The 288,358-nt window shown below is 41.1% G+C and overlaps 4 protein-coding genes across 12 annotated transcripts; 3 read left to right on the top strand and 1 right to left on the bottom strand.

Annotated features, from left to right (window-relative positions):
• Positions 1 to 61,705: 61,705 nt before the first annotated feature.
• LOC101477046 (inhibin beta B chain) lies at positions 61,706 to 73,208 on the bottom strand. Its single transcript, XM_004565575.3, has 2 exons — positions 72,247 to 73,208; positions 61,706 to 66,662 (listed from the first exon to the last, which is right to left on the bottom strand). Exons 1-2 carry the CDS (start codon positions 72,644 to 72,646, stop codon positions 65,887 to 65,889), a joined length of 1,176 nt encoding a protein of 391 aa, XP_004565632.2. The 5' UTR covers positions 72,647 to 73,208; the 3' UTR covers positions 61,706 to 65,886.
• A 5,448-nt stretch (positions 73,209 to 78,656) lies between these two features.
• LOC101477326 (ras-related protein ralB-B) lies at positions 78,657 to 85,726 on the top strand. Its single transcript, XM_004565576.3, has 5 exons — positions 78,657 to 78,910; positions 82,431 to 82,596; positions 82,685 to 82,893; positions 84,464 to 84,638; positions 84,725 to 85,726. Exons 2-5 carry the CDS (start codon positions 82,483 to 82,485, stop codon positions 84,830 to 84,832), a joined length of 606 nt encoding a protein of 201 aa, XP_004565633.1. The 5' UTR covers positions 78,657 to 78,910; positions 82,431 to 82,482; the 3' UTR covers positions 84,833 to 85,726.
• Positions 85,727 to 94,539: 8,813 nt separating this feature from the next.
• faimb (Fas apoptotic inhibitory molecule b) lies at positions 94,540 to 98,567 on the top strand. The gene is made up of 4 exons (XM_004565578.3): positions 94,540 to 94,775; positions 95,649 to 95,877; positions 96,881 to 96,930; positions 97,638 to 98,567. The coding sequence occupies exons 1-4, from the start codon at positions 94,659 to 94,661 to the stop codon at positions 97,785 to 97,787; spliced, it is 546 nt and encodes a 181-aa protein (XP_004565635.1). The 5' UTR covers positions 94,540 to 94,658; the 3' UTR covers positions 97,788 to 98,567.
• Positions 98,568 to 99,658: 1,091 nt separating this feature from the next.
• agap1 (ArfGAP with GTPase domain, ankyrin repeat and PH domain 1) lies at positions 99,659 to 286,750 on the top strand. Of its 9 annotated transcripts, XM_076880498.1 has the most exons (21): positions 99,659 to 100,504; positions 100,590 to 100,754; positions 185,233 to 185,291; positions 186,391 to 186,478; positions 192,197 to 192,211; positions 193,940 to 194,025; positions 194,188 to 194,329; positions 197,865 to 197,999; positions 209,564 to 209,691; positions 210,815 to 210,970; positions 212,505 to 212,597; positions 230,946 to 231,050; positions 236,844 to 237,012; positions 238,820 to 238,984; positions 241,912 to 242,073; positions 250,199 to 250,276; positions 258,789 to 258,943; positions 259,511 to 259,601; positions 261,362 to 261,584; positions 281,499 to 281,754; positions 281,845 to 286,750. In XM_076880498.1, the coding sequence occupies exons 2-21, from the start codon at positions 100,592 to 100,594 to the stop codon at positions 282,052 to 282,054; spliced, it is 2,679 nt and encodes an 892-aa protein (XP_076736613.1). In that variant the 5' UTR covers positions 99,659 to 100,504; positions 100,590 to 100,591; the 3' UTR covers positions 282,055 to 286,750. The 9 variants fall into 9 exon arrangements, with proteins under 9 accessions (XP_076736613.1, XP_076736614.1, XP_076736615.1 ...); XM_004565580.6 differs by lacking the exons at positions 99,659 to 100,504; positions 100,590 to 100,754 and adding an exon at positions 147,727 to 149,529 and having other exon boundaries at positions 241,912 to 242,061; XM_004565579.6 differs by lacking the exons at positions 99,659 to 100,504; positions 100,590 to 100,754 and adding an exon at positions 147,727 to 149,529.
• The last annotated feature ends 1,608 nt before the right edge of the window (positions 286,751 to 288,358 follow it).

The raw sequence follows: 288,358 nt of genomic DNA, 5'->3' as shown, positions 1-288,358 counted from the left end.
TCTCTGTGTTATAGCCAACCTGTTAGGTGAACTGTCCAGGGTGCACCCCACCTCTCGCCCTATGGTAGCTGGGATAGGCTCCAGTCCCCCCACAACCCTGACAAGGATCAACTGTCTTATTTTATACATTTAAATGTGATCAATAAGACCCTGTTGAAGGCTTGTATTGAAAGAAATCTGAGGTTAAACATGACCAGACTTTGAGAAAAAGAGGAAAAACAAGAGAGACTCTTGGAGTTATTTGATTTATACGCCAATATATGTGCTTCCAAAGAGCGCTTTAAAAGGAAAAAACAACTCAAGTACTGCTTTCAAGTCAGATTTACAATATTCAGAGGTGGACTGACACCTTCATGTTAGGTGGCTATAGCTCAGGTGGCAGAGCAGGTCAGCCACTAATCAGAAGGTCGGTGGTTTGATCCTAGGCTGCCCCCTGGCTGCATGCCAAATGTCCTTGGGCAAGATACTAACCCCGTGTTTGCCTACTGGTGGTGGTCAGAGGGCCCGGTGGCGCCAGTGTCCGGCAGCCTCGCCTCTGTCAGTGCGCCCCAGGGCAGCTGTGGCTACAATGTAGCTTGCCATCGCCAGTGTGTGAATGTGTGTGTGAATGACTGAATGTAGTGTGAAGCGCTTTGGGGTCCTTAGGGACTAGAAAAGCGCTATACAAATGCAGGCCATTTACCGTATGTCTGAACAGGTTGAAGCTCCAGCAGGACCTGTACAGTCACGTCCAAACATTTCACACACTTTCCTGCTTCACTTTCTTTATTTAGATGATTTTTTTTGTTTTGCAAACTCGATGTTTCTATGACAGTGAAGCGCAGCCATCAGGAATTTATAAGGTTCAAAGACTTTTATTGGAAAACACATCAAATGTGAGTCTTCTTGCAGCTGGATATCAGCTTCTGGGCCAAATCCTGATTGATGTTGGTCCATTCCTGCGCTGTCAGAGCTCCAAGCTGTTCATAGTTTGTGCACTTCTGCTTTTTAAGGAGCGACAACACTAAAAGGATTTTAAAAAATCAAAGACAAACTTCTTCTAATGATCCAGGAGCAATTTAGAGGCAATGTGTGCAATTTCCAGTGTTTGGAGCACAATGCAAAAGTGAATCTGTGGTCAGTCCTTAAAAGCAGAAGCTCACAAACTGTGATCAGCCTGCAGGAGTGAATCTCCAACAATCAGGATACAAGCTGATATCCAGCTACAAGAAGAAGATCCACACTGTAAATACTTGCTCTTTGCATACATTTGATTTATTTGCCAGTAAAAGTCTTATGAAATGGCTATGATTGTTCTTCACTATATAATAAAACATGTCAAAAAAAATCAAAACAAAAACTGAAGTGGGAAAGAGTACAAAGCACAAAAACTGTGTCACTGCCCAAACATTTGGTTTGATTGTAGTAGAAAGAGTACCTTTATTGTTTGGACTTATGGTTTCATCCGGTTCATCATAAAACATATTACAGACAACATTTTTTAAACAGGATAGTAAAAAAGAAAACATAAAAAAACAGTCATACACATTCAGCAGTGCGGCAACATGAAAGGACAAGTCGAGCATGTGGTCATGTGGTTTGGAGCCAAATCATTGTCCCTGGAAATAGAGCTCAACAGTGACCACCTGCTGTTTAATGGTTGTGGTTTCCAGTTCATTTTCTTCACTGGCATTTCAGAAAATCCTTGTTTGAAGACTTCTAATCCTTAAACACAGCCGATCAGCTATGAAGTGAAGCATGATCATAAAAATGTTTGTTTTGGATTGAAAAAAGCAGGAAAACAAAAAAAAGGAAAAGCTGCCAGACTGTGTACATAATTACTTTTAACAGTCAGTGAACTACTCTTCCCATAAGGCACTGCAAATCTCAGCTTCATTCCCAACTGCAGTCGCTGCTTTCAGGGTTTCTGAAGGTTTACACTCACCAGTGCTCACAGGTTTGGACATTCCAATGGTAACCACAAACATCACCAGTTAAATGTCACTGTTTCACTCAAGGATTGTGGGTAGAGTAGTTCTTTTCCACAATATTGTGGAATTTGTTAAACCAACATTAATACCAGGGGTGATTCTGGGATCAAACCAATCACAGTATCATTCACAGAGTGCACCGCAATTTAAACATAAGTTTTTAAAAAAATACTTTTAGCATCTAGAGTTGTGTTGTCTGCACATTTATTCAACCCATTTTCACCCCTCAGCTGTAAAAAGCTGAGGGTTATTTTCATCAGGCGGGTGGTGTGGACACCCATCTTTGTCAACACAATAACTCAAGAACAAGGTGACGTAGAATTTTCAGATTGGTACCATAAATGCATTTATTAAAAATCTCAGACAAGTTCAAATCTCAGGGAAATGATTGTGAATGCGATAAGAAGGAAGAAGGAAGTCATCTAGAATTTTCATATTTATGTCATAGGGGCATCTATTAGGAGGCTGAGAGGTGGTATATTTAACCCTGCAAACTCAGTTCAGTTAGGTACACATTGCAAGAGTCTTTCAAAAAGTGTCTTTCAAATGCAACCTATTCAGTTGGATGGCTGATTGTAGTGTTCTTAAATAATTCAAAATGAATAATCGCAGAGTTCAGTTTAGTGTTTCTGGGTGGATTTTCCAGAGAAATTTAAAGAGGTTACTCCCAGAAGGACTGTACACCAAAGTATCAAGCGATTAAAGTCACATTATTCAGGAAAGACGGTGGAAAATCAAACTACTACTACATACCTCCGGAGGAGAAGCAGATTTGCTTTTACACAGAAAAAGTTACATTTATTGTGCAAACTCAGCACAGAGTGTCAGGCAGCCACGTTTAGAGTGGTATGAATCCTGTAAAATGCAATCTGAGTCATTCATATCAGTGAAAGTATTCAGTTTGTTTTTGGACTATTGGAAAGCACGCAGATTCTTGTTCTATCTGCCACTTTGCTCACCTGTTTCTACCTCCTCAGTCTCTCTGTGCATGCAATGAGAAAATAACACTCTGCTGTGAATCAGACAAATAAACAGAGCATTTGCGGCATTAAGTTTTTTATGAGAAGATTAGTGATGTAAAGGCAGCAGAAGTCATCCATGAAGTGAATCCAACAATGAAGCAGAAACTCCACAAAAAAGTTTTTAACACCATCCTAGCTGAGAGCTGAACTGTTGCCATCCTTATCACTTCCTCTCATCTGTCTTTATTTATATCCATCAATCAAAAAAACCCCAACATATTTAATAAGTCAGAGTTTCTTACAGTACTTCAGTTCACTGTCCATAAATGTACTTTAACTACTTTACTAAGTTCAATTGATCGACAGTAGGAAATAAACTAATATAATAAAGTACTTCAGGTCCTTGACTGGCAAGTAGCGATATGTTAGCTAATAAGCTCTAAAAAGCTAGCCTGTGGTAGCACATATTTAGAGAAGAAATGTAAATATCCAGACATGTGTTAAGTCAATAATGAGCCACATCATCATAATAGTTGGCACTCCGACTCGATTTCAGGTCAAGAGTGTTTCAAATCTGCACCACTGGTTGGTGCCATGTGATGCCTCTGTGAGTGCGCTGCATCATCATGACTCAAAAGCACTTAAATCTGTATGTGTGCGCATCTTGCTTATAAATACCAGAATCCAGGACATCAGTTTACCATCCCTCACTCTTGTTTTGCTTTAAATAAGCTGCAGGAAACCCGTTAAATTGGCTGCTCCCTCAGTGTTTTGCTGACACTCCTGTAAAGCGTACCTGGAGGTTGCTTCAGGTCAGGTAAGGCCACTTTGTCTCCATTCAGCCAGGCGATAAAGGCCACCATGTAAAAGGAGAAAGGCTATCAGATAGTTGGGGCCAGCCACCGTGGCAGAAATCAAGAGTTTCTGAAAGGCTCCGTCTCGGAGCTCTCGGCCTCAGCGTGAGAGAAACCCTCACATCTTGATGGCCAGAGATGGTTTTTAAAAAGACGCCAGATTACAGCGCCTTATAGGTCGCAGTCGCCCAGAGGTACACTCGTTTTTCCTTCCCTGTTTGTCTCACTTTCAATCGCTTGCAGCCACTCTTTCCGAGCCACGCTGAGCCCTTCCTTGCACAAGCTTGTCAGCCCTTCAATAGCTTTTGTCTCAAACAAGATAGGATGCCTTTGACTCCTTCCACCTGTCACTGTAAGAGAAAAACTTTAGGATCTTAAAAAGGAGGCCGAGGTCATTCCAGTTCAGAAAGTCTTGATGTACATGCTGCAATTTGCATAGCCTTTCATTCACGTTCTCAGGCTGAAATCTCACTGTGCTCGTGGTGATCTATTGTAAAGCCATCTCCAACTTAAAACGACTCCCCGTACAAAGCTGCCTTTTGAGCGCAGCTTCCCTAATGAGTGATGGCATAAAAGGACGGAGGCATCACTTTATTTGAAACGCTTTGATATTTCAAAGCCCGTACATCAGTAATCCTCCTCTCTCAACAGCAACAACGGGGAGAAAAATGGCTCTCACAAAAAATAAGCGAGCAAAGTGCTCCGCATTGGGGCTCGGGATAATACCGGAGTTTGATCTGCAAAGTTTTCCCAGGTGCTCCAGAGATGAACCAGGTACAAAGGTGACGCAAGCTTCAAAGACAGGTGGCAGGAGCAGCAGTTAAAATGTTTCACCATCAGGCTTTTTTTAATGGGTGGCATCAAAATCCAGCGTCTACTTGTCTGTGTAGTGTTCTAGTGTTGACCACCCTGATGGACAACCAACTCTGACAATCCGAGAGACCGTCAAAAATTCAAGTCTTAAAATTTTTTAAGTTCAAACCATTGCTGCTAACTGTTTATTGTATTTATTAAATCTCAATGACAGGATACAAGAAAGGTTTTTTCAGTTTTTTCAAGAAATGAGCCCTCAAGTCTAGAGTTCAGTCAAGTCTAAGAAACGTTAACGATTTTCCTAGAGTCTTGAATTGTGGATTGTGGAGGTGCTCCATCATTTAAATGAAGACGTAGAAGTCTAGTTTCATATAGAGTGTGCTCTGCTGAGTTAATTGTTCTGGTCCATTTTGCAGGACCTACAAAACCAACTCCTTGTATGTTCATCAATCTACGCCAACATAAAGTATCCACATATACAGAAAGTCCTCCTGACCAGCGTGGTTCTGCATTATGAAAGGTTCTAGCAGGTTCTGATGTAACAACTGTTTCAGAGTAAATGTAACTCAGTAACCATGTTCTGCACAGGTGTAAGGAAAAGAAGGGTGCTGCTGATTAATGGTTTCAACTTGGCTGCTGAGTGTTTTCTTACTTTCTGATCTGTTTTTAAGACCAACTACTTGAATAATTTGGAACATCCATCCATTTTCTTCCCCTTATCCAGAGTCAGGTCGGGGTGGTACAAGGTTATTCACTGTATTCCAGGCGTCCTTTTCTTCAGCAGGATTTCCCAGTCCCTCCTCCTGTGGCATTCCCACACCAGATGAGATACATGATCCCTCCAGTGACTTCTGGGTCTATCTAGGGGCTGCTGGCAGGTGGTAGATCTCCATCAGTCAAAGATGACTTTGGATAGGGTTGGTCTAATTTCCCTTGCTGTGGCTGTTTGTCTTGTTTTTACTGAGGTATTGTTGAGTCTTTCCTCCTGCCTGGCAAAAGTCATCTAGGTTTGGCTGCTGACACAAACACTGTAGACGATCATCTTAGTCTTTGTTGTCTGTTCAGTTTTCATCCAACTGGTTTTAGTGAGGCTTTGTTACCGCCTTTCTGATACATTTGAGGGCGATGTTGTGAGGCAAGTGAATTGATCAACAGCCTCCAGTGATGACTGGGAGTGCCTTTACATCCCGCCCCATCACACTTGGGTTTTATTTTTTCAGACTGGTGCTCAGACCTGTACAAAGGTGACCCGAAAATAAGAACAACAAAGCTCAAGAGGCCCACTACAGCACAAATGCTGAAGAAGCAGGTTTTAGTGGAATGAAACCATGAAACATATCTCTGCTCTTCAAGAAAATTGCAGCTAGTTAACGTCTTCTTATCCACCAGGTCTTGGGCAACCCATCTAGGGTAAGGGTTTGGTTAATGTCCTCACTCAAATTTAGTTTGTTTTACCATGAAAACTCGTTTAGAACTTTACTTTTACTCATTTCACATGTGGCTAAATCGAAACCCTAAGCCTAGGTCAGATGAAGATTAGTTCCACAAACCTTTTTGCGGACCTGAAGTTTTTCCCACCACGAAAACAAAAGTCCAGTCCACATGCTCTGCTAGCCATCAACCTTCCCTGGCAGGATCCAGTTGAAGAATCCCAAATGACCCAACCCACTGTTTTACTGCACATTTTCATGCATTTACATTTTAGCCGCTTGGCTGATGTTTTTACAGCAGCGGCGTGGGCTTCCCATTCCCAGATCAGAGCCTTTAATGGCAGCAGCGTCAGGGTCACACTCTCAGCATCCTGACAATGGATTCAGGCTATGATTGATGAATACTGTATGTGCAGCAGAGCTATTCCCAACCCTGATGTGTGGGGATAAATTTCAACCTTTGTGTGAAGCGAGAGCAGAGGCCTGTGAGAATGGGGGGCCTGATTAATAATGTTTGTGAAGGACACTCTAAAGAAGGGCCACTCAGGTCCCCATGCATGCTAGCAGGGACATTTAACAGCTTGAATTATACATAAATTATGTACACCCACTGAGGTTTGGTCCCCCTCACAGTCAATGCATAAACAATCCTCTCTTTTTTTAGGAAAAGCCATATACTTCAAAAGAACAATTTATAGCCAAAATTCACCAAAAAGTTTTCATATTTTACTTTTCCACTTTGTCAAACTCAATTACAGTTCAGAGAAAAGACAAAGAAAACAGCAGTGAGTAAAACATGTGGAGGGCTGTGTTCATAATCATTTTTTCCTGCAACAAACTAAAACATTCAGGCTTAAATCTGGTGGTCTAAATTCCCAGAAACACCGAATATATATTGTTTTTGAAGGATTTGGCAAGCCTGGTCTCACAGTGTCCCATCACAGAGGGACATTTGGTTTGGATCCCTTTGCATCACATTTTAGCACTGAGAATCATTTAGTGTCTTATTTTTACTTATGAGTTTAACACTGCAAACAGGTTAAGGAGCAAGCTCAAGGCCCAGTCCTTGGCGAATTTGTTTACTGCTCTGTCCAGACTTTCAACTAAAATATGTGTGGCTAAGACTAACAAAATATTTGGGCACTGTTGTGGCAGAGAAGTTAAACTTGGTTTCACAAACAGCGGCTCTATGTAAAAGGTTTCGTCAATCTGCTTTTAAAGGAAGATTTGATTTAGAAATATTCCTCTTTGGTAATGTCAATCTTAAAAATGGGAGCAAATTGGAGAAAGTTGCGAACTGGAGCTGACATGTTTCTGGTGCATCTCTATTAAATGAAGGTCATGTCAAAGGCACAGCCCAGCACTCGTTTGTTCCCTCTGCTCATGATCTTTTAAACAATTTTTTTTACTCCACTCTACTCTGCATACACTCTGCAAACCAAGCTAAAACCAAAAAACCCAATGTGCATAAACCAAAAACCAAAATGTAAACATCAAATGAAAAGTAAAAAGAAAACAGTAATTAGTCTTGTGCATTTGGGCACAAGCTGCGTCATTTTAGGACGCTTACTGTGCACAAAACACCAATCAAGTTTCTCTATGGTTACATACAGATATAACAATTACAATTAAATGAGTCAAGTCGAGTTCAGGACCTCCTGACCTGCTCCTGCAGCACAACAGCAGTCAACATTCAGTAAGCATCAAACACCAAAGAAGAGTGGGTGTTTTTCACTGAAAGAGTGAAACAGCAAAGGGCTGACCTCTGGTTTCTCCGCTAGCTGTCGCGCAACAAAACAAACGCTCACCTTTACGACGCATTTGAAGGTTTCCGATGAACGTGTGCAGCTTTTTTTCTAAATGTCTTCATAGTGCAGATGTTAGTCTTGTTTCAGGAATGAGCTGCTGCTGAAGATCACTGGCTTCCTGCAGGTAAACACAAAAACTTCCCCACGATTCCACATGCAGCTTACATGGTGCAGCTTGAGTGCTAAGCTTATATAAAATGGAATAAGCTTTAAAAATAGTCACGCATACCTAGAGGGTACATTACTGATAAACAGTGCCAAACATTTGACAACATTCAGTGGATGAAAAACATTAAACAGTTGTAATGTGGCCTGATAGATGAAGTGCCAGCAGCTGTGACGGTGCTTTTGTCACATTTAAGAGCAACAGTGGTGAGCATAAACTGCCTTTAACAAGTAGGAAACTTGGGATACTTGGGAAATGGCCTGCACGCCAAGTACTACTGTCTAATTAGAGTTCACAGCAATGAGATTTAGCTAAGTTTTTGCTCTGAAATTATTATTTCAGAGCAAACTTTCTCTATATTTGCTCTTTGAAATTGGTAGCAATTTTTAGCTGCCATTATAAAGTATTAGCTAAAGATTGCCACAAGCACAGCCTACAGCTCTAGCAGTACTGTGTGCATGCAGCATAAGAAGGGGAGAACTTCTGGCACCTTGCAGTATAAATAAATATATGCATGTTTCATTGTTAGCTAACTACTTTAAAATCACCTCATAAGCTCCTGGGATACACTGTTCAGAAATATTTTCAGAAGTTCATTGTACCATATTAACTGCTTGTGTGTACTGCATCATTTCAATACTTAATATTTAGAAAATACCTTGTGTAGGTCTCCTTTTTTATATCATGTAGATTCACCGGTATTTACTAGGTATAGCTTAGAGTAGACTTAGACTTCGAACTTTTTATTGTCAATTTGTTTGTTGATTTTCTTACAAATTTGCAAATGCACAGTAGCAAGGGCGTAGATTTGGCATGGACGGAAGGGACATGTCCCCACCAATAATTTGATCTCTTCGAGTTAAGAAAGACAAACCCGATAGAAAGAAATAATGATCTGTCAACGTCTCATTCACCCAGCGGTGCAGAAACAGTTAAATTATGTTCTCTACTTGAGTCCTACCTCATGTGACAAATATGGCCAATGTGATTGGCTGTGTCTTTCAGGGAGCTCTGTTTAATTTTAGTAGCGGCAAACCTGCACTGCGAGGAGGAGAGGATGATGGCAGCAAAAAGGAAGAACCTGGATATAAGAAAGTATTTTTCAAAGAAACCTGTAAGTCACTCATAGTCAAGCTCACTCATAAAATGTGTCCGTCATAATAACGTTACAGGCTTTGCTAGGCTTTGGCCCACATCAGTCTAAAATTGTATGTAACCATGAATAACGTGTTCAGGAAACTAACTGCACAACAGGCAGCACTGTTAGTTATCTCAGTCTCCAGTAGTGTTTCTAATTTTGATTGAAACTGTCAGAGAAAACGGCAGCCTCGAGCAAGCCAGGATATTAGTTTACAGAGGCTGTTAAAATTATACGTCTAACGTTAACATTTCAACCCAATGGTACTGACATATTCATGGGGTTAATTTTTGAGACAATATATCATGAGGTAGCCATGATTTTGCAAATATTCCACCTTGTAGTGCAGTTCGCACAAATTGTTTTAAAAATGCACTCAGCCTACAAACATTACTGATGAGTGACTCATCAGTAATGTTTGTATAGTGTGCCTAAAATGTTGCATAATTTTGCTGCTGAGAGATCTTTTACTTTGTGGTAATCTTAGATGAGTAGTTTTATAGACAAAACCCACCAGGTCATTCAGTGTTCCCTTAGTGCTAATGTATATAACAGATGTTGGTGTACTATAACTGAAGTAATGTTGTTAAGTCCTTAAAGTCATATTCTTTTATTGTCATGACTGTATTTGAAGCTATTTTTATTTTTGTATGATACCTGATTTATATGGAATATGGCTGAAGTAAACTAAACTCTAAAATATTTAGTCAGTCATTTGTTTAATAGTAATTTAACATTATATAATTCACATATAAAACTATGAATTGTAATTTTAAATGGTTTAAAAGCATGTAGAGTAGCATAAGTAGGCAAGTATATTTCTCTCTTTTGTTTATCAAGAAGCAAAGACAAAAAGGAAAAAAAAGAAACAGGGCAGGGTTCGGTGGTTGAATCATCCATCCCCACCAATGCCAAAACCAAATCTACGCCCTTGCACAGTAGGCTCAGAAGACATACACTGCATATGTTGGAAAATAACCCCCTACTCTACAAAATTCAAATCCATCTCACACAAAATAATAATACAAAATAAAGAATAAGTAGTTATCATTTAAAGTAAATAGCATCCCTGCTATAACTGGATAATTGTACTGGGACAATGGGAATATGTTGGGCAAAAGCTTTGTTGTGGAGGAAAAGATGAAAGCCTTCATACACTTTATGCACACTGTTGAGTCCCTGGTATCATTTTTGTTTTCAGAGGGGACATAATTTGCACAACAAAGTAAATTCTAATGGTAAAACACAATAAAAGCATTCTGTAAATTAGCAGTTGCATCCTAGCTGCTGCAGGTGGGTGAAAGAAAACCCCAAACACTCCCACAGCTGTGGTTTAAACCCCCCAAATCTTCCACCTTGGAGAGCATCGGCACTGTCCAAACACTGAGATGATAAGCCAAGGATTAGCTATCTGACTTCATCGCCGCCCGGGTTTCGTTTGAAAAAGGCTTTCGTTTCACACTTTTGTTTTCTCTGCTGTGTCGGTTAGAGCCAGGAGCCTCCTTTACGCTGAGACCACCTCGTCTAACCCCAACAGTGCATTCGTCTCACAGAGTCATGTTGCATACCAGTATAATCATATCTGAGGAAAAAAACACAAAGTCTCTTAGATCAGGAGTTTTGCTTTCTGGGCGGCTGAACTATCCAAGCATGTTGGAGTAACCCGAAAAAAGAAAGTCTATCAAGATTCTGTCTTCTGCTGCAGCTGTGATCAATCACATCTATTAATGACACTCTGGACTGTTTAACTTTTACAGTGGTCAAACTTGAATGGTACCTGTTCTAGTTAGTTGTATCTCAAAGACTTTAAGAAGGACCCAAAAAAGTGTCTTCTGGTTTCACACCCCTATCATCAGCACATCATTTGTCAGGGAAAGCTCACAAGCTATAGTGACAAAAATAACACATTCTCACTTCAAAGTCATGACATGCTGGCGCCTGGTAAGGATCCTCGTCTCATCATAGTTTAAGCCAAGGGGTGATTCTAAGCATCATTTTATGAAGCACAGGCATACCTCTTAGTCATTTTCCAACAAAACTCCACCCAGCTGGGTTAGCAGATGGATCAGGTGACTTTTAATCAATAAACCTTTAATTCAAGCCATATCTAGAACAGCTTTCTGTACTTTGTTTCTCAAGTTGTTTTGACTTTTCTGACAATGTTTGTTATGTCTGGTATTAAATTACATGGTTGGTTTTAGGTGCTTAAACCTGTTTGGTGAGGTGCAAACATCAAAAATAACTTCTGTAGGTGTACGCACTATAACAAATACTTGGACTTTTGGGTGAAAATATATCCTTTCACTATCCTGTCACAACATTTGTAATAAGAGTCTCCAACTTTTCTTCTTCTCCTTCTTTTGGCTTCTCCCTTTAGGAAAATCTTAGCATCTTAAACTCTACCATCGCCTGTCTTTCTCTAAGCCCTACATACTTGCAGGTCTCACTACCATCTTGTAGACTTTTTCTTTCCCTCTTGCTGCCATCCTTCTCATCACGAATCATCCCCACTTTTCCATGGTAAGCATATTGCATGTGCTTCAACAGCAGCGTTGTCAACATTTGCATTGTTGACCTTGGAGTCTTCATGGCTCAGAATGAGCCTTAGAGGGATGACCCATCTAAGCACCATCTCTCTAGGTTCTGCAGGTGTCTTTGATCCAACACAGCTGATTTTAATGGCTAAATTACCCCCTCAAAATGTCTTGAAGTGTTCCAGAGGCCTGGTAATGAACTAATCATTTGAAGTGTGTTGACCCAGGGTGAGATCTAAAACCTGCAGGAAACCGGCCTTTGAGGTCTGGAGTTGGACACCCCTGCTCTAGGTAAACCTCAGTAGCTATATCTCCTTATCAAACATAAATTGTTATGTTTCTGCCATTTCATATACAAAAACACACCCTGTACTTACTAATGAATCCAAGAGCAATGATTCCTGAATCCTCCGTCAGGTGACTGTACAGTATTAAACCACTGATTTCGGCAGAAACTATACAATGAAGACTCCATCAGTCTAAACTACAGCAGCCGTTTGCCTGAAATTAGAGTGTATGTTGGATCAGTGGTGAAGGAGATTCTTTCCTCTTAGTTTCTGACAAACACTTCCACTTAAAAAGAGATTAACCCTGTCAGCCCTGATGTTAAGGATGAAAAGAGCTCCATTCAAAGCTTAATTGTGCTCTGCCATGTACCAAATCAATGGCAGAGATGGGATCAAAAGCTCTCCTTTAATGGGTGCTCACCTGTTTGCCAGACAACAGCTCCCAGATCAACAGCTTCCTCAGCTCTACAAAAATAAAGAGAAGACAGAAGCCTGGACCAGCATGTGAAACCCAGTGACTGTGTGTGCTGCTGTCAACACCCCAGGGCTTAGAAATGGGAACTGGACCAGAAAGGCAAACACACAGGGAGGGCAGGATGGAGGATAGAAGATGGAGGAAGAAGGGAGGGGGGAACCACCCAGAGATCATATGAGGGTTGATTTAAAAAAAAAAAAAAAAGGCCTGTTCCAAATGCAACACGGTGGGGAGCATTCATGTTTGACAGTTGGATGATACCAAGTGGGGGTGGCTTCCTTTACTGAATGGAAGCTGTAATAATTTCTGTAGGATTCATGAGGAAAGAAACCTTTAGAGATAGATGACTGATGGGGTTTTGGGCAACTGCTCTGTTTCACCAGTACATCATTTGGGTAAATTCAACCTGTTTCCTCCAATTCAACTGGCTAGTTATCCCTAAGGTAGCATTCTGCTCCACCGCCCCCTTAAAAACCCCAAAGTCGAACAGAAGATGAACTTTTGTCTTTCTTCTCCACAGGAGGTTTCTCTCTATCGATCTGCCAACCAAGCAGAATAAAAACCTCAGACACAGTAAATCTTATTCTAATAAAAGTCAGATTAGAGGCCTTTAAAGTTCCCTTACCTGTAAACTAGAGTAGCATTGTGCTGGTTTTAAACGATGTGAAGACATGATGACAACAAAAAAGATGTTCTAAAATCTTTTGGATGATTACAGCTTTTAATATTGCATAAGTTTCTCTTTATATGCAAGCTTTAAGAAATATTATATACTCTTGCTATATGTAGGGATGGGTATCGTTTAGGTTTTATCCAATACCAGTACCAAACCGGTACTTTTGAAACGGTGCCGGTGCTTAAACGGTGCTCGAACCGGTGCTTAAGGAATGGAGAACACAAAATTGGTCCAAAAACCTCTCATGTTCAGCTGTTTTTTTGTAAAAAGATAACAATGTTAGCCTTTTCTGCAGCTATAGGGGATTTATGGTATCACTCTTGGCTGGAAGCAGTGCTTAAACAATTGAAAAACACAAACTTTGTCCAAAAACCTCTCATGTTTAGCTGTTTTCCACTTTTTCTTTGGTCATTTTAGCCTTTTTGGCCAGGGTGAAGGGAGTATCTGCCATCAAACAAGAAGTCAGCCACATGTAACTACGACGGTGTTTGCTAGTTCACCTTACATGCATTAATTTAATTTAGCCTACTCAACGTAAATTACACACGAACAACATTAAGCTACTCACGCAGAGAAGAACGGCTGCTGCTGCCATCATCATCCGTCATCATTTCTGCTACACTGGCAGGGCTAGGGGCCAGGACTCTAATCTTCGGGTTTTTGGGGGATGTTGCTAACTCCGGGTCCGATAACAGGCAACCCACCCGCAGTAGATGCGCTCGGTGTGAGGTCTCGCAGCAAGCTATCAAATACGGCGCATTTCTCGGCTTTTAAAAAACGCTATGGGTCGCCAGGTGTTTCATCATATTCGAGGAGTTTCCTCCTTTGCACAGTATCACCTTAAAGCACTTGCAGGCTGCTGAGTTTGCATCTTTTGCTGTGAAGTACAGCCAGACTTTGACCGCTTCACCTTGGGCATTTTTAATCTGTAGCTCTGCTCTAAAAGAACGTACGCACCCGGGCCCGCCTACCACACTTGCAAAGGTAAAATGATTAGCTTGAATCCAGTGTATGACATTTCAGGGAAAAAAGCACCGAAATGTGCGCTGCTTTTCGGTCTGGTTACTACCGTTTATGCCATAATGGTACCGGATACCGGTACCCATCCCTAGCTATATGTTCATATCATTCAAGTGAATTCCCAGCTCAAAACCTGACTCATTAAAGACAAGCTTTATGACATCTACCCAGTTGATTTGTATCCCTGTCACACTGCACCTGATGGCCTCCATCCAGCATCCCTCCAGCCTCCTTCCTGTTCCTCTGTGGTTGAGTGTGATGCTCATTGGCTTGATGTCGATGGCGAGCTCCACCGGCCTGCCAGCCCCCAGGTCTCTCTCTCTCAATCAGGGGACAGAGTAGGGGGACGAACCCCATGCTGGGCGAGGGAGAAACCTGCTGTGTGAGTCGTGGAGGTTACATTACAATGAAGAAGGGAAACTAGTCTCACTGTAAATCGTTTTCTTTTCTAATAAAAAAAAGATATAAAAAAGGATAATTATAGATAACAGCAGGATGAATTAGGATGAATTAATGTCAGCGATGCAGCCCGTTGGATGAGTTGTTTAACTTTGTAAAAGCATCCTTCATAGAAAGATTATTGGTTTATTGCTAAATAAACCAAAATGCCTTTTAATTTTTGTGTGCAGAAAAGCTGTGCATTATACCCCTTCACTACTTCTTATGTTGATGAAAAAACATCAGTGGAAATCAAGATCAAAGCTTGTTTCTGGCACTGAAAAATATATTTTTGCTATCAAAGTCCAAATTTTATGGTATTATCTCAACATTTCTATTTTCTCATTCAAAACTCTGAGGGAAACAACTCAAAGTTAAGATAATAACCTAAATTTTTAGATTATGGATTAAATTTTTTTTTTTCAGTTATAGAAACAAGCTTTCATAGGGAGTTCAACGACAAATCAGCATCATATAGCCACTTGTGTCTATATCTAGACCAGAAGTGATCCAAATAAGTGATCATATTTGGATCAGAGTGGAGTGCTAAGTTATCAGCTAATGACAAGCTAAAATCAAAAATGGTATATGTGCATCATGTAGTTAAGTTGGTAAAGCTAAACATGTAGCAAGAAATATTGTTTGTTGAATAATTACGTTAAAATTCTCCAAACGGGATAGACTGAGCATATCATTATATGGTGATGATGGTCCAGAGGTCCAGTTCAGGCAATCGAATTAGCTGAATCTCCAAAAGTTGATTCTGTTCATCTGGACGTAGCGTTTTGTGGGAGAAACGTTTCGTCACTCATCCAAGTGACTTCTTCAGTCTCAGCTGACTGCAGGTTTCCCCAACCTTATAAACAGCACATTTGCATAATGACTGAAACCAGACCACTGAAGGAACAATGGGCTGGGAGGTCAGTTCCTTAATCTACGAAACGCTTCTCCCACAAAACGCTACGTCCAGACGAACAGAATCAACTTTTGGAGATTTACTTACCTGGATGATTGAGCATGCATCAAGACGAATTAGCTGAAGTGACACCTAGAAGATAGCTAGCAGCTGCAGACATAAGTTTCCATCCTTGAAAGAGTTATTTCTGTTGTAAATTTGAACATTTCAACATGGGGTCCATGGGGACTGACTTACCTTTGACAATTGACTGCGTTTTGGGCATCAAGTGGACATTAAGCCCCTTTTCCATTAGTACCTACTCGGATCGACTCGCCACAGATTGCCTCGATTCAACTCGGATCAACTGGTTCCATTACAATCCTTTACTACCTAAGTTGTGTGGTTGTCATCATACCAACGCATCAAAGCGTCTTGTGAAGTAATTAATATGTGACGCAATTAATTTTTTACCTGCTCCTCAGTCTGTGGCTTTTCGTCAGACTTGGGGATCACTGCATTGTTTTTTGCAGACATTTCCCCCATTGCCAGGTTTCAAGAATGGCAGTTTTGATTTTCGTGAACAAGTTGATCTCATGATTCATTGAGTGACGTTACTGACCAGCCAATTGGTTGCATGCAGTCTGATAACATCACAATTTAGTACCTTGTCGAATTGTTTGGAACCCCGGGTGAACAGATACTGAAAAATTACCTCCATCCAAGTAGGCACTAATGGAAAGGGGGCTTTTGAGGGATTGCAGATTTTGTAATTTTTCACCCCAGGAGTTTACCACAATAAACACTGAATCAAATTAATTTAAGAAACTCTTAGTAAAAAGTTTCAGCACAATTTTATAATTTTAAATTGTCACGTTAAAGGATGGGATTGGTTCACTTCGGTTTAATACATCATCTACTATGACTTTAATCGTCCTAAGTACTGAAACCACTGATTGTCACTAATACTAACAGTAAGGTTCCTAAACTGTCTACCTGTACTCTAAATTAAAAAGATCCCAGTAAGATCCAATAAGCACCAACCCAACAGCTTCTCAGTAGGCCTGGGTATCATCACTGATTTCTATGATCGATTTGATACCGATTCACAAGGTTCCAATTCGATTCAATTTTGACTCAGATAGTCAGAAATACTTTAATTATGACCATTTATCAGTACATCTGTATTTTTATATCTGTGTGTAAAAACAAAGCTGACACTTGTGAGACTTCATCAGAAGTGTAAGCATCATAGCAGATGTCTTTGTGTCAAAGTAACTGAGGATCAAACAGAAAAAAAATGAAGGAGATTTTCATGGCCTGGCTTTTTATAGCAGATAACCCGCTTGAAAATATTCTGCAGTAGATCAAAAACGGAAGAAAACCATGACTCAACATATGAACATTAACTGATGCTGCTGAAGTGAAGCAGAGCAAAGTTACAGAGGTTTTATCAGAGACCCTGATAAGCGTTTTGCAATTTGGCATAATTTTAAAAAGTTTCAATTTCTTTGGTATTGAAAAGCAGAAATTAGACTTTGTTGTCAGAGGTCATTTTGGAGAAAAAAGAAAAAAGAAACAGCGGCCGACAGCGCTGTACACAACAGTAGACTGGTACGTAATAAACAAGCCAATAATGCAGAAAAAAGAGATTTGAGATTGGAAACTGTTTTTGAAGTTCACTGAGAGAGACAGACAGCTGTGCAGGAAGTGTGATTTTTATCGTGGTGGAAACAAAACAGCAAGAGGGAATTAATGACGATGTTTATCAAACGTGAAACGTAGTTTTGATCTTCTTTTGCTGCTGGTTCAGTGAATTTTAGTCGGCGAGTGACGAAACCTGCAGCATCAGAATCTGTGAGCTGTCGGCTCTCAGCCCCAACGGTGTGTCCATGTACGTGGGTGAACAATCTGCGCTTTGTGTTTACTGCTCTCATTTGCTGTTTTAGCTGTTTGGCGGTTGTTGAAATAGTTTTGTGAGTTTTAACCTGAGATTCTGGCATTTCTGGAAAAATACATTTATATTTAAAAATCGATTCGAGATGTAATGAATCGATTTTGCTTTATTCAAGCTACAATTGATTTGAATCCGAAAATCTATTTTTTAAACCCACCCTACTTCTTAGTATAAATGATGAAATGATGTGTCAGGTAATTGGCGTAATGCTGCAGTAAGCTGGCGTAGTTAAGGCAAGACTGTGAAAAATTATGTCCAAAAACCTACAAACTTGACCTGAATATTCAGATTGCATCCTAATTAGGGGACCCAAAGAATTTTCAAGGCCTTATATCTTGATAAAACCACAATTGAAATAAAGGAATAGTGTAAACATCAACATAATTCCAAATTGTAATGAAAGTCATTAAATATATTGGGGTTTTTACATTATTGGAAGTTTTTGAGTGTCCCAACCTTTATGACCTATAACTATGTTGAACAAAGTTAAAGATATTTCGTTGATCACTTCCATGAACTTATGTCTATGTTTCCTTTCATTTTATGTTTCCTTTTAGTGTCCTTCTATTTCTTCACTTTCTCACATTGATCCCTGAGAATGAAAAAAATGCAGAAACAGCTCCAGACCGAAGCTGTTTGTTGACTTTAAAGGATTCAAGTTCAGATTTAAAGGGGGTATTTACTAGGGCTGAACGATATATCGCATTTGCGATAATATCGCGACATGATCAAGTGCAATTTTCTAACCGCAAAGGCTGCGATTATACTCTGTTTACGTGACAGGCGCGAGTAAAACATGTGATATGATCAAACGAGATTGTCTAACCACAGAGGCTGCACTCTGATCACGTGACACGGGGAGCAAAGTTTTGAAACAGTCTACTGAGAGTGAACTAGCAAGCAAAGCTGTAGCCTACACAATGGCCTCAGGTTCAACAGAACCAGAGCCTGCGGGGATGCTAGTACCAAAGAGGAACTGCACATCAGCCGTGTGGGAATATTTTGGGTTTAAAAGAGATGATGTCGCACAGAGTCAGGTACTGTGTAAAACCTGTCTTGGTAGAGTTTCTACATCTCGGGGAAACACTACGAATTTGTACCAGCACCTTAAGACTCAGCACAAAACAGAGTATGATAGATATATGGCTAAAAAAATCTAGTAGTGTGCAGAATAAACCTAGTAACGTTACTCGGCAAGGATCACTGACCGAACTGTTTGAAGGTGTTACGCCATATGAACGCACTTCAAAACGGCACGTGGAAATCACCAAAGCAGTAACCCACTGCATCGCGAAAGACATGATGCCCGTCAATACGGTGACCAAGCCTGGGTTCAATAATTTGGTAACTACACTGGATAAGAGGTACAGAATGCCCTCCCGCACGTATTTCAGTCAGACTGCAATACCCGAGCTACATATGCAATGTAGGCGGAGGGTTGCAGCGGAGTTAAAGGCTGTTGAGTTTTTTGCGGCGACAACAGACATGTGGTCAAGCCGTACAGCAGAGCCCTATCAAAGTCTGACGGTGCATTACATTACCGAAGACCTCCACCTCGAAGCTCGCAGCCTACAAACGGCCTACTTCCTCGAAGACCACACAGGGGAAAACATTGCTGCTGGCCTGAGAGAGGGGCTTGCGTGTTGGGATCTCCCTGAAGACAACCTTGTCTGCATAACGACGGACAACACGTCAAATATGGTGAAAGCAGCACAGCTGAACGAATGGACCAGGCTCCAGTGTTTCGGACACAGATTACATCTTGCTATTGGTAAGTTACTGCCGTGAGAGAGAGAGAGAGAGAGAGAGAGAGAGAGAGCGTGCGTATGCATGTGCGAGCCTGTGTATCACTCTCTCCCACAAACACACCACACTATTATTTATCTTGTTCTTTACTGCTGTTAATTCTAGATATGTTATGTCAACCCCACCCTGATGTACCCACCTCTTCTTATGTATTTTCTTTTTTGTTTTTGTCTTATGGTCTTATGTTCTTGTATGACATGATGTATGTAACAATAGCTTTGGCAACACTGTTCCCATAGTCATGCTAATAAAGCAACTTTGAATTTGAGAGAGAGAGAAATGGTGAAACCTTGCATCATAACTGCAATTGTATGTCTAACACTAATTTTACTTTTTACTCTTTTTTTTCCCTCCAGAAAATGCAATCAAAGATGGTAGAGTAACAAGAGCAATTGGGCTGTGCAAGAAGTTGGTGGGGCACTTCTCGCACAGTTGGAAGAAAAAGGCAGCACTCACTGAGGCACAGAAGGAGCTTAAGCTTCCTGAGCACTCTCTCATTACTGAGTGCCCTACAAGATGTGGGTCCAAAGAGAAAATGATTGCCAGAGTGCTGGAACAGATGAAAGCCATATCGCAGGTATTGACAGGTGACCGACATGCATGCTCCCTCATCCCAACCTGGCAGGATGCTGAAGTGTTGGAGTCCATTCATAAGGCACTGCATCCTCTCTCCGAATTTACTGATGCTCTTTCTGGAGAAGAGTATGTGAGCATCTCCTACCTCAAGCCAGTTCTCCATCTTCTGGCAACATCAGTCTTGGCTGAAAATGCTGAGGACACTGATCTGACTAGATCAATTAAAACCAAGGTCCTGGCATACCTCAACGACAAGTATAGTGACCTCAACACCCAGGAGCTTTTGGATGTTGCGTCGTTCATGGACCCTAGGTTCACAACGCAATACATCAGCGCAGACAACCTTCCTGCCATTAAGGCCCGACTGAAGACAGAAATGGTGGAATCGGCTAGATGTACACATAATCAGGTAAATCCTTGAAAATTATATTTCCACAAACACATAATATTTATATATAAGCTAACTGCAAAACTAATGTCTCTCTTCCCATCTGGCAGGAGAAGAGGTCTCGCACTGAAACTGCTCAAAATTCTCCAAGTGCACAGGCCTCTGGGGGAAAGGCTCTTGGTAGTCTTTTTAAAACCAGTGCGGCCTCTTCAGCTTTGCCTCTGCCACTTGAAGATGTCGTGGAGGCAGAGTTGAATAGTTACCTGTTGACCCCTGTCATTGACGGAGAGGATGATCCCTTAGCCTGGTGGAGGGTGCACAACATTCACTTTCCACAACTGTGCAAGATGGCCTGCAAATATCTGTGTGTGCCAGCCACAAGTGCCTCCTCAGAGCGTCTGTTCAGCACTGGAGGGAATATAGTGACCTGCACTCGCTCATCCTTAAAGCCAGCAAAAGTAGATATGCTGGTCTTCCTAGCAAAAAACCTGTGAGCTAGGATGATTATGGCTAGCTGAGCCATACTCATTGTGCACTTTAGTTTGTGCTGTGTTGCTGTTACTTACTGCAGATAATCAAGATGTTCAGCCAGTTTTAATTTAAAGGCGTGTTTGTGTGTGTGTTTATACAATTGCTAATATGTTTGCACTTTATGTGTAATGTTACTGACTGCAGAGATCAGTAAGATGTGTTTATTTTTTATTTATTAGTTTTATTTATTTAATATTATTTTTTAATTGAATGACTGTCTAGTAGTTCACAGATGTCAAAAAACTGAGTGTGGTAAAGCCACTGATTTTTTTATGTATATTTCTGCAATCTGCACATTGTACTGACTTTCATTTTAATGTTTACACCAGGGTTCCTTGTCAGCACTTTATGCTCAGATGTTTGTAAGCTAAAAATAAACTATTGTGTATGTTCAAATATACTGTTGTGATTGAAGAAGTTAAATAAAAATGTCAGTTATCAATTCATGCATCACCTCATGTCATCATAACAGAGGTCTGTCTTCCAGGAAAGAACAGTTTAAAATTAATGTAATATAGTATTGGCCATACTATATGATGTATTGCTTGTCTTTGTTTAATAATACAGAAGACAAAGACCTTAAAAAATAATCGCATATCGCATCGCAATCGCAATATTGGGGCAAAAAATCGCAATTAGATTATTTTCCATAATCGTTCAGCCCTACACCACCAAAAACATCTCTCTTAAACCTTTTCTCAGGCGTAACGTCTTCAGAGCTGAATTGACTCATTACATCTCCCCTCAGTCGAGAAGACTGGTAGTGGCGGGGATGGGGGCGGAGCTTGCAGTTAGTGGCACTTCATTCATCTGGCTTGAGGCTTGCCTTTGTTTTGCTGGCAGGTGCTTCTAATCCCGCTGTCAGAATAGATGTTTGAACAAGCCCATGCTCAGAAGCCCCTGTTTCACGTAATGCAGCCACCCCCACCTCCCAAACATGTGATATGATCCATACCACATGGTATAGTCATGGCTGATTATCCTGTGAAAGAGGCTGAATGAGTATACGCCACGTCAGTCATCACTTCATGAGCTGTTTTCACGTTCACTGAATTTAAAGAAAGGAGACATGCAGGAAAGCTGTGGAGTCCAAATTCAGTTTAAGATGCTTAGAAATCAGCTGTCTGATGTTTTATTGCTTTCACAATTATATTCTTTAGATTTAAATCACTTTTGTTAAAACTGGCTCAATTTTGGAGCTTAAAGTTAAATAAATTATCCAGATTGTTTCTCTTGTCAAGTCAGGACAGTGTTTTTTTCAGATTTTTAGAGGATTTACCATGAACGTGCCAACAGGATTCTAACTTTTGCCAAATCCTGAATTGTCCTCTGCTGTCACCGCAACATTGATGTTTTTGGCTTTGAATGAAATATTTTTAAATTTTTGGATAGGTTGGCATGAATGTCATTTGATACCTTCCTGTTTGGCGATCAGGCACTTTATTTATAGACCATCTTTCTGTGAAGTTCAAAGAGTGTCAGAGATGACTGACCAGGGAGTGGCTCAGAGGTCCTCGTGGAATCACCCTTAAAACCAGTGGCGGCTCCTGAAAAAAATCTCAGGGGGGGCAATTTTTATGATATCGACTAAAATGACCCATTTAATGAGTGCAAGTAAATAAAGGCCCTGGCCATAATTTCAGGAAATAGCCTATGGTATAGGCTACATCAAATCATTACTGGGAATATACTTCATCAAATATACTTAATCAAATATTTTTCATAAAATTACTTCAAAGGCTGATATAAATCAAAATTATCTGAATTCCATTAAACATTTAAGTCACAGAACACAGAATATATGCAGAGAATTTGATAGAATCTATGCATAGATAATTAACATTTATTCTAGGTTACATATTTATGCTTTTATGCCTACCTGATAGCCTGCACGCGGCTGATGAATGTCTGGGTGATCCCTGCGATGGTGACAGAATCGATGTTTCTCTTCTGTAGGTGGTTATACAGCATGTCTACATGTGGCATTATCTTGTGAAACAAGGCCAGGAAAAAACAGAAAGCTTCGTCTTCCAGCATTCTCACGAAACCACCGGCATCTCTCTTTGTAGGGGCATCAAATCCTTCACTGTTACGGATGGTCTGAAAACACCTCACCAGATCGTGAGCCTGTCAGCCACGACTTGCGCTGGAACCAACTCCGACAAAAAGTCCTGTTGTATGCTTTTGACTTCTCCTTCGTTGCCTGGGTTAGTTGAATTTCGGGCTTGTCAGGTCCCAACTCTTTAACTTGCAGTTTTTCTGCCATTGTCCTTCTGGCAAAAGGGTAGGTTAGAAGCGATCTAACCGAATTTGGGGGAGGCTGTGCCTCAACCGTTAACAATACCGCTGCCATCGTCTCTCTCTGACCTTATAGCTCACTTAGGCTACTGACTGAGGTAAAATTCTAGAACAGCAAATCTTCGCGCGTTTTCTGCAGGGGCGCAATTTTAAGCGCCCCCAAACCATTTAATTCAGCGACGCTGATAGGTCAAATATTTATTATTTTCCCCTGGCAACCATTTAATGATAGGCTATTTCGCTGCATATCAAGGGCGCTTTGACGAGCGCCCCAGAAGAAGAAAAACACCGTTTGTTGGTTGAACTTTAATGAGTCAGCTGGTGAAAATGTTAAAATACGCCTGGCTGTATATGGGCACACACATAGTAAAACTATCATTGATGAATTTTTTAAAAATATATATTTTTACTCCTCCACATTTGGGGGGGCGAAGCCCGAGCGCCCCCTATGGGCCAGCCGCCACTGCTTAAAACATAGATCAGCTGAATTTTCTTATTTAGGCACGTACCCACTCGTCCCGAGGACCTGCCTCATAGAGCAAGCTGCTAGCATGACTGTAGCTTCTATAGCAATGACATGTTGACGTTAAACCAAAAATGCAATTTTTTTCATTGCATTCTTACACCAGTGGCTGTCTCCAGTATTACGACTTCAGAGATTTTAGCCTACTAGCTTCCCTACTGCACACATATCTAACAATAAGTCTAGATTATCTAATGCTGAATGCAAAACTCCAGCTGCTAGATTAATGAACACTAATAATTATGTATAGATATAGATGGAGTTATATAAATAGATACACAGATTTATAGAGAAGGATAATATAGCTAGATATAGATGTATATAAATGTATATTTCACTTTCTTTATCATATATATTTCTTGGAGCGTGCTCTGAGAGGAAACATCTTTGAGATAAAGACTTTTTTGTCTGCGGGGCAGATGAAGTACCAAAGAAATAACTGACACAACCTGTTTTTGGTAAAATGGGTTTCACATTTAGTGGCTTTGAATGAAAAAATGATCTCAGTCCTTTCAGTCTGTCTTGACCTTCCCTCAGGCGTCATATCTAGAAGCTTCTCCATCCAATAAGCATCACAGTCTCAGACTTTTCTATTGATGACCGGAAACTGTATTGTTCAGGTTTGAGATTAAGTGAAAAGGCCCACTTTCTTTAAATCTCTCTGATTTAATGTAATCTTGTTGTTCACAGTTATAATAACGCCATTGATTTTGCCCTCAGGGGTCAAACCCTGACCTCAAAGTGGGCCTCCTTTGTTTGGTCCATGAGATTGAGGACCACGGTAGAAGCTCACCTTTTAATCTCAGGGGTGAACTTTGGGCTTGTGGAGGTCAGGAGGACACGTGGAGGATACAAGCTCGCTGAAAATCCTTGGGAAGTTTTCTCTCAGCATTAACCTGGTTTCTGCCTGCCAATGATGGTCTATTTTTGGGGGGGAGAAGGGGCCGCTGCTTTATTTTGGATTCCTGGTGGCCCGGCTGCTCAGCCCGAGGTCTCCAATAACCCAATTTGAGTTGACTTTGCCCGTTCAGGGAGAGCCGTGGCCCGGGGCTACGCGCTGTTATAATTCAAGTAATACAATGAAGTGAAACATGACAGAAACCACCCACACATGCACGCATATATGCACACGAACACACACGATCACACTAATTCAGTTCATCTCTGAAAGGCTCTGCCAGGAGGATCAGGATCGATAGAAGAGAGGAACTTCCCCTCTCTCCACAGATATCACGCTTTATTGAATATTTGAATGTTTTAGGAGGACAGAGCTCTGTTCTTCGAGCATTGTATCAAATATCCTTTTATTTTTTCTTATGTTCACTAATTTCATTGTCTGAATAAAAGCCCCTTTCCTTGACGATTCAAAAGGTAAGGAGGTTATACAGGAACAAGAAAAGTCATCCTTTAAAAATAGCAGTGGCATTTTATTATAATCAGAGAGCTATTTAAATATGGAAAAACCTCAAATTCATTGGTATTATTGCATGATTGCCAACAATCAAAGGCTTGTCTGACCCTAAAAAGAGTAGAAATCTTTAGCAGCTATCAAAAATATTTGATTTTAGAGGATATGGGCAATTTTCTATGTATAGGTTGCAAAACAGTTATGATTATTGGTTATTTTAGTTACCAATTAATCTGTTTCAATAGCTGTTAAGTTATTGTTTCTTGTTCTTTCCAATATCTTTAAGAAAATGAAAAATGTTTATTACAATTCCAATTAGAGAGACTGATTAAAACCCTAATTCTTTTAATCAGTGTAGTTGGTTTTTACTGTTTTTCTCCTTTAACTGAAGCAAAATCATCTTTAACTGAGTTTAATACAGTTTATAAACCTGACGAGTCATTTACACTAAAAGGAATCAGAGGATATTGATGGAAGAAGAAAAGCTTTCGTGTATTTGGTTGTAATATTATTGTCTAACAGCCCACTGTTTGCGGAGTCTGATCCTGGTTATTCAGGCATATATTTGGAGATAAGAGAAAGCAAAGTGACCTATATTTGATGAATGTAAAGACAGCGCTGAGGTTTGCAATACAGCAAAGCATAAACAAAACAAAATGGTAAATAGCTGCAGTGATTTATTGAAACGTGCAAACATATATGAACACAGAGTATGTCAGGCAGTTTGTACAATATAATGAGCTTGATAGTCAAAATTTCTTAAGACCACCTTTATTCTTCAACACAGCCTAAAGAGTCTTTCTGTAATGACTGTTAAAATGTGTGTTTTTCTATCGAGGTATGCTTTAGTACATAGAACAGTCTGTTTGGGATCGTTGTTGTGCTGAACAATGAATCAGATCCTTCCCACATGGTTTTTCATGGAGGATCAAAGTCTGTTGGTACTTTTCTGTGTTCATAAGTCATCAGTTTTCACAAGATCTTCTACACGACTAGTACTGAGTAGTACTGATGTTTCAGTGCCTGAAATAACAGTTCCTTCAGATCAGTTCATTGATAATTAAGCAAATCATTCGCTAACATAGCATCATTACGTATAAATAACAAAGTAATCATAATTATCTGTTGTTAGGTGTTTCTGAAGCTTAATCTCAGCATGTTTAAATAAAATATTTGACACATATGGTTTATGTCACTGTCATTAAATTAAATGTTTTCAGGGGAACGCTTTGCGGCTTACCACAAATGCATGATAATAAACTACAGTCATCATTATTTTAGTAGAAAACAAAGCACAAGCTGGGTTCTGTTTCCTTTAAAACATATTAGCCGTTGCAAATTATTTTCAGGCCAGGCTGAAACAATAACTCAGGCTGGGAATCTGACCCCACGCAGGACCACCCTGTTCATGGAAACTACCAGATTGCTTGACCAACAGCAACAGTGTGGCTGAAAGATGAAACTGCAGTTCATCCGGTGGCCACTGGAGGTTGGCTCCAAAACTTGTGATGAAAATGGAACCAAGCGAAGGGCCTGGAGTCAACATACAGAAATCATTTCCAACTTTTACTTATTGTAGATAGATCTTGTTGACCAAAAGTATTCTTTCAGTCATCGTGGTTATTTTTATAACTATAAGACTGATTTATCCCAATTTTCTGGGTTTCAAACTCTTTTGAAGCTTAGCTACTAATGGAGAGAGAAGAAAAAAACTGGATGTTCTCACATTTCTAAACTCCTTGTTCGGATGAAAGCTGTGAGATGACTGAAAGCTGACGTCGGTCTCTAGCTCAAAGTTTCCTGACAATCAGGTACACTGACGAAGCTGCTACTTCCGGAGCGATATGTGCGGTTTAACCCACTCTCGCTGTTTGGTGTTTAACAATCGATTTCCATGCACGTCCCAGTCAATATTCATTAATATCTTGATTAATTGCCCAGCGGCCCCAGGAACCAGGTTCAGAGTGTGTTTGTGGACGAGCCGGCCGGGGCTGCAGTGTGCTGGGAACTTAATGGTGCATTGAAGGGCTGAGATGTGCTTGCTCAGAGCAAGAAGCCATTGTTTGACTTGGCACGGCTCACGGCACCCCGGGGTCCATGCCATGAAAGACTTTCTGTTCGATGCCCAAGTGCGTATTGTTGGAAAAATTGTCCCCCCAAAAAAATTTGCATAGAAGAATCCAAAATGCATAATGTTCTGCAAATGACAGCTGCTTAGCTGAAACAAAGGAAGCAAAATGGCTTTTGGTTGCACTGCACTTGTTATGCTAATGAACCCCCCCACCACCACCACCACCGCCTGCCTTTATGGGCCACACCATACAAATCATGGATCCTTCTTTTTTTTTTTTTTTTAATTTTGCATTGTTCTGCTTCACTTTCTTTATCAGGATGTGAAAGTAGGCCCGTGCTGCAGCTTATTTGATTCATCACTGCTCATAAAAAAGCTATTTTAGTCGTTTAAACTCCTATTTGTGACGTCTTGTTGTGAATTAATGCTGGTGTGCAGCAGCTAGACAAAAGGCAAAAGGTTTATTTTGAAAGAAACACACGTAATGACCCCAAAATTGTTATTGAAGTATGTTAAAAATCAAGCAAAGACTTATAAAAACAGACACCTTCTCATTATCTTTGATGTGCTCTCAGATGTAAACCTGACTTCCTGAGAAAAGGTCGTAGCTCCTCTCTCTCTGGTATTTAGTATGCTAATGTATTCTCGCTTCTAATTCACCACCGAGGCTGAGAAACAACAAAAAGTGAGCAGTGAAAAGGAGGATCGGGTTTCAGCACAGCCTAATGACCAGTAGATTAATCACGGGACACGTGGAGCAGAGATGGTGATGGCGTCAACGCCGCTGTCAGGGCGAAAAGCTTCACCTGGCCAAAAAGTCAATGTGGCGGGGGGTAAGAGGAAGCTTTGGTTTCCAAACATTTTTCTTAACTTTATGAAAAAAAGTTGATGGGCAAGATTAAAAGTCATCAAACGCCAGAATCTCCATTTCTTTCTTTTTTTGTTTAGAGCCATCAGGATGTTGATGTTGAGGATCACTTATTTATCACAGAGCACTTTTTCTGCAAAAATGTGACGGCTTGTATATCACAGTCAGATGGCATTAGTTGTGCATTTGGTGCATCAGCAGTTGCAAGCAGTAAACAGGTTAAGCCTATCAGGATTCAACCTACATACAGTGTCATCAATATCAAGCTACATGTTTTTGGTGTATTGGAGAATTGCACGTTTACATATGTTGCAAACACCTCTGTAAAGGCTCTGCATAGGCAAATACCTATGCAAATTGACCAATGGGCTTCCATTTTTAAATGTGCAGCTTCACAGTAGAAAAAAACCCGTTTACAGCCTGATAAAAACAAAGCGTCGCTCCTGCAGCTAAATTATCCCCCAACTGTAACAGCTATTTAGATCTTAAATGATCCAGAAATCACACTGGACAGAAATTCTGGCATCAAACAACCAACTGTGTTTTTAATTTGTTTTCTTTCTGTGACAGTTTATTACAGCTACAGTTTCTCTTGTTAAATTATGTAACTGCTGTTGAGTTTTATGATTCTGCGGGTTTTGCACAAACGTGAACATTTTTTAAGAGACAGGAAACATCTATTTTCTCAGAATTTGTTTTGTTCTGGGGTTTTCTTGTTAGGACATTATGTGTGCCTGTTTTATGTCTCGCACACAACACAAGCATGGATGAAATGGTATCCAAATCGGTTATTTTTCACTTGTGTTATGGCCCTAGCAGGACCTCCTTTGTAACTGACCTTGTGTGGGTGTGTCCTGCCAGCTCTCCTGTCTTAGGCGCCACCTTTTTTGTACAGCTGACTCCCATCAGCATTTAAGAATACTTAAGGCCAGAAAAAGAAGAGCTCTAGTGCCAGAGAGCCTTGTTGGGTTGCAGCTTGTGAGCTGAGTGTGTATGGTGGTTGATTGCTCCTGCTCTGTGGAGAGGAGTATGTTTCAGTGATGAACCCTTTGTGACTTATTTTTCAGTTTATTGACCAACACCTGAGTTTTGTTGTTTTCTTTCCTTAAAAGGTGATAGTGTATTGTCAGTCTCTTTTAGTTTAGTTATTAATAGAAACATTAATAAAACCCATTAATTTAACCATTTTGCCTCCCTGTCTCCTTTTTTCAACCTGGGCACCTTTTATTACTTTTCCCTCATCCCCTGGACCTATTTGGGGTTAACATAACAACTTGATTTAAAATGGAAAGTCAATTCTGCCGCAAGTTTTGTGAAAATCACAGATTTTTCTTACTTACTGAAACAGACAAAATAGACCATTCGACTGCTTTGTATGTTTTGAGCCATCTAAATGGCTTTTTTCAGTTATTAAGATTACATTACTTATGATCCTTCTCTATCATAGTTGGCTTAGTTGATCATATAGTTGGTTCAGTAGGGTGTTATTTTTATATAGTGGCAGCTATATAAGGTGTCAGGTATATAATTAGCATAAATGGTGTACAAAAATTAGCCAGCTAACGCAGCACTCAAGTGCAGATCCTGTAATGATAACTTGTTGTTGTTTGAAAAAACTAAAGTGTTGTAATCTTTATAGGGGCTCTGTTTGCGCTCCTTGAAGTCTAATTTTTTTTTTCAGTAGATACCATAGAAACAATTGCTGTAATGCTGATACCATTATGTCACCCACTTGGTTGTGAAGTCCTCTTTAAAGTCTTGCGATTAGCATTTTAGCTGCCACCGTGATTTCCGTTGAGCCAGAAGTGATCATGTTTTTACAACAGCGTAAGGAGGTTTTGCAGACATGATCACTAACCATGTGATGTTAACTTGTTGGCCATTTTGACTATATAGATTCAAATGAATAAGGCCCCACTCACACCGACATAAAGACCATTTTTGCCCTTGAAACCTTCCTGAACTAGGGAAAAACGTGTATTCCCCAAGTGGTGCAACAACCTCCTTGTGATTGCATATTGTTATGGTCGTAGTTTGAGTCAAACTCACTGCCTTGTCTAGCATGTTTTGGTGCAGCAACTTCTTTGCAACTGATTTCACTCAGCCAGAGCTAGCAACCTCCAGGAACTACTGCCAGCCATTTGAAAAATATCAATCATCTGTAGTAACTAGTAGTTGTATTACATCCAATATGGGAGACATCTCTGATACAAATACACAAAGCATGAGGAAACCTCATAATAGTGCTAAGTTAACAGGTAACATTAGCCAGTGTGTTTAGCAAGCTGCATCTATGGACCATATTGGTGCATCACATAAACATAGATACCTGCCCAGTAAGTTGTGTTATTTCACCGATAATTGCATTAAAGGTGCTCCAAATACAACAGACTGGAAACGATCACTTTATGCTGATGATGTGATTCTGTTTATTATAAAATTAGACAAATCAGATGAAACACGAACAAAAGCCTAGCAAACAGCTAGTCGCTGTAACTGCCTGTCAGTCAAAGAGGCCATGCCACTGCAAACTTTAAGCCTTAATACTGTTTAATTAGGTGAGTTTTATAAATAAATCGCCACCTGCACAGTTGTTATAAAGCAGTAGATTAAGCTACAGAGGCCAAAAGGTTTTTGTTTTGTTTTTGGGGGGTTTCTAATCAGACTGTGAACAATGTTTATTTCTGCTGTAAAGTCAGACTTTTTAATATCGAAGTCTGTTGGAAGTCTGGTATCGAAGTCTCAATATCACCTTTTTAAATGTTAAGTGTAACAGAATACAGTTACTCATATTTTGTTTTTTAAATACGTAACGCCAGTACATGTATTGCATTACTCCCCAACACTGGTGACAGGGGACAAAAAAACACTTTAAGTTGTAAGTTTTTTGGGTTTTTGGTTTTTTGGTTTGTTTGTTTTTTCAAAAACAGTCAGTTTGATTCTTGGGGTTTTCTGTGTATTTTTGTAGCTTTCCTACCTTATTCTATGAGGTGGTGTTATAAAAATGTAATTATATTTAATCTGCATTAGTAAAAACATACTAAGAGTGGACTTGTTTTTCTCTTATTATTATTATTAATACTGTGTAGGTTGTGAAAAGAGTCCTCTGATGGCTTTTGCAAATTCAAAGATGAAAATAACCCTCTTGACATAACAGCAATATCGTCAAATTTATAACTGAACGCCTGGATGCTTGGACATTAAAAGACATAGCCATGGGATCTGCTGTGCCATCATGGAGTGTTTCGGGAGACTGAACCACAGCAGCTCTAAAAAAAAAAATAGGTTTAGTGTAATACTAAATGTTTGGACTTCCCATTCAGATTAAAATGAAAGACCTGCCAAAAATAAAAATATTTCAACATGTTCCTAATTAGAAGCAGCTTTTAGCTTCTGCAGAAGTGACTTTATGTCAGACTCTGGCATGTTTAGAGCAGAAAGCATTCCAAAGTGGCTGGTAAAGGCTCCAGACTTGCATTTAGCTGCATTGAAGTGCTGGCTGGTGGTGATTTCCCACCTCGCCATAAATTGTGCCTGGGCTTGGAAGACGTTTGAGAGTTGGTAGCGGTTTAATTCCCTGACTTCAGATCTTGAAGAAGGTTTGCGTGAAAGCACGGATGGCTCAGTTTCTGCCACGTCCACAGTATGTCTTTATGCCACTTGGTTCTGTTGCTCAGCGCTGAAAGAGATGGGCAGCGCTCGCCTCTCGCTCTTTGAGAATTAAGCTGCCATAGCACGCCCATTGGCTCATTGTCCGCCGAGCAGGGGGCCAGGCGCTTGGTATTCCCGGCACAGAGCGGCTCTAAACTTTGGCCTTCGTTGTGTGCATTAGGAACCCGGCCCACTGCCATTCCAATTCTCCCCCTCGCCTTTCCAACTCAATCTCGCACCGTGCCCTCCCCACCCGCTCCCTCCATTTGCCTTTTTACTGGCGATCCCCCCGGAGGACATCTTGTTCTTGTTATTCTGAGATATGGGAATGTTCCAGCATCCTGAAACATCTCAACTACTGTACATGTGACCCCAGAGCTGCTGCTGCTTATCCTGATGCAAGGCTGCAAGCTCAGAGTCACCACGGGGGGAAAAGACATTTGTATTGTAGTCATCAAAGACGGCAGAGAGGCGTCTCACCTGTTTTCTCATGAAACGCTCCCTTTCATATTAGCGGTGCAGCTGGTTTCTGTCCCTGCTCTCAGGCTTGATTAGAAGGCTGCAGAGGAGAGGCCCGCTCCTGCAATGTGATTGGGAGAGTCACCTCTGATGGTGATTTATTTCCACAGCTTGACATCTTGTCCAAAGTGTTTGCACTTGAGGTTTAGGAAGCTCTCAGCCTCTTGTTGGGTTCTCTTTTGTCTTGATCAGAGTCAGCTCTGTGGTGTTTCTAACTGTTTCCAATCTTTTATATCCTACAGGTTTTGTAAAGACAAATGTCTCTCTTAACTTCTTATCAAACATATAATATCAAGAGATGAGGTATGGATTTGTCAATGATTGGGGGCGGGTGGGCTTTTTTAATATAGCAGCTACTTTACCTTACAATATAAAGTCTCTTGGGGTGACTGTTGTAGTGGATTGGTGGTAAATATAGTCAATAAAAAATAAATTTAACTGAATAGATGCATCCCAACACCACATGCATCTCTATGTGTGTAATAAGGCATCCATATGTAACCCTGATTGAATTTATAGCACTCAGAAATACGGGTTTCCTTGAATGCATCGTAGTTTTCCCATATGGTAGCTTTCTCCTCTGGTAATTTCATTTCCGGGCTTGCCCTGAATGCATCACCTGCAGCTCCAGTGGGTGTGAAGGTGTGGTGCAGAGGAAAGAACACAGCAAGGAAAAAACTCCATGCTGGCGTGAAACACGTTTTCTTTTGTTTTTTCCAGTTAACAGAAAAAGAGAGCTCCATGAACATTTGTAGGAGAGCTGCTGTTAGCGATGAACCACAAACAAGTACATAACTCAAAGGAGTCGGAGTCCTCGAACTTTTTGAACTATCCATCTTTAAGTCTGACGTCATTAGCCATGTCTGGGCCCAAACTCGCTGCAGGTCCCTAAGTCACACGATCACTGCAGCATCACTGAGAGTTAAAAACTGTCTAAATCCTTTGATCTGTAATAAAATGATTAGCGTTGCTGTGTGCAACAGTGACATTTGTAGGGTTACTGAAGTTGGACTAGCTGGTATATAATGATGTGCTACGTGATCGCTAGCGACACAGCTATGTTAGCATAATATAAACAGTGAAGCTGGAGGATGAACGCTAATTTTATTCCACTCAATAAAAGTTATCATGAGGGTCCCCAAAGGTTCGGGACAAATGCAATCGCATGGCAGGATGCTCTAAACGGACCGAACTTCAGTCGGGAGAACAACTGAGATAATCCACAATATAAGGTTAGTCATTAATATACTGCTGCATGGGCTGGGCTGTGTCTTACATCGTAAGGTTTTAAAAACTGAGCTTTAAAATGATTTGTGGTACTAAAACCCGAGAGAGGCCGACAGTGATCACTGACTGTTTTTAGGGGCTTTTTGAGATTACATAGAACAAGATACAAAGCATTAAAACATGCAGACTGTTTTTTGAGAGACAATTCTGTCTGTGCTGTGTGAGGAACTGCCTCATCGTGGTCCAGGATGTCATTGCTGTTGTGGATGTTTTCTGCGTGTCAGGACATCGACATGTGGATGTTTGCCATACTGGTAGGGTGGAAGACGAAAAACAAAAGGGATTCCACCTGAAAGCCACCTTATTATTTTCTTTGCTACTTTTCTCCACCTGAGACTAATTTCGTTCTTTGTTCTTGGACCAAGATAAACTGACATCATAAGGAAACTGGAGGTTGACAACCAGTAAATAGTGAAGTGGTACCACATTTCCTTGTTTTTCCTTTTCTTTGGGGGTGTTGAAAAATTGTATTGTATCCATTTTTGTTGTTTAAATTATTTTTGTGGTATATTTGCAGATTTAAGATGTGTCTTTGTTCCAACACAGCTAATTTAAATGGTTAAGTTACTTCATCAACATGTCTTGAGGTTCTCCAGAGGCCTGGCAAAGCACTAATCATTTGATTCAGGTGTGTTGACCCAGGGTGATATCTAAAACCTGCAGGACACCGCCCCTCGAGGCCTGGAGTTCGTGACCCCTGCTTTAAGGTATTCCAAATTCAACAAAAACGCAAATGGAACTGAACAAGATATTTGCATAAAGCTAATTTTCTGTTTCACAAATCTGTGGTCCTGTGTGTTGTTCTTACAGAGCCTGCTACTGCCAATCTCCTTCCCAAATCTAGTAGAGCGTGAATCTGAGCAAACCTGTGATAATTCTGTACTGGAAGGCCCTAGGTGTAAGATTTTTGATGCAAGCCCTAGATTTCATATATTGTACACATACTATTGTCTTCTGAACTTTAGAAAACGTGTTTTGGCTGAAATACAACACATTTTTGTGTCACATGGTTGGTGTTGGTAAATACATCATTCCCTAGTATGAGTGGATGGAGGGGCAAAACTGCACATTTACCTGCAATTGGAATAATATTAGAGTCACACTAGGGACATCATTGGTTGAAGACTCAGCCGCAAACAAAATCATCGAAAAAATGTCCAGTGAACAAATCTTGTTGCGTTTGTAATTGTGGCTTTAAAGACGGGGACCACTCACAATCAGATACCATCGTCAGCACAACTGTGGTGCATCAAAAAATTAAATCAATAAATATAAAGTCAGTCTAATATTAGTTTGATATTGAATGAGGTCCAGTTGGCACTTACATTTAACAGATGATAAACTGGCAAAAACTACAAATCAGCTGCTATCTACAAACTGCAAAATTCAAAATCACAACTAGTTCAATTAAGAGACCAGCCAGAAATTCACAGACCAGAAATAGAAATTCTGAAATTTCTCCACAAGTAGTGACGTAGCAGGTTTTGCTTTTATATAGGAATATAACCAGAAAACAACCATTTTGCAACCACCTGATGCAAAGAGACACTCAAGTTGTGCTCATTAGCACAGGCTCAGATTGATTGCAACATGTTGGCAATTGATCTGCATTAATAAATAAGTCTGTGAAGGTTCTCAGTCATCCAGGTCATCGTAGTCAAAGGAGCTTGCAAAGAAAAGCGTCTGGACTTCTTTAAGTTGCTTGAAGACGTTTCAACTTCACACCCGATCAGATTTGCACACTGTTAGACCTCTGCCTCACCACAACATACTTCAAATACAACGGAGGCTTTTACAGACAAAAACATGGCTGTGCCATGGGCTCCCCCGTGTCACCTATTGTAGCCAACCTTTACATGGAGGAAGTGGAAAGGAAGGCTCTTGGCTCTTTCAAAGGAAGAGTACCCAGCCACTGGTACAGATATGTGGACGACACCTGGGTCAAAATCAAGACACAAGAAGTGGAATCCTTCACTGCACAACTGTCCATCTGCATCTTAAGGATAAAGGACACTCTTTCGAGGATGCCAATGTTCACATTTTGGACAGAGAGGACAGATGGTTTGAAAGAGGAGTGAAAGAAGCCATCTATGTCCACTGTGAACGACCATCTTTGAACAGAGGCGGGGGTTTACGACACCAACTCTCTGCCATCTATAATCCAGTTTTGAGATGCCTTCCCAGATGCCTTAACGCCCACTCACATCCTGGGCCATCTGACCTCAGGAATTCGCATGATAAGGTGGGGCCAGGTTTCACAATGAGCTCACCTGAAACTCTGGCTGATTGGGACCCACACCCAGTTTCACACCTTGGCTCAGGCGATTAGAGGATCATCAGGGGGTCCTTTTGTCCCTCTGTGGGGGGTCACTCCCACTAGGCTTATATCTGGGACTCTCCACCATTTGACCTTGGAATTAATAAATAAGATTATTTGCGATTATTTCGAAACCTGCGCAAATTTATCTGATATTGCAGACAGCCTGAGTTATATCACAATTGGCTGGATTTTATATCCAGAATTTATTGGGTTCTTACATCGGTTCTGCTCCACTGTGACACCAAGTTTTAGAACATTTGGTAGTTTCTGTATAATTTAACTGACTGCTTTGGTTGGCGTTTTTCTCATGATGGCAGAAAATTCCAGGTAAATCAGTTGTACTATGTTTAAATATTACTCAGTTGTACTTTTACAGTTTCCGTGTAAGTTGTAAGAAAAAGTCACGCTCAAGCCAGGCCTCCTGACATGACTTCATTTGATGTTTAGTGATTGATAGTTCGCTAGCTGCTAAAACAACACCGTAGGCATAAGAAAGTTGGTGGTGTTCAGATGTTGGGATTCCTCTGAAGACGTGACAAAGCTCCTCTGTGCTAATCGGTAATCTGGGCTCGTCTCTGGCTGATGGGCTGACATGCTCAGGTCTCCACACGCCGATCACTTTTCTGTGAAAAAAATAAATCATACCTGAATGAAAACAGGAGGGAGTCTCCACATGTGGTGGCACAAACTGGGGTTATTTAAAGAACTAAAGACAGTAAAAGAGTCTTCCATTTTTTCCACTTTTCCAGCCTGAACCTCGTCTGAGCCTGAGTTCGTCTTTGTATGTCACATTTAATGTGGTAAAAAGGCAACAGGTGGCAGGAGAGGAAAAAAGTTCATATTGATTGCTTTCACGGAGTGTTTTTAAAGCTTTGGAGGCAATCATTGAGGACGTCTGCACAAGCAATCACACCTCTTCTGTGCAGAGTTTCATCCAGATAACACAGCTCTACCTACGGAAATGTTGATCGATTCAGTTTCATCTGTCTGCTGCTTTATTACCCTGCAGTCCTCTCCAGCTGTCATAACAGGAGGAAAACTGCTCTGGTAATATTAAAACAAACCTGCTGCAGCTTAAAAATGGACCTTTTGACAGGAGCCCGCAACTGCAAAGGCTCACAACAGGCCAACGAAAACTTCAGGCCTGCCAGCACCTCCATGAAAAGGCCAATCAATCTCCTGTACCCGAAAAACGGACCATCGCTTTGAGAGTTTTACTCGCACCAAGACGGATAAATGAGTTGCTGAATAAAAAGCAAAAGAATTCGCCCGAGTTCAGATCTCAAACAGCTGAGAGAAGCTGACGGATCACGTGTGAGGATGAACCCTCTCGTTCATTCAGTCGTTCATTCAGTCTTTCATTCATTCGTTCACCCGGGGGACTCGGTGCTCTGATGGACGGCCTTTGAGTGATGGACGGAGCCTGAGGCGGAGACACTGCCTCAGTGTTCAGGCCCCACGGGGGGTCAGCGGGGGCCTCCAGAGCCCCGCAACAAATCTCCCAATTGTGTTCCCCAACGCTCACCAGAAACATGCCACATGATCCTTATCAGGCTGCCTTTAAAGTAAATATACACCCCGACCATATATTACCATAAATTATGGCTGCGTGTTCGGCTGTGATGGTGATTGGAGCCAAACAGGGTGTGTGTGTGTGTGTGTGTGTGTGTGTGTGTGTGTGTGTGTGTGTGTGTGTGTGTGTGTGTGTGTGTGTGTGTGTGTGTGTGTGTGTGTGAGGAAAGCTGCGAGTTAAAGCTCCGTCCTCGCTGCCAATATTTGTTCAAGCTGCCTCCAGTGAGATCTGGAGATTTGTATGAACACAAGCTGCGAGTGATGTCACTCATTGAGCGACGTTTCACATTCAGAAAGGAGTAAGCTCTCTTAATAGCTGCCTTCTTGAATGGTTGCCACCTCTCTTGGAGAATACGGCGACTCTGTGTATGTGTCTTTATTTTCACACATGTTCACACGTGCTATTATCAGGTCAGCCAGTAATCAAAAATACCCCCGAAACAAAGAGAGGTTAAATTAGTTCGCTTGCAAGTTGGCTCGGATGCTTTTTTGGCAATGATTCTTTATGCAAATACGTCGACGGAGCCCTGCATCGTGCGGTTTTTGCTTTGTCACTCTGATTATGTAAGTTAGATCCTGCTCTGAACTTTGTTTTGTGGGTTTCATGAAGCCATAAACCTGTCATGTCATCATCAGGATGTGAAACTGACAGCTGTACTGAGGGAAGCTATTTTGGCACTGCTCACTATGAAAATCGCCAGCACTCTATGATGAAATAATTATCTCTTTAGCTAATTTTCTTAAAGTTAATTTCCTTTACCCAGCAGGTAAGCCACAAACAGCCAAAAACTGTGCAGTATCACCACAAAATTCTGTCTGCAACCTGCAATCCTGCGGAAAAAATAAAAACAGGGTGTAAAATTTTGTGTAATATAGGCAGCTTTGAAGATTAGCACTGAATTTATTTCCTGTTAAGGACACTAAAGAAAAGTGTTACAATTACCAGCTGTTTCACTTTACCCTGTAAGGCTTTTTCATATGCACATAAATCTTAAGTAGAACAGTAACAATTTGGCTGTTTAAAATCTGTAACACTGAAAACAAGAACACGGTAATAAGTTAAAGTTCGATCACTATCCTTTTTGTTTGTTCTTCTAAAATCATGTATGTTAAATCTGACATTTATAACAGAGTTAAACATTTAGTTTCTCATTTATACATATTAATGTGGTTTATGTCATTTACAGTCTGCATCATGCAGCACAAAACTTTTCCCACAACCCTAGAACACAACTTATCATAGAAAAAAGTTACACAGAAGTTGTAAACACAACAATTTCTTCTTCTTCACAAACAGCATATTGGCATAAAGAAAATGTTAATACACTGTGGCGGAGGCGTGGCCCCGGGCGCAGCTGCAGGGGAGGAGTGCAGCAGAAGGCTCAACAGGGCGGCGCTGCGAGGCCGGTAAGAACAGCTGATGGTGTTTATGTACTGATGATGGTCTCCCTCCGCTGTGTTTATAGTGAGACGGGGAGGGGCGGCCAGAAGGGAGATCAGCTGGGCTCGTGAGCTGTCAGACTGTACGACTGAGTCAGCTGTCAAAACAACAACACTCAAAGCTTCAATAAATGTGGAAGTTGGCAGTACATACCTGTGTGTGCGTGTGTCTGTGCCTGGTGTATTCCACATACACATATCCTCTAAATAACATTTCCTCAGTAATTACAAACCATATATTTATAAAGAAATTGTAAGAAATACATGACTCATCCAAAAAATCTGGGGGGAAAACTAGATGGTGTCGATTTGTGGAAAAATGGCTGCAGATTGTGTAAATCTTGTCACAGTCCAGTGTGCAAAGGCAGTAGAAATATCAATATTAACATTTTATCTCCTTTGGAGATAAAAACTGAACAAGCATTAAACACCTACCGTTTAAAAACTGATATCACAGGAAAAGCTAACGTGCTACATCATAATTTGGACGATATGTGCATGTCATGCTTGAAGTAAACAACAATTTCAGGATTTAGAACCAAAACCAGCTTCCCATCATCGACATCTCCTCATGTAAACTTATATTATTTTCTTGTGTGACACAGCTAAATCCAGTTTTACCATTTTATTAACCAGGTAGCCACAGTGGACATTTTTTATAGAATAAGAATAGAATAGAATAATCCTTTAATTGTCATACAAGGGGAAATTTGGGTGTAATGTGAAAATGTCAGAAAAAAGACAATTGGTTCATTATGTTGTGCAACAGATTGCACTAACTCCCAGATGTAGGAACCAGGAAAACCTAAAGTTTATTTTGCAGATTGTGTTTGTTATATGCAAAACATATAATTCAAATCTTAGCTTAATTGCACACCAGTCACAGGCCACACCCCTAATAATGAAAATGCAGTTCAAAAAGGTAAATTATAAATAAATTCAACCCCAGTTCAGTTTTTTTTTCAGTGAAATCAAGACCAGAATCTGATAAAAGTCTAATTAAGGACATTTAAGTCTCAGTTAATTCTCTTAAATCGTCGTTGGGAGTGTTTTCTGTCCAATCAGAGCTGCAGCCTCACTGATCTTTCCAGTATGTGCTAATAACCAGCTCCTGGTAAGTATTCGGTCTTGTTGATTCAAACCTCCAAACCTCTGCAGCTGTTATTTCATTGTAAGGACATAATCTCTGAGTTTTGGGTAAACTCGACCACGAGCGGCGCAGCCAGTCCGCTTCATGTATTTTGCACATCTAAACATCACGACTCTTGTGATTCCTGGAAAAACAACTGTGCTCATTAATCTTTCAGCTCTTGTTCTTACTGCCCAGAGCTCCGAGGCGAGCTCACACATCCACCGCGCGGCCTCACGGCTATTCAGAAAAATAATCTTCCAAGTGTGCGGCCGTGAGGAAAATAATTCTGCACCAAAATCCCCGTTAAGACGATAATGGCGTTTTGTACTCCCGCACAAATTCATCTAAGCCTCTTAATTACATGAGTTGTACATTCTTTTGGCGAGCGCCTTCTTAACTGATGAAGTCACTCATACCAGGAGATTAGCCGGCTGGGAGGCCTCGACCTCCAGCAGGATGGGCTGCTGCTGACCCATGATGTGAGGTAGGTGAAGTGGGCCCAAATCCACATCAGGTGTTGGGCAGAAAAACAAAGAGGAGCTCGGAAAAATGAGCAAAGCAATGATTAAAAATGCAGAAAGTACATGGTGTGCACGGAGCAGCGGCAGAGTTATGTTTCCCCGGTTTGACAGGCTGACAGGAGGAGGACTGACGAGAAACAAGCGGGACTCAGAGCGGCGAGGGAAGCCAGCAGGTGGGCCAAAGACTCACCTTGAACTCCAGAGTCTTCGGCTTCAGGGGGTCAGTGAGGGCGTGAGCTCAAGTATCTCAGTGTTTTTGCACATTCAGTTACCTCCGGTAGCTCTACCTCTTTTCCTTCTGTCTGCGGCTAAAACTCAGACTGGAATTGAAACAAAGGCACTCTAATCACTTAAATATGAGAGAGCTGGTCTCACTTGGTGAGTGTGGGTGATCTGGACAAATTTACTTCAGGCTGCAAATGCTATCCATGAACATTACTGCCACTGTTTGGCCTAAAATGACTGTGACACTGATTTAATCTGATTTTTAAAAGTTTTCTTACCTTTGAAGTTCATCATTTTGGAGGTTTTGTTTCAGTAGCAGCTCCTGACTCAAACATGAACCAGTTCGAAGAAAAATGAACTCACCATGTGGTGTTATTTTACATTATTTGCCTGCTTCTGTCCACTTTGTTATGGACAGAGTAAACTTAAACAGCAGCATTGTTTCCTATATTTTAAACTCCTTTTGTGTCTCTCAAAAATTAGACGAGGAGTAACCTACTCTACCTCAGTGGACCAGCTGCCATTGGTGTATACTTATCTTAGTGTGTATTTGTGGGTGGACTAATTGTCTGTTTCAGCCAGGACACTCTTGCAAAAGAGACTGCTATTCTCAGGAGTCATGTTCTCCATGTTGAATTAACATTTCCTGAGTCAAAGGTCAAAGCCAAAACAGCGATCTGTGTCTCTAGAAAGCATGTAGCCCGCTACAGCAGCTACGTGATGCAGTACTTTACAGGAACTCCTATCTTCACTTTGGTATAAACTTTGTTCATTAACGCAGTCGAAACATGATGAAAAACAGTGACATCTGTGCTAACAAATACAACATTGAGTCAGAAACAGCAAGAAATGAAAGAATGTGGGGTAGGTTGCAAAGCGTTTTGCAGAAGGAGCAGCAGCTGGAAATTAAAGCCCAGCTAGTGCTTCTGCAGGAAATCTACATCAACTTCCGACGTAACCAGAAACCCATCTTAACCCGACAAAGTAATCTGGCAGGAAATGTAACTACACGTCAGGTCAACGCAGCCCGCAATGACTCTGGTTGGCATGGAAGGTGTAGAACGTAACGGTGCAGGGTTAAGAGGGGTTACCGGTAACCCAACATAGATATCATCTATACATGTGGACACTAACGGATGAAGACTCAGTGGTTCCTGAAGTCTGCCTGAAGTTCACCACCTAGGGTTCATAGTTGGTGTATTATAAATTCTGACACAACAAAAGGCAGGTGTGCAAACATCCACACAGATCTTTGCACTCATCATGTGATCATAAAGGTTATGTCATGTATAATCAAAAGTTAACACTACACTTGTTGTTTACTTACTTTTCCTCAAAACAGAACTAAAATAATGGTATTAAACGTGAAACAAATCCCAGTCCTGAGATTTAAACCAGCTTCTTAACTGACAGCATCTGTTGGCTCTGAACATACCTAGTACTCAACCACATCTGCTTGTGATGGTGCTGACATTCATGAGGTTCATTCTAAGTATTTTTTCCTAATTATTGTTACTCATCCCTGCAACATTTACCATCCACTCCTTATCCTCCATCTGCCCTGGCCATTAATCTGCACAACTCCCACATTAATAATATCTGTTATTGCGATTAAGAGTAACATGCAATCGGTTAATCATAGCCTCATGTACCCAGATAGGTTGTCCTCATACAGTCTGTTTTGTGAATGATAAAGCTAGGCTTAGCTTTGGATCTTAATTTCAAGCCTTTAAAGTGTCTTTTTTAGTGGATCCATCCTGGTTGATACAATCACCAAACAAGCAAACGACCCTTTGGGATTGCGTCACAACGGCCGTCTGGTCGGAAAAAAAACTCTTGCAAATCAAGCAGCCTGCTGTGGCTGAAAGTAGCTTTAAACTTTCAGTTCAAGTCCAACCTGCACTCAGTTTGGTGTTTGACATCATTTTATTGATCCTGGGGTTTAATTCTTGTATTTAATCACTTTATTGATGTCTAATAACAATTGTCTTGGCATATTTAGTATTGTCTGCTTCCCACGCTTACTTAGAACCCCGTCCTGCCCACAGCTTGTATGAGGTCATATATATTTACCCATAGTTACATACAAAAGCACAAAGACAGGCTTGCATGCATCTACAAACCAACTAAAATGTCAAACAATGTCTAAAATTTCACCTTTAAACCAAATTTATTCCACCAAAAATGAACTGTTTGGATGTCTTTTGGAGCTCTGATCAAAAAAACTTCTCTGTGGATGAATTTGTGGTTCAAATTAAGTTTAATGTCTGCCTGAAACCACACTCTTTCCTCTCAATTTTCAGGCAAATTTAGACGTAAAGGGACATTGGAAAGTCATGGCCTTTAAGAGGGATGTCTGTTTTCAGACCCACCAGATTTAGGCCAGAAAAAACAGTCTGTGGACATCTGGTGCTTGGCAAGAATAATCAGTGTCATATTCTACACTTTATTAATGATCTTTTGATTGGACGGGCTCTTTGGCATACGATGGAGACAATTATTAACATTTCTGAAGGATTTGCAGCTAGAAGATGAGCCTCGAATCAAAAAGGACACTTTTCAGATACGGTAACTTGCTTTGAAGAGCCATCTATCCCACACGGTGATATGACCCTTTAAAGCTTACCCAAAAAGTGCAGTTTTCTTCAGTGAAGTATCAGAAAACACATCAAACATCCAGGATGCTTCTGCTCCTCACATTTATTCATACTCATGATACTGATCCTCACAGTTGGCTTTGAATTGTGACACTTGGAGTGGATTTAGAGCTGATATTTCTTCAATTCTATTCACGAAGGTGTGGTGGAAAAATAAGTTTAAAAGGACCAAATTTGAAAATATTGGACAGCATTCAGAGCACATAGGCTAAGATTTTGCACTGATTTATTAAGTTACCTTTGAGGATGGTTAGAAAAAAGGAATAGATGGTTAACTGAAGAAATAAAGCTCAAAAGCTGCCAAAAGCACCAGCACATATCCGCCTCTTCAGTCTGGCTGCTGATCAGCGCTGATCACGATCTCGTGATGTTCTCCCATCAGGTGCTGGACAGAAAAATTCCTTCAGTCACTCGGGGGGTTGGCGAACAGCGGCCGGCGAGGGCGACAACAACAGCTCAGTGTGCCGCGACCCCCACCTCCGCCTTGCCTCCCCTTCCTGCACCGCCAATTCATCAGGCCGGGCACGACACAAGAATTGCAGCCCCCTTAATGTGGAGGCAATCAGGGACTCAATCAGAGCCGCGGAGCACAGTGGGAACCGCACTCCTAGCACATGTGCACAGGAGTACCCCGAGGGCCCCAAAGCTGCAGAACTAATGAGAGAGAATATATGTGCCCCACAAGTATGCACCCTAGAGAGCACGAGCGGCAGCACAGGGACCCAGCACCCTTAGAGAGAAGGAGGAGGAACAAGGAACAAGAAAAAGTAAATCAAGGCAAAAGCCGCTGTCGTAACGCCTTTGACCCTTTAACTCAGAGACCCTTTAACTGGACACTACGTTTACAAAAATATCAGTCGAGGGCACCGAGGGAGAGCTCGGGAGAGACGCGAGGCCTGATTTAGATAATGGATGTAACTTTTCTTTCTTTCTTTTTTTTAGTTAAATTACTGTCAATTATTCAAACGAAACATTTGGAGTGAGAACAATGCCTAATTGGGAGTTACCAAGAAAAGCAAACTGTCCCCCATCGTGCCTTTTGCAACTTGCTCTGTCCTACTTTCTCCGGTGCTGGGTGCAACAATGAAAATGCCAAAAAAGAAAAAGAGAGAGGGGCAGTGTGTGTGTGTGTGTGTGTGTGTGTGTGTGTGTGTGTGTGTGTGTGTGTGTTTTAACCCTGAAAACAAACAGGTATGAATCCTGGAAGCTTGCATTTGCAGGAAGCTGCTCGTCTTAAATAAAGCCCCGGCGTGTTTTCTTAACTGAACCATCCGCCTGATTCTTGATGCTCTAATGCTTTTGGTATGCCTCTCCCTGACCTAGAAACAGGGATAAGCATCAGGCTTAATCAGGCAACAAAAATGGCAGCTTGCTCACTGTACACTTATGAATGAGGCTCTCATTACTGGAGGTGGGGGCTGGAAACCCTTCGTGACCATTAGATTAGAGCCATCTCATGAATAGTCATAAGGCCGGCACGTCATTCTGGTGAACCTGCTCTCTGTGGTATGAATATTCTAATGAGGCCCGGCCCGTTTTCTCTCCACAGCCTGCTTCTTCTTCTTTTTCTGTAGCCCATGAATATACATGATGGGAGGGAGGATGCTTGCACCGTGCGGGTTAGTCGGACGCAGTGATCCAGCAGCAGCTCCGGCTTAACCAACCATCTGGAGCATTTAGGGAGCATAATGTTACCGCACCCCAGCAAGCCACCGGCATAAAATAAAGTACAACATGAATTACATCAATGAGAAGCAGCGTGCTTAAACTCCCGTGAAAGGACGCCGTCGCTCAATTTCTCCTCAATGGAAGCTGAATCAGCTGATCAAAGCGGCCCTTTCCCAGGCATTAGCTCCATCACATCGGCTTCCTCAGAGTATGGGGCCCAAAGAGTGTCTGAATGTTCCCAATCAAAAAATGTGGCGTTTAGTGATGCAGCACTTTCAGTTTTGATTAATCAGAAGTTTTGGAAACTTCAGTGCAGATTTTGAGGTGGCTGTTTGACTCTAACAAGGTGAGGCAGCTGTGCTGCTGCCACCAAAGGAATAGCACAATGATATAATCAGAGTTTTAGTGACACTCCCACCATCATTCATGGTCTCATTTCCTCTTGATTAGTTTACTGTAACGATCTTTTTAACAACTATCAATCAGAAAACAGTAAATCGACTTCAGGTGTTGCAAAAGGCAACGGCCAGACCAAGAAAATTGAGCATATTTCTCCTGCCTTAATAGCGCTGCACTTGCCTTTAAGATTTTACTTATTATCTTTAAAGCCTTTCACTGCTGTTCCCGTAGCGACTGGAGCGAGAATCCTGAGGGCAGAAACCTGTTAGCTGTTCCTGCCTCACACATAAAGGCAAAAAGGCATCAGTTTGTGGAATGACCTTCCCAGCTCAACTCATTTATTTCCTCTTTTAAATCAACACTAAAGATTGGTTGACCTTCATTGTTAGCACTCAAGGTCAAAGTTGACCTTGAAATAAAATGTAAGAAATCATATGAAGTAATAGATCATTGGAAAGGGCATGGAGAGAGCTGTACAACACACTTGTAATTTTCCTAATGTGACTTATATAACTTTACAATGATGCCATAAACTTCATACTGTATGTTAAAATTTCAATATTTTACAACTTATAAAAGCCAAAGATTTCAGCAAATTCTGCTCCAGTCAAATGCGTAATTATAATAAAATACACCACTTTATTATGTAATGCATCAAGGTCATAGGTCAAAGGTCAGGGTCACATGAATAAGGAAAAACCTTCAGATTCACTGGATCATCTCCAAATTTTAAAGCAATGTATTAGGCATTGGGGACATAAGCACTTTCTTTGTTTGCGCTCTTTCAAACATTATTTTTTCAATATACATTGTATGACTTTACAATGACACAAATGAAACACTTTTGTAACGTTGCTTTTGATAACTGTTATACAAATAAACTTTATCTTCATTATTGTTATTACAAATTTGACAGAATTTAACTACACCCCCTACCACTCCAGACAAACAGAAAATCACTGTTTTTGGGTTGTTGTTGTTTTAAACAAATAGCTGTTCAATTAATTCATGCTCATGTTTGTGCCCGTTTTAGCTGACTGTAAAATCAAGGGCACTCCATCCGTCCATCCACTTTCAGACACTTATCTAGGTCCTTATCATAGAGTCAGCAGTTTAAGCAGAGATGTCCAGACCTCCCTCTCTCCACGACTTCCTCCAACTTTTATTGGTGGGGGCACATCAAGCTAGCCAAGAGCCAAAGCTTCTGTTGTCTTCTGGGCCTTCTCCCAGTAGGGCATGCTCAAAACACCTCATCTAGGAGGCATCCTGGTCATATTCTGAGCCATACTGATTTAAAAATTTCAATTTCATTTAATATTCAACTGGCTGTTTGCAATGTGATCACTCTACTCTGAATTCCTCTTAAATGACCAACATCTTCATCCTTTGAGAATGATCCCAGTCACCTTTATTAGGAAACACATTTTCACTGATTGTTTCCTCTGAAGGGTGTCTGTGCTCAGCCTTTGCATTTACTGCACTTTCATTGGTTCATGTCCTGCAATAAGTCGTTTATCTGCTTTATTCTCCTACAAAGAAACTACTGACTGAGACCATAAACTCATCAGGAGTTGATCAGTAGAGTGCCAGTGCAGTGCCACTGCAGGGGGGGGGGGCGCGGTATGAATTAAAAAAAATTTAAAAAGAACGCTTGGACACTGCTAGCATAATGAACAGGTTAATAAGGTTTAACAATTACACCATAAAGATGGTTTGTTTTTCTGTTATTTAAAAGAGGTTTATTTAATTGCAACCTTTAATTTATTGCAGTTAACTTTTATTTGTTTAATTGTCTACAAAAGGTTTGAGGTGTGGAATAAACTGCAAAGGAACTTGAAAACAAAATATGGGTGTGTGTGGTTGGAGGATATGTTTGTGCCGAGGGGGGGGGGGGGGGGGGGGGGGGGGGTAAGCTGTACTGTAAATGGGGGTTTAATTGATTAACCATGAGTTCCCGCTAAAATCTCAACTGCTTCACTGGAAAAATGCCTTCAGGAAGTAAAGACACTTTCTTCACGCCTCATTAACATTTCAATGCAGCTGTCAGAGCAAAATAAACCTTGAAATGCCATTATCGCGGTCACATAACCTTTTCTGTCAAGGACTGTATGTGCTAAGCTTATAGTCCAGCTTGGAAAGAGTGTCAGTGATGGAAATGGAAGGAGTCCTGGGAAAACAAATCAGGTGGAAAAGAAACATGTCAAAGATCGCCTGTTTGCTCCTCAAACCAAATCTTCTTCTGAGACACAAAAATAAAAAACACTAAGAAAGCAGAACCTGTGTATATCTTAAGGACAGATACTGCTCTTATGCTGTAGGTAGTTTTTTAGGGATGAAACTTCTTTGTCCTCGACTAGTCCACCTTCCTCAAATTTTTTAACTACACACTGCACACCATGCTGAGATATGCCAAGTTTTCAGCTAATAGCTCATTGAGAATCATCTTGTTGGTACAAAAATACTATTTTATTAGTCTTTGTGAGTTTTGCTGACTTGAAAAAAATAACTGCACAAGGTGATAACATCTTTTGTCCAGTAAGTCAACCATTTTCCTGAAGCCTTCATTATTTACCGTGTTTATCTCTCTTTGACCAACTGGAACGCGACTGACGACGTCTGAGTTCATATTGGATGATTCACGTTAGCAACCATTGCATTGTTCTCACTGACTTTGGTTGTCCTGCAGTTATGATGACCACAGCTCATGGTGGCATAGCTCATCAGGTATTCGTGAGGGTGGGACCAGTAAATCAAAAGATTTACTTTTCGCATTCAGCTGTCTTCATCCCAACCTGGACCAGTTCAGCGTCCACATGTTGGAAAACACTGCACCAGTCCATCTGTCAACCTCCAGCTCCACTCTCATCTCGTTCATAAACAAAACTCCTTGATTCCTGAACTCCTCAACGTAGGGCAGCAACTCCACAATTTTCCATCTAAAATCCAAGGTGTCTGACTTAGAGGAGCTGATATTGTTTTGCACTTAGCTGCATAGTTATACACACACACACACACACACACACATATATATATATATATATATATATATATATATATATATATATATATATATATATATATATATATATAACCTTTCTGATGCATATATAAGACCTAAAATTACCCAAATTATCGATTGTCCTTCACAGGAGGACAAGCCCAGGGGATGAGCCGCTTCTGTGATAGGTGAGGTGTTTTGTGAGCAGACCCCAGGACACACTGAAGAGATCATGTCACTCAGCTTGGGAATGCCTGGAAGTGTTTGAGGATGATCTGAAAGTGGTTGGCTAGATGGAACTAAATATATTTTTAAAACTGAAAAAAATTGCTCTTTCCCATATGTTACATGTAGGTCAAAATTTGTGGACAGGGTAGACCTACAAAGCTGAAAATGTTCAGAAAAAAAACACCATAAGTATTTAAATTTTTTATAATCCTTTGTTTTAAATCAATCATTTGAATTTATATATTTTCAGTCTTATGTGGAGAAGGTAAATAACACATGCCCACAGCAGGAATGATAAAACTGAATATGTTTAAGACTTTGTGGCTTTGGTGCCAGTTTAGGTTTAAAACGACTTTGTTTACCCATCTGTTTGTGATAATTGCCGTTACACCTTGTTAGGGGTCAGCAGGAGTCCTGTGTGCCCTCTTGACTAATCAGGGAGGAGCTGCTGTGGTTGTTGTGATTGTGGTTTCTTTTACCACATGCAGCCTATGAGTCACGAAAGCATTCATGAGTGTTCAGGGTCTCAGAGACCTGAGACGCTGTGGCTGAAGTGGAATGCCTGAGGCGTGAGTCAGAAACCAGCCACCGGCCACGAGTCACAGTCCACAGAGCACACTCAGACGTGTGAAGTCGCACCTGAATCCTTCCCAAAGAGGATGCAACACTCGGGTGAACCTTTAAATGACCCGATTAGCATGCCGGCTGAGGATTTTAGGCCAAACAAAAGCCAGTTGTGCTTTTAATTTGGTTTCTTTTCATGTTGATTTATACTTCTTGTTTTATGTTTTCATTTCCTTTCTTAAATTCAGTTGTTATTTGTGGGCTTCATAGTCCTCGCTACATCTAAATTAAACCCTGAAAACATTCCTTTTCTCCAAATTTGATTAAGTTTCTTTCTGTTGTGTTTTTCCATCGTGTTTTGCTCGTTTGTTAGGGCATTAGGGGGGCCTGTGTTTTGTCTGAGGCATCATTTTATTAAATGTGCTGTCATTTTTCACTCAGTGCAGTTTATGGAAAGCCAATTATGCCACAAGTCACAGATAAATGCTGTAAAAGGTATAGGAAATTGAGTAAAAATCACAATAGTTGTATTGAAAATTAAATTAAGATATAAGCTAAACTGTTTTGAATGTCGTTTGCAATTTAAATGTTTTTCGTCAGCTTTTATCAATCCCAAAGATATGGCTGGTAGAGGCCCTTATTTGCATGTTTCTAGCAGATATATCCTTCCTTGCAGTGAGAGTCTCACTTTGTTTATTTCGGTGGTTGCCATCACGAGTTCTCATTTCACCTGGAGCTCCATGTCATAAAACGATCACTCGGTTTAAAAGCACTCAAAAAGCTATTTCACCTGTAGAGGTATCAGCATGTGAAAGTGTTACTGCCCCTCATTTCTGATGAGTCTTAGCTCCATCAATCATTGTACCATCCCCTCGAGGACTGCTTATATCAGCGGTGAGTTGTTGGCTCCAACCTCCACTTTAATTTTACAGCGTGTTAAAGAAACCACAGACAGCTGATAAGCTGAGGAAGAAGCTGCTGAAGCCCCGGGTGAAAGAAAACCTGAAGATGTATGGTGCATATTTTTGATAAGTGCAGTGGAACATTCCAGTCATTCTCCACCATAAACTCCTGAGAGCGAGCAGCAGCGACGCCCTTCACAGTGAGACCCTCATCTTCTCTTCCCCTGCAGCTCTCTCTATCACAGCGTCTCATTCAGACCTGCTGTCTTATCATTTCTCCCTCCCACTCACTGAAGGTCACCATAAAGGGCCTCGATGGAGAAAGTTTCCGCTTGTCTGAAATGTTGAGAGGCACTTTAATGTGTTTGTGTTTCTGTTTAGTGGCTCAGCGAGCTGTTTTTCACCCACATTACAACAAACCAGCAGTGGAAAAACAACCCAAATATTTGGTCAAAATTTAGCAACACTGCAATGGAAAAATACTAATTTACAAGGTAAAGTCCTGCAATTAGATGGTGAGCTTATTTTAAGAGTGCATCATCCTCTGAGTGTCTTTAAAGTCTTCACGAGTTTATCTAACTAACCAGCAGATGCCAAACTGTTTTGGTATGGACCAATCAGTTGGACCGCCAGCAACCAACCAGCTATCAAATCACCCAACTGTTAATTCAAAGATTGAGCCACCCAACAAAACAACCAATCACTGACCCAACTTTATATAGTAAGGTGACAGTAAGGCACCCTACATCAGGGGTAGGCAACCTTTCTGAAGGCGAGTGCCATTTAAAATTTCCTCAGAGGTCAGTGTGCCATATGATTGCATTAGCAATAAATTTAATAATGCTCTATATTAACAGTTACACAATATATAGAACCACTTTATAGATTTATATTTGTTTGCAGATGTTGGCAGATGTTGGCAGATGTTGGCAGCTATCAGCGAATAGTTATCAGCTATTTTGAAACAAAAAAAGACACTTTTTATCCATAACAGCAAATGAACTGTACAACAGAAAATACAAATGCTATTTATGGTCTCCTCACAAGAATGATAAGAAAAATAAACTAATCCAATATGGCATGTTTGTTAATACAGAGACACACATGTTAATATGATCTCTGGTCTCCCACTCAGAGACTCAGGTCTCCGAGTGTCCAGCATTCAGATGGCTACCTGAGGACACTCATGTGAGAGAAAATCTGCTCACACAGATATGTAGAGCCAAATACTGTCAATAAGGCCTCTGCAATGTTCTGAAGACAGTTAAATTTGTCAGGTAGTGATGTTCAGCTGGTGAAAATGCAGCTCCATAAACACGCACAGCTGTGGATTCCAGCTGCTTCGATGTTGCATTAACTGGCATTAACTCAGCCAGTTAATGCGAGACAAAAATCCACCTGCTCATTAAAGCTTTCTGGTTTGATCAGAAAATAAAACATTGGTCCATAAACCTGAAAGTCCCAAAAATGCATTGTGTCTCGAGTCTATGGATGCATCCGTGTATCTCCGTGGTGCTGATGCTGCGCTGAGCGGAAAGCTCCTGAAGCTTTTGAAGTGTCGGAATGTGGAAAGCTAACAACGTCCCTCTCACCAGCAGGTTATTTTTAGCCAATTACAAGTTGAATCTGGTAGTTGGGGTTGTTAGCTAAGATACAGTCATTAAGAAGCAGCACAACTAATGTGTCTATGCGAGCTGATTTGCGATGTGCACCGCTGGCACGGCCATTTATTTTTTAATGCACCTTCTCAGATTAATTCACTGCGTGTCGTTCCCAGGGCTGGACTGGGACAAAAAAACAGCCCGGGCATTGTGACTATAGAGACCGGCCCACCAGGTATTAAAGCCATAAAGCCTTTGAATGAAAACAAACCCTGTTGTGACAGTGATGTACAGTCTTGTTGGTATATGTATGATTTCTATACATTTTACATCAGATAAAAACTTTGGTTGTAAGCTTCAGATAATTATTTAATAACAGCCAGACATTTTAAATGAGAAGAACAAAGAAAAGTATTTCTTTGTGCCCCCTTTTCCCTGTTAATGCCCTACCTGGCCCCCCTGGCAAAACTTTGCTAGACCCGCCCCTGCACAGTTACCAGCTGTCAGCTGCATAGAAAAGGATCCTGGTGTTATTTGTCTCTCAGAAACAGTTCATAACTTCCCTTCAACTCATTCATTTCACCTAAAAGGTAAACCTGTTTCTCCATCACCTGTTCAGCTCTGATGATTCAGTAAGGACATCTCCTGATTTCATCTTCATGTTTCCCTCTCAACAAATAACCAAACTGACATCATGACCCGCAGCTTTACAGCTGTGGCTCCAGCAAACATCAGCTGATACTAGAAATTAATATTAAATAAATTCTAACAACAGCTGATCAAGCTTAAACGTGCTGCTGTTGTTTAGCGCGACATCCGGCGGTTTCCTCTTTCTGGCGCAAAGTGAGCGATAAACAAACAAGAGAGACGATCAGCTGATCATTGATCAGTTTCATGATTAAATTAGCAACAGGAGAGGGAAGGGGGAGAATGAGAGAAGAAGAGGCAGCTGTGCAGCAAAGACAAAGAATAACTCCAGCTTTGTGTCTTTTTTCATTCTAGCTGAAGTCCGGGACAAACTGCGTCCCCTCTCAGCTCAACACGAAACGCGTAATATTCTCTGAATGCGGGAGGATTCCGTCTTTTTACGGGACGGTTGGCAACTCTACTAACTAACCTTATGAATTAAATAAAGTTCAACATCAGTAACATCATAGCACCCACCCAGCTGTATAGAAACTCCGTCATGCTAGCTAGCATGCAGTACGAGTTGTTGTAACTGACTGTAAAAAGTCAGCACACCGAAAATAAACTCCACCTAAACTTGGTTTATATCTGACCCAGATAGACTGCAGGTCATAACTTCTTACCTGAAGTTCAGTTCACCTGACACTCAGACCAGCGGCCGCCTCGGGTCTCTCCTCGTCCTGCCTCCGATCTCCTTCATCCACCTGCTGGCCTCCACCACTTGTTAATTTTACTGAATCTGTGGAAGCTCCGCGATGCCACCACCAAACAATTGAGATATTTTTACACACCGGCCAGCATCTGGCCAATACACCACCTTTCATTGTTTATACCGTTACAAAAAAAAAAAATCATCGGGCCACCGAGCAAATGCCCGGTATGCCCGATGGCCAGTCCAGCTATGGCCGTGCCATCAGTTAACCCTTCGTGGCTAGGGTTGCTGACCCCTGCCCTACAGTAATAAAGAAAAAACCTAACAATCAGATGATCCCCTACAAGTAACCACTTGGCAAGACTAGGAAGGAAAAACTCCCTTTTAACAAGAAGAAACTTCTGGCAGAATCAGGTTCCAGGAGGGGCAGGCATCTGCTGTTCATCTATAAAAACATCTATAATATCAAAATCCTATTGCATTTGTAATTTTTTGTTGAACAAGTATTAAAAAAAAACTCTGTAACACATTGTAAGGTTCAAACTGCAAAAATGTGAAAACAGCCACAGATTCTTTAAGGATTAAAAACAATTAAACTGTGATTAGTTTTAAACCAGGAAAACAGTGATGTATCAGTGTCCACAGGTATAATTAAATTCAATGCAATGCATTCTATGACATGGAAATGTGTGTGTAAAAACAGTTTGTTGTGAAAGTGAAACTGCCCTTCACATCTACATCCATCTTACCCTCCATTTGGGTGAGATGGATGTAGATGTCACAGATTTAGTGCATTTTCTCAGCCCTCTTGGGTCTAGATCAGGGGTGCCCAATCCCGGTCCTCGAGAGCTACCGTCCTGCAGCTTTTAGATGCATCCTTGTTCCCACACACCTGAATCAAATGAATGGCTTGTTATCAGGCCTTTGCCAAACATGATGGCATGCTGAAGAGGTAATCAAACCATTTGATTCAGCTGTGTTGGAGTAGGGATGCATCTAAAAGCTGCAGGATAGTTGCTCTCGAGGACCGGGATTGGGCAGCCCTGGTCTAGATTGACTAAATGCAATAGAGAAAATACGGACACTGACCAAACAGAAGGTTTCGGCATGCAAGTTGTTCTTGTTCTTCTTGGGTATAGTGTCTGGCTTTATCTTCCATATGTGTCCAGATAAAACTGCTCACACTTTGTAGCCTACTATGTTGAGATGATACTGATGTGAGTAACTACACTTTTTGTTTTGTTTTGTTTTTCTGAACGAAGTGCAGATGAAACGTTCTGATTCGTCGTCCCCGTCTCTGTCTTTTTATGTTTGAGAATGAGTCTCAGCTTTTTGTTCTCAGTTTTTTTTTTTTTGTTTTTTGTTTACAAAGTTTACATGCAACAGTATTTTAAATTTATAGTTAGGAAGCTGGAAACACGGCCTGCTCCATATTTTCACACATATGTGTGCTTGTGTGTGAATGTGTACAGTTTTATAGATGTATGTGCATATTTGCATGTACATTATATGCTATATACTCTTACATGTCTTACAATTCTTTTTAAAATGTTTTCTTTCTATTTTAATTCTTTTATTATATTATCCCTCTGTTCAGCACTTTGGCCGACACTTGATGTCTTTTAAATGTGCTATATAAATAAAGATGACTTGACTTGACTTGTTAGTGATTCACAGCAAATTGTGAATTACTGTGTTATAGTCATATTTGCTGTACTGGTAGAAGTAGTTTTTCGTCCTCCTGATATATTTTATTTCAGGTTCTGATGGATCTAAAACTTTTATTCTGTTATTTCGTTTGGCTGCGCTGGTGAGACCCGGTGCCTTTCGCAACCATGTTGCATAAAAACATCAAAGTTTTAACAGTTCTCACGTTAATGTAAAAAATAATAATTAAGCTATAAAGTAAATTAATAAAACATTTTTGGCATACCACCACATAACAAATCAAACTCTTAAACAGTTTCCTATTCCTCTCTCTTTGCGCTGCTTTTTTTTGTTGTTTTTTGCTTTGCCTTTGTCTGGTGCTTTTCTCCCTCACCTGACCTTCTGAGGTTTGATTTCAAGCACTTATTGGCTCACAGACAAAACTTTTTAATACAGAGTTCAAACATGATTTTTCTAATGGTACTTGTTTGTTTTCTGAATAAAATGGCCAAAGTTTAAAACATTTTTACATTTTGTAGTTTAGTCATAAGAGAAAAAGAATGTAAGAACAGCTCAGTTTAGACAAAAATGGCACAAACATCTTAACTGCTTGGGCATATATATGTCATAGAGCAAATGGCAGAGTGCGCCCTGAACTATTGTACCACACGTGAAGTAGTATATAGTGTCCCTAAGGATACCCAGACCGTGTCCCAAAGGGGTGTAAAGACCAAATACAAAAGGCCATAAAGCCTTGATTTTACATGAAATATGAAATAATAATCAGCGTTTATACTCTCCACTAGTATCCATGCAGGTATTCATACATATCCAATACGAAGAACATTATGCATGCAATAAAAATCTGTCTGTCACCACATAGTCTGGAGTCATGTTAATAAATAACACTTCCAAAGAAAAGGTAATAACAGATTGGTGTACTAAGATCTCCACACCCATGTTAATGAAGCCTCCGTTCTGAGCTCAGCGTGGGATGTTTGTCTCTGTTATTACCCTGTGGCACTTTTAACCAACCAAGTGCCTGTGAATACAAACACTTTGTTCAGGAAACACCGCACACCAGGGCTCAAATCCTTTAAACCACAGCAAGTTTTTGACACCTGAGGAAGAAACAAAGTGATTTACTAAACAGGAACAAACTAACGGTAAGTCTTTTAGAGATTAACTTCTAGGAATGCTTCTTTCCCATGCAGTCTTATTGGAAAATAAATTGAAACCCCTGCTTTTTCCACATCTTGAAATCTACTCAATGCATGAAAATGACTTTTTGATATCATCTACCTGCGCATGGCCTTGAAACACCGCAGTTTCCTGTGAGAGTGCATCAGCTTCCCCCAGAATTTCTTTCTGATGGAAAACCCCATCAATATTCTGATGGAACATCAACCCAAAATGGACCGAGAGGACTCATCTATTCAGCATGCAGCTGACAGTAAAGCATTGTTGTGCCCCGGCCAAAGGTTTTCTAAGCAGTTTTAGGTCACTGAAAATTTTTTTCCACTGCCTCACAAAGCACCTTAGACTAAACTGCCCAGTAAAAATACATCCAAGTCCACATTACTGAAAAAAGAAGCCAAGCAGATAGTTAAGTCCTTAGTTTTCTGCTGCTTTATCCAACCCAAAGACAATGGCCTAGACAGCTGTTAGCTAGCCCCCGGCCACCAGGATAAAATATATGTTTCTTGACCGGTTCCTGGAATTTGCTGGCAGTCACTAGGTAAAATTGTTCGCAAAGGTATATTTGGTGTCACACAAAAAATGTCGTTTCAACTGCAGGTTTCTTCGGTCAGCTGTAGTTTGCACAGAAGATGCCGAATTGTCTGTAAACAGTCATCAATTTCTCACCATGTGGTAGTCAAACTGTGTGAAAAGTCATTTAAAAAAAACTATATTTTATTCTGAAAATAAATATTCTTGAGTTTAAAGTTTCACTACTGCTCGGCAGCTGGTTGTCTAAAATACACTAACTTGTTGACAAGTTAGTGTACTTCATGCAAACTACAGGTGATTGTGAAAATCTGCTAACAATCAAAGCAAGTTTACACCAACCAGCTGAGAAATGCACATTTGTACTTACCAACTGGAGGCTGCCAGGAGGTTCCTGCGTGACTGAGGCCTTTGGTGCTCATTTCTTCTTTGCAAAAGTTTGTTTTATGCCAGGTTATGTAACGGGAGTTGGCTGAGGTCCATTAAATGGCATTATAACTTAATATTTGGGTATACTGTCTATATGCCACTCTACCAGCTCTTTGATCATTTGACTGTTCACATGGCACAGAATGTGTTTTTCTTATGTTTTTCATTTTTATTTCTTTCATGTTCAGCCATTTCTGCTAAACGCATGCAATGAAGACCTGATCTGAGATGTTGGAGTTACAGTTTGAAGACACGTGAGCTCCCTTTTTATAGCCGTTTCTCAAGGCAACAGGTAATACCAACATGTCACATACTGTAAATGTATGACTGATGATTCATGACCTCTCCCTCTCCCAAAACAAATTACATCTGCACCTCATTCATCATAAATCAGCAGGAAAAAAAACACACTATCAAAGCTCCTCACCTGTCAGACCTGCCAAACGTTACGGCAACTTATTTACCTGAGGTTAGTGTGCGCCATGCAGCGTGCCCCGGGGCTCCGTTCATTAACATTCCTGTGTTTTGTAGCAGACCAGCTAATGCTGCGCAACATGATAAAACAGCTCTTGCGTGTCACCTGACTAGGCCACAAACTTTACTCTATAATTGACTCGGCTTAATTCCTCCACACGCCCGCTACCGTGGCGCTAAAAACATCCCATAAATGCCTCGTAATCCCCTCCTAGTCTGAAGAATCTCTGGACTTTGTGGCTGTTTTGATTATGAAGAAGGCTTTAAATGTTTTTCATGAAACTACAACCTCAACTGAACCGCTTGGTGCTTCCAGCTGCATTTCCTCTACGGACCACTAGATGGGGCCTCCAGGAATACTCAGAAGTATGCATCCAAAAATTACCTTGTTGGGTAGTTAATTCACATTTTATTTTTACAACGCCAAATAAAAAAATGTTTAAGTTTGTGATGTGTAGGGAATAAAAGTGTTAAAATATTTAAACTTCGGTAATCAAACTGTTAGCCCTACAAGGTCTGAGTCGCTGTTGTTGGGACACAAATCTCGTCATTGAGGCCACTTACATCCTTTTCAGGCCTAGCGAGGCAAACTTTAGCACTGTCATGATATATTTTAGTCATTAAATGCTTTGCAATTTCAGGTCATACAATCCTTAATATCCGTGGTACAAAAACAGCTGCTCATACTGATGTAAGTGAAGTGTTTGTCATAACAGTTATTGTCATTATTGATCAATGTTTGGCTTTATTACCTTCTACATTGGATTAAATGTTCACATTTTCTTTACGTCCTAAGTGTAGAGCCAAAACATGTTGAGTTTACGGTGATATCCATCAGAGAAATGCAGATAATCATTAATAGGAGAGACAGTGAGTGACAATCCGACATTATCTGACTCATTACTCTGTTTCCCAGAGTTTCAGTTTGAAGCCTCTGACAGGCATGTCCCTGACTTTCTGGTTTTCTTTGCCTCATGCCTTTCCGTTTTTGTTCTTGTCTCCCTTTTCTCATGGCTGTAGCGGTGGTAGATAATATCAGAGTCTACTCGTCAGTTCATCACCTGTCAAAGCAAGAGTCAACTGTGTTCCCACTGAAACATATCATTTGACACCACTTAACAAAAACATTTCTCATTTAAGCATCTTCAGCTGACACTTAGCAGATTATTTTTAGGGGTAGTTATACCATGATTGATACCTGCATGTCACACTGTTTACCTCTATGTGGTTCTTATTCTTCCTGATGTTTACCTCTTCTTTATGCAAGTGCCTTCGGAGGCACAGAAAGTGCATAAGATCATGTTTTTACCGTCAACCCAACACCAGCAGTAGGTGATTGTGTACCTCCTCCCAGTCATGTAGTATGTGACCCTAAAGGTCAAACACTTAACCCCTGAAGTCCTGCTGAGATTTGCTTCGATATAATTAGGGTTGTTTGGAGCCATTGTACGCCTGGGTGAGTGCAGAGAGCTCTGGTCTGTTCTTACTCCCAGTGCTAGAGAGAATTTTCAAGGACAACCAGCACTGTATATACTGTGTTGGTCCTAGTGGTGAAACACACACACACACACACACACACACACAAAAGGTTTAAAAAGCTGCAGTTCCAAGAGCATCCACTTGAGGCTGGCTCCAAAAACTAGTCTATCCAATTTAGAGACAGTGTGGTGGCTTTGAGGTCCAGGCGGATGCTACTTCATCTTGTTCAGAAGTAAGGTCTTAGTTTATCAGGTATATAAATTATGCCTTAAGCTTATTTTTTGCATTCCAATAAATTATAGAGGTGCCAAGAACAATGCTAGCTAGGCTCTCAGTGCAAGTGTTAGCTAGTTCACTAAAACCAGTATCTAAAGAGGGGTCCACACAAGAATAGATTGCAGAGATGGAACAAAAGAAAAAAACGACAGGCAGAATAACTATTAAGAGCACAAAGACTTTAAAGTGCCTTCATTTATTATTTCCAGGTAAGAAAACGTTAGTTTCCTACTTTTGACATGGATGTTTGTGCTGGTTTCAGCCTAAATGGACTACTCGCTGGGTTGCTAACTGATAAGTTTAGCTAGCAAAGTCAGTGATGCTAACATCAGTGTTGGTCAAGTTACTTGAAGAAAGTAATCAGTAACTAATTACTGATTACTTCCCCAAAAAAGTAATCCCGTTACTTTACTGATTACTTATTTTCAAAAGTAATTAATTACTTAGTTATTTAGTTACTTAGTTACTTTTTAAAAACACGATTTACAACCTGAAGAGGTGATAAAGCGATAGATCTTTCAGCCCAATTCTACTTTTTCCTGCATAATCCATCATACAAAATGTAATCAAATGGAAAAGTCTCTTTTTTTAACTTGTTTTATCAGTTTTAATCTTTAAACTTTATGCATCAAGCAAAAATTTAATTATATGCAACATTCTCTTGACTTGAATAAATTAGTTTAACATTTAAACCTATTTTCTACACATTCCAGCACATAAAATAAAATATTTTTTGTGTTTACACTCACTCTTTCAAATAGATGCAAGTAAAACACAGCAGAAAATAAATAAAGTCAAAGACTCAGCGGTCCTGTTGCTCTATTTTCACCTGTAAAGCAGGAGTAGGGTTGGCGGAGGTTTACCCTGGTGCAGGTGTGCCGCGGTCAGTTGAAGAATCCGCGAGTTTCTCTGTGAGTTTCCCATTACGTCGTTGCGCACTCGGTGCTTGCTTGGAAGTTTAGGGGGTTTTTTTCGCTGTAAAAAGTTTTCTTCCCACGCACGATGGACGCTAATGTTTTTGTCACTTTTTATGGAATCAAACTCAAAGTAAGGTCAGTACTTCCACACTTTAAACGCTGCACGCTCATACTCTCTCCCACAATCGATATGTGATCCATTGTTGATCTGCACACAGCTGTTGTCACCAACGGCGCACTCGCTTACGTCACTGTCATAAGACATTCTCGCAAAAAAATCACAGTTTTAGTAACGCAGTAACGCAGCATTCCTACAGGAAAGTAACGGTAATCTAATTACCGATTTTGCAATAGTAATCCCTTACTTTACTCGTTACTTGAAAAAAGTAATCAGATTACAGTAACGCGTTACTGCCCATCTCTGGCTAACATATAACAGATAGGATTAGCTAACAAATGCCTTAAAACAAAGTTTACCTGTTTGGAAAGAAAATTATAACATGGGGTAAGCCAATGCCATTATCTGCGGCAAGATTTTGGAGGCTGTTTTGTTTTGGGGGGGTTTTACTTGCAATAAATAACTTAGCCAAGTGCATAAAACATTCAGTCACATGACCCAGAGACCAGTCAGTGATCTCATGGTAACTATCAGTTGAGACCCTAACTACTCTACAGTAACTCATCAACTCTCTGAGAGGTACTAAAACATTAAATGCATTGCAACCTAGAAACAGAGACTGCAACAACACGTTTCAAAGTCTAAGTACTTGCAAACTGTTTATAACTTTAAAATATCAACTAATTGCTGAAAAGTCAGCATCTTCCATACCGAACAGAGTAGGCCACAATAAACTAAACTAAAAGAATCACAAGTAGATTTTTGATTCAGCACTGTGTACCTCTTTGTAACTGATTTCAGCAACCACTCATAAACATTTAGACTTTACCACGTCTTTAGGGCTGTGTGACTGAGGCTTTCTAGCTTTAGGAAGTGTTAAAATCAATTTAGGAAGTTTGTATTTCTTTGTTGTTTTTTTAATTAAGCGTAATAATGTATTTGTTTTTGAGCCTTATATACTTATAAATATTAATACACTATTGCATGTCTGGATATTGGATGTTTTTGTTCTCATTTTAGTCAAAAGTTTCATGTCAAAACATACTGCTAGCAGCATGTAAAATATCAAAACTGGTGACCAAGAAAACATGATGCTGACTCAATGTTAGAATCCATAACTGTGTTAAAGTAGGTGGGGATTAATAATTTGTAGCTTTAAATTGAATAATCTTAATATCCTACTACATTTTATAAAAATTACTATGTGTTTTTTAAATAAAAAATGTAAGTGTAACTCAATATAAAATACTAAGAGAAAACTTACTCTAAATCATAGCCCAGTTTTTTCCTATTTTTTAAATTAATTTAATTACATCTATCCATTATAGATCATTATATAAGGAAGTTTGGCACATTACTCCAACAAATAGCTGAAACTCTCTCATACAGGTCTGGGTAATGCAATGGCTAAATATTTCGGTAAGAACAGTTTCACCTTGTGCCCAACAACGGTTTAATATTTATCAAGTATTACATGAGATGATTGGCAGTCAGCTGGGAAAAACCCTCAGGCATCATCATCTCTCCTTATAATAACAAGTATGGGAATTTTTGTGAGATATTTAGGGGCACCACCCACATCATGGAAGGCAGACGTGTCATTCCATAGGGGCAAACATGGCAACCATCCAAATTAACCGCACCTTGAGGTTTTTCAGAAGAAGATGTCACGTCAGCCGTCAATGTTAAATACCTGGAAGTGCTCACAACAACAAACCCAAACAATCTGTAATAAGAACTTTATTTTTCAACAATAACAAAGAACAAAATATTTCAAAAGCATATTCATATGTTACATCGACTGTACAGAGACTGGATGGTGTGGGCTTTACTCTAAATGGAAGGATGCTAACAAAACGAGGAAACTAGGAATATTTAAGTCATCTCATGAAAAAATATGAAATATTCCATGTCTAGGTACAAAATAGAAAAAGGATTAAGCAGATTATGGACTGATACTATACCCTGATACAGTGTTTAGGCCTCTTAACTGTCACAACATCATTTACAAACAAAACATGACAACATTGCCATCTTTCAATAGCTAAACCTCTTGGCCTCTTTGGTTCCATGATTAGGTATAATACATTTGAACAGAATTCAATTTTGCTTCTATAAAAATAACTTTTATTTTTTCAATGGCAGTTTCTATTCATTTTTTTATGACTAGTCACGCAACTCCTCAGTGCAAATACTCTAAGAACCATTCGCTTTGAAGAATAAGCAAAAGATTACAGTGGCAGGTGAGCCTAGGGTTGGGCATCGGGCAGGAGGCTGGAGAAAACACGAGATAATGAGCAGTATCAAGTCTCAGGTATTTCTCTTTACCCAGCGAATAAGAGAAAAATGTGTAACGAGGTTGTGAAATAACAGGTCGCTGAAGCGTTTAATATCAAAGTGACTGAGGCCTGAAAGTGTGTCTCAAAGTGTGTTATGGTGCCAAACAGGCCGCGATGGGAATTCCGCTGGGATGCATTTATTTAAAAATCACTATTCGTGCATTGCATTTGGGTCAAAGTTAGCCCCAGTTAGCCTCTTTTTACATTTCAGATGATTATTTTTCTAATGGCAGTAAAACCTTTTTAGATGAAAGAGAAGAAAAAACTCCAATAGATTATTGGATTGAGCTGGTATAGCAATGTACGGATGACATTGAAACAAACTTGTACATTATATGTGCAGTTGTAGAACGAATGTTGGTGCTGTTTGGAACCACTGATTCATATTTTACATGCAAAGTAAACAGTGTGCTGTATCAGTAAAACGTGCATCTATGCAGAAGTGGACCTTTTATGTCAATACAGCAAGATTACTCCCTTCCAATATTATTTTTGAACCAACACCAATACATCAATTGACACCAAACTCTAAAAAGTTATATTGGTGGAAGGAGTACCAGGGGGTCCTTGGACAGTTTTCTCCATCGTAAGAACCTTTGGACTTGAAGATATATTAGCTTAAGCTGCTGTGTTGGTTCAATTTTACTGTGCAACATATTCAATATTTAGCCAACCAAATCTCAAAAAATTGCAAGAGTAAATACATTTATTTAAATAAAATTCCAAACATTGGTTTTTACTAGATACACACACCACAAAGCAGTCAGCAACAGCTGACTAGTGCCCATGCTATTGTTTGGTCTGTTCTTGCTGTTGGCAAAGTGATACACTTCATCACTCTGAGAAAATGTATTAACGTACAGTAATTAGCCTATTTTTGTGGGTACTCTGTAACACTCAGGTCCTTCGCTGCTATGTAAATGTCATTTTAGGTAGGTGGTTGCCAGGCAGCGTGATAGAGTCATTAAAATGTTGAAGTTTTGTGGCTACAAATTATGTTAATGTTGAGAAATAAAAATATGCAATGCTTTTAAAAGCATTTATTTGTGCATATATTCTAAAAATTGGGCATTTTCACATGTTGATAGGTAGTTGCTAGGCAACATAATATATATACATATATGGGCCTTCAGGCATCTAAGCTATATCAGTGTACAAAGTTTGGTTGCTCAACTCCCGGTCATGTTGAAGGAGTTTCCAAACAAACAAATACACAGAGATTTGGTGTGTGCATTTTTAGGTTTGAGGATACTGAATAAGTCAAACTGTTGCCCTGCTTTTGTTGTTGTTGTTGTTGCTTCTTTAACCATAAATCAAAGAAAAATAAATAGTGTTTCCTTCTTAAAAGAGAAGGAATGTTTTTTCATCAGAGCCTCCCACCTGAAGCCCAACACACCACTGCCTGCCACACTTACTTCAAGTATTGGTGATAGTTTGTCACTAGAGCTTAAGTTCATCTTGTCTGATATATGGGTAAATACTATACATTGCATAGCTCAAGCGGCACTTATTTATTTTAGAAGGACTGTGGGCGTAGATGTGCCACGTAGGGCTCATTAAAGGCATTTCAATCTGCAAGTGCTATCAAAGTGTGCGTCAGGAAGTGCAAAGTTGCACCTTCTCTTAACTGAGCAATATGGCAACTTTTCACTTTCACTGACGGAAATAAGAGTTACATTAAATGTATTTTGATAAGGAAGGGGTCAAACCTTCCATTTCAAGGAGAAGCTGCAGGAAAGTGAAGGAAATATCTTGCTTGTGAGGTCATTCCTGATATGCTGAAAAGGAATATTTGTTTGACTGGCACCTTAATGAGCAGGTTGGTTCGTCAACTAAAAGGATTTTCTTTTACTTCAGTGATACAAAGACCAAGAAGAAAGGGTCGAAGTTTTCACCCTAACAGGAATATCTTGAATAGGTCTCAAAACAAACTAACGTGGAATTTCTGAAACTTCGGATGGTAAATCAAAGCTCATAGTTACTGACGTTCTGATCTACAGATTTCTCTGGGGGCAATAGTTTGAGGGAACATTCCTGAGTGCAAAAGTAAGATAGTCTCCTTAAAGATGGGTTTATTACTTTCAGTAGTACAGATTTTAAGAAGGGAGCATAGAAGCTTGGTTGACTGAGCCAAAACCTCTGGGAAAACCAAATATTATATCATAGAATTTGTGGAACTTTAGTTGGTAAATGGGTGCTCATTATATATTGACTGGATGAGCTATTGCCCTACTCTCAGATACAAATATTTTTATTGGAGCAAAATGTGACACATACTTTGATGAGAAATTAAGGTGGATTCCTGAAAGATGGGGTTTATTACTTTTAACGGTACATATTCCCCAAAAGAAGGGTAGAATTTGGTTGAGCTGCTAGTTTATGATGTACAGATTCTACTGGTGATGAAGATTTCAACTACAGGATGTATTTTTTAAGTTCAGAGGTACAAAACCCAAAAAGAAAGGGAAGGCGTTTGATTGACTCATCCAAAGTCTTTAGAAGAGGTCAAAAATTAAGTTTGCATAAACTTATGACACTTTGAGTGTTACTTAAGTGCTAATTAAGTATAAACATTAATTGGACAAGCTACTAACCCATTTCTTTTTTATCTACAGATTCTACTGGGTAAAACAATTTTCAAATCAAAATGTTTGATCAGCACTAAAGTTAATGGAAAACTGTGAAGAAATGCATATCAGAAACATGGCCTCTAAGCAGATATTCCATTGAATTTCAGTTGTGACATCTCACAAAGTTCTACCTGTATTTTGGATAATTATTGAATGGTTTTGGAGTAATAAAAACCTTGTTTACTGGGGTTTGCTGGAATATAGAATATGTTTCCATTCATTTCAAAAATCTGTTTCTGGAATTTGCAGGTCTTATTATGGAACAAACTTTGTTAAGGCCAGAAGTGCTGTACGATCCAAGCCAGAAGTGCTGTATGTTGGTGTAGCTTGAGTGGTGTGAAGACATTTTCAGTGTTTGTCCAAAGTACTCTTGAAAGAGGCATAGCAGAATCACCCCCCAACCTTCATTGTTACTCATGTAAAGCTCCTTTTACCTCCTCTGGAGACAGCATTTTAACATTCAAGGTTGGGTTTATGTTCTACTCATGAAGAGTTTCAAGTGGCGCCTATACTAACAACTTGAGTGATAGCAGAAAATTACATCAGATGATGCTGCTTTGTAAAGGCTAGTAGGTTAAGTAAGTCTTACACAATTTAACAAACCAGATCCTCATTATCTTAGAGATAATTAATGAAGAACTTCAGATATTGATTGTTTTCCAAGTGGATTTTTAAAGATTTGGAAGAGAACTCTTCATTTCTGTCTGCAGGAGACTAAGTCTTCAAACTCATATTATGAATATATCAACAAACATAAATATATATACAAGTTTTTGTGCAGGCATATATGAGGGTGTGTAGATATGTGTGGATGAGGTTGTGCGTGCACATGTTTTCTCCGTCGTCCATAAATATTTTAATATTTAATTTTTTTGTAATATTGTGAATCTGTTTAGTTCTTCAGTTCCACTTTAAGTAAACAGGAAAAACATACTCAAGCACAGCCACACTCGTCCACGATCATGTTTGGAACGTCACGCTTGACGATGTTGTATTCGTCGTCAAAGTAGAGCATGGACATGGTACTGAGCTTTGTGGGGATGCAGCAGGAATTCATGGAGCCCGGACTCATCCCCCGCAAGCGGTACTGGTTCACCACTGCTGTGTGAAAGGATGAAGCTGAACCGGGGACACCGGCCATGTAAGCCGGACAATTCCCCTCACAGTAGTTCCCATAGTAGCCTGACGGTGCAATGATCCAGTCGCTCCAACCGATGAGTCGGAAGTCTATGTAGAACTGCTGCCGGCAGCACAGGTTGCTGCTGCCATCACACTCCAGTCCTCGCTTCCGGATCCGGTGTTTGCTGTCAGCCTGCCTCGCCTGTACCACCAGGAAAGGCCGGTGGGACTCATCATGGACATTGAGCAAAATGGGCAAGACACCCTCTGCCTCGCAGCCCTCACAGCGGATATCCAGGTTCTGTCGCCTGTCACCTTTCTCGAACACCAACCGGACAGCATCAGTCAGCATAAAGGTGTGCCAGCCACTGCGTTTTAGCTCCACTCGTTTTTCCACCAGGTTCCATTTGCTGCCAAGGCCGGGCTCCTGGTAGTACACCTTCACCGTAACCTTACGCCTGGCACGCACCTCCAAAGGTGCCGGCAGCACCTTAAAGTAGAGCCATAGGGTGGCTTGCGTCACATACAGGTTCTGGTTCCCCTCGCTGGAGATCAGGAAAAACAGGCTGGACTGGGATGTCACCATATCATCTAAGGAGCAAAAACACATCAGAGGTATTAACAATGATGTCAAGTAACTGTTCAGAATACGCCATCTGGAAAGACCACTGACGATTGAAAGTAAAGGGCAGTGACAACCAGCTCATGGGTAAATGTTTATATTAAGATATAACTCTTTCTCCCCATAAAGGCAACATCTGATGACCTCCCTTGTACCCTTAATGATCAGTTTTGACACTTCAGTATATATCAATAAAGAAGCACGAGAACAGGTTCTGGGTTTTTCCAAGATTAGCCCTAGTAAGCTGTATAGGCAGATAACTTCTGATAAACTTCTGAAGCAGTCCTGAAGATGACAGAAGCTGCTCATTTCAGAAAAGAGAAACAAGTGACTGGAAAGATCTAGATATAGAAAGGAGAGGGATAAGTTAGTTTGGCACCTAAAAACGCACCTCACAAAAGCAAAGGCTGAAAATAAAATCATATGTTACTAATTTAGAAAATAAAATCATACAAAGCCTGACTGTCCTTACAATGAGGCCTGACAGAGCAATACAGGTCTATGAAGCCTCAGGAGACACAAGAAAGACTATCTCCATGGCGTTAGCTTTTTCTCAGAGACTGTGCAGACACTGCACATGGACACAGGTTTAAGGACTATTAGCTCTTTTGAAGAACTGTGACTGAAAAATACAAATCCTCAAATCCCATCAAACCCAATGATACCTCTAGACAGATTAATACCACCATGTTGGTCTTAGAAGTATTCCAAGTACTTAAACTACAACAAAATGCCAGGATTGTTTGGTCTGGGCTGCTTTGTATGGATTGCAATCCATCTCATTTATTTCTCTTGTGGGATTTATTCTGCAAGCAAGTTTGCCCATTAACGAAGGATAAAGTTTTGATCTGGAGCAGAGACATGTAAATATCCTTTAAGTACTCTTGAGTAATTGATGGTGGAGTGAAACAGTACTCCACACTCTCATGACTAGAAGAAACGGTCTAATCAATCTACTGTGTTTTACATTTTGGGGTCATTTATCTTGAGATGCTTCTGGAGCTTTCAGTGGCTGTTTCAAACCTAGAACTTGCAACTTTGCTTTTATTTTAAATGCCCCAATGAGAAGCTGATTGACGGATGTCAGATGAAGACGCTTAGTGCCATTAATCAGGTCTGAACCTCCTGAACTGAACTGAGTGCAGCTGACCAGGATGAATTGAGACTGACAGCATTTAGGAGGCCACAGACTTCAGTGAATGAACCTCGAGAGCTTTAACCATTAAAAAAAAAAGGAGAAGACCAACCAAATACCATGAAAGCTTCCCTGAACTGGATACAAGGCTTGTGAGTACACAAAACATAAATCTGAAACAGTGTGAAAGACATTCTAACTCTACAAGCTTCGCCTCATCCATCTTGAGACAAGGACATCTCTGAGTCAGCAACTTGGCTGTTACATCAAACACTGCCCGCAGATTAGACCGCTGCTGTCACCATAAAAATCAAGGATGATAAAGTAAAGTTTCTACAAAAGGATAACAAAGGTTAAGTTGAGCTCCAGGCGCAGATTTCACAGGTGGTTTATGTTCGTCTGTCACCACATATTCTATCAAGATGCTAAAACCCTCGGCTTGTTCACTTATTCTAAACTGTAGAGATCAAAGCGACAGCTAAAATGCCTGTGATGCAGATATAAACAAGCACTCAGTGGCAGGAGGGGTCTGAACGGGCTGGCGTTGGTTTGGGGATGAGATCTACAAGCATTGTTAGATGAGCCAGCTGCGTTGTCTTTGATGGGACCAAGGAAGTCGTGGATTCTTCTGGACAAGATAAACCCAGAGATTAAAGGACTCTGGTATCAATACCAAGCTCGGCTTGATGGTAAATGCTTTGAAAGTGTCCAAACAGGCTTATTTTAATAAACTGCTCATCATGCGCTGGAAAAGAAAGACAGCAACTGGCTCGGTGTTACATCTGGCACATATTTATCATTTATTTATCTTACTTTCTCCGTGGTCAGAGCCACAAATGTTTAGTCAGGATTAAGAGACAGATGAATAAAGCATGCTGTGATGTGGCAGTGGCCCAACTGTGCAAATTTGCAAAAAGAATTTCTAATGCAGTAACTAAAACTTCAAGCTAAAATAAGCCGACGTGACGGCATGTAACCACTTTCATTTGAATTCACTTATCTGCTGTTTTCCTGTCAAACATTTGCTGACACTGGACATTTTCTGAATGGTCTTTCATTTGAAATCTGTGGCTACAAGAAATGCTGACCCGCTTGTGGTTATGAGATCAGTGGCGCCAAAATGAAAAGAGGAAGATAAGCAAATCCTATTCTTGCCGTCAAAGTGGTCAAACAACAGAGATCTGTTAAAACTCAGTTACTTCTCCTTTTTTTAAAACAATGAATGACCCTTTGTGATTTATTATATAATAATACTAAAAGATCCAGATCCTGACGTAGAAATTTTGAGCTTGTGCTTTTTCTGGAAACTCGTGTGTTTCAGCAACATGAAGTTTGCATCCTGTGCTTTAACAAATTACACTAAATAAGATGTTGAACGTTGATTACAAAATGTTTTACTCTAAATATGTAAAAATGGGCAAAAATGAACCATCCAGTACAGCAATTTTATTCATGTTTGAGGGGGAAAACTGTCAAGTAAACACTATTTTACACATTGCTATTTTATGGAGATCATTTGATATGATCAAAAGGTCCTCATAATGTACTGAAATGACCATCAGGCAAGACTTTTTGGTGCTAAATGTGTCAGAATTGAATTGAGTAGATGGGAAGGTAACATCTTGTATTTTGTAGCATGTGGTTAGAAATGCAACTCTATGTCTGCCACCAGCCTGAGGACTAGAACCGGCCCACAGACCATCTAAATCTACCAACAATGTCCTGAAAACAACCCATGAAAAACCAACCACAGACAGCATTGTGCCAAACAATCTTAAAGCAAATGACCGCAGAGACTCTAAACTGCCATTTACTTCAGTTTAGTTCAAACCAAATCGCAGCAGCAGTCCCTTTAAGGCACTTTATATTGTAAGGTAAAGGCTCTACAGTATTGTAGAGAAACCCCAGCAATGTGACGACCCACAGCGAAGAAACACTTGGTGACAGTGGGAAGAAAAAAAACTCCCCTTTTACGGGGTTTCCAGGCTCAGGGAGGGGCAGCCGTCTGCCACAACCAGGTGGAGGTGAGGGGAGGAAAAAAGGACTTGATTCCAGTTCAGCCTGTTTTATCACTAACCTGTTCAGTCACGCATTTCATCCAAATGGCAATATGTGAGATAATTTAAATGCTCATGCAGCATTTTGGAGAATGTTTTTGTTAGCGTTATTTGCTTGTGCAGTGAACAACTGTTTGGTCTTTTGCTTTACTAAGTCAATATGAGCTTCTAGAGTCGCCCACCCCTCGTCTAGTTGGATGTTAAGAGGTTAGCAGTGACTAGGTTGCAAGAGTAGGGGCTGAGTTTGTTTTTTATTTTATACACATGCAGAAGAAAAACTTTAAAACATTCATAAAGTAGAAGATGTTGAACTTCAAACAAAGTCTTTTGGTGTTTTTCTGTTAAAAGCTTTTTTTATTTGGGTGAATGTTAACCTTTACCCCAGTGACCTGGTGGATATAAAGAGGTGCAAATCTGTACTACAAAGTTGCCCTGAGATCCAACCGTCAAGCTTAAGAGGTACATTGGTGCACCTACAGGGGCAGCTACTGATTTTTACAGGACCCTTTGTTTCTGGGAGTGACCCAAATGTCACTAGTGAGCTTATAAATACAGCAGCAAGTGAAGGCATCGCCACTAATGGAGCTCACACTCACAGAAAGTTAGCCTGAAAGTCAGAACCCAAACTGTGTGTCACTGTGACGCAGCAGCTAACAAACCAACACCATGCTCTCGGGTCCCTGTGTTTTTAGAGGCTGCAGTTAGATCACACACACACACACACGGAATGAGTTTTAATGGGGTGCCAGGCTGCAGGATTCAGCCCGTCAATCTGCATTCAGGCTGCACGACAACCAGCACAAAAGCTCTGACCTTATACTGAGAAGACTGATTCAACACAGGCCTGCTGTGTCACACACACACACACATAAACACACAGTATCCTGGATGCAGACACATGTGCATGCAGGCACTCACAGAAAAGCTGGACAAAAGCTCAAATCCTCCAAAACAGGCAGGGATAAATGACACTCAAACACATGATATAATCAATACACACACATGCACACACATGCACACAAACACAGAGACACTCTGAGTGGTGATTTGTTGATGTAGAAAGCAGATGTTTTGGAGAAGCGACGGCGAGCGTGCTGAGAGACACACGTGGGCGAAGCAGGTGGTGTCGTTGATCATTTTCAGCCCTGCTCCTTTCAAATAAAGCAAAACTGTTCCTGTGGGCCTTGACGCCGTGCCATGTCCCCACTGGCAGCCGCTCAGCGCCGCTCAACGCCAGCCAACTGGCAAGTGGGTGATGCCGAGGTGGAAGGTCTGCAACACAGCGGCCACAGAGAGAAACATCTGAGAGCATAAAAGCCTCTCAGCGGGGAGTGAAACCTCCGCCGACACCGAGCAGAGTTTACACTGGTTTATTTTTTACAGGGAAGTGAACACAGCACTCACATTTGGATTGTCCCCACTTTCTGTCACTCACATGAATGCAACAGCCACCAAACTCCATTCAAAATGTGCCTGATTTGTAATGTATCTGCCCAAAGAATCACAAAACTTTACTTAAAGTGTGCAGAAAATGCATGAAATTAGTTTTTAGATCTGGCAAAACCAGCATTTCTTTTGGTTTACTTTGAGACTGTCTACAGTGGAAACAGCCAACATGTGATGACAGCTTAACTGGGGTCAAAAACAGTCCCAAACTATCCCCAGGGGTTGATTCTAGAAAGAAATCAAGCTTCTCGATTCACAGAACAACTTCAGGTAGCAGCTACAGCTACAGCTGGCCCCTCTGCTTTTATTTTGGCGGGGTTTTCAGGTCCTAGCGCCAACATCTGTTCAACATCAGCATGTTCTCTGGGTTGTTTCTCACTCAGTCAGTATATAAAGACACACGCACACTTTAAACACACACACAGAGCAGCAGAGTTGGAGGAAGTTCAGTGTGTGTGTGTGTCTCCTGATCCTTTCTGCATACATCAAATATCAGCTCACATCCTGAATTTTAGGAGAACAAGTGTCCTGCCTGCTTTATACAAACCTGCAGCCATAAAGATTTATCAAAATCTATTTTTTAAAGGTTTTTAAAACTTAGTGCTTTTTGTTGATAAATTTCTGCTGTTTTCACACCTGCATACTTTTAAAAAGTCCATAAAGACTTAGTTTTTATAGGGAAATATTTTAGTTTTAGGGTTATCTTTTAAAAAAAAAAAAAAAGACTTTCACCTTGAACTTATTTTCTGCATAGAAACAAAAGCACAGATCCACCTCGGAGAGAAAAATCAATGTGTTCTCTTTTTTCATACCTAAATAAAACAGGTGATCTGATTGGTTTTAATTAGTTTCAATAAAAATTTAAAAAAGAAACGACTTTATGATGAGAACAGTGAGGCGTGAGTGACTCCTCACCTTTCTCCGCGAAGCTGATGATCTCCGAGCTCTCCTCCAGCACCTCGTTGCTCATCGGATGCCCGTCCAGGTTGGGGATCTCCACCCTCCCGTCCTCTCGCAGCTTCCCGGCGTGCAGCTTCCGCAGGGCTGTCACCATGGCCGCCTTGGGGACCGGGTGCGTGATGTTGGGCCTCTCCCGCATCTGCAGCCTGCTTAAGATGTGCCTCTTCACCGCCTCTAAGAAGTCCCCGTCGAGCCGCCCGGACTCCGGCTCCTCCGGCAGAGCGCCGCCGCCGCAGGACGCGCAGGTGTCCCGGGACGCCGTGCGCGCCTCCGCCTCGGTACCGGGCGCAGCGGTGCAGCGGATGGAGAGGACGCAAGCCACGAGGAGTGCCAGTCTGAGAAGACAGCTACTCATTTTCTGTCTGAGGAGGAGCAGAAAAAACTTTTCTCCCTCTTTTTTTTGTCACAGTTCAGATCATAAAGTTCAAACACGGAGACTGAAACGCGCTCCTTAAGCGCAGAGCAGCCTCCGCGCGTAACGGCAGCCCGCACGGCTCTGATCACTGGGAGGTGTGTGCGCAGGAGACCTTTCTATCACATCGCTACCAGCAGCCTGTCAGCAGTGCGGAGCTCAGTTCTCGATAATCCGTTTGTTTGGTGCAGTTTTTTTGTTTGTTTGTTTGTTTGTTTTTTTGGAGCTTCACCCGAAAAGCATCACGGTAATCAGCATCGGCCCCGCAGGAGGTTCCACGTATTCCACAGAGAGCGGAGAAGACGCGCAGAGTCCTCCACGAGCATCTTCAAAGTTCAGTCTGTGAGCATCACCATCATCATCATCCTCACTGTCTACAAGCAGCCCTGCTCGTGACTCCCGCTGTGCTGCTGCTGCCGGAGTGCCGACGCGCAATTAAGAAGATTAAAAGGAAGAGGAGGAAGATGAGAGGGAGGCGTGCCTGTGAGCGCACCGAGCAGCGTTTCCATTCTGCCGTGTGAGCTTGCAGTCTCCCAAAACTTCTTATATACAGGAGAGGGGGTTGGGATGGGGGATAGTGTGGGCGGGGCTAGCGAGGAGTCAGAGAAGCGCCAGGGGTGCTCACTGCTGAAAAACTCCCTGTGGGGAAATTAGCCCTAAAGGGAGGCAGACTCTAAAAACCCGAGCTGTTTACAGGTTTACACCACCCCTCTGCCCTCCTCCGCCCACAGAAAACCACAGGACTCCTCTGTTGCTGAAGTAATCTGATTACCCAAAACAGCTGTGGGAAGGGCTGAATTGTGCAGAATTCTGAAGAAATGTGCTCTACACATGCCAAAAACTAAAAAAAAAAAAGCAGCTGAAATTTATGCTGCTCACTTTATTTGATGTAAATGTAACAAAAATGTAAATGATGTATAATAAACTTATTGCACCTTACAAAAGGTGAGTTACAGTAAATTTGCTTAATGAGGAGATATCACATCAAGTTACAGTAGAGCAAAAAAAAAACTCAGCTACACTCAGTTTTATGTTTATAAACATCGATTATTTCTATTCTATTTTAGAACATTTTTAATATTTACATTATGTGTTTAAAAAATCTGTATTTTGTCACCTTCACGTGGCCCATACAGCACAGTGAGGGCTGCTTCAGTGACCCATACACCGCACATTTGTAGGAACATGTTTTTATTACACTGAATGGGACTGCAGGAGGATTGGTGTCCTTATTATATCTAAATCTTTACACAGCCACACTTCTAAAAGTCCAAACACAATATACCTGAAATAAATTAAGGTTATAATGTTGCACATTGGTGGTCTTTGCCATTTCTCAAGTATTTAAAACTGTGTATGCAGATAAAAAGTACATATAAATTAATAAGAAAGTGAACTTCAGGAACTGGAGATCAAAATGAATTAAGTTAAATGCCCTAATTTAATTAAAGAAGGGACCATGTTAGTAAATAAGTAGTTATTTGGATTAAATAGTCAAAACTTTTATTTTCTTTGTACTTCGTTTCAGTCGCCATGTGTCACTTTCTCTCTTTTTGAGTGATTTATTTTCAATGATCATCACAAATTGTATTTGATCTGCTTGAGTTCATCTAATTTATTTACTACTTTAAACATAAATGTTCAAGTTGATTATTTAGCTGGATTTCTTAAAAATTATCTATTTACTTGGAGAATTTTCTCGTTATTGATTACCACCTCTTGAGTACTTTAAACCCCAAAGCGCTTTACACATTCAGTCATCCACCCATTCACACACACATGGTGATGGCAAGCTACGTTGTAGCCACAGCAACCCTGGGGCGCACTGACAGAGGCGAGGCTGCCAGACGCTGGTGCCACCGGGCCCTCTGACCACCACCAGTAGGCAACAGGTGAAGTGTGTTGCCCAAGGACACAACGACTGAGACTGTCCAAGCCAGTTACAAGGCGAACTCCCAACTCTTGAGCCACGATCGCCATTGTAATCAAATGTTATTTATTGCATGTAGTCATATTATTTCAGTTCTGAAAACATTCCACTGCTAAATTTAGAGATAAAACACAACTTTTTTTTCATGCTCATGTAGAGTTTTGATGCACAGTACGACTGATTGAGTAAAAGCTGCAATATTTATTCTGTAATGTAAAAAAAAAGGAAATACTCAAAATGAAAGTGTTTACATGTAAAATACTTGTTGTGTGGACAGTAAGAACATTCAGTGGACTTCGGTGTTACCCTTTTCTCTCTTCTAATACCACTTGTAACGCTTTTGTTTATTTGTCTATGTATCCTGTATCCTGCAGTGCTTCAGCTCACGTGGACTTTTAAGACGTCACATCACAGAAGATTCCGCTAAAACACGACTACAGTTTGGTTTAATCATCCAGGAGCACACTTTAAAATAAATAAAACAGGGAAAACACTTTAACTTTGGGGAGGGTGTTTGCAGTCTGATGAGTACAAGGAAGAGGAAAAACAAGGAAAAATCACATAAAACATCAAGACCCAGCAAAACATAAAGTCTGGATTAAACTGTAATCTTAATAAGAGTGGCAGAAGCCTGTGTTTAATACTCTCATACTAACTTTTAAAGTTTTTCTGGTGCATAAAAGGAAATTTATAGTCTTTGCTTTTGTTTTATATCCTTTAAGATCCTTAAATCTGGCTTTTTCCAAAGGACGTTTGTTATAAGCTGAACTTGAATCAATGCTCAGCCTTCAGAAAGACAACATAACACAGATATGTATATGGTAATCAGTTTATATAACATTACCTTACAACTGGATAGAAAAATGTGACCCAAAGTATGGAAATACCACCATTTCAGTTGTACCATATGTTGTAGCTATAATATAAAGCCTGGATTACCTTTTAATGTACATCAAAGCTTTTCTTTACAGCCTTCGTCCTGTAGAAACTTATTAAACGTTAATGGTCCATAAAAGTGATTTTGTAGACACTTTGTTGTTTTGTGTCCTTTAGCTTCTTTAAAACGGTTGATTTTCAAGTTGAGTCAGTGACCAGCAGGCAAAAAACAACATAGATGGAAAAATGTTGACTTACCCTGATATTTCCTCTCAGCTGTATAGAAAAAGGCTGGTTTTATTCTTCATGTGTTATTGTTTCAAACTAAGATGTGACCACATACTTTTGGAAATTCAAACAAATGTTGCCACATGTATTAAAATAAACACCTGGGGTTATTGCAAGTGGATAAACTTTGACGTAAACGCCCTGAAGCACCATGGGAGCTCAAACCACAGCGTTACATTTTCAGCCAAGCTCATTTCGATAAGCCCTAAAAGAACATTCAAATAATCGGAGAGCCTCGCTCTTTGTAGTCAAATGGAACATGATCCGCAACAGCTCGTCCTAATGACACGGCAGGAAGTCCGGACAACAACATTTGTTAGTAAAACTGAGAACCAAATGAGCTCGTCACACCCCTTTACAGCCAGCACTAGCGAGATAGGCAGAGAGGCTGGGCTCAGTGACCTTTGACCTTTCAGCTGGTGATTATCACAAGGCAAAACAACCTGAAGAGCAGACACAATCTGCTTTTCCCTTTTTATCCTCACAGTTAATGACCACATGAATCATAATTTCTAATTAATACGAACTCTTAAATGTATTCTATTTTATATATCCTAAATATGATAAAATAAAAGGTTAAAAACAGGTTTTACTTAACTTTGGAGCTCCATATAGCACCAGTTCAATAAAGGTTGGCACTTTAGTCATTGATCTCCGCTCCTCCTTGTCATGCGTGAGGAAAGTAATGAAATGGCGCCATCTTTGTTCCAAACACTGAAACTACATCATGTATAAAATCTTTCAATAATTCTATAGTTTTGCACCCCAAGAAAATGTTCATGCTTTCCAGGTAAGTAAATGTATGATTTTGAAATTTTGCAGCAGAAACCTAAAAAGTGGGATCTATCCAAGTGAAAAGGGGACAAAAGTTAAACAGTTAACATAAAATTGATGAGGCTGTGAAGGAAATTATTCTCTTTGTTCACAGACTGATTGAAAATTTGCTCCACTGAAAGTCAAAGATCTCCTCATTGTGCTTTTGGTTCTTCTAAAGTCGCCAAACTTACCAGACTTTAGACTGAAGCCCAGTTTGACATGTGAAAATCAAACATTGGCCAAACCTCAGATCATCACACAGGAGAAAATCTAGCTGTTTCCTTTGTTTTCATTTTGCTTTTCTAATTGTTTGTCTGCAGCTTTACTTTCCAAACGGAGTCTAACTCAGCTGTTACTGTCTGAAGATGGAGCACCCTGGACAGGTCTCCAAGCTAATCCAAGAAACAAAGAAATTTTTTAGAGAAAAAATGTGTTTCAATAATCCTTCCAAAGTACTTTGTCCTACAGAGTCTCATAAGAATTAAACCAACCGCATTCTGCTTTGGTCCTGAAGATTGATGGGTGATCATTTGGCTCAGCCTATAAAACTGCATCTGATCCTATAAGTTCATGCTGCAGCATTAAATCATATAAAAGTTTTAAAGAGGTGACTTTTAAAACGTTATATTCCTGTTGGTTTTATTTTGTAACATATTGTTAGAATTAAGATTTACATTTTTTGGCCTCATAGTGTAGTGATTCAGTGCCGGGAGGAGACATAAATCCGCTGGAAGGGGCTGAAACAGGAAGACCATCCGACATAAAACCTATTTCGGCCCTTGTGAATCAGGGAGCAGCTGAAAGTAGCTTTCTACTTACAATAATTGATCATTGCAGTACCTTCACAGTCCAGCAGAGGGTCATGGCACACACTAGGAGAAATTCAGAAACTGAACTTTTTTTACTTTAAACCGGGATCACTGATTTTAAATCTGTGTTCCTGTTTTGCTGTTTTTCCTCTGCAGAAGACGTCTGATGGTATCATAAGCATAAACTAAAATCCTGAAGCAAAGCAGGCCACAGTCCTCTTAGTTTACAGAATAGTCAGAATTGTTAGTCCTGTCTGGGCTGCTCATTGTTCTTCTTTTTTTGGTTTAGAAACAAACTCAACACTGCTGTAAAGACCTTCACATCAGTTTGTCTGGGGGTGTTGGGAGACTGATATTTAAGAACCGATTCATTCTTTCCCTTTTTTGTTTTTTTTTGTTTTGTTTTTTTTTGTTTTTGAAAAATATAAAATATAAAGTCATCAGAGGTGAAGGGAACTGAAAGAAAGCAGCTTCTTTTCATGAGTTATGGACATCATGGTCCCAAAAGAAAAAAGTGTGAGGTTATCCAGCTTCATAATTACTAGATTATTTTTATTTATTTATTTATTTATTTTTCTATTTTTAAAATTATTCTAATTTCATCATTTGTTCCCCTCCTGTATGGATCACAGTTACTTCACTGCAGTGATCTAAGAAGGGAACAAAACAGTCATCATATTTATTTGCCTTTTTAAATTTCTGTTTCCCATCTATTCAAGTTCAAAGGTCACAAATTTTAGTCAGCTGTATGTAGAACAAAATTAATGAAATTTAAAGAAAAAATAAAGATAAAAATGTAAAGTAGCTCAAATGCAAAGACGTAAATCACAAAAAAAGACTGAAAAAAGTTAAATATGATATATGACATTTAAGTAATAACAAACACAAAAACTAAATAATAAAAGGATCTAAAGCAGATTTATGGAAGAGCTTTAATTTAATTCCCATATTTAGCGCTTCAAAATTTGTATGTAAAAATAAATCAGAGTAAAACACCTATATATATATATAGTAGTAAATAAAGTGAAGTGTCAAAGTGGCCTATAAAAATATTACTGAATGAATATTTGTTTTCTTTCAGTAACAATAAAGACAGGGAATTCCGTGACGTCACATCCTGTAGAGGACAAGACGGTAAAGGTAGAGGTAGGAGGTGTCACTCTGTGTCTGTTTCCGGGTTTCTCTGCTAGAAATAACAGGGCCAGACATTTTGTGGACTTTATTTAAATCGTATAACCTTCAAAGATGCTTAATAACATGTGTTGGTGTTTGTTTAGCGGGTAAAGTGGTACATCAGTCGCCCTGGTAACATTTGCGCGTGCGCTGAGCGGCCGCCTGCGATTAGCTGAAAGAGTGGGTCGTCCTCGCGAACACAGACGATCTTCGCCGAGTCCGTGTACAAGGTGGGGCGCACAGTCTGCTGGAGAACTTGTAAAAGTTGTGCGTGAAGCGGATTTCTGAGTGAACGGCAGGAAAACACCTCAGCAGGTGAGTGAGTGGAGTCCGACCGTGCTGTTCACCCCGGCACGGTCCGCCTCTGCCTCGCGGGCAGCGTTTTAACGGCGGATTCTCGCTCAGTTTCCCCCTGTGGAGGAACAGAAATCGTTATCTGTCGCTGCTTTACGGGCAGCTTTGAGTGGCAGCGCAACCGACCAATGACAACAGGCCTGTCCGCGCCCGAGGCCAATCAGAGATGACGTTTGAGGGACGGGGGCAGAAACCGGGAAGAGCAGTGTCTGTTTAGTGTCTTGTTGAGACTCGTTTCCAGCTGTTTAGGACAGAGAGGAAGCTGAAGTTGAGTGTTGATAGGAGCACATATAGTTCCTCTTTGAGCTCAGCCAGCCGTGTTATTAATCTATGGCTAATTTCGGAGCTTATTTCCAGCTCCAGCTTATCTCTGCCCGCATGTCGAGCAACTGGAAAGGTCACTGACGAGAGGGTTTTTCCACATACCTCCCATACTTATCACTCATGCAGGGTGTACAGACCTGTATCACTCACACCTGAAGCTAACGACCCTTTTCCACGGCAGGAACTTTCCCCATGAGCTTCTAAGGAACTGGCCCTGCTCTCCTCCTAGTACTTTCCAGCAGTGCAGACACTTTCAGGGCTGGATTTTTACCCCTCAGTGTGCTTAAGGGGGCTCTACTTTCTGTCTGATGTTAGAGCTGATGTAACGTTGTCAGTGATTACAAATGTTGATCACTTATTTGTCCAATCCTGAATCAGAAACTTGGATCGCATATCGGTGACAATCAGTCGATCTGTTGAGTTCAGTTCTGCAATTTTCCTGTGTTTACAACACCACAAAGCTATCACAGTGTGAAGCACGCTAACAGCAGAGACTTTGTAAGAACTAGAGCTTTGTATAGGGGTGTCAAACATCAGGCACTGAGGGCTAGAATCGGCCTGGCAAAGGCTCTAATCGGCCCCACTGAACAGCTTTTGGAACAAGTGAAGAAGGGCATAAATGTTGGACTTGTACCTGTATTTTCACAGGTTTTACAGCTTTTCCCGCTGATAAAGACCTCCTTGTAGCCATTCATGTGCCACCAGAGTAAATAAGTTACAAATAAGCAGTTAAATGTCAGAATTTCAGATTTATTCCAACACTTCTTTATGTAGAAAAACTGAGACATGTTGATGAAATTGCACTTCTTGTTTCTTACATTAAGATATCTCTGGGATTACATGTGTGCTTCAGCTTATTTAAACTGACAAAAAAGGCGAGTTTCACTGAGCTGGCCTGGCACACTTAAGGGCTACTGTAAAAATGAGTTTGAGATTCCTGGTCTAGTAGAACGTTTGTTCGATGTTAAGCCACATCCACTCAAGCCGCTACCAGTAAAGGCGAAGGAGACCACTGATTGCCTTGTGAGAAGCCTGAAATATCATCTAGCGACATGAGGGCTGAACGATTTTTATTTTTTATTTCTTAAAACTAACCCATGAGTATGTTGTTTTTGGCTATATGCCGAAAACAACATACTCCCCTTCAAAGCGAAGCACAATGTTGCTTTTTGTGTGAATGGAACTTAACAAACACTGTAAATAACGGCAGTGAAGACTCTCACACTGAGCTGGAATCAGCCAGGGGACAGTAAATGAGGCAAATACATCTTTACATTGTCAGTAACCTACAGTTGATATTCACAGCCAAGTTAACTCCATCCAATTGCAAGTGGAAAAAGTCTGATTGGTGAGTTCATAATCAAAACGCAGGGGAGCGAAGACGAGGACCTCGATGTTCAAAATGTCTGTGAAAACTGTAGCACGAACAAACCAGGAGATTTTTCTTATTGAGGAGTTCTTGAAACGTCTTCATTGCTACCAAACCATATCGTCTTTGTGTCAGGGCCGCGAACGTAAACTGAAGCACAAGAGGAACGCAGCAAGGCCAATATCTCTCAGAAAGATAAATATGTGATTATCTCAATCAGCTGAAGAATGGAAAGCATCCTGTTGTTTCCTCTGTCTGCTCATTTGTTTGGCACCTGAAAAAAATCTCGTTACTCACAGTAAGGTTCTTATTTTTAGAAGAACCTTTGTTAGGAGACGTAGCTCCATAATCACAACAAGCTAAATGACAAAATATTCAAATATTACCGCCACACCAAATCTGTAGTCTTCACTAAATTAGGTGCAAATGCAGCTTCAGCTCACATAGTGATCGAAGTACGTTTATCACATATGTGTCTAAGCATACACAGAAGCACCCAGACTTTAATTTTCAAAATAAAAGCATTAACCTCTTTATAAAACCAACAGAGCATAAGCATATGCATGTACATGTAAAGCCTTCAAACTGCTGACTTAAACCACAGACTGTCCGTCTCTGAGGATATGAAACAGAAAAACGGCGTCACTCTGTACCAGTTTCTTTGGATCTCAGAGGAAAGCATAAAAACTCAGCTGTGTGTTTGAATTTTTCTGAATCCTCTAGAGCAGAGGCGGCAAATTAACCATAGATCCTGGTCCACAAACAGCCCAATTTGACCTAAAGTGGGCTAGACCAGTGAAACCACTGCGTAACAACCTGCATTTAAAGGGAAAACCTTAAAACGTAAATGTATAATAACAGTACAGTCTGCAGGTCACAGTGGAGAAGCCTTAAACGTTCACATGTAGAGCAGGACTGTAATTAAAGCAATAATGCTTCATTTTTGCCATTTTTGACTTTACGCATTTCATTAATTCCCCATCCTTAATAGGTTGAAATCACAACTTCACAGTGATTAATTTCTTTATTTTTTTTATCTGAATTTTATTTGAAGATTCCAGGAAATCCCCTTTATTAAAAATATACTTTTCTTTTGACTTTTTGCCAATGCTTTCCTGATAAATCATGATCCCAATATTTGCCAAAATAATTATTCAAGCAGCGTGTCCAGGTCTTAGAAATAGCAGGTTCCTGGTAGTCTTAGGCATTTGTGCTGAAGAGAACTTGGCTTCTTTGTTTTTAAGGTTCTTGAACATGGTTTTCATCTCATTGAGAGGTTTCATCTGCTCTAAAAGCTGATTGGTAGTTCCAGGTGTTCACCCTACAGTGGAGTCACAGGTTGTCCTATGAGTTGTTGACCCATCCTGTTGTCATCATATGAGTTGCTAAGGAGTGAGTGGTAGTTGAATCACCTGGTAAGGAATCTCAAGACTGCGTCACACCTTAATTATACTTCTGCATTGAACCTATGTAGATTCTGTGATGCTGCCTGCGCAAGTGACCAACATCATCATTGCATTTATATCTGTGTCAGCGTGTAGTTGCATATCTAGGAAGGTGCACATCATATAGTGGCTTATAGTGTCGTGGTTAACAAGTTTGCCTGACACATGAGAGATCCCCAATTCAAGTTCAGGAGGAGACTCAAAGCGCTGTGACGGTTGTGTCAGGAAGGGCATCCAGCATAAAAATCTGTGCCAAACCAAACGTGGGGTTTTTTGTAAGTCCCAAAATGAATGTGTGAGTCTTTTCATGTCCTTTCCTGCTGACCTCTGCTGGTCTCTACAGGTCGTCAGAACTCGAGAGCAGAGCTGTGAGCCACCTGACCTAGACCAGAGTCATGGCCTCTGGTAAGAACAAAAACCAGAGCTCTCTGGTTCTCCACAAGGTGATCATGGTGGGCAGCGGCGGTGTAGGGAAGTCAGCCCTAACCCTGCAGTTCATGTATGACGAGGTGAGACTCGAGAACTACATTTTCCATCAGCCCTTCCCTCTGTGCTGTTTCTTCTCCCCAGTCACGTGACCCTTGTTTTTGCTCGCAGTTCGTGGAGGACTATGAGCCCACCAAAGCCGACAGCTACAGGAAGAAGGTGGTGCTGGACGGCGAGGACGTGCAGATTGACATTTTGGACACGGCGGGTCAAGAAGACTACGCAGCCATCAGGGATAACTATTTCCGCAGTGGCGAGGGCTTCCTGCTCGTCTTCTCCATCACAGAGCACGAGTCATTCACAGCAACGTCGGAGTTCAGGTCAGTGTCTGAGTCTTCTTAACAAGCAGAGGTACATTTTAATCGACTTATGTGGAGTAAAATCTCCACAGTAATATACAACCAGGCAGTGAAAATGACTGTGTTTAAAACATTTTTAAAAATTCAGCCCTGGGGGAAAAAAAAATCACATTTACATGTTGACACGAAAACTGAGCTGTTAAACTCAAAAGAACCACACACAGGTCGCTTTTAAGTCAACAGATTCCTCCCATTCCCTCCCATAAAGGCTGGACTTTAGATCAAGCGCAGCACACAGCTAGCAGCTACAGTAAAGAACTGCTGACAGCTTTCAGTAAAAACTAGAAAGGCAAACTTTAAGTCGTGATCCAAGTTTAAACAGGTGAGTCATAAAAAAGAGGAAATCACTGCTGTACAGCTGTTGTGACGGAAAATTAGAGAACAAAAAGTGTTTGCTTGCTCTTTTTTTTTGGAGAGTGCTGTAAACATGTTTATTTCTGTTGTAAATTCAGACATTTTAACGTGGGAATCTGTGGAGATCAGTGTTGGTCAAGTTACTTGAAAAAAAATAACTAGTTACTAATTACTTATTACGTCTCCAAAACAGTAATCCCGTAACTTTACTGATTACTTATTTTCAAAAGTAATGAGTTACTTAGTTACTTTTCATACACAACCTGAATACGTAATAAATTAACAGACCTTTCAGCCCAATTCTACTTTTTCTGCATAATCTATCATATAAAATGTAATCAAATGAAAAAGCCTCTCTTTAAAACTTCTTTTAATCTTTTAACTTTATACACATTGCTTCAAGCAAAAATTAAATTATGTGCAACTGTGTTTGACTTTTAAATGTTAAACATTTGTTTAACATTTAAAACCATTTTCTGCATATTCCAGCATATAAAATAAAATAATGTTTTGTTTTTACACTCTTTCAAATAGATGCATGTAAAACACAGCAAAAAATAAATAAAATGAAAGATTCAGCGATACTAAGCCCCGTCGCTCTTAAATCTATTGTCACCTGTTTAGCAGGAGTGGGGAGGGTGGAGTGTTGCCTGGTGCCGCAGCGGTCATGACAGCAGGGGGATCTGGGGGTTTGTGATTTTCACATTCCCGTGGCGGCTTGCTACATGCTTGCTCAGATTTGAAGTTTGATTTTTCACTGCCATGGGCGTTGCACGCGCTTACGTCATTGTCATGAGACACTCTCACAAACAAAATCACAACAGTTTAGTAACGCAGTAACGCAGCATGCTTACAGGAAAGTAACAGTAATCTAATTACTTTTTGCAATAGTAAGCTTTTACATTACTCGTTACTTGAAAAAAGTAATTAGATTAAGTAACGTGTTACTTGTAGTGCGTTACTGCACATCTGTAGTGGAGATTGACTCACTGTTGGACCCAGCCTCTTGTTGACATTCTAAGAACTGCAGCTTCATTTTCTACCACTGATAAAATGAGAATATTTACTTTAACAGACTAATGAGGGCATCAATGTTTAATAGTCTTGTCTCAAAGAAACTTTGAGGACCATTAATGTAGAGTGACCTGTACTTTGAAAATCTCTCTTGTATTTTCAGGGAGCAGATCCTGCGGGTGAAAGAAGAGGAGGCCATCCCTCTCCTTCTGGTGGGGAACAAGTCAGATCTGGAGGATCGGCGGCAGGTTTCTGCTGAAGAGGCCACGGCAAAGGCAAGCGAGTGGGGCGTCCAATACGTGGAGACCTCAGCCAAGACGAGAGCCAATGTGGACAAGGTAGAGAACAAAAGAAACAAAACAAAGAGCTCTGACCTTTGAGACAAGGCTCTGACCAACAGTTAATCCATGTAATCTGCCTGCAGGTGTTCTTTGACCTCATGAGGGAGGTCCGCAAGAAGAAAATGTCTGAGAGTAAAGACAAAAATTGGCCGAGTGGCAAGAAGAAGAAGAAGCACTGCTGCGTACTCTGAGCTCAGCGGCAACGCGACCGTGTGCCAAAAACCAAAGAAAAGGAAAACTTCTCTGAGAGAGACTGAAGCAGCTTCAGATGAGCAGCTGCAAATGCACTCGATACGTTCACTCCTCACTTGCCAAACACAGAGCACAACACTCTTGTTTCTCTTCTTCTTTGGCGTCTGCTTGTTCTCCACATGATACTACTCACTCTTTGTGCACAGCTGTGAATGGCCCAAAGTATGTGGACACGTCTGCTATATGTCTGGTATTAACGTGCTGCTCATGTCAGCATCTGAGGGCTGTGGGGCAGATTGAAATCGTGCTTTATCTACACAACAATCAGATTACTTTAACTCTCCTCACTGCCAGCTGTGTCCACAAACATATGGCACATGTAGAAGACCACAAGTTTTTGTTTTTGTTTTTTTTTTCAATAACAGAAGCAGGTCCGTCAATTGTTTGTAAAACTGGAGTTCACAGGAAGCACACAGTCTTTTTATGTGGAGAACAAACAGGTTCGTACACTTCAGAGTGTTTTTCTTTCTCTCAAATCTGAATTTTGTTACTTAAACTGGTGTCTGTGCTCCCACTTGTTTTAAAACCTAATTTTTCTCGTTATTTAGCTCTTTTGTATGTCTGTTTTCAGTATTACAGTATCAGACATTCCTCATATCTGATTATACCACTTCCAGACACTCCTTTTGTAATAAGCTTTCACTTCCTTTATGAATAAAGTCATAATTTATAATCAAAGTTTCAAAGGGAATCAGCCCTTTAAATCTTTGCATCATCTGCATATACTCTAATTAATTACACATTTAGCTCAATTAAAGCTGGAATGTGTTTGTTGCTGTCGGCTTGTAGATAAACTCTTCTTAATGTGATAATAAAATGAATAATCAAATTTACAGTGTTTGCTTTATTAAAAAAGAGATTAGCATAATCACAGCTCCACATCTAGCACACTGTCATCTGTCAAAAGTCACTGATACTTAGTTTTCAGTCTGTTTCTGTCCAAAATGAAAGCAGAAGTGTACAACTTTGTTTGTTTTTTAAAGAAATGGTTCAGTCAGAATAGAGAATAAATAGAAACGTTGTCATCTTAATCAGCTAGACCTCCTAAATCATCTTTTTCATGGATACCTTGATGTTAAACTTTATTGTAACACCGGGCAGAATGACCACATCGATCATTTCATTCGAGCTGAATGAGTCCGGACAGGTTTTGCCTCTAAGTGTTTGTTTGATTTTGGAAACTGAAGGATCATTTGGACCTGAAAACACAAGAGACAAGCTGTGATGTTGAGTTTTTAAGATAATCTAGGCAGTGTGTGGTTAATGTGATCAAGGCTGAAGCAGTGACACCCAACTGTTGGTAACAGTGAGTGCAGTGAAAGAAGAGGAAGACATGACGGAGAAAGGTTGCACGGCCCTCACTACTGACTTTTACATTCTCCATAATGTTCTGAAGTGCTTGAGTTGAGGGAAACTGAACTGTGACCGTGTAAAATGAATGTATAAACAGAATGAAAGGATCTAGAAAGCTCACAAACCCATATGTTGTTCACATTAGAACAAAGAAAACAAATCGAATGTTTAGACACACTTTGGACTGAAGAGGATAGCATCATTAGGCTTGTTATTAACGCTTAGTTCAAAGCCTACATCTCTCTATGAAGGTGCATCAGTGCTTATGGAACTGGCAGGTTGCACATCTGGAAAGGCACCATCAATGCTGAAAGGTGTGCATCTATGCGCACCGCATACAGGGAGTGCAGAATTATTAGGCAAATGAGTATTTTGTCCACATCATCCTCTTCATGCATGTTGTCTTACTCCAAGCTGTATAGGCTCGAAAGCCTACTACCAATTAAGCATATTAGGTGATGGGCATCTCTGTAATGAGAAGGGGTGTGGTCTAATGACATCAACACCCTATATCAGGTGTGCATAATTATTAGGCAACGTCCTTTCCTTTGGCAAAATGGGTCAAAAGAAGGACTTGACAGGCTCAGAAAAGTCAAAAATAGTGAGATATCTTGCAGAGGGATGCAGCAGTCTCAAAATTGCAAAGCTTCTGAAGCGTGATCATTGAACAATCAAGCGTTTCATTCAAAATAGTCAACAGGGTCGCAAGAAGCGGGTGGAAAAACCAAGGCGCAAAATAACTGCCCATGAACTGAGAAAAGTCAAGCGTGCAGCTGCCAAGATGCAACTTGCCACCAGTTTGGCCATATTTCAGAGCTGCAACATCACTGGAGTGCCCAAAAGCACAAGGTGTGCAATACTCAGAGACATGGCCAAGGTAAGAAAGGCTGAAAGACGACCACCACTGAACAAGACACACAAGCTGAAACGTCAAGACTGGGCCAAGAAATATCTCAAGACTGGTTTTTCTAAGGTTTTATGGACTGATGAAATGAGAGTGAGTCTTGATGGGCCAGATGGATGGGCCCGTGGCTGGATTGGTAAAGGGCAGAGAGCTCCAGTCCGACTCAGACGCCAGCAAGGTGGAGGTGGAGTACTGGTTTGGGCTGGTATCATCAAAGATGAGCTTGTGGGGCCTTTTCGGGTTGAGGATGGAGTCAAGCTCAACTCCCAGTCCTACTGCCAGTTTCTGGAAGACACCTTCTTCAAGCAGTGGTACAGGAAGAAGTCTGCATCCTTCAAGAAAAACATGATTTTCATGCAGGACAATGCTCCATCACACGCGTCCAAGTACTCCACAGCGTGGCTGGCAAGAAAGGGTATAAAAGAAGAAAAACTAATGACATGGCCACCTTGTTCACCTGATCTGAACCCCATTGAGAACCTGTGGTCCATCATCAAATGTGAGATTTACAAGGAGGGAAAACAGTACACCTCTCTGAACAGTGTCTGGGAGGCTGTGGTTGCTGCTGCACGCAATGTTGATGGTGAACAGATCAAAACACTGACAGAATCCATGGATGGCAGGCTTTTGAGTGTCCTTGCAAAGAAAGGTGGTTATATTGGTCGCTGATTTGTTTTTGTTTTGTTTTTGAATGTCAGAAATGTATATTTGTGAATGTGGAGATGTTATATTGGTGTCACTGGTAAAAATTCTCACAATTCAGATGTTCTCTACAGAAAAGGGCAGAGCAGGCTGTACCTGCTGTGGAAACTCAGGTTTTTTGGAGTGGAGGGCCCACTCCTTAAGACCTTCTATGACTCCCTGGTGGCCTCAGCCATCTTTTACGGTGTGGTCTGCTGGCGCGGCAGCATCTCCGCCGGGGACAGGAAGAGACTGAACAGGCTGATCCGGAGGGCCAGCTCTGTTCTAGGATGCCCTCTGGACCCAGTGGAGGTGGTGAGTGACAGGAGAACGGTGGCTAAGCTGTCATCCCTGATGGACAACATCTCCCACCCCATGCAGGAGACTGACAGCACTGAGCAGCTCCTTCAGTGGCTGCGGCACCCACGATGTGGGACGGAGAGATTTCGCAGGTCTTTCTTCCAACTGCTGTCAGACTCCACAATATGGTCTCAGCAGATGACCACAAACATGCAGACAGACACACACATCCCATACACAATTGTAACTGCCTCACTGATGTGCAATATTACCAAGTGCAATTTGTCCTACTATAACAAAGCATTTCATTCTGTTTTGTACAGTATTTGTTCTTTTTTGTATAGTACTTTATTGTATTGTATATAGTATTTTATTCTTGTTGTATTGTATGTTTTTCTATTTTATCTTATCCTATTCTCTTACCTTTATTCTTTTTCTGTTCTCTTATCTTGTCTTGAGGTGAGAGAGCCAGTTAGCTTCTGTATTTTCAATGTTCGGCCACTAGATGGCACCCTGACGTCATTTTTTGATCACCACAACAATCTGAAGCGAAAAAGAAAAAAAAAACCATCATCTTCATTCTAACTGGAGTCTCACGTGTTGAAAATAAAAGTGGGCAAAGGCTCAGAAATCAGCTTTAAACATCCGTTTGCTCTTAAAGTGAAAGAAAAGAAAGCAGCAACCATCTACCTCATGATATTAAAGATTTTCTGGTGATTGATTTCTGGTTTCAGGATAAAAATCGTGTTTGTTTTGTGTTGAAAGCAAATAGACATATTGTGACTGCCCAGGCATTTATTTAAAGTGCTGCCTTTAGTCACCACGTTTCTGTCCTCAAATCTTTAGCAGGTTAAAATTATAAACAATTTTGGTGATTTTCAGTCACTTTATGATCTGACTGAGCCTCGCTCAGACCTTTTAAACTCATAAGAGTCCAGTGTTGGTCAAGTTACTTGAAAAAAGTAATCAGTAACTAATTACTGATTACTCCCCCCAAAAAGTAATCCCGTTACTTTACTGATTACTTATTTTCAAAAGTAATTAATTACTTAGTTACTTAGTTACTTTTTAAAAACACGATTTACAACCTGAAGAGGTGATAAAGTGATAGATCTTTCAGCCCAATTCTACTTTTTCTACATAATCCATCATACAAAATGTAATCAAATGGAAAAGTCTCTTTTTTTAACTTGTTTTATCAGTTTTAATCTTTTAACTTTATGCATCAAGCAAAACATTTAATTATATGCAACATTCTCTGACTTGAATAAATTAGTTTAACATTTAAACCTATTTTCTACACATTCCAGCACATAAAATAAAATATTTTTTGTGTTTTCACTCACTCTTTCAAACAGATGCAAGTAAAACACAGCAGAAAATAAATAAAGTCAAAGACTCAGCGGTCCTTTTGCTCTATTTTCACCTGTAAAGCAGGAGCAGGGTAGGCGGAGGGTTACCCTGGTGTAGGTGTGCTGCGGTCAGTTGAAGAATCCGCGCGAGTGTCTCTGTGAGTTTCCCATCACGTCGTAGCTACTCGGTGCTTGCTCGGAAGTTTAGGGGTTTTTTTCGCTGTAAAAAGAAGTTTTCTTCCCACGCACGATGGACGCTAATGTTTTTGTCACTTTTTATGGAATCAAACTCAAAGTAAGGTCAGTACTTCCACGCTTTAAACGCTGCACGCTCATACTCTCTCCCGCACTCGATATATTATCCATTGTTGATCTGCACACAGCTGCTGTCACCAACGTCGCACTTGCTTACGTCACTGTCATGAGACATTCTCGCAAAAAAAATCACGGTTTTAGTAACGCAGTAACGCAGCGTTCCTACGGGAAAGTAACGGTAATCTAATTACCGATTTTGCAATAGTAATCCCTTACTTTACTCGTTACTTGAAAAAAGTAATCAGATTACAGTAACGCGTTACAAGTAACGCGTTACTGCCCATCTCTGTAAGAGTCACATGCACTTAGTGCAGGCTTCTTATTTTCCCCCTTTTTTACATCTGACTGATGCATTTAGAAACAGCAGAGAACACCAGCCTCTTTGAAGAACAGTGAAGTGGACATTAATGAAGATTATTTCTCTGTAAATTCTTCAAATCATGAAATCAGAAGATGGCTCTTAAAATCCAGTGCAAATTAATTAGATATTCCTTTTAATTAAGGAAAATAAGCAATAAAATTATTTTTAAAGAATTTGTGTATTTCAATATTTTTGCTTCATTTGAGCAAAGACTACATGACATCAGAGGATGATTCCTAACACAGAAAAGATATTCCGTTTTCAGAAGAAGGAAAAATCAGGAATAAATGTGGTTTAAATAACATTACATTTATCACATTTATTTAACTGAATTTGAACAAATAAGTTTTGTTTACATTTGTTAAAGATGCTTAAACCCAGATCTTTTCCCCCCTTGTCCTGACTGTTTGTTGCCTTCAGACTCTCTAGGTTGTCATTTTTACTGAGGTTATAGTTCAGAATTAAACCAACATCTCTGTAAACTTTGGTATCAGTCTTAAATTTTTGATGGTGCTTTTGATCGAGGTTATAACATAACTGGGGGCTCGTCCGGGTTGTTTTGGACTCTCCTGGTGAGAAGTTTATTTGAGGTTCATTTGATCTCCACTGAAGCAGTTGTTTGTGTTTTTTGTGTTGTTGTTTTAGTTTATTGCGTTTGGCTATCTTGGGTGGAGGTAAACTTCAGAGTTTCACAATAAACTACAGCTCACAAGTTCAGTTTTTAAGCCTGGTACACCACTGAGGGCTGGGTAAGTGAAGTTAGTTTAATTGTTTTTAGGTGTCTTAGGTTGAGATTTGCTCAAAGTTAAACCACTGATACTGAATTTTGTTGGAAATTCTGAGAGTGGTTTGAGATCATTTGATAGTTATGGTCTTGTGGTTTCATCAGGGAGACGTTCAGCCGAACTAAAGTGGGCTTTAGTTACAGCTTTGTAGTGAGGTGGGTGTTTTTGTACCACAATCTTTAGTGTTTAGGAGAGGTTGGCGACTCCTGATGCTGCTCCTGGTCCACTTGCTGCCTGGGTGATGGCAGTAACTGTGCTTTGTGTGCGCTGAGTCACACTTGTGAAGATCATTGAATGGGCATGGTTCCACATTTTGTGGTTGGCCACTAGGACATTTGCGTCACTGAATTTTGTTGATATGGTGACTTGTTGCGGTACAGGACAATGGGTGACCACTGTTACTATTGTATGAGCCTCATGTATGTTTAGTGAAGTTTGAGACTCTTGGTTTTGCTGTGTGCCCCTCAGACATGCTCAAGCATGACCTGCTTCGGAGTCTTAGGCTTCTTTCCAGGGTTACAACATGTTGTCCGTGTTGCTCTTTCAGGTGCAGAAGAACCGTATGACTCAAGAGTGGCTTTTCCGTCATTTCTTTAGGACCCATTTCTTTATGCTCCTCTCCAACACCTACTTTACACTTGACAAAGTGTGGATCTCGTCATGTGGTCTTTTATCTTTTGCTAAGGCAGTTAAATCCTTCAAAATCAAACCAACGTTTCTTCACCTTATGTTGGGGCGTTTAAGCTGGGACGTAACACTTCTTCTGAAAATAAATAAAAGCAGGTTTAAAAGTCTCTGCTTTTAACATTTTTCGTCTTAAATGACCAAAATAAATCCAAGTTAAAGCTTAAAGTGAGGGGTTTTTTTTGTCTTTGAAGTCACAAAGAGTTGTTACAATCGTAAAACATGTTTAGATGTGTTACGATTTCAACATGTTTAGCACCGCATGAATGAAGGAATTTAGGTAAAATACGATTGTGATGAGATTTTTTACCTTTAAAGTAAACGTGTGACACCTGACAGGTGAAATCCAGCTGTCAGACCTGTTTCCTGTCGGCTCGCTGTAACAACTCAAAATCGTGGCTCGGTCTAAAAGCTGGGTACTTTGACAGCAGCGTGTCTCTAGTTTGCGTTTTGTAAAAGTGAAAGTACTTTTTGCCACCGTGGGATTGATCCTTGTTTCCTTCTTTGTGGTGTTTTTGGTTGAAGATTCATCTTAATTTAAAACTCTTTTACCTTAACTCTTAAATAACCAACAAAATGAACTTGTTGTGATGTGCAATAAGGTGAAGACAATAGCTGACAGAAGAGTTTGGATCTCTGCTCTTATCACACGCCGACTAAAGCTGCACAACAACAATGAAGGCCGAACTCGTCCAACCTGAAACTCTCCTCCTCCTCCTCCTCCTCCTCCTCCTCCTCCTCCTCCTCCTCCTCCTCATCATCATCATCATTATTAGTCACTCTGCTCCCTGACCGCTTTTGTTTTCTTTGGGGTTTATTTAACATTTGTCTTGTTGTTTCTGCTCATTTCGTGCAGCTCAGGTTGCAGATTCTGCTCCACCAGGCTTCATAAACACATCAGGAAACTTTTCAGATTATGTTAAGAAGCTTCCTCATTCAGGCTGCATACATCAAACATCGCCAAAAAAACAGAAAACCCTCAGTTTATCCTGTCGTATGCACTCTTATCATTATAAAGGGTTAATAACATGTATCTGACAGGTTAATTTGACAGCTCAAAGCCACAAAACATTTAAATCTGGGTTAAGAAGGTGAAAAGTAACGAAAACCTTGATATTATCCACAGATTTGAATTAAATGAATTACTTAATTTAAGTCATTTTAAATGTAAAGAAAAAAGTTGCATAATAGAAAAAAAAAAGAATCCCTGTTTCAATAGCTCTGTCATATGTCATGCAGATTTTTTTAAAGCAATCAGAAACATCTCTGAGTCACTTACAGGGTTAGATTAGATAGAAAGATAAGATCTAGGCAATGTTTTGGGTTAAATCTGAGCAAAAGTCATCCATTTCTTTTTTGTTTTTCTTTGTGCTTTGTCATCATTTCTTTTTTTCCTCATGTCTTGTCTTTAAATTAAGTTAAACACAAGATAAGAACAGAAATTTTAAAGAGCATCAAACAGCCTGAGCTATAAGAGAGAGAGGTGAAATAAATCAGAGCTGTGACTGACAGGCGTCCTCGCACATGCATCGGTTTTTAATCACTTCCTTCCCCTCTGTGTGACTGAGTTTCACAGTAGCGTGTTTTTGGCTGCGGCTCAGATATGAGACACATTAAAGCGCAAAGATCCAGAAAACAAAGACACAATAGAAGCTTTGTGTGAGTCAGCGCCAGGACGAGCCGGCAGAGCTGCTTTCTGCTTTAAAACGCTGAGACTGGAGTCTGAGCTGCAGATACAGAGAAAGTCTAAACATGTAATCAATACAGATACAATTGCAGAATCTGGGCAGCTCAAAAGATTTCAAACACCGTGTGATGTAAATCCCTGTGAAATGTGACTTGGGAAGAGAATCTAATAATGAAAAGATGAAAAGATGGAATGAAAGAATGAAAAAAAAAATGCTGAAACCAGAGAAGGGAGGAGTTTGGAGTTGATAAGAGAGCTAAAACATTTTGCTGAACATGCTGTTTATATCTTAAATATGACCCGGTATGTTCGTTAGGGATATCCTCTCTGTCTATGACAATTTAAAAATAGATAAATGAATGAAATGGTTCCTCTAAAGGTTTCTAGTTACTGGGGTAGGTTCCTAAAATCAAAACATACCAAGTTCCTCTAAAGGTTTCTAGTTCCTAGCAAAAGGTCCTACAGTCCTAACATACTGTTTTCATCTAATGGTTCCTAGTTCCAGGGGTAGGTTTCTACAATCAAAACAAACCAAGTTTTGAACTTCAGAAAAAGGTACTACAGTCCAAACATACTGAGTTCCTCGAAAGGCTCCTAATTGCTGGGGTAGGTTCATATAATCAAAACAATCCAAGCTGTTCCAAAGGTTTCCAGTTTGTAGGAAAAGTTCCTGCACTTTCTTTAAGGTTCTCTGATGCCTAGGAACTATTCCAACAGTCAGAACATATCAAGTTCATCTACAGGTAACGTGGTCCTGCAGTCAAAATACATCTTTATATCAGTTCCCACTGAGTCATAATAAACATGGTGCTTGCTGTACTCAGAGGAAACAACTCTGAAAGAGGTTCTACAGGTGAGGTCCGTGTAAAGATGCAGCCCACCCCAAAATTGACTGATAACTCCTAAGTAGAGGGTAGCCAGTAATCTAGTATAGGCTTATTCAGGTTTGAGGGCTTGTTGGATTAATCAGTTAAATGACAGACAAATTAATGGCAACCGTTTCAATGCCTCATTACAAACTCAAGCTTCTTAAAGGTGAATATTGGCTGGATTTCTAAAAGTGCCAGCTTCAGGAAACAATTGTTGAACTTTTAAAGCCCCAGCTAACATTTCTGCTGCCTCAAGCCACCCTGAGATAAAACCAGAGCCTGTCCTAATTGTCTGTGGCACTATATAGTGAGCTCACATCCATAATCCTCTTACAGTAATTCACCTACTGCTGAGCTGACACCACAGAGGCAGAGCTGTGCGGGACGGACGGTCCTCACTCCCACAGATGGTTTTCCAGCTGACTTTTTGACTGTTTCTGGACATCCAGGACCAGATCCCGAGGTCAGGCAGAGATGTTAGGCGGAGATGTGGTGGCCGTGTGGGAGGTGGCGTTGAGCGACGGCGTTTATAGGATCGAGTTCGCTCATGGCACCACCACTGGAAAAAGGATTGTTTTTGTCAATGGAAAGGTGAGGTCCTGCTTCTTTCTGGGAGAGCATAGTGGGGGGTTCCCAGTGTGTTTTGGCCCCTGACCAAATTTTTCCCCTAGGTTGTAAGCCAGTTTGTGCATTTTGTCACCTCATGGTGATTGATTTGAGAACTACCAGCTTAATCTAAAATCATTTTAAAGCCCATGCTGATTTTAAATGTAAAAAATAATATGTTTTAAACAAGTATTTAATACAGTTATCTAATGAAGCTGGAAATACTACAGTTTAAAATACTTTAAAATGATTTAACATTTGACTAAACTGGCTACAAAAGATACTGAAAGTACCAGTTATTATAGATTAACAGTTGTCAGTAGTATATACGTCACGTGGTTAACTGTAACTGGACCAAACAAAGGTCAAAATCTTCTTTTAACACATAGCCATCAAACATGCAACCTGTGGGGACTGAACTGGTTCTATACATGATCCAGTCCACCTCCAAAGGTGCATAAAAAGCAGCGAGATCTGAATCTTCCAAATCCTGATGTTATCGCGTCATTTGAAGAAGTGAGGCATGAGTTTAATCTACAGAGAAAGCTTTTTCAACAGCACATCAGCATAATTTAATTAGTATTTCAAATGCTTGTTAAAATAATGACTCCAAAGAATTGTTTAAGGCCTCCAGCTGATAAGCCAATCTTATCTGAATCAGTACTTTTAGTACTTTAAGCACATTTCATGCTGATGCATGTAGTACTTGTTTTTTGTGTCACTGTGGTAATACCCTTAATACTTCAGTGAATCCATACTTCCATGATCATTTTGTCTGTATTAACCTGTCCAAAAAAAGTGAGTGTATGAAAGCAGTGCAGCAGGTGTTTATTGAAAGCAGCCATGTCTCCTTAACAGGAAGTCATCAGAAAAGACTGGATGTTCAAGCTGGTTGGAAAGGAAACCTTCATGGTGGGAGGTGCGAACACCAAAGCCACCATCAACATCGAGGCCGTGAGCGGTTTTGCATACGAGTACTCGCTGAACATCGCTGGGAAAAGTCTGCAGAAGTTCATCGACAACAGAGCCAAGACCACCAAGACCTGGCTGCTCAAAGTGGGCGAAGAGGACTACAGGGTCGTCCTCGGTGAGCTCACCCTCTCAGGTTTTTACCTGCAGCTGCAAGCTGTAGTCCGGTGTTTGCAGGAGGAAATGTAGGTGAGGACGGGCAGTCTAATCTGCTCAGGGTGAGGTCAGTGTAGCTATCTTTGGAAAGGAAGCAACCAGCATCAACCTAGTTAGACTACCAAAACGTAACGGTGGATTAAAGAAGACCTCGAACAGAAACAGAGAACCTGATGGTAACTTAGGTCCAACAAACATGGAAATGAGATGGATTGCATTCAAAGGGAAATACGTTAAACTAAATGATACAGAAAAGTACAATAAATTATTAAACACACAAAAACCGACCAAAGAAAAATAGAAAATGAACCCCAAAATGACCAAAGGAATGATCAAAATCAACCATTTATGATTTAAAATTACTAAAATCGAACACAAATGGAAATGCATCATGAGCAGAAGGACACCAAAAAAGATGCCAGTCTGTCAGAAATGATGCAGAACAACCCAAACTAAATGTCAAATACCTAAAACAGCTGTGAAAATGAGACACAAAAGGATCAACATAGTACAGCACAAACTGACCTTGAGAAGACACAATGAAATAAAGTGCAATCCAAAATGGCTAAAATGAAACTTGTGGAAAATGACCACAAGCAGCAGAAGGTTTAAAAAAAGAAAAAAGCAAAACTATCAAAATTACACAAGAACATTTGATTAAAACAAAACTGAAATGCAAAAAGACTCAAGAGGCCAAAAATCTCCAAGATTAGATGTCAAATTACCACCAAAACACCAAAAATAGCGAAAAATTACCAAATTTAAAGGAAAATGACCAAACTGCTGAGAAACACTGCTGGGACCACAGTTTCTGCAGGAATCATGGGGAGCCTTTTACATATCTGTGCCAGCTGCTTCGTAACCTGATCTCAGACATTGATCAGCTGTGTGTTATTTCAAAGAGGAAGACCAGCCACTGGTGTTGCTTAAACAAACTAACCATCTATGTTTGTTCTTTCTCACAGAAAAGGACACCATGGATGTTTGGTGCAACGGGCAGAAGATGGAAACCACGGTGAGCGCCACTGGTGAATACTCTGAGACACACTATCCTGAAAATAAACGTAACGTATGATGTAACTGCTGGTTTCAATAAAGGAGTGGGAAACTGTGCTGTCAGGTTTGAGGCTACAAAGAAAACCAGGGAGGGAACATTAGTATACATGGCAGGGGTAACTTAGTGATCTGTGAGGGCCCCACTAATGCTGAACAATATCTACATGTGTAGGAGCAATACCTGCTGCCAGATGCATGTGCTTCAGTTGAAACAGGTGTATATTTGTGGACGCCATGATGAGTTGGTTAGCAGTGTGGCTAAAAGAAGAAGTGAACGTGTTCCTGTATCAACTTCTCAGAAACATTAAATCGAAAAAGAGCGGGTGCTTTTCAAAATAAAATGCATTTTAAAGAGATTTGTGATCCTGTAGAAGTTTATGAGAAAACAGCCCTCGGTTCCCTTTACTTATGACCCCAGCAAATACTTTCCTGAAGCTGTTTGGAGGTGATGTTATCGCTCACTCACCATCACAGCTCATTAGCCAATGAGAGCACTATTTATTTAATTTTCAAAGTAGGAGACCAAAAAAGCAATAAAGTTATTGTTTTTCTTTATGTTGTTGTGATAATCTTCTGATTTTTCAAAATAAAACTCCTAGCGCGTTTTTAAAGCTATGAATGCTGACAAAATAAAAGCCTCCATTGTTTCTCATGCCCTGTCCTCAGGGAGAGTTTGTAGACGACGGCACAGAGACGCACTTCATGGTCGGCGGGCACGAGTGCTGCATCAAGGCAGCGAGCGGCGGACAGAAGAAGAGCGGCATTGTGCACTATTTACTGCTGGATGGCGAGAGAGTGACAGCGTCCACGCAATAGAGCTCCTCTTTCAGACGCTCTTTGAGGTGCTTGAATGCAGCGGCACAGGATGGAGACCTTCTCCTGACAAACTTAGAAGCAGATCTGTTCCTGGAGATGTGAAGAATAAACTCTGGCATGCGCAGCTAGAGCTTCATGGAGGGGTACTGGTGACACTTTTATTTTGAAGGAGTGGCTCTTGTTGCGCAGCCTCCACGCATCAACTACCTTCCTCAATGCGTGAAGCACGCGGCAGCTGAGTAATAGAAAACCGGAACAAATAAGGTTCGAAGTTCAAAATAAAAGTGTAACAAAAAAGGTTTGTCTTTTTTATTATTATTATTATTGTCTAAAGGTAATCGGTAATATCAAACTCAGTGCACTAAAGACTAAGGAAACTTCAACTGAAGGAAATGCAAATAATAATTTTAATGTCTCAGTTTGATGTCGGTGATGGGCAGAAATTTTAACCATTTTTAAATATTTCACTTTGTGTAATGAGTTTTCTTTATGAGCTATAATTTTTTTTGTAAATAAGCAAAACAAAAACAAAAAAACAATGTTTCAAATATGCCGGTTTATCTCTTTAATTTGTCCTACAGTTGAGATTTGGACTGACATAACTTTAATGTTTTGGTAATTTTTTTTCTTGTTTTCTGATAAAAGAATGAATGTATTTGTTGGGAAAGCAGCTGTTAGACTCACAGACAATAAGAGGGGTCATAAAGCAACAGCTCTGTAATCGTTATTTTTGTTTTTTTTTTCCATTTGGTGAGAAACAATAAACCTTCAATAAACACATGTGACTGAGCTGAAATCCCTGTAAATGAAATGTGAATAGACTCTGCAAACTTTGTAAAAGTTTGGGAAACCCTGGTTTGTATAACATGTGATTGAACTGTTAAAGCATGTTTGAAAGCTGGGGAAGTCCTGAAGGTGTTTCAGAATCATCAAGTCTGATGTAAGGAGGACAACCACCCCAAATCAAAGATGGCAGTTGTTGCCCTCCCTCCAAACAGCCAACCAAAGTCACCAAACTTTTGAAACAGATTTTGTGACTGTTCAAGTCAAAGTTACAGCTCCATGTGCAATGATACAAAGAGGACTACCCAAATAACTGCCTGCAGATATTCCCCAGATGTCAGCTGACTGGTAAGACTCACTTATAGAATAGCCTTTTCTACAAGAAGTAATATTAGATCCAATATGTGACTACAAAATGTCAGTTATATCTATATGGCACATTTAATTACATGTAAACTCAATGTGCTTACCATAAAAGATAAAATTGACGACTGACAATTTTAACAGAAGATTTTCTAAACTTTTTTTTAAAATATCTGTTTGGGTGTTTTGAGAAAAATAAAATAAAATAGAAGAATGAAAAAAGCAAAAATGATAGAAATCAATATTTAAAAAAATTGAAATTATATTCCATTAAGTAAACTCTGGCTGGTGTCTCGGGGTCACTGATGAATAAGAAAAACGTAATTTTTGTCATGCTTTACAGAAAGGAGAAAAAAAACAAAATTGAAATACAAGAAAATAATTAATTTAATGGAACAAACTAAAGTGTTTATGAGAAAAAAGTGTCATCTTCGGACTGTATTGTTATAGCTTTTTAAAAAATTAAATAATGATTATTATATTTGGTTATTATTTACAGTTTTTACAATAAAAATAATAGTCATAAACAAATGACAGATAACTTAAATTAAAATTAAATTAAAGAACAATAAGGAACAGAAATTAATGACTGAAAATCCCTCAGCTACACCTTTTACACTAATATACTGTTTCTGCCTGTTTTATAAGAGAAAAAACTGTAAAACGTTTTTTAAAAGTGTCGCGTTTTATTTTGAAAGCATCACCGGAACTCTGCTGCGCGGCGTGTACAGCCTGACTCTCCGGGAGGAAGCTCTCCGGCCGGGATACCGCAGCTCCAGTCTATACGGGATGGACCTCACCGCCGCACGGACAGGGGGGCACGGCTGAGTGTTTGGGCGCCGCGTGCGGGACTTACTTGAGAGATACCTGCTGTTCACACACCTGGATTAACTTTAGAGGCGCGCGAGCTCCTGTGGAGTCCAGCTGTTGGGGGTTTAATCCGGACAGGTGGACGTTATTCAGCCAAGACATAAACAACAGACGGACCGGAGCAGGCATCCTAACTACCCCCACCTAACTGTTTACCAGCCGGGTACCTGCTCTGATCTTGCCCGCTTCTGAAAACTCCTCTCACGGCCTCTGACCCCCCTCTGAGTTGGTGAATAAAGCCCACTTTCACACCTGGAAAACGGTTACTTTTTCCTTACCTCCCGCTCTCTAAAGCTTGGAAGCTAGTTAGCTTTAGCCGGCTAGCCTAGCCACCTAGCATCAAGGCCGTTTTCTTTTTTTTTTATCCTCCTGCTCCTCTCTGATTAATAATCCTTTTTTAAAGTTTAATCCAGCAACACCGGGGCGAGTGTCGCTTTAATCCCGCACGGACTGCGGGGGGATATGGGGAAGCGGCGCTCAGCCTGCCGCACATCTGTCACCGCAACGGAATCTGGAAGCGGGACACCCCGAGAAACGGCTGCCTTCACCGGACAGTAGGAGCAGTGTGTCTCTTCCTCTGGAAGCTGCTCTGGAAGCAGCACTTCCATGAATTTCTCCAGGCATGTAGAAGAGTTCCACCCCTCGCTGCTGGCATAAACCTTGCACCCACACTGTGATTTAAATTCCCCGCACATCTGGAGGTAAACAGCTGGAGTATGAGTGTGCTCTAAGGCTGCTGGAGGTCACAGATTTCACCTTCTTCTTCTTCTTCTTCTGCTGCTTCAGCCATGAACTACCAGCAACACCTTGCCAACTCGGCCGCTATCCGAAATGAGATCCAGAGGTTCGAGTCCGTGCACCCCAACATCTACTCTATCTACGAGCTGCTGGAGCGGGTGGAGGAGCCGCTGCTACAGAACCAGATCCGGGAGCATGTCATCGCCATTGAAGGTAGGACAGGACCCGGGGGATGGAGGAGGAGGATGGATGGATGCTGGTAGTATGTGGGTGGGTTGGTGAAAGATGGGTGACAGCAGACTACATTTCCAGCCCGGAGATGGTCTGTTAGATGTTGCACAATCCGCCTGAATTGTTGGTGGGAAAGTTTATTTAATGTTCCCACAGTCTTTTTCTCTTCTCGGGAAATCGTGTTCAGGCTGTGAAAGCTGTCATGTTTGAGTCCCCCGTATTTCAAGGGAAAAACAAAGCAGTTATCACACCGTGAGACACTCATTAAAGAGTCCTCATGAACACAGAGTAGCACTCTTTAAAGAAGATCCTGTATGGTTCTAGAAAACCTTGTTAATAGTGACACCTGTGGGTGTGGATTGAATTGCCGGTGGCGTTTTGTTGCTAGTGTTTGGTCTTCACTAACAACAAATATAGTTTTATTTTTTTTTTACTGTTGGATGTATATTGTACAACATCCAACATATTTTGTGTAGATTCTTAAGTGGAGGGGATGTGTCACCGTGGCAACCAAGAAAACTGAGGTCTAAAACCAGTCCAAACTGTCTTATTTTAAACAGCGAAAGTTTGTTTCTGCCACTAAAAATAGGGAAAATGGCCAGGGAGGTAACTCAAATTTTTGAGCTGTTATCACAAAATCCTAAGTAAGTTATCGTGGAATAAAAAATTGGAACGTTATTATCTCAAAATTTTGGGTTTTATCTCCAAATTCAGAATGATTATTGAAACACTTTAAGTTCAGAATCAGAGAAATTTTATTAATCCCAGAGGGAAATTGAGTTGTCATAGCAGCAAATATACAACAAACATTAAGCACTCATACAAAATGAGTGTAGAAACAGATATTGATAGAAGTTGTTTTCAAATTTTGTATTTATTGTCTCAAAACCTCAGGTTTTTTATCTTTCCATTTTTGTCTGAGATATCTCAAAATCCCAAGTTACTTTCAAGTAAATTGAAATTTAGTTATTATTACAAAATGTTTTTTTCAACAAAGTTTGAGTTATCACAAAATTTTAAGTTGTAATATCAAAATTTAGAATTAAAAACTGAGCATCTCAACATTGTGAGTTATTCTCTTAAGGTTTTAAGTTAAATATCTAAAAATTAGGGGTTACTTCTAAGCTAGGATTTAGAGTTATCTCAAAATGTTGGACTTTTATCATAAAATTTCTGGGTTTAATCTTAAAGTTTTGAATTACTTATGTTGAAATTTCAAGTTACTTAAGTAAGTCAAAATTTACATACATACTTGAAAATCAAACGTTAGTGATTCCCTCGACCATGAATCCCTTCAGTGTCCAAATGTGGACATTTTCACCCTTTAAAAGTAGAAAATACTAAGAAGAAGAGGAAAATTGGGGGAGAGACTTTATGAATTTGGGGGTGGAGTTACATTAGAGTTACATTAGTTTCGAGGCTGCTAAAATGTAAATGATCAATTGAATGGAGAAAATTAAAGTGATTTGGTGGGTTTTGTACCTTAGGCTTTTGCCAGTGATTCAGTGGGTTTTGTCCCGACTGAACTAGTTATCGAAAAGACGTTATTGATAACAAAGCCTTTTGTTTACATCTTCTTTGTGTTTTTAGTGTTATTATCAGAGTCTCAACACAAACCTGACTCAGGTGATAAATAAACTTGCTAGCAGTGATCAAAGAAAGTGATAACCTTCGAGGCGTTCTCGATGGATCGGGTAGTTTGGGAACAGATTTATTCCTCGTAATTCACAACATCACCGGGATTACACTTTTACATAACGGCTTCATAACTTAATCCCTCTGTCAGATTAGCAGAAGACCCTGTGCTGAACAGCTGTTTCAGCCTCCATAAGTACAAGTGTCTCAGCATTGATTTATTGATTGATATTGATGGGGAAGCAGCAACGATCTGACATGATCCTTTCTCCTTTAAACACAAGAGGCAGTGAGAGCCAGATGGCTGCTGTTTGGTGGTTAATCCAGTGAATTAACCACACATTGGTGCAGAAATCCTGTAAATCCAGCTCAAACATAAGCAGATATTACATTGAAACAGAAACGATCTGATCAGAGAGAAGCAGCTGGAATTCAGAGATGTTACAGCTGGAAGTGAAACTCTTTCAGACCTGAGAAGTGGAGTTTCTGCTTGCTCCTTTGGGCCACATGATGAAGGAAATGATGCTGAGGATGACGATATGAAGCTGTCATTTCAATGAAAACAAACTGATGAAATGTGAAAGAAAGAATAACGATGGAATCTGCTATTGCAAATAAGATGATACGATCTGACACACTAAATAAAATAACAACAAAAACAAATTGCAACACTAGTAGCAATGGATGATCTGATATCCTCGTGTTGGTGTTGTTCCCTCGTCATCATAAATAATGTTGTTCCAGGTTCAACATTGCAAGTGACCAATCACATTGTTGTGACGTCCCCCTTTTGTGCCTTTGAAAAATACCGTCTTAAAAAAATCTACTTCACTTGCGAGAAGAGAAACCGCTTCTGTCCGCCCATCCAGGAACTTCAGTTCTTTGCATTTCAGGATACTTTTCTTTAATAAACGGTAAGCATTATACATATCGTCCTTGCAGAGGTGGTTTCTCTTCTCGCAAGTGAAGTAGATTTTTTGAAGGCGTTTGTTTTTTTTCGAGGTCGCGGATGACGTCAAGAGAAGGTGATTGAGAAGGTCACTTGCAATGTTGAACCTGGAACAACATTATTTATGATGACGAGGGAACAACACCAACACAATCTGTAATGACATACATTAAGCAGAAAGCAACTAATGATGTAAAAAAAAAAGGTAAATAATTGAAAAAGAGGATTTACAGCTGGTTAAGTGTTTTTCAGTGTGATTTTAAAGGATCCTGGCAGAGTAAAGGGATTACATCACTCATGACATTTAAAGATAATAGCTGTGCTGTGGTTTCAGGTGATTTATGGGTAAAATAATCACTGACAGGGACATTAGAAGCAGCAGAAAACCTTCCGCATTTTCCTCTCAGACAGTTACTGCTGCTTGTTCTTCTAATGAACACAGCAAAGAGCTCAAGAAACAGCAGCCATGTTTAAAATGCGTTCAAAATTTATTCATCTAATTAAAATTCACTATTTGTGATGATGGTCAATAAGGCAATCTGATGATCACGTACATTTACATGTGCGGCCCAAATTTCAGTCTCTCTGTCTTTCATGTTTTTGCCTTAAAATGAAAATATTTGTGTTGGATATACGTCTTTCGTTAGCTGCCTTAAAGGCAGAATTACAGCGTGTGAATGTATGGCTGATACAACATACATGCGCAGTGAGGATAATTCTGATCTATTCCGATTTGTTTCTCAGTAGTTTCTGGTGTCATGTGTTGCGTTTTGAGATCTTTAAGCGTACTGAACTTTGTCAGGTTCTATTTTAATGATTTATTGATTCAACCGCTCTGACGGTAGTCAGGCTGGTGAAATTGAACTTGAAATTGAGCTGTTTAAAAATGTGACTGTTAATTAATTATAACATGGAGGGCAACTATGTTTTCACATAGGACCGGGTAGGTTTTATGCTTTTTTTGTCTTTGTCGACCCACCTGAATTTTGTCTCAGTACATTGCTTTGTTTTGTGGTCTGTGTTGCTTTTCTAGGGCCCTGACTTCTTATGACATGTTTTTGCATTTATCGTTTATGATCCATTTAACTTTTGGCCTACTCACTTTTTAGCTTTATGGGATTTTTATTTTTTGTAACCTTACCTTATTTTGGGCTTTATTTCTTTGCCAGTCTTGATTTTAAGCCCCACCTTCTTTTGGGGGTTTCCCTTTTTTCTTGACCCTGCCCACTTTTGGGACTACTTCATCTGTTTTGCTCTCCAAATAGACTGTTAATGTGTATGCATCCAAAACCCAGTCAGGCATTACTCTTACTAAAGAATATTATTTCCTGCACCACAAAAATCTGTCCTTTCCCACAGTCACTGATATCTGTATATATAGAATACTCAGAGGGGGTAAAAATACTTTTTCTTGGCACGCTGTCTATCTGTTGAGGCTTCAAAAATACTTCTTCGTGTAATCCTGATCTGTAATGTTCTAGTAGTTTGATCTGAACCACTGAATGTGAGATGTTCTCCAGCAGAAAATGTGACAAAATTTGAAATAAAGAATATGTTGAACTTCTCTAGGTTTCATTGTGTTTTGAAAGCTTACCATTGATGAGTTTTCTAACAGAATGATTGACGTTACAGTCCAGCTGTGCTGGTAATAGTTCAGAGTGTCAAATCAATATTGTCACTTACAGAAAAGTGCAGTAATTGTGTCTTATTTCTTTCTTAGGCTTGTTATTTCTCATAAACCTGGCCTAAAATAAATGGGGTTTAGTTTTTGCATTTCTTGTGTATTTTGGAGGATTTTGAGTCAGATTTGAGTCTGAATTGAATCATTTAACATCTGCTGTGGTCTTTATAGTCAACAGCATGGGTGGTTTGGGGATGCTAATAGTTCAGCAAGTCAAATTAGTATTGTTGTTGAAATAAAAGTGTCGTAATTATACCTTATTTCTTCCTGAGTATAGTTGTTTTTGTTAAATTTGGCGTAAAATGAATGGGGTTTGGTGTGTTTTTAGAGGATTTTGAGTCAGATTTGAGTCTTAATTGAATCATTTGACATCTGGACCAGCTGCAGTCCTTACAGTCGGCAGCACAGGGCTGAGGGTGGAGGCATTCAGTGGCCTCGCAGCTGTCAGCTGAGTAGTCCAAGCACTGACTCGCTCCTGCTCTGTTCACTTCCATTTTGCCTGAATTCACATGGTGACTCATGCTGGAAATAACCCAAAACAGCAGCGGCAGCACTGTCATCCTCTGTCTCTGCCTCTCGGTGCACATCTGGACGTGTCGCTCAGATTCACGTCGGGTTACATAAGCTCTCGGCTCCGGAGGCTGCCGTCCTCACCGCTCCCGTGGGCCGTGACTCGGCCCAGTTACGGCGCTCTGACTGCACGCCTCTGTGGGGGCTCATTTGCATTTGAGGCGTGTGCGAGGACGGATGGGCAATGCCCTGCCAGCCAGGTGACACTGACCCACTTTCTCTGTGTTTGGCCTCACAGCTGTGGATGCATGAAATGAAACCAAACCCACGCTGTGAACATCCTTCACTTCATCCTCCCACAGCAGGAGAGCCAGCGTGGAGTGGAGGTTAACCAGCATCAGAGGCTACAGAGTCCCACTTAAAGGCTGTAAAAGAGCTAATTAAGAGCAGAGAGACACAGAAACTACAACAAAGAAGAGAATAAAGACTTCTTTGTAATCTTTGAGTGTTTATGTGAAACTGTGCAGGTTAAAGTCCTGCATCAGATTCAAACAGTGATTCATATATTGTGGAATTTACCTGTCGGAGGTGAGCTGAACAGTTGCGTGGTGGAGTGCAACAAGCCTTTTATTTAATCACTCCTGCTCCTTTGTCCGAGTGCTTCTCCAGTAACACCGGCGTCTACTTTCTGCCTCGGGCTTTTGTCTCACTCCACCAGCCTGTGGTCAGCGAACGCACCGTGTGACCCAGTTAGCCTCACCACGGTGTGTTTGCTCTGTGTTTTCTCTCTTCAGTTATTATGATTGTGCCCACGCAGCACTCATTCTCATGTTTCAGCCATTAGGACTGACTGTGACGCAACGCCCATCCCGCTCAGGGACGAGCGGAGATAAAGAGGCAAGCAGGGTTTGGGACTCAGTTAAAAGAAATCTCGCAGGGCTGCCAGGGGGTGAAACTGACACCAACCTGAACCTAAGCATTGTTTTTAGTCACCTGCTGCCAGGATGGCTGCAGATGATGATGGTCATTTTGGTCTTTGTCTGTCATCAAGCTGAGAACATTTTCCTACAGTTTAGCTTTTAGCATAGTTTATATGGTTTAGTTTATATAGTTAATAGTTTAGCTTATAGTTTATAGTTTAGCTTAATTTGACCTTTTATTAAAACATTAAAATCACTTTAGGCTAAAATGGCAGAACAGTAATATGCCAGGAAGGACACTGTATGCTAAAACCAGAGGGAGATGAAGAAAGAAATGTGAATCACATGTTCTGTAATGTAAATAAATCATGGTTTAAAGCTATAAAACAGACTGCAGCAGGAAATCAAAGCGGCAGAGTAGCTGGAAAAGTTCCAAATATCAGCACAAGGTCTGAGAGACACTTTCAGGGTTTTTTTTTTTTCTTTTCTTTACTGCATGTGGAAATTTTTTGGTGCCCCTCAAAGAGGGTTTAGACAGCCCCCCCCCCCCCCAACCAAAAAAAGAAAAAAAAAATCCTCCCCAGTGTTAGCTTAAAATAACAGCAAATTTGTCAGAGATGGAAAGGGTTCAGCCTTTCAAAATAAGAGCAAAGGGCCTGTACACTAGTTGAATAAGTTTCCTTATTCTCTTTGATAGATGAAAAAATAAAGCTAATTTGTAAAATATATTTAGACCTTTGCATGGGAAACACTGCAACACTTCAAAATTAGCAGAATAGATTCCCTTTGGACTCTATTAGCTTCACTTGGCATGATTTACAGTCCAAAATAGGGCTGCTCAATTAATCGAATTTTAATCACGATTACGATCTGGGCTTTCAACGATCATTAAAAATGACTGAGCCGATTATTAGCCCCTCCCTCATTTATCCGCGACACCTTAAAGGCCGGTCCATGAAAATATTGTTGGGCATAAACCGGTTCGTGGCGCAAAAAAGGTTGGAGACCGCTGATTAAGAGGACCCGAGGGAAGCTCGGAAAGCTAAGCAGAAGTTATTTGGAGAGGAGAGTGACTGCCGTTGGTTGAAAATAGAGGTAAAAAAAAAAACTTCAGTGGTGTTGCGCACTATTTTATATTATTTTTTAAAGTCATTATTCAATACATTGTTATTGTTAACCCTTTAAAGCCGGTCAGAGCAGCACGCTCCGTTTTGCATAACTATTTTTAAATCCCTGTAGAATCTGAACCGCGTAAGCTAGCGCAATAATTTGTTTTGCATACGAAACCGGAGGAGTTGTACTTACATCTTATGCCACCAGCTTGTCCTCGGTCACGGTTTCCTTCCACATAAAGCTTTGCAAAAATTGCATAAAAAGCGCTTGCAGGAACAAAAACATAATATTCCAGAAACACGCTTTACCGATCCGATCAGCTGTTCCTAACATTTCCCACAGTGAAACAGACGTCACCGCTAACTATCGCATGTCCGCCATTTCCTGGCCAAAACTGGAAGTGACGTCATTTTCGCGGAAATGTAGTTTTTTTTACTTGTAGGCCTTAAAAGCCTATACTGGTCATGTTTGACTTTTCTGAATAGTTTCTGGGATGCTTAGAACTCAAATTGCACTGCTGGAAATAGTTTATTTTGATGCACCTGCTGTTTTCTTTGCTAATTTGCATCATAGGATTGTTTTTTCGTTTTTCCTGCAGTATATAAAAATTGGTGTATCTCCAAAATAAAACTATGAAGACACTCAAAATAAATTTCCTGTTGTTGTAAACTATTTTTTGCAACTTTTTTGTATTTAAAGTTTTGAGGGATAAGCCTCTTAAATTTCTCCAAGTAGAAATATATGTAAAAAAACAAAAACGATTTTCAATTTTTTTGTAGTTTATTGCACTTTTTTTGCAATTAATGTAGTTACTATGGACTTAATGCATACATATTATTAAAATATGGGCTATAACAGTTGCATAGCAAATTCAAATGCACCCACAAATGGCACTACAACATGTAAAAAAATAATATAAGCTCTGGCGGACTTGGTTCTATAGTAGGTCTTAAAGAGTTAAATAAATATCGTCAAATAATCGAGATCTCAATTTCAGTGAAAATAATCGTGATTATCATTTTTGCCATAATCGAGCAGCCCTAGTCCAAAATAATCCTTATTTATCTCAAACTGTTGTAGAAAGAAAAATTATATAAATACAACTTCAGATCACCTTTTAGACAATGACTGGGCAATTCATTTTGTCAAAGGGGCCATGTGAGAAGCTGGAACTATTGTAGAGGGCCAGTCCCAGCTTCTTATAGGGACCATTTGGAAAATGATTTAACCGCCTGTGTTATAGAGTGCTTTTGGTTGATGATAATGACAACCAGTGCAACTAGTAGTTGATAAATTAGTTTGCTGGCAGAATATTAATGGTTAATCATTATGAAAATCAAATAATTGATGATATTTGAGTAAAAAAAGGTCAAAAGTTTTTCTCTCCATGTTATGTTTTTGATCTGCTTCTTCATTGGTAGGTTTTAAAGAACCCCACCCCTTTTAAATACAAAGAAGTCATTTTTGCAACCCTGCCTTATTTAAGGATGTTTATGGTCCCGCCTTCTTTAGGGGGTTGACCTTTTTCTTGATCCCGCCCAATTTTGGGTCTATTTCTTCTTATATTACAATTGGACCTCTTATTTTTTGGCTTCTTCTGTTTTCCTGGTGTCCCACTTTCTTACGATGTTTTTTTTTTCTTTTATGACCACACATTCTTTTTGGGCTACTCCTCCTTTTTGAAGAATTTCGCCCTTTTTATTCTTATTCTTGGATTAAAAACAAGGTGAAGCAACACCTTAAATACATACAAGAACACTTGACAATAATACAGGGCTGTTTTAAGCCACCATATGCTCATAAAAAATTAAATGATGGATCTTCACCTTCAGACTACTTACTAAGATATTTTTGTATGATACTGATGGCAGAAATACAGCAGTTATTTGATTTATAATTATATAATTAGTTTATTTCCTGAATTTTAACAGGGAACCATTTAGATGATTAAGTAGTTGTTTTTAAGATAAAATTGAGAAGTTTTTAGAGTCTGTCCTGTAAAGATTTGATGATTAATGCTATATCAAACTTCTGTTCTGTGTTTTCTTACATTTTCTAGTGAAATGATCTGTTACGTGACTGATTGTAAAGTAATCTTCAAAGTGAGGGTATGTGCGTCGGTTGTTTCGTTGTTTGTTGACGGTAGCACTTTTCTGTAAGGCTCAGTGAGCGTTACTCTGGCAGATGGTCGATCTCAGAGTGTGATTGTGATGTAACACTGTGGCTGATTGACGGCCGCTAATAACTGTAATAAGGAGTCACGGGATGCTTTTAAACGAGGCTTTTAGCCATTGCATAACTGCGCCCGCTGACCGCCGCTGAAGTCTGTCCTGAGATATTACGCCTCATATCTGTGCACCTTTTGTCCCCCCCTCATAGCTCCGCCTCCACCCCTGCTGACTCCACCAGATTAGGGCCAACTGCTGACATTATGTTCTTGTTTCTTTTTTTTTTACCAACATTCATTTGTTTTCCTGCTTTTCATTACGATTAATGCTTGAGGTGAGTCATCATCAGTGGAGTGGAGTAAGCGCTCTCAGTGGAGGTGGGCGGGCACTCAGGCAGCACAAACTGATAATGTGCAGCCACTGGGAGCCTTTAAAGTGATCGATACGACACCTGAGGAAAGACTTTTAAAGGTTTGATCACCCCCTTTCATACGTGGAGCGATCATAAAGGATTATCTCAACAGTTGTGGGGGTTTATTTTTACTCTCGAGCCTCCGTCTGCTGAGATCAAACTCAATCCAACCTGAGGATAGAAGCTTTGCCCACCCTCCTCCAACAATCACACAGACATCTGTACTGTGTTATGTAAAAACAATAACAGCAAAAAAGCTGCAGATTCAGACTCTGACAGGTGGAGCTGCAGATTTAAACTCCCGGCCAGATAAATAAAACTGGACATCATGTAAAAGATTTATTTGACTGTAGAACAGCAGATGTCTAACATTGTCCTGCTTTGGTTCTGCAGTTTAGCTGTGGTTTTATCTCAATGCAGCCAAAACCAGCTCCAACATTACTGTGCAGTCCCACTCATACTGGCTCTTACTCCCACTCTCCAAAGCAGGTCATCCACCTCAAATATAGTACTCTTTCCTGAAAAACATACCTGTTCAGATAGTTTCAGTTTTAATGCACAGTGTCAGTTACCCAACCATACCATTAAAATGGTTGTTGTTGTTTGTTTGTTTTTTTTAAAGACGTAGTTATATAAATTTCCTTCTTTTAGTAAACATCTTATTTCTGGATTCCTCTAATTTTCTAATTCTTTGTCTACAGTATAGTTTTTATTAGTGACAAGATTCACAGATTTATTAATTTGTTTTGTTACTTTGTTTCCCCCTGGTCCATTAGGGACCCGCCTTCCTTTGGATGTTGCTTGTTTTCTTTTTTTGTTTTCTTTTTTGTTTTGTTTTTTCACTCCACTCAGTTTTGGCTTTGTTTAGGGTATACCACCTTATTTTGGGTTAGGGTGTTTTGCTTTTCTAGGTCCCACTTTATGGTGTTTTTTTTTTTTTTTTTTCCTTTTATGACCTCAACTAACTTTAGTACACTTCCTTTTTAGCTGTTCAGCTTTTAAACCCACCCAAATATGGTTGTTCAACACTACCCATATGGAAAAGATATATATAAATCTTATAAAGTTTGTATCTGTCTTGTGTGAAACTTGTATGAAAAGCACACAAGAGTGAAAACACATATAAGATCCCTTGAAAAATTATATAATGAAACTTGTATGTTTTGGATACTTCCTAAAACAATATATGAAAGTAATGAGAAAGTGGCCACTTTCATGAGTAAATCATATATGTTTTTACTATTTCTTTTCTATATGGGTAGGCTTACCACAGAATATAGAAGTTTCCTACACCAAAATAAAAGCAAAATAATAAAACTTCTGCTTCTTTCACCAAAGTGCTTTTATTTAGGGATACCCCAACCTCATTTTTCCTTTTCTCTGGAGATTTGTTTCGCCTGTATCCTATTTTTCTTTTTAACTTTTTAAGTTTTTATAGAGAATAATTTGTTTAGGCTCCACCCTCTTTTGGGGGATGTCCTTTTTTTGTTCCACACCTAATTTGGGGAGTAAATGCTATGTTAGAACTCCAGTGGCCTGTTTGCTGACTTAAAGCTAACGATATCCAAATACAAAACCAATTTCACATTATTTTGTGTGTATTTAAAGTCCTGATAATCTAACATGGATTTAGTTGATGGCAAGGCTTCCTGAATTCACCTGTGTAGCATAAGAGTATGCCAATAAACATCAGAAAATGTGCCTGTTAACTTTATCTTTTTGATAACTTTAACTCTTTTGAACATTTTGTCTTGAAGATGTTGTTTTTTAGGGGCCAGTTTCACCAAATGTGCAACAGGAAAGCTGCAATAAGTCATTTAAAATTATTTCCTCTCACTTTTGCTGACCTGATTTCCAAAAACAGGGACCATTGTCGTGATCTGTGCTATATCGACTTTATCTTTAAATGAAGCCAGGTATAAATAGGCAGTTGACACTGAAATGCTGGAACAAACACAAATATTTATCCCGCACTGATTCGCGCTGTGTTTTAAGATAAACAAGTTAACCAGGATCCCCGAGCAGGTCCTCATGGTCATTAAGCCCAGAGGATGCTCTTATTGATCGGTCTGCAGAGGAAGCATCTCAGGGAGGCGGGGAGTGGAGGGGGGGATATCGACTCGGGAGAAAATGTCAGAGCCGTGCCGTGATCTGCATCCTACTGTCACAGATGGATTAACACGCATTAGGAAGATAAATACCAGTTCAAATGAGCTGCCAGTCCAGCTGAGTCCAGACCTCCCTGTAGCTGGCCTGCTCTGATTTGAAGCCTCTGCAAAGATAAACAAGATAAATTACGAGGGAAGCTCGTGTTGCAGCTGATTAATCTGGCTTTGAAGATGTAATTTCATCCTGTTTCGAGTCATTTTTAATGTCTTTATGAAGAATAAATGGTTCAGTTTTGGGGTTATGAAAACTTCAGTGTCATTACAGCCGATGATTCCCCCTGCAGGAATTGTGGGTAGTTCGGCTGGATTTAGCCGAGCTGTTTGAATGCGTACACGGGGGATTCCCTTGTTTTTTTTGTTGTTTTTTTTACTGTGGAGGTTTTATAGCCTTCACAGTGTTTCAGTTTGCTTTTCAGTATCACAGTTAAATGGAAGCTGCTTTTCTCTGGATTATGGTGACGTTAGCGTAAAGTTTATATGATGACATCACTAAATTTGCAGCACTAAGATTCATCACAGACCTTAAAGCACTTACCTGCTGCTGCACATCGTGTGCTCGGCTTGTATTATTCTTATTTATAGGGCCATTGTTACCATGTCTCCACATTTTCCTGACCTCCATCTGTCAGAAAAGTGTGGGAAGTTATTTTCTTCTGTGTCAAGATTTGTTCCTTCTGTCTGCCCTGAATGCTCACGCTGAATTTAGAGAAAGGGCGTTAAATTGTGCAGCTTCCCCCTCCTCAGTTTGAAGTAAATCTTCAGCAGATGGTCTCACTGATTGAATTTAAGGCTGAAAATATTCTGCCTGAGACACTCGCTTATTCTGATGATTTAGGTTCTCACATCTTTATCATTGTTTGTTTATTCATCCCACTTCATCTCCTTCATGTTTGAAGACTTAATTATTTGTGCTGGCTGTACTCATGCCTGTCTGTCTCATGTAAAGTTGGCTGTTGATGTCTGAAACTTTGCACAGCTTTGGACAACAGGATGGAAAACATGCGTGGAGATTATTCACCGGTCTGCTGTAAATCATGTTCAAGTTATTGCGGCTCAAATGCAGATGGGGTCTAAAAAGGCCAGTTTTTCTGTTCCAAGTGTTTCCATTTAGATGAAAATCCAATAAAAACTGTTGGACAGTAACAGGTTAAACATCCAGACGGTGGCGTCTCTCCTCGTTTGCTGTAATTGGGCTCAGCTGAGGGAGGGTCACCTGTTAGCGATGCTAAAAATACCCCCACTGTCGTTCTGCCTGCCTGCCTGCAGGGCCCCATTAGGGTGATGTGCTTATCATCCATCCCTCAGTGTGTGTGATATCCAAACACATGACTGCACTCGAATGCAGCGGTGCTTTACGTCAGCTGTACGATTGTCCGCCACTGTTGTTGTGTTTTAAAGGCAGGAGAGGCTCTAAGTCGTGTAATGAGAGAGCCCCGAGGAGCTACAGCCTTTTATTATACAACAGGACAGATTTAGATTCAGGAGAACCGACTTAAAGATAAAGTTTGAGAATATTTGATTGAACATTTGCTCTATAAAAAGGAAAGTCAAATTAGAGGTTTGTGCAGTTATAAATCAGTCAGATCTGAACACAAACACATGAGACACACATTCTTAGCTTCAGTTTGACTCACACTTTTAAAGGAAACCTCCAGAGAAATCAGAGAAAAACCTTCCTGATATTATCTTAGATCTGTTTTGCAACTTCAGGCCAATATTGACTGTTTATTAGATATAAACTTCATTATGAAGGTTTCATTAAAATTGTGCTTGCTCTGTATTCTAATAGATCTGATTTGTATAATGCTTGTTTTTACTGTAATAGAACAATGACATATAAAACAGTTAGTTCAGAATCTTCCTGTATTACAGCACTTAAATGCTAGCTGTCTGTACATGTGTAAATGTAGACTGCTAAAGATGACTCTCTCTTGCTTGCATATGGCCCCAGAATAAAACTGGCTACACCCAGGGAGAGAAAATCCCAAACCAGAAAGATAGATGAGTTAATCCCAGAATTCCCAGGCTAGCTGCTTACCATCACTCCCAGTCTTTATGCTAAGCTACGCTGACTATCTGATTCCAGCTTTGTACTTAAGGTTGCCCAGGCGAGCAGATTATGACTGTTCAAGCCTAAAAAAACCCAGATGATAACAAAAAGAAAAGTTTTACATTTCAGTGTTGTGGCTTTTTATAATAACAAATTAGAATCCTTTCATAACTTATGCAAAAACTCTGTACAACCCAACACATCTGTCCAGCAGAGAAACATCTGTTCTCTCACCTTAGCAGTTTATTTTAACCTAAAAGTGTCAAGTCTGTTTTATCTATAAAGGTCAACATCACATGTTAGAGCTAGAGTGAAAACAGGACGGCTACCTCCTTGCAACTAGGAAAAACCTGTGCTGTCATGGTGATTGCATTCATTTTTTGTTTTTTGCATCTAGTGACAGATTGAAAGTAGCTGCACTGACCAACTGGTTGCCCAGAGGTTGAGTGTGCACCACCCTCAACCACTTCTAATCCGGTTGTTCAGTGATGACGCGACGAATCCTACTTCCGGGTCTAAAGTAGTCTGCGTTTAATATGGCTTTTGTGTTGTTAACATGTTTAATGTTATGTATTTTCTTCTATTTGATCTCAAAAAGCTCCTAAAACAGTCAGTGATCCCTGTTGACCTCCCTCGGCTTTTATTACCGCTAATCATTTATTTAAGATCAGTTTTTAAAACCTTAGGATGTAACTACAGCCCAGCCCATGCAGCAGTATATGAATGACTAACCTCGTATTGTGGATGGATTATCTCAGTTGTTCTCCTGGCTGAAGTCCTTTTACAGCATCCTGCCATGCGATTACATTTGTTCCTGACCACCGAGAACACTCACGTTAACTTTTATTGAGTGGGAAAAAAAGTTAGCTTGTTTATGTTATGCTAACATAGCTGTGTCGCTAGCGGTCACGTAGCACATCATTATATACCAGCTAGCCCAACTTCAGTAACCCTACAAACGTCACTGCTGTTTAGTTTTCTGTCATCATTTATGCTGGAAGTGATAACAGAGCTGTACGTTTGAATTTGTTTCCAAAACCCCGCAGTCAGGACATGCTATATTGTATTTAGATAGAAGCTAGCGAGCTAACTCCCTGCTAACTTTTAACTCCGTTAAATGTCATAAATTCCGTTTTCATGGATGCCTGGATGTTAAACTCAATTGTTACTCCTGGTAGAGCAGAACACTGATCATTTTATTAAAGATGAAAGACTTTAGACAGTTTTTCGACTCTCAGTAATGCCATAGTGATCGTTTGATATATGGAACTGCAGCGGAGTTTAGGTCCAGACACGGCTAGTGACGTCAGACTGAACAACCGGATAGCAAGGCGATTGTGCCTCAAGTGAGCCAACCGGTCTCTAGACAACTGCAGCTAGATTCAGATTGAATCACTCTCAGACAGATTGGCAAATGTGTGCAAATAACTGCCGTCTAATTGATAAAAGCAGACAGATTGCCAATATGATGTGGTCAGTCTGAGTCAATTTGCAGTGATGATCATAATTTGTCTGCAACAGAGGTCTCAGCTCTACTGTTTGCCGGCTAGTTGTATCATTTTTTTCAGTTAAATTGTTGTCCCGCTGTGACTGCATGATTATTTGTGTAGGAATCTGAACTTCTCTTTCAGATTGGCTGGATTCTGAATATAAGCAGTCAGTGTGAATTTCTGTGTATGCAGATGACAATAGATTTGCAGTTTCCAATGATTTGTCAAAGTTGACACAAACAGATTGCATGTAATTGCCAACCTGACCTCATTTAGTTACAGACTGATTGCAGATAGACTTTGTGTTGTTGCTGTTTTACCAGAGTTGTTCTGAAGATGCCAGCTGACTGCAAATGGTTGCAGACAACGTCCTCATCTTCGAGCAACCATGTCAAAGTCAGCGAGATTGTGTGACTGTAGCGTAAAGGTTCAAAGTTCATCACAGGCATAAAACATGAAGGAAAATGTCTGTATATTTAAACACACACTCAGAAATAAGACCTAACGCTCTGTTTGTAATGCTGAAACACTTTAATGTTATCTGACGTTTGCTGTGCTGGTTTTTACTACGTCCTGTTTTACACTGTGGAGCCATTTTAACATGGTGTTTATTGTATTTTATTTATTGATTTATTTTTATTTTCATATTTTTGGTGCACTAATAAAAACATGTAACCCTGTGGCGTGCAAGCTACTGATTGTTCATATCTGATATAGGAGAACTTTAATGGCACATTAAATCTGTGGTGGTGACTGTGGGTGTGGGAGCTTTCTGACAAACATGAAACTGCACAGGAGGATTTCCCCTTCAAAACACTGAGCTGCTTCTTTACAGTGAAAACACTCGAGTTGATTCTTTTCAGATGGGCTCGCGGGGAACACACAGAAAGAAACAGGAAGCAGAGAGATGAGGGTTCAGGGACAGACTCTTCTCTGTGAGTCCCTTCATCACTTTTGAGTCTTGACCTTCTCTCTGCCTTTAATCACAGCCTCTCTGCTCAGCCACAAAGCACAGCGAACACGCCGAGCCGTGGCTGGCTACTTGATGTTTTCAGGTGGAAATCTGAGTACGACCCTTCATAGATGCTAAAAATGTGCAGATATCTGTTAAAATTTGAGATGAGGCCGAGCTGTGACTCATTGGTTCCACGTTTTTGTCTGTGCAGAGCTTTTCAAACCTGGTGATTGTTTGTTTGTTACCTATTGGAGATGTTTTGGCTGATCACTGTCGGCTCGTTGTCCCTTCTCTTTGTCTAATCTGTGTCGTCTCATGGGGACCCCCCACCGAGACGCCACTGCTTGTGTCCTATTAATCCTTCTGCTTGGTCGAATCAGAGCCTCCGTCCACAGACTTTCCCCCTCTGACCCCCCTTTTTTCCAGACCAAACAGTGCAGGGGATGAAGGGTTAAATCAAGCAGAGCTGCAGCACATTGCTGTTTCTGAAGTTTTCTGTTTACAGCCTTTAAGCATATAAAAAGGTTATTAATTTCTTTCTCTAGGATGATGCTAAACAGGTTTTTCTGTCAGTTTTCTGCACATAAATCAGCTGCACGCAGAGTCTTACAGGTGTGCCTATGGAGTGTTTACCTTTATAGCAATTTATCTAATAGCATATACTAGTATCTGTGCTCCTCTGTCAGTCGGTCTCCCTCCTCTTCACTCACAGAAACAGTTTTAATGGGTCATTGTGTCTGAATAATGCAGAGCTCGGGGCTTTGCTGCTAAATTTGGTTCAGCATCTCCTCTGTGATAGGCTGATCTATATCTCCCAATGCCTTTCGTCTTTTTTTCTTTAAAAAAAAAATCCATTACCCCTCCCTCAGAGTTTTTTTTTTTCTTTACATTTTGTCCTCCAAAAATGCTTCCTGCTCTGCTCAGTGTGAGGTCAGAGGTCGCTCTGAGTCACGGCTCAGTCACTGAGCGAGCAAACATCAGAGGCCGGGTGTCACCGCCTGGAGAAATCCTCCGTGTTCAGACATTAAAGTTGAGATTTGGATGCGTTTATCTGTGCAGAGCTGCTTTTTCTGTGGTTGGGAGATGATCTGTGCCTGCAGAGCTGCATAACAATGAGTTCAACACAAACCCACTCATCTCTGCACTGCTCAGAGGGTTTGGAAATTTGCATGTGTTGCACTGATGACTCGGACACAAATTGTAACCGGAGGAGAAGGAGCTCTCCGTCTGACCTGCATTAGGTTGTAGAAAGGTGTCTGACTTGTCCATCCTGCTCCTTTCCTCCCTCGGGAGTTGTGCTAATGAAACCGTGCCTAATCTCTGTGTGACCCTCACAGGTCAGTTTGAACAGGTACTAGAGGAAGATTTTCTTTTCATGGTAATCAAACGTCATGTTCAGAAGCATTAAAGACTCACCAGAGAGCAGGCCCAACCTTTTTTATTAAGGGACATGAACAAAATAGCCGTCATGCCTTGTGAAGTGTCCCCATTTCTTTTCTCATTTAGCTGTCACACTTTGGGCAGCCCATTTATGGCATTCAGAGCTACGCTGACACCTCACACAGTTCAACAAAAGGGCCTCGCTGCCTCTGGTTTGTTCTAGAAGGGATGTTTGATTTCATCTCCTCCCATCAGATGATGCAATCAAGTCCAGGCTTTGTCCTGCTTGTTGTCCTATTTGCTGACAATCTGCCTCAAATGTGTTTGGTTCTCATAATTCCTGCCATCAACTGTTTAAACAAGCTTCATGAACAAGTCACCAAGTCATTAATAACGTTTTGTGTCGTTTTATATTGTAATGTTCATTTACGGTAGCCATGAAATCCCAATGCACACTTGGAGTTGCTTGTTGGCACATCTTCAGGGAACCACAGAAGGTGTGCCATGTATTCTGATTGGTTGCTTAGGATCTTTGGGTTCATGAACTAGGTGATTCACAGAGAAAGTGTGTTAGATATCTATCATTAAGTCAGGCAGGCTGTCTGAATAAGAGACTGAAAAATTTGCAGGTGAGAGGCAAATGCATGAGTGTTTTTCTTTCATGAACAGATGAATGCTTCAAATTTGTAGCTGCTTCTTCTAATTCCCTTCTCACCTGCATCCGATCTATCATTTTAAGGCCTATTTGAACTCCTTTGAAACCTATTTGCTGGGCAAAAGGTAAGGCAGGAATTTCTTTCTGCAGAAATAAAAATAAAAGAGAAACTCTGAAATCAGTTAGATGAGTGCAGGAGAAGATGATTTGATTGATTTATCCTGCTGAACTAAAAGCAGCTTCTGTTACCATCACCATAAAACCGGAGCCTCAGTCTGAATTTTTTTTTCATCCCCATCATTCCCATGAGGAACTGCTCACTTCTCTAACAGTTCATAAAAAAAAAAAGAGACAAGGTTTACGGCTCGTCTCACGGAGCTTCCTCATTATGATCCAAACTCACCACAAATCAGACAGGAAGTTCCTGCATGAAACCATTGGCTCAGACTGATACGATGACATCTGAAATCGCTCATATCCTCCAATAGGTCTTAAATGTCACCACAATGTCCTAAAGATGGATTTCATGTGTGAAACCAAACACTGATTTTACACTGGCACTGATTGTTTATTTTGGGGGCGATCGTGGCTCAAGAGTTGGGAGTTCGCCTTGTAATCGGAAGGTTACCGGTTCGAGCCCCAGCTTGGAAAGTCTCTGTCGTTGTGTCCTTGGGCAAGACACTTCACCCGTTGCCTACTGGTGGTGGTCAGAGGGCCCGGTGGCGCCTGTGTCCAGCAGCCTTACCTCTGTCAGTGCGCCCCAGGGTGGCTGTGGCTACAATGTAGCTTGCCATCACCAGTGTGTGAATGTGTGTGTGAATGGGTGGATGACTGGTTGTGTAAAGCGCTTTGGGGTCCTTAGGAACTAGTAAAGCGCTATACAAATACAGGCCATTTACCATTTTATTTTGAAGGCCTACAAACAAATGTATGCTGGCTAAGCAATACTTTTACAACTGGAAATGTATGCTTTTGGTATTAGTAGCAGCAGAAATATGTCGTTTGTGAAGGTACCATCAACTTTGAGCCATGTCTCTCATGGAAAATAGATTTTTAATCTCAATGTGACTTTTACATGGATAATAAATCTTGTCATTGTAATAATTTAATTTGATAAACAATACAGTGTTTTTGTTTTAATTGAACAAAACCAGGAAATTGAAAGGAACTGAATGAAGAAATTGAATGAAGGAATAAAAGATGGATGTAATCACCGTGTCCTTGGTCGGTGCCATTTTGGTGTTTTGAAATTTAGAGCTAAAGAGCCATAGTTAAATGCTTTTTGTCTTTTTTGACTCTCGCAGGACAAGAAATTACATAATACACATCAGATATTGTTCAGGAAGACTAAAAATTCAAGTCAGTGCAATTTTATTTATATAGTGCTAATTTGCAACAACAGTTTCCTCAAGAAAGAAATCAGGGGAAATCCCAACAATCATCTGAGCCTATATGAGCAAGCACTTTGGCGACAGTGGGAAGAAAAAAACTACCTTTTAACAGGAAGAAACCTCCAGCAGAACCAGGCTCAGGGAGGGGCAGCCGTCTGCTGTGGCCGGTTGGGGATGAAAACTAGCAACTGAAACCGTAAACTCACCAGTAAAGTGCTTATTAAGGTAAGAGTTGAAGTAAGATGCTGAGTAACCCCGTGCTGGCCATTAGAAAGACTGTAGGTTCACTTTTAACATCTGGAAAATAAAATCTTGGCCTAAAAGTTCTTAAAGCAACACTAACAGTCTCCTAGGTTATAAAGATTTAGTCTAGAAAAAATGTGATCACACAGTAAGTTCAGAAGTGTCCTAAAATCTGATGAAGTTTTTCTTTTTGAAGGAAAGCTTAGAGACTTGTAACAAGATTTCTACTGGTTAGGGCGAGTCAGACTTGTTGCTCTGAATATAATTAAAACCACCTGAATTAAAAGCCACAAAAGCAACAAAAAAACCAAAAGTAATGCACAAACTACTTAGAATCGGGGATGAGGTCATGGATCATGTTTGGGAAAGTTCTGTTAAAGTCAGTCGAGGTTAGTTTTTAGTTACCTGTGGAAATATTAAAGTAAAATCAGTGTTAACATCTTTTTACTCTGGGCCTTCTTTAGAGAATAATCCAACTTGTTGTTGCACATTTATTGTTTAAGTGTGTTTTTGGTTGTGATGCTACTCTGAATCCATATTTATTCCCAGATATAAAGTTAGTTAATTAACGTTGATTGCCTTGGGGCCGTCTTTGGTGGTGAATCTGTCCTTGACTTGTCATTTTATGGATTCTTAATGAGTTCCTTTGTGGTTACAACGCTGTCTCAAGTCTATATTGTTTGTTTAATAACTGGTTACTGACGAATGCAGGAAAGTAGGTCGAACACTGAATCTGTGGCTGGCAGAGTTAGTGTTTGTCTTTGTGCGGTGTGAACAATAACCGTCTAGCTTTCTGTACGTCTATGATGCGGAAGCAGCAACTTGTGTCTGTGCAGCTGTGGCGTCCAGCTGCAGCGGGCCTCTATACTATGAAGGAAGCTACAGACACTGACCTGACCAAAACAATGGCCGAGCCGAGGCCAGGTATAAAAATAGGCTGCCTGTTCATGGGCTTCCTGTCCTCTGCTTAACAATGCTCTGCACATTTTTATGCCTTGTTGGCATGAAGCAGTGACTTTAAAATGAGACTCTTAACATTATAAACTGCTCCCTGCGAGGAAAAAAAAACTCAGTAAAGCTCATTAAAATCGGAGAATATTGAGTTACCGAGCGAATCAGAGCAAGTAGACGAGGAAGATGTGGATGAGCGGACACAGCAATCCATCTCTACCCAATTCCCAGGGGTGGGTGATGTCACTTCCTGCTACATCGATCTCTTCTGGTAAGGCGCAGCGCTCTGGAGACGGAGTGTCGGCGTGAGGCTTTGATTTTTTTTTTTTTTTTTTTTTTTTTTTGGTCCTGCATGATTCTGAAGCGTGCAGCAGATGCTTGGGAGACCCTCGGGGCCTTGCCATGTTCACCAATAAATGATTTATTGCCTAATTAATCTGACTCCTCCACCACTGCCATCATCCAGCCTAATTAGACCCTTGTACTGTCCCCATGAAGGCTGAAGGTATCCAAGAAGTGCTGATAAGACCTTCCTAATTACCTTTATTTGAATAGCATCATATTTATCTTAATGTACCCATTTTTTTATTAAATTCCAATATTTTCTACTAGTTTTGCTTAAAAATGTATAAACTGGAGCCCAAATAAAGTATTTCATGACATTTTTGCAATATTACATAAATGAAAATTATGTAATATGTTTTAGACATCAAGCTAAGTCAAAACCTGTTGATGTTTTTAATATCTAAAAAGAAACGTTAAAAATAAGAATACTATGTTTACATTTCTCTAAATCTGGCTTTTTATTGTTGATTTAAAAAGCTGGGTATTATCTCAGGCCAATATAAAGTATGGATGTACCTTCCAGTGGCTGGCAGGGTTAATGTTTGTTTGTAAAGTGACCTCATCTGATTATACTGAAGTGTATAAGGAAATAATACTAATTTGGACTTGATCGCACAGTAAACACTCTCAGTTTCAAGTTTCAAGTCTTTTTGGCTAAAGTTGATTTTCATTTTGTTAGTCCAGACTTGTTATGTCTGGTTTGAAAATGTTAAGCTGATGGTGACCAAAGGTCAAGGTTTCAAAAATGGACATTTTAAAACCAATGGTTGACATCTTGGTGACGTGGTGTCTTTTATATAGCCCGCTGTAACATTTAGGCTTGACTTCTTGGCTATCTGTTCAAACCAAATTCAGCCACAACAACAAGTCTTTGACATGGCATTAATTAGTTTGGAGTCCACTCTATCGCTAATAACAGCTAGACACATAGCTGTTGTAGTTAAGTTGAAGGAGTTGAAAGCTGTGGAAATGGTTTTGACCTTGACTCGCTGACTCAGCCAGCGAATGAGGATTTATTTGGATGGGAGCGTATTGACCTTAAGACTTCATCTCTACTGCATTCTTAGTCAGTTAATGAAAAAATCGAGCGTTCTGCTTTCAATTTCTAGAAATTTTTACTAAAACTGTCACTATAAAATGGGATTGCCATCGACTCTGCAAAGCTTCATTACCATATGTGCATTGAACGAGGGTTCTGTTTTCTGATTGCTTTTGTTAGGAAAAATGGCAGAACAATGCACGCAGAAGATTAGCTCAGACAGCACAATAGGTTTTACAGTCCCCTCTGATTGCTCATATTATGTAAAAATAGGATATAGTCAGCATGATGATCAGACCTGCAGCACAGTGGTGACTTTGAAGCTGAGAATGCCTGAATCATCTTTTCTAAGGGTGGGTTATGGTGTCCTTCAAAGGGATGTAAACCTGACACAAAGAACAGAAAGTGATTTTACAGAGTCTTCCCCATCTGTCCTTCATCCAGAAAAATCAATCGTTCCCTCAGTGTCTTCAGAGCACGCTGCCTTTGTGCGAGGTCACCATCTGGCAGGATTGGCTTCTCTGCTCTGAGAGGCTGAGTGGATCGTAAAACCTTCATAGAACAGGTGGATCCAGTTTGGTACTTCCTGTGTGCCGAGTTTGCCTTTTCAGTGCTGGTTCTACTCTTTTACCCTAAAAGCCTGTGAGAGTAAACATGCCATCAGCTGAAGATATCCTGTCACTGACCTCTGACCTCCCTGTGCTGCTGAGGAAGCATATGTGCCATCACTGATCAATAACAATCTCATCAGGAAACTGTTGTTCCTCTTGTACCAGTACTTACGACTGCACTTATTCATGTAGACACAGACAGGTACATTGTTTTCATTGTATTGTATTTAAATCTGTATAGTCAGTAACAGTGGTGCGTAATAGTTTAAAGGGAATCAAAGTAAAGATATGAAGCAAGAGAACTCGCAAAACCAAAACAAACTTTAAATCAAAACAGTTAATCAAGGATATGAGATGTAAATCACTTAGAACAGCAACCAAAAGAATCTCTTTCATAATAATAAAAAAGAGACATTTTTGACATTTCTGTAGAAGTAAATCAACTTTTATCATTGTTTCAGAAGAAGAATATTTATAGATTGCCACAGCCATGTTGTTGTTGTTGTCGTTTTTTTAATTGACTAGCATGTAGGTTAAAATCAATTTAAAAAAAACCAGCGGAAATCATGGATTTATGGATTAGCACCAAAAATATCTCTTTTAGTTTGTTTGTTTCAGCAAGAAAACCTTCACAAATCAGTTGCTATTGCACTGTTCAAAATATCTGAATTTTGACGATTGTCATCCATCAATATTTGGAGGTATACTCTAAATCATCATATTTGATCCATAAACAGCAGAAATGTTTAAATTATGTGATTGTCTGTTGCCCTAAAACAGGTTAAACTTAGATCGAGTACAAGTTTGAATCAAATGTTCCAGGTTTTACATGACTAGTAGATGAGACTCTTCAGCACAGTATAGTAGTGTATCATCTACATCAGGGGTAGGCAACTCCAGGCCTCGAGAGCTGGTGTCCTGCAGGTTCTAGATGTGTCCTTTATCCCTTCACAGCTGATTTAAATGGTTAAATTTCTTCCTCAACATGTCTTGAAGTTCACTAGAGGCCTGGTAAGGAACTAATCATTTGATTCAGGTGTGTTGACCCAGGGTGATATCTAAAACCTGCAGGACTTGCCCACCCACGATCTGCATATAAACGTATGTAACAAGTAGTTTATAATGAAACAGTGTAATTAATATAAATGGTAAAAAGAAATGTCCTAAAACAGAACCTTGTAGAAGACGAGTAGTTATCAGTTAAGTATTTGAATGAATAATTCACTGATAACGTTTGAATTAAAACCAATGTATTTAAAGTTTTTTTTAAAGAAATCCACAAAAAAACCCAGCACAGTGTTACTGTTCTTATCCATCGTTGAGAGCCAAAGTCATTGCAGAATCAGGACAGTAGTTCATATTGGGCTCAGAATGTGATGCTAAAACTCAGGTAAACAATACTATTTGGAAATTGTGTATTTATTAAGGTTTCTGTTTTTATTATTAGCCTTATACTTTCCAGTAAGCTATAATTTCATTAATTGCAACACTGCAGAATATAGTATCCAACTGTGAGGTTTTGAACATACTGTATTCCAATTTTTCATACTTGATGCCAATGTCTGTCATATTTGCAGATGGATGTTATAAACCTGGGTCAGCTGTTTACCCACCACAATAACCTTGTTTTTTATGAGAGCATTCGGGATGTAAAGCAGCATGTGTGGGCATATTCTGGACTCCTAACCCAGAATATGGTGTCAGCATCCTGCAGCACTTTTAAATGCCACTGTATCATGGTCTAATTCATTGTGACAACACAGTTTAATTAGCTTTACGTAACCTTAGGCTGCAGCTTTATTTATTCAAGAAGCTAAATATGCCTTAAGTGCTGTAAGTGAGCAGATTTTGCTTTGTTGTTTCCACATACATGAAGATGGAGAGATGGTAGGTCTCACAGTCGTTCTTGGCCCTGATGCTGCAGTTGCATGCCCGTTTGAAACTGCAGACTTCTCATCACATTCAGCATGCGAGCCACATGAATAGTTTCATTTTAAGTGAGGGATTATGAATGTGCTTCTGCTGTAGCTGGACAAGAGCTCTGACCCCTGCAGCACCGCAGGGCCTCGGTTTTTGGCAGTGTCACAGAGCTTCTGGCTCACTGAGGCTGTTAATGCTGTAAGCTGGTTTACATGCAGTCATTGATCGAGGTTTGGACAGAGGCAGAGACCAAAAAAGACCAAAGTGAGGCATATGGATGACTTTAAACCCCTCAAAACTCAGTTTGAGGCACTGCAAAATGTATTGCTGACCTCTGACACTTTCACCCTTGGTCTGTGTTGCTGTTTGGATGATGTGTGTGGCGTCTCTGGATAAAAATAACTTGCAGTGATCATAATGCCTGCAGCTGAAGGTTTGACAAAGTGTGAGTCATCCTGAGAGCTGCAGGGCGGCTGAGCTTCAATGAGCAGAGAGAGAGAGTTTCTTCAGCCATCAGAGCACCGATGCACTCGTCTTTACTTCCTCCCCTTCCCTTGTCTCTCCTTGTGTCCTTCATTGCTTCCTCTAATCGTTTCTCTTCATTTTGCCATTTCCTCCAATTTTTCCTCCAATATTTCCTCTCCCTTATCCCTCTCCTTGTTTCCTTTGTTTCCTCTCCTCCTTTCATTAATTATTTCCTTTTATATTCATATTTTTCTTTATTTCCTTTAGTTGTTTCCTTCATATTTTTTTATTTCCTTTTCTATCCTTTTTCATTTGTTTTCTTGTTTCTTTTTCTTGTGCCCTTATTTCCTTCATTCTCTTCCTCAGCTTGTTTCCTTTATTTCCTCTTTCCCCTTCCCTTCATTATTACACCTCTTCTTGTCGTCTTAATATTTCCTCGATATTTTTTCTCCTTGTTCTCTTTGCTGTTTCCTCTTCCCTATTTCCTCATATTCTTGACAAATATTTAGGAATATTCTTGTCTTTTCCTCCTTTTTCTTTCTTTTTGGCATCCTTTGTTATTTGCTCTCTTTTGTGTCCCCTTTTTGTGTTCTCTTGTTTTCTCTCCTTGTTCCTTCTCCTTGCTTTCCTTATTTGTTTCCTTTCTCCTTTCCTCTGCCCTTATTTCCTCATCTCCTGTTTCCTTCATCTTGGAGACAGTGTAGGGTTGTGGCAAAGAAATGTGAGGATGAGGAGTTAAAGCTGTCAGTAGAACACGTCTTGTTTTGTGGTTTTGTGGTGTTATTGATGACATGGAGCTGTGTCACTCCATAAGAGCTGTTTCCTCTCTGAGCTCCTCCAGGAGCCTCCTCTGTCCTTGAGGAAACATTTGAAGATGCTGAAAGGATGCTTCATGATTTCCTGTCCTTGCTCTTCATCGCTCTCCTCTGTGATTTTATGATGACTCAGCCTCTGGCTCTCTGTCAGTCTTTTATGGATGAAGCAGTTTTTCAGCAGAAATTCCCGCTGCGTCACACCGCCCCCCCAAAAATGTTTCTGCACAGGAACCAAAAGAAGAAAAAAGATTTATGAGATCAAACGACTGCAGGAAATCTGAATTCAACCTGACTTTTCATCTCCTTCATCTGACAGGAAGTAAAAGAAACACCTTGCCATATTTCCTTTGTTGTTTCTTCTTCATGTCTCCATAGATATATCCTTTCCTCATTCCCTTAATTTACTTTCTCTCCTCTTCTTTTGTTTCTTTGTTTTTTACTCTTGTTTGTGTCCTCACCTTTTCTTGTGTCCCTTACTTCATTCCTTTATTTCCTTTGTCATTTCCTTTTACTGTATCCTAAGTTGTTCCTCTGCTTTCTTTCTGTGTCCATTTCCTCTCCTTTTTCCTTTGTCGTTTCCTCTCCATGGATCCTTAGTTAATTGCTTTCCTTATTTCCTTTCCTATTTGTTTTTACTTGTCATTTCCTATCCCTGACTTTCTACTCATCTTCTTTCCTTTATTATTTCCTTTTCCTGTTCTTGTTTCCTATGTTGTTTCCTCTCCTCATTTTGTTTCTTTTGTTGTTTCCTCTTCTCTCCTTGTCGTTTAAATTGTTTCCTTTCATTTTAGTTCTTCTCCTTGCGTCCTTTGCTGTTTCTTCTCCTCACTTTGTTTCCTTTGTTTTTTCTTTCCTCACTTTCCTCTCCTTCATTTCTCTTCTTACTCTATTTCATCTCTTTTCTTTATTTCCTTCATTTTTTCCTCTGTTTGTTTCGTCTTCTTATATCCTTATATTCTTATTTTATTTTCTTGATTCCTCTCTCCTTTGTAGTTTCCTCTCCTTGTTTCTTTGTCTCTTTTAAGTTCCTCTGCTGTTTTCTGGTTTCCTCCTTGTCAGGTTTAGCTTCTTTTAAGTGGCTATGAAAGGCTGTAAAAAACATTTTCTTCATAATCGTTTAGAGTCAGGAATTAAATATTGACGAATGGTGTTTGTGTGAGCGTGGGAACGAATCAGCCATCGCCTGAAACTCAGAAAGATTTCTGTGACAGAAAGCTGAAAGCTTCCCGATGTTTGCCTCTGCTGAAGAGGAGCAGAGGTCTGACATAAAGAGGGGATGAGGAGGACGTGAAACAACAAGGCATTCTGGGAGAAAATAGGCCTTGTGTGAAAGGCAGCTTGTGTGGGAAGCCCCGAATTCCAAAGTTGACTCGAGAGGAAGAAAACCAGCAACTGAAGACGGCTACACAGACTCCATAGGACTCGAGGCATTGTGAGAAGAGTAGAGTCTGTCAGAGCGAGTCCATAAAATATTGAGGGACAGATGTTTTGATCAGAAAACAGCAGCTGCCTTAGAGGAACATCCACCTGCCAGCGAGCGCTGGAAGGAAACTCAGTTCGCAGCTCCGACTTTCTGATGGGAGAAGCCAAACTAAACAGCTGATTTAACAGCAACAGACGTGATAAAAAACCCACGGAAACAACCGCAGACAGGAAACGCTTATCCAGCTGCTGGTTCTGTTTGAACTGCAGAAACAATATGACCAACATAAAGGAATCCCACACTGACCTGCTGGGCGAGTTTACCGTTTCACAATACAGAATAATTATAGTACCATATAAACCAATGGGTGGATTAATCTCTAATAGTTGGAGACTATAGAGAAAAAAACAAACAAGAAACTGTCAGAAAACATCAAACTGGGCCCACACTAACAGGCCAGGGTAAAGGTAGTCGCTTCAGTCACTTACACCAAAGCTGAGAGAAGTACATGCCCACTTTCTAATCCCCGGACAGCCTCATCCCTGCTCGTCTCTTCTTACGCCTCGTTTCTACCAGCATCTACTTGGTTTTGCTTCTGTACCATCTCAACGTGGGTGTGATTGTTATTGGACACAAAAACAACACAACAATGGAGGACATCGAGGCAATGCTGTACCTATCACAGAAACGACCATGTCGTTTGACCACAGTGTTGGTTTGTGTGTGCAGTTATTTTCCTCATTGTGGGATTTCAAAAATGGCGGGTTTGATTCTTGTGAAGGAGTCGCTCTCATGACTCATCCAGTGACATCACTCCCTGCCCAGTCAGATTTCTCCAGTCTGTTGATGTCACGTTTTTGGCGCAACTTGCTTGCTTGGAACTCCATGCGAGTAGGGCCTAATGATGTCTGGTACCACGTAATAGAAAACCTAAAAAGTGAGTCGAGTCAAGTCGAATAGGTGCTAGTGGAAAAGTCAATAGATGGTCAATGGTTTAGTAACTTATACAGTGCTTTTCTACTCAGTTTGAGCACTCAAAGTACTTTCTTACTACAAGTAGAAAACGACTACTTATAGTAAGAAGTCCCGCTGTAGATTATTTCCTCTATGATTGGCTCTTATATGAAACTGCTTGTCTCTTCTTGGATGGTCAATGGTTTGGTACTTATAGTTCTTGTCTACTCAGTTTGAGCTCTCAAGGTGCTTTCTTACTAGACGTAGGAGTAGTACTAGTGGTGCTATATCTGAGAAAATTGGCGTAGTTGCCTTCTAAGTCGCCCTCAGGGTCTCACCCTTGTACATGTAAGAATATAGGAGCACATACTTCTACATGAAGGTTTTATCACCAGTGACCCCTCACTATCATCCCTAAAAATGTGAGCCTCTGTGCTGATATGAGCTTAAATGTCACTGAAAGTTCAGTTTTATGCATTAAATATGTTTAAAAATATCTAAATGTAACCTTACAGATTTATCTGTCAAAATTAGCAGTAATTATAACTAGCACGCAGAGTTCATTGCTGCTTTAGGCTGAAAACTTTTCATCATTATAGTTTCATAACACTGCAGAGAGCGAGAGTGACTTTTGACCTCGGCAGACATCAGCCAGTTGAGTTTGTTTGCCTCGAACGTTTGAGCCAAACAGACCCTCGATTCTTCTCTGCGGAGTCATTTCAGGAATGATGAGCAGAGCTGCAAGAATCTTTCCAAAAACCTTTTCACACCACGAACGAAGAAAAGACTGAATGTTGATCTCAGAGTCAGAGGAGCCCTCCGGCATCTGAATGTTCCCAATAACATTCCAAAATACGCAATTCATAATTAATGAAAAGGGCGTAAGCTTCCAGAATATCCTTAGACAGGGACCAGGATTACTCTGTTATCGACTTGTTTTTTGGGAGCAGCGCTTTGTGGATTTTTATGACTCGGTGACCAATATTTCCACCACGACGGATGACACTTTGAACCTGTGAGGGAGCAACAGGTCGTCTGGAATGGGTGCTACAGTGGCGTACTGAGGCAGAATTAAAATGACAATAAATACAGAGCACAGAGAAAACCTGTGGGAATAAATCATGTGTTTATGAGATTAAAGTCGTAAATTTAACAGAAAAACACTTGAATATTAAGGCCTCATTTTGGGGGGGAAAGCATCCTCACGATTCTCTGAGATTAGAGTTGTAAATTTATTAGAATAAATTTGAATATTCAACAAAATTAATGTCATAAATTACAAAAAAGTAATATTTTCTATGAAAAAAAAAAATTTTTTATAGTTGTAAACTTGTGAATAAAAACGCGAGTCTGCTCTGAGTTAAGGCTAAAAATTTCTAGGGAAAACTGTAAACGCTTTCTGATCACCTGTTTGCTCAGGTATCGAGTGGACGAGCAGAAACAGGTGTGCATTTGTGATTCATGAGAGTGTGCGTGTGAGGTTGGCCTTTCATGTTTGAGTCTTTCTATTTGTTTCATTGTGTGTGTGTTTGTGTGTTTAGCTCAAGGCTGTTACTGTGATTCTGTATCTGTCGCTCTGCATTTGCACTTATTTCTTTCTCTCTGTGTGTGTGTGTGTGTGTGTGTGTGTGTGTGTGTGTGTGTGTGTGTGTGTGTGTGTGTGTGTGTGTGTGTGTGTGTGTGTGTGTGAAAAAAAAAAAAATTCCACCTTAAAAAAAGAACACTCTTTGGGTATAGATGACTCGCTCTGATTGATTCACATTATCCTGTTGAACTAAATAATAAGGCTATAATCAGGTTTGGACTGTTGTGGACCTGTCCTAAGTCACACCAAAATCCCATTCAAAACCTCCACTGGAAATCTACAGTTTTAACTCGCAGATACAAATACTGTCCAGTTTGGCCTGTGAGATGATGTCATAGATAAACATACTATTATTTGAAGTCATTCAATGGAATCATGGGACATGCATGAGGTCATGGTAGGTTTGTAAATCGTGGCGCCTGTCTGCTTTGTGCATGCATGATTCGGTTATTGTAATGAGTGGGCTGGTTTTACTAGAAATCTGTCATTTAACACATAGGAAGTATTGCTTAGTTTGGACTACAAAATGACGGGATATCTACAACTATATATTCTTTGAGTTGTTGAGTGGACTTCTGGGAGATGTAGGAGGTCACCAGATGAAAGGTTTGAAGGTAAATATATCTGCTGAGTTCTGCTTGATGGGGTGATCATACAAAATCTATTTTAACACCTCCACCAACACCATCGGTCCTTTGGACTGCCATATGGAACTGTTGCCCAGTTTGGACTACAAAATTATGTAAATAGGTTAGAGTAATCTTTGGGTTGTTCTGTGGAATTCTGGGAGTTGTAGGCAGTGACCAAGTGATTTGGCACAATGATAGGCTTGTTCATACTTGATTCAGTATTATGCAGTCATGCCTTGGATAGTTCAAAACCTCCATTGGTAATCTGCTGGTTTTACAAACAAATACAAATGTTGTTCATTTTGGAAGAGGAGAAGAATTCATAACCAGAGCACACTATTCTTTTGGGTTAATAAAGGGAATTCTGGGAGTTGTAGGCATTCACTAGGCGATGCAAAGGAATGATACACCTCATTGTTTTTCTCCTTTGTGAGGTGTCTGTTGCTGTGAATTGGCACTATATAGCTAACTTTAAATTGAATTCATACATGGTTTAGGACAGATGATGAATGAATTGATTTCACACAAAATCCCATTCAAAACCTCCATTGGAAATCTGCTGTTTTAACTCACTGATACAACTACTCTTCATTTTAGCCTTTGAAATGATGTCATTGTTACACATACTATTATTTAGGTCATTCTGTGGAATTCTGGGACATGTAGGAGGTTATGGGAGGTTTGTAGATAATTGTACCTGTCAGTTTCTCCTTTGTTCATGCATGATTCAATAAGTGGGCCAATTTCAAACAAAATCCAGCTCAAAAGCCTCCATGGTCTAAGAGAAGATGCTGTAACTAGACTACAGCATTCATTGAGCTGTTGAGTGGAATTCTGGGAGCTGTAGGAGGTCAGCTGGTGTTAACAGGCACATAAAGCAGGCACATTTTAAAGCTTTACAGCCTCGTGAAACCGTCAGTGCCTGTTTAATGAGACACATGCTGGTGCTGAGTGCTGGAGGACACTTTGACCCAGTGCAGGATAAATATTCCTACATCTTCTTTCCCACCACACGCTTTTAATGATTAACCAGCACAGAGGAGCCTGACCCAGTAAATCAGAGCGGAGCCACAGCGCCCTCTGCAGGCCACAGCATCCAATTTTCACCTTACAGCTTTGTCTTATGGGAAAAAAAGTGTCATGCTTGACCGTGCGGTTTCACCTTAAAATCATTGATTACAGTATTGAGTAGACATTTTATGGTTTACCGCCGATATTGACAGTTTATCTGCATTTTTGTGGTGTTTTCACCCTGAAATAGTGTAAAATTTCCTGTAAATAGATTTAAAATATCCACATTTTCTGTCTGGGTGTAGGTTTTGGGCTGCTAAACATCCTATTTTTCATATTTGACTTATTTAGTTTCATATTTTTAATCCCTTTCAATCCAAAATCTGGTGTTATTTAAGCAAAGTCCTTATTGAATGTGATTCTTGTGGAGGTTTTTTACAGCCAGTATTTTTAATAAATTGAGTTATTGTGACTATTAATGCCCTAATCTCACTTCTTTACCTATTTCCTTATTTCGAGACTTTAAGATGTGGTTTTTTTTTTTCATATTTCACAATAATTTCATCCTTCTTGTGAGAAAAAACGGCTTTAATCATATTTAAACTACAGGATACACAGTGTAGTGTTTTCACAGTGTAGCAGCGCCCCCTGTTGGTGAAAAAGCTCACGTCTTCTTCCTCACAAGCAGATTTCAGGCTCTGTCTTCTTCTGTGGATTTCTTTGGTGTCACGGCTGTCGGCTCGTGTTTTTCTCACCTTCACTCACAGCTTTTGTCGGCCCTGAAAGACGATAAAGAGTTTCCAAAGAGGGCACGGCTGCGTTTTTGAGGAGGAGAGCCCTTACTGAGCATGCCCGGGATTTGCTTAATTTATTTTTAAGTAAGTCACAAGAAAAGGGAAAGAAGTTAGAAAAGAAAGCTGGAGCTGGAGGCGGTCTGATGTGAGAGGTTCTCAGAGCGTCTCTGATGATGAAAAGAAGGTCTGAGAGGCCTGAAAGAGGAGCCGCACACACAGCAAAGCCGAGGGCAGAGAAATATAACAACCAAGCAATGTTGGAGATAAAGTGATGAAGTTGGTTCAGTATATTTTATATAGGAATTTTTTTTGTCATACTTACAGAGTATCCTTTATCTGTGCAGTTGTTCTTAAATGTTCTGATGACATTAAGGAAAGTTTTCATGCAAAAACAAGTAAAAAAAAAAAAGATGATGTGAACAAAATGACTTTTATTTACACAGTCCCTGTCTGTTACTTCTTGCAAAACACGAGCATGATATTAACACAAATACACTCACTGAACGACTGAATGATGATGAAGAGTTTCCAAAAAGGACACGGCCGAATGTTAGATGAGGAGAGCTCACTGAGCACGCCCGAGAATTGCTTTCTTTTCTTTTCTTTGTTTTTCAAATAAATCACAAGAAGGAGAAAAGTTCGAAAAAGAAAAGAAAGCTAGCCATATATATGACTTATTCACACCAGCCACTTTATTAGGTACACATGCTACTACATGTGTGGGCCTCTTTTGCCTTTAGACCTGCTTTAATACTTCATGGCATAGTGTCGCACAGCTGCTGCACATCCCAAAGGTGCTCTGCTGGATTGAGATTTAAATACAGACAACTAATTGTCAAGTTCAAGAAACCAGTTTGAGAGGCTTAGGTGTGCTGTCAAGCTGGAAGAAGCTATAAGCAGATGGATACTGTGAGCATGAACGAATGGACATCGTCAGGCACAATACTCACGCAGGCTGAGGTTAAACAACGCCCAATGTTGGTGAGTCTGTGAATTGTAGCCTCAGTTTCCTTTAAAAGGAGTGGTGCACACTGTGGTCTTCTGCTGCTGTAGCTCGTCTGCTTCAAGGTTAGATGCTCTTCTGCATACGGTATTGTAACAAAGAGTTACCTGACTATTATCTGGGATCAACGAGCCATTTTCACTCAGAGAACTGTCACAACACTGAGATGGTGGTGTGGGAAAATCCCATCAGATCAGCAATTTCAACCGTGCCACTTTCAGAGTCGCTTAAATCACCTTTCTTTATAGTTTCGATGCTCAGTTAGAACTTTAGCAGTTCGCCTTGATTGTCTACATGCTCAAATATATTGAGTTGCTGCCATGTAATTGGCTGATGGCATAATTGGATTAACGAGTTGATGGTGTAACTAAGAAACCGATCGACACGAATTTACAATTAAGTCCTGACAGTCAAACAGTTTTTGATCTTTTTTTCCTTCTTTCTAGCTGCTGTTTCAGGTTAAATCTGATGTGTAGATGTTTGATCTTTCACATACTTTGTGCTGAAGCATCCAAATTATTTAGATTACTGAAGTGTCTGAAACTACATACATTGCCTACACCTTGAAGTCAACACCAAGCCTGTAGTGTTAAAAACTATGTGATTACAGCACACTACTTTCTATTCTCTTCAACACACCAATCGACCAGTTCCTGTAAAACTGATGAAACGCAGCAGGAGAAGTAGCTTTCATGAAAAATTCATGTTTACGATTAAAAAATACCACAGCGGCTCGGTCACTTAAAGGTTAAGGGAGGTTTTCAGGAGGGATCACTTCCTGAAAATAACATTTGAAACCAGGCAACAGACACAAACATTTACGGGTAACGGGTGATTAGCTGTAATGCAAAAACATAAGAAATATGTCTCATCCTGGTTTTTCAGCTCTGATGAACTACAAATGTTACTTCATTAAGGTACCGCCTCATATTCTTTTATGGGTGAACTGTAAGACCCGAAGAGCCTGAGAGCTGGGCTTAAACATCTGACACACCATCATCTGTCATGCATCGTCCAGCGGCAAGACCACCAGGAATCAGCTTGTCACATGTCGTGAATGAAGTTCGGCAGAGAATCAAAGAAGTCGAGATTTCCTCACTTCCTCTCTGTGCTTCATTCAGGGAAGTGGTGTCTGTTACCATGATAATAAACTACAATTGCCGTGACAACCGCAATGTTTCACCACAACAAGTTTCAGTAAGTGACCGCCGAGTCACGACAGAGTTTTATTGACACGCTGGCTGAGTTTATTAGAGCAGAATCTGACACAGGAGCAGAAAGTGGAGCTTTATGGCTCAATAAAATGATAAAGACATTAAAACAGCTCAGCAACCTCTGTTTACATAAATCAACCACTTTTTGAATGGACCTTGGCAGAGTGACCTGAGATCTGTGCAGATAAACACTCTGATGAAAGATCAGTCAGCTGAAAGCTGGACAGCAGGTGGCAGCAGTGAGCTGCGGTGCGTTCGGTATGGGAGGAATGCTGGGAATTTTCTGTGTGTGTGTGTGTTTGGGTCGATGTGTGTGGGCACAGAGTGTGTAGATACTGAGAGTTTAACAGACACCCAGAAATCAAAGGTTCAAGTCCTCAAGTAATCTTATATTTCTGGTATTTAAAGTAATTTATTACTGAAAAATATGTCACTGTACTCAAAGAAAGCACGTTTTAGTTTTGCTGTACTTAACAGAGTTGGGATATTTTCCTACAGGGATACTTTAATAAAGATCTAAGGGTTATTTTGATTGGCTAATCAATTAATGTTGGGCTCTATAAACAAAAAACAATAATCCAGAAAGACCTGATCAGATGTCTTGTTTTGTCCCAAATCCAAAATGCTTTAATTCTCAATTTCTTTTGTGTAAAACTAATAAAAATGTAAACATTTCATATCTGAAAACCTGTAAAGACAAAAGTTTGATGAATTGTTTTTGCTTATATTAATGTTTAATTGTGTCAGGGTTCCTGTACCAAAGACTTATGGGCAAAAGGGCATTTGTTGCTTTTAAATAAAAGGGAAGTAGGACTTTCCCTGTTACTTTGTCAGACATTGCAGTGCAAATCTGAAAATACAGTGGCCTGGATGCTTAGACCAGATGTACCAAATGTGAGTGCAGTGCTTATGAAGCATGGTAAATTTTGTACAGACAGTTTTTCAAACATTGAATGGGAATCAGTTCACTGCAGTCCTAAACAATGGTCCAGACCTCTGAAAATGTCTATGTTTGAATGCAAAGTTCCAGTGGGTTAGCCTACCCAGAACACATGCTGTCAAGGACCTGTTGGTTTTAATGTTCAGCTGGAGAAACAAACCAGTCCCTAATTAATAGTTGTCTTTGTTCAGTCGTTGCTTTTATGAAGTTGGTTTTACATTTTCACTCCAAGTGGAATCTACACCGAGCTTTGGGGATCCTAAAGTTTAAAGAAAAATAAGTTAAAATGTGCATTAAATAATCCTGTAATATTTTTCTAGTAGTTTTCTTATAATGCTCATGCATCAACTTTTCAGGGAAAATAGGGTAAATTCATGTATGAATACTTGGTGTTGTGATCTTTTGACACTTCTGAGCAGAATTTTGTGAAATTTGGTGGAAAGGTTGAGGAAGATCCCATTAAAGAGACTAGATTCTTTAAATTTGCAACATAGTTCACTGGCTTTTGTAAATTATCCCTGTGTACTTATTAGTATTTCATGTGTATGTATTTTTGTAACTCTTTCCACACAAGAGTAAAAAATACTAACTGTGAAGAGCCCTGTGTGTATTTGATGTCTGCAGGGAAACTATCTGACTGTCTAATTATGTAAAAATGTTGTCACCAGGCAGAAATGTTGCCCTAAAAGTTGCTGAATTAATCAACTGTTCTGCTGCTGCTGTTAATCTGACGGGATCACAGTTCTCTGATGCACGGTGCTCTGTGATTGGTGGGAACCAATTAGCTGCCTGTGATCCCTGTCACTAACACACACACACACACACACACACACACACACACACACACACACACACACACACACACACACACACACACACACACACACACACACACGGGACTATTCACAGGCTCTGAATAATTAATGGATCCCCCTCTCTACTTTCTAATGATGCCTCTAGGGCATTTATTACATATGTATGTGCATGTGTGCATGTTATGTATGTGCCTCATGATGCACAGCACACACTCACACGCACACACTTCCTGTGTGACATTTTCTCAGAGAATCGCGAGCACGTCTCCAGAGTCTCTGCTGAATTTCTGCAGCACACACTCGCAGCGTGATGAAGAAATGATCTCTTCTCTTATGTAACTTATCAGATCAATCAGGAGTTAAATGTCGTTAAGTGTTTGAAAGGGGCAACAATCAACAGAAACACCTTTTTCACTGTTTAAATAGTTCAGCTTTCTAATTGTAGCGTTACTTTCAGTCTCAAAACCTTTAACTTACATTTCAAATATTGGACTTCCCACTTTAAATTTTTCCTTTTTTAACATTTCAACATTTTCAAGTCAAAATATTTAAACCTTTACCTCGTGAAAAGTGAGGGCATTTCTTTTATGATATTTAAGCTTTCCCCCCAAAATAATTATATTTTTCTGTCTGAAATGTTTTGATGTTCATGTAAATATGTCATCATTGATAAAAAGAAAACACTTTTGATGGATCGGACATGGATTTCTGCAGGCTCTTAACTCAAACCAGTTCTTCATTCCCATCCCAAACCTCAACATAAAGAAAGAAACCACCAGATCTTATTCTTTGGGAACTTTTTCACATTTTAACTTAAAAAAAAGAATATCAAAATAATTGCAAGATTGTCAATTAGCAGGACTGAGCATTTCATGTAGAGACATCTGGTGATATTTTATTATATTTTATTGGTTTTTGTATTCATTTGTCATTCATGTCTTTAATCTAAGAAAATGATTCAGAGGACATCACTTTGGTTCTTTTTTGTCATTTTGAGTTATTGTTGTGGACCAACGGATCATCAATAAATAGTGGTTACAGCTTTTCTTAATAGCTGAAAATATTTTCCACTTCTTATGCCAGTTTCCACCTGCTCCTCTTCTCTTTATCTGGGATTAGTGCTGTTATCACTTCACCCCCAGCTGCCCCCTTCTCCTCCTCCTCCTCCTCACCCCCTTTCCTGGTCTGCCTCCTCCTCCTCCTACTCTTTGCTTCCTGGCCATGAACCAATCACCGGCCTCGTTGTAATGCAGCATAACTTCAGCCCAGTGTCTGGTCGAGCAGCTATTGTAACCAGATTAAAACACATTATGTGCAGTAGCTTGTGTGCACTCAAACCTCTCGTGGGATTATTGGACATCAGCTGTTTGCAGCCCCCGATCACTCCCTCACACTTACACACACTTGAAGGTGTGTGTTTCAGTTGTGATTTTTAGATGTTTTCAGATATTCACGAATTCTTAATCAGCTGGGCTCCATCTGTGCTGCAGCAGCATCCCGTTTCGCTGCCAGTTTTATGCTGTTTATTGTTTTGTTTTTCCTTAAACATCTGCTGGTCATATCGGATGCATTTTTCTCATCGTTTTCCGTCTCTTTAATGTTCATTTTGCTCTTTTGTTTATAAGAAGTTGGAAAATCCCTCAAAAACAAACCATAATTAAGCCAGTTTTTCTTCTTTTTTTAAATTTTGACTTATTTTTTAAGCTTTAAAATACTATTAAACCAAAGTATTGGTCTGTCGTTGTTCTATAGCCTCTTGTCAAAACAAAAAAAGGTGATCTTTTAACTTAAAAGTGATTAAGTAGTCAATTTCACCCCATTTTGTAAATTCAGATTAATTCATTTTACAGCACTACTTTCTGTTATTATAATGTTCCTTATTGTCGTCTTTGTATCCCACCAAAGTTGGAGCTTAACATGGACTTCACCAAACATATTGTTAAGTCCAGTTTTGAACCTTCTGTAGCTTTATAGCCACCACCATTTCTCCTTTGTGGAACCACAAGTGATCATATATGTGTAGGACTGAATTGTCACGTAACTTAAACTAGTCTATTTAGGATGCTGCATCCGGAGCACAGACTTATTGGACTGTCTGTTAGTATAATTAACCGCACAATAAGCCAAATTACTTGTCAGACAACTGGATTCAAAAGTGCTCCAGAAGGGACAGACCAAACATACACTTTGACGTTACGCTGATGACATGATTCAGCTTATTACCAAATCCCACAAATCGGTTCAAACGTGGTCCAGGTCTATTTCTGTAAGTCAAGGAGGCCATGCCCTTAATAATAGAAACTGTTAACCTTAATACAGTTATAAAAAGCTTCACTCACTATATAGTTGTTATGAAGGGGAAAATTTGAAAGTTTGATGGACACACTCACCATTGGAGCCAGCCTCTAGTGGACATTAGAGGAACTGCAGTTTTTGTCTTTTTAATGAGAAAGCGTTTATGAGTAAAAGCACAGGGATGAATGCTCGTGTATATGATTCGATGTCAAAGACCACCGTAGCTTTTTAATGGTTTGAGGTTGGTAACCACATGATCCTCATGTCTGTTGGAGAGAAGCTGCCCTATGTGTCTGCACATGCTCAGTGAGCAAACACACACACACACACACACACCCTTCAGGTGCCAAGCCAGCCGTGCATCGCCCGGCCCCCTCCCATCCCCTCTCATTGCCCCTCCATTTGCATCTCCATGGCAACAGACTGGGCGTCTGGAGCGTGGGGTGGGGCAGGTTTCTCTTCCCTCTCCTTATCTCCACATTCACTCATCTCCATTTTTGATTTGCATAAATCTGTTCAAGGTCACCTGTGCGATGGGAGTTTATGTGTGTTTGGTTTCCTAATGATGTGGGAACCAAAGAAAGGAAATCCCCACACATCATTAAAGCCGAGAGGGCAGGGTCTACACACGAGTGCCTGATAATGTCATACATCATATTTAAAAGCATTTAGTGTTCAGAATCATTTTGTTTCAGAGTCAAAACTGTTTCCTGACAGCTGGGGACGCCCCCGTTTCTTTGTAGTGAGGTTGTATCAGAATCTGAGCCACTGTCTGTGTGTTATGTGCAGTAGGTGGCACTAGAGTAAGCCTCCAAGGAGCACAGGTCTGGCATCAATAAAAAAAATCAACATGGCTTAAGTGGATGTTCTGTTTTGATCAGTTTCACCAATTTCTTTGCTCTTTCTGACAAGAAAGTGAAGCCGCTCCTCTCCACCAGACTCCATTCACAAAAACAGGAATTTTGCCTCACAACAGAATTTGTTTGCCTACTTTTGCCTTGATTGTTTAGTTGGTTAAATTGTATGAACTTGGGGTTATAAAGAGTTAGTTTGGATCTGAATAAAGGGGTCAAAAACAAAAATCACACAGCAGCTCCTGTTTTCTGTGAGGAAAAATCAGTTTTTGTGAATGAAGTCTGGTAGGTATGAATAGTGTAATTTTTAAAAAAAAAATTCTCGTGTGTTATTTGTGTGAACTTGTGTATGTACCTCCACAGTTGTTCTTATTATTCAAACATATTGTTATTATTAACATTCAAACTTAATGAAAAAAAACTGAAATCTGCAACACAACACGCTGACCTGATTTATTTCTCCAGATGTCTCCACATGTGCAAAACATCATTGTAATTTGTGTGACTAATGCAGTTTATCCCTTTTTACTGAAGCATGTTGTGACTGTTTCTCTTCTCTCTCCTCATGTCCTCCTGATGTTGGCTCACCTGTCCACCTCCTCCAATCACAGGTAAGAGAAGTAACGCTGCGTTTAGTTGTTGGTCGCCTCTGTAGCCTAAAACAGGACAATGTCTCCTTTATTTGCTGTTTGACCTTTGACCTCTGTGCTGTTGAGTCATTAGATTTTAGCTGTTGAAGCTGAGTTGGCTTCTTTAAGTGAAGCATGTTTATGAGTGTGCAGATGTGCAGCACCTCCTTTTCCTCTTCCTTCCTCCTACCAGAGGGGGACACTCCCTGCCTGCTCCCCCCTTTCTCTCCCTCCTCCTCCGCCCCCCTCTGCTAACTGACCCATTTTCCCCCGTCTCCAGGGGTTGAGGGAGAACGTGAGGCAGTAGGTGGAAGGGAGGGTGTTGTACCTCCCACTGCTCCCTAAGTCTTTGATGCAGAAGAAAAACCCTGAACTCCTGCAGGATGAGGAAGATGAGCGTGTGTGTGTGTGTGTGTGTCATGTTTGATTAGAGTGCTCCCCGCTGGGTGTTTGCTAAACATGATTGTCACAGGAGCTCGTCTTTAACCTGTTGTCAGGAAGTGTAAAACTAATGTTCTTTTACTGGCTTTTTCACACAAATACAAATACACCAGTGATTTTCCCCATCATTGCAGACCTGATTGTTTGCGTTAAAGGTATAGTCAAATATATTTTAAGGTTATTTAACAGGAAGAAAAAAGGATACTGTACTCATAAATGTACTGTACTGTACTCAGTGGTAACAACAGCTGCCTTACTGACAGAAAAGTTCAGGATGTCCTCACTAACGTGACTAATGGTGATTTGACTAATGGCTGTCATTAGTCAGATGATCTTCTCTGACTAATTGACCTGCGTCAGACTTCTGTTACAAAGTTGTACTCCGTCTTTCAGACTAAATACAGGTGGAGGCTCTTCACCCAGTATTGACAGCTGAGGTAAACAGCAGGCTTACAGTCTTCTACTGAGATGGGAAAAGCTATGGTGTACAGTCTAAATTTAATGTTTTTGGGGATGTTTTGTCCCACAGCAACAGGAAGAGTAAGAAAACAGAACTGCAAACGATCGTCTACAGACTGTAACTTTAACAGGTTTCTATCCGACTGGAACCTATGTGTACCTACAAACTCCTAGTTATTATTATTATTATTGTTATAAAGAATACTCAAGAGTTATTGTTGAAAACTTTTGACACTGTGCCCATTTTTGTTTACATTTTCACTCTGTAGGTTTTGGGGGGCTGAAGGCACCCCGGTGTAAATTAAATTCTACGTACAGGAACTTTGGGGGCGGGCCGAGCAGCTCTGAATATTAGTTGTGAGTGTTCAAAGATGTTCATCAGCCTTTTATGAATGCGAGATGTTTCCTTGGAGACAAAAATAGAATGATGGAAATATTAAAACTGATTGAATGCAGGTTTAATTTAAACAGCTATGTTATTGATTTTTATTCACGGTAAACCGTTTTTATACGCCGCCTCTGCTTCATCGGCTCTTCTCTGACAGTTTAAAATAATTCGTCAAGCTGAAATCCTCCACCACAGTTCAACATATATTTGCAGTTTGATGAGATCTGTCTAGCGTTGCGTATCGAGTAAACGTCTCCGGCTGTTTTGGTCATTTTAACACGTTTTAAGGGCCGAGCAGTTAATCCCAGAAACGGCAGACTCGACTCCAGATACAGAGGTGTGTGTTTCTCCCTCGTGGTGGTGCGGCGTGTCAGACACGCTTTGGCAGTGTCTGCAGAGCTGCATACATATTTCATGTGAGGCAGCCAGAGCGTGCCGACACAGCAGATGGATGCTGGGATGGTCAGTCAGCAGATACACACCACCTCTCTCTCTCTTAGTTTACCTCTGAGCTCGCCTGTTCCTGATGTATTGATCAGTATCAGTGCTTTAAAATGAGCCTTGTTTTATAACTTTATATAGATTTATGCATCTGTACTCGTGTAATGCTCGCTGAGACCCAAAGTGACTGAAGTGACTGGCCTGTAAACAGATCAGAGTCTATTCATAGTAGATTCAAATGACTGCTATTAGTTATAAAGTATATTATTAAGACTTCTTCACACTAGACTCTAGTGTGTTTATGTAAAACCCATAAAATAAATGGCCTGATTTTGCATGTGTGGGTGTTTATGTCATTTCAGGATCAAGAGCTGGAAATATGATCCACAGAAAGATTAATTCAAACCTTTTCAGTGTTGCTTAATCGTCTCTGTTAAAGGGCGTCTGCTTGCATTTAGAATTGAAACATCTAAATGTAAGTAAATCTAAAACTAATATATCTTGAAAGGACTCCGGCAGGGTTTAGCTTTGGCCTTTATTAAACTGTAAATAGTTGCAGGATATCAGTGAGGAGTATTTTCCCAATAATCCCAATAATCATGAGGGCAGTTGCTCAAAATCCCTTTTTAGAGAGCGAGGTTGGACGGGTTACATCGGCACTCACTGTATCTCCAAAGGCCTCAGAGAAAACTAAACATGTGTTGAGTCTATATTAAATATAACCTATAGCTGTCATCCTGTTTCTAAGCCACTAAAATAAAGAAGATAAAGTGAAATTTGCCTTGAAGAAAGAGACAAAAAAAGAAAAAGAAAAAGAAAAAGAAGAAAGAGGCTTGTTTCCCCAATGTTGCTCCCAAACCATAAGGAAGATGTGAATTTAAGATCTGTTGAAAACCGAGGAAAAAGACGCGTGTATAGTGTCTTAGGAGCAGTAACGTGTTTCTGAAGAGGTGATTTCTATTCATTCAAGGCTTCAAATGTTATTTTAAGGCTTTTCCTTTGCCTTAAATGCAGCAGCAGAGCTGTTTCCAGACACTTCTTGGTAATCCCATTTAACAGCCATGTCTCCATCTTTTCCTCCATCGGTTTTCAGTCTCCACCTGCCGGCTGCAGTTGACCCCCGGTTAATCCCGCTGTGCTCGCAGATCACCATTTCAAATATCCAGCTGCTTTGTGTCTCCTTCTATAAACCTCGCCGCAGTGACCCTCTCTGATGTGGCGGTGTTTGTCCACGCTCTTGCCGGGGTTGGGTGCTGCAGGGCCCGATAAGGGCAGTGGCGGCGGCGGGGTCCCCAGAGAGCCAGATTAAAGCTTAAAGGACAGGTTAAAGCTCTGCAGACCTCTGCGGACACTTAGATTCCAACTTTACTGCAAAAAGCCTGCACCAGGAAGCTTAAACTCACAGGAAAATGAGAAATAACCTTCCTCAAAGTGCGCCGGCTATAAATCCCTCTCACTGGTATCTGTCAGAGGTCAGGACCCCACACGGGGTCACCAGATAAATCTGGGAGGTCACGAGATGATTAACGAGAGGAAAGAGAAAACAAATCCTCACACACACACAAAAAGCTAACAGCTCATTTTGGAGGACGTCGAGATAAAGCAGCCTCTTACCGCAGACAGCTCTGATCTGTTTCTGATCGAGCTGATCGATTGGAATTAACACAGCGCTGACTTTGACGAGACCTTGTCATTTTCCTGACCAAAAGCACCCACCATCTAAGTGCCCTTGAGCACTCTTTTACCTGCAGAGGGTAGAAAAAGACACTCCCCCCCCCAATAATTTCAGTCTTTGTTTGCTTTCTGCTGCAGATTTTACCTTTTAAGAGGGAGGGCGCCCTCACAGGGAGAGCGCCTCACTGTGTTTGTACCAGTTAGTGAGCCAGCAACCTAAAGCCTTTAAAACCTATTAATTTGAAAGCTGCATTAGTTTCTGGACTTGATTTTCTTCCTCATTAAAGTCTTAGAAACTCACGTTAGTGTTCTAGGGTTAGAAAATTATATATTATGGAAGAAAAACCGGTGAGTTAGGTTTGGGTTAAAATGCATCGGTTGCCATGTCTTTTAAAGATTGGTTGCCATGAGGACCCCTCCAAAGACGTTCTATTCTGCGCACAAAATATCTGAATATGTGGATTAAGGTTGTGGAGCATCAGTCTAAATGGAGAAGCTCAATTCTGCTGCTTGTATCCTCGACCTGATGGGCGAGGGAAGGACTGTAGATCGACCAATAAGTCGACAGATTCAGCTCCATCTTCACCACAACAGATTACTACACTAATATACTTACTGTTGAAATACACTACTTACACATTTGTGCTCATGGACCCAAAAAACGTGACGTTTTGTTTCCATGAACTGAAGCTCTCATGTCCAGACCAAGGTCTGACCTCATGGTTGCCCGATTGGACGAATAAATTGATTGCAGGTGTTGAGCTGAGCTGTACACAGACTCCAGGACACAGACTGTCCCTCAGGACAAGTCGCTGTTTTTTTTTCCGGTTTGAGAACCAAACCTTCAGAAACACGAGGACTCGCTGACAAACATGCAGAGGACGGTTTTCATGTCTCCACCTGCCGTGACAGACTCCGCCGCCGGAGTCAGGAGCTGCATTGGTGGCTGTGACATCACTCGAGTTATCTCACGTCTGAGTCCGAGGCTGCTGCGGGATGAAAGGCTGCGAGGTGTGTTTGATGTCACGGAGGGGCAGCGTGCGTTGGCGTGTAATTTGCCATCTCGGCGTGGAGTTTGCTTCCACCATCCCCCTCCTCACCTTGATGCACAATGTTTCCAGCTTCGTGTGACAACGGCAGCCTTTACCCATCTCCGTCCAGCTGTTTCCACCTGTGCTTGAGCGGCAGCGACCCTCTCCGTACTTCTGTCGTCAGGTGGAGGTGCGTTTGATGTTCGGTGTCTCGTTGGGGGGGGGGGGGGGGGAAGCACATTAACTACCTTTATGTGCTTCCCAATCGAAAAGTGGAAGGAGAAAGTTGCCCTCAGCTGCTCGTCTAATCTCGATTAATCCCACTAATCATCCACCCGGCGTCAGAGGCCGAGGCCTGACGGTGAGGAAGAGGAGGGTGAGTTAATCCTCCCCCGCACTCCTCCTCCTCAGAGATGAAGGGAGGCACTTCAGAGATGAGAAGTCGTGATGAAAGAAAGCGCTGAGAGAACAAGTTTCCACTCAGGATTTCGCTTTAATTTAGAAACTGATCAAAGAGGCGCAGGTCACGTGACAAACAGCAACCGCAGACCCACTTCTCACTTCCACCTTAAATATTTCAAAGTTGGAGCGGTGATGAAGCTGCACATGCTCATAGTGACACTGGGTCTAAACACAAGAGGACCCCCCTAAACACAGCATATGTGTAATCTTTGCTGTGAGGTACCTGAAGCTAAACAATGTTTTTAAGGTGGATTTATTCTTTCAATCTGCTCTTTAACAGCCCAGAAGCCCGCAGCTTCATATTGTTCCAGTGTGCAGATCTAAGGAAGCCACTTTTCCATCTTTTTCGTGTCCTCATAACTTCATAGGTTGGGAGATATCCAGCCTAAAGGCAGAATCACTTCCTCAACTTCACTAAGGCGGAACTCCTTAGTGTGTTATTACTGCGATCATCAGCATGAGCCCGGTGTTTCAGGGACTGTAAAACAGGAGGGAGAAACTCAGATCTATGTTGGAATCTAGTGGTTCCTCTGGAGATGGAGACCTCTTTCAGACTTTTCAGTTTCTGCGTCTTTATTTTTATGTTTCTTGCTTACTGTTTGGGATTAAATCAGTGCACACTCAGGTTCAGTTAAACATCACTTAAATGTTTGTGTGTATTCCACCATCAGAAGCTCCTCAGCTCCTCTTTCTGCTGCTTCTTCCACCTCAAATTTGATTTTGTGCCCCTGTGGGTGCAGCTTTTGCCTCCATGGCTGCCCGGGAGGCTTCAAAGAGCTTGACAGACAGAGAGGAGAAAGAGGAGGCTCCACCCCTGCTTTAGAGGAGGCGGTGCAGACGGTAAAACCAGAGCTGGAGTTTGCTCTCGCGTGACCCCGCTACTGCCCAGCTGACTTACATGTAGATCAGAGCAGGAAGTAAAGCCACAGCTTAGGGTCATCAGGTCCTCAGCATTTATTTTAGGAAAGTTTCCAGCCTGCTGAAGGGAGAAACCTGCTCCAGAATATAAAATCCATGCTTCAGTGTCCAAAGTTGGAAGACTGAAACTGCCAGAAAAGGGAAAAAAATTATCAAAATAATAATAAATAATAGATAATAGATAATTAAAAAACAAAATAATTGCAAGTATATATGTGTATATGTATATGTATGTATATGTGTATATGTATATGTATGTATATGTGTGCGTGTGCGTATTCTAATTCATTATTCATTGTTGCAAAAAGGGGGCTGTACTTCAAAAGGTTATGTAAATAAAAGAAAAAAGGGAAGAAAATCTAAATTTAAACAGGAAGGTAAATAAATGCAGGTATTATTTAAAATGAAACGCATACAGGAGCAAACCAAATCGGAAGCATTCATTTATGTGAAATTTGATAAATTAATTAATAGCCATGAATGTTTTTTAATTTTTTGTTGTTGTTGCATTTATATTTGTTATTTATATATTCATTAACACATTTATTTTTTTTTATTTTAGTACTTTTGGTCCTCCATAAGAAAATCTTAATGCCATCCTGTTTGTTTTTCATATTGCAGGACAAAAGAATTGTATTACAAAAATAGAGATAAACAAGCTTCAATGGACAAACCAATAAAATAAACACAAAAGTAAAATAGTGAATAAGTGAATTAACACCTAAAATGTCAATTAGTATATTTTTTATGAATAAGCTGTTGCATATATATATTTTATTACTTCATTCTTTCTTTCTAATTTGGGATTTTCAGTCCTCCTTAAATGTGTTTGAATGAGTGAATAAATAAACTGTTTGCACTTAGTTTTTCTTTAAATTGGAATTTAATTTAATTCAATTTTTTGGTTTGTTTTTATTTTGGCAGCTTCAGGCCTCCATATATTTTAGCCATAGTGAGGAGAAAAGTGTCCTTCTCAGTGTTGGTGCCGCTAACAGAGCTTCTAAAATAGCCCAGGCTCTGCTGTAAGAGTAAATAATAAACACGTGGTTTAACACTCCGGCTCCTGTGAGGTCTCCGCACCGTGTTTCCCCATCATCCTTTGCTGCTGCCGCTGGCCGGTGTTCAGTGTGTGTGGAGCGGAGATCGCTCAGAGTGCAGCGGAGGACGGTGCGGTGGCTGTCCGGTCCGGTGTTTACTGTCGGCGGGTTAAAGTGTGAGCGGAGGTCCGGATCTTCAGCTGGAAATTCAGCGGCATTTGGAGCACAAGTGAAGCGGGTTTGAGGAGCGAGAGGCCCGGCTGGCTGCTGCGCGGCGCTGCGGGGGATGTGCGCACACAATGGGAGACGGTCCGGGACTCGAACAGCGTCTCCCCGCCCGGCTTGGTTTGTAAAGACACCGGAGCTGGAGCCGGGACTCAGCGCGGAGTGAGGACCTCCTCTGACCGGGCAGGACGCCTAAGACACCGGGAGGAGCTCAGCTGCGAGCCCCGTGGGAGCCGCGGAGGACGCGCCTGTGTGTCGTGAATCCCGCTGGGATGAACCCCGAGTGTCTCCTGCGTTCCAAACCGCTGTTTACACATCTGGATGAAGAGGAAAGCCTGGGTTTGGAGCTGGTTTATGGAGTTAATGCATGTTAGTTTACTGGATTTACCCGCAGACCCATCAGCAGCCTGCAGAGGTTAGTGCTCAGAGGATAAAACTAAAGGAGCAGTTCACAGTTTCTCTTTGAATCCGAATATTTTAAATTAAAGGAGCAGTTCACAGTTTCTCACATGAGCTTTGAAGGAGGCGATGTACCTGCTGGACAGTAGCAGCTCTGAGAGGATGGAGAGAGGAGCTCCTCAGAGAAAGACTGTGTACCGGATCTCACTCACGCTGGTGAAGAGGGAGAGCTTAGAGGATGAGGACTCGGTGCCCCGGCGGGCAGAGAACCCAAAGGTGGGCGCCTTCAGGCGTGAGGGGTCGGCAGAGGTGCAGCGGGGAGGTCTGCTGGAGCAGCTGAAGGAGGTGGAGGACGAGTCGGAGGATTTCTCCTCTTCCCACGGCTACATGCGGAACTTTAGGACGTTCAGCACGGGCCAGCTGGAGCTCGGCAGGCTGAAGATCTGCCGGAAGCAGCTGCTGCAGCGGGGCGCCAAGGCCACCAGTCCGCTGGCGGAGCCCGGGCAGGAGGATGGCGGCGAGCGGGAGGTGGAGGAAGCACCACAGGCGCTGGTGGAGAACGGTGGTGTTGGCGAGAAGAAGAAGAAGCTCCTGAAGGCGAAGAGCGTGGAGGAGCAGAGCTCGGAGCCCGTGAGCAGCGTCGGGAAGCTGGCCCACTCTAAAAGTAACGGGGCGCCGTCCACAGAAGGCCCCCCGGAGACTCCACCTCCTCTGAAGCGCCCACCCGGTCTGCTGCGCCGCAGCTTCAGCTTCAGGCACTGGAGCGGTGGTGAGCTGCTGCGCCTGCGGGCGCTCTCCAAAGACAAACACCACAGCAGCTCCGGCTGCATTGGCCAGGACGCCGCAAAGAATGACGAGCCGGCTGCGCCGCTCCCCACAGCCCGCCTCCTCGACCCCACCAGAGAGAAGAGCAGGACACTGGAGGTCGGCGCCGTCCTCAACAAGACAGACTCCATGTCCGAGCTGAGCCGCTGGGAGAGGGCGCAAGGCAGCAAGAACCGCACACTGGACAACAGCGACCTGCTCCGGCTGGCGGAAGAGAAGGACGCTGCCGGGGCAGCAGGTGGAGGCTTCCTGCTGCGGGGAGGTGGGGGACGCTCCAGCGAGCGGCGCCTGGTTCGCTTCTTCAGCGGGATCTTCTCCAGGAGGGACGGTGCTTCCACGTCCACGCCGGTGGGGAGCCCTAGCACCAACAGGTCGCTGCGCCGCAGCCGTAGGACGGCGCTGTCGCAGTCCAGCACGGAGAGCATGAACGGAGGCAGCGCTGACGGTAAACACGTGACCACAAGGGTTTGAGTGTGTGGATGTTTGAGTGTGAAGTGTGTGTTTGTTTTAAACAGCAGGGTGGTGTTTGGTTGAGACTCTGCTGCTGTTTGTCTTTCATTACTCGGAGCTCAGCAAATTCAACACGAGGCAGAGCGCCATCACCTCCATCCAAAGCATGGTGAGACAGAAGCCAATGAAGGGTTAAAAATGTCAGACAGGAAGTAGGAACAGGGAGCAGTTTGACTTTTATCTGCAGCATCCTCTTTCCATGGAGAGGGGACGAGTGGAAAACATGACAGATGAGAGGAAGTGCATTAGTTGTTGTTCTCACAGATGGATGTTTTCTCCATCAGCCTCTGTCCTCTGCAGAGGAACCTTAAAGGCTCCATAAATGAGTCCGTGCAGGACCACAAAGACTAAACACAGAAACAAACACATAAAGCAGAAATCATTTGTAGCTGTCTCGGCTGATGCAAGGTTTGTTTAGAGGCTTTTATTCTGAAGGAGCTCTGTTTTGTCCTGTTCTTAGGGTCTCTGTGACCTTTCCACAGGCGTTGGGTTCTGCAGGTCTCTCAGAGGTGGACTAACAGGTTTAGAGTCTGATCACACAGAGGAGGTGGGGGTGGGTGGATGGTTGTGGTGGTGCAGGGCATGGCTTCACATGTTTGAGATTCCTGAGGCGTTAACCCCCCCAACCCAGCGAGCTGCTAGATGACGGCGTCTGGCAGGTAAGCTGTTGTTTCTGCAGACGACCTGTTTGTCCTGAGAGAAGTCCTGAAACTGGAGGCTGAAGTGTGGCTGTTCACACCTTCAGCAGTGTGGGAAAACCTTTCAAATTAAAATAACTAAAGGCAGCAGAACAATTAAATGCTGCTTTTCTCATTGTTCCCTCACATTTTGCAGATTAATCAAGAAAATATCTGTCAGCCTGATTTCTTACTTTGTTACTTTTTCTCTTTCATGTTCACACTGACCAAGAAAACCTCAGCAGGGAGGCCTTTATTTTGAAGTTCAACGTTCAACTTCTGTTTCTTTTGGTTTTTGAATGACTTGATTCTCTCTTCTGGCAGCGCGTTCAAAGGTTTACGCCTCCGCAAGACGAAGGCAAGCCAGGCTTTTAACTCCTAGTTTGAAGGCACAAAGCATCGCGTTTAAAATGCTGCGGCGCATTTTAACAACGGCTCCTCACCGCAGAGCGCACACACTCTTACGGCTTGTGTTTAACATGCTGCACGCGGCTTTCAGGCCAGCGTTCTGTCAGTTTTGAAGTTTAAAAAAAAAAGGGCTCAGTGTTCCTATCAGAAACACCGCCGCGCTTTGGTGCTCATATTGGTTGTTTAGCATGCCGTGCTACACAGTAATATTAACAAATCAATTTTATTTATATAACACCAAATCACAACAACAGTTGCCTCAAGGCGCTTTATATTGTAGGTAAAGACCATTCAATAATAACGGAGAAAACTCCAACAATCACATAACCACTTGTGAGTAAGTGCTTTGGCAACTGTAGGAAGGAAAAAACTCCCTTTTAACAGGAAGAAACCCCCAGCAGAAGCAGCCTCAGGGAGTGGCTGGATGATGATGATACTAATAATAATAATAACCAGGAACGGCGCATTTAAAGAAAATAATCTGTGTTGTTTAATTTCAAATCAAATCAAATCACTTTTATTGTCACATCACATGTGCAGGTACATTGGTACAGCACATGTGAGTGAAATTCTTGTGTGCGAGCTTCACAAGCAACAGAGTTGTGCAAAATACAATAATGTAAACAAGCAAAATACAAGAATGGCTAAATCTGAAACTAATAAATATATGTACAATATATAATAGTATATGCATTTCTGGATGTGTATACTAAATATTTTTCTGTGTGTGTGTGTGTGTGTGTGTGTGTGTGTGTGTGTGTGTGTGTGTGTGTGTGTGTGTGTGTGTGTAATTTGGCTAGACTCTTAGGTCTAAATGAGCTTCTAGCATCGACATACATGCTTCTCGTTGGGTGTGTGGCTTCATTAGCTCCACACTAATCATAATAACCAGAAGTGCTGTAAATGATTTAGAAAATGTTGTTGGGCTCTGCGCTCTTTTAGTCCATGTTTCGGTCTGTTTGAGGTATGAAATGTGGTGAAATGTCGACTTCACAAGCTCATGTTACCTTTTTTTAAGATTCCATGTTCTCCGTAGTAATCATTTTAATAAGAATAATAACTGTAATTAGTGTTTAATAGTTAGGAAATAATGTGTTTGGACGCTGTGAGCGACAGCCTCCTCGTCTTGCTCTGATGTGCCACTCTAATCTCTCTAGTCGATCAGTTTTTTCTTGTCATTTGACTCAACACCTGTATGCGCTTACCTCATCCTGCTCCTGCGTCCTGATTGGGTGATTTCAGAGCACCTACTCATCAGTGTACAGAGGGGAACTTTTTTTTTTTTTCTGTCCGAGGCCAGGGATTGTTGTCTGATAAAGACGGCCCCTGACCTCGCTGTCTTAATGGACTCGACTGGTGTGTGTGTCTGTTGGGAGTAAATGTAGGGGAATGTGTGTGTGTGTGTGTGTGTGCGTGTGTGTGTTTGACCTACATCCGCAGCCATGCAGAAGTAATATGGGCTGTAAAAATGCACACACTCAGTCTTGGATGCCAATTACTGCGTCTACGTTTGCATCAATTTATCTGCTTTTTTCTTTATCTTCCCAACACACACACACACACACACACACACACACACACACACACACACACACACACACACACACACACACACACACACACACACACTCGTGATTCTTCAGCAGCTGAAGCTCCTCCAGATGAGTCGAGCTGTTTCTCAGTTATAGCTTTGATCCTCCTCTCTGCTTTGCCTCCATACATAAACCTCACACACACACACACACACACACACACACACACACACACACACACACACACACACACACACACACACACACACACACACACACACACTCACTACAATGGGTATAATAGGGAGAAAATCCTATTAGAGGAAATGCTGCAGCAGGGAGCAGAGATGGAGGGATGATGGAGAGATGACTCTTCTCCTTCCTTACTTCCTTCTCCTCATTTCTCCTTTTATTTTTATTTTTTTCCTTGCTCGTCTCCTTCTCTTTATTTGACATCATTTTCTGTTTCCTTCCTTAAAGTGTCACCTGTTCGCTATCCTAACTTTGCCTCGTTTGTTCTACATTTCTTCTCTTTCTGTAACTCCACTTCTTCTCCTTTCTTACTTTTCCTTACCTCGTTTTCTTTTCTTGTTTCCTTTTCTCCTTGCTAAATTTTCTCCTCCTTCATCCCTTCATTTCATCCTTCTTTTCTTTCTTCATTCCTTCACCTTTCCATCCTTCCTTGTTTCCTTCTGTCCTTGCATGCTAGTCTTGTGTGCTCCTAATTTAATTCCTTCTTGTTTCCTTAACTCCTCCTTGAATCTTTTTCTTTTTTCTTCCTTTCCTTAACTCTTATTTCTTGTTTCCTTTTTATCAATCTTCCCTTCATTGGGTCCTTATTTCCTTCTCTTTTTGCCTTATGTTTTTCATTCCTTTATCCCTCCATTTGTCTTTGCTTGACTCCATTTCCCACCTAGCTTTCTTTCTTCGTTTGCCCAGTTTTTCCTTTTTTCTTTTAATTTCTTTCCTCAACTTTTTTTCAGGTCCTTTTTTTCTCCATCCTCTGGTCTGCTTGTTTCTTTCTCACTGCCTAATTTCCTTCATCTGCTCCTCTTTCCTTTCTTCTATTTATTGTGTCCTTGCTTTATTTTCTTTCCTTGCTTCCTTCCTTGTGTTCCTCTCCTTGATGAGTTTAGTGAACTCCAGACAGAAAGAAGATGTTAGATTTGATCCTGAAAGCTCCATTTACTCCATTTGTCCATGCTGAGGTCAGTTCGCAGGCCATTCAGTCTTTAAAGCTGGCTCAGTTTCTTCTCACTTAGGTCCAGTAAAGAGCATTATAGTCCATGATACAGCTACACAGAGCAGGTTTAATTTGAGTTTGTTCTGCAGAGCCGAGGAAGCAGAAGTGGGCCAGATGCTGTCCTGGTTCTGGGTCTCCGGCGGGGACTCTGGCTGTATCATTACTGCAGGCGGGTCAGGCCGGCGGAGTGTGGTGTGTTAAAATAACCGGACCCGAGTGTGACTTCAGGCCGCGGCCTGGAAACCATCAGCCTTCTTTATTTTTAACAGCACTCGCACCAGAGTCTGTGAGGAAAACTGCATTTAACAGACAGGACTCTCTGTGTTTCACAGCTGCAGAGACAAGCTCTTCCCTCTTTTCTCTGCAGTGTTTTTAAATAACTGCATAAGCATGTGACGGAGCTGTTCGCTCATTAAAGAGCTCGGAGACGCGTCGATGTTGTAACACTGTTTTCACTGCTAACCTTCAGTGTTAGAGCAGCGACGCCTTGGCCTTCTGCCGCTCCCTCCTCGCTGGCAGCGTATTAGCTGGCTGCTGTGTCGCCTCAGTGCTGGAGGTTGTTCAGGGGTCCTGCTTGTCCTCCTCCTCACTTCCTCTTCAGAGCCAAGTTGGCCCATGTGGCGAGGCTTTGTGGCCTCTGTGAACAGAGCCGTGAAGCAGCACGGTCCACCTGTGTGCAATGAAAACCATTGATCACAGAGCTGACAGCTGATTTGTCATTGATTGTGTTAGTTTAAACCAGACGTGACCTGAAGGTCCTGCTGATGTTCACCACGTTTGCCTGGATCAATATCAGCCTGGTCTTTTCCTCACTGAGCAATATGACCTATTAACTTATTATCGGCATGGGATCAGCAGATACCAAAAGCTGAGGTGTTAGAGATGGAAAAAGTTGGAGCTTTGCATCCCTAACTTAAGCATATAAAGCCTCAAATGGTCCTGGGCCCGGTCACACTGCAGTCTTTATAAAATCTCGATTTATTTCTTACTAAATTTAATGTGGCCTTCGTCACTTTAATGGTCAATATAATAAACGTCTAGAGTCTAAGTGGTTAATAAAAGATCAGTAATGGTTTTCAAATGGACCAAAATCCAAAGGTCGTGGTGCTTGGTGTGTTCCTAATATTTTGGCTCTCTTGTATTTTAATAGATGATCATTTTGTGTTAGACTGCACACTCCTCAGGCTTCTTCATATCAGTTACTGGCTGACTGAGCTTAGCTTGTTTGTGTCCTGTAGTCCACGACTGGCCCAGTGACGTTGGCGTGCCGGTTGGAGTCCCACCCCTCCCCTCCCTGCAGCTTACAGCTCTTACATAAGGCTCAAATCCATCCGAGGACGCTCGCTGTTATGCTCTGAATCACCCCTCTGATACGCAGCATCAGCAGCAGAGCGAGCCAAAGTTGAGATGCATCCGGGACGGCGGTAACGCCTGATGTAACCACGCTGAAACAAACACCTCCTCCTCCGTTCTTTAGAGAACAAAGGGAGCAGAGCAGCCGAACTGATGAGCTAAAGATGCTAATAAACCTGGAATCAGTTTACAGACTGGTCTGTGACTCAGACCAGTTCTTTACTTCACCTCTCCCTCCAATGCTTTTTGTCTTGAGTTAAATTGGGACATTTTTTTAGTCTTGGCACTAAAACGAAGAAAGTAAATAAAACCGTTTGGGTTCATTTTCATTAGTCTTCTATCTTCCTGTCAGAACACACCCAAAAATGTTGTTGTGGTTTCTGAAAGGATTCTTGTCAAACATTAATAAGCAAACAGATTTTTATTCTGCAGTCTGAATCCTCACGTCAGTTTAAAGTTTAGTGTCTGTATCTGATTGTTGCCTGATTGTGTGTAGTTTTCAGTAGCTAAAAATAAGAAAAGCCTAAAGATGAGTCATTTTGTAGACAGACAAGTGGATGTCGAGAGGGAAGCAGATTCACACATAAAGATGGAAACGTGGCTTTTTTGGCAGAGTGCAGAGTGTTTTGGCCTCTGTACAGAGTGACTCCTACACGTGGATTTCACTGATTGTTGCTGTGGATGATTGCTGATGGTTATTTGTGTGTTTCATCCTTTGGCTTTTCATTTTTGTGACAGATCCAGGAGAGAAGGACAAGTGCTGCCTAAGCAAAAACCTTAGACTGTGAGATTTCCATCAGTAATGGGAACATCTAAAAGTTCATGTGTACTGTAAGCCAATGCATACAGATTTAAGGTTTGACTCTCATCATCCACTGAAGCACAAACTGGGTGTCATCAGGACGCTACAACATAGTGCGAACACCATCCCCACAGACAGAGCGGTCAGGGAAGCAGAAGATTACATCAAGAAGGCCCTGAGTAAATGTGGTTATCCCAGCTGGACTTCTGTCAAAGCTGGGAAGGCGCCTAAAGAAAGGACAACTGCTGCCTAAGCGAAAACCTGTAGTGATCCCGAATGTGTCAGGAGTATAGGAACAGTTAAGACGCATTTTCTCTAAACACATTATGAGTTGATAGTCTAAATATTTTGTGGACATATATGTAGTCACTGATGATGAAAACATGAACAAGATCATGACTGCGTCTCCTAGAGTCTGCATTCCTGTACATCCAAACGGCGTGACCTTGGCCTAGATTACTTGAGTTTAGTCACCAATGGCGAACCCTTCCACACCTTTTTAAATGAATGAAAAACTACTCAGAGTTGGTAGGAGCAGGTCAGGGTGGCTGATGTGCGTGTTCAAAACACAATAACTCTCACCAGAGACCAATGCCTACATCCTGGTGTCCTTTCTGAGGTCCGGGCTGTAAAAGTGTCTCTGTGAAGGTTCGGAAAAGGCAGCGCTTTCATCATAACCTATTTGCAGTCCCATCAAGAGGATATTTTGGGGGGAAATGTAACCTTATGCTTTTTTTTTTTTGAGGAGATAGAGGTGAAGGAGGAGGACGTGAGGAGGCAGTGGGAAAAATCTGAGTGTAAGAACGTGTCAAAGTGTGTCAGAGTGAGCGTTAGATGAAGGCTGGAGCGCAGTTTAAGGCTGTTTGTTTCCAGGTGAAGTTCCTTCCCGCCCACACTTCTGTCTTTATTCTGCAGCCTCCGCCTGTAGTCTGGCTGATGGGGGTGAAGGTATTATGTTTGCTCTGACAGCGCTTCAGTTAAAGAGCTGTCTCACTGTAGAGAGCATTTCATTACAATGAGAATACTGATGCACTTCAGCCATTTAATACCTGCTGTAATCCTCGACTGTTAGACAAACATGTGGTGTGTTAATAGGCTCGAGTTACGTCTTTCCAGTCCTTATGTAAAGATTATTCAGGTAAACTGAAGCTACTGTAGTGTGTAAGATCAAACTGCTACTCCCCTTAATTAATGAGCAGCTTTTGTTAATGAAAGAACACTCGGAGCCTTTTACAGCCTCTCAGACGTGTTTGTTTCTGTTTTGGGGCCTAAATGCACAGACGCAGCATCGTTGCTCTGATTAAATGAACTCCTGACCATGAGTGTGTTTCAGAGTGTGTGTGCAGCAGTTTGTAGCCGGCGGTATGACGGCGGCTTTATTTGATTTGAGATGAGGATGAGAGCGGCCGGCGTGCTGCCAGCCAACCAGCTGTGTGTGTGTGTGTGTGTGTGTGTGTGTGTGTGTGTGTGTGTGATGGGGGATGGGGGATGGTTGTGTTGGACTGATTAAAAGGCTGATATTTGGGTCAGTGTGTGTTTGTGTTAAGCCGGTGACAGTGAGTCTGACGAGCACTGCTTATTGATATTGAGTCTATTAATGGACTCTGTTCATCGATTAGGGCTTTATTTCACCGTTGATCGGCTCACCGATGACGCAGCTCCGCCTCACAGCTCACTCTCACTGTGTAAAGTTGCTTTTTAAATAATTAATTTACTTATATTTATGTAATAATTCTCCACAGTGGGTCTCTTGGTGATTTCCAAGGTTTCATGTTGGACATCTTCAGATTTTTGAGGTCCAAACTGACATTTATATTAAAATCAACCAACATATGATACTTCCATATCCTGTCTGATCTAAATGAATTCATTTCAGTGGTCACTGAGACATAAAAACTGCATTTATAGCACCAGAAAGCTTTATAACTGTCATCAGTCAGCCCTGAAAACAGCTGCTGGAGGCTTCTCTCCTTTAAATAATGCCTTTGTCCAACGAGACGTTGCAAGAACTTATTTTGGACATAATCTGGGCAGCTGAAGGTCAGATTGGAGAGAAGCCACATTTGTACTTGTAATTACTGACGTTTCATTGTTTCAAATCATTTCAGTTGATTTCAACCTTGTGTTTCTCCCAGTAACAAGTATAAACTGGAACTCAAACCTCTGTTGTGAAAGTTCAGAGAAACTAGGAGTGGTACAAATGTTTGTCAGCACAAGATCCCAAGATTTATACTTATATTCCTGGACGTGACACCCCTCCCCTCTTTTATCAGCAATTTCCATCAGTCTGGGCTCATATCTACTAGAAATGGAAGATTTTCCAGGTTTAAAGCATGAAGTCTAAATTTATACACAGAAGTTTCTTTTTCTGTCACACCTGAATCCCAGGGCCCACCAGCAGGAGCTAGAGGCACATTTTGTTTTATAGCCACAAGCTTTCCAACTTGCACAAACCTTCTGTGTGACGTGCAGAGATCAGATTTAACCTTTTAACCAAAATGAAATTGCTCGACACGTCTTATTTAAAAATCTGCCATAAATAAACCATCAGCTGTAAAAAGATCCTGCAAAAAAGAAAGAATTTTGTGGACTTCGGTGCAGCTGAGAAGTCATGACTGACACAGCCAAGACCAACAGACCAAATCTGTGAATTTTCTGTGCACCAGGCTGTGTTTACACACTGTATTTTAAGGAGGTATTCAGAGGACGTGGAAGTGAGAACAGAGCAACTAAAACACCTTTTCCCCTTATTTGTTTGCATGAGCAACACTTTTTATCAATGAACTGAAGTTCTTCCAGTTTAGAGGGTGAAATGTTCACATTTGGAGGCTTAAGAGCCAGTGAACTCCTTCATGGTGTCTAAGCTGAGGGTCCGGGTTGTCCGAGTATCTTTGCTCTAACAGTGAAGGAAGTGCAGCAGGTGAACATCTGTGTGTCTGTGACTCACATGCAAAGGTTCGTAAGCATGTGATCAGACCACAAAGAGTCCGTTGGACAGTTTTGCATAATTTCCCTGCTGCCTCCTTTGAGCGCAGGTCAGACGAGACCCTTCACAGTGTCACTGTGCTCCTGCAGGAGCGATGCCGATGATTAGCTCGCTCTGCGTCTCCATTTCTCAGGCGTGAACACAGCTGCCCTGTCAGAAAGAAACACACCTGCAGGCGCTGCATCTCTGAGACTCGTTTCACTCCAAAGCCTTGCCGTTGGGTCCCCGTGCCAGCAGCTCCGCTATCGCCGTGGCAACTTCCTCTTTGCCCTCCTGTGGCCTGGGGGAACAGCTGAGCGAGTGGTAACACACAAAGCTCTCTGTTGTCCGAGGCTCTGCAGGTTTCCGTGCCCCGAGTGGAAACCTCTGTGTTTTAAACCCAGCTTCTCTGCGATGGATCTGCAGACCCCCCGTCCCCTCCCCATCCCCGCCATCTCAAACCCACTAATAACACCCCCAATGCAGCATTGGTACACAGAACTGAGCAGCTTTGACAAGTCTGAGGTCAGCGGAGGGGGCCGGGCTGTAAGTGTAGATGATAATGATGATGTTGGAGGACAAACTGCTCGTATGTCAGCATATTTCCTGCTTTACAGTGCTGATGAAGGCACATTCAGTGTATTTAAAGCAGCGCAGCAGCGGTGCCCTAGGCGGACTCAGTTTTCTTTCTCGTCTTTTTACAAATTATTAAACAAAACTAAAGCAGTGACACATCATCACACAGATTCAGCTGCAGACACACAATAGGATAAGGTGAAAGATCTGATTCTGTTTCTTAGATATGAAACTTTAAGCTTTTATTGGTGTAAAATGTTGAATACACTGCAGTGTAACAGCACAATATACTCTTAAACTGATTTACATTTTAATGTTTGAATAATCGGATTTTCCCAGCCGGGGCAACAAACACATTTCCATGTAAAGTGATCACTGAGCGAGAAGGTTTGAGGCAGCAGGATGACTTCTAGTTATTTCAGCAGCAATTTGAGGATATTTTAGCATCGATCTGGACCGAAGGATCAGATCACACCTTTGCTATCATCCCTTGGCATCCTGAGCTTCTCCGAGCTCCTCAGCCTCTCCCTGGGAACACACCGGGAACGAGTACTCGGTCATCGAGTCTCTAGCTGTTTGTGGCTGTGTCCGCATCAGACTGTACTCCAGGCTTCAGGCACCGGGTTATTTTGAGGTTAGCTTGTGTCAAAAATAGACCCAGTGCTGTTTCCAGAAATCAAAGAGTTGCTCTGGGTCTTTTCTAAAATGTGGATTTTGTTGAAGCCTCGTCTGGAGTGAACTTCATCAGTGCTGGTGTCTCAGTGATGTAGCACCCACAAATTTTGGACTGTTGGTAAAATTTGGCGACTTGTAGAGACAACCAGAATGTTGGGAGGTTCCCAAATTAAACTTTTCTCAACTAACGATTTGTTGATATACAAATAATGGAAATCGAAAAAATGCTGAACGTGCACTAGACTCCAACCATCAGCTGCACAGCAGTGCTCAACGTGCGAATCTCATCCCTTGTGTCCTCGATCTCACACTTTCGGACTCTCTTGACAGCTCGTGGCCATCGGTGAGCGTAGAAGTTTAGATCAGCGGGTAAACTGAAGCTTTGTACTCGAGCTAAGCTCCCTATACTAATGGAATATATTTTCAGCGTTTATCTGAACATAGAGAGAAAACACTGAGTTTCAGAGTTAACACAGCTGCAGGTTAACTGGGCTCCTTACATGCTTACATTCTCCTTCAATGATTCATGATACCAGTCATTCCTGAATGCTGGCTTTATTATTTTCAGGACTTTAACCGGTTTTGTCTCTGCAGGGAGAAGCCAACGACATTTCTTCCCCCCGTGCACGATCATGTAAATCATTCAGCAGCAAAGTTGGGACTGCCGTTTGCTTTGCGTCTTGCATGTTTTTGTACATTTGTAGAAGTTTTGTCAGCGTCAGCATGTGACAGAAAGCATGTGGGCGTTTTATAAAACCAGACCCGGCCTCTGTTCCCGCTCCGTCCTCTCAGGTTTTCCCGTCCTGCTAAAGCTCATCGTGTGCTGACCTCCGCCTTTTCTACCCTCTAAATGCACGTGTGTGCTTCTCTATTCAACTCGAAAATGTGTGCGACATGAGACCTGGGTGCTGACATGAATACTACTCGCACCAGAAGGCCATCGGGGTTGGAGGTCAGCTCCATCTAACCCCCGTTGCTCTCATGAAGTGAATAGAAATGTAGAACTTAAACCGTTTGCAGTAAAAGCGTTGAGCTGCTGAGCTGTAAAGATGGAAAACTGCCTGGTCATGACTGCACTTCAATCATAGAGGTTGCTGGTAGGGCTGGGCCATATCATACCGTTCACGGTAATACCGGTATAATGTTGGGCAATGATAAGAAAATGAAATATTGCGATAGAATCTGGGTAAAACACGCATGCGCAGTGCCTTTGTTTTCATACGCACATGACGGAAAAAGCATGGTGGCGACGGAGAATGAGAAGGGCGAAAGTGGATCGTTGAATGAAACAGATGAACCAGAATTGGTTTGTAAAAATGCTGCAACTTCAGTGGTGTGAAACTGGTTTAGCTTTCGTCCGTCAGGTACACAACAAAGCACTGTTTTTGGTAGAGCATGTTAGTGGGCCGTCGTTATTACCGTGTTTTTTGGAAAATACGGCACACTTAAAATCAATCCTTTGATTTTTCTGAAAATCGACAGTGCCCCTCATAATCCCGTGTGTCTTATGTATGAATTCTGGTTGTGTTTACTGACCTCAAAACGATTTTATGTCGTACACGGCGCTCAAAAATCTGTCAAATGTTTCAGTACGACTTTGTTAAGCTACGAACCCGGACTGCTTGATGGCTTGTCGGAGCATTACGGCTATCGTAGGCAGGCGCCTGGCGGAGTGATACGTACTGCGCTTCGACATAGTATTACCGTATTGTGTGTGTATAACCTCTTTTTAAGTTTTGTGGATATTCTACATGGTTATGCTGAGGATATGTCGGACAATTTCCACTGGAAATGCCTTTTGGTTAAACTGTCAGCAAGGAATTTGCATTTGCACTGTAAATTTTTTATATAACTTTAATGCACATAAAAAACAGCTGCTTGTTTAAGTGAAAACACATTGTTTTTGTTTATTTTGCACTAATAAAGTTGTGGAGTTGTAAAGTATTTTGTCTAGTGTCAATTATATCGTCAGTTATATCGCAAATTTCCAATGTATATCGTGATAAATATTTTTGGTCATATTGTCCTGCTGTAGTTGCTGATTCAATTCTTGGCACCAAAAGGATGATTTTACATATGTCAGAGACCGAAGAAGTGTCCTTAAGCAAGGCAGAACAACAGATGTCTTGCTATAAAAGTTCCCATATAGTAGAGCTGGGCGATATGAGATTTTTTCATATCACGATATGTTTTTTTTTTCATTTCAGGCGATAACGATATCTATCACGATATAAGCCAAATAACTATATTTGTAAGATTTAAATGTGCCGTTTCTCACAAGTAAAATGTGAAATAATCAGCAGCTTGTTTTTATTTAAATATTTATTTCCCATAATAAGTTCAACAGGGTAGATGTACTTAAGGAACATGAGACTTTTTCAGATAAATAAAGGCAAATACTGCAAACTACACAAAAGGCAGCCGCTAAAGCGTTTAAGTTTCAAAATAGAACAAACGAAACAGACTAAATTGTCAATTCCACTTAGAAACAAAATATTAATTCTAAAAATAAATCTTAGTTTGTTTTACAGAAGAACAGACAAAACTGACTAACTTTTGTCAATATCAAATAAACTGAGAACTAAAAGGAAATTCTCAATCTCTCCTTGTTGTATAGCTTAGCTTTTCAAACAGTTTTAACAGTTACTTTAGTCTGACAAAAGCCGAATGACGAATTAGCGCTTCCAGTCAGAGACTGAGGCTACGTCCACACGTACACGGGTATTTTTGAAAACGGAGATTTTCCGTTTTCGTTTTAAAAAATAATCCCGTCCACACATAAAGGCAGAAATGAAGGAAAACGCTGCTATGAACATGCCAAAGCAGCAGGTGGCGCTAGATTCCTAACCGTGCAGAAATGTTGGCCAATCAGAAGTCTAGAAGCCTCGGTGGGAAAAAGTAAACAAAGCTGGGGCATAGAAGCAGAACAGAGTCGTATGTGTGGACGGACAGTAACTGTGTGTATATGTAAGCATTGAAACACTGCAGAGAGTAGAATTAACAGTAACAGTATTGTAGAAATTCATTTCACCGAAACAATAACGTGGTGCACAGTGTGACGCATGCACCAGTTTATTTATTAAGAATTTATTCGTAAATCAGGGTGGAAAATAAGTATTTGGTCAATAACAAAAATACAACTCAATACTTTGTAACATAACCTTTGTTGGCAATAACAGAGGTCAAACGTTTACTATAGGTCTTTACCAGGTTTGCACACACAGTAGCTGGTATTTTGGCCCATTCCTCCATGCAGATCTTCTCGAGAGCAGTGATGTTTTGGGGCTGTCGCCGAGCAACCCGGACTTTCAACTCCCGCCACAGATTTTCTATGGGGTTGAGGTCTGGAGACTGGCTAGGCCACTCCAGGACTTTCAAATGCTTCTTACGGAGCCACTCCTTTGTTGCCCGGGCGGTGTGTTTTGGATTATTGTCATGTTGGAAGACCCAGCCTCGTTTCATCTTCAAAGTTCTCACTGATGGAAGGAGGTTTTGGCTCAAAATCTCACGATACATGGCCCCATTCATTCTGTCCTTAACACGGATCAGTCGTCCTGTCCCCTTGGCAGAAAAACAGCCCCATAGCATGATGTTTCCACCCCCATGCTTCACAGTAGGTATGGTGTTCTTGGGATGCAACTCAGTATTCTTTTTCCTCCAAACACGACGAGTGGAGTTTATACCAAAAAGTTCTACTTTGGTTTCATCTGACCACATGACATTCTCCCAATCCTCTGCTGTATCATCCATGTGCTCTCTGGCAAACTTCAGACGGGGCTGGACATGCACTGGCTTCAGCAGCGGAACACGTCTGGCACTGCGGGATTTGATTCCCTGCCGTTGTAGTGTGTTACTGATGGTGACCTTTGTTACTGTGGTCCCAGCTCTCTGCAGGTCATTCACCAGGTCCCCCCGTGTGGTTCTGGGATCTTTGCTCACCGTTCTCATGATCATTTTGACCCCACGGGATGAGATCTTGCGTGGAGCCCCAGATCGAGGGAGATTATCAGTGGTCTTGTATGTCTTCCATTTTCTGATGATTGCTCCCACAGTTGATTTTTTCACACCAAGCTGCTTGCCTATTGTAGATTCACTCTTCCCAGTCTGGTGCAGGTCTACAATACTTTTCCTGGTGTCCTTTGAAAGCTCTTTGGTCTTGGCCATGGCGGAGTTTGGAGTCTGACTGTTTGAGGCTGTGGACAGGTGTCTTTTATACAGATGATGAGTTCAAACAGGTGCCATTCATACAGGTAACGAGTGGGGGACAGAAAAGCTTCTTACAGAAGACGTTACAGGTCTGTGAGAGCCAGAGATTTTCCTTGTTTGAGGTGACCAAATACTTATTTTCCACCCTAATTTACGAATAAATTCTTTACAAATCCTACCATGTGAATTCATGGATTTTTTTTTCACATTCTGTCTCTCACAGTTGAAGTGTACCTCTAGTGCAAATTACTGACCTCTGTCATCATTTTAAGTGGGGGAACTTGCACAATCGGTGGCTGACTAAATACTTTTTTGTCCCACTGTATGTGAAGGGACAGTTTAAATGATCGTGATAAAGACTTTCAGTAAAGAGGTGATTAAACTGAAAGTTTTAAAAAGAGCTGAAGGGTCTGTTGAGGTTGAAGTGTCAGCAGTGAAAAAAGTTGTGATGAAAGTGCTTTAAAGAGTAATTTGAAGTTTCAGGTGAAGTAAAACATCAGGATAAAGTTAGAGATTGAGAACCGAAAGCAGCTGAAGCATCAATTGAATCTGAATCTCTGAAGCTTCTGAGTCTGGAGCCAATGCTGGTCCCCGTATATATATGAGACTAGCAAAGTGTTGTTTGAGAGGAAGATCATTGCTAAAGGAAGTTGAAGTGGCAGGTCAAATGAATGTGATGAAAGAGTTTTAGGACTGATTTCTATATTAATAAAATTTGAAAGGAGTTGAAGAGCATCTTAAAGCTGCGTTTAGTTGTTAGCAGTGAAGGAACTGCAAGTGTTGCTGAAGTTTTGTAGGATTACTGAAGAAAGTTGGAAGTTTTAGTGAAGAGTTACAGATGCTTCGAGCTCAGATCACTTCCTCCAATCAGGATCAGTTCCAGATAACGTACTGAAAGGGGCTGAAGTGATTTAAGTGTCAGCATCTAAAACGTTCATAGGTCGGCCATAAAGCGACACGTCGACATATTGAAACACCCCTGGTCTGTTCAACCACGTCTGATCAAACAGTTTCAGGTTTCCCCTCAAACATTTGGCTCGACGACGCCTGGAAGCTTAACTTGTCTTTGTTTACAATCTCATCAGCTCTGTCCAATCACAACACGGCCTCTTTGTCTCGACTCGTCCACGGTTGGTCGCCTGCCATCGTCTTCCTGCCGCCACTTCCTGGTTTTCCCTCAGGCAGCTTTAATCAGATCGTGTCTGTGTGAGAGAGGGAGAGAGAGAGAGAAATTAACACACACATCTGGAGGAAATACTCACAATACCAGGAGATTTGTTTTTTTAATAAAAACCCCACAGTCATTAATCTCAGGTATGAAGGTTAAACGCACACACACGTTCGCGCTCGCTCTCTCTCTCTCTCTCTCTCTCTCTCTCTCTCTCTCTCTCTCTCTCTCTCTCTCTCTCTCTCTCTCTCTGTGTGTGTGCGTGTTTGTATCAGACTTTATCGTTTTCAGTGGCGCTTTAAAGTTGTTTTCTCCTTCATTTCCCCCTATCTTTCCTCCTTTTCCTTCATCACATCCTCTGGATATTGCTTATCTATTTTTATCCTGCTTTGGATCTCAGGAGAACTGTTTTCTTTATTGTAATCATTTTTTTCTGTAAACAATGTAAAAGCTCCTGATCTCAACATCATTCAGTCAGACTGGATTACATGTAGAGACAGAAGACCAAAGTTAAAGTAAAAACAAAACAATGCGAGATGCCAGCCTAAAGTCAAGTCCAAAAAAGCAGTCTTAGACCAAGCAATTGCAGAATTCAGAAAACACTCAAAAAGCAGTTGCCCCAAAACAAAATAACGTCAAAAATCGGAACAAAACCAGTCTGTAACCAGTTTAAAACAACTTTAGAATAAGATCAGGAGTCAGGCTAAAACAACTTCACAACGGGTAACTCCGCATGTTTTATTCGGCAATTCCTAAATATTCCTCAACTGTTTTTAGGAGTGCGCAGAGGCATTTTTGTTTTCTCCTGGATTCAAACAGGAGGATCTTTCGCTTGTTAGGTGAATGTGTAAACCACTACACTATGGAGCCACTTGTCAGACACCAAACTAACCAACCAACCAAAACCAGTGCAAATCAAGTCAGAAAACAGAACAAAACCAGATTAAAAGAACTTCACAAAACATCAGAAGCCAGGCTAAACTGGTGCAAACCAAGCCCAGGAAACAGTTTAAACCACTTTTTTTTTAAAAAGAGTTCAAAACCATGTCAGAAACCAGTCTAAAACCAGTTCAAACCCAGTCTAAAACCAAGCCCAAAAATATAAGCCACAAAATAACTGTGGTCATTTTGTGACCACACAGCGATGTTGTCACAGTGCCACAAGCGGGTGATTCTGCAACTTAGCAATTTATGACCAAGTGATGTAATGTGTTTGCAGGGAATGCTTCTGTGTGTTATATATTTAGGTATCCTCCAGTATGGATGGCTTTTCCTGTGAAACTCTGATTTACTGGCTCAGGATCCAGTGTGGGTACACCTCCTATCCTTCCTCCTTTCCTTCCTCACCACCATCCTGGGGTTTTATCCAGCTCAGAACAGGCTTTGGGGATGACCGCAACTGCTCCGCGTATACTTATGGCAAAGACTCTGTTACCTCTCTTCTTCCTACATCCCTCCTGTTCCTTCATCACCACCTTCTCATCCTTTCTTTGCTTCCTCTCCCACCTCCCTCTATCTTCCCTGCTCCCACGCTCCTCCCCTCCCTACATCCTTCCCCCCTCTAATGATCTCTTTGGGATGGCGGCAGCAGCCTGCAGGCCTGAAACCTGAGCAGTCAAACTCGGGGGATTTTGAGCTCAAATGAAAAATGTGGAAACCCTAAAGCACCTCTTATGAAAGCTGTCGACTCTGCTGACTAACGAAGAAGAATTTATCTGAATCTGCTCGGTTTTTATTAGAAAATTCAGTGGCGTGTCCCTTTAAGGGTGGATACGTCCTGCAAACACGAGGAATAACTGTTTGTTTTGGAAAATAAATGTAGTTGTTCATCAAAGGACAGAAACAAATGTGTGTGTGTGTCTGCGTGTGAGCAGGTGTGTCCTTACCTGTCAGACAGGTTTAATTAGCGGTGACACATGCAAACACACAGCTGTCCTCACCAAACTTGCGAGTGAGGGTTCAAATTAAAAAGCACCTTTACTACTCTGACACTTTTGAATAATGTAGCTCATCACAGCTGGAAAAACAAACGGAAACAGAAGCACGTGCAGGAATCCATCAGTAGATATCAATCCAAACTTTATACACACAGGAGCTTTAGCACAACTTTAAAGGTTTAAATTTAACGCACAGCAGCAAATATCGGAAAAGATATTAAAAACAGCATTTAAACCAACAATTGAGTTAAAATACAGCCAACAAAACACTAGAAATATTTCCAAAATATTGCTTTTTCTTGACATAATTTGAATATATCTAACCTTGCAGCCCCTTATTTCCCAGCTACTTTAAAGGCTCATAAAGCCAGTTTTTAGAGACGTTAAAGGGGCTGTAAATAGTTCTCTTTTTTAACGTAATTTCTTCCACATGTGGCTTCATTTGTCACAAGAAACAGGCGTTTAGTGGGTCTCCTGCAAATAAGGAGTATTTACTGCTAGTTATAGTTCCTGGATTAATTGTTTGGTCTCTGTAACAATGCTGGAAAACAGTGGAAAGTATTTTCCTGCTTGGTTTAAAGCTACTTTCTAAAAGGTTTATTATCAAATAAAACAAATAAAAATCAGGAAATGCCACAGACCTGTGTATAAAAATGGAAGTAGCCACTGTGATGCAACCTATTGGTTTGCAAAGCCTCGGTATTAGCGTTTTGGTGTCTGTGATATTGTTGGGGTTTTGTGACCATTTTTTTGGATAAGCTGCCCACAGACTTCTTGGAAGGTCTGTTAGTGGAATTAACCACATCTTAATTACTTAAAACCGTTTTGGTTTTAACCAGATTGTAATAACATGATATCCATCTGTGTTCACTCTAAGTTTGTTACATTTAGTGAGCCTTATTTCTTTAATTTAGCTTTCTTTTTTTTTTTTTTGCTCTATGGGAAGTTTTGTTTTGTAGTTTTGCTTTTTATTGAGCAGAAAATGAGCTTGATAAATCTGGTTATCTTGCTTCTCTTCACCCCTGCAAAGCTGGGGTGGTACATATTTAGGGCGGGTGTAACTCAGGAGGTAGAGAAGGTCGTTTACTCATCAGAAGGTTGGTGGTTCAATCCCTTATTACTGCTGCAGTCAGAATACCAAATATACCTTGGGCAAGATACTAAACCCCAGGTTGTTCTCTGATGAGTGTGAATATTCGTGAATGTTGGATAGAAAACATTTAAGCATAGGAAAAAAAAATTATATGAATGAGGCATATTGTATAAAGCACTTTAAGTGCTCAGGTAGAGTAGAAAGGCATTTAAAAATAAGTTGTCCATTGTCATTTACCATTAATTAGGGGTTTATCTGGGAAGCAGAAAAAATTAAGTAGATAAACTCAAGTGCTACTTGAATGCTTCTCTTCACCTCTGCAGACCAAGGGTGTTACATTAATTGGGGGTTCACCCGGGATTGTGATTGATCCCATAGAAAAACTGAACAAGGCAAGTAGCTGTAAACATAGACTTTATTTCACCCTGTCCAAGGAAATGAACTTACCTGTTATTGATCTTCTTGCTCTTATAGTGACAGCCCAGTCGCTGCTAACCAGGTAGCCTGAGTCCTTCCTTTCATTCAACTGCCTCTCTGGATACCTGATTTTAAAACAGTATTTCCCTGACACCAGAAAAATTGAACTCTGTTGAGCTAATAATTATCAGTGAGTCTTCTGGTTGTTTTCTTAATTAATCCATAAGTTGGTTAAAAACCCATTCTGAGTTTAGTTTTGTGGTTGTTTGGTTTTTATTTATGGCTAGATTTTCCCACCATCTTTCCCTAAAGTCATGTCAAACCAAAGCTAAAATACAAAAAAAGGGCTTCTGGGACACAACTGTGTATATAGAACAATCTGGGCAAGAAAAAAATAATGGAGCCGGTGCTGTAATTTATGATGTATTTAGATTTATTGGGTTTAAACAGGGCAGTGCTACAACAGAGAGCTCATTTTAGGCTTTGTGTAGTCCAAACATTTAAATTTTTGGCTGCAGTTCTTTGTTGAATCTGACGGCCGAACTCCAGATGAAGTCAGAAAGACAAAGATGATGGTGCAGACAGCAGCAGGAGGAGGAGAAGACAAATGGCATGAAGGGCGAACACTGCGATAATCTGATGTTGTGTGTGACTGATGAGCCGGCGCTACTCTGATTTGTCACAGTCAGACGACGGTTTAACCCCCAACACACACACACATACACACTCCTATAGACATGTACACCCTGCCCTCAGGCTACAAACAGCGCTCCACCCATGATCCCCGCGGTGTGTGCATGTTAAGACAATGGTGTCATTAGTGTATTTGCAGCAAAGATCATCTATTCATGGCTGCTTCACCCGTTTTCAGTGTGGCTTAGAAGAAGTCTCAGTTTAGGAGTCTCATTCTAATGCGAAAATCAAGCAAACAAGCCACACATAAACAGAAATATCAGTTTTCACACAGAATAATCTGATAAGTATAGAAAAAAAAAACTTCTGGTTTTTAATCTTCACTCTGATCTGACATGAAGCTGGTAAAAACTCCACAGAAGGAGGAAATATTGTGTGATGAAAGCGTGTCAGCGTCCTGTCGAGTAAACAAACCACACACGAGTTTTGTTTACGAGTGCTGGTGGGCTTGTGGTGGACGCCAAGTCAAACAAACAAGAGACCTAAGACTACAGCAGACGCAACGTTTCCACCTGAAGGAGCGTGGTATGGAGGGCCAACACAGCCAGAATCAAAGTAAAATAAAGGAATGGTGAAATTAAAAGAAATATATGCCCAAAATTATAACAGCTCTGTATTATTATTTTTTCTTTATTTTCTCTTTACTTATTTACTTAATTACATGCTTTAGCATGAAGTGCCATTAAATGCACCAAAAAAGTGACATAAATATATTTATTAACTTTATAAAATGTTCCATGTATTCATATAGTTCACCTATAAGCTATAGCTGTAACTGAAAGTACACACTTTGAATCGATGCCCCCTCCTAATGCTTGTAATATAATGCTTTATCTCTTATCTCTCTCTCCCCCCCCCCCCCCCCCCCCCCCCCCCCCCCCACACACACACACACACACACACACACAGCATTTTGGCAGCTTAGACCCTCCGTACAGAGGAGAGATTACCTGGGTATTGATGACATGTTTGTCAAGTTTTTATTGTGTAAGTGGATTCTGAGCTGACCTCGGGGTGTTTCCCAGCTGACGTTAAAACTATAACTAACACCGCTGCCGTCAAAGACATCACGTGTGGTGTTTGACAGCTCAGGAATGTGACTCCATGAAAAATCTCCAGTGAAGCTAGATTTACATGCCTGAAATGTCAATAAGGAGGAGTGACGCATGATCAGCAGGTTAAACCTGGGTTCAGTCACAGCTATTCCTTATTAACGAGACGTTTTTTCTCCATTTTGTGAAAAGGCAAAAAATAAGTCTGTCTGTTTTTTTCTTTTTGTGTGTGAATGGTTTGGTTTAATAAAGCTGGCGTCTTCACAGTCTGGAAGTGAAAATCAGTTTTCAGTCGTCTGTAATCAGGCTCTTAGATTGGCTGCTTTTTCTTATACTTATGTAGAAGTTAATTTAAAAAAAAAGAATGCAAAGCTAATCAGTTTATCAACCAAATAATCAATTATTAAAACCAATTTAAACCATATTTGTTTTGTTTCACTCCACAGTCAGAACAAATAAGCAAACAAGCAGCAGCTGAACAAACAAACATGCCAGACTTCATCAGAGAAACGACTGAAATGCTGAACCTGTACAACCAGTTAAAAAAAACAGTATATGGAGGACCCAACTTTCCAAAGTAAAAATGATAGACTCCTAATTAGAAATCACAAGCAAACGTAGGCATTTGCATATGCTTTCTAAATGAAAACATTTCATATGGTGTAATTTATCTGTTTTTTGTCTAGGCATCTTTTTACTCTGTACTTAAAAAACCTAACTGCAGTCATTTTTTTCTAAAGCATAGGTGTCAAACTCTGGCCCGCGGGCCAAATTTGGCCCGCAGCCTAATTACATTTGGCCCGCGAGGCCATACCAAATTACTATTAGAGCTGGCCCTCCGGTCTTATACAGCGCATGTACTGCTAATACTACAACTCCCAGAATGCTCTGTTGGCGTTTTGGCGCGTCAGTCAGGACAGGACCCATTAACACCCTCTCCTCTGTTGACTGTAGTCATAGCAACCGCGCGAATACTGCCGCGCTACCTCTCCCAAAATGGCGAAAAGAAAGAACGAAAACAGGAGCTTTCAGGACAGGTGGGAGACAGAATATCTGTTTACCTATGTAAAAGACAGACCTGTTTGTCTTGTATGTGGAGCTCATGTGGCTTTAACCAAGGAGTACAACATTAGACGACAATATGAAACGAAACACCAAGAGAAGTACAAGGACCTGGACATGACTCAAAGGCGCCGGAAAGCAGAAGAGATGAAAATAAGTTTTGTTTCACAACAGACTATGTTCAAAAAAGCCATATCACAAAGTGAGGCTGCTGTAAAGGCTAGTTTTGTTGTGGCAGCAGAGATCGCAAAATCAGCCCGGCCCTTCAGTGAGGGAGTTTGTGAAAAGTTGTATGATGAAAGTTTGCGACGTTGTGTGCCCAGAGAAAAAGCAAGCATTTTCAAATGTTAGCCTGAGCAGAAACACAGTAGCTGATCACACGTGAACTTGCCAACAATCTAAATAACCAGCTGATGGAGAAGGGAAACAGTTTCGTTGCATTCTCCCTCGCTGTGGATGAGAGCAGCGACGCCTCTGATACTGCCCAGCTTTCAGTCTTCATCCATGGTATGGACTCAACTCTCTGTGTTATGGAAGAACTTTTAGGATTAAAATCAATGCATGGAACAACCACAGGGAAGGAAATATTTGAAAGAGGTTTCCAAATGTCTAACTGAAATGAAGTTGCCATGGGAAAAACTTGTGGGGTTAACGACAGATGGTGCACCAGCGATGTGTGGTCAAAGGAGCGGACTGGTGGGCAGGGTACGGGAGAAGATGCGAGCAGAGAACTGTGCAGGTGAGCTGACTGTTTATCACTGCATCATACATCAAGAATCACTTTGTAGCAAAGCCCTAAAGATGGAACATGTTATGACCGCAGTAACACGAGTAGTTAACTTTATAAGAGCCAAAGGTCTGAATCACCGCCAATTCAAATCTTTTCTTGAGGAGTGTGGTTCGGAATACGGAGACGTGCCGTATCACACAGAGGTGAGGTGGTTAAGCCGAGGGAAAGTGTGCAATATTAAGTTATATATGTTTATATAAGTTATATATCGTTCAGTATTAAGCGTTGCTTATTCCATATTCAGTTTTTCAGCAAAACTTATTTGAGTCTGTAAGAAAAGGTTCCTTGTTATATCTGGAGGAAGATTTTTTTCAATAAATATTAATGTTAGCCCGCGACTTTGTTCCAGTTTTGAATTTTGGCCCACTGTATATTTGAGTTTGACACCCCTGTTCTAAAGCATAAAAAGACCTTTGAGTTTGTAACAGAAACAATAATAATGAGGCTGTTGTGTATTTGACTGTGAATACGTCAGGTCTTATCGACAGCGTGAATCAGAGTAATCGGTGTATGCCGGTGTTTTGACGTTGGTTGTTTGGTGGCTTGACAACATGTTGCATTCCCGTTTGTGAGATATCATCATGCAGGAGCGTTTGTATTTTGTAACTGAGGCATGATGAGGTGCGGCGAAGCGTGCAAGAACAGTACAGCAACGTCACCTTTTTGCCATCAGAAGCTACTTTCTGGACGGCTTCCTCACACGCTCACATTCCAAGCATGCTTCAGGGCACACGCCACTAGTTTGACATGAAGCTTGAGCTTCTTGTGATGTCACCATGATATTGGTTTGAGATTACTCAGTGAAACCAGGTTACAACATACAAAAAGCCAGCACCGAACTGGCTTTACTGGTCACTGTGGGCTGACAAGCACACCGAAGTAAATGTGCAAAGCCTGATTTTGGTGGATTAGCTGTATTTACTGTGGCTAGCGTAGCATGTGGACTATAATAAAGAAAGCAAATAAACCTCTATAAAAACATCAGACAGGTGGGTTGCAAAGTGGCTTGCAGAGCTCAGAGAATGTTTGACAATCTTACTTTTTAAACATTTTCTTCAGTGTCTGAGCTTCTCTGAATCATTCAGCTGAAATGAATTGAACAACACCTCCAGAGATGAAAGAATTAAATCAGTGTTGTAGTTCTAATAGTTTTATAACCTGGAGGGCATGAAATTTAAAATGTTTTGAAACAGATTTTTCTTTGTTTTAAAGAATTTTTTAGGCATTTACTCATAAATGTTTTTACTTTTTTTGGGTGGGGAAACCATATTATACTTTAAAAATATTAGTATTTATCTAGTGAGTTTTTTCTTATAATAAACCACCAGAGAAATATGATTTAAAACCATTGATTATACTGCTGTATACTAACAGCAGCCAAAACCAAGAAAATTGGGTTGAACTTTGCTGTGCTCCACCTTTAATGGTTTGATTTCCTGTTAAAACCTAGTCCAGGCTGACTGACGTCTCATTTGCTTCTGAACCTGAACTAAGGTCTGCTGGGCGTGCTCAGTAGCCTGCGGGCGATGTGCCCTCACACATGTTGGGTCTTGACCTTGATCGTCTCTGATGGAAACAAACTAATCTACATGTGATGAAGAAACAGCTTATTTAAAGAGAATTTGAGTGTTCAAGTGTCACAGCTGCAGCAATTTGGTGCCAGCATCGATCCGGGCCAAAAGCCGCCGGGTGTCGGTGGGTGTTTGGCATCAGTGCGCTGTAATTACCAGCAGTTACCAGCCAACTGAGGCCAGGTTTTGGCTGACCAGTTTGTGCGGGTAGCGAGTGGCGGACGGTCATTTAGAGGTCGAGTCAGAGTCTGGCTGCTGGCAGAGACGATGAAGTCTGATTTTATGACCAGCTGTTTCGCCGGCCGCTGCTTCCTGCTCTTTACAGTCCTGACATCATGCTGGACTGTTTGGTTTCACATTTATATGATAAACACAAAGTCGGGCAGCAGCCAATTTAACAGAAATGCAAATTAACAAATAACCAGCAAGCCAAGTCCTTTGTCTTAAAGACAGTGAATCATGGAAGCTCAGGCCTGCCAAAAGAAACAAAAGAAACCATAACAATGAGATAAAGTGGTCCATAATAGTTTAAGATCATAGTTTTACTTTTCATTTCATATTTCACTGTCAGCATTAGGAGCAAAAACATTTAATGTGACATAAAGGAAAAATTGCGTTAAGTAAAATAAAGGGAAAATTATAGTGAGACACAATGAAAAATGAGATAATGTTTTACCTCATTCTTTAAGTCTATTTATACACTTTCATCTAAAGGCAGGACATTTATGAGAAAAAGTGAAAAGTAAAATAAAATAAATAATGTCAGTACACACATCTTTTAGTTGGAAATCAGTAGAGAAATCAGTTCCTACAACAAACAAAAAAAACGACAAATGTAACATTTTTGTCATTAAAATTGTTCAGTGTAATAGAGTTTTATTTATATTGCACTAGATGTTGGGATATCTGATTTGGTACTTGGGTATTGCATCAATTTGTTACATATGGTTTTTGTGATTTGATAGGTTGTTAGGTAAAGAGCATAGAGAATACAAATTATGATGTTAAAACTCCAGATTTGTAAGTATCATCTGCAAATAAAGTGTCAGTTATAAAAAAAAAAATACAAAGTAGGGTATAAATAAGGGAAAACAGTCATCCCAACAGCCAAATAAATTTCAAATGTATAATTTAAAATGGAAAAAAAGTGGATCATTAAGAAATATGATCATTTCAAACATAAAAATGTTGACTCAGTATGAGTACTTTTTTTTTTTTTTTTTTTTTAACCTTCTTTTGTTATATGATTGGCACTGATGGGTTTCCATATTGTCTGACTTAGTATTTGTTTTGGGGGATTTTTTGTTTGGTTTTTTTTTTTCACCTCTGATTCTTGATGAGGAAACAAGCTGCATCTGTGTAACAACAAAAACGTCATCATTGTGGCGGCGGCGGCACACGACAGGCCTGAAGTAGCAGCATCGCGTGTTGAAACACACACACAGAGCAGTTCTGTGTGTTGTGTGTGTGTGTGTGTGTGTGTGTGTGTGTTAGAGAGAAGTGTGTTGGCCGGTTGCCAGCTGCTGTTTATTGCCTCTTTGCTCTTTTATCCGTCCTCTTCGATGCTTCCTCATCTTCTTGCATTCTTCATCTGTTTGAAGCGGCCTCCCCTCCCTAACCTCTGTGCCCTCCTCTACATCAGTCACTGCATTTTTCCTGTTGTTACATCATCTGTCTCTTCATTTACACTCTCTTCTCATGTCTCCGTCTGTCCATCCATCCTCTAACCCTCCATCCCTCTGGCCTGCTTCCAGCTGTGCTGCAGCAGCTGTCTTGTTTTTCTAAATCATGTAAGCTGATTTAGTTTGAGATGAAAGCAAACAACACAGAGTGTAAAGTAGGAGTCTCAGAAGTCACCAAATCCATGGTTTGGTTTAGTCGTTGGATGTTTTGCATTTAAGGTTAAGTTTTAGAACTTTTAGACCCTAAAACAAAAGAAATTTACTGAAAGGAAATGATTTTGTCTTAATTATGTAAAATTGATTGAATCACTTGCATATTTTTGTTATTTAGCCTCCTTATACAATAGCATAAATAAATACTCTGCTATACTGAAATTAACTCTTCAAAACTGGAGCACAGGCTACTTAAACAGTCTTTTAGTACAATTAGTCACACAGCAACATGTTTATTTCTGCTTTTCTATAATTGGATATTTTTAACACTGGAGTCTGTGGGGATTGACTCACTTTTAGAGTCAACCTCAAATGGACATCAGAGAAACTGCAGGTATTGGCACCTTGACCTGGGGTTCTGTTTGTAGTTTTCAGCCTGCTTGATATATGAGAAGTTTTAAAAATGATTGTTTTCACTATTCGTTGAAACTTTATAGATATAGTTAAGCACTTTAGTTAAGCTGCAGCTAATAATTACTAATTAATCTGCTGGTTGAAGCTCATTGGCCTGCATATTTCTGGCTCCAATCCCCAAATCTTTGGCTGATGTTCTCCACAAACTAATAAAAAGAAGAGATCAGGGTTAAAAGAAGGTCCTCAAAGAGTTTCTGGAACAAAACAAAGACAGACTGTCAGTGCTGTGATTTATGATGAAGTAATATTTATTAGTATTACCTGCTTCTGGAAAACGGTACAGTGCTCCAGCAGAGAGCTGGTTTTAGTCTTTGTAGAGGCCCAGGCTCTTTTTGTGTTGCTGGTTTATTGAGTCCAAACTTCTGAATGTTTAGTTGACTGAAGCCAACATCAATTCCAGATGGATTACCATCCGAGGCGCACCTCATTTATACCCGACTGTCTTGCTTTGTTGTCCCTTCTGAGCAGATCTCTGCCTTTTTATAGACATTTGGAGCGCGCTTAGTTTCAGTTGTGTTCCAGGTAACTCGTCCATGTCAGCCTCAGTCTGGAATCGCAATGTTTTGACAACAGGCTGATCTCAGTTTGTCCTGTTAGAGTTCATTTAAGCACAAAATCTCTGTCTCTGTGGATAAAGTTGAGCTGTAATCGTAGCACTTCTGTTGGTGTTAAAATCCAAGACGAAACGTCTAAATATTAAATAAAGCCCAGCTGCTTTTATTTGCCTCATTTTGTCTTTTTTTAAAACTCTACATTTCCCTTTTCGTATTTTTCGCTGTGCATGTCTGAAACCCTCAGTTTGACCTCTGCTGCGACTCGGAGACCTTGTTGGAGCAGGTTTTCAGATCTTAGAGACCTGTCTTTGTTATCTTGTTTTCTGCTGTTGTGTCTTTGTCGCCATGTTTCTGTCTTCCAGCTGCCTTCATCTAAACACACTGACGTGGTGTGGCCTTTGAAAAGCACAAATATGTCTCTCAGTTTGAGTGAATATTTAGGAACCGAGGCTGAGTTTAGCAGTTTGTTTGCTTTTTGCCTTCAGGTTTGCATTTTTCATTGATTAAAAGAGTTCTGGATCAGGTTAAAATGCCTTTAAAGTCCATAAAGTTAGAGTGGAGTCAGCTTTAAGATTTTTTTATTCATTAGGTTAAGGTTCGGGACCTGGTTTTAGCAACTGTTTATAACTTAGTTTAAACTAGTCCTTACATAAGCTTTTTGGAATTAAAAGGTAGCTCCTAAATCACTGCCACATTCAGGATTAGTACCAGCACAAATTTTATTTTGTACATTTGTGAGTTTAATCTTGTAAATGTACACCTAATTTTCAGAAATTTTCTTTAGAAAATCAAGAATTGGGAAAAATCTTTAAGTTTATAATCTTGTAAAGTGGTGAGAACTTTTTCTTTGCAACTGAATCTGGGAGTTTATTCTTGTAAATATTTGAGCTTTTCCTCATAGATTTACCATTTTATTCAAATAATGTTTGATTTTATTTCTACTTCATAAAAGTTTGCAGTCATACAGTTGTAATAAACAGTTTCTGAAGGTTCATTTTTGTTAATTTATTGCTTTATTCTCATATTTCTTTCCTCGTAAATTTACAGGGAAAATGTTTGCCAGTCCAGATTATTCGAAAATCTAAATTAAAGATTTTAGGCTAGCTCATTTTAGCCTGCATGTAACCCAATCATGCTCAAAATGTGATTTAATACTAGAACTACAAACACCTTGACCTTTACATAGGAATTCAAACATCAGCCTCACAGAGATTACTTTAAAACTAACTGGTAGGATGGACATAAACGAAAGTCTGCAGCGTGTTTAGTTTGATGTTAAATACAATCTAGAGTAAGAAGGAAATAATCCGTTACTCAATCCAATCATTTCATCAATCTGAATCCAGGGAAAGATCTTGGATTCAGTTTCATGGTTTCGTTTAGTTTCTTTCAGGTGAAAGCTGTTGGAGTCTGCAAATTTTATGTTTAAGGGACTGTAGCTTGTATTTATTATAGCTTAAAGCTCTTTAGTTCTTTGTATTCAGGATCTAAAATCTTTGGTTCTGGTTTAGTTCTAGAGTTCCTGAGGTACAGCCACCTCTTAGAGATAATTTTTCTTGCTTTATTCCTTAAAACTCTGATATTTAGGGTTGTTCAAATAGGGTTCAGATGTTTGAATTATTGAAGAGACGTGGCTTCTTGAGAGTTTTGTGTTGAAAGTGTATCACCAGAAAGCTAAACAACCTTGGCTTCTTCATGTTGAAGGTCGGAACTAAAGGTAAATGTTGAAGTTAAACAATTCCTCTTTATAAAGAGAAACAAAGATGTGTCGTCTCATACATGTTCCCCATCTTTCTAGGGAGAGCGGAGCATAAAAATAGAGACAAACGAGTGAAATGAAAGAGAATTAATGAAGGAGATTATTCTGGAGAGAGCCAGGAGTCCTGATGCCTCACTTTGAAGGCCTCCTTCCTTTCTTTCTCTGCACAGAGGGATGGAGTGATGGAGGAGAGTTTTAGTCCCATGACGCTCGCTCTCATTTCCAAGTTTTTCCTCCCTGAGTGATGACGAAGCAGAGGAGCTCTCCATTTCCTTTTCCCATGGTCTTCGTCCATCTGTTTCACTCCATCTGCTGTCTTTTCCCCTTCGTATCTCACCTGTTGTCCTCTTCTTTTCTCCTCCGTTTGTTTCAGGTGGAAGAATAACATGTTTTTCTAATCATCCTTCAAATGTGATTAGGTTAAAACATGCAGCACATTTAGCATTTAATCATTTCCCCCTTGTCATCTGGTCCACCCTTTCTTTCTCTTCCTTTGTGCTATTTTATCCTATTAACAAAAAACAGCCATGACACTTTAAAATAAAGCAAAGTCTGCCTGTGTTGCATTTCCACATAATCCAATCTTAGTGTTTTTACAAGGTCAAAACACACGCTTTTAAAACTTAACCATTATTACATTATATTATTACTATCTAGAGCAGGGCGATATGACCAAAAATATTTATCACGATATGAAAATTTGCGATAACGATATAACTGATGTGACAGTTTAACCAAAAGGCATTTCCAGTGGAAATTGTCCGACATATCCTCAGCATAACCATGTATATTATCCACAAAACTTAAAAAGAGGTTATACACACACAATACGGTAATATTATGTTGAAGCACAGTACGGATCACTCTGCGAGGCTCCTGCCTACGATAGCCGTAATGCTCTGACAAGCCATCAAGCGGTGCGGCTTCGTAGCTTAGCAAAGTCGTACTAAAACATCTGACAGATTTTCGAGCGCCGTGTACGACATAAAATCGTTTCGAGGTCAGTAAACACAACCAGACTTCATACATAAGGCACACGGGATTATAAGGGACACTGTCGATTTTCAGAAAAATCAAAGGATTGATTTTAAGTGTGCCGTATTTTCCCAAAAAGCACGGTAATAACGACGGCCCGCTAGCATGCGCTACCAAAAATAGTGCTTTGTTGTTTTTCTGATGGATGAAAGCTAAACCAGTTCCGCACCACTGAAGTTGCAGCATTTTCACAAACCAATTCTGGTTCATCTGTTTCATTCAACGATCCGCTTTCGCCCTTCTCATTCTGCGTCGCCGCCATGTGCCTAGGAAAACAAAGGCACTGTGCATGCGCGCTTTACCCATATTCTATCGCGATATTTCATTTTCTTATTGTTTCTCCAACATTACACCAGTATTACCGTGAACGGTATGATATAGCCCAGGCCTATTACCATCATTACATTACCATTACATGTTAAAAGGCTTTCCTTTTTAAAGTGTGGTCTTGAAATGAGTGAAGTCTTTCATACTCCATAATCTGGAGTACTTTGTAATCAGTAATCAGAATAAGTGATGAACCCATCTCATAATTTTGACAATTTAATCTCAGATTTTTTACTTTACCTCATGATTCTACCTTCATCTGATCATTTTAACTTTCTAATCTCAGAATGTTTGAGAGTCTTGGAAATCAAGAATTTCGACTTGCTACATCAGAAAAAGAACAAAAAAAGTGTCCTGTGGTGGTATAAACCTTTCACTCTGCCTTTAAGTGGGTAAACAATAAATCACTTAGTGGATGTTTGCTTTTATTGAGCGTGAAGCTGTAGTGGAGGAAAGGAGGTGTGTTGGGTTTCTAACTCATGACCTAATTTTGGAGATTCCGCCTTCATGTAGTCAGGCCGTGATGGAGTCGTATCATCCACCCACAGGCCCTCTGTCTCCCTCTTCCTCTCAGCCTCGTAAATACGACACGTTGACGGATTGATTGAGTTCAGGTGTTCCTCCCACGCGCTCCCAGATGCTTTCGCTTCATCTCATCTGGACTTTCCCTCTTCTTGCAGCACAGATTCTTTCAGTCGACATTTGTGTTTCTGTTTCTGTGATGACCCCTCGGCAGCCTGGAAGTAGACTAAAAATACCAGATCGTAGCTAAGGGCGGTCATCACAAAACACAACAAAGCATCATCACTGTGCAGATGTTAGTCAGTGGTCTTCTCAGGCATAAAAAAAAGTCCCAAATCAGCTCCAAAGGTAGATCAGTGCAGCCTGAAGCTGTCGTATTTCTTCCTTTAAACCCGGCCTCACCTCCCAGTTCAACCACCAGCTGATGCTTCGTCAGCCGCTAACCATCTCCTCGCTTTGCTGGTGCATCATACTGGGAACCAGCAGAGGGGAACTGGAGGGCTGTGATGGAAAACAGGAAGCAGCTGGGTCAACATCCTGCCTGGCAGGGAGGGAGGGGTCGGCCCCGACACAGGCCGCCGTTTGTTGAGTGGGTGAACAATGTCCCCCTCTGTGTTCCCGCCAACCAATCGAGACGCTCCTCTCTGGATGGTTTCCAGACAGATGAGATGTTGGCAGCAGCAGTTTGGGCTCATTAAAGGGAGGAAAGAGGAGCAGTCAGGATGCTGTGTGGTGGAAAGTCAGTGGTTTTTAAGCTAAAATGAGGAGATTAACCTCCTAACACCCGAACTCTATCATGGCATGCATTTTTAATTTTTCTTTGCTATTTGGGCTGATTGGGACCTGATGAATGTAAAAACAAAGAATTACCAGATTTTTGCTTGTTGCCTAATTTTTGTTTCTGAGAAAAATGAGATCCACATATGAGGACATTAGTTTTAAATTTCGTTAGAACAGTGGCAGTATAATGTCCTCGTTAGTGGACATCAGGCCCTTGTAGAGAAAAATTAAGTATTTTGGTCTAGACAACCGAAAACGTGCTGTCCACATATGTGGATAAGATAAGATAAGATAAGATAACCTTTATTAGTCCCACACGTGGGAAATTTGTTTTGTCACAGCAGGAAGTGGACAGTGCAAAAGTTATGAGGCAAAAATTAGAATACAATAAGAATAAATACAGTACACAACTGTACAGAATAGAATAAAATACTATATACAGTAGAATAAAATAAAATAAATATACAATAAGATAAAAATAGAATACAAATACAAATACTATATACAACTGAGTAAAAATACAACGATGACAGAAAGGATTATTGCACTTAGTATTATTGCATATGTATGGATGTGTGTGCTTGATCAGTTAGTCTTTATTATGGAGTCTGACAGCAGTGGGGAGGAAAGACCTGCGAAATCTCTCCGTCCCACACCGTGGGTGCCGCAGTCTCCCACTGAAGGAGCTGCTCAGTGCTGTCACAGTCTGCTGCATGGGGTGGGAGATGTTGTCCAACAGGGATGACAGCTTAGCCGCCGTTCTCCTGTCACTCACCACCTCCACTGGGTCCAGAGGGCATCCTAGAACAGAGCTGGCCCTTCGGATCACCCTGTTCAGTCTCTTCCTGTCCCCAGCAGAGATGCTGCCGCCCCCAGCAGACCACACCATAAAAGATAGCAGAAGCCACAACAGAGTCATAGAAGGTCTTCAGGAGTGGGCCCAAACGACCTGAGTCTCCGCAGCAGGTACAGCCTGCTCTGCCCTTTCCTGTAGAGGGCGTCTGAGTTATGAGTCCAGTCCAGTCTATTGTTCAGATGAACACCAAGGTACCTGTAGCTGTCCACAGCCTCAATGTCCATACCTTGGATGTTCAGTGGTTGCAGTGGAGAATGCTTGTGCCTGCGGAAGTCTACCACCAGTTCCTTGGTTTTACTGGCGTTGATCTGGAGGTAGTTCTGCTGGCACCAGTCCACAAAGTCTTGGGTCAGACCTCTGTACTCCTTGTCGTCCCCATCAGTGATGAGGCCGACTATTGCAGAGTCATCAGAGAACTTCTGCAGGAAGCACTGGGTGGAATTGTGGGAGAAGTCTGCAGTGTAGATGGTGAAGAGGAACGGAGCCAGAACCGTTCCCTGTGGGGCCCCCGTACTGCAGACGACCCTGTCCGACACACAGCCCTGAGTCCTCACATACTGTGGTCGGTCGGTGAGGTAGTCCAGGATCCAGGTAGTGAGGTGATGGTCCACTCCAGAGTTCACCAGCTTGTCCTTTAGAACCGAGGGAAGAATGGTGTTGAAGGCACTGGAGAAATCAAAGAACATGATTCTCACAGTGCTTCCAGCGGTCTCCAGGTGAGCGAGGGAACGATGTAGGAGGTGAATGACGGCATCATCCGCTCCAATGCCAGGCTGGTAGGCAAACTGAAGTGGGTCCAGTGATGAGCTTATTAGGCGCCGAAGCTGAGCCAGGACCAACCGCTCCAGGGTCTTCATCAGGTGGGATGTCAGAGCCACCGACCTGTAGCTGTTGAGGTCCTTGGGGCGTGAAGTCTTTGGCACTGGTACAACACAGGAGGTTTTCCAGAGCTGTGGGACTCTTCCCAACCTCAGGCTCAGGTTGAAGAGGTGCTCCATCACCCCACACAGTTGGTCCGCGCAGGACCTGACGACCCTCGAGCTGATGCCATCTGGACCCGCTGCCTTCTTGCCATTAATCCTCCTCAGTTCCCTCCTAACCTGGGTGGTTGAGAGAGACAGGCTGGAGCCTTGTGTTGAGTGTGTATTGGATGCTGCAGTTGGGGGTGGGGGGGGAGTGAGCAGGGTGAATAGAGGAGGTGTGAAGTGTCTGAGGTGGAACAGCAGCAGTGGGGGTGGGTGAGTCTGCAGCCGATGTTGCAGACTGCCTCATGGCTGAATCAAATCTGTTGAAGAAATGATTCAGTTCATTTGCCCATCTCACATCCCTCCCAGGCAGAGAGTTCTGCTGTTTGTGGCCCAAGATGGTTCTGAGGCCTCTCCAGACTTCACCAACGTTGTTTTGTTGAAGCTGGTTCTCCATCTTCTGCCTGTAGCTCTCCTTCCCATTCCTTATCAGTCCCCTCAGCTCTCTCTGCACCCTTTTCAACTCCTCTTTGTCTCTGGATTTGAAGGCCCTAGGAGGATGCCAGGTGGCCTAGGAGGATGCCAGGTCCTAGGAGGTTAAAATTCAGAATTGAGACAAAAATGTAAAAAAGAAACTACATTAAAACATCAGAAACCAGCTGAATCAAAAGAAAATAAATTTATTGAGATATTTATTAGTTTTCTGTCAGTCGCACACTCTGCACGAAAACTGTCAGTGTGAGTCTCAGGTATCAATGCGTTAGAAAACCAGTGTTTCATGGGGCTTTTAGCACTTCCTGTCAGTACTGTGTAGTCTGAGGGTCTGCAGGCTGACACAGATTGCTGCAGATGAATTAGTAAAGAGGGGCTGGAGGCTCTAAGTGGCTCTGGCCCACTGGCCTACTTAACGGCAAGCCCGAGGTGTCTCAGAGTCCAGCAGTTTTAAAGGAGCCTGCGGTGGGATGACGGCTACAGAAAACATCTGGACGCCTCACGTTTTCTTTTTTATGAAAGGCGTTCATCAGCAGTTACTGAAATACAGCTTCTTTAATGATAAACTCAGAGGTTAAAGGTCGCACATCTCTATGCAGACTGAAGAGATTCCCCATATGTGACCACAGACATGTTAATGTCAAAGTATTGAAATTAAGTTGTATAAATAGAAATATTTTTAGATTGAAATGCCAATTATGACTAAGTTTCAATATAGATGAAATTAAAATGTCCCAATTTTGTGATTTCAATATGAGTTGAAATGTGACTTTAAATATTTTGATTTTATTTGTTGTATCTTATCCAGTAAAGTTTGTTTGAGGCTTTGAAACATTTTCTATTTACTTGATAACAGAACTTAAAGAACTACAGCTCCATATTGAATACTTTAAAGGTGTGTTAGAGTACCTTTACTGTACGGTTTTTAGCTGACTGTAGAAAACAAACAAACCCAGCTCTCTGTAAGAGGCCACATTCTTTCAGTAGGAGGGCCCAGATTTGGTCCACGGGCCTGTGTTTTCTCACTGCTGGTGTTTTGTCCTGTTTGAAGTGTGTGTGTGTTTTTAAAACCACAGAGTGTTTTTGTTAGAGAGCCGTCTCTGCAGTGTGAGTGGAAACGACCTCCCTGATAATACCAACATTATCGCACTCCAATAACACACACACACACACACACACACGCACACACGCACACACAGTGCAAGTGTGTGTGTGTGGTTTGACATCATTTGGCCTCCGCCCTCCTCATTTCCCATGACCTCTGACACTCGGCACCTCAGATGGTTGCAGGAGTTAATTTGTGGGGAACCTTTAGAAGAATTTAGAATACAAATATTTTCTCATCTACTGATTTTGTCTTTATTTCCTGATTCTAACATTTGATTGATTGATTCTAAGATTAAAGTGCTTAAAGAACATATAGATTAATGTAAGTTGATCTCCCTCTTAATGGACTTGTACGTTTTTATATAGTGTTATTTTTTGGTTGCTTTTAACCTTTGTATTTTCTCAGCTGTGGTTCTTCATGGTTCTTCTGTACCATGACGGTATTTCTGATCGTGTCCTGTTATCGTGTTCAGTCTGCTGTGACTTTTGGCCTGGTGTTGGTCGTCTGTCAGCTTTAACAAGCCTCTTCTTCCTCTTTGTCACCCTTAACAAGCCTCTTCTTCCTCTTTGTCACCCTTGACACCACTGAGGAGGAGCTGATTGGCTGCCTCGTTACTCCATCAGGCATTTTTAATTCCATTTTTTCCCTGAAGGCATCACATGTTCCTCACAGTTTAATAATGTGTGTTTTTCCTTTCTTTGTGTCTTCCAGATGCGTTTGTAAACAGTCAGGAGTGGACGCTGAGTCGGACGGTGCCCGAGCTCAAAGTGGTGAGTTCAGAGCGTTAAAGGGGAGGGGGTCACCTGTCCAAGAGTCAAGCTTCAGCGGGATGGCATACCACTATGGAGATCATTTCCTGCCAAAACTTAACAAAAATCCCAACAAACAAACAACAAACAGAAACATTAAAGAGATTTATTTTTTAAATGTCGAGATTGGCTGCTGTTCAGGGGAGCAACTCAATGTAAAGGTGCTCTAAGTATTTTATTTTGAAGATTTAGTTACTTCTAAAAACCCAACCTGGACTTCTGTCTCACGATTCCTGACTTGCAGGCTTTAGGACACTACAAGAAGTGAATACACGAAGATAACCAAACAGATGTACAATTTTGATCATTTTAACTTTGAAGATTAAATAAAATAAAATAAAATAAATGATAGATGTTAAAATTGTGAGATTAAAATTTCATAAGTTAAATGTTTTGAGATAAAAGTTTAAAAACATGTTGAAAATGTAATTCAAAAGTAAAAATGATTAGATGAGATTAACTATGAGGTCATGTCAAAATTATGAAAGTAAAATGTCAAAGTTGTGAGATTATAACATCAAAATTAAAACAATACATCACAACCATGAGAAGCAAACTTTAAAAGCAAAATGTTAAAATAAAGTCAAATATTTACGTTAAGTATAAAAACTATAAGACCAAAATATTAAGCTCAGAGATAAAAGTAAAATATTACATTTTATGTCTAAAATGTCAAAATTATGATATAACTTGGGGACTAAAAAAAAAAGCTTTTATAGCACAATATTAAAATTTCGAGATAAAAGTTAAATATTCACATAATGTATAAATATTTTAAAAGTAAAATATCAATATTTTCATTTAACTAAAATTTAAGTTGAGATTATTATGGGCCTAACAAATAAAAAATTGCGAGTAACTATGATTCATATTTCATTTCTGCTGAAGCATTTGTTTGTCCACTCACAGAAGCAGTAACAGCTCCATGTGCTTGAATTATATCATCTTCACCAGCAACACTAGAAAACTTTTAAAACCAGTATGAGTTCCTGTTGATGGAGTGATTACAGTCTGCTGAATGTTTTAGGAGATGCTAACTTCCCTTCTGTCTCCCCCTCAGGGCATTGTGGGTAATCTGGCCAGTGGTAAGTCAGCGCTGGTCCACAGATACCTGACGGGAACGTATGTCCAGGAGGAGTCACCAGAGGGTAAGAACATCATAGCATGTCTGTCTTTGTTTGGCTGGACCAGCTATTTCTTCTTCTTCTTCTTCTAATAAAATGGCAGAGCAGTCGTCCGCCTTCTCAGACTGAATCAGTCTAAAACACAGAGGAGAAAATAATGAGCGGATTAAACGTCATTTAACGACCTCCTTACAGCACAAGTCTAACCAGCAGAGCGAAAAAAGCTCCTCAGTCAGGCTCAGAAGCTTTCCAAGTCGCATTAAAAAGAGATTTCACTCCACTTTTGGGAGAAAGCTGAAGTGGTTTTTTTTGGGTTCAAATAAACATTTGTAGAGTTTGAGATGGAGCTGAATCACCGCAGGAGGCTTTAAATGATCAGATCTGCTGGTTTAATGCCGATCTGTCAGCCTGTTAGAGGGAAAATATATCAATATAAGCAATGAGTGACTGAAAATGAATACTGAGTGAGATGAAAACAGCAGAAAGTGACATTAAAAAGTCAAACTTTTATTAGATATTTGTTCTGCTTACTGAAAAACCAACAAATTTGACCTCTTTGGGGCGTGAGCGTGGATTTAAAAAGTGAAGAAGAAGTGATTTAAGCATAACATCGCGCTCAGTTGCTTAATATCTGAGAAACAGTGAACACCCAAAAGGTTAAACTTCTCTGCTGGCTGACCCAGAATCACTTATGAAACTTTAAAGATGACTTTTTGTCTCAGAGAAAAGATGAAGCCCTACTTTCCTCCGGTGTCTCAACTCACACGCCCTGCAGGGACGGCCATATTCCTCATGTAATATTAAAGCTGCCCACACACACACTGTTACTGTACAGGACGGCAGGGTCCTCAGGCACAGACCCACTTTACGAAACCCGCTTTAATATTTCAGCACATGAGCTGTTTCCTCTCAGGGATCCTGCACGCACAGCCAAGGCACTTTCTGCTCACTTTCCTTTATCAATCACACCGACAGACGCTGCAGCGCTTTTACTTTTCATTCATTCATCCTTCTACTGTCCAGAGAGGTGGTGCACCGAACTCACAGTTCAAACCACTGGTGAGGAGCTTTAAGCTCGAGTTGTTTAGTTGAAGCAAAAAAGCTTCTTTATTCCCTCAGAAAAAAACAAAAAAACTGCATCTTTCTGATAACTAACAGGGGCGATACCTCTGCCTGTATAAAGAAATCAATGGCATGTATGGAGGACCAAACTTGCCAAAATAAGCAAGCCAATAACACAAATTATGCCATTAAATGCACCTATAAAAATATTAAAAATGATTGCCGTCTTTCACATGAGACATAAATGGTTTTTTTTCTTATGTATTATTTTTTTCTGTTTTCCTTTTTTTTTAAATTTATCTGTCTTTATTTATACATAAGTACGTCATTACGTTTAGAACTTTTAAATTCATCTTGCAGCTGCTTTTATGTTTACTCATCTTTATATTTATTTTGCAAGTTATTTATTTTTATCATCAGTGTTTTTTATTTCTTTTTTAATTTTGGCAGTTTTGGTCCTTCGTGCATAACTAAAAATATATATTTATGAAGCCTGACACCAAGTTTTTAAAAAGTTTTTAAAAGAGCTAAAAGAAGAATATGCAAAGGATGAAAATCCAATAGTTAAATCAAAATCAAAAGTTTATAACAGCTTCAAATCAAGTCTGAAAACAGTCTAAAACTAGTAAATATATAAATTAAAGTCCAAAATAAACTCTAAATAACCCAGACCAGGTCCATAAAGTCCCCAAACAAACACAAAAGAATTTAAAACAAGATCTTTTATTGTTTAATTTCTTCTTTGTTGCTTTTACTTACCATGATTGCCTGAACGTTTTATTGTTGTAAATGTTTTTTGGGTTTTTTTGTTCTTAATCTTTTCACTGTACATTTTAGTCCAAAACCATTTTCCAAAATTAACAAAAAATGGCAAAAATCAGGTCAGAACCACAATCCAAACACAAGTCTACAATTAGGCCCAAATTCGTTGACATCAATTTGTATATCAAATATCAATATCAAATTACTCTAAAAACGTCTAAAATGATGACCAAACTCCGTCTGAAATCAGTTCTTACATGGTCCAATTTAATGAACCCAAAATAAGTCCCGAACACCCCAAAACAAAGTCTAAAAGCAGTAAAAATCAGTCTAATATATTTCAATAAATATTTTCAAAACTCGTGTCTATGCTCAGTAACGTTAACATATTTTTAAAGAAAGTTTTATTTTCTTCACTATTTCCTTGTTTTTGGTTTTAGTTGCGTTAGTGCTCAATACCCTTCTTTTTGCTGTCCTTTCACATTAAAAGCTTTAAGTTGGCTGACCAGATGAAACTCCGTTACTTTAAAACCTCTGCAGAACGTTTTGAATTTTTCAGTCTAATTAAAAATGCTGCAGCCAGAAGTCTTCAGACGGAACAGAGTCAAAGAAGTACTTTGGCTACTTTTGAGGGTCCGCTGTGGAGCTGCAGCTAATTACCCCCTGCCGACCTCTTTGTGTATTTAAAGCCTTGAAAACCATCAAACATGGTTTATTTGAGAAGAAACCTTTGCTGCTTTTGTTATGTTGTTATGTGGGGACCCACCCCGAAATCAGCCCGCAGACCAATTTTAGCTGCTGGTCCCTCTGCGGAGAGACTTCGAAGTGTGGGAGGCAGGAAGAGGAGGAGGTTTATTTTTTTTAATTTAATACGCCTGCAGAGAGGTCGATCAAAGGTCAGCTGATAAGAGGGGACCCCAGGGACTACATTAAAGCACAAAAAAGAAAAAAACTACAAGCAGAGCAAAGACAGCTGGGAAGAGAGTTGGTGGCGATGGGGAATCCCAGAGCAGATAACTTCACGCTAAAACATGAGAAAGTCTTCCACGGTGGTGACGTTCTCCTCAGTGTCGTGCTGCTAAATGCCCGGCGGCCTCCCGCCTTAATTACACTGCAGCGCTGCCAAAAGCAACACGACACGGCTTTTCGAGCAGGTCCACATACCACATTCAAACAACGGCTCCCCCTTATCTCTTATCGAATTACTTGGCACCACTGCCCGTCGAGGAAGCGGCGATTCAAGTCCAATTAAATAAAAAAAAAGGAGATAAAAAGCTTTTCTGAAATCGTTGCATAACCACAGAGAAATAAAAGCAGCCCAAGGGGGAAAGCTGTTTTGAAATTCCTCGGATCTAAAAATACGCCGGCTGCCTGGATTCCCATGGCGATTGATTGGGAGCGGAGTTGGTGGCTTGCGAGCGGCGAGGCGACCGCAGCGCCATGAAGCCACCGACCAGAACTATTCTGAGGCTGCAGGCTGGAGCCTCGCTGCTGCAGAGGGAAAAAAAGCTTCATCGCTGACTCAAAAACATGCAGGTTGCCCAGATTTACCTCTGTGGTGCGTTTAAGGACTGTCAGAAATGCCCAGATTTATTTCTATTTCTAAAGACTCTGACACTTTGCAGAGAGTGAAATCCTGCAGAAGCAGCACTGATAGTTTGAGAAAAAGTCCGACTGAGACTGTTTGTACAGCAGCACATGGGATCCATTACAACAGGGAGAGAGAGGGGAGCTATGGTTGGGAAATCACCCACAGCCACCAAACTAATGCTGCTGACTGTGGTTTGAGGAGCTGCCGCTCTCACAAGCAGCCAAACATCATTCACAGATTCTATTGTTCTTGTGGCTTTAACGGAAAAAGAAACGCTGGGAGGCATCAACAAAGTCTCCAGTCCAATCTTTCCAGAACAGTCATTAAGTTTTATTTTATTACTCTATTATTATTTTTGTCAGGTTTACACAGACATGTGGAGAGGCAAGCTTTGGTTCAGTCTGCGATTTGTCAGAAAAGAAGATGACACCCCAAAAGTTTAGTTCATTATTATTTATTCTTCAGTGATCGTACCAGAAGGAGCAGGAGTACAGCTCTGAACATCCAGTCACGAAAAACAATCTGCGGCTACAAGAAGTCAACAGAGTCTCAGCATCAAGGAGTCATAGAAGACACACGTGTATTTAAAAACCTCAGATTTAATCCTGCCCATAAAAACTTTTCTCTTGCCACAAGGGGTCACCACAGTGGGTCGCTCTGCATGTTTAATTTGGCAGATTGTTATGCTGGGCAACTTTCCTGACGCAATCTCAAACGGGATTAGTGTCTCCGACTGGAATCTAAGCAGTGACAGGTGAGTATGGTGGCCACCACACAAGGCAAAGATTAAATCACCTCCCAAAATTTCCAAATCTGAACCTAAAAAATTTACAAGAAGTCCTAAACTTATTCCAAAATTGAATCCAAAACTTACTAAGTCCCGAATTAAGTTTAAGTCAAACCAAAACCCAGTTCAGAATCATCCAAACCCCTAAAGAGTTAAAAATCAGTCTTGAATCAAGTCCCAAGGTTAAACACCACAAAAGTAAGTCCAAAAACCAGATCACTAAATCAGAATCCCAAACTGAAAAATGTCCAAAATTTACAACAAAACGAAGTCAAAGTCAATTTAAAACAGTCCAAAATGATTCCAATCAAGTTCTTAAAGAGTCCAAAATCAAAGTCTTGAATAAAGTCCCGTAGTAACTGAAACAGCCCAAATCTAAATCTCCAGTAAGTCTAAAACAATTCAAAACCAGATGATTGTAAGTCACAAATCAAGTTCAAATGCTGCAAAGCCACCTCCCAGAAAATTTCAAATCCAAGTACAAGTTTTAAAGGGCCTCAAACTAATTTTAATAATAATTTCAACCCACAGTCCAAAATCAAAGTCTTAAATCAAGTTCCAAATAACTCAAACAGCACAAAACTAAGTCCCCAGTAAGTCTAAAACAGTTCAAACACAGACCCAAATCAGAGGACTAAAGTCCAAAATCTTCCAAACCATGTCCCTGAATAGTCCATAATCAAAATGTAGAATGAAGTCGGTTTTTAAATGAGTCTAAAAGCAGCTTAAAGTCAAGCCAGAAAAAGCTTTTTTTTTTTTTTTTTTTAAAACATAAATAAATAAAAATCTACTCACCAAAACCACAACTCAGAAAGTCAAACTTTCTAAATACAGTCGAGTTCAAACAACTGAAAACTAAGTAAACTGTAAATCTGAAACAGTCCAGATGCAAAACATTTAGGAAAAAACATAAAGAAAAAACTCTGAAATGGTCCCAAAACATAGTTGATAATGAAAACAGTCTAAGGTTGATTTCCTGCTGCCATTAGGTATCTTTAGTGTAATGCTGGGGCGGGGCAGCATGTTAAAGCTTTGTACTCCGCTGGCTCTTCCACATCATTACTCATACAGAGAAAACACGTTCAGCATGTTACAGAATGGCAAAGAAATCCAAACGTCTTCGTTCAGCTCCAAGTTTGCTGAAAGTGATTAATGTGACCTCAGCAATGTCTAATGACTCAGCGTCTTTGTATAAATCTGCAGTAACGAGGTGGTGACAGTGACATAAATGAACCCAAACTCATGAAGGAAAGCGGTCCATCCTTCCTCTCACCTCTGTCCTCCTCTTCCTCTCAGAGCTTTTCTCGTGTTTACGTGTTTGTTTATTCACTGCTTTGACCTCCAGCTGACTGCAAATGAAACTGTGTACTGTTCTTTACTGCTCTTTCTACTTCTTCTTCTCTCTCGTGTCCTCTCTTTGAACCTCTCTCAAACACCTTCCTCGCTGTCTCCTGATTGGACTGTGCATGCATTAACTGTGGCTGTTGTTTTGCTTTTTGTTTCCTCTCTTTCTTCCTTCGGGGCTGATCTTGTACAATAGCTGACGTGGATGCAGGTAACTATCCTTCCTCTCTCCTTCACCTGTCCATCCCTCTATCCTTCGATCCATCGCCTCATTGGTTCAGACAGCAGCACGTTGAGATCAGCTCGGGTTCAGCACCGCGTCTCATCTCCGCGTCATCAAACAACCGCCAAACATCACGCTGCACGTCTCCAGGGATTTAACTGCTTCATCGTTCATTTTTGTTTTTTGTTTTTTTACATGTTTGTACAAATAATTTCATCAAGTCAGATTTGAAACATCTGGATTATTTAATGCTTCCAGCTGCTGAACCTGAAGCTGAACTCGATTGGCTGCTGCGACTGAATGTGTAGCTCCGCCCCCTCATTATCTAATCATATTTTTTCTCGTCTCCATCCTCATCATGTTCACCTGCTTCACTGATTTTCTTCCATCTTGATCAAAAAAGGTGAACGATCTTAGATTAATTTCAGATCACTAGTGAACCATTTTTCATGTTTAGTAATAAATCCGTGTTCACTTTCCTTTTTCTGCCTGTTTAAACTCCAAAGGATGAACTTATGACTTTTTATTTGTCTTTAAAGAATCAATAAGTGATTCTATTAACCGATTAAAGAGAAAATCGTAACACTGGAGACTTTAATTGCATGTGGGGATCAGTCAGCTGTGTTTATGATCCTGTTTCGTACGTTTGTTCCTATAATGGTGCAGAAGTAAGATGACTAGATGGCTGTATTGATCAGTGAAGACATTAGTTACATGTTAAAGGTATTAATCAGTTTATCAAGCTGGACTCATCGCAGAATGACCACAGACACACACACTGTAAATAAAAGATCGACATCCACTGTCATAAGTTGTGCTGATGCACTCCTCAGAAGCTTTGAGGGCTTTTATTGTGAAAGGCAGCCCCTCTCACAAAAATCAGCTCCTCTTGACGCAAATATTTAACGTCAGGGTAAAGAAAAGGGCAAGTGATGGAAACATGTCCACTTCCTGTGCTCGCCGCTCTCTAAACATCTACTGTGTTATTACTGCAGCTGCGCTAGCTCGGCCACGCCATCCCAAGATCAGCTGATCCAGCTGAGAGAGAGAGAGAGAGAGCCCGAAATAACACCGGTGACTTCCTGTAAATGCTGAGGAAGAGACGCTCGTTCCCACAGTGACTTGCCACACTGCTGTTTATATTTGTGTCAGAGTGGAGTTTCTTAAAGCAACAGCAAGCTCGGAGATGAACGGTCAGAGCACAACAAAATGCACGAGTTCACGGTAGAAAGAGGCAGAAGCTGTCGGATCATCAGTGCTCCTGATGAGATGTTCCAGGTCCTCAGTCATCTGCAGGCACCTGTTACAGCAGAACATCAGGTGGGAGCAGGAAGCTCCTCCTTCTGCCCCCCTGGATTTTTGACCCTGTTTGAAGCTGGTTTTTAGAGCAGTGTAAGGCACTGAGAGGCTTCCGTATTGCTTAAATGTGGTCACAGCCACAGACTGTACATAAAAGATGGCTTACCCCGTTTTGTGTTTTTTTTTTTTTTTTTTTTTTTAACCCTTAGTGTTTTTCGCTCTCAGCTGCTGGTTATCTCCGTCATCCCCCCATATGTATTAGTTTACTTTCCTGTCCAATCACCTCCCTCCTGTGTAGCGTTCATCATCTCACACTCGATCAGCCGGATCAATCGATGATCGGCTCCACCTCCCTGTAGATCAGACCTCCTCCCACCGCTGGCATCGCTGTTAGTAACCTGTGTGTCTTTTCTGCAGGCGGGCGCTTTAAGAAGGAGATTGTAGTGGACGGTCAGAGTCACCTGCTGCTCATCAGAGATGAAGGAGGCCCCCCGGAAGCACAGGTGGGTACTGCACCTCCTTCTGACTGGACTGTGAGAACACTGTGAGCCCAGAGAGCCCGGCATTTTTGTTAGGCTGATATTTGTGAGAAACAATGATTTTATGCTTTAAATAAAGTTTGGATTTACAACCTTGTTTGTGTGTGTATGTGTGTGTGTGTGCAGTTTGCGTTATGGGTGGACGCAGTCATCTTTGTCTTCAGTCTGGAGGACGAGATCAGCTTTCAGACTGTTTATCACTACTTCAGCCGCCTCGCCAACTACAGGAACACCGCTGACCTGCCGCTGGTGCTTGTCGGCACACAAGGTACTACACACACACACACACACACACACACACACACACACACACACTAGCCTCTGTATAGACACCAAATCTTTGTATTGTTTAAAACTCTACTTGAAGGGGTTTATTTTTAGTCCCTAGCAGGAAGCTCTCTCTTTCTCTCTGAACAGTCTGCTTTTCTAGAGCTTTGCTACCACCTAGTGGTGCACAATCCTAATTGCAGCTGTAAACTTGACTTCATTGCCTCTGATTAGCATTTTGTGGCTGCTGTTAATTTTAAGTTTATTCCTCCTTTTCTTTATTTGTATTTTATGCACTCATAAAAGTATTAGAAAAAATGTCTGCCCTGCAAACTGCCGTTATTCTACATAGATCCAGATATAGGAACCATAAAACTGAGAAGACACAGCAGGAAAACATCAGTAGATTTGTAGAGTGTTTAGGCTGAACGCTGGCCAATCCGCGCATCAAAGGACATGAATAATTCTTTGTCGTTACAGTTTTGTCTTTATTATCAGTCTGAACTGAAAGTTATTCCTCTGTTTGGACATTTTAAGGCAGCATTTTCATTTGTTTTACTCTTAATGGATCAGTTAATCCAATAAAGTAATGATCTGATTAATAAACAGTTGAGTCAAAGCTCACCATGGTAACTGATGCTGCTCCTGACCTGGTGATTTTATGTTTGGGTTTAAAATAATCTGGAAGCAGCACATTTTTATTTACAGCATGATTTTAATAAACTTGATAAGTTCTCTGCTGGAAGAATGTGTTTTAACTAGAGATGGCACGATACCGATTCCGATATCATAAATTTGGATATCTGCCGATACCGTTATGAATCCGATATAGCGCATTTTGTAATGAATAAAACTGTTTTTTTTAAATAAATATCTTGCTGCATTTTGTATAAGTTTATACTCAAGTTTTAAAAAACAAGAGACTGAAGCTATTCTGTTATACCTGTATGCAAAAAATACACTGCACCCAAAACATTTTATAGTTCAGCAACACTGATCAATCTAATAAATTTAAACCTACACCATCCTCCCTATTCTGGCTTTTTATAGAGTACTTACCTACCTAGCTAATAGGGTTGCCAACTCCCAGCAAAAATATTAGGGAACCAACGTCCGCCCTTAATAATCACCTTTAATTTAATGCATGTGTAAAACAAATGCACAGAAATCAATTATTTTTCTACAATAATTAAATAGATTCAACATCTTTCTTCAACAGAATTACAGACTACACAGATGGTGTCTTCCCAAAGGAAAAAGTACTATAGCTTACTAGGGTGTGTATTAGACTTATTAGTTACTATATGCAATAATGGATTTCTATACATTTAATCAGGTGACCACTTTTGTTGTAAGATTCAGATAATTATTTATTCAAAGTTTTTAAATGACATAACAAAGAAAAATATTTCTTTGTGCCCCCCTTTCCCTGTTAATGTCCTACCTGGCCCCTGGCAAAACTTTGCTAGAGCCGCCCCTGCACAGTTACCAGCCGTCAGCTACCTAAAAAAGGATCCTGGTGTTATTTGTCTCTCAGAAACAGTTCATAACTTCCCTTCAACTCATTCATGTCACCTAAAAGGTAAACCTGTTTCTCCATCACCTGTTCAGCTCTGATGATTCAGTAAGGACATCTCCTGGTTTCATCTTCATGTTTCCCTCTCACCACATATACAAACACATATCATGACCAGCAGCTTTTACAGCTGTGGCTCCAGCAAACATCAGCTGATACTAGAAAGTAGCATTAAATACATTCTAACAACAGCTCATCAAGCTTAAACGTGCTGCTGTTGTTTATCCGCTGGTCTCCTCTTTCTAGCGCAAAGTGGGCGATAAACAAACAAGAAAGACGGGACTTGCGACAGAAAAGCTGATCAGCTGATCACTGATCAGTTTCATGTTTGAAGTAATAACAGGAGAGGGAGGGGGAGTGAATGAGAGAAGTGGATGCAACTGCGCAGCAAAGACAGAATAACTCCAGCTTTGTGTCTACTTTTTAATTCTAACTGAAGTACGAGACAAATCGCTTCCCACTTGTTTTACTTCTCTGGGATAGTTTTCGCCGAGATGAAATGCCGCGGTTAGGAAGCATGTAGCGAGGCTCCAAATGCTCCAACAGACCACCAACAGGTCTCGCAGACAACAGCCGCTCTATCACGTGACACATACTGCTCCGATGCGCTGAGCTGGGTTATGCCAAGTAGCATGTTTTGTGAGGTGATTTTGTGATACTTTGGATCGGATTACATTTTTTATTTCTCTCCGATATCTGATCCAGTAATTTAGGTCAGTATCAGACCGATACGATACGTAATATCGGATCGGTCCATCTCTAGTTTTAACATGTCTGATTGGTGTAGGGGCACTCATAGGGATGATTTTCTGAGGAAGAGAGCCTGAAGCAGGTAGCAAAGAAAGATGAAAACCACCAGCATGATACCTGTTATCTCCTGCTGGGGTTTTAGGTTTTGTTGAGTCAGCCAAAAAACAATGAAAGCCTAGCTGTGTTGACGACTCTTGACTCTTGAAGCAGAGTCCTGCTGTGCTGTTACTGAGCTGAAATCTTGTATGTATGAATGTATTTACAGTCTCACTGAGTTTGTCCCTGTAAGCTGCAGGCGGAGAGAAACACCAGAGAGCACAAATATTCTCCACAAACGAGCAACAATAAAGACCCAGTGTTTGTGTAATCACTGAAATCATCTCAGGACGCCGCTTCCACATTCTGATATTCATTTCCAGCCGCAGTTAAAGTTACCTGTATAACATCTGCCTGCCTCTGTCATCCTTTTTTCCTGGTGTTCACCTGAAAAAACCAACATGAACCCATGTTGAGTTTAACAGCCAGCACATCTAAGAGTTGGTTCTACATTCTTTAGCAGATAGGTTAAATAAAACAGAGGCAGGTACAGTGATAACAGGAGCAATTACTTTGACACATGTGGTCCCTCAAACATTAAAACAGGAGGAAACGTCTTTAAACACAGGACAGGTTCTTCATGTCACCTCCAGTGACATCTGAGTCATTTTAAAGTAATTCTAGTGTTGTTCATGGAGGCGTTCATTCCTTAAAGTGAAATACTCTCGTATAAATAATTACAAATATTACTAATAGATGTTATTTGGCAGATTTTTGCATGAGCCGGTCCTCTCTAGAGCTGTTGTTACTACCTATTTTGTTGCACTTGGAAGTAGCTTAATCCAAACGTGCTTATTACTCTCATAACCAGCAGATGGCGCCAGAGTACTGCTGAAGTTTTCCTAGTTAAAGTCTGGGCTCTTGTTTCTTTTCACCTTCATGAGCCACAGCGCTGATGTGGAGGCGTTCCTTCTGATTCTACAGGCCAGAAATCTAATAAAATACATGACTGAGTCAGTCTTACGGCTTTTATTATATTTATGACACCTTATATACCTACATTAGGGTAAACGCCTGAATAAAAATAGATTGGTGCCTTTGAGTTTCTTTCTTTTACTGTAAAATGTGGATTTAAAGTTAGACTCAAGCTCTTTCTTTGTCATTTCCCTCTCAGACGCCATCAGCTCGACCAATCCGAGGGTGATCGACGATACCCGGGCCAGGAAGCTCTCCAACGACCTCAAACGATGCACCTACTATGAAACCTGCGCCACCTACGGCCTCAACGTGGAGCGAGTCTTCCAGGATGGTAAGCAGCCATCTGTCAGGGAAAAGTGTCCAACACGACCGGGAAACCAGAGTCCAGTCCTCTGGGAAGGTGACATTCCTCCCCGGCACACTCCCTCCTCCTCCTCCAACGTCCCGGCCGGAGCCATTCGAACGCTCTTAATCACACATCAATTAAGACTTAAATGGACCCGCTCAGCTATTTAGCTCAAACCGAACAGCAATTAAGTTTTATCATAGCGGGGGGAGGAAGGTGGGGGGCTACAAAAAGAGACAATTCCCCAACGGGATTAATAAAAGAATCAGACATTACAGCGGGAGGAAGGACAAAGAGGAGGAGCAGGAGAGTGTCCGGAGCCGTCAAGGTCCTGACTGACCCAGACACTGCATGCACATCTGCATTAAATGAGTGAATAAATATGTGATCTGATCTGTGTCTAAGTCACAGTGACACAAAGACACAGTGTGTTTAGGTACGTAACTGACAAACAGTTTAACAACCTTTACTGAACAAGAGCAACCTGTGATTTCTGAGGGTGGATTTCCCCTGTTCAAAGTCATTCTGTGGTGTAGTTACTGGGAAGAAGCCATAAAAAGTGACGTATCTTTAGTTAAGTCCCAATTAGAAGCCTCAAACCTCAATGTAACTGAGCTTTAGGTTTGTGAAGTATATCCCCTGATGTTTGGCGTCTTCCTTGGTTTGAAGCCCCCAGTTTACAGTGTTGCCTCGGCCATTCTTCACGTATTGGTTCATAGGTTCATTGCGTCTGAAGGCCCAAACTTAGGATGCCACCTCCACCATCTTAAGTCGTTTGGTGCTACATGTTTGGTTGAGTATTAGACTTTCTGGGCCCAAACTGTGATGCGAGTCCTGACCGTGATTTTCTTTGTATTTGTGATTTTGTCTGAGGCAATTTCTTGGTGATTCATTGGATCTGAAAGCCCAAATTTGTGATGCTCCTTCATCCACATTTAATTTTTGTGTCCATGAATTCTTCCCGAGTTGATTTTTGCTGGATGTTTGATATGGTTTGGGACTTCCTTGGACTGAAGCCTTATGAACCCAGACGTGAAGCACGGCAGAGGTCACCTCTGCCGTGCTTCACGTCTGGGTTCATGAATTCACCTCAAGCCACTTGGCACGAGACTTCCTCGCTATGGAGGTCCAGACTTATGATCATCTCATTACTGAGTTTCAGTTCTGGGTTTGTGAAGTTGTCTTACATCATTTGATAATGGACGTTCCAGGCAGGAGCCAAGAGGGCTGTTTTTGAAAAACCACCTGCACCTGTGGTTTCAGCTTTTTGTCCTGCCTCCTGCACGCTCTCCACATGTAACACGTTCATTTCTATTTCCAGTGTGAGGATGCATCGAGACAGGATTTCTGGAAACCACCAGTTCATGTGTGAAAGTGTCTAAAGACGTCATAATTTATTTCTGCTGCACCAACAAAGATTTACCAAACTGTGAACTTGGCCCTACAACATGAGTATGCGTACCCAGTTATGTTTCACCACTGCTTGTGTTACGTCCCAGCAGCAGCAGTAGTAGAGTGGACCTTTACCAAACAGAAATCTTAGGCCTGCCTAAGACTGAGAAGTCTTTGGTTGATTGGACTGAATCACCCAGATGATCGTTTGTTTGGCTTTCTGACATCACCAATGAGTGATGAAGGCCTTTAGCTGCTACTCTTTTACCCATCCTGCTTTGTGCTGTGTGACTGCAGTGCTGAACCTCTTTCAGACATTCAACAGGAGCATTTTCAAATGTTTGATCGCTCTGAATGCAACAGTTTTAGGACAGAAAGACACAAATCTGTGAAGCTGAATCATCAACAGGAGCAAACAAAAAAGCGGCAGAAAGGTTTCAGGAGAAAAGTTTTTTTTCTCTCTCTCTTATTGCAAATGGTAAACCCTGCGGCTCATTTTTCACACTCTGAGAGCACATTAATAAGAAGAGAGGCAGCAGAGACGTTAATGAAGCGGCGGGCGGGCGACCGGTCGGCAGGCGCGGGGTTAACGGCTGTAATTAGAGAGAGAAATGGATGACACGGACTCAGCGGTTAATTAGCAGCGACTCTGACGGCCTCTGGCTTCTTTCGCGTCCACCTGAGTTTCACTTTGAGTGGGTCTGATCAGATTCTGCCGCTCAGGCTCGGTTTACAGGGTTACAGGTTTGCTCTCTGACTGATGACGACGAAGAGCTGGGAAATCTGTCGTCCGCTTTACGATTGTTTAATGATTCACAGCTTAACCAAAGCCTGAAGCAGACATTTAGCAATCAAAGTCACAGAAATAAAAATATGTCAAGGTGAGGTAGATAGACTGCATGTTAGTGCAGAAAACTTCATGTACTGAGATGGAGCCCAGATGTTAAACACTTCATTTTCAAACTCCTGATTCTGGATTTCAGAGACGTTCTCTTCAGTGTTGACCCGCCCACAGGTGACCAACCATGCTGTGATATGAGGCTGAATCCAGAGCTAACCTGACGATGGTTTGAGGTGGAATGAATGTGACGAAATAAGGCGTTTGATTGCTTTGTTTTGATCCTGGATGCAGATTTTAACAATAAAAGCCCTGCTAATGATTTAAGGCAGGGGTGGGCAATTCCAGGCCCCAAGGGCCAGTGTCCTGCAGGTTTTAGATCTCACCTTGGGTCAACACACCTGAATCACATGATTAGTTCGTTACCAGGCCTCTGGAGAACTGCAGGAGCTCATTTAGCCATTTAAATCAGCTGTGTTGGTTCAAGGATACATCTAAAACCTGTAGGGACACCGGCCCTCGAGGCCTGGAGTTTCCCACCCCTGATTTAAGGGCATTTCATATGTAATTTTTAGCTTGTAGTCATCACATCAGGTGACATGATCACCTCTTAACCTGCTTGTTTCATATCTCCCGCAGATCTTTGGCTCATATATGAACTTTTCTGTACGGAAACAGAAGTTAAGCTGAAAAAGAGGCAGCGTCGCCTCATTTCAGGGGAACTAAGAGTATTTATTACATCTCTTAATTTCATGCTTTTGCATTTATTTTTAATAAATAAACTCAAAACAGACAAAAATGTTGTAAAGGATATAAGAAAGTATCATCGGCTTCTTCTTCAAATCAGGTTGAAATAGTTTAACGCTCAGTGCAGTTCATCTATGGGGACTACTTTCTGTGGCAGATGAAGTCCCTGTAAAGTGCAGCGTGTGTGTGTGTCTGTGTGTGATGAGACAGCATGTCCAGAGAAGGAACAGACACAAGTCTTCATCCATCATCTGTGGGCAGTCATTGCTGAGTGTGTCCTGCAGGGGGCAGTGCAGCAGCAGCAGCAGAGGCTCGCTGTGTCGAGCACAGGAAACAGTCGAATCCTCAGAGGAGCGAAACACTGCAGACTTTTAATTGTAAGAGAAGAAGAGCTGCAGTGTGTGTGTGTGTGTGTGTGTGTGTGTGTGTGTGTGTGTGTGTGTGTGTGTGTGTGTGTGCGGTCGGCCCAGGAGGAAGCTTTCCACACTAAACGCTGCCTTATTATCCTCTTAATTATTCCACTCTGTGTGTGTGTGTGTGTGTCTGTGTGTGTGTGCGTGTGTGAGACACTGTCTCCTTGTATTCTTCTCGTCATTATCCCAAATTAATCAGTTTTCTAATCACCCAGCAGAACGATGCAGCAGCCTGCAGCTCTGAGTACGTGCGTGTGTTTGTGTTAGTGGGTATTTATATTTTTACTGTGTGTGTGTGTTTGTGGGTTTAAATTTGAGTCCGCTTTAACTGCAGTGTGTCGGTCAGATGTGTGACAGATGGCTCAAGTGGGGTTGTCAGCTAAGAAGGTTGGTGGTTTGATTCCTGGCTGTTGAGCAAGATGCTGAACCCTGAGTAGCCCCGATGTGTGTCAATGTGTGGATGTTATGTTAAACGTGTTTATGGGAAGAAAAAGGCGCTCATATAAATGTGTGTGTGTTTGTGTGTGTGTGTGAATGACGCTTGTAGTAGGAGTAGAAAAGCACAACATAAGTATAATTTACCATTTAGAGACAGAGAAGAAGACACACGAGCGTGAAACAGCAATGGGGACTTTATCATTACTATTATTTCTAACATTACTATTATTATTATTATTATTATTATTATTATTATTATTATCGTTGTTGTTATCATGGGTTTATATGGGGTAGGGGCACCTTTTGGCTTGTCTTTGGACACACCCCTGTCTATACGTTATGGTGTGTATGTAAATGTTTATCTTATTGTGTGAGCTACAATCGTGCTGCCGTCGAGCTGATTCCCAGTATCACCTGTTGGTTCACCTGTTTACAAAATAAAAGCCTGCACACAAACAGGAAGTTGGTGAACAAATAATGTCTGAAACCTACTTGCATTAAATTTGTATAGTTTTTTATTTTATTTGTTTATTTGTTTTATTTTATTTGTTGCTTTGTTTTAATGTAGTTGTTAACTTAAACCAGTTGAGACGTCATCTTATCACCAGGAAGTTTCATTTATACAAAAATAATACTTCAAAATTATTTACACATTATTTAAAAATCAATCACACAGGAAAAATACTTTACATTATATATTATATTAAAAACCTTAAATAAAAAAACCCTACGTAGCAGATTTTCTTAAATGCTGAAGGTTTTGAATGGACTTTGGTGGGAGATGTTTGTGCTCTACATACACTTTTCTTCACCGTATTCTTACTTTTGTGAAATATCTGTTATTGATTGATTGATTTAAAACAGCAGTGTAATAGCTGTTATTGGAGGCTGATCGATGCATTTATTTATTGATCGATTCTGCAAACTTTCTTCTTGTTCTCTGATTTAAATGACATTTTGCACGCATGTCGATGGAGGGGGAGGTCACACTTTATGATGGAGCTGATGTTTCTGAGCGTATCGATTGTGCTTTAGTGACCTTCGCTGCGCTTTCAGACGCCATCAATCGCGGCCGGTTGGCCCAGTGGTCGAGATGGGGGCGGGGCTTTAATTACCCAATGCTCATATTCGGCCTAGTAGTCAGCTGGGGCGTCATGGCGACAGGCAGAAGCTTGCAGTGCAGAAATGCTGATTGGCACTGATTTGACTTGATTTGTGTGTGTGTGTGTGTGTGTGTGTGTGTGTGTGTGTGTGTGTGTGTGTGTGTGTGTGTGTTAAATGTAATAGAGGCTTTGATGAGTCGCAGCGGCGGCACCGAGATGAGGAAGTTGCATGAATGACCACAACACTTAGCATTAAACATAATTGGCCCGCTTGTTGTAATGACGTTTTTTGAGCTAGGGAGGGGTGAGGAAGAGGAGGAGGAAGGTTTCATTCTGTATTTTATGCCGTTAAACCATCATTTTACTTTATTTCAACCCACCGAAGCTTTGATGAACCTGAAATTTTAACACATAAGAATATCATCGTGTATGATTATATATGGATACTTGTAAGAATCTAATTAGTTAATGATCCAACAGATCCAATAATAATCACATGTGAACTGTAGCTGGTTCATTTTGGGCATTTTAGCTGAAAAAAGTTACTTTTAACAGTTTGACAGCTTTTATATTTTTATTTAAAAAAATCAATTCTAACAATTTTGTAGCAAAAGTTTCACATTCAAGTTAAACATTTAGGTTCCCTGATGTGGTTTTATTAAAAAATTGGACCAAAGTGTCTAAGTAATGTCAGGAAGTAGCTAAAATGTTTCTCATAAATGCTGCAAACCTATGTTTGTATGTTTAAAGAGGTTATTTTGTTCTACTAAAATTGATTTACCCTCATTAAAAACCAAACAGTATTCACATCTGAGAGAGAACCTGTCAGTTTTTGACATTTCAGCTTCTCTAGTTCAGATGTTTCACCTCCTGAGTTTGGTTATATTGAAACATTGGACCAGTCAGTACTAGAAAAACCTGCCAAAAGATTAAAAACCTTTGTGTTTAAACTGCATGTCGTCTTTTAACCAGAATTACTTAACTTTCATAAAATGCAGAATTACATTCACACCTTTGCTGGAACCTGTTTATGCTTCTGCATTTTAGCTCTAAAAATTACACAAAACCATTTGGACATTAATCATATAAGAAACCATTTTAAACTCCAAGTTTTTTCTAGCATGATGAAACTATTCCTAAATATAATAAGATTTTGTAAATGATGCTGTTAATAAAAAAATAAAATTGGTTAAAATTTTTAGCATTTTTTTAATTAAAACTGTTAAATTTTAGCGCAAATCTGAGTTGAAATGATGTTGAATCAACTGTGCTGTGATCTGTAGTCGTCTTTGTTTTCTGCTGGGCTTCAGTGTGTGTGTATATGCATGTGTGTGTGTTTAACATGTTTAACATGTAATTTGCTGTAATGGGAAGTGAAGCCTGGTCCAGTCAGAGAGGGGCGGGGCAAGGGGGGGTGACCTCTGTGTGAGGGATCGAGGGGGGAGGAGCACAAGGGTGACAGCCCTGCACTCCCTCGTCCATCAGCGCACTAATTTAATTAGCCTAATTACACCGACGTGAACCCCAACACACACACACACACACACACACGCGCGGGTCCTCCTCCTCTTCTCCTTCTTCTTCTTTTTGGTCCATGTCAGAGTGCAGACTGAGGATGCTTCGTTAGCGCTCACTAACGAGCTTTAATGACCACACACGCTCTGTCAAACAGTCACTCAGAAACATTCCTGCGATATAAAAATCACATCCAGTGTGTAAATATTCACACACTGACACCACAAACACACTAATCTGCAAATAGCCGACTGCACAGTTTTTATTTTTGGGTTATACTAGAGTAGCTTATCTTACACTGGACCTTTATGCAGCTCCTGTCATCCAAACAACAGCAGACGTGCTGCACATCAGATTTGAAAATTCAGGGTTTATAAAAGTAGAGAGTAAACCAAAAATTACATTTACACGCGTGTCCACGGTGCCTTTGAAACAAATGGATTTAAACCTTTGCAAAAACGGCATTAAAAAAGTCTCCCACCCGAGCTCAAGTCATCTGGATTTGAACATTAATGGTTTCTTCCTTTGGCTGTTCTTAAATAGTTAAAGTACTCCTGAATAAAGCTTTACTTCTAACAAACACATAAACATGAACAGATAATTTTGTCATTTGACAAACATCAAACCAAAGTCAATTTCCTGTTTTGATACTTTAGGAAAACTGATCTGGATTCATACTAGAATTTCCTGGCTTTTTCCTCCAACCATGATCCACCGTTCCAACAAGTTTCGTGACATTTGGCTCAGCATTTTCTTTTTTCTTTTTTTAATGTGACCTTGAAGCACCACACGTTCAGATAGCACACCTGCAGCAGCTGCGGTGTTTGACTTTAACATGTAAAGAGTGAAACGCTGCAGTCAGCTCCGCCCCCCTCCCCTTCATCTTTATGTGTGAGCTGGCGGTGCAGCCCCGTCATAAATCTGATCAAAGGGGAGACGTTTCCATTAGAAGAAATGGCAGCTTCTCAGAGCAGAACTGAGATTGATGGATAAAGTTAAATTGCATTAACCGTGCAGTTTAAATATTTAGCGCAGCCTTATCATAACTGTTCTTAACACTTAAAGTAATATACAGCCTGCCAGGTGCAGGACGGACACGCTGACATGCATGTGAGAGGCTCAGTCCTCTGTGACTTTCTCACTCTGGGATTCAAACTTTGTTCTGATCAGGGCCAAAAGTCTAACTGGAGCTACATTAACTGACCACTGGTCACTATCAGTACATCGTTACCAGCGAAAACTCCAAAAAATGGTGTTAGTAAAAGCTGGAGATGTTTCGTTTTTGGACTGTTGCTCAAACAAAACAAGAAATTTAAAGATGTTAAATGATCCAACACTTGAATGATCTATTTACTTTACCCTTGTCAAAAAAAAAAAAATCTGTTGGGATGGATTTATTAATTAGATGAACATGAATATTGGACGATCTTTAGCCGCCATGAGCCTATCAAAAGTGAAACCACATCCAGGAACGTGTCCCTGTATACCAATAATAACTGAAATAAGTAGTAGGAATTACTAATGAGTGTTTTGCCATTATAAATATTATGTAGCAAGGAAGTGCAAATGTTTAAATTTGTTAGAACGGATGCTAAAAAAGTGTTTATCCTTCCTTTATGTCAGCACAAACTCCACTGGAGAACAGAGCTAGTATTCGTCCACTGATTTTGCAGTGTTAGTTAGCACGTTGATGTTGTTTTCATTGTGCAGCTGATACGAAACCAGAAGAAAACAAAAATGTGTTGGTGAAGAAGAAGAAGAAGAAGAAGAGTCATTCACATAAAGACAACAGTGAAAATCTCTGGTGATATGAGATGATTTGAGAACTTCAAAATCATTTCACACGTTCCAGAAACTGATCAAAATCAGATAAAGTGAAGCTGAGCTAGACCAGGGCTGTCAAGCTCATTTTTACAAAGGGACACACTTGAAAGGCAGGGGCAGGGATAGCTCAGTAGGTAAAGTGGTCGCCCCATGATCGGAAGGTCGGCGGTTCGAATCCACTTAACGGCTACCCTGAGGTACCCCTGAGCAAGGTACCGTCCCTACACACTGCTCCCCGGGCGCCTGCTTAGTGGGCTGCCCACTGCTTCACTGAGTGAATGGGTCAAATGCAGAGAAAAACAAGTAATTTCCCCATGGGGATCAATAAAGTATCCATTATTATTAAAAAAAAAAAGAAAGGCAGGAGATCCGTCCATCCATCCAGGAGTCTACAAGTCCATCCCCACTGTCCTGGATGATGTTGCATATCCCAAAAGGGCCTCAGTAAACGAACAGTCGTTTATCCATTAAACAATTTAATCAAACAATAATCTACTGCCAACATAATCAATCTTTAATTTTCTTTTTCTTAAAGGCATGAAAATGAAAATCAGATTACTGTGGGTATTTTCAATACAATAGTAAAGATAAAAGGATCTTGACCTTTTGTAGTCTACATGCAACATACAGATGAGGCCTCTAGTATGACATGAATCGACATAAAATATAAAAATGGCAACTCTGCAATTTTTTAAAACCTAAATTGATCATTAGGCTGGATTAAATCTGCCACATGGCTGGATTTGGCCCCCAGGCGTTGAGTATGACAGATGTGATGTAGACTGTACTTTGTTGTAATTCCAGTCTGCACCACAAGATAACAACTGATACGATATGTAACCTTTATTATGCAAGATACACACACTGGTAAATGGGTGCCCCCTGGTGGTGAAAGTTTGTTAAATTTTGCAGAGGACAATTACAAAAGTGTTCTTATCAAGGAGAAACTGTTGGTGCGAATTCAGTAGAAAAATCCCGCAATCAGTGTCAGACCAAATGTGTCCAAGCTTCATCAAACAAGCTAATCACCGTCTCAGCATTAACGTTGATCCCGTGGAGCTAAAAGCAGCGATTTTTGATCAGACTCGCTCCCTTTCATCGTCTGTTTTTGTTCTGAATGGCTCCATCGTGCCGCAGAGGCTTCTTTTAAACACCTCCGAGTTTCTTCTCTCTCTTTGCTGCCCTTGGCTCGGCCCCGTGTCACCTGGAGGTAAATGTTTACGACTGGGTCCTCATTAACGAAGCCGGGGCCTTTAACGAGCCCAATTAAAACAATGGCTTCATCTGCGAGAGCATGAAACAGGCCAGTGTTTATTGGAACAGAGATAATGGAGTCACTAAAGTCTTAACTCTCTCCTGTCTCCTGTCCAACACTCGGCTCCACCAGCATATCATCAGACAGACACAACAGTTTGATCGCTCCGAGCTTTGGTGCTGACCTACTGGGACCAGATTTTAGTGTAATTATTTACGGAGGCTGGTGAGACTGACTGACTGAGCGCGCTGTGTGAACACCATTCAACCAAAGACCTTTACTGTTGTTTTCAGTTTGAAAGGACCAGGTTTTCCTCCAGGAGTTGTAAAGGACTGTTGTCAGAAAACAGAAGAAATTTCGAAAGATTTAATTAATACTAGAAAAACAAAAAGACGTGATACAAATAGACGATATTTAGGGGGAAATCTCTGAAATTTTGAAATATAATAATATAAGTACTACGCTATCCTATGTTTATTCCAACTTAATGTTTAACGTTTTCATTGATTTTGGGAGCTAATTATATATGTCAACATTAGATTGCTACTGTCAGCCTGCATATTAGAAAAACAGGAAGAGAACGTGAGAAATATACTGCTGAGGGCTAAACCAGCTGTAGCCACATACAGCCTCAGACACACAAGCCTAGAGACCAGTTAATAGCTCCATGGCGACCATGGGCGGCTAGAAAAAATTGTGCAGTCCCCAACAGGTTGGCAAGTAGTTGCTAGAGGTTGCTGGCATTGCAATTGCATCTACGGGTGACCAAACCAATCACAATCAGGTTTTTTGTGCAGCACTCTCTTTGAAACTGATTTCACCCGGCAACAGCCAACAATCAATTGCCAACTTAGCAACTAGTTGTTCACATGGAAGCAGCTACCGGTCTCTAGGACTATATATAAGCTATACTTTGCCTGCCACCAGTTAGCCCCTTTCAGTAGGTGTTTGAACTTATATCACCTTCTATAAAACCACCAGATTGCAACAAATAAAACAACCGTTTAAATTGAAAATTGCTAGCCTTCCAAAAACTTACTTTTAGTGGTGTAAATCAAACTTCTGCTGATTCTTGAGCTAAAAACACTTCATTGGATTGAAGAGAGGTAAACTTTTGTCATAATGTAGCAGTACTTTGTCCCCTCAGGGTGGTGCTCAGGACACCAGCTGATGTTGGTGAAGACGTTCAACATTATAAGTGAAAGAGTGCGGTTTAGTCTGACCACTGTATGATTTTAAATCATAAATCTGACATTGAAGCCCTCCACCACTCTCAACAGTGCCGAGCAGTCATTATTCTCCCATTAATATCCTAAAAGGTCCTCGTCAGTCAATGAAGAACCCTCCTCCCCCAGCCATTATGAGCAGCCAATCAGAGGAGAGAATGCTTGGATCTTCCCTGCCTCAACCTGACTTGAGTTGTACTGAGGATCATAAAAACATCAGTAGAAATGATGTTAAGAGACTCCATGTGGTTATAATGTGGAAGATGCCTAATTTAAAACAATGACAGAAGAATTAGGAATTCAAACAGACACGTTTGTTTCAGACGTATTCTGGGTTTTAATGGACAAAAGGTGATTTCCCCCCCCCCCCCCCCCCCCCCTTTTTTTTTTTTCTTCTAAATTAAAGTGAAAATGTAAATGGTGACTTTCACTGCCTTGTTTGTGGCTCCTGGGTTAAACCCTTAGCTGCTTTTAGACTGTAAAACGGCTCCTCTGAGCTTTATATACACTTTAATAAAACCACCAAACTGAGAGAGGGGCTGGTTACAGCTCAATAAAACCAGACACAGACGCTTTTTTCTTTTTTACATGATGCCAGACATGAACACACTTCACCCTGAGGATGTGATGATGACAGCAGGCAGTAGGTGGTGCTGATTTTTAAAACCTAAAAGGGGGACACCATGTTCCTCTTTGAGCACTGATATTTTCTTTTTGTAGTCACCTCACTGGTTGTTGGACCTCACTGAGTGTTTCGGTGTACTTTGGTCTGATTTGTGTGTGTTTTGTGTGTTGCAGTTGCCCAGAAGATCGTGGCCACCAGGAAGAAACAGCAGTTGTCCATCGGGCCTTGCAAGTCACTCCCCAACTCCCCGAGTCACTCGTCTGTCTGCGCCACACAAGTGTCAGCCGTCCACATCAGCCAGGTCAGAGGTCACACAGAGTCACATTTGCATTACATTGGTTTACAGTCATTACATAGCACTGCTGGTTCATCAGTCAGCTAAAGAGGCACCATGTCACATGTTGTCAGCTAGCCTCTTTGATTGTAGTTGAACACCTTCACTTTGTGCCATTGCACTAATTACATTATACAGAAGTTAGTATAATGGAGCTGATGAATCCTTCTTGTGATGGTTAATTTGTAACATTAGGTGTTACCATACCAGCCCATAGAGTTTGAATGAGTTAGCTGACCTGGTGAACTGTGTCTGAGCTGATGAAGGTCATGTGACGATATGAACAGCTGCTAAACGGGCTTTTTAGTTAGAGCCCTCTTCTCATCCCCAACCTGTCGCAACAGATACCCGAGCCTGGTTCTGCTGGAGGTTTCTTCTTGTTAAAATGGAGTTTTTCCTTTCCACCGTCACTAAGTTTTTGCTGAAAGTGGGCCATCTTACTGTTGGGGTTTCCTCTGGCTTGAGGAGACTGTTGTTGTGAATGAATTGATTTAACTAGATACTAAGGGCAATAAAATCTTGGTCTTGGCAGTAAATCACAGCCTATCTCTGCTGAAGCATGGTGAGATGAAGCTGAAAGCTCTGGAAAAAAAATCCTCAGTGGACCTTTAGTCTAAATGATCAATTAAACCAATCAGATTTTTCTGAAATAAAGAGACATTTGCACTCAGTGTTCATAGCTTTTAGCAAAGACGCCTATATCAAAAATCAAACACATTCCTGGAGAACATGAACAACAAACAAACTGCTCCAACATCTGCCTGAACCACACTGTGTGCAGCTCGAGCTTCAGGCCGTTAAACACTTCGATCCTCATCCTTCAGTCCTGCATCGATTTCTCATTAAAAAGCCATCGCTCAGCTCCCGCGTCCCCCAAGAGAGTGGCGTTTATCTCTCCGCTGTCCTTACAGACGGCCCTCTGTGCTCTCTCAGCTCTGTCTGATTACTGTCAAGTACTCCAGGAAACTGCACCTTAGCCATGACCCCCCATTTTCAAAACACTCTCAGATTTCACCCTAAAACAATATGACTCTGCTTCCTTCTCTCTCCTTTGATCTTTTCCTGCTTTTCTGCTCCTCCGTCCTTTCAGACGAGTAATGGTGGCGGCAGTTTGAGCGACTACTCGTCATCTGTGCCGTCAACACCGAGCACCAGCCAGAAGGAGCTCCGTATCGACGTCCCGCAGACCACCAACACGCCAACACCCGTCCGCAAGCAGTCTAAACGCCGCTCCAACCTCTTCACCGTGAGTCGCCATCAAACACGCAGCCCACAGAAGCCACGGAAAAAAATATTGCACCAGACTTCCGGTTTTGTAGTTATGGACATCATTTCTAATCTATCACAAAGCTTTTGCGTGTAAATTTATAAAAAGAGACTAAATATTAGGAATCTGTCCAGGTTCAAACGTTCCCACTCAATGTTCTCATTATTACGCCTGATTTTAAATCCAAGAACAGTTTTGAAATACCTGATTTTTCGCTATATGGGAGTCCCAGAAATAGTTTTAATAAAGCACGATTGCAGTTTGCTGCCCGTTTCAGTTTTGCAATGTTAACTGTAACAGCTAATTTAGTGTTAGTTTTAGTCATAGTCTTTTGTTAAAGCTAAATTGTTTTAGTTTTATATAGCATAAGATTATCATAGACTGCATCCAAAGTTGTTTTATGACTTCTGCTATAAAGTATAAAAGTCACAAAAGAGTATTATTTTCTCTGACATCAAATGTGAAACGTGTGCGTGTGTCTACTCTCTTGTTCCTCCCAAGCATTTGATTGTTACATTTTCATGATAAACCCGTGAGGCTTGGAAGCACCTGTAGATTAACCAAACTGCTTTGCGTGGTGACTTGATGGCTTGATGCACAAATGGCTTTTCTTTTTCTTTGTCTGTGGTATTGAGAAAGAACTTTACGTCCTCTTGACCTTATAAATGATCATGTTTACATGTTTTAAAACTCCCTAAAGTCGTGTAAAAAAGTCGCTCTTTCATTCTTTTTTTCTTTCCTACTGTAAAATCTTTCAGAGCTTCCAGTTTGAGCACATGAGATTCATCAGCTGTTGGAAAATAGCTGGTGTGAATATCTTCCACATTTTACTGAGCACGAACTGAAAGAGCAAAGTCACAGACTGAAAGTAAACTGTCACTGTATGCTGATGATGTGATGCTGTTTATTATAAAATTTCAATCAGTTCAAACACAGTCCAGTTTCAGGGACTCCAGCTATCTGAGGTAAAGCTTTGCAGCTACAGCTGCACCTAATAAAAAACACTTTAATTCAACTTAATACAATTTAAACAGGTAAGTTGTAAAGAAATTCACCCCCTATCCTGTATGATGGGGGAAATATATTTTTTGAGATCAAAACAGTTTCTGTAGCTGGCTTTTACAGCCATCATATATTTTGGGTGTAAAGTTGGGCATTTTAATATGTGAGTCTATGGGGACTGACTGGCTTTTTGAGCCAGCTTCTAGTGGACATCGAGTAGCAGCTTTTGGTACTTTTATGTCTAAGCCCAAGTTGGCCTTTGTTGTTTGATGACATGTTAAATGAATAATCAGTCAACTGGAATCAGTATATTTTTAGTAACTGAATCATCAGTTAGTCCCTTCTCTTTGAACTCTTCCAGGATTTTTTAGAGTTTTCTTGACTAAAGATGATTTAATCACTCTACATATCAGACATGTCTGCAGTAGCTGTTGACTTTTACTAAACTGATATGTTGTGGTTTTTGCCTGATGTGTTGATACTAACTCTTCTTATCTGGTCTTCTCCACAGTCGAGAAAGGCGAACGAGGCGGACAAGGACAAGAAGGGCCTGGAGGCTCGAGCCGACAGCATCGGCAGCGGGCGAGCCATCCCCATCAAACAGGTGAGACTTCCTGTCTACTCTGCTCGCTCACTCTGTGTGTTTGAAGCTTCGGCCTTGATTAACAGTGAAATCACACACTTGACATCAATTAGAGTGAGGGGCTCTCCTGGGTCCTCCAACCAGATCATTAGGAGAAGGAGAGGGACGGATTCGCCGTCACTCCTGTTTCTTCCTCCCCTCCCTCTGTTCATCCATTCATCTCCCGCTTCTCTTCTCCCTTCAAAGCCGCTTCCTTTTCTCTGGACTTCTTCTCCTTCCTGAGCTGCTTGATCGCGCCGTTTTAAAGGAATGAAAGAAGGAGAGGAAAGAGGCGACCGTCTCCACTGCGAAACGTCCCTGCTGCGACAGCGAGGAGAGCACCTGAAGTGGCTCTTAATTTGTTGCAAACAAGCTCCCCTTGTGTGGAGCAGCAGAGAGTGAGGAGGGGGTCTCCTGACGAGCAAATCAGGCAATTAGCGAGCTCTAATCGTGGCCTCTCGAGTCGCTGCCGCGGCCTCGTTTGTACTCTCCTAATGAACAAATCGCATCTCTGATTAGGCGCCGCCTCGACAGGAGAGAGCGAGAGAGGGGCTGCTGTTTGTGTTCGGGGTCGGCGTTTAAGAAACGAGCCCGCTGTGATCGCACAGCGGCGTCGACAGTAATTGCAGCAGAACGTGTGAAAATCCCTCTTCAGCTCCCAGTGGCTTCAATTGCATTTTCGTCGTCTTATTCTTTTTCTTCTTCTGTGGTGGTAATGCAGCGGTGGATCTCAGCGGGCTGTTTGAGCGCCAGAAAGACGTTACATTATGTTGTTAATCATCTGAAAATGGAGCTCAGCTGAAACGTGCCAGGTTTCATTTTTAAACGAGCACCTCATTACGTTCACACAGATTATTCTGCTGCTTTAGTCTATGCTGTGTTCAGGTCATGTGGGAATTATGACTTCTGCTAAATCACTGGTTACTTCATTCCAAATTAAATTTATTTTACTTATCTCTGGTTTTTCAGTATTTTAATGTCAATCAGCTGTTGTGTTTCCAGTATCCTCACTAAGACGTTATTCTACAGTAATTATCTGAGATCATAACAGTACTAACTATGTGTGTGCTATCAGAGGATCATATAACTGGTTTAAAACATAATAGTGGCTATATACTGTGAGGGAAAAACTCAATTAAAAAAACAAAAACTCAAAGATTAACAACAAATTAGATTTTCTCACTATGTCAACTTTTTTTAAGCATCTTAAAAATTTAGGAAACAATTATATTCTCTTGACTTAATTCCAATTCAGTTCAAAATTAAAAAAATTTATGGAACAAAAACATGAAAAAAAGATAATTTACTCAAATTAAAATTGAAGTGTCAGCGAGAAAATGTATAAATGTATAATTTTTGGTGAAATAAAAAAATAAAAAGGTGTCGCCAGCACCCTTTTATTTTAAATAAATAATAATAATAACTAAAATAACTCTCGAAGCATTAGAGAAATTTAAAATCTGAATATTGAGATTTTTTGAGATTATTTCATTTCTTCTGGATGCTTGATGTCGATCCAGAAATATTAACATGTAGTGAACACATGAAACTACAGATTTCATCAGGTGAAAAATGTTTCTGTTCGCCTCACATCCTAACCTCACAGTCAGAGGACCACTGTTCGTTATCCAAATTCATGCTAATAAAGCTGGACGCAGACTCCGCCTCCTCCAGAGCAGAGTGAGAAGAGGAGGAGGAGGCGCTGCGAGGCTGAGCGCAGAGCTTCCTCCTGTTGTATTTTTTGGAAGTGGACGTTAATTGATTTGATGGTTCCCTGTGGCCGCTCTCGCCTCGTCTCCTGCCTGCTCCTCAGTGTCGACACTGGCTCAACACACCGCTGACCTGCTGCCTCATTACACCGCGTGTGTTTTAAATGCACAGTGTGTGTGTTAGGAAAGAGGCTGCTTTTCACATTCAAGGTTCAACTACCTTTTCCCCATTATCGCTCCATTTGCACTCCATTTTACTCTCTGTATGTGTGTCTGCATCTGTGTGTGTGTGTGTGTGTGTGTGTGTCATTAGCATCGTACTCACACTTGTTTTTAATGAGACTCTCTCCCTCACCTTTTAGTCTCGAAGCACGAACCCATTATTTTCTCATCCAGGTGTTTTACTAAACTTATTTTATTTGCTTGCACCTTGAAATGTTCAGTATTAAAAAAAGCTCATAAAAAGAGAAAATAAACAGGCTACATTAAATTAAACTGCACTGAAATTAAAAATAAAACAAAATTAAATTAAACTACCATCTATTGACCTGAAATGTGCAAAAATTGGCAAATTGTGTGTAACTAGTAGAAGCCACTATTCAAATTTGGCATCTTTACCCATAGAAGGCGCCTTGCTGACTCTACAAATTTTCATGACAAAAAAAATAAAAACATTTCTAAATTAAAAAAAAACAAAACAGTAGCTTTTATCTTAATAACCCAGAGGTGTGGATTCACCCATTGCTTTATAAAACCTCAATTATGACTATGACCATGTTGATGCCTGATTAGCGAGCTCTATTCATAAACTATATAGACACAGGAACAGATGATAGTTAGTGAGTTGTTAGTAATTAACTTGTTTACTAAAATGCTACGAATAACTGCATTAAAAATCTCCTGAAAGGTACAGACTGAGCATAAGCTATTACTATATGCTGATGATGTAATTCTATTTATTACAAAACTACACACAACAATCCAAACACAGTAAAATTAACCCCCTTTGCAGCCATTATGAATAGAATACAAGACATTTTTTGTAACAAGCTGTAATGTTTATTTGTGCTGTCGAGTTAGATATTTGAACATGGTGATTGCCTCAGTTTTGGAGCCAACCCCTAGTGGACATTAAGGAAAGGGCAATTTCTGGTGCTTAATTTCTTTTTTCTTTTTTTTTCTTTTTTTTTTTTGGAGGTTTAAGCTTCATCTTTAAGAAAGAAGCAGTTCACACCATTCAAATTGCTGGTAAAAATTATACAACATCTCTTTCACTGGCTGTGATAACTTTTCCTACTTTAAATTAAATTTGTCAGGGACATTTTCAGTCTGAAATCTTTCTGCAAAACCCATCTTGATCTCATGACCACTAAACTGGCCTCTGATTAACATTGTACTGTCGAGGTAGAAGGCAGCTGGCCTTAAAAAGCAGCATCAAGGTCCTCACTAAACAATGAAAATCTGAAATCGAAGCTTCATAATAAATGTTTCAATGAATAAACCTCTATTATGTTTGTTGCCCTGTCAATCAAACAGAAAGAGGGGGGGACTTTAATGTCTTCTTCTATAGAGTTTCTGTAGAATTAATTTCTGGAGTAGTAGCTGTCTTCTCACTGTCACCAGTCACCTTCTTCTTCTTTCCAGTTTATTAGTGTCACCTGTGTATGTGTTGTACCTGAATGTGTGTGTGCCTGAGCCACTTGTTGCCCGCCCTGATCTCATTAGAGCGACTCTCAGCGTGACACTCGACAACTCGAGGTGACGGCGGTTCACTTCTTAAAGGGGAACGCCTTCGTTAAGAGAGTCCAGAGCTCATTAAGACAACACACATACACGCACACACAGAGACAGAGGCCAGGTCACTGTGGCTGTAATGAGAACAGGGCGGATCTCGACTCTGACACTATTAGCCAAAACAAATTCACACAAACACGTAAACACGCTGGTCATGAGTAGCATTCACAGCAGCGAAGGTTTGTCTCTAGTTTTTCTTTTTCTTGTCTGGTTTTCAGTGTAAAAAAATGACACAAAGACTGTCAGTAAAAGTAAAGACACTTGGTTTGGTTTCATGAGACAAAGAAAACCGGCCCATTTTTTTCTGATTGATCCAGTGATTAGTCAGTTAATCAGGACACAGTAATTCTAAGACCTTCGGTTTCCTTTCTAGAAGTTTATCCTCCTTTCTGACACTTAGACTAAAACATATTAATGAACATCATGTTTTATTCAGTAAAACTTAAAAATAAAAACTGAGCCCCTTAACTGATCAGGAAAGGACAGAGATCAAGGCAGACGAGGGCTGTTTTCTTCTATACAACCAGAGGTCTTTAGGTTTAGGTTTCTGTTTTATACTCTCAGAGGTGTTGTTATGTGACGTAGCTTAAAAATGCTTCATTTAACAGACATGCTAGCATTAGCGTAAACAAAAACAACTCAGGGTTGCAATTGATCCCTGAAACTAAACAAACCCTCCATGAATCAAATATATTGCCCATTTTGAACATGTTTTTTCTTGGATAGTCAAATTTCCTGCTATGTTTAAGTGTACTGTAGCTGCTAGCTTCTTAAGCGTAGCTTGCTTGCTAACATGATCTCTGTCTAAATGTGATACAAAGCCACATAAGTGTTATGTCCCTGTTATACAATATAATGTTGTTGTTTCCACATTGGAAGATGGTGACAGCATCACTTCAGCTTTGCTTTTATTTTATTTCTTAATCAGTCAATTTATTTATTTATTTATGATCTCCGTACACCTCTTTGGCAGCAACAGTAAAGCGTGTGAGGTTACAACAACTGAGAGCTACATGACGGGCTGTAATGACACGAAAGTACGGCTTGTGCCAGCGGAAGTGACATCACTTTTATCATGCGGTGCTGTTTGTGAGGACAAGAAGGGTTATTGAGCTGCTGTCTAAAGCCGGAACAAGAGGACATATAAACTGTTCCTACTTCTTTACTTCTTTAAACCACCGAGGAGTAAACCACTTAAATATGTTTGCAAATGCAAGTGAAGCTCCAGAGTGGTGCGTTCAAATGTGGTATTATAACCTGGAAATTTTCCAATCCATCCGCTCACCATTGTGTAATGAATATTTGATTTAATAATGAACATGTTTATGCTAATGAACTCTCTGAGGGATTACATTCACGTCTGCCACCTGCACGATGAACCAAAGCAGGAAACACATGTGGTGTTGAAGCTGAAACCTCCTGCGAAGATGCTGCACTGCGACTCGAAGCCACAGAGGAAATGCTGGCTGTACCAACACCCGATTGGTCGTTTTTTTGTTTTTCTTCTTCTTCTTCTTCTTTTTTGAAGTGAGCGGATGCGTCCAGCTTTGTTTACAGAGGCTGTTGACGGCGCAGGGTTCCTCCGACATCTGCTCCACGCCACTAATTAGCCGATAATTACCGGAGAGAGAGGGAGAGGCTCGCTCATGTCTCTGTCAAGCGGCTGACCGAGGTGCTTTGAAAACCAACAATCTAACAAATTAATTTCCTTCGACACAGCAGCCGAGCCTCTGGGACCGGACACACTGGAGAGGTGCTCGTTGTTGGGGGTTTTTTTTCCCCTCTTTTTTTCTGTAAACCTTTATTTACTTTGGGAAGGTTCACTGAACTCACCTGAGAAATAGGGAGGACAAACACTGCCAAAATCAAAACAGAAACTTAAAATTCTTAAAACTTTATCTAATTGATTTTTGAATATTTCTCTGGATCCTTTTTATCTTACTTTATTCATGAGTTTCACAGGCCTCTGTCATCAGTATGATAATTACCTTGCTTAAAAACTCATGTAAACTTCAGGTAGGAAAGTATGGAGGACTGCAGGTGCCAAAATCAATAATAAATAATAATAAAAAATCACTCTATTAAATGCATCAAAATAATTAATGTAAATTAAAAGTTGATAAATTGATTATCCTAATTTAATTTGCCTTTACATTTATTTATATTCCTTTATTTATTTACTTTGTCATTTATCTAGTTATTAAGGAACAATAAGGGCATGCAAAGAAAAAGCAAACTGAAAGTAAAATGAAGTGAAATTAAAAAAAATAAGGAAAATGCCTGAACAGATATTGAAAAAAATAATAAATTGATAAATAAGTAATTATTTGTTCAGCTGAATTCCCAAATTACTATGTGTTAATTTGCATGGTTCTTTTGCTAGTGGCTCTAAAGCGGCCTGTTAGGACCACATGTTCACTAACTGTAACTCCCAGGGCTTCTTCTTTTTCTGCATTGCATTGCTAGCTACAAAGATTTGTGATGTGGACTGTATTAACATCTAAAATGATCTCTCAGAGAGAAAATTAGAAGCAACAGATAGCATTTTTCTTTGTGCGTTCATTTATGTTTATGCCAGCTACCTTCCGGTCAGTTGAATATGCGGATTCACTGCCATTTACTTGATGTGCTTCCTGTAAACAGAAATCCCTCTCCCCAGCAGTCTGTCTATCAGTATTTGACCTTTGTGCTGCATTTTGTAGTTTTAATCGTAACTCTGTTGTCATGTTGGTTGCCTCATCTATCTGATTGAGATTACCTTTTTGCACATCTGCAGATGAGTCTTCCAGACTTCCTAAGATATCTGGCTTGTTTGTTTTCCCACCTAGAGGAAACAGATGTGTAAAACTCATATTAGACCTCAGAACTCTCCAACCAGGACTTCAAACTAAGCTCCAAGTATGCAGCTAGAAATGTTACAACCTCCAAACAGATCTCTGACCTGTCCGACATCCCTACTTTAGCGCTGATGCTTTGTAGAAGAACTGTTAATAGATTCCCTGACCTCCACCGAGACGACCTCCTCCTGTAAATGAACATTTTGCATCTCCTCCTGAGCTCCACTTGGAGTCTGAAGTCTCAAGGCTTTTGGATGCTGTCGCCTTCTTCCTGCGAGGAGCTGATTAGTGTCGTGCTTGTAATTGCCTCTCGCGGGGTTGCAGACGAGCACGGGGCTGGGTGGTTTTGACAAGTCTACTCGTCCCCCCTCGGCGCTGGGCGCTTTGTAAGGAGTTAAATTGGATGGTTAATTCGGGTGTTATTTACCCTGTAATTCATTAGTTTCGCCCCGCCATTGGCAGCGGGCAGGCTGTAATTTCACGCTTCGCAATAAAAGATGTCTCATAATCTGCTTCATTTAGCAGCCAAAGAATTTAATGAAATTAACTGCAGCCCTAATTAAGACGGTGAATATTAAAGACCTGCTATCAAGGCTTTAACGAGGGTGACATGATCCGCCTTCCGCCGGATTGGAAAAATATCATTTCCCTGGGAAAGGTTGTCACCGCTCGGAGCCATTTTGGCCATGATGACATTTTTGTCATGCACACTAACCCCTGGAAATGAGATTTTTTGGGGGGTGGTGGCGGTGGGTGGAAGATGTGTTGGAGGGATGTCTCTCCCTTTTTAGTTTGAGAAATAATTAAAACAAGGAACACAGGCGTCAATCAAAGAGCATTTTTAGACTGTGCTCATTACGCCGCTGCGTGGCAGTCTCCATGGAGCAATCCCGAGTTTTTGTTTGGCACGGAGGTGTTGCTCTGAGCTCGCTGGAAGTGTCCCTGTGGTCGCTTTGTTGTTTCACACCGTATGAGAAAGTGTGTGTGTTTGGGTGTGTTGTTACACTTATTTGATGAAAAGCTGGACAAAAGTGCCCGGCGGTGACCTGAAGGGTTCTCGCAGAGGAAGAGGAGTCATGTTTCCTTCACATCCTGTCTCTCACCGAGCGTCGAGCCGAGCGAGGGGCGAGGTTTTTTATCCACTAATGAATTGAGACTGCTGAAGTAAGGTTTGGATAATTGAGTTTCTAATTAATTACCCAGAACTCTTATCAGATAAATCAGCCCCTCTTCAGCCCCCCTCTTCTTCTGTGGTGTTTTATTTGATCTGGTCTGCGTCTTGCTCCCCTGGGCTTGCCCTTCGCTGTCCTTGCCTCATCAACAGTGACCTTGTCATGGAGCCTGAAGCTGCTGCGTGGCTGTCAGTGTGTTTTGATGGTAGTTATGGGGTTTGCCCTCTGCTGTGGTGGTTTTTTAATGATTTTTACTGTTTACTTCGAGGCAACAAATCTTGTTTTTTTTAATTCCTGTCATCCTTTGTAGTGATCAGGTCAAGAACCACATGGAAAGAAATGAATCAAAAGAACTGGAGCTCCACCAGGGCCGTTCAGTTTCCTTTATTTGTTGTTTTAATCATGGAAAATAAATCTTAATAACTCTGCATCCAGAACACTCACAGTTTAATTTGATTTTAATCCTTAGTTTGCGAAGAAATAATCATAAATAGGGTCTTGGCTGAAAAATGAATATTCAATCAATTTTAAGTGCAAAAACACCAACCTGTGGACGAATCTGTGGGAACAAAGTAACAAGATGTAAACTCCATGTGGTGTCATTAATAGCCTCCCCACCCACATTTCTTATTTTATTTCACTTTTCACTGTCAAATAAAAGCCCAAAAATAATTACATTAACCTTTCTCAACACAAGAAAAAAACCTTGTCCACACTAAATGCAGGCACTTAACACCCTGTATGTCAATTCTCAAGCAAAACCCATCATAAATAATTTGACTTTTATTATCACATTTTTAACCTTTTGTCAGAAAAAGCAAAAAGGGCTTGTTTTTGTCAGGTATCAATGAGTGATGTTTGATTCATATTTAGTTTGAAAACCGGAAATACATTAATACATTGCAAGATGAGAGAAGGAGACAAAGAGAACAGTAATGGAAGACTACCTGCTAGCATGCTCACATTAGCTGTACACTTTCTAAAAACCAATCCCTGACGACGTTCAGACTAAGCCATTCAGGGAAATACCTGGAGGTTAAGCATCTGCAGACAGTTACCAGATAAGAATGCCAGTGGTTAATGTTGAAAGGTAGTTCAGGTTTATAGTTAGGATAGCTCCCTTTGGTGGTTTTAGAAGCAAGCCCAAATATGAAGAAACCCCAGGGTAAACCCACGACCTGCTGAAGAGTTTATATATCTTTTCTGGTCTGGGAATGCTATGGAATTTCCCAGAAGGAACTGGAAAGCGAGAAGCTTGAAAGAAGGATCTCTAAAAAATCTTTGATTAGCTTGCTGCCCAAGTTCAGATAAACCAAAGGCGATGGATATATGGAATTCCAGGAATTATAGTATTGGGAGCCACGAAGTTCAGTGGTTGGTAGAGCAAAATTACTTTTTGTGTTCTTACAGTTTAATTTTCCATCTTGGTAGCACAGATGTTTAGATGTTTTGTCGTTGTTTACACTTTAAGTGACAGTTGTCAGTGTCGCATCATATCTTGGAGGGTGAAAAAAGATTTGAGTTGTAAGAACTCAAAGGCAACATTGTCTTCAACAATTAGTAAAACTGCAAAAAAGTTCCTACATTCAAAAGAGCCTAATTCCAGGACCTAGTGATTGCACTTTCAAGTCATCCATAAAGACATGATCTTTAGTTTTGGACTGCCTTTGAAAAGTCCACCCGGATTTTCTGATTCGTTTTCTAATCTGTGACAAACGGCACCAGTCTACTCTAAACCACTGTGAAGAAGATCTACCTACTATGACCTGCAGCAGGGGGTCAAAGAGCTTTCAGTTGCTTCCCACAAAGAGGATATTTACCTGGAGTAAGTCAGACAGCATCGGCCCCTTTCCTTTATTTTCTCTTTTTGTCTTCTTGGAGATTAGAGGAGTGAACATTTCACACTCTGTCCTCTTGTCTGAGAGGATGATAGATGACCTGCAGACGCTGCTCAGGCTGGATCAGATGGCCACCACGATACAGAAGGGATCCCTTTCTCGTCACCCCCCTCGCACTCCTCTGTCGGCGGGGGGTGACACCTCTAATTTAGCCTCCTGCTCTCGAGGGACGTTGAAGAACAAAAGGGCCTTAGCTCCTTTGAGATCATCCTGTTCTGTGGAGGGTTTGTCCAGTGATATTGCCTGCCCCGTATCTCCTCCAAGATCCGCTGTCACACTCTTCAGGAGGCCCCGGTAGAGTCCATTGTCTGAGCAAAATAGGGGGGTGATTGAGTGATTAGAGAGTAGATTAGTCTGTATCAATAGGCAGGCAGCCTCCAAGAGGAGAAAAGTTTTCCTTCTAATTTGACTCACACAATGGAAGAAGGAATTATGGTTCATGTTACTGTTCATGTTCCTCAGTTTTAGCTTCAGACAAAGAGGTAAAAGTTGTGTCTTGTGAGCACACCTTTACGCCTCAGAAATCATTTTCTGTGCAATATGTTCGTCCTCGAACATGCCGGACATGTGACAGCTGTGGTCTTTAATCAGAGACCCTCAGGTACGAGCCTTTCCGATGCGTCGTCTAACGAATGACTTCATCTCTTGGCTTCCCCCGAGCTAGCGACCTTTTCTTAAGCATTACCCCACAATACTTCAACCGAGGCAAAGAAGTGAAGGTAGAGAGTGTCTCGGGGAGTTTTGTTTTTTGGGGGGTTGTCTGTCTACATCTATTTGTCTATCCATCCTTGTTTGCTTTCTTTCCGACTGAAACCCAACACAGACCCTTCATGCCCCTTTGTTTTGTTCTCCAGAGAAGAATCCTCATTGATGCCCTCGGACGTTTTCTGTTGCTTAACAAATGACTTCATCTTCCCGCTCCCTGGAGCTAGCGACCTTTTCCTAAGCACTACCCCACAATACTTCACCAGGGCGGAGAAGTGCCTCAGTCGGAGGGGAGAGAGTATATCTGAGGATGTATTTATCTCCCCACATCTATTTTCCAATGTGGAGACCTTGTGAGCTGTCATAGCTGCTCCCCCCTCTCCTCCTCCTGAAGGTAAAATAAGTGTGTCACTAAGCTCGGGGAGGTGAATAATGAAAGATATTACCCATCATGAGGATTTCAACGTGGCGTTCAATTAGCCTTCCTCTCGCACAAACTGATCGCTTGTCATCCTCAGGATGAATGGACAAAATTAATCCACTGACGTCTCCCTCCCCAAAACCCGGGTTTAGGTGAAGGTCTGTGAAAGATGTTGGTTCATCTCTCAGTTTCGTTTGGTGGTGATCAACCATCCACCTCTTAATGCTCCATTGTCTTGTTTCAATTTACTTTCTCTTTTGATCCTGTAGTGCAAAAATATTTCACTTTTTGTTTTAGGATTCAGGTAAAATCTTAAAATGTATTCAATTCAATTTTATTTATACAGCGCCAAATCACAACAGCAGTCGCCTCCAGGCACTTTATATTGTACAGTAGATCGTACAATAATAGATACAGAGAAAAACCCAACAATCATATGACCCCAATGAGCAAGGACTTTGGCGACAGTGGGAAGGAAAAACTCCCCTTTAACAAGAAGAAACCTCCAGCAGAACCAGGCTCAGGGAGGGGCGGGGCCATCTGCTGCGACCGGATGGGGTGAGAGAAGGAAGACAGGATGAAAGGCATGCTGTGGAAGAGAGACAGAGGTTAATAACAGATATGATTCAATGCAGAGAGGTCTATTAACACAAAATGTAGATGAAAGCAACATTTTTTCCCCACTGATTTTTAATTCTTTTCTTCTATTATGCAACCAAAACACATCAGAATACATTTTTGATGTCAGGCTGTGAAAATTAGGGGTGGGTTTTGATTATCGATTTATCCATTAAAATTGATTCTAGCTTGGATAACGTGATATCAATTCTTTAAAATCCTGAATCGATCTTTTAATATAAATTTATTTTGCCCGAAACGCCAGAATTTCAGGTTGAACCTCAAACAATTTACAACAACCACCAAACAGCTAAAACAGTAAATGAGAGCAGGTATTCTGCACAAAGACGTAAACACACAGCGCGGACCCGCCGACTAGGGCTGGGTATCGTCACTGATTCTAGAATCGATTCTATTCCGATTCACAAGGTCCTGAATCGATTCGATTCAATTCGATTCGATTCAATTCGATTTGAATCTGGGAAATTTTCCCTCAGACAGTCAGAAATATTATAATTATAATTTGTATCTATAAAAAGGAAGCTGAGCACGCAAGACTTTATCAAAGGTGTAAACGTCACAGCAGATGCCTTTGTGTCAAAGTAGCTGAAGATAAAACACAGAAAAACATGAAGGTGATTTTCCTGGCCTGGGATTTTATAAAAATATTCTGCAGTACATCAAAAACGAAAGAAAACCATTAATCAATTTATGAACATTACCTCTGAAGCTACAGAAGCTTATCTTGGACTTCAGGAAGGGCAGAGCAGACCCGGCCCCACTTTACATTCACGGGAGCTGTGTGGAGAGGGTACACTCCATGAGGTTTCTGGGCGTGCAGATATCTGATGACCTCTCCTGGACTGCAAATACTACAGCGGTGGTTAAAAAGGCCCAGCAGCGTCTCCACTTTCTGAGAGTGCTCAGGAGGAACAACCTGGAGGAGAGGCTGCTGGTGACATTTTACAGAGCCACCATAGAGAGCATCCTAACGTACGGCATAACTACATGGTATGCAGGGTGCTCAGCTGCAGACAGGAAAGTACTGCAGAGGGTCATCAACACAGCCCAGAAGATCACTGGCTGCTCTCTGCCCAGCCTGGAGGTCACTGCAAACTCTCGGTACCTCAGCAGAGCTGGCAATATCATCAAGGACTACTCTCACCCCAGCAACCAACTGTTTGAACTATTACCATCAGGCCAACGGTACAGGTCACATAAAACCAGGACAAACAGATTCAGGGATAGCCTCTTTCCCAGAGCTATCACCGTAGTAAATAAGCACAAAAACAATTGAACCTATTCCATACTGTCACTGTCATTATATTAATGCTGCTATCCTGTATATATTGTACATACTATTGTTTGAGTACTTACGATTGTTTTTTTTGTACTTTTTATATTTTACATTTATATTTATTATTGAAACTTGCACCAAGGGAGTGGCACTCCAATTTCGTTGTACTCTGTACAATGACAATAAAGGCTATTCTATTCTATTCTATTCTACAGCGGTTTTATTAGAGACACGGCTAAGCGTTTTGCATTTTGCATAATTTTAAAAAGTTTACATTTGTTCAGTATTGAACGGCAGAAATTAGGTTTTCTTTTCGGAAGTCAATCAATCAAAGCTTTATTCGTCACATGCAGGTTGCCCTGCAGTGAAATGGGACACCCCCCCCCCCCCCCCCCCGACCTTACACATATAGCACAGACATTACATGGGGATACAGGGAAGTGAGCAAAAGGAAAAATACATTTATATAAAAAAGAATTTTTATGAATCGATATCACGTTATCCAAGCCAGAATCACTTTTAATCGATGAATCGATTATTAAAACCCACCCCTACCACCGACGGATCAGAATCAGTGAGATGTCGCCTTTCTCACCCGATGGCACGGACACGGTCGGGGCTGAAAGCCGACAGCTCGCTGATTTTGTGTTTACGCCCTTTTTGCGCTGATTCTGAAGCTGTAGGTTTTATCTCACTCCAAACAATATTGACCGAACCAGCAGCAAAAGAAGATCCAAACTACGCTTCACAAACACATCGTCATGCTGTTTTGCTTCCACCACAATAAAATCACACTTCTCTCTCTCTCTCTCTCTCTCTCTCTCTCTCTCTCTCTCTCTCTCTCTCTCAGTGTACTTCAAGAACAGTTTCCTGTCTAAAAATCTTTTTTCTGCATTATTCACTTGCTTGTCACGCACAAGTCTACCGTTGTTTACAGTGATGTCGGCTGCTGTTTTTTTTCCTTTTACTTACTTCCGAACAGAGAGCCTCATATCTGCTGTTCAAAAGGCTACTGAGCAAATTAAAACTTTAAATTATGCAAAATTGCAAAACGCTTGGCCGTGTCTCTAATCCAACCTCTGTGACTTTGCTCTGCTTCACTTCAGCAGCATAATGTTCATATGTTGATCCATGGTTTTCTTTCGTTTTTGATCTACTGCAGAATATTTTTAGAAATCCCAGGCCAGGAAAATCACCTTCATGTTTTTCTGTGTTTTATCCTCAGTTACTTTGACACAAAGGCATCTGCTGTGATGCTTACACCCTTGATAAAGTCTCGCAAGTGTCAGCTTTCTTTTTGTAGATATAAAAACATGGAAATGTACTGATGCATGATCTGAATTATAATATTCTGACTGTCTGAGGCAAAATTCCCCCAATTCTAATCGAATCGGAATCGAATCGATGCTAGAAATCAGTGACGATACCCAGCCCTAGTGGAAAATATCCGTAAAATTAATTATACAGAACAGCTAGAGGATTATTTCAGGTAGTAGTGATCTAACTTTAAGCCAGAAAGGATAAAAACAGACTGAAGGGCAGAAAACAATTTTGACCCTTTAAAAGCTAAAACTGGGGCTTTGTAGGGAATTTCTGTCTGTTTAAATGGACAGAAATTCAAAAGCGGGATTAGATCCTTCTGTTCCTACTCTTTTACACTTTAAAATTAAATATTGCTCTGCAATATATGTATTTTGTATCATGTATCTTTTTTTTTTAATCACATTTGCTTTCACAGTCTGTACAGATGTAATTGCCATATTAAACCATATTTTTCAGGGGTATTTTGAACGATCATATCCGCTGTGGAAGTTATTATTGCTTTCCTTTTTTGTTAGCAGGGATACTCATAAAGCTATGGACAAAAAACCTTTTAACAAAGGTTTACTTGGCCCCACAGGCGTGATAAATTTTAGGAGTTGATCTGGATCTAGCATTTTTGGAGAGATTCTAGATAGAGTTTTCACCTTTATCATGTTATCTTTAGCAACAACATATCAGGTCTCAGATGGTTAAAGAGGCGTTGGCCCAAAGGGTCTCTGTCGAATCCTTGATCCAGGTGAAGGGCATGACTTTTCAAGCCAGTGAAATAAGAAACAGCTGAGCAGTTTATGTGCTTAATAAATTGTTTTCCTTCCATTTAATGTACAGAAAACTTTTTATTTCAGAGTGAAAAATTCAACTGAATCAAATATAAAGACCATTAAAGAAAACCTTATTTAAGCTTCCAGACATTCACATTTTGGACTCAAACGCTCAGAAAATCTCCAACAAGTGTAGACAAAATAGATCCAGCGCATAGTATCCTTTATTTTTTAAATTAGAGCTCTAATAAAGAACTGAAGGAAAGGACACTGACCTTTGCAACAAGCTTGATGTTCTGAAGAAACAATAACTAAACAGCTGAGCTTTTTGAGCATACAGCTACTTATAAAAACTAACATCTGTATGAAAATAGCTGCATGCACCAACTCCAAATTCCACCAACTGCCTTCTTAAGGCTTAAAGTGTCTAATAATTCAGAGGTTTAGTCAGTGCTATCTTTTTTTCTTGGTTGGTTACTGTCACAGGTTCTTTATTCCTCTTTTCTTTCCTTCAGCATCTTAATATATTTTCTTAACAATCTTAAAGTATTCTTTGCTTCAAATGATTATCGCCAGTGTTTACTTGTCAAGGTGAGTTTACATGAGTGACTCTAATTTCAATCACCCGTCCCTTGACAATAAAAATCCCTCTTGAGTGTTGAGACTGTAGATTTATCTGTTAAATGATCCGTCTGATGGATTATAATTGAAAAGCCCGCACCACAGTTATCTGACCTGAAGTCTTATTGGATGATGGTCGTCATGTAAACACACGTCCTCTCTGGCTGGCTGGCTCTGCCGGGAAACATGTTGGCGCTCGCTCACTAACAGGCAGTAATGGATGATCAGCTGGCCTGACAGCTGCACGGCTGCCGGCAGCTTTCACTTCAGAGCAGCAGGAAGCTCGTCAAGTCGTGTTTAGCGCACCGTGGGGAAGCCCTGTTGTTACACACACGCATACACACTGCTCTGTTTCACTTCCTCGTGACATGAGCTGAAATTAGTGGAATCACTGCTGTCGAGTGTCTGTGGGGAGTTCACTGTCTGTAATACCAGCAGGACATTTGAACATCTATTCTGATATGACCTAAATTATATATCACTGTATTTTTGGGGGGTTTTATGGTGATATAATTATACAATTTAAAGGAATGTTCCACTCAAGACATGCTTCTATCGGTCTCTATTATGTGTTTTTGGGCTCTAAATATGATTTTAAATGAAACATAATCCTGACAAATGTAGGTTAATTCTCATTGTTAGCAGTAACAGCTTTGAAGTATCACTTGATGTCTGAGCTGAAGACAGACTGTTAATAAGACATCGACATAGCTTAGCTTAATGTCCATTGTCATTTTGGTATCTTGTAGCCAAAAAGATGCAAAAGTAGAATGTCAAGATGTCATAAACATATTTATTTCTGCTGTAAAGTTGGTCATCTTAGAGTCTGAAGCTGACTCACTCAAATGGACGTTAGAGGAACTGTAGCTAATTTGGCTTGCTGTGTTGTTGTCACACAAAAAGGCTTGTGTTGTTAATGGCACTAACAGAAGGTTAGAAGGTTAGCTCAAGGTTTGGTGCAGGAAACTGTAGAATCTACCTACCCTTTTGCAGGTTTCCTGAAGTTGGCCGATCAAATTAAACTTATCACTTATCAACTTGTTCACTTCTGGCCCCAAAATCCAATAAGGCTGTGGACAAAACACCAGCCTTGAGAATTTAGATTGGATCTTCTGAAAACAATGGGTTATATCCTTTTTTTAAACAGTCTCTAAATGTAAAACGGTGTCCTACCCAACCTTACTCTGTGTTTCACTGTCTGTAATAGAGGTGTATTATTTTATTAATACAAAACTAAAGGCCTTTCTGGGGTATTTCTAGTTTATTCAATCTTTTATTTTCTACTTTGCCTCTGGTGTCATCCTTACAAGACGAATTTCAGTCTCATATATTACTCTTGAAAATGTATTTTAGACCTTCCAGGGTAAAAATTGGTCTCCTTTCTTTCATAGCTCGCCATCTTGTCCTTTCCTCCCCTGCTTCTGTCACTCTGAGACGTTTCTTCATGGCATTATGTCACCGCCAATTACACTGAATGCACCATCACTGGCGGCGAGGGTCACCCCGGGCCTACCGCGCTATCCCACCACTACTGACCGCCTTAATGAAAGCTGAGCGGCCGGGGCGCCGGCGAGCAGGCTTCTGTCCATCAGCCTGGCCTGTCCGTCTCACTCCCCACTTCCTCATCTTCCTCTAACTCCCCCTCTTCCTCCCTTCACGGCTGGACTCTATTAATACCCTCTGTCGGAGTGTTAATGTTGTAGAGGTCCAGTGAAGTGACACGCGTGGCAGCGCGGCTGTAATTGCTAATCAGCGGACAGTTTTATCCCCCCTCCTCCCCCTCTTCCCTCTGCCTCCTCTTTTTTTTCTGCTTCTTTCTCCTATTTTGATCCCGCTCTCTCGCCTTCTCTTTGACCTTCCTGCTCTCTCTCTCTCCTAATGAAGTGTGGGCGGTGAGCGGGCGATCGCTTGGCCTAAACGGTCAGTCAGCCGCAGCTGATGTGCGTAGGAGAGAGAGCGAACAAAAAGATAGTCAGACAATTAAATGAGCGCTGATTTCCTTCCATCTATTCACATCCAGCTCCTCTCATCTCTGATCTTTTAAATGTTGTTTCTCTCGTTTCGCTCATTAGCTTCACTCAGCCGATTCTGGACGTCATTTAGCTCCAGCGCGCACAAAGATCGAGGAATCGAGAGGCTTTAAAATGCACAATTAGGACTCAAAAGTGGACAATAATTTCCATATATTTTTTGTCCACTTTTGAATGGAGTTGTGTTTTTTTTACTCTCTTTTTGGTTCTGTATGTGAAATCACAGAGACATTTGAGGCTAAAGTGTGCTTATAGTTTTGTTTGTTTGATATTGCCAAAGACTGGATCACAGTCGGATCTTAAGCATACACACGAATCCCCCCCAGCACGAAAAAGCTAGGTTTTCCTAAATGAGTCCCTAAATATTTCCATTCATTTCCAGCAAGACTTCACTGTCAGTAACTTTCTATTGGGATGTCTTCCTGCTCACTTTGAAATCAAAGATTCTTTTTTCATTAACTGAAGAAAACTACCATGTAAAGAGTCAAATCTCCTGTGATCAAACCAGTAATTTCTGTATCATCACCAAATTTAACATTGAAACCATCAAATAAGTTGGTAATCTGTTCATTTCTCAAAATGGTTGTACTGTTCACCTTCAGCTGTTCCAACCTTTCCATTAACACATTCATTACCTTCAATAATATCTCTACAAAGCTATTATAAATTTTTAATGTCAAGAAATGAAGAAAAGAAGCGACGTCGTCAAAGTATTTTATTAACAGATTTAGTCAGGTTACAAAAATGACACCAGAGCTCACTGCATGACCATTTTGGCCTCACTTTGGGTGACAACAGCGAGCATACACTGCCTGTTTGGATTGTGGCATCTTCCCTGTATGTACTCCCACTTGACCATAATGGTGCGCCACAGCTGTTCTACTTTTGCTCTGTCGGTGTGCTTGGGCGCTTGATGGCCACTTTAACCAGAGCTGGTCGAGCTCACCGACGCTGCAGAGCTGCCGTTCAAGACAGCGACGATGGAGTACATCTACATACCGAGGAACTTATCGGAGAGGCTGCGGATTATCATAGTGGAGTTCAGAAATTTCTTTTGCAGATGATGATGCTGTTTATGTTCAAAGTGCACAGCTGCATTGAAAGGCGTGTGCTGACAGTGTGTTTATCTGTGTGTTTTCTGCAGGGCATGCTGCTGAAGAGGAGCGGTAAATCCCTCAACAAGGAGTGGAAGAAGAAGTACGTGACGCTGTGTGACAACGGTCTGCTCACCTATCACCCGAGCCTACACGTAAGACACATACACAATTGCACAAACACATACAGCCACTGTGAATGCTTATTAGACTGCAGCGCTCTGCCAGCCTGCACTGACCTCCATCTATCTGCTGCTCTTCATCTCTCCCCTGCGAGTGTGTGTGTGTGTGTGTGTGTGTGTGTGTGTGTGTGTGTGTGTGTGTGTGTGTGTGTGTGTGTGTGTGTGTGTGTTGATGGCTTGTGTATTAATTAGGACTCGTCATCTGTTTGCCCACGTCGGCGCTGATGATGTGAATATCATCTGTAATGTCTCTGCTAATTGCCCCAGCTCTCTGCCCTGTTGGCACAATATCCTGCCCCCGACGCTGCTTTATTATCTCTCACACACACACACACACACACACACACACACACACACACACACACACTTTTTTGTGTCTTTCACTCTGTCTGCTGCTCGTTTTCTCTCTGTCCTCTTGCTCAGTCTGAAGTCAGATTAGATAGGTTTTTGCCACATTTTTGTTGTGTAATTAACGTTTTTTTGTCTTTTTTTTTGTTTTCAAAGAATTTTGGCCACGAGTGCATATCAATTTGTTTTATTTTGACTTCTTTTTCTTTTATGTTAAAATGTAGACATACAGTTGTTTTGTGCAAAAAGATGCTTTACAAAATCACAAATTTGATCATAAAAATGAACACAAAAAGCATTTCAGTGTGTAATAGTGTTAATACGGTTACTTTGTTTTCTTTCTTACTTGTTGTGAAAATGTATTCATAATTTTCTTTAATTACATCGTATTTTCCATGTGGGCATTCTTCAGTTCAAGATTGCGTTTTAAAGTGGTTTAATTAATCTGTTCATCAGTCGAAAACTGGAAGAATTTTCTGAAACTGTTTTAAATAACAAAGAAAGGAAGCCAATTTCACATATTTAGAAGCTAAAAATCACAAATTCTAAACTAAACATAAATGAAATTTATTGATTATTTTTTAAAAATACTGTTTACAGTGGTCCCTCGTTTATTGCGGGAGTTACGTTCTAAAAATAGCCCGCGCAAGGTGAAATCCGCGAAGTAGCCAAGTTTATTTTACAATTATTATACATGTGTTAAGGCTACAAAACTCCTCACTACACACTTTATACACTTTTCTCAGTCAGGCACGAATATTTTCACACTTTTCTCTCTTATTTAAACACTCAAAGTTCAAACCTTCGTAGAATAATAAGTTCAGTATTATAGAATGAAACCACCCACGGTTGCTTTTGATGGTGCAAAACGTTTTGTCAACATGATTGTGTTTGTTGGGGGAAAACTTACAAACATACAGTACAGCACTTCAGAGTCACACTACTAGTGATCGAAGAAATTTGACCAGCTGGACGCATTCTGTACTGTACAGGAGACACGGCATGAGATTGATTGACAATGGTCTACAGCCAATCAGGACACAATGTGCTGTAAAAAAAAAAAAAAAAGAAAAGGAAAAAAATGCAAAATTGCACAAAAAAAATCCACGAAACAGCGATGCTGCGAAAGGTGAACCGCGTTATAGCGAGGGACCACTGTATCTCTTATGAAGCGGCGATATTTTTGCTTTGAATCAATAAAGGAATACATGTATGAACTGCACTGGAGGTGACAGGATAAGGTTGGGGTGGATGGAGCGGTTGGAAAACAGTTGATTGACCACTTGATAGTGCTGGGGTCACTACAAGAGATGGGAGTGAAAAATACTGTGGAAAAAATGAGTAAAGGACTCTATAGACATCTGATTTAGAAACATTGTAATTTAGGAGTATGCTCGCTTTCTTTTCATTCTTGTTGGTCTCTGCTCAGTAATTATGTGTTTTGGATGGTTTTTTGGACTTATTTGAACTGGTTTTAGCCTTCATTTCACTGATTCAGGGTTGCTTGGACATCATGTTTGATCTCTTCAGGATTCAGATTGTTTTGTTTGACAACGGATGGCTTGTTTTGTGCAAAGCTGATCAGAAAAGCATGAAAGGTCCCCTCCATGTTGCCTGGATTTTCTTGTTTTAACCCACCGACAGACAAAAAAGTATCTTAGAACCTGAAAATATTTGTTTTAGGTTGAAAAATGACCTAAATGAACAATGATTAGCGCATTTTAGAAGTTGCAGATTATTGTTATGCTGTTCTTGACTAATTGACTATTGTTTTTATCTGCAGAAACATTAAATCACAAATGATTTGCTCAGACATATCCACACTTCACCAAACTGCACACGTCCATCAGCCATTAGAGCAGCTGATGCAGTAAATTAGTGTTAAAACTCATCACTTAACACATCAACACACACAAACCCCCTCCAGCACCAAAAGCCAGGTTTTCCTGAATGCTTTGCATCTGCAGCTCCGGCGTCAATTAACGTGTTTGCGGAGGCTAATCGAATGAAACTCAATCAGCACCACTAATTGCCCGACTATGTGCAAAGAAATCACATTAATGCCGCTAATTAAGTGGATGGCAATAGATGCCACCTAATTGCCAAGAAAAGTCTAAAGAGGAGAAGATCAGGCCAACAAAAGGCGAGAGTAATTAATCGCCTCTTGTCACGATGTGACTCTGAGCAGTGAGAGTTGTTAAGAGCACTTAAGAGCAGAGATTTTTTAGAAACTCTTGTGCAAGAAAGAATGATTAGAAGTCAGTTTTTCTTTTCTTTTTTTGTGTTCATAAGCCTGAAACTAAGGCAAAGAGCTAACCAACGCTGAGTGAACACAAGATAGAAACCAAGATGGTCTTAAAACATTCATTTTTAAACATCCCAAATCCAAATGTTCAAAACGAAATCCAGCAGTAAAAGTAATAATTGATTAGAATTAGAATAGAAAGTTCTAACTTCAGTGAATCTTAAATGCAAGTTCAGTTTTTAGTCTTTAGATAATAACTTGAAGACACTACAGTTTTCTGTCTATTGAGATAATTTTGCATTAAAAGCAATGTACATTTACAGTTTGCATATCAACAGATGTAATTTATAACACAAACCATAAAAACCTGTTATGTAATGTGTTTAAGTTCGTTTAGGCTTTAGGTTTGAACATGGATTATAGATCTCTTCAGGTTTTTTGACACTGGTTTCTGACCTGGTTTTGGGCTTGTTCAGGTAGGTCCTAGGCTTAGTTTTAAACTTATTTAAGGTGGTTTTGTTTTTGACTTTGTACTTGGTATTGCACCGATTTTTATACATGGTTTTCAACGTGGACGTGTTTAGGCTAGCCTTTGCACTTCTTTCTGACCTGGTTTTGGACATGTTTAGATTTTGTTTGGGACCTAGTTTTAGACCTGTTCAGCCTACTTTTTAGACTTGGTTTGTGACCTGATTTTGGACATGTTTAGTCTGGGTTTTGGGCTTGGTTTGTGACTTTGTTTTGGACATGTTTAGTCTGGGTTGTGCATTTGGTTCTGACCTGGTTTTGGACCTGTTCGGGCTAGTTATGGAGCAACTTTGTACTTGTCTTTGTAACTGTTATTAAATTAGGTTTTGTACCTGTCATCTCTGCACCTTCATCACTTTCTCCACATTTTCAGTCTGATCGCAGAGCTTCTTCTTCTTCTCCTTTATCTGCTGTCGTCTGTTTACCAATCGATCGTGTTGTGAAGTAGTTCGCTCTTTATGGATTCATGTTTCCTTTGGCGTCAGCAGTATCCAGCTCTCAGTTCATGTTGCATTTTTCACACTGATGCTGCCGTTAATGCGTCCATTTATACTGACTGCACGCAAACACACACACACTCTTAAATACACTTTCTTTCTTCCGCGTTCATAAGCTGACAACATGTTCTCGTCCTCTCTCACACACACACACACTCGTCACCACCTGCTGTCGGTTTGTTTGGTCGATACACACATCCGTCCTGGACGCCGCTGCGTGGTGTGGACGATCGGGCCGATGATGAAAGCTCTCAGATGCAAATGGAGACTCAATTACCTCGGTCAATCTGTCGGAGGGGTGTGTGTGTGAGTGTGTGCGCATTTGTGTGGGTGTGGAGGGTTTACCCAGCGGGCCCCTGGCTCGAGGGCTCTCCAGTGGCTTGTTAAGACACCGTCGAGAGCACTTGGCTTTGAATTGGCCTTTTGTCAGCCGAGCTGCCAGAGGGAGGCGGGAAACACTGAAAGAGTGTGCGTGTGTTATAAATGTGTGCATTATTATCCAAGTCTGTGCAATAACAGCAAACCGAGGATGCTTTCTGAAATAATGCCACGAACAGTTTGCATTTAACAGTAATTACTTCAACTGTATAGAGCAGCGCAGCTCTAATGAAAGCTGTAGTGTGTCAGAGATGAACACAACATTGACAAAAATGGGGAAAAATAAGAAACTTTATTAGTTGGTGTCAAGCTTTGGTTGAGTTTAGGTGAGGAATCCAAGTGGAAAGTGAAAGAGGGTTTGGTATTTGCCAGAATACACTGGAACAGGTTATCGTCTTATGGCTTATTACAATTTTTCGACATTCATAAATAGTGAAAAGGAGGCGATGCAGGAAGTTGTGGCTCAGTTTTTCTTTTTTTCAGGTAAATCAAAATAACTTCATGTTGCTTAGATCAGGTATCTGCTCTGAGGTTGGATTTCAGTCGTTACGTTGGACTGATTTTGGGTTATGTTTTTGGACACTATTTAGACAAACTCCCACTTGGTTTTGTACTTGGCTTTGGGTACGTCTTTGGAGTGTTTTTAGGTTCGGTGTTTCCCTTTGGTTTTATCTTAGTTTTAAATAGTTTGTTTTGGCTTTTATTGCTTTGCTTTTGTCTGGTTTTGACCTTGATTGGTTTGGACATATTTTAAACTGGTTTTATAAAGTTTGCTTTGAACCATTTTTGTGGCTGTTTTGACCTACATTTAGACTCATTTATTAGCTTGGATTGGGAATCGCTTTGGGTTGATCTGGACTTGTTTTGTCCTGTTTTATAGTTGGGGCTTGGTTTTATACACATTTGTAGAGGTTCACTGGCTGGATGTTCTCGACTCATTGTCCTGCTATGGAACATCTGGATCCATTAGATAGTTCTTTGTAATGGTTAAGAATGTGAAATAATTATTTTTTCTTCAGATAGAAAAAAATATATACTTGTAATAGCCTTCTTCTCCAAACCAACACTTATTTCCCTTCTCTATGTCTTAAAAATATATATATCAGACTCTCTTTTTAATCCACAAGCTTTGTTTCTCATCACCACCTTGATCCTGAAGAGGAGGCCGACCTCCCAAGGTGCCGTGCTTCTCTTGGGTCACCACTGATTCTCTGCCACCGTCAGAGAGGTGGGGGTGGATTTAACAAGCGCCTCTCGTTCGTCATTAAACACCACTTCTTGTCTGATCCATCCGGTCTGGACCGGAGGGGGGCTCCTCGCTAGGGGGGCTGCCGAGGCCCCTGACAGTGGTCGCTCTTGTTTCAGGCACATTGGCGAACGGGCAGAGCCAATCAGAGTCCGAGTGTTGGGCCACTTCAGTGCCGCTTTAAGGGATTAGTGTTGCTTTGTTTTCATTGTATGTTTGACGGATTTGGGAGGTTTATTATCCCAAATAATCCCACTCGTGTTGATGAGATCGCTTACACGCACACTTCATTTTACTTGCTTTGTGTTTTGTGCTCTAAGTGTTGTCCCATGTGTTTGTTTGCTGTCAGTGGGCCTGCTTGGTCAATGATTGCATGTAATTACATTTTTAAAATGCTTTCTCTGGTTTAAACGGTTGTAAAATGTCTGAATACTCGTACGAATAAAAATGGGTTTGAGATTCATGTAGGTTTAAAGATTACGGGACTTCAACACAAAGTTTGAATTCTGCCTTCTGTTTGTCAGGACTACATGCAGAACGTCCACGGGAAGGAAATCGACCTGCTCAGGACCACGGTGAAGGTCCCGGGGAAGAGGCCACCGCGCGCCGTATCCACCTGTGCCGCCATGCCGAGCCCCAAAACCAACGGCCTGACGAAGGACATGAGCAGCCTGCAGCTCGGACAGACTTCAGGTGAGGCCTGCAAACTGACACCTGAGAGCGTCTGTATCAGTCCTTCAAACCTTTCAGCCATAGGTATAAGGGAGATCTTTGTCACACCCCTCCTCCTCTGTGATTGGACGGCAATGATTTACCTGAAATTCAACTTTTTTTTTTTTACTGAACACCCGTTTACAATAATCAGAATTCATCATCTAGAAGTGCATGCTCTAACGTATCTAATTTTTCAAAACAAAAGCCATAATTACTTATAAGGAATTTACCAGGATGCATTTAAATCTAAATAAAAGTTTTCTATTTAGTTTATTGCAACTTACGTTTTCAAAAATATTCACTCCTGCTATCAAACATCCAATCAGGAAGTCCATTTGTTATAGTTTAAAGTAACGAGTCTTTACGTCAATTTTCTATTTCTTGTAAAATGATACCATAACAACAATAGGTTTTCACATTTCTCCTACTGTTATTGGGAGAATGATTAAAACTGAGATTTCTATTGAGACAAACTAACATAAAGAAAAAGAAATTTGCATTTATTTTCTAAAAGTGTCTTTGAAAGGCTTAAATGTAACTGTCAGCATTCACACGTAGAAACCAACAACGTGTTTGGAGGTAAAAGCGTTGTGTTAAATAATGGAAAAACTGAATCAGCGTTATTGAAATGATGTAATAAAAATGAGCTGAAATATGAAAACATAAAGGAGTGAACATGAAGTCTCGCCTCCACTCAGCAGCGATTAGCCCGTCATCAACACACTTGTTTCCTAATTGTGCTTCTAATCGCCACTCTCGCTCTGACATCATAAACACGAGCGTTGTTTTGTTCGTTCTGAGTCAATAAAGATTGATTGAAAGGAGGAGGGGAAAAATCTGCAGTTCAGCCTCGAAGCAAACGTGTCTTATCACCTGAAGGAAGACGTCGTAAAACAAAAGGTAGAGCGTAATCCTGCGTGTCACACACACACACACACACACACACATAAAAGCAGCGCTTATGAGGCTTAAATCTCTCTCTCACACACAAACACACACACACATGCGCGCGTGCAGGAGGCCCGAGCTAATAGCATGAATATTCAGTGAGCTGTACTCCATGTACTAATTATTGTCATGAATATTAATGCCATCAGAGTCCTGGCTCCATTCAGCCAGCACCAAGAAATGAGCTGTAATGAGAGAATGAGGAGGAGGAGGGTGGGGGTGACTCACCCTGCTGCTGGACCACACAGCCTCTCACCGACTCGAGGGTTTGATTTAAGCAGCCGGCTCGTGAGAGGCTGCCTTTTATGGCTCCCTCGTGTTTCTGTGTGAAGTAAATGAGAGTGTGCGTGCACGCCAAGGAAGGAAGAGCAGGTCTGCAGATGATCTGTGCCACGCTCGGGACGTTTGAAGCTTAAATAGCAGCACGGGCTTTAAATGTGATTCTCTGGTCATAAGAAACATGCTCAAGTGTCAGTTTTCTTCAGTCAGCTGGTTAAAATGATCAGAATGCCGAGCTAACTGTACATGGAGCCCGTAGTTACTGCTCCCAGCCTGTAGAGGGGAGCGTGACAAATTCAATCCAAAAACTCACCTTCCTCCAGTGATGGAGTCCACAAACCAAAGGACAGCTATGTCCATCTTTGTATATTCAGTGTATGGTGCTATCGTCAGGCTTCCTGTCATTGTCCAATCAGAGGAAAGAGAGCTGTTAGGAAGGAGGTTTCTTAAAGAGAAGCTAACGCAGCTTTTCTCACAGAAGTTATGAGTGATAAGTGAACACTGCAGGTATCTGAATCTTCCTTATATGCCGCATTGACGTCTCCACTTTGTGTTTCAGGCTCGGTGACTAGCAGCTCGTCGGTGTCGCAGATGGCGAGCGGCGTCAGCTTGGTGTCCTTCAACAGCCGCGGCACGGAGGGGATGCACCAGCGCTCGTACTCCGTCTCCAGCGCCGATCAGTGGACCGAGGCCACCGTCATCGCCAACTCTGGAGTCAGCACAGGTCAGTGACCGGCACGCTCACGCAGAGTCATGTGATCCTGAGTTAAACCGCAGGTCACACGAGAAGCTACACAGATGGGACTGAAGGCCCCAGCGTGGAGCTACGCGAGGGGGACTATCATTTGTCTCCCATTGATCCAGCTGCCAGACCTCTAATACTGCCTTAACTGTTTGTCAAGCTAATGGACTGTCTGTGTGTGTATGTTGGTGTGTGTGTCTGTGTGTGTGTATAGGTGTGTAGGACTTAAAGCGCCAGTATTAACCAAACACACACACAGAGCAGGAAGCTGAGACTGACAGCTGTCAGGCTGTGTATGAGCCTGATGTTAAGCTTGAGTGGCAGCTCCTTCTTTGGGGCCTCCAGCCTTCCTCAAATAACGTTTAAAGCTGTGAAACGCTCTCAATGGGCTCCCAGGGGCAACACAAACACACAGTTTCTATAGGTGTAAGGGCACTCCTTTAAGGTCCCTGTGGATCCTTAAAAGGTACTTTATGCAAGAGTAAGATATTAATTAACCTTAAAAATGGTGATGAAGTCATGAATTCTTTTGTCAGAGATCTGAGAAATGTTACAGATCTTACAGCAATATCTGAAATCTAAAAAAATAATTGGGACAAACGAGTAGTCAAGACTTACATGTGTTAACTCATCACTCAGTTCTCAAGCAGTGTCGAGGCCAAAATGATAGGAAATAATTATAGAGAAGAAAAAAATGAGAAAAACAAAGATATTACATATTAAATAAGCTAATGAAAAGATAAGTAGTAATATAACATCTTAAAAATACAGAAAGGAAATTAAAAACAGAAGTAAATAAACTGAGCATGTTAAATAAATAGGAGGAAATACTGCAGATTCAATCATTTCCGAAATACTCCTGTTTATATTTTATTAGGTGGGGTCTGCCCTCCATAGATCAACTGTCAGAGTTAATAATAACTACAAAACTGCTTAAAACATTTGTATTAAACAGTGCAAAGATGCAAAAATAAATAAAATTCTGCAATAAATAAATACTAAAATTAAGATTAAACTCATGAAAAAAAATTCAGTTTCTGCTTCTTCTTTGAGGTTTATTAGGCTCACAGGTGCTTTGCCGCCACCTTCTGGAGCATAAAACAAAGAAAAGTTTGTAGTCTTTGGACCAGCTGCTTCTTCTTCTGTGGTGGTTTGTGTGGTCTGAGCAGCTGGTGTTTAAACTGTTGATGAGAGAAAATACACCACAGAAAAACAATCAGAGTTTGGACTGAGAGAGAGTGCAGCAGGATGAGGTGGTTGTGGGGGTGGGGGCAGCGGTGGTGGGGTTTGACGTGGATGGAGCGCGGCTTGCAGATGGGAGGGCCGTTAATCCACGGCGGTTAATTGCGCGCTCGGGGATGGCATCTTGTCAGCAGAGATAAGTTGTCACATTTTCCACTTGAGCTGAGACTAAACGATTGTAAAATAAGTTATGGCCGTCCTTGGGGCTGTCTGCTGTTCGGGGATGCGCCGGCCAGCAAGCGCTCGACAAGATACGTTTGTGTGTGTGTGTGTGTGGTGTGCACACGTGTTTCCATCTGCACACACAGATACACACCGCGCCCGTGTCAGTGTGGCCGCCGCGCCGTGATATTGATGGAAGCTGAATGTTATTTTATTCTGCCGCTAGTCACAGCTGTCAGCAGCCGGCGTGAAGAGTGGAGGGCAGAGAGAGAGAGACTCCACTCACTGTGCTGATAGCCTCGCTCGCCCACAGGTCTGAGCCTGCATGTCGACCGGAACGGGATTCAGTATAGTTTACTTTAATCCATTTGGACCCCGTCAGTGGTGATTCCGGATATTATATATACATATTTATACATTTACTGTTCTGCTTATAAAATAGAGCAGTCGAGGTGTGAGGTTTTGCGCTCAGATTTACTCAGCTTCTGTTCTGTGCCAAAGAGTTTTGCCACCATGCATATTAAGGTCATTAGTGAAGTATCAAAGGTAACTGTGCAGCAGGATCAAGAGCTGAAGCCAGAGTCAGAATGAAGAGCAGGGAGTCCTGTATCTGATGGCCTGGACTTCACACAATCCTGATCGCAATATCAGCAGTGTGAAATTACAGGAAGAGACAAAAGACTCCAGTTTAATCCCACTGATGAAGCAATTCCTCCATAACCTGTAAGTCAACTACAAAGCCAGGTCCAGAGTCCAAAATTAGGCTCACAACTAACCCAGAAGTTATTAAAAATAGCAACCGCAAAAGCTTTTTTAGGGTACTCAAAAACGAAATCAGAAAACTTGTAAGTTCTTCCAAACCAGTACCAAACCAAATTTAAAATCATACCCAAACCTAAGTTAACCCAATGGAAAATTTATTTTGAAAGCAGTTTTAAACCAGTTTAAAAGAAAGTCCCAATAATCCCATTATGAAGTGTAAGAAATAAGTCTGGTGTAACATGAAGGAACCAAGACCCTGAGACTAATTTAGAGAACTGTGACAAGCCCTCGAAGATGTTAAAGGTTTAAAAAAACCAAAAAACGCTGAGGTCAAACCAAAATGAAACTAGTCAAAAACTTAATCCAGAACCAGCTTAAAACCTGTCCAAAGTTCTCAGCAGATAAAACAAGAAAGGCCACTTGTGTATTAAACTTACAACTATCTCAAATTATCTCTGAATGTTTTTCTCCACAACCATAAACTTCCCCTTTTAAGACACTGCAGAAAAAGATGGGTGCCTCGACCTATCCTCCACCCACCAAAAAGCTCTTTGGTCTTTAGAAAGCAAAACCCCCCAAGTAGTTCTGTTTAGTTATATTTGGCATCAGTCTACAGTAACAGTTATTTTACTGATGGGTAAAGATCCTGCAGTATTATAGTGAGAGAAGCCCATTGATCACTTGTGAGCAGTATGGCAACAGTGTAGAGTTCTATTTGTGATTTTATTTGGTTAAATTTGCAGACACAGGCCTGGGAGACTCCGTCTGCTCCAGTCCCAGCATCTCCAGCACCACCAGTCCAAAGATGGAGCCGCCGCCATCGCCGCACGCCAACCGCAAGAAGCACCGGCGGAAGAAGAGCACCAGTAACTTCAAAGCCGACGGCCTCTCTGGTACTGCGGAAGGTAACGCCATCTCCCCTCCCCCTCGCCTCGCACTTTCCCCGCCTAGTTCTTTAAAAACATACAAATGAAAACATCATCTTTAAAACTGACCCGACCTTTATTTTCTAGTTTTCAAATCTTAAATCCCACTATCTTTGTAAAGTTTGTGTATTGATGCTACACTCAACAAAAATATAAACGCAACACCTTTGTTACTGCTCCCATTCCCCATGGGATGGACGTAGAGACCTAAAATTCATTCCAGATACACAATATAACCATCCCTCCCAAACAGTGGTCACAAATCAGTCCAAATGTGTGGTAGTGGGCACATCTGCTATATTGAGATAATCCATCCCACCTCACAGGTGTGCCACATCAGGATGCTGATCTGACATCATGAGTAGTGCACAGGTGTACCTCAGACTGCCCACAACAAAAGGCCACCCTGGAATGTGCAGTTTTGTCTCACAGCAAAATGCCACAGATGCCACAAGCAATGAGGGAGCGTGCAATTGGCATGCTGACAGCAGGAATGTCAACCAGATCTGTCGCCCGTGCATTGAATGTTCATTTCTCAACCATAAGCCGTCTCCACAGGCGTTTCAGAGAATATGGCAGCACATCCAACCGGCCTCACAACCGCAGACCTCGTGTAACCACACCAGCCCAGGACCTCCACATCCAGCAGGTTCACCTCCAAGATCATCTGAGACCAGCCACCCAGACAGCTGCTGGAACGATTGGTTTGCACAACCAAACAATTTCTGCACAAACTGTCAGAAACCGTCTCAGGGACGCTCAACTGCATGCCCGTCGTCCTCATCGGGGTCTTGACCTGACTCCAGCTCGTCGCCGTAACAGACTTGTGTGGGCAAATGCTCACATTCGATGGCGTCTGGCACGTTGGAGAGGTGTGCGCTTCACGGATGAATCATGGTTCACATTGTTCAGGGCAGATGGCAGCTGAGAATGTCCCAGTTCTTGCATGGCCAGCATACTCACCGGACATGTCACCCATTGAGCATGTTCGGGATGTGCTTGACCGGCGTATACGACAGCGTGTACCAGTTCCCACGAATATCCAACAACCTCGCACAGCCATTGAAGTGGAGTGGACCAACATTCCACAGGCCACAATTGGCAATCTGATAGACTCCATGCGACGATGTGTTGCACTGCATGAGGCAAATGGTGGTCACACCAGATACTGACCGGTTCTGGGTCCCCAGACCCCCAATAGCGCAAAAAACTGCACATTCCAGGGTGGCCTTTTGTTGTGGGCAGTCTGAGGTACACCTGTGCACTACTCATGATGTCAGATCAGCATCCTGATGTGGCACACCTGTGAGGTGGGATGGATTATCTCAATATAGCAGATGTGCCCACTACCACACATTTGGACTGATTTGTGACCACTGTTTGGGAGGGATGGTTATATTGTGTATCTGGAATGAATTTTAGGTCTCTACGTCCATCCCATGGGGAATGGGAGCAGTAACAAAGGTGTTGCGTTTATATTTTTGTTGAGTGTATAAGAAAACCCTGAACCTTTGTTCATAGTGACATTAGTAGATTATTTGGGACCTAGGCTGGGAAACGCAGTCATGTGATTGTCTGAGATTTTCGACCTCCTCAATGAGGAAAGGATCTCTCCATCCTGTCATTCTCTCAGCCCTTCATCTCTTCACCCTGTTTGGTCTTCCTCTTCTCTGTAAAGTCTGTGGATCAATGAGTGTGTACATGCACAGCAGTAACTCCATATTAGTGAATCCAACAACAGCTGAAAAACCTGCTTTCATATTAATACTGCAGACATTAAACATGAAAAGCATTGTCTTTGGTAATAATTCAGCTGCAGATAACCTGATGAAGCTAAAGTTGATCAGAACAAATCTTAAAGACAGTTACAAAAAGCCAATTAGAGACCTGGTTACTAACTAATGGCTAATTTTGTATATGCTTCTATATATGCTTATATGACAGGTTGGCATCATTTAAGTGCATGGAGACATCCGCCATTTGGCGATCATTGTTGGACAGTTAGAGGAGCAATTCCTTATGAATGTTTGGACTTGGGTTAGATTTGATGTTGAAATTTGTTATTATGTTTAAAGATTTTTGATTTATTGTGGGGGGGGGGGGGGGGGGGGGGGGGGTTGTTTTTTCTTTTGTTTATAATAGTCTGTAGAACAACTGAATTAGCTTGAGTCCCATTCAGGGACCGTTCAGCAGTTGTAGCCACATGTGTTGCTATACACCTGTCAGTCAAAGTGGCATTGCACCTTTCAAACTTTAAGCCTTAATACAATTAAAACCGGTAAATTATTTTAAAAATTCACCATCCAGTTATTGTGAAGGAGGAATGTAGCCATAGAACCCCAAACAATTTTTGTAGCAGGCTGTAAACATGCTTAATTCTGCTGTGAACATGTGGACATCTTATAATGTGAGACTGATTCACTTTTGGAGGCGGCCTCAAGTGGACATTAGAGGAACTGCAGGTTTTTGTACTTTACTTTTAAGCCTTGGAGTTTGATTCTACTCTGAAACGAGCCCACTTTCTTTTTCTCACAGACTTTCTTTGTATACGTCAGTATCTGAAACTTGGGCCATGCTTAATATATATATTATATACTGTAGTATTATGTTCATGACAAGAAGAACAATAATACGTCTTCTTTATTGATCAAGGAAACTGAATGCAAGAAAACTCTAAAGTAAGCCTTTTACATTGTGGTTTAATGGGTTGTTGCTGATCGTTTCTGCTGAGAGACTGGATCCAATATTAATTTGTTTAGCAGCGTCATATCAAGTGTTTCACACTAAACACAGCAGAAGAAAATTCTTAGTATTAATAAAGTGGCTGGCGTAAAGGAAAAAAAAGAATAAAATATGGATTCATTCATGAATAAAAACCACAAATTAAACTTAAATATATACATTAGAAAGATCCGCTAAACATCAACCTGTGTGTTTCTTTCTGTTCTGTTTCTGCACCACACATCTATGACCTCCGCCCGCTGCTGTATCCTGATTGGCTGATTCCATCCTAAATTCCTCCTCAGTTTATCACCATTATTGATGTTTTTGTGATAATTATCGAGATCTTTTATCACACACACACACACAGTAGCTCGTTGAACAGATGTGGCGCAGCAGCAGATGGGTAATGTTCGTCCCTCCATCAGTGAGGTATCAAGCAGCTGACAGGACAAGTGGCTGTCTGAGTGACAGATTGACGCTGCATCTGCCTTCATCTCTGCTCATTTCCATCCCTTTATTTTCCTTTATTTCCTCACATCCACCCTCAATGCTTCCTTTTTCGTTTTCAGTCTCCCCTCCTGGTTCTTGTCCTCATTTCCATCTTCTCCTCTAATCTTGTTCCTCGTTGTTTTGTCTCATCTGTTTCATTCCTCCTTCACTCTGTTTTCCTTATGCTTTACTCCTCCTCCTCCTTTTTTCCCCCTCTGCAAGCGTTTTATTATCACTTCCTCTGACCGCCACTCGTTATCAGACGCTTCCCGACTCCCTCATCTCGCCCCCACATTAGTCAGCCAGAGAGGCTTAAGTGAAATATTATAAATAATCCAGTGTATTGAAATCTTTTATCAGCTGTGTCACTTTCATTATTCAATAAGCGATTAGTAACAGTCTTCCCAATTTAGCCATTAAGCACTGAGCGTGCTCAGCCGGCCGCTGGCTCACCGCCTGTCACGCCGGGCGGGCGGGTGAAGTATCTTCATGTCAGAGCGAGGCCTGGCGTAATTCATGAGGGGGAACCGCCCTCTGCGGCCGAGCTCCCCCAGGTAGGACCACACCAACACACACACTCGGAGATTCTCACCCTTAGTTTGCTGCACCAGTGGAAGTTCCTGGTGGTGATGGTGATACTTCTACCCACCAGTATCTTTTGTTTCAGATGGGGCTTTTTGTGACCTCTGGCCAGACTAATGTGCGTGACTTTTTAATGACTCACTGACCTGCAGCTCCACCGTATTCACCTGGATTTGGACTTCATGGCTCATGAGGATGTTTTACTACCGTTCTGATGCATTTCAGTTTTCTGTTTTGACCAGGTCTTGGTTTTATTGGTGTATTGACTGGGACTTGTCAGATTCATGAAGATGTTTTTTAAAGGTATTCTTGCGTATCATCTTTGGTGTACTTCTGGTTCATCCATTGATTCTGACTTCTGTCACGCTTACATTTGGACTAAACCCATGGGATAGGATGGGATAAACCCATGAATGGGTTTTGATTTTCACTTATCTTGATTTTTAAGGGCATTTTTTTAGTGTGTAGCATTTGATCTAGTTTAGTTTAATTAATGCATTCATAGTTTATTGGGTTAGGATTTATGATAGTTGTTTCAGTTTTCTGTTTTAACTTGGTCTTGGTTTTGTTGGTTTTATAGGTGTACTGACAAGGACTTACCAAGTTCACGTCGGTGTTTCTACTCTGATATTTTGGATTTTTGGATCAAACTACGACTTCTTTTGTGCCGTTCTTGCTCATTAGCAGTACTTTGTTTTGTTTTGTTCTTCACAATGCTTTTTTGATTCAGACTTGGTTTTGGCTTATTGTCTTTGGTAGAGTTCTTGTTCATCTATTGATTTTTTTATTTAATTTTTTTGGATATGTGGGGGGTTTTTTTGGTTTAGTTCTAGTTTGATTAGTTCAATTTAATGTGTTTCACCGGGGTTAATTGCGAATTACTTCTTTTAGCCTTCAGCTTTAAACATTCTTAGTTTTGTTAGTTCTATCCTTGGTTTGTCAAGTTTATAGGCATTTTTTGACTTATTTTGGTTTTAACTTTTATTCTGAAAATTTTAGCTCAAATGTAGCTCTTCATTTTTACTTGTGGTGGTCTTTGAGTTAGTTCTCTACATTATACATGCTTCCCTTAGGCATAGCACACATTTTCACTGCTATGCAGATGACACCCAACTCCTAGCCATGAAGTCAGATAACACACAGCAATTTGTTAAAATGCAAGAATGTCTTACATACATAAAGCTCCTCACACACAAGGTCTTGAATAATCAGGGCTCATCTTATCTTAATGACTTCATAGTACTGTGTGACCCCAATAGAGTGCTTCACTCTCACATTGCAGGCCTACTTGTTGTTCCTAGAGTATTTAAAAGTGTGGGGGGAATGGGAAAAGAATGGGAGGCAGAGCCTTCAGTTTTCAGGCCCCTCTTCTTTGGAACCAGCTTCCAGTTTGGATTCAGGAGACGCACACTATCTCTACTTTTAAATTAGGCTTAAAACTTTCCTTTTTGCTAAAGCATATAGTTAGGGTTTGATCAGGTGACCCTGAATCCTCCCTTAATTATGCTGTAATAGGTCTAGGCTTCTGGGGGATTCCTATGATGTGTGAAGTATTTCTTCTTCAGTCACCTTTTTCACTCAATATGTGTTTATACACCTCTCAGCATTTAATTATTAGTTATTATTAATCTCTGGCTCTCTTCCACACCATGTCTTTGACCAATCTTCTTCTCCTCACCCCCAACTGGTCATGGCAGTTGGCCATCCTCATAATGAGAGCATGAGTGGATCTGCAGCCTCGACACCGGGCTGCCATTTGAGCTTTGAAAGTTGACCTCAGTCTCTTTCGTTCAGCTTCAAAAGTTTGAAGCTGAATCTGTGGCCACATTCCTGAAGTTTAAGTTGAGAAACGGTGGCTTTGATTCCTCACACGGAAAGCTGCTCACAGCTGATGTTTAAGTTGTGTGCGCGCCTCTCAGATCACATTCGTGTGTGACGGTGTCTCAGCTGAAGAGCTTCACCTCATTGTTGTCAGGTGGTCGGTGCACCTGCAGCACGCCGCTCTCTGACTGCTTCATCAAGGCCTTGAATTCCTTTAAAGTCACAGCTTAATCAGGAAGGTGGGCTCCGCCCTCCGTCACAGGTCAAATAGGGTCAGAGAGGGTCAAACAGAAGGGAAACAAAGAGGGCCTCTGTGGAGGAAAGACCAGGTGGTCCTGCAGTTACCTGTCAGTCACTTTGTTTTAGTCTCTCTCCCTCTGACACAAGTTTATATAGTTTACACAAACATGTTCTTGTGTTGTAAAGCACTTTGTGATTTTTTTTTTTTTATCTGTGAAAAGCGCTATATAAATAAATTTTACTTTACTTACTTATGTTTAAGCTTTTTCAGACAGGTTGGTGAGAAACATTTACAAGATTTTTTAAATGAGACGCACAAAATACAAAGACTATCGTCAGTGCTGGATAGACCTGCTGATGTTTTAACGTTTTCTCCAGTATACAACATGAAGAGTAACAAACTGTTCAAATAAACTTCAAAGCGTTCAAAGATCAAATTAAACATCGACATAGCCTGTACACTCACTACAGCTATAGCCTGTACATACTTATACTATATTCATAACATACCTTCATACCGTGTACATTATAACATCAGAAAGTGAGAAAATGAGGAAAAAGAAAGCAACAAGCTTTCACAAACTTCCACTAATGTACGATTTTTGATATCAGCGAGCTCCAGAGAAACTCTTGCTCCTGGTTCCTCCTTAGATCCCTGATCCCTGAGGAGATGATCCAGCAGGCTACACAACATGGTTTAAACCATGAGTCGACTTAGAGGCAAATAATATCTGAGTTAGACTGAGAGGAAAAACACTTCACGTCCCCCTGCTTTGAAAAAAAGCTCATACTGGAGTAACAGGCTGGATATTCATGTAGGTGGAGTGTAGTGACAGTTTTAACTGAGTCCCATCACTTTGTGGTGTCTTATATCATGAAGCTGCTTCTGCCTCTTGATTCATTTTTTAGCTTTTGTTTTTTATCTCAGATCCATGACTCTGGTCTCTGCTTCAGCCTCTCTGCTCGCGCTCTCGGGGCTCCAACCTGTGACCTTTTTAACACCACCCTGATTCATTCCATCCGTCACTCGCCTCGCCTCCTGTGGCAGATCGAGGAAAACAAAGCGGACTAACATTAAAGTGTCAGCCGCGGCTGTATTTCATCCTCTGCAAATGTTGCTTTGGTGGCAAATGCTCGCAGTAGCCCCAGGGGGGAGTGAATATTACAGAGTTTGCAGAGGTCAAAGGTCACAGAGCTCAAACCTGTGGAAGAATCAGAGCTACAAAGGAGCTACAGAAGTTCAGCGTTTTTATCGTCCCATCATTTGTTGGCACTTAGGTTTGATTTAATGCTTAAAAAAATCACATTATCACAGTTTCGACCATATTTTTTGAAGAATGTTGCCTTTATATTCTGCTAAAGGTGATTAATTAAAATAATTAATCATATCTATGAAATAAGAGATTATACTGAAAACTGTCTAATGCAATTTCAAAGTTTAAGTTGACTTTTGTTTTATTCTATCCAACCAGCAGCTCACAATTCTAAAAAGGAAATAAAAGTTCAAACCTTACACATCACACACTGATATTTCGCTCTAAATTGCCCGCAAATAAGTTTTCTTACTTTCTTGGTTATCTTTTAATGTGAAAATCTCGAGGAAGTGTTGAGTTGTAGCTCAACAGCAGGTTTTTTTGAGGCTCTTGTTGTTTGACTTTCAGTGGGTTTAAAGTGTCATGAATATTTTTAGTTTGGTTATTTTTTTATCAGATAAATGTGAGCAGAAACTTTTTGATTGACATCTTTAGATTTTTTCCAAGTTCTATTTTTTTATTTGTAGTGGATTAAAGATGTACTTTGTTGATCTTTCACGGACTTCCATCCCTTCATTGTGCTTATTGGCTCCTCCCACTTCAGCACCGAGCCACACCCCCTCCATAGCATCCTCTGCACTGCTGGTTTTGACACCTGTCTCTCTCTTTCTCTCCCTCTTCCCCTTTACTGTCTATGTCTTATATTTGTTGTCTCATTCCTAAAATCTGGCCTCACCTCTCCTTTGGTCCTGCATGTTTCATTCCTCATTCATTCCTCTTCTCTTGTCCCTTGTCTCCTTTGTTCCTGTTCGGATCGCCTGTTATCTCTTCTTCATTCCTCTATCATACCCGCTTGACCTGCTTTTGTTATTCCTTCATTCCTTCTTCAATCTTCCTTTGGGTCCCCATTCGATCTTCCTTCATACCCACATTATTCCTGTTTCCTTCCTCGCTGCCGTCTTTTCTCTCTCTCTTCCTGCCGTCGGGGGATGCAGCCAAACGTAAAGCTTGGAAACTAAATCGCGTCTCTAGCCTTCGCAGCATTTACACCAACAGTCTGCAGAACTCAGAAGGTAAAAAAAAAAAACTGCTGTGGTGGGACGGACAGACCCCCAACTGACCTCCACCCTGACCCTCCCACCACTGCAGGGTTGGAGTCCCCTGTGCTGGAGATTTGTGCTTTTGATTCCAGGAATGAATGAGTTGGTGATTTGCAGAAAAAGATGATGAAACTGGGTTTAAGTCACTTACATGTTTAAGCAAGAAGCACTGAGACACTTTTATAACATGAAGGCTAATTCTTTAATGAATCATCAACTTCGATCAAAGAGGGAAAATTAGTTATTAGTGATATTTATAGTATTAGTAGTATAATATATAGTAATATTAAATTATACACCTTTTTTTCTTTTTTTACCAAAATTGAGGTCAGTACAGAGTTTAACACTCATCATGGACCATAACTTGAAAGTGAGCTGCTAGCTGAGCTGTAAACTGAACATGGATTGGTTACTTCTGAAAAAAAAGAAAAACTGAAAAAACCCTGATATAGTTTTAAAAGAAACTAAATATGTTGCTGTAAATTTTATGGATTTATGACTCACATAGTCAGTTTTAAGGTATTTTTGCAGTCAGTATGGGATGTTTGCCCGACTTGGACTCATAGTTAACCTTCCCGTCCACTTTATATCCATGTACAACATGTTGGAATTGCCATTTTAAATCTTTTTCACCACCTCATATGTCTTAATCAATGTGAGAGTAATGCAGTATTGTCCATGGGGAAAAAAAATATTTCTCTAACTTTATAAACCACACAGGGATATTTTCATCCTGCAGTTTGGATGTGTTTCACCTCTAAAGAGTTCTTAGAGTCTTTTTGCTGCAAATCATCCAGTCAGTTCTTTCTCGGTGTGTCCATCTGTGTTTGGTCCAGTGGAGAAAGCATCTGTCTTTCCCTTCCCCTGTATTTCTTTGCCCCACCTGCCTCACCTGTGAGGACACAGCCAACCAAACACCCCCACCCTGGAAGCATGGGCTGTACAGGTGATGATACACCACAATGTGATGTGCGTTTTGTGCGATAGTGTTCCAGAGCATCTTCTGGTGTGATTTCCTCCTTCATGAAGTATGTGCTGTGGTTCGGTTCCTCTCCGTCTTCTGCTCAAGAGCAAAAAAAATAAAAACACAGAGCCACATATTTCTTTCTCTGAGCGACTTCTGAACAATCGGCTGCAATATTTTCCAGGTTATTAATGTTGTAAAAGGCTGCGAATAATATGGGGAGTAATGACCTGTGTCGCAAAGCAATACTGTGTGCGGTGACATTTAAGGCTTTTAATTTGTGTTTCCCGAGGCCCCCTTTTGTCTCCCTCACGCCTCCCCTCTCATTGCACCTCCCGTCCTCCACTCTCAAACACACATACACCTCCCGCTGAGCCTCAACACCTCACACCCCGGATGGATGATAGGCTTGTATGCATGTCCTGCCCCCCACCCCCACCAACCCACCCTCTGCCAATCCCCACCTCCTCCCCCTCTTCCTGCCACCATTCCTCCCTGCGTCTTGTAAATGCTGTATATTTGGTTTGTTCTTTTCTGCCGTTAAAGGTTGCCAGTGTCAGAGTTCACAAATTGCCTCGGCACCACCTCTCTCTGCGCGAATGTCACCCACAGTAGCCGAGAGCGGTGGCAGTAATTACCCGCACAGTGCGGCGTGGTCGGCGTCCGAGTTTGTGTGTGTTTGTGCTCTCGTGCATACATTTAGACACACGCAGCAGCGAATGGAGAAAGAAAAACACAGGCCGAACAAGGCAAGAAAAGAAATCAGGGGGAGTTTTTTGAAGATTTCCTCAGAGGATTTAAAATCTCTTTTTATAGCTTAAAGTCACATTTTGTTTCATTTCCAATCTGAATGAGCAAATTAAACTGTCAAGACAAAGACACGATTTTCTAGAAAGTTCTTCAAAAAATAAGCTTGATTGTTTTCGCCTTCAAAGTTTGGGGTTTAAAGTAACTTTGACAGCTAAATGGTCCTTAAATTAGTTAGAAAAATGAGAAATTACCCAATCCAATGTGCTTGGAAGATCCAGTATGATCTTGGAGGTTTATTTTAATCACGTACAGCAGTGTTACCCATGAACGTGCGATGAAAGAGCTTTAGTTATTTTTAGTGAAATGAACTACTACTGTAAAAAGTCTGAAATAAAGTTGAGGAAAGTAAATTCTTAAAAATTGTTTCCACATGCAGCAGTTACTCATCAACACGATCATCACGTATGTGAATCTGGCATTTTCTTACTTTTAGCTCCGTATTTGGTCTCCTCCACTTCCTGAGGAAAATATCTGGCCTTTTATCTGCAACATGCTGCATGTTCTGCGACAGCTTTGGACATATTTTGTTCCTGATTTGTTTTTAGACACTTAGCATTATTTTTGTGAAGATTTATCAACTTTACTTGTCTCTTTTTACACTTTCTAGTCATACAGTGGTCTCTCGTTTATCGCGATAATAAGTGAAATAAGTGAAATCTGCAAAGTAGCCAACTTTATTTTTTATAATTATTATAGATGTATAAGGCTGTAAAACCCCTCACTACACACTTTATACACTTTTCTCAGTCAGGCATGAACATTTTCACACTTTTCTCTGTTGTCTAAACACTCTCAAAGTTTAAAACTTGTAGAAAAATAAGTCCAGTATTATAGAATGAAACCAAAGGCACCTGCAGGTGATGGCGTTTCGTCGAAATTCTTGTGTTTGTTGGGGAGAAAACTTACAAACGCACAGTACAGCACTTCAGAGTCACACTGCTAGCGATCGAGATTGATGTAAATTTGACAAGCTGAACGCATTCTGTACTGTACAGGAGGCACGACACAAGATTGATTGACGTTGGTCTACAGCCTATCAGGACGCAGAACACAATGCGCTGTTTAAAAAAAAAAAAAAAAACATGCAAAATTGCACCAAAAAAATTCAACAAAACAGAGAGGCCGTGAAAGGTGAGCCGCGTTGTAGCGAGGGACCACTGTATTGCTTGCATCTTTTTGTGTTAATTTTTTGGACATTTTGTTATTTTTATGACACTTAAGTAATATTACATATTTATTAACATTTACTAACACTAACAGCAATTTCTTTGTATTTTACAGCAATTTTAGTTGTAGTTCAGAGATTTTTTCCAATTTATGTTGTCATTTTATTCCTATTGCTTTTTTTCATAATTTTCTAAAATATTTCTCAGGGAGTTCATTCCAAACTAATATAAAATAATGTTATTATTTTATTGATATTTTCTTATATTTTTAAAACTTGTTATATTTTCTCCTTTTTTAGAAGACAATGTGAACATTGAACACTTTTATTATCCTCTGCCCCTCGGCCCGTTTGCAAATTGAAGCTGCACATTCTCAGCATTAATTAAGCTTCATTAATGTTAAAGGTAATTAATTTTAGTCCTTGCACTTACATTTTACTTCTAGCTCCTCACCCTGGATATAAAGCAGCTAAAAGCTCCACGTTTCATATTTGACCTATTGAATATAGTTTCCATTTCTAGTTTCTATCATAATATAATCCAGTGAATATCTTTTGGTCTCCACCTCTGTTTCTTTTAGCTGTTGGCTGCTCAGAGAACTGAAACTATGAGCTAAAAGAGACTAAAAAGCTCCACAGAGTAATTTTTCTACCATGCTTTAAGATTAGTGTTGCTGCTGAGGTCCAGGCAGGGGTTTCATAGTAAAAGTGGGTGGTGGGAGTGGTTCTTTTCCCCCCTGATTTTATTCATTAGCGGGCTTAGTGCGCTGGGTCAGCATGCAGCATTTAAATCCAGAAACACCGTTTAATTTACGCTGCAGAGAGGCAGAGCCTTTCTGGATTGTTGGTTTCCATAATTGTCAAGCAGCCTCCACCCCTCCCCTTCCCCCTGAAAACAGAGAATCATGGGAATTTAATTATGATGGGATTCTGGCTCTTGACCCTGCAGGGCTGAGGCGGTGCTTGATGGGTGAGCCGTCATTTAGAACGAAGAGGCACCCGGTGTTCACCCAGGAGCTCCGAACACACTCCCTCCCTGCATTATGTACAGTTTGCCCTTCATCAGACACACGTTCATACGCAGAGCTTCGACTTCCTCTGGTCTGAAGATAGTTTGATGATGGTAGCACCCGCTCTGAAGTCACGCAGTGTCCCCGTAAATCATGAAGGACAGCAACAGATGCTCCTAAAATAAAACTCATGTTTTTATGCAATCAAGTTAATAATCAAAGGTCAATAAGCTCCAGGCTATGAATCAGGATCGAGCACTGTGTGAAACTCTGGATGTTTTTCTATGTTTTTGGAGGTTTAATTTAGTTTAAGTGAAATTATTATAAGTGCTTTATCTTCAATATTTCTCGTGATAATCTGGGGCCCTTTTTCTATTTTTTTCCTGCTTTTTGGGACAATTCTTCTTCTTAGACACCAAAATAAATGTTTTCCATAAAATGTATTTATATTAATGTATCGTTTAAAGAAAAGTAAAAAAGGTTGGTTTTTTTGACACCTTTTTCTGTCATTTTGTTTTTAAATTCTTTAAATTTTTTTATTTTTCCAATTTTTTGTATTTTAAAAAAACTTTTTTTAAATATATTTTTTAGAAATATTAGTTTGACCAGTGTTTTCTTCCTCTTTGTATATCATTTTACAGATTTTGTTTATTAATGGTTATTAATATAAAGTAACTGGAATTTTTTGTCTAGCTTTCTTCAGATTTTATTTATATTTTTCAAACAAGTTTTCAGACATTTGTGGGGTGAATTTTTCTTTCCTTTAGCTGCTTTTTGAACATTTTATTATTCTCAACTCATTTTCAGTTTGGACCTGCAGGTTTTAATTAGGCTTCATTAATGTTAATGTTGATTAATTCGGTCGCTTCCTCTAAAAACTTATTTCTGGATCCTTTCCCAAAAACATCACCTGGAAAAAAGCAGCTTGAAGCTCCACTTTGGTAAAAATGTCCAGCTTTTTTCCACTGTGAGAAAACCTTTTATTAAATATTTTCCTTTACAGTTTGTCCCTCTCGTTTCACTGCTTTCATGAGAAAAGTTCAGTCTCATCATTGTTTCTCTGAATCTCTGCGCTCAGCGGCTGGTTTACTGCACAGATCGGTTTAACCTTGATCCGTTAGCCGGCCCTTGTAAACAGTAGTTTTAATTAACGTGAGCTCATCCGACTCGGGCCGTCAGCTGCCTGCAGCAGCTCACAGATGAAAACGATCCTCGGTTATCTCTAGTAGAGAAACTTTGGAGAGCAAAGGTGTTTTCAATCTCTTCATCTGGAAGTGCGGGGCTTCCTCAGCCCGCCGTTCGCCTCGGGGCGCTTCCTTCCATCCTTACCTTCCGTCCTTCCTCTCCTCGGACAAGGCCATTGATTATCCAGAGCAGAGCCGGAGGGGAGCTTCGGCTCTGCTGCTCTGAGACGATCCCAATTAGCCAAATGACTGGAGTTGAGGAGGAGCAAATGGTTGTTCCCTGGCGGGCCGGCCGTGACCGCTCTCCGACTGATTAAACCCCTCATCATCATCATCTTCTTCTTCTGCTGCCGCCGCTCGTCATGAACGGCTGCTTCCAGAAACCCTCGCCCGTGTTGTGAGTGATTACCGAGCTCACTGCTGAGATTTTGTCTGAGCCCGACGCCGCGCAGGTTTGGATGGAGGAAAGCATTTCCGGGTCACACCAGCAGAGACGGTGGAATCCTGGGAATTATCAGGCACGCTGGAGGCCATCCTTTGATTAAGTGATTACCCGGTGTCGCCTCCTCTTCCCTGCTGATCGGGGTTAATTGTAAACAGAAGCTGCTTGTAGTCTGATCTGCTGTGGTGATGATACTCAGCCCCCCTCCCATCCCGTCTGTGCGCCCTAACAGTTTCCAAATGTGGCTGACATGTCAACGAACAAATGTGAACATCTGTGGCGAGGCATGGAAGCAGTCGTACAGAAACACAGAGGATTTTCAGCTCCACGAGGTTTACTCAGAAATCCAATCAAATTTTACAGGGAGTGCAGAATTATTAGGCAAGTTGTATTTTTGAGGAATAATTTTATTATTGAACAACAACCATGTTCTCAATGAACCCAAAAAACTCATGAATATCAAAGCTGAATGTTTTTGGAAGTAGTTTTTAGTTTGTTTTTAGTTTTAGCTATTTTAGGGGGATATCTGTGTGTGCAGGTGACTATTACTGTGCATAATTATTAGGCAACTTAACAAAAAACAAATATATACCCATTTCAATTATTTATTTTTACCAGTGAAACCAATATAACATCTCCACATTCACAAATATACATTTCTGATATTCAAAAACAAAACAAAAACAAATCAGCGACCAATATAGCCACCTTTCTTTGCAAGGACACTCAAAAGCCTGCCATCCATGGATTCTGTCAGTGTTTTGATCTGTTCACCATCAACATTGCGTGCAGCAGCAACCACAGCCTCCCAGACACTGTTCAGAGAGGTGTACCGTTTTCCCTCCTTGTAAATCTCACATTTGATGATGGACCACAGGTTCTCAATGGGGTTCAGATCAGGTGAACAAGGAGGCCATGTCATTAGTTTTTCTTCTTTTATACCCTTTCTTGCCAGCCACGCTGTGGAGTACTTGGACGCGTGTGATGGAGCATTGTCCTGCATGGAAATCATGTTTTTCTTGAAGGATGCAGACTTCTTCCTGTACCACTGCTTGAAGAAGGTGTCTTCCAGAAACTGGCAGTAGGACTGGGAGTTGAGCTTGACTCCATCCTCAACCCAAAAAGGCCCCACAAGCTCATCTTTGATGATACCAGCCCAAACCAGTACTCCACCTCCACCTTGCTGGCATCTGAGTCGGACTGGAGCTCTCTGCCCTTTACCAATCCAGCCACGGGCCCATCCATCTGGCCCATCAAGACTCACTCTCATTTCATCAGTCCATAAAACCTTAGAAAAACCAGTGTGGAGATATTTCTTGGCCCAGTCTTGACGTTTCAGCTTGTGTGTCTTGTTCAGTGGTGGTCGTCTTTCAGCCTTTCTTACCTTGGCCATGTCTCTGAGTATTGCACACCTTGTGCTTTTGGGCACTCCAGTGATGTTGCAGCTCTGAAATATGGCCAAACTGGTGGCAAGTGGCATCTTGGCAGCTGCACGCTTGACTTTTCTCAGTTCATGGGCAGTTATTTTGCGCCTTGGTTTTTCCACACGCTTCTTGCGACCCTGTTGACTATTTTGAATGAAACGCTTGATTGTTCGATGATCACGCTTCAGAAGCTTTGCAATTTTGAGACTGCTGCATCCCTCTGCAAGATATCTCACTATTTTTGACTTTTCTGAGCCTGTCAAGTCCTTCTTTTGACCCATTTTGCCAAAGGGAAGGACGTTGCCTAATAATTATGCACACCTGATATAGGGTGTTGATGTCATTAGACCACACCCCTTCTCATTACAGAGATGCACATCACCTAATATGCTTAATTGGTAGTAGGCTTTCGAGCCTATACAGCTTGGAGTAAGACAACATGCATGAAGAGGATGATGTGGACAAAATACTCATTTGCCTAATAATTCTGCACTCCCTGTAACGCCGAGCTCCCATTACTGACTTTTCTAACGGTTTCTACTCACCTCATCATAAGAGATCTGAGGAAGACTCCAGCATGCAGCTGGAAGCTCACCTCATGAGTCATCTGAAGTTTGAAAAAAGCTTTGAAGAGCTAAAAAGTGGATCTTTTAGTCTTTGAACTCAAGAATTAATTCATGTTTATTTAACAGGAAGTGAAAATTGGTGAAGGTTTTCAAATCTAGTCTGAATATCCTGTTTATTCTAACAGTCGATACGTATTGATGTGGCTCAGTCTGTTAGCTCAGTTACTGTTTTAAAGATCAGCTGGAGAGGTCTGTTGGTTACTGCTCATTTCTGGTATTTTATGTAGTTTAGCTGTAATTTCTTTTCTAATTTTGTGACATTTTTTGAGGTTTTTATACATTTTATTGCAGTAAATCCCATTAGAACTGTCTCAGTGTGGAGACTTTATTTGAATTTACTAAAATGTGATTTTGAGTGAACGGTCCCATTGATGTGTGACTCTGCAGACATGTTGTCAAACCTCGCTGGTGCTGCTTTAAAAAGTGTCCTCGACCCTGAATCCACACAACAGGCTCGCACATACTTGATGTAATTGGCTCCTGATTGTCCCATTAACCTCTGAGGGGGTTCTGTGTAACAGATCCATATGCACCCCCCCCCCTCCAGCTGGCCCTGATTGTAATGACTGGCCTCTCCTGCTGACATGTCTGCAGAGAAGAGGGCAGGATGGTCCAGGGACCCTTAATTTGGGTGATATCCTGGCTACAGGGGGCGGGGTCATGTAGGTCAGTAGAACAGGTGTCCTGTCAAACAACGTGAGAGAGAGTTGGTCGTTACAGCCCTCAGCTGAGCATCCACACGTTGTTCTTATTTTTAAATTCTGCTTGGCGACTGTTTGATGACGAAGCTTTTGAATCAAAATGGTCAGAGTAAGGTCAGGATGTGTTTTCATCTCTCCCTCTCTCTCTCTCTCTGACAGAACAAGAGGAGAACTTTGAGTTCACCATCGTGTCGCTGACGGGGCAGACGTGGCACTTTGAAGCCACTTCCTACGAGGAGCGAGATGCCTGGGTTCAGGTCATCGAGAGCCAGATCCTGGCGAGTCTGCAGTCATGCGAGAGCAGCAAGAACAAGGTGAGCCGAGTTCTCCTGGAGCCTTTCAGTCTCTTCATCGCACCATTTTCACATTTGTCCACATCAGGACCAACAAACATGCGAAATCGCCCTTTAATGCACACAAACACACACACGCGCGTTCACTCACATAATTAGAAAATAGCAATTACTGTAGCTCACATTGAGCCTCAGCATTGCCATTTTCCACCTGCAGCAGGCGGCTGCGTCTCATTCGAGGCCTGATGTGTTTACGCCTCAGGCTCTCAGCCTTTTTATTGCCCTCCCACCCAAAAAGAAAGAAGAAGAAAAAAGACGCCGGCCCCCCCTCCCTTCACCAATTCCATTTGTGTATCGTGTTGTTCCTTCACTCTCCGACATTGATGCTCATAACCCAAAACAGCAGCGACTCACATATGCTCAGTGTTTTAAACATTTTTAGCCTAATTGAGAGACAGCGCTGTCAAGAACACAAGAGGTTGATCAGTGTTTAAATCCTATTTTTTTTCTCCCTCAAACTGTAAAGTAAACATTTAGTCAAGAAAAGACGTGAGCCAGAACTGTTTTTTTTCTTCTTCTTTGTTTCAGTCTCGTCTGACAAGCCAGACAGAGGCGATGGCTCTGCAGTCGATCCGAAGCATTCGAGGGAACGGTCGCTGTGCCGACTGCGACACACCGAGTGAGTACAAACCACCCACAGTGTCAACAAAACCTTCACTAACACAACCATTACCCTTCAGTTTACTTCCTAAAAATAAACCATCAGACAGGTCAAGAAAGATGATTCTTAGGGTTCACGCAAGAATGCCTTCTGAGTATCTTCTTAATGGTCAGAGTTAAACTAGACTGAAAGGATTAATTATGTGTAAATGTGACACCATCCAAGAATGGGTCCAGTTATTTCAAGGAGTTGCATAATTTAAGTCCAATTCCTGAAACTCCGTCCATCCTTTAGGTTGTTGTGCAGGATGTTCAGCCTCTCACTGTCCAACTTAGGCTATGTTCACACTGCAGGTCTTAATGCTCAATTCCGATTTTTTGATCAAATCCAATTTTTTCTGTCTGCTTGTTCACACTACAAATAAAATGTGACAGCAAACGCGCTCTAGTGTGAACGCTCAAAGCGGCACGCATGCGCAAAAAAAAGACGTCACACACAACGCACTCTGTTTAGACCCAAACCAAACAGTGTTATTTGAATGATGGCCGTTAATATAAAGACTTGTTTCGGACTTTACGTTTCCCAATTTTGCTTTAAGTTATAAAGTTATTTTGTTATTTACATATGGCCTAATAATTATCCTTATTGCTGTTTTAGAGAGGAGCGGTGCTTCAAAGGATAGTTGCTGATTTCTGTCAGAATCTGCAACTATCTATGTACTATGTACTTATACAGTACAAATAAAATGTTCACGTTTCTCCAACGTTGTCTTCCCAACACTTTCACTAACATCTACACGGGATGACCAGGAAGCGTTCACGATGTCTTCTCCGGTGCTGATAATTGGCGTCTGTCTTGTGTCACTGACATAAAAGACGGATTTAATGCGACATGACCGTTCAAACAGCAGTCGCTTTCTAAAACATCAGATATGTATCGGATTCAGTACCACAAATGAAAGTGACCCAGATCGGATTTGAAAATATCGGATTTGTGCCGTTCACACTGTCATACCATGATCGGATATGGGTCGCATAGGGTCAAAAAAGTCGGATTTGATGCGCTTTTGCCTGCAGTGTGAACGTAGCCTTAGAGATGCAATCTCTCCCAGCAAGCAGGCCAATATTGTGAGCTTTTCTCAGATCATAATTCTTACAAATGCTCTTTTTGCCCATTTTTGAGACAATAGGAAGGAAGAATACAGTAATGCCTACATTCTTTCTTTATCACGTCACATTTAAACCGAAACCAAAAGAAAGAACTTAAGATATAAAATGACGGAGGTCATTTCCAGTTTTGTCCATTTGTTCCCGAATTAGATTTTTTTCGGATTTCAGTTATTGATTACAGACCAAGAAGGTCTGTAATGATGACCAAGGTCTAAAATTCTTCTAGCCTTGTTAGCCACCTTCTACCTACAAATAAAGAGCAATGATTGTCCGGTGCTGGCTTTTACCAACTGTTTAAATTTCATGTCTTGATCTTCCTCTGTAAACACAGTTTAAATAGCACTTTGAATCACCTTGTTGTTGAATTGTGCTATACAAATAAACTTGCCTTGCCTTGCCTTGCCTAAATAGATAAACTTCCTCATTGACCTTTAAAATAAAGGTTGTTTATCCAGAATTCTTACTTTTTAGGAACTCTTTTAATAATCTTTGTTTGTTATAACATATTTACATACATATTTATATACATAAACAATTAAACCGAAGTTCTTTTTTTTTTTCCCCAAAAAGAGTATATTGTCTTTAATAGAGTGAACTTGTCTCCTTCAGACCCGGACTGGGCAAGTCTGAATCTTGGGGCCCTGATCTGCATTGAGTGCTCGGGAATCCACAGGAACCTGGGCACTCACCTGTCCAGGGTTCGCTCTCTAGACCTGGATGAGTGGCCGCTGGAGCTCATCAAGGTGATGTCGGCCATTGGCAACGAGCTGGCCAACAGCGTGTGGGAGGCCAACGCTCAGGGACGCCTTAAACCTGGACCGGACGCCAGCAGGTAGGAAATGTAGAAAACATCTAAGGAAAAGAGTTTGGCTCCACTGGGAAGTTTGAATTGGAAGTGTAGTCTGAAGGAATGACGAGGTTCTAAAGATGACTGTGGTTGTTTCTGGTGCAGCAGGAAGTGACAGGATTACATCGAAGCTACAGGGAATAATTTCTCATAATCTCTCATCTCTCAGGTCAGGGCAGCAGTCCTGACGTTGCTTATTGGTTGGAAGTACTACTGTTTTTAAATAAATAGTGAATAGACGAGGACCCAGACATGAGCCTTGTGGAACGCCATTTCTAAAACTGTCTCCAAGAGAGAAGACATTCAGCAAAAACTTTACTTCCTATAAAGTGAGTCATTGTTGTGCTAGATCTTAGATCTCATTTTTTGTATATTGAAAGTTGGATATCAGTGCAGTGCTGCCAGCTGCAGGCAGGGAGCAGTGTTTCAGTGTGTGGCTCAGCAGGGTTCACACTGAGTGTGTTGATATTGACAGAAATGTCACACAATAAAAAGCCCACCTCTGTGTGTGCACTGTCTTGTAGACTACAGGGGATAGTAACAAATCGGTGAACTTCAGCGTGACGTTGGTGTTGATCAGCATGTACCTGCATGTTTGTTTGTGTGTGTGTGTGTGCGTGCATGCTGTGTAATTATCGGATGCTGCAGCCCTGGGAAGCCAGCAGCCATCATAACAAATTAGAGCTGACTGCCATCCGCATGAAGATCGACTTCCCCGTCCTCCCCCCCTCCACTCGCCCCCCTGACGCTCATTAGTCAACAGAAGCACTTTATAATTACTCCCCTCCAACACACACTGATGCACACTCACTTATATATACACAAACATTTTTACCCTACATGCACCGAGACAAAACAAATACATGTAAACAAATGAATATTACAAGCAGTGTTCCTTTAGTGAGTCCAGCTATCCGAAATATATTCAACATGCCAACTCAAGCAGCACAACAACTGTATGAAAACTGTACACACAGCTATACTTTCTGCTGTGCTTTTTTGAGATTTAGTGCTTGTGTCACTTATTACTCGTCCTCTTAACAAAGGTTTAAATGTGTCAGACTTAATTGTATTAATTTCAGAGAAAATATAAATTCCTGATCGTGGACCCATCATCGTAATCAATTAAACATACGTTGAGCTGAAACTGCAATGCAATCACAGTAACAAAATTTACAAAGTCCTTCATATTTTCAGCTAACAGAGAAACTTGAAGGATTTTATTCTTGATTACATTTATGCTTAACTAGTTGATGGTTTGGGGGTTTTTTCTGCTAAAAACAAAAGCAGACAAAAATATTCATGCAAGATCTTCACAGCCTAGTAATAAGACTTGAATCTCAGGTTAGTGTGCATGAGAAATCAAATTTTCAGTATAAAAACAATGTAAATGTACTCACAATAATTTTTAAATAACTACATTAAAGCCAAATTAATATCAGTAAGAATTAAAGTGATGCGAGTGAATACAGCACTTAAAAATATGTATACAATAAATCAAAATCCAGGTTAAAGTTGGACATAAAAACACAAGGAGATGCCTACAGTCAATATATTTGAGTTCAGCTTTACGACTGTATCTGCTTAGCTGAATACACACAACACAAAAACACACACACTCACTCACACTGAGCGATCCTTGGATATCGACGTGCCATTAGCCCTCCTCCATCAGGGCACTAATGCTTTTATTGTTGCTCATGTTCCTATTTATTTATGAATCTGAAGCATGTTTCCCCCTGAAGAGATTAGAGGAGGAGGTCAATATTATCTCAATTAACCCGCGACGCTCCACTGCAGCTCCATCTCTCTCCTCCCCTCTCTCCCCCATCGCTGTCCTGTCGATAGTATTTATCAGTCCATTCCTTAAGTGGCTCGCTGTTTGTCGTTTCCCCTCCATAAATCCTGGTTTTCTTTCTATCTTTACTCCTCCTTCTCTGATTTTTCCATCGTTTCTCCACCTCTGACTGCTATTTTTTACCCTGTGACTTCTACACCTTCTGTGACTGGCTTTTTTTAGTCCTGCATTTCACCTCTAAGATTACACAAAGGCTATTTTAACCCTCCCGATGTTAAAGCTGGAAACCTGTTTTGTTCTGGGCACTCAAAAATTACTCAAGATTTAATTATTAACCCTCTAGTAAGACATTCACCTAATAATTGTTTATTTTCCTATTGTATTGTACTATTAGTCTAAACAAAATAAGCAAATGAAAAGACACTTTTTCTAAATTATAAGTCTGGGTGTTGTGTGAAATTTTTACACTGATAGTGGCTACTATAAGGTTGTTTAACAGCATCTGTGTTTCCAAATCCACACCTGAATTTTTCTTAAATTTTCTCACAGGTTTTTTTAAACTTATGTGTATAACAGGATGTAGTTGAAGTGCTAAAATGCTGCCTTTGTCCCTCATCATAGTAGTATTTATCCATGGAGGGGTCTCTCACACGTTCCCTGAGACACAGTGGGAGGAAGGCGTGGAGCTTTTATGACAGCTTTATGGAGTGCCAGTGACGGTCTATGAAATGATATGTAGAAGCTGTGTCACCGAGGTTGCATTCACTCAACGCCTACTGCTCCTCTGAAATTACAAACCATCGCTGGGGTTACAGGCATGTAACTGCTGATAAATACAAACCAATACAGTCGCACTAAAAACACAAAACTTGTGTGGAGGGGGTTAAAAAACATCATATGCTATGCTAACCATCAAAGATATTTTCTTAGCCTTCAAGAGAGTATCAGCTGCATATAAATATAGTAGAAATTGATAATTACCTTGATTTGTCAAAGGGTGGTCTTGCTGGAGCCACTTAACATTATGTTTTATTCCTCTGGGCACCCATTTAGGTAAAATTTTTAACTGTTAGATTTAAATAGAAGTCCACAATAACATGGGGGAGAAGCTATTGAGAACTGGTACATATTTGCCTTCTCAGATCACACGATTCTGGCACAACTTCACTTCATGGAGAAGAGCAAGCATGTAAAAATCCTGAAATTCTAACATTTGTGCTATGAAGAACAACTTCATTGCTTGACCAACATGTCCTGTCCTGTAGCCTTCGAAGGAAGAGTCGATCAGATTAATGAAATGTTGTAGTTAAACTGTGTAACTTCAGAAAATAGTGTAAATGTGGCCAGATTTGAGTTACACTCAAAAGTAAATAAACCTAAAATCGACATGAGGATGAGGAGTTGTGGAGCCCCACTCTGCTGTTGACATATTTACCATTTTTGGTATGGAAATGCATCTACTTACATCATTTAGTGGCTTAACGTCCTCTTGCATTGTGCACTAAATTACTGCAAATATGTGAAAACATCATCCAAATCATAAATCTCTCCACATTCAACAAGAACCGTGACTAAAACCTGTGTAAAAGAAGAGGAATTGGTTGAGGAACAAGACAAGGCCGGCAGAGGCTTTGTCCAGGCAGCAGGAGGGATGGGAGGGAGAGTAAGGGAAGAGGAGGTTGGGAGGGGTGGCTGATAGATGGAAAAATGCCCTCCCCTCGTGGTCTCTCAAGTGAGTAATAGAGGCCGAAATTTCATTTTGCAAGTGGCTGATTTAATGATCCAAAGGGTAATTAATGGCCTGATTATCTTAATGTTAAATATGGCCAGCAGCAATTACGCTGACCTCCTGTCTGTCAAGGTCTGGCCCCCCACTCTCGCCTCCCAATTAGGTCCTGTTTGGAGGTTTGGTGGGGGGGGTGGAGAGAAGGAGGAAGAGTGAGAATTAGAGGAAAGGAAAGGAATGGACGGAAGAAAGAGGAAGCGTGTAGAATGGCAGAACAAGAGGGAGGTACAACGAAAGGTGAGGGGAAGATAGGTAGAAAACAAAGAGGAGGCAGAAATTTGGAGGGAAAAAAGAAGTGATGCTGGGCGGAGGTTGGATGGATGAGAAGAGGAGGCGCATTAGTATGACCGTCAGTATTAAACTCCTCCATTTTTTTTCTCTCCTCCCCTCCTCTGTCAACTCCCCCGGTGGACCGGAGGGAGGAATTATGTTCGGAGAGATCGCGCCTCACCTCCGTGGCGTCGCCCCCCCATCCAATGAGATATGTGACAGGGCCGAGCCCCGCCATCTCCAGCTGTTGTCATCATCTCTTTATCTTCCCCGGTTCGTCCTCCTCCCCGCGCGTCTGCCCACAGCGACGGCTGGTCCAGGTCTCATTAACATCAGCGAGTCGCGGTGAGGATGAGGAGCGAGTACTGTCGCTGCTAATCGTTTTAGGGCTGGAGCTCATCGCGCCGAATGCAAGGTCTTGCCACGCCTGCTCAGCGCTGCAATGCTTCACAGTGAGGGGAGATACTTGTTGACGTGCGTCGCTCGCAGTGGCAAAGAAGGGAACAGGGCAGGTTGGGTACAGTGTGGATGAACACCAACTGTGCCAGCTCTGCTGCGCCAGAGGGATCCTGTTAGAAGTATTTATTTTCTTGCTGCTCACAAACCACAAAAAGGCTCCGTTGTCCTCTAAACGTTCCCATTAACCTCTGGCTGCCCCGCGGTCAGCCGTCATCACCTCAGCTGGCGTGGTCGCCCGGTGCCACGGCCCAGCTGAGGCCACCGCTGAAGGGGCTGCTAAGTTTGGGCTCTCTGCCCATCCCGGAGCACCCACAGGGGCCTCGCAGGCTCCGTCGACACTGCTGCCGCAACACCCCGAGTCTCCGGTTCTCGGCGCCGCAGCTCATTGTTTTAATTACGTGTCAAGTGGCGCATCAACACCAGCACCTTAGGCCTGCTCGGGCTCAGCGTGTTAGCAGGCCTGAGCGGACAGCAAGTGACAGCACCGCTAATCCAAGCTCCTGGCCACTGGACTGGGAAGGTGATTGCTGGCAACATGGTTGGCGGCTCCCTCCCTCCCCCTCCACCGTTACTTCTCTCACGCCAACTGCTGACCTTTGGTAGTCTGTCGCAGAGGGTCAGCGTCTTCCCCTGTTTATGTACACACACACACACACATCTGAGTATGCTCAAAGCCTGTGTTCATTGTTTCACTGAGATCTTCTGCTGAGATGGAGATGATAAACCAAACGCTGTCCAGTGCTTCCAGTCAGTTACCTGCAGCCATACTACCAGCAGTATATGCGCCTCTGAATCATGAATCATGGTGATATCAAGGATTCAAACAGGTTTATTATTACTATCAATTCACTGCTCGTTAACAGATTTTAAAAAAGAGTTTACGTCCTGCTGAAAGCCGTCACATCAGTTTTCAGTGTGAACAACAGGGGGAGGCAGAGGTATGTAGATGCTGGGGAGCCACACCTTAATTAGACAGTAGAAAAATGAGCATGAATGAGGTCGGCAAAAGGATGAACTCGCAGGGCCATGCATCGCGGTGCCGCCACGCACTTAACATCGGGGCCCGCATGACAAATGCGTGGCCAGTAATAATTCAGCAGCAGGTCTGTCGGCGCTGGGAGCCAGGAGAGGGGAAAGAAAAAGGGCCCTTTATGGGAACAGATTAGTCTTGTTCCCCCCTAAGAAAAGGCCAGCGCTAACAGATTTAAAATTAGACCGGGGGCTTTTAATCTGGACCGGGGTGCAGGTGCAGCGGGCGGCCCGACAAGGCAGCAGGATTGGGCTCAGGGGACCAGATGGGGCGACCAGGAGGAATGGGGCAGCCACATCACAACATAATTGCCCCCCAGGGTCAGAGCCAGTGGTGGGGAGGAGGGGACAGCCCTGCTTCATATCCCATAAAACCCAAACTGATATCCTCCACTCACACACACACCTCCCCCTCTCTACTGTGTGATCATAACACAGATTGGACTGGTGTGATTTGAGATGGACACATGCAGATCAGATGGTGATACAGGACGATTTGAAGTTATTAATTACAGCCAGTCACTGATGGAGGTCCTTAGCCTCCCTCGGGTGTCAGAGGTGTTTGCGGCCACCTCATTTTAATTCATGTTGGCGGTTCATGCATAAAAACACAAAAGATTATCACATATTTCTATTATTCATCAGCTCTTTTTAAGGAATAGGGGCAGTTTGAAATTTTTGTTAATTTGTTGTATGTTAGCCTCATTTTGCTACAGAAACTGCTGACTGACTGACTGAGTGCTGTTGAGCTTAGGGGCTCCAAACAGGGCCGAGTACAGCCTGCTCTGTTAGTGGACTTTTGGCCAAAGTATATGAGACTTCAGTTGAAATGTAGCATCGATTTTCTGAACCAAACTCAATCCAAACCCTAAACATTTGCCCATAGTTCAAATTTTCTATCATATTTAATTCGTTTACTGCAGTTTTTTGTTACTGTGTTCAGGTATGAATACCTGGAGGGAGGTAGTTTACTTGTCTGCCCTTCGTAAGTAATAGTATGAACTGATGGGCTGTACGAAGTACTTTGAACCCTAAATCAAAACTACTTTAGTCTAAGAGCTGTGAATTAGCAGAATAGGTCCAGACACCAAAGGCAGTGGAGTAAATGTGTTTAAAGAATCAGGCATCACACCTCCAACCCTGCATTTAGTGAACACCCAGCTTTGCCACCTGAACTACAGCCACCCTATTTAACATGCATGTGGGCAGAAGTGTCAGGCCTGAAATAGATGTCACCGTGTCTCCCATGAGGCCGGACTCACTCTGTATCCGTATGCATGCGTGGGATTATCTGCATACATGTGTGCTCGTGTATCCATTTGTGCAGATCGAGCCGGGCTCTGTTTCATCTGCAGCGGATAACTAGCTGATCCCGCCTACCATCATCTCTCTGTTATTATCTGCAGCCCCTGCAGATCCGAGGCGGCCCCATGGCCTGCATTTTAAACAGCGCACACACACCCGCGCGCGCACACACACACACACTCGCAGAGAGGAAGCCTCCTGACAGGCAGGGCCAGTGCAAACGTTGAAAAATAATTGGCCCCTACATTCTAATTCATCTGTAAAAGGGAGGCCTTGATTAAATTAGTCCTAATAGACATTATTTTGTACATGACTGCCCCGCCGCTGTTCGTAACCGCGTCCCCCGACTCGCCTAACAAGCCCTCCAATTTACTATTGACATTAAGCCTGCTGACACGAGCCAATCACCGGACCATTCATCGTTTGTCATCGCGGCGAGGTTATGCTAATGCGGGCTAAAAGCACAAACTAAATGCACATTCTTTATGCCTGAGTCATCAGATTAACCTCGCTGTCCTCTGCCCTCCCTCCCCTGCCTTATTTTAATAATGAAGAAATAAATAACGCTCTCCACATGCGTGACTCGGTCCGTCCTCTCAGCTCGCCGGATTCTCTGGGCTCCTGCTCGCCGTAAGCCAGCGAGGGCTGGCTCCTGGAGCAGAAATGAATCTGTGCGCCGTCGGTACGAGTCCCCCTTCCTCCCCGCTCCCCCTCCTCCCTTTGGCTAATTGGCTCAGTCGGCAAATTGCTCATACAATAAAGAAAAGGGAGAAAGGGGGTGGAAAAACTCGAGGACAGAGTTCTCCTCGCGTCGGCCGGTAATGTGTTTGGATTGAATGGGTTCACTGCGAGCTGCGGCCGGCTGGTAAACATTTCAAACACTGAGCCATGACGATACACTTAAGAAAAATTGTCCTCTTTTATTTGTGATTTGTGCTAATTCACACATTGTGTTCACATCTTTTAGAAGGAAGTGATTTGTTTGTGGTTTTCACTCATGCATTTAGTGAACGCGTTTTATGCCTCAGAAATGAAAGCAAAGCACAGAAAAGAGGACTTTGTTCGGGTGAGGAAAAGGGTTGGATGTTTGTCCAAGAAGTTAAATTCTCAGGGTATTTTTAAAGAGTTTGGATTTCATAAATATCTATTAAAATACAACAGACTTGTTCAATAATAGAATGGTTGGACTTGTTTCCATCAGTATTCCCACCAACAGAACATTGAAAAGACAAATGACCAACCGTATTCCTTAGATATTAAAATCTGAAGAATATAAATTGGACACAGTTACTGTGACATCACCCACTGCAGTGGTCCCCAACCATTTTTGCGCCACGGACCGGTTTAATGTCAGACAATATTTATATGGACCGGCCTTTAAGGTGTCTCGGATAAATACAACAAAATAAAACGATACCACAGTTTTTGTCTTGGTCGTATTTTGTAAATATAAGAATAAACGCGAATTCACTGTGTAATTGTGTATTATAAAAAAGTGTATTAGCAGCGTCCTCCTGAAATGCACCAAAAACATTGAGAGTAACATCCTCCTCTCTGCCCCTTAATGCTCGCTGGTACACAGCAAAATCTCCAGTGTTAAATTAACACTGGAGAGTGTCTATATGGGTCCACACCTCTGGGTGTTAAATACAACACTGTTGAGTGTTAAATTAACACTTTTGACAGTGTTATATGTTTAAAAGTAACCTAGTCAGTTTTGAAGATTAACAATGGCTAACACTGAGCAGTGCTGATTTTCTAACACTGGAAAATAACTCAAAATGTTAGAAATATTCCAGTGTTAGAAAATCAGCACTGCTCAGTGTTAGCCATTGTTAATCTTCAAAACTGACTAGGTTACTTTTAAACATATAACACTGTCAAAAGTGTTAATTTAACACTCAACAGTGTTGTATTTAACATTCAGAGGTGTGGACCCATATAGACACTCTCCAGTGTTAATTTAACACTGGAGATTTTGCTGTGTAGCTATGGTAACGCCTAAATATTTATTTCAAAATAAAAGACCCAGGGAAACAGAGTTAACGATAAAAACCCTGAACACCATCAATTTCATCCCGAGCCTAAAATCTCGCGGCTGGGTACCAAACCGGTCCAGACTTTAGAGGGAAAACCAGCACACCGCAGACCACGGCCTCTCTGTGTGAGGATCTAAACGTATTCTACGCTAGATTCGACGCAGCGAACACCATGAGACCGGACAGTGTGCGCACCGCGGATGACGTCAGTGCGCACACTGTGTCTGAGGAGGATGTGCGGAAGTGCTTCAGGAAGGTGAACGCGCGCAAAGCTACTGGTCCGGACGGGATTCCCAGCCGCGTCCTCAAGTCATGCGCGGCTCAGCTGGCTGGAGTGTTCACGCACATCTTCAACCTTTCCCTCTCTCTGTCTGTAGTCCCAGCCTGCTTCAAAATGGCCACCATCGTCCCTGTACCCAAATCCTCCACCATCTCCTCATTGAACGACTGGCGACCTGTAGCCCTGACCCCCATCGTAAGCAAATGCTTCGAGAAGCTGGTCAGGGACTTCATCTGCTCTGCACTACCCGACTCACTGGACCCTCTACAGTTTGCATACCGCCACAACAGGTCCACTGATGATGCCACAGCCCTGACACTACATACTGCCCTGTCACACCTGGAGAAGAGAGACACGTATGTGAGAATGCTGTTTGTAGATTACAGCTCAGCATTCAATACCATCGTTCCCTCGAAGCTGGACAGGAAACTGCAGGATCTAGGACTGAGCAGCTCCCTCTGCAGCTGGATCCTTAGCTTCCTGTCTGACAGACGCCAGGTGGTCAGACTGGGCAGCATCACCTCATCCCCCATCACACTGAACACTGGTGCTCCACAGGGGTGTGTACTGAGCCCTCTCCTGTACTCACTCTACACCTACGACTGCACAGCCACTAACAGCTCCAACATCATTGTGAAGTTTGCGGACGACACTACAGTGGTGGGTCTTATCACCAACGGTGATGAGACGGCTTACAGGGAGGAGGTCAGCGCCCTGACCCACTGGTGTCAAGACAACCATCTCACCCTCAACGTCGCAAAGACAAAGGAGTTGATAGTGGACTTCCGGAGGTGCAGAGAAGTACACACCCCCATCACCATCAACGGCGCTGCTGTGGAGAGAGTGAGCAGCTTCCGGTTCCTTGGAGTACATCTGGCTGAGGATCTTACGTGGTCAGTACACACAAACAAAACAGTGAAGAAGGCGCAGCAGCGCCTCTTCTTTCTCAGGAGACTGAAAAGATTCGGCATGAGCCCCCGCATCCTCAGGACCTTCTATCACTGTGCCATTGAGAGCATCCTCACTGGATGCATCACCACCTGGTATGGCAACAGCACCGCCTACAACTGCAAAGCTCTCCAGCGAGTAGTGCAGTGCTCTGAACGGATAATTGGAGGTGAGCTTCCCTCCCTCCAAGACATCTACAGGAAGCGCTGCCTGAGGAAAGCGGGGAGGATCATCAAGGACTCCAGTCACCCCAGCCATAAACTGTTCAGACTACTTCCATCAGGAAGGAGGTTCTGCAGCATCCGGTCCCGTACCAGCAGACTGAGAGACAGCTTTTTCCATCAGGCCATCAGACTGCTGAACACGTCATAGACACCTCAGCTTCACTACTGGAACTTCAACATTATGCACTCCACACTTTATATAAATGCCACTTGTTTTGCACATATTCAACTCTGTATATTTTATATATTTTATTATTATTATTTTTATTTTTTTTATTTTTTACTATTTAATTTGTAAAATGTGTATACACACACACACACACGTAGGAAAATATTTAGTATACACATCCAGAAATGCATACACTATTATATATTGTACATATATTTATTAGTTTCAGGTTGGCCATTCTTGTATTTTGCTCGTTTGTGTTGTTGTGTTTGCACATCTCTGTTGCTTGTGGGGCTCGCACACAAGAATTTCACTCGCATGTGCTGTGCCAGTGTGCCTGCACATGTGATGTGACAATAAAAAGTGATTTGATTTGATTTGGCCCAGGGGTTGGGGACCGCTGACCTACTGGTTTAAAGAGTCCTGTTTTAAAGCCTTCATCACACCGGATGGACTCACTTTTGGAGCCTGCCTCTAGTGGCCATTAGAGAAACTACATGTTTTGATAGTAACTTATCAATTACGTGTTTTACGAAGCTGTAGCATCAGTTTTGATTATCTGTAAACTTAATATATTTTTTCATTTGCCAATCAGAGTAACAGGACACTTAAAACAAAGGTATTTAAAGCACAAGTTGGTGTTACTTTATGAAAGAAGTTAAAATTAAGCTTTGCCTGACACATACAAACAGACCCATATCAGATGATTTCAGATACATCACCGGCCTCAGAAATGTTGCATCAGCTGAGCTGTTGCACCGTTTAAATGTCTATTAATGTTTAATATATGTATTTTTAGATCAGGCTATTGTTTTTATCTTGTACATAATGGTAATATTTGCAGTAAAACCCCTGTTTTAATCATTAGCTGCCTTTTTTTTTCCCCCCCTCCGCTGCCTCCTGTGCTACAATAAAATCTCACCTTGATGTGTTTTAAATCGAGCTACTGATTAATCTGGCTCTTGGCTTTGTCCTGTCCAAACCCTGTTACTGCGTTAACCCCCCCCCCCCCCCCCCCCCCGCCCTTTTGTGGTCAGACAGGTCCACTCATCTGCATCCAGCTAATCTAGTAGCAAACGTTAATGGCTTTCCCGGCCACGAGGCCCAAGCCTTCAGGGTCACCACTGTCTTTGCTGAGGCCACTTCCTCTTTTGGACCGGTGACAGGAGGCCCTGAAATTCCCACAGAGGAAGCCTTTTTCAGTTTGATGTAGACAGTAAGTCAGGTTATTCCCAACAGGAGCAGTCAACATTGAATAGAGCATCCAACCCTGTTAGGGCAAAGTCAGTAATAAAAAGTGACCCTATTCTTAGTGGGGGGTTTATTTTTGGGGGAGGGGTTTAGTTTGTTTTTGTGGTATCCTGATAGCTGAGACTTGGGAGAACTATTTTAAAAGCCAATAGCAGTATGTATACCTGTTAATATGACAGTGTGCAGGCTTGTTACATCTTGATCAAAGAACCACTTATCCAAATATTATTTATTTATGAAAGAATCAAGAGGTTTAATCTTTGTTTGCAGACTTTTGATTCAGATAAAACATGTAGGCTCTTTAATTGTCAAAAATACTGAATATAAATGTATGGACAAATTCAAGGCATCTTCACATGTGATTCATGGCCATATCATCGTGATCTCGTCAGATCTTAGATGTCTCTAAACCAAATGGGCCAGACTTCAGTGCCAAAAAGGTGCTGTTATAACCCAGATATCGATTTTTTTTTTCTGGAAATTGCATTTTAAAAATTGTGAGAAGTCTGATATTTGAGGACAAGACAATTACCCTTTCACAGCTTTGAATATGCTATTAAAGGGTAAGGAGTGTCTTCTCCTTGGATTAAAGGTATCTTTGCGAAACTTTCCCAATAGGACGAGTGTTTTCTTGAGAATAATGAAATGAAGGTCATGTCAAAGTTTCGTACATGGTTCGGAAACGAGTTAACATTCCTGATTTGTTCAACAGCTACAAATTAAGCAGAACTTTATTCTTGTTGAGTCCTCCTGTTTCTGATTTATAATCTACCTCCAAGATGGTGTTGGACCGATTTGTTTCCATTGTCCAGTTGTGGTCATGACAAGCTAACGTTGATGCATTCCTGGACTACTATCATTGCAATATGCAGTGGATATTTCTTTTACACTAGAGAAGATGCCCCTGATATTTTTACCTTCCTGCTGTCTCTCTCTCCTTGGGTCTCTTCCTTTATATCTGTGGTTGCTTCTCCTTTTCCACCTCTTTTTATGAAAACTCCCCCTTTCCTCCCCCCTTCAGTATCTGTGCAGCATCACTGGAGCATTGCGTTTCACCCCAGAGATCAGCTTCCCATCGGTTTGCTCCATTTCTCCTCCACCTCTTCTCCCACTCTTTCTCTCCTCATTTGCATCATCTCTGTCTCTCCTGTCCGAATTAACCCCTCCATATCTGTCTAATACAGTCTCATGGCTGACTTCAGCCCAACTCACCCCTCCCTCCCCACACAGAGACCTTTCTCACCCCACCACCCTCCCTTTAATTATCTGTGCCTATCCAACGGCAGCTAACGACCAGCTAGAAAGGCTAATTGATTTCAGCCTCTTCTCTTCTTCTTTCGTCTCATCTTCTCTTTTCTGCTGTAAGATAAAACAAAGCACGCATGTTTTCTGCATGGATTTAAAGCAGAATTAGTGGCTCATTTTGCTCCTCACCTTGTTAGAAGCCCCTCCATTTGACGGTGATTTATCTTAAATGCACATTAGGTCAGGCAGCTAGCTGATGCTCTTATCCACGCTCTCTATCTATCTATTAATCTATTAATTAGAGGGCTAATTAGGCTAGAAGAGAAGCCACTGACACCATGTCACTCTTAACCCCCGAATCCTACCGCTCATTACCCCACACACACACACACACACACACACACTCTGTAATTAATGACGGGCTTTAACAGCAGTGTGGTGGCTCATACATCTCAGCTTCTCTCTGCAGGCTGAGCTGAGCTGGAGAATACTCTTTTTATCTGCATTTAACTTTTCTTTATTTTTACTTCATGCATGAAAAACTCAGACAGGACATTACCAAATCTGTTAGATATATGTTTAACCCCCTACTGGGTTGGACTCTTTGTGCTTTACAGCAATGTAGAGATTCACAAAGATGCTGGAAACACAGGTTTTGGTCCACATTGACATGATAGCGTAACACAGCTGCTGCTGATCGGCTGCACATCCATGATGAGAATCCTCCGATCCACCACATCCTAAATGGTTAGCTAGTGTTTTTCCAATCTGTTTTTAAATTTTAACCTCAATCTTTTTGTTTAGCTGACAAAGGTGGCACCCAGGTGTGGTCTTCTACTTCTGTACTCCACCCACTTCAGGGTGTGACATGCTCTGCTTTCAGAGATGCGCTCGGTGGTTATTTGAGTTACTCAAAGTTTGAGTTATTCTCAGACTTCTCTCAGAGAAACGCTGCTCACTGGGTATTTTCTCGTTTTCAGATCATTCTCTGTGAGCCCTAGAAGTGGTTGTGTGATAAAATCCTGGTAGTTCAGCAGTTTATTAAATGTTTGGACCAACAACCAGGTGGAACCAGGAGTGTTCAAGGTGGAAATAATATCTTTTTCTCATTCTGATGCCCTGTTTGAACATCATGTCCCCTCGACCATATCTACCTGAATACATTGAGTTGCTCCTGTGTGATTGTCTGATTTAGATATTTGCTTTAAAAGCAACTGATGAACAGGTGTATTGAACCAAGTGGCTGGTGAGTGAGTCCTGAAACACTGAGTGGCATATTTTAGTCATCTGGCATCCAGACAGTGTATTTGCAGAGGGGAGGCCTCAGTGAAGCCAGAACAATAGAACAGTGAAAGAAAAGATAGCAAACAGCGACAGTTTAGCCCTCACTGTGTTTGTGGTGATTTTCTTGCTGGTAGAATTTGAGACAGATTAGAAAGGAGTATTGACTTTGAGTATCAAAGTTTTTTGTTGTTTTTTTTTTTTAAGTTGAAATGGCCACATTTCTGGTTTTGTGAGGTTCTAAATAAAATTAGTCATCAGATTAATTTTCCACTTGTTATACCTGACAAATATAAATATAAAAAAGGATAAGATACATTTTATTTATCCTAAAACTTGAGAAATTATTGTTGAGTTACTAAGTAGAAGTCTTTGCTCTTGCTTCCATCAAACTGTATTCAAAGTGTTCATTTCTGCTGTTGAGGATCCATCGGGCTCTTTCTGGTGTCAGGTCTCTTCAGGTTTTGTTTGGTGGTAATTATGGTAATTAGCCTGGTGTGATTATCGGGGTGTGTGTGCTGGTATTCAGCTCTCTGTCAATGCTGTGTTGTGGGGTCGTGGGCAGATGACCCTCTTAAACACACACACACAGAGCGGTGGGGGAGCAGCTGGTGGGACGTCCAACGGTGGTCGGTCACTCGGCCGGGCCTCTGGCTTTAGCCGGGCAGGAAACTCGGTGTGTATGTAAACACAGCGGAACAAAGTGGCCGCTCAGGGGTAACATTGACACACACACTGGATACACGCACACACACAATGAGAGGTCTCCAGAGCTCAAACAACAGACAGGAAATCGGAGAAGCACAGTGGCCCCAGTGTGGCGCCCTGAGTGACCCCCAAACAAAATCACACTATGCCCCACTGTCTCCAACAGAGACCGAGACCCAACACCACAACACAGCCGCTGATGGAGCTGTCAATCAACAGGTCCACTCAGCTAATGTTTCAACAGGGTGCAGCAGCTACACTAAGACACAAAGCCTCTTGAAAAGTTTATTATCATCCGTATAACTTCAGATTTTCAGTTTCCATCAAGAAAGTTGACTCTGCTGTTTTATTCTTCTGTTTTTCACTGCTAGCATCAAGACAATCCAAAACACTAACTTAAAGGGTTTTATTTAAATAATGTAATTGTGATTGTCATGTTTAGCCAAAGGGATTCTTTCATTTTTATCCTCTATCAGAACAAACCGGAGTATGACCAATATCTAACTATGTTTAACGTCAGCAGAACATTGGATTTATAAAGTTTGTTTGGATTTTGGAATTAAAACTGACGCCAAATACTCAGGAAGATAACATTACACACTTCCTGCTTGATTTTGATTTGGAGAAGGTGGTATGAACAAAAAGACAGCAGGAGGTGACAGAGTTGAAGGTGCTAACATTGTCATTGTTAGTAACCAGGATGGACAGGGTTAGAAACGAGTACATCGGAGGGACAGCTCAGGTTAGAGAGGTGAGGCTGAATTGGTTTGTACATGTGCAGAGGAGGGAGGGTGGATAATTGAAACTGGCAGGCCAGAGGAAAACAGGAAGACCTCAGAGAAGATTCATGGATGTTGTTAAAGTGGGTGAGATGGAGGCAGATGATCCGCTGTAGTGAAGCCAAAAGTCAAAGGAGTTAATGTTACCAAGTCACAATGAATTTTTTTAACTCGAGGGTCAAGACATCATACCTCACTGGTCACATTTCAATAGTAGTAGTAGGAAAAAAAGGTTTATTTTACTCCACAGTACTACCTAAAGTACAACTCAGTGCCTGTTTTTCTGCACTTTAAAACTGTGCTGACAGACAGAGCCTCTTCTATTCTGTGTTGTGCGCTATTATTTAGCAAGTCACAAATGCACAACAACTCCAGTTTACACTCGCTGGATTGCAAATCAGGTCTGGTGTGACTTCTGCAACTTTCCAATTTGGAAATTCAACTTGATGGAGCGTTCTCACTGAAAATTCCAGCTTTTAAACTTGTATCTGGTGTTTGTAGCTTTGTACTGAAAATCTTAGTTGTGAGAAGATTTGAAAACCTCGTGAAAAAAACCTGCAGATTCTATTAGAACAGGACATCTGAGGTGAATAAAGTCTGGGATAAATTTAGATGCTACGGCTTTTATTAAGAACAAATTAGCAGACCAAACCACAGACCAGTGATGCCATGCCCAAAGCCATAATAAAAATTAAAGTAGCATTACAGCAATGAAACGGTGAAAACATGAACCACACAAAGGGACAGCCCACATGAGATCCTGTGAAAACAGCATAAACTGAAGGTCAGAGTCGTGTTCCTACTAATCGTCCGACATGAGCTCATTCAGGAGGAGCTCGAGTTTGTGTGAACGGAGCAGTGAGGACAGTAGAAACAGTAGATGCATGAAGGCTTGTTTCCTCTGGCTGGTGCAGTTTTTATCATTTAATTTAACTGACTGACACACACAAACACACATTATAACCCCTCTGGGCTCTGCTTGACATACTTGCAGTGTGTGTGTGTGTGTGTGTGTGTTTTCCTGTCACAAGCGATCTCACCGGGACTCATGTTTAATTATCTACCCAGCATGCCTTGGTGCAGGGGCACAGCTCTTTGTCTAATGGGATGTGAAAAGAGACACACACACACACAGATTAACACACAAAATATGAGCACGTACATTCAGACACATGTTAACACATAGTGTCACACACGCACACACACACACACGCTCTGTGTGGTTAATTAGTGCAATTAGCCTCTCCACTGTCCAGAGCTGTGTGTTTTCAAGACTCGTTAGCTTGTGATGAAGGAGAGTCACTGTTTACTGCGACACACACACACACCAAACACGCAGCCAAACAAACAACTACACATATGCTAAACAATAACCAAAACAAAACGACTCGTACAAAAAATAAGAAGTCAATAAACTCACACGCTAAAAACTCTCCAACCAAAACACAAACGAACAGGAAGAATAAAATGCAAAATCAAATGTGCAGTAAACAAACCACAGAACAGAAGCTCAACAAATAACCAAACTCATATAAACATACTGTGAACAAACTACTAAACACTCCATAAACAAATACCCGCACACACTGTCAATAACCCAGCAAACAAAACCTCAATAACCACTCAAACATACAGTAAACAAATTCCAAATACATAAATAAATAAACCACCAAACAAATTGAAGAACCAAAAGAATGCTAAACAAAAAACAAAAAAAACAAATAGGGAAAGATACAATTCAATTCTTATTTATATAGTGCTAAAATCACACCAGCAGTTGCTTCAAGGTGTTTCATACTGTAAAGTAAGGAGCCTACAACAATGCAGAGAAAACCCCAACAATCAGATGACCTTATTAGCAAAAATATGGTGACAGTGGGAAGAATATCTCCCTTTTGACAGAAAGAAAATCAACAGCAGTACCAAAATAAACATCGATTCTAAAAGTTCAAGCTTCTACCGAGCAACCAACTATATTCAGAACCAAAACAAACACAGTAAACACATCCAGATCTGTGTGCCTGAGGTGACCACATTCTGTCTTTGATATCAGGCACCTAATTTGGCACCACTGACAAGAGTGGGCTTTCTACCCCAACACCTCACTGGGTTGTCAAACCTGTTTTGGTTCTCAGGGGGTGCTAAGACAGAACTGAAGCTCTGTTGGTGAAAAAACAGGTACAGGTTATCTAAAAAAGCAGTGATGCTGGTATTTCAAGGCAGGACAGTGATATATATAATGTGTTTGAATGTAAATGACATGTCATTTCAGGACATGTTAAGGACACCATTGGGTCAAAATACTGGTGAAGACCTTCTTTAAATATGATGGCAATAATACAAAATCTGCCATGCTTCTTCTTGAAGCCAGTCAGAAAAGAACAGTTTGTCTCTTTGAGCACCTAGGGTTGAGCCCTCTTCTTCTCTGACTTACATCGGCTCTCTGCAGCCCCTTAGCAACTCCGGTGGCGGGGGAAGGCATGCGTTTCCTGGGTCCAGTGGCCTCACATTTCCTCCCTGTCCTCTGGAGGACAGAAGGCCAGAGCCCTGCTGAGCACACACACCAACAAACATAGGCAGACGCACACACCCAGCGACACCTCCAGGCTTTGTCCGGGGGCTGTCGGCCGTAGTCTGGAGCCCAGCCTCCCTACTCTCTCTCTGGGCTGGGGCAGGAAGGGAAAGCCCCCGGGACATTCCGTGATGCTAGCCGTCGCCACCACACCCCTGCACACACACTCACACTGGTATCCAGGAAGAGAGTTAATGAGATTCTGCAGGTTCCCACACTGACTGAAAACTTCTTTTTTAAACTTTTAACACTCACTGTTCCCACAGTTTGTCTCCCATCAAGCCTCCCAGCATCCCCACTTTACTCCACACACTACGCCAAATTTCATAATCACACAGATTCTTCTATCGGGAGACGATGGGTTGAGTCAGAGTTTAACAGGTGACTTAAGTGTAGAAAGTGCCGTAATCACAGTTAAGATCCAAGAACTGTTGTGTGTCCAAGGGTAAAGAATGGAAAAGCAAAAAAAAAACAGCTTTATTTGCATGATTGTGTGCAGAAATGGTGATTTGTAAGAGATCAACAAGAGGTCTGCAGTAATTTTACATTGACTCAAGTAGAAGGGGCACTGAAATTGTGATTCTATTTTCTAATCTGTGATGTTTTGAAGTGAAAGACCTAAAGCAGCAAGAGTTCCTGCTCAAAAAGCAGGTACATAGAGGCCAAAGTGACAGATGAGTTGGGTTAAATCAGCGTAAAGTATTCCTTTAAATACTCTGTCATTTTAACTTGGTTGGTTGCTTGAGGGTTGAACCTTGAACTTATTAGAGTGCCTTTGAACGTGTAAGCATTGGATGACTGTCCATGTATAAAGAGATTTGTTTGAGGCCCATAGCATGTAGCTGACAGCTGATCACTCGTAGACACTCTGGTTGCATATTTTGTGCCCCATCATCTATCAATAAAGCAACATCCTTCACTCATGCTGGCATTCACATCAGTCCTTTACCTTGCTGACTAAAGACTTCTCAGTTACAAGTTGGTAGTCGATGAGCGTGCAAACCCAAACCGAACCACAGAAGGTCGAGGCTTCACTATGTTACTATGGTTGTGGTTCAGTTCACTGTTGATATTGAAAACTACCTAAACAAACGATAATCTAAAGGAATCCAATCGAATCTAAAGAACAGTCAAGCCAAATTTAGATGAACGATTATTTGGGTGCCAGTAAAAAATGAGTGAGGCAGTAAGAAGAGTTTTTAACCTCTACTCTTTCTCCATTTCCTGCAACCTCCCATCTCACCCCTGAAGGATGTGTTGTTACTGGGTGAGAATAGAGTAGAGGGGCAAGGGAGGAGGGGGGACAGCTCAATATCTCTCCCCTAGGGCTGTTCGGCCCCCACACACTCCCTCCTCTCTGTCCTCTCTCTGGACTAATCCCAGCAGGCTGAATGAGCTGCTGTTTACACGGAGGGATTAGAGCAGAGATTAGAGCGATCAGAGTTGTGGATTAGACAGATCAGCAGTTAATGATACTCGATCGGCGAACAATGCGTCCACGTCCTTTGGCCTTTCACCACGTCTGTCCCTCTGCCTCTCGCTGTGTCTTATTTTACACTCAAAGGAAGAGTTTAAGGGCATTTAAGGGCAAAAAACGCTTGTTTAGTTGTTGTATTAAAGCTAAATTTACGTCCAAATCAAAAGCAAAAAAGTCTGTTTACAGCTTCATGTTTCGGGCAGCAATATGACACTTCATGCTACAGCCATTAGATAGCTGTCAGTTCTTAAAGGTGTCTGTTTCTCTTTTCTCCATCAGGGAGGAGCGTGAGCGCTGGATCCGGGCAAAGTACGAGCAGCGTCTCTTTCTGGCGTCGCTGCCCTGCACTGATCTCCCACTGGGCCAGCAGCTGCTGAGGGCAACCGCCGAGGAGGATCTACGTGCAGTCGTGCTCCTGCTTGCTCACGGGTCCCGACAGCAGGTCAACGAGACCTGCGGAGAAGGAGATGGACGCAGCGCGCTGCACCTGGCCAGCCACAAGGGCAACGTGGTCATCACGCAGCTCCTTATCTGGGTAAGAAAAAACAGTGCTGGTATTCCAGTAATTCTGGGCTTTAGAGGCAGGAGATGATTGATGACTATCCCTCTCTGATTCTTTCTGCAGTACGGTGTGGACTTGATGGCAAGGGACGCCCATGGCAACAGTGCAATGGCATATGCTCGCCAGGCCAGCTGTCAGGAGTGTGTGGACACGCTGGCTCAGTATGGCTGCCCAGATGAACGCAACCCCCTAATGGCCACACCCAACCTTTCACGCCGCAACACCAATCGTAACAACAGCTGCAGCAGCGCCGGCAGTGCCGCGCTCATATGACCAGACAGTTTCCTGTGATGACTCTGAGAAAAATAAACAAACTTCGATTTGGGAGTATCCTGAACGTTTTATTTTGGGAACCACTACTTTAGCTTTGCCCACTTCACCTGACAACCACCAGTAAACTGATCACAGGTCAGTGGTGACGCTGCGGCCAGGCGTCTGTTTGGGAGAAGAAGTCTAAAGCATGTTGGGAAACATAGCCCACGATCATCAAAGCATTTTGGGAAATGGTCACACGACTTGTGCAGGTCAATGAGTTATATTGTACCTCGTCACACAGCCTCAGATTTCACACTACAAAGGCCAGTTCCCGCTCAGACTCAACAACAAACTGAACTCAAAGCATATCATCTTCTGTCCACAACCTGAAACTGTGAGATCAAATCAATGAGAAGGAAACTCAAGTCTTCGTATCTTCTTTGAGGCAGCCACCCATCAACATCATCTTCACTGCAAATCTCTCGAGGATTCTTTACGACCTCTTCACCTTCTTTCAGCTGTCATTTTTTTAAATTTTCTGCAAACCAACCGGCTTTACACATTTTTGTTCTTTTTTTTTAATGTGAAAAAAATCTTGATGTTAAAAAAAAATATCAGCTTAGAGGTAAAACATAAGTGTGATAGATCGCATGTCCTAGACACTTTTTCTACTTTAATTTAAGGCATTTTTCTCGACTGTGTATATTGTATCTCGATGTGCATTGCTGGACCAATGGTAAAAAAATGCTAACAGGGGAAGGGTTTTTGTTTTTCCTTTTTTTTAAGCTATCGGGTGTATAAAGTCATTAAGTGTACAGAAGCTCTTGCCAGGCTCAGGGACTGGGGACTGTCGATCGTCAGCGCTCATTGTCTTTTTTCCCAGCGAGTTCTTTAGATGAAACAACCTGTTTTCACTTCACTTACTTCTGACTACATTCAGCACTCAAGTTGCTCAAAATTGCTGGCTTCACTTAATTGGTTGGATGCCTAAGGCATCGAACCAAGAGATCGATTGGTGGCCCTCTGGCAGCCACTGGTCACTGGTTGGCAACTGGTCGCTAGAGGTTGCTGGCAGTCACTAGGTGGTTGCAAAGAGGTGTACAGTACTGTACTGAAAACCTTCTTGCAATTGCTTGGAAGACGCTCCTTGTCTGCAAACACTGACCAATTACTTGCCCAAGCGATAGTAAAACTGCAAAGGGTGCGACAAAAGCTGGAAATGGGGACCATTCGGCTTCAACGTAAAAGTTGCACTTTTTGAAACATGTTCGTTGCATTATTCATTAATCACCATAAGAGCAAAGTGGTCGATCGAGCGGTTGAACATTTTTCTGTATGTTGCCGATAGTTTGTGGCATAAGTTGGTTTATAAATTTGGTTTGCCATCCACATCCTGGCTCAGCTGGGAATTAACCTGCTGATGAGCATCTATATGTAGGATTTCAAACCTTTTCTTATGCTGAAGGTTTTATCGTCTGAACTGAGTGAACTGTAAGCATCTTAAACCCAAACCTGGTTTACATCCTGATGAAAAAGCATTTAATCTGAACTCTATCCCTGAAGTTAATTTTATTAATGGAAAAAAATGGAAAAGATACAGAAGCAGCTGTCGGAGCAAAAAAGGGAAATTATTGTCTTCAGGTGTTTTTGTTTTGGTTTTTTTGGGGGGGGGGGGGGGGTTAATGTTTGCTATCTATCCAGACACAATGATGGGGAGACGGTTGGTGGCCCCTGCCATCACCGCCACTTTTTTATCTATCCCGTCCAATCAGGCAGTCTCCCTGATCTGCTCAGCGAATCACTAAGAAGGGCTTCTTTTTCTTCTTCTCTGGTCTGAAAACGTCTTTGTTGTAAATAATCCTCCTCTCTTTCTCTGCCGCTTTCTCTCTTTCATTCGAAGCATCATGTAAATTAGAGAACACAGTAAGTACTTAGAGTATGTGAGGTTGCAGAGTGGAAGTGGTTTATTCTAATGTGTTATGGTATGGTTTTGGCTCTGTGCTGAACCATGAAGAAACCAGGAAGAAAAACTTTTGCAGGTGTCTAAACCTGTGGTTCCCAACATGAGAATCTTTACAGACTAAAGGGTCAACGGACGGTTTACAGCAAAGGAAATCAGAAAATACAGATCCAAGTTGCTTTTTTAATGAGAAAGAACAAACCCAAAGGGAAGCTTATAAAACGTCTACATCTTCTCAAATTTAGGTCTACCCTGACTTTAACAAATGTGGTAAAAATTAAGTTAAGACGCAGTATAAAAGTGTTGAGTTTACTTTTGGGGGCATTTGGGGCCACAATAGCACTAGATGTGGTTGAGTTTGAGTCAGGCTCAAATCTGATTATTTAATGAGCACATGGACAAAGTCAAGCTGGACAGTGGACAGCATACATTAAGACTACCCTGAATGTTTATGGATGTGTTTACATTTGTCCAATTGGTCTGCATGGCCATTAACTGTTAGACAAGATGAAGTTTACTTCATACTAGCCCTTATATTTTAAAATCACCATGAGCTAGAAATGTTGGGAACCACTGGCACAAAGGTCCATTTGGATTAAATGATAGGGTTGCAGGTTGATTTCAGGCGTTTTAAAAACACCTTTCTTAATCCTGGTGATATAGATTTTTCCGTTGGTTGTTGAAATGTGTAGAATGAAGGCCTTCAGGTGAAGATAGTTGGGGAACTAGTTTCCCAAACTCAACATTTATGTGATGATTCAGACAGTATGCTGCTCCTCAGCTCAGATCTTCAACTTTCTCCTGTTTCGCCCTCTAATGTAAATGTTGCTGCAGCGGTTGAGTAGCAGCTCTCAACCCGACTGTGTATCCAAGCAATATTCATAAAAACCTTCACGCTCACATCCTAACTTTGTATGCTAACATCGCTTTAATATTCACATGAAAACACAAAAACACACTGTAGAAATGGAAGAAGGATCAAAAAGCAAGAAACAAATGTTTTTCTATCAACATGAACACATTTGTCCTCCTTTTGCCTTTTTTGTTTTTGCACGCCTGCCTTGATGTTCCTAATTTTTGTTGTTGCTATATGTGTCACGCTCCATTTTCCTTACCAGTCATCTTCAAGACGCCGTTCTATTTCCTGTAAATGACAAACCAAGACTATTATTTTTATTGGATGATTTTAGTTTGTTTTCATATCTGACCCATCCCACAGCTGTCCAGAAACAGGACAAGGAAAAAAGACGTCCATTTATTTATGACAGAAATGCACTAATTTACTGCTTTATTTCATCTATCTTAAACACAACTCTTCTACCATCTTCCTTTATGTTCTGTCAGTAACTGACATTGGCTTTTTCTAAGCGGTGGCGGCTTCAGGTTGTTTTCTTTAGAATAAAATTGTATTTATTTTATTTTAAAATCGTGTGAGCAGAAAAATTTGAATTGTAATTAATAATAATGCTAACTGTAGATAGTAGTAAACAAACTAACGAGAGCATTGCGCTAGAGTTTCCGTTTACAAGCGCTTGTTAATGCAACTAGAGATCAGTTAGCTGGTGATAGCTAATAGAGAGGAGGTGAACATTAGTTGTCACTTTGCTGCAGATTTATGCTCATTCAGGTTTGAGACTCAAAGCTAAAATCGAAAAATTGCTGAGTCATCTGTCACCTAAGCTAACACCTAGCAGTGAGCAAGCCAGCATTGTTTTAGGTTAACAGTGCATTTCCCCTTTTAAATATTAATCAAATAAATAGTGAAATAGGAATAGAGAATCGAAACATCGAGGCTCATAAGCTGTAGATATGTTAACTGAACTAAGCTAAGTGAGGGGAAGAGGGGCATAAGCTAAACTTCCCACCATAAAAATGCAAACTGTGACAAACATTGTTTTAAAAAAGATTTTCCCAGCTTCCAAGTAAACAATCTAAGTCAGTCATCTGCTTTCCATTAGAAGTTTAGCAGAACATGAAAACAATATGTGGATAATAGAAACATGGTGTGAAGAGCAGCTAGCTAAACTCTGCTAGCAGAGCATATGGGGTGCTGTATCTCCTTGAGTATGAAGACTTGACTCTTCACAGATGTTTCTGTTGTTCCGTTCACATTTTCTTAGTCTCATAATTGAGGAGAAAACATAGAAAATATCTGTTTTTGTGTATATTTTGAAGCTAAAACATGCTGTGAAGCTCCAGCTAGCGGTCAGTTAGCTCAGTGGCCAGTAGCATGGCGCAATATGTTTCCTAGCCTAGGATCTTTCGGCTGAAGCCGCCTGCGTGTAGATAAATTATGTCATGGTAACTGCGTTAATATGTCTGCACTGCTCTCGCCACCGCCAACACTTGTACATAGACATCAACAGAACGAAGAAATAATATGGTCAATGTCTAGTTGTGTTACCTCATGTAGCCTCCTTAACCCCACCCAACTGGGCTGTCCACTACATTATTTATAAATGCACCCCTCGAGGAAGACTCGGCCCCCTTAAACCTACATTTTTGTATAATTTTCTCCATCCACTTTTTATTATTGTTGTTCTGATTTATCATCCAGACACATTATTGTTCTTATTGTCACTGTTAATCTAATAATTATTATTATTGTTGTTGATGTTGTTGTTATTATTGTTATTGAATTTTTGTTTGATGTACAGTACCGTTGTATGAAAATTCTACCTAATACAGAGTCTTCTACTGTAATGTGTCTCTTTTCAATAAAGACAAGAATAATGCTTCTTATTATAACTTGAAGTGTGTGTGTGGTCAGTGTTTTTGAAGTGGATTTCTTCAATATTTAGGCATGTATTTCATATTTTCTTTCATTTCCTGGTCACACCTGTGGGAATTTTACTTTGGTTTATATTAGTTTTCTCTATTTGTGGTGTAGGAGGTGGCGAACGAGTATTACCATAATGTAAAAGTATACATAAAACCACATAAACCACTCTGATGTGGTACTTTACAAAGTTCATTAGTTCTGGTTAGCCCACAAATCATTAAAATGATGAAACAAGTCAAAGTTTAAGAATGGTTGAGATTTTGCCCCACAACCATCTCTGAGGTTTGCAGAGAATGGGCCAAAAGAGTGAGGGTTAGGGTTAGTCTAGTAAGTGGCAGTTCTTTGGGAGAAAATATCTTTTCCCAGGTCAGAGGAGAATGGCCAGACTTCTTTGAAGGCAACAGCAACTAAAATCATCACTCATTGCAACCACAGTATGTAGACAAGCATCACTGACCACACAACATGTAGAAGCAGCAGAAGACCAAAGCAGCTCACAATTCACACATGCTCACCAAAACTTGACAATAGAAGATAAAAATAAATGTTACCTGGTCTGATGAGCCTCAGTTTCTGCTGTGACATTTAGATGGAAGGGTCAGAATGCGGTGTTAGATTTACACCAAAATGAGGTTTTACTTCTCACCACTAAAGCAGAAATTTTTCAGTTGTTGGATATGTATCTACTAGATTTTTAGCATCTTTCGTCCATTGTTATGGTATCTTCATCAGCAGGTGACACTCAAGAAAAGTCTCTTTTTGTTTATCTTTTACTCAAAATTATTATTATTATTCTATAAGAAACCTGACAATTTTTGAATTATTTAAATTTAAAATTAGGGATTTTTTTAACTGGAGTTTGAGAGACTCAATCATGTTAAAAGTTTTAGCTTCGAAAAGCTAAAGTTAACATTTTCCAGAGTGTTAAAGATTCAGAAATCAATATATTTGTTGTTTTGTCATTATTAGAAACTCACTTGTTTGTTTTCGGTTATTGTGGGATGGAAATCTAAAATGAGAGAAGGGATGGGGTTGTTTTTTAGGTCCTAAAAAGTTTTTATTACATCAAACTCAAACAAGTTATTGCTTGATGAAAATTTAAAATTAGGGATTTTTTCAGTGGGAGTTTTGAATGAGAGAATCTGTCAGCTTTTCCAAGGGCTTCTGGGAATCGTTTAATTACAGGAGTCTCAGTGATCTCCCTGTGGTGACCACCACAGAAGAAGAAGAAGGAGAAGATGCGTTTTGGCCTCCTTGACGTCAGAATTAATCAGCAGGAGCTGAGCTGCAGCCGGGCGAGTTGGTGTTAATTCAGGGAGGCGGGGGTAGCTGGGCTGAGGCTGATCCCCCGGGTCTCATTTATCAGTCGCCTGCGACGGCTCGAGTTGATTACAATTTGCAAAAAAAGAAAAAAAGTCATTAGAGTCGCAGGCAGCGCTGACTGTTCACACTATGCAGGGTCCAGTCCGGATTTAGGTTTCTGTCGCCTTACTCTGAGCTCACATCTGGTTTTTATTGACACTTAGAGTCACATTAATTCAGAATTCCTCATCCACAGCTCTGACATCACGACAATCATC

The sequence above is a fragment of the Maylandia zebra genome, linkage group LG23 (genome assembly GCF_041146795.1).
Source record: "Maylandia zebra isolate NMK-2024a linkage group LG23, Mzebra_GT3a, whole genome shotgun sequence".
NCBI classification, from domain to species: domain Eukaryota; kingdom Metazoa; phylum Chordata; class Actinopteri; order Cichliformes; family Cichlidae; genus Maylandia; species Maylandia zebra.
The sequence above is the reverse complement of the archived record's forward strand: the minus strand, read 5'-3'. Positions and strand labels throughout refer to the sequence as shown.

Bases quoted from the DNA above. Each gene is read 5' to 3' on its own strand.
- LOC101477046 (XM_004565575.3), bottom strand. From the start codon at position 72,646: ATGAGTAGCTGTCTTCTCAGACTGGCACTCCTCGTGGCTTGCGTCCTC. The intron at 66,663-72,246 runs GTGAGGAGTCAC...TTTGCTCCTTAG, and splicing joins CATCAGCTTCGCGGAGAAAG to ATGATATGGTGACATCCCAG.
- LOC101477326 (XM_004565576.3), top strand. From the start codon at position 82,483: ATGGCCTCTGGTAAGAACAAAAACCAGAGCTCTCTGGTTCTCCACAAG. The intron at 82,597-82,684 runs GTGAGACTCGAG...TTTTGCTCGCAG, and splicing joins TGCAGTTCATGTATGACGAG to TTCGTGGAGGACTATGAGCC. The intron at 82,894-84,463 runs GTCAGTGTCTGA...TTGTATTTTCAG, and splicing joins ACAGCAACGTCGGAGTTCAG to GGAGCAGATCCTGCGGGTGA.
- faimb (XM_004565578.3), top strand. From the start codon at position 94,659: ATGTTAGGCGGAGATGTGGTGGCCGTGTGGGAGGTGGCGTTGAGCGAC. The intron at 95,878-96,880 runs GTGAGCTCACCC...TCTTTCTCACAG, and splicing joins GGACTACAGGGTCGTCCTCG to AAAAGGACACCATGGATGTT. The intron at 96,931-97,637 runs GTGAGCGCCACT...CCCTGTCCTCAG, and splicing joins GGCAGAAGATGGAAACCACG to GGAGAGTTTGTAGACGACGG.
- agap1 (XM_004565579.6), top strand. From the start codon at position 148,389: ATGTACCTGCTGGACAGTAGCAGCTCTGAGAGGATGGAGAGAGGAGCT. The intron at 210,971-212,504 runs GTGAGTCGCCAT...TCTTCTCCACAG, and splicing joins GCCGCTCCAACCTCTTCACC to TCGAGAAAGGCGAACGAGGC. The intron at 237,013-238,819 runs GTGAGGCCTGCA...TTTGTGTTTCAG, and splicing joins GCAGCTCGGACAGACTTCAG to GCTCGGTGACTAGCAGCTCG.